This window comes from Paramisgurnus dabryanus, chromosome 6, assembly GCF_030506205.2.
Source record: "Paramisgurnus dabryanus chromosome 6, PD_genome_1.1, whole genome shotgun sequence".
NCBI classification, from domain to species: Eukaryota; Metazoa; Chordata; class Actinopteri; order Cypriniformes; family Cobitidae; genus Paramisgurnus; species Paramisgurnus dabryanus.
Window position 1 is genome coordinate 1,671,899 of NC_133342.1, and position 283,302 is coordinate 1,955,200.

Below are 283,302 nucleotides of genomic sequence, written 5' to 3' on the forward strand. Positions count from 1 at the left end.
TTATTGACTGTAACCCAGAGAAACTTTTTTCTTCAATCCTGATGTGAAAACTAAACACATACACAGTGTGATATTATTTGTGTTGTTTCTCTGACTGATGACTCTCTATATTCATTCTACTATTTCTCAATCACTCAATACAATCATTACTTATATACCCAATGAGATTTAAACTCCAATGTCTTGTCTATTTAACATTAACTTCTGTTATAACAATATTAACTGTAAGATCTCTGTATGATCTATTTTGTTGTATTACACAGTTTCACTGATTTACTAATAACCACAAACCCAGGATAGAGAGGTTTAGTGAATGTGGTCTGGACTTTGTGGATGAGGGTCATTGTGCTAGTGATGCTGTAGAAAGAAAGAGTTCCTGCACTGTGATCCACAAACACTCCTATTCTAGATGATTTCGACAATATAGGGAGTTTGTTACTAACTTTATTGTGCCAAAATGTATATTCGACATCAGAGCACCACAAACACCAGGACTGATCATTAAATCCAAACAAACACTCATGACTCTCTCCCTTCCTGCTGATGCTCTTATATGACACTGATATTCGCACATTTCCACTCCACTTAACCTCCCAGTAACAGCGTCCACTTACACTCTCACTACACAACACCTGAAGGTATTTATCAAATCTGTCTGGATGATTAGGATACGGCTGGACTGTGTCAGTAACTGTAATCACTCTGTTCCCCTCAGACAGACAGAGCCGTTTATGTGCTGTGTTTGGATCTGCAGTGATCTGATGACAATCTGATGGAGACAAATCACAAATCTATGTGTAAATCAGAGAATCTGAATTTTGATTAAAGCCTTGGGTTATATAAACTTTATCATTTATAGAATAAATCTTACAGCATCTGATTATCTTGTACTTTTACAGACATGTATAAATATGTTTGAGAGTGTGTTAGTAATATGTTACTTGTGAATGTGTCTCTGTCCCTTAGTTGCAGAGGCGCACCTTGTCAACAGGCAAGGCAGGCAACTGCTTGGAGCCCCGAGCCACTAGTGCCCCCGAGTTTGTTTCTCGGATGGCCAGCTACACCCGGTAGATGAACATAGATACTCAACATGACTGCATATCAAAATTCCGATTGGATGGAATGTTGATTGACATTGGCTTAGCCCAGTCAAAATCCAACCCAGGTGAATAACTTGCCAGTTTCGAAAATGAACGTAGCGAATGGGTGACGTTGTATCATTCAGTCGTGCTGTCGCAGTTGATCCGTACGGATCACGACCCACGGTTTGGCTTGCGATTGCCAGATTAATACGCAAATTTAAATAGGAAAAGTTTATCATTTGCACGTGTTTCAAAGGCTTGCAAATGCTAACACTCAAGTGATTTAAAACAATTTAACCGCAAAAAGGCACTAAAGTGAGCAGCCTCGTACCCACATGCGGTTTAATGTGTCCGGTCCAGCTCCAGTCAGGCACGTGCCCAAGTGTAAATCTCAAGTTTAAATTTTAGCAGTTAACTAGTGCAATCCTTTAGAAAGACAATCGCGGCAAAAACGGATCTATATGCAATGTAGTTACCAATTTACGCTTGTAAAAGCAACAAAGCAGTCGCAATGACGCGAACACGCACATATTTATGTCCACGCGCGTCTTTGCGTTCATTCGCGCACAACCGCATTCAAAAGACGCCACGCGAGTGAGTTAGCTTATGAAAACATGACGAGACTAAAGGAAGTTTCTAAATAACAATGCAAATCCTATTTTGACTCGATCATTATTGGTTTCTGTAGATGGACATCAGAAATGTTTTGTGCACAGCAGGGAAAGGAAAGCAGAAAGGAGAGATGATAAGTTTAAGGGAGGTAAGACAAACTACATCCTCGCCCTGTCAGGTCTCAAACATTATCAAACAAATTTCTGGAAAACCTCTTGTCAAGTCTATAGAATTGCATTGTTGCTGAGAAAATCAACAGATGTATGTGTTATACTGTTCTGTATTTTCAGATATGAAATTAATATTTAGTTTACTAATATTTAACTCTAGGACACTAACTTACATAACAGTTAGCAGTAACTTTACTGAGATTATTTAGTATAGCAGTCATAAAATGACTGGTTTCTTAAAACATTCTTGTAAAAATAAGTTATTAATCATTGCTATCATTATATAATGTAGAAAATATTTCTCTGCTGTCATTATTTCCAAACATGTTATGCCATTTATGCATCCAAACATGTTAATAATGTTAGGTATGATGAAGATTATACTTAAATATTTGTAAATACATATTTATCTTTCGCAGTAACTGTTGCACTGTAGAATAGTGGGTTAAGCAAAGGACATTGTATAGAAGTTTTGCACACTTCTTACACACAGGGATTTTTCTGCTTGGGGCCCCCATAGACCCTAGAATCGCCTCTGCTTAGTTGCACAGCAAAATATGTTTCGATAAATACATTGACATTGCATTTTGTAAAAAATATTATTAATGAATTCAAGTCCGGCGATTCAAATACATTCAAGTGTACAAAACGTTAAGAAATATAGAAAATAAATGAATTAATAACAGAAAAACTGATTTTAATGGTTTACATGTAAGATTGGAATCTTAATTAATTAACTGCTTTGGTCTAATAGTGATATATAGCACATGTATTCTCTGTTTATTTGTAATTATTGATTTCCCTTTCAGTCAATCACTACAACGTCACGCCGTGACCGACCAATTGGGAACGCGCTTCGCGAGACCGATCTACTTCAAGAAGCTACTAAAGCAACAATGAACTTGGCATGCCGGTATTTGCATTTGCTGATGCCGCGCGAGTATTTAACGATAGGCAGGTGCAATATCAAAGCAGCTTTTTTCGCTTCGAAAGCCGGCAGTGATCTGCAACTGAGAAGCTCTCTTTCTGCTCTGGAAACCTCTGTGTGTCTGAAGTTGGTTAGACAGACAGCACAACAGCAAAGAATCACAGTTAAATTTCCACCTCTTTACTCCTTTTTGAGTTGAGTGTGTGTGTTGCCTCTCCCCTGCGTGCTTCATCAGCTCAGCACATCTAAAGAGTAATTTTCCTTAAAAGAGCAGCACGAGTTTGAACTCACATCTCTATAAAGACAGCCGTTCTCTCGTGTCACGGTCGTCATGTGTGTCTTTTTAAAGATGGCATTCCGTCCATGCACTACTACTGGACGCTGAGGTAGCGTTTCGCGAGGAATCATGTTCCATATTCGAAAACATGTCTCTTGTGGATTTGCGAGGTCATATGGTGTACCTTCGGGAGCGCCCCCACCCCCCCTCCTTCCATTGCCTACCGGCGCTAAGAAAGCAGCCGTGAAGCTCGGGAAGGATGACCTAGTGTTCGTTTCGAGCTGGTTTCCTCTTGGGTTCTCTTCTCAAATCAGTGAGAACACCGAAGGTCGACTCATGTGTCGGCTTGCAGCTCCGTTTTGGGGCTATACTAGAGGAACTATTTTGGTTCCTCTCTTCAACGCTGCTGCATGACCTAAGCTTGGAGCTCCATGGAGTTTATCGTCTAAATTCTCTTTTTCTACTATCTTGTTCCTATTTATATAATATAACTTATTAGTTTATCTCTAGAATACTGTCTTGACACTATTTAATAGTATTACTAAGCAAAACGATTTATTACCAGTAAACACCTATAGCCTGCTAACATATAGCCTGCTTGCTTACCGTCTGTTTACCGTCTGTTTACTGTAAATCTGCCTTTCTTGTCGATTGAATGGCAGATTTATCCGATGCATGTTTTTCAGACCTGTCCTCACCAGAGGGGGAAGCTGTGGAGGAACTGCTGCCCAGCCTTCTATATCTATTGTGTGGCACACACCCTCGCCCCAGGCACTGGCAAGCGACCGGGGCATGCAGCAAGTCCCCCATCCGATGCAGCTTCACGAATCATGTTCGGGTGAATGGAGACGCCATCGCCCAGCATGATAGCAGTAAGACTCCTCTTATTATTGTAACCTGCATTTCATGCCACATGTATAGTTTAGCCCTCCCCGTCAGCAAAGAGGGTTTTACATGCATTAAGTGTAAGGAAATAGTAAGGCTGATGGAGAAGGTTGCAGAACTAGAAGCGCGCATCCGAACGCTAGTTGAGGATAGTAAGACCGCAAATGCTTATGTTACAAACACTGTTTCGGGTGCCCCTAGTGTTACGGGTACTATACATGGCTCGGTTCCAACATCAGAGTCAAGGCGGCATACTAACTGGGTGACTGTCAGGCGGCATAGTTGTATCCGACACCCACCCCACGCTCCTGTGGTTCTATTTAACAGATTCTCCCCCCTCAGCAGCATACCAGCTGAGACCGATGTTAAAATTGTCCCGGTTATTGGCTTTTCTCAAGAGCCTGGAAATAGAGGCACCAGCCACCATAGTCGAATGTATACCGGGAGCCAGATTGTCTGACATTAGATCCAAACTTAAAGTGCTGACTAATGCTAAGCATAAGTTTTCTAAGATTGTTATTCACGCCGGCACGAATGACACCAGACTCCGCCAGTCAGAGTTAACCAAAATAATTTTAAAGAGGTGTGTGAAATTGCAAAAACAATGTCAGACAATGCCATATGCTCTGGTCCGCTCCCTGCCTACTGGGGGGATGAAACTTACAGTAGATTAGTGTCACTTCATGGCTGGATGTCAAAGTGATGTCCTCAGCATATCATAGGGTTTATAGACAATTGGAAGCATTTCTGGGGGAGAACTGACCTGCCAAAGAGAGATGGCCTCCATCTGTCCCGGGAAGGAAGTGCTATACTCTCTAGAAATCTGACCAATATTCTTACTTGTGATGTTGTCTGACTATCCAGGGCCCAGGTCAGGAAACAGACCGACAAGCTTAACCGTCTGTCTGTCAGCTGCCTTGACATGTCAAAAAAAACATTTATCCCAGCACATAGAGTTTACTTTACAAAAGTATCGCTATCACTTTGTTGTAAATGAGGAAGAATCATCCCTGGTTAAATTTGGCATACCGCAGGGATCAGTATTAGGCCCTATCCTATTCTCTTTATATATGTTACCTTTAGGAGACATTATCAGGAAACATAACGTAAGTTTTCACTGCTATGCAGATGATACCCAGTTTTACATCTTACATCCTCGCAAAATCCACCAGTTTTCTAAGCTAACAGACTGTATTAGCGATATTAGTGACTGGATGGCACATAAGTTCCTTATGCTAAACTCCAATAAGACTGAGATACTTATTATTGAACCGAATCGTTCCAAACAAAATATGTCAGGTTACAAATTGCCCATAGATGGCTGCACCATGGTGCCATCTTCCACAGTTAAGAACCTAGGTGTGATGTTCGACAGCAATTTATCTTTCAATAGTCATATCTTCAATGTCTGCCGCACCGCTTTCTTCCAGCTTAGAAATATCTCAAAAATACACCATATGCTGTCTGCATCAGATGCAGAGAAGCTCATCCACACTTTTATGACATCTAGAATAGACTATTGTAACTCGCTACTCAGAGGATGTCATGCAAATCAGGTAAACAAGCTACAGCTGGTTCAAAACGCTGCAGCAAGAATGCTTACTCGAACTAAGATGTATGAACACATAAGCCCACTTCTGGCATCTTTACACTGGCTACCAGTTAAATATTGCATACGTTTTAAAATATTACTAATCACCTATAAAGCCATATTCTAGAGAATTACTATCAGAATACAATTCATCATGTACACTACGGTCGCAAAATTCTAGTCTCTTAATTATCCCTAGAATATCAAGTGTCTAAAGGTGGTAGATCCTTTTCCAACTTAGCCCCTAAGCTCTGGAATGATTTGCTATCTGATGTCCGAGAATCAGACACAGTCGATCACTTTAAGTCTAAACTTTTTTCTTTAACAATGCATTCACATAATTTGTATAGATAATACACTTATCTTGCAATAGTTAGCTTGTACGGAACAAAGCATTCACATAAATCGTCTGGGTAATTTACTAATTCCGCAATAGTTAGCCTGTCTGGAACCGAGCAGATATTAAACCACAACACTGTGTGACACTTGCATAACATGCAAATGACCCCTACCATAATAGGATTTCGTTTCTCTCTCCCTGTCTCGTCCTCGATCCCAAGGACAATGACACTAACAGATCCAGTTCCGGCTGCCGTTGATCAACACCCTGATCTACTGGCTGTCTTTCAAACATGATGCCTGCCAAACGACCACCGGCTGAACCCGTCTAATCTTCTTATGCGTTTACATATCTATATATATATATCAGACATGGGGACTTGTGACTTGGTGACTTGGACTCGAGTCGACTCGAGTCACTATTTTTGTGACTTGTGACTTGACTTGACAAAAAAAAAATACTTGAGACTTGACTCGGACTTGGAAGTTAAAGACTCGAGACTTGACTTGACTTGACTTGAGACATGATGACTTGAATGACTTGAGTGTTAATCACATCATGTTTTCAGTTTGAATATAAAATATATAAATTATTTTAAAAAATAAAGTTGAACCAGCTGGAGCGCAGGCTGAGAATGGCATTGTCATGACTGAATCACGACAGTCATGCCCTCTCGTACGCACACGCACACCACGCCCACTTAGATCAGATATCAACATTCAGCCAGAGGGGTACCGAAGGTCATGCTTTCGGCAAAAGACTTGATTCTACAATGTTAGGGGCGGTTCACATGTCGCGTCTTTTGCGCGCTCAAGTTCGTTATTTCAAATGTAGGCGCGCGAACGGAAGAGACGCACACGCGGTGCGACGCGCTCGTTTTTTCTGGGTGCATGTTTGAGAGAGAGAGAGAGAGAGAGAGAGAGAGAGAGAGAGAGAGAGGAGAAATGTAACAAAGTTTAATGTCGTACGTAAACTGTGTTTGAGAGAGAGGAAGGTTTTTAGAGAGGAGTCTGTAGGATGTTAAGCTGTTATTTGTTTTATGGACTCAATGTTGAAAGTTTCAAACATTTCAAACACGGTTGGCAGAAGCGAAAAATAAATAATTTATGAAGTAACAATTTTGTTTGATTCCATGATGTATTTTACTGAACATGAGTATTTACACTGCAAATCCAAATTATTGTAATTTACTAATAGTTACTTACTGTATATCTTGTCACTTTATTAAGATCAGATTCTGCAGGTAAAATTACAATAATAAGGTGACTTGACTTGGACTTGACTTGACCTACTACAGGACTTGACTTGACTTGACATAGCCTGTGACTCGACTTGACTTGACTTGCCCAAGAAAAAAATACTTGGGACTTACTTGAGACTTGAAGGTTCAGACTTGAGACTTACTTGAGACTTGCACATGTGTGACTTGGTCCCATCTCTGAGATATATATATATATATATATATATATATATATATATATATATATATATATATATATATATATATATATATATATATATATTATTAATATAAAGCTGCTTTGAAACAATTACTAATTGTGAAAAGCGCTATATAAATAAAATTGAATTGCTCCATTACACAACGCTGTAAGTGACAAAACATTATAAAAAAGGTTTGGTACTCCTCCACCTCCTCGACAATTGATGTTGCGGAGCATTGGCTGTCAGCCTCTCACTAGTTGCATTCTCTGAAAAGGTATTGCACCTGCCTGGCTTTAAATACTCGCGGGGCAGCCCCAGCAGATGCAAATACCTGCATGCCAAGTTCATTGCCACTTTAATGGCTTCTCGAAGTAAATTGGTTCTACAAAGCCAATTCGTCGGTCATGCTGTGACGTTTAAGTTCCCTTCTTTCAGGGAACGAGGGATACATCTGTATCCGAGAGGTTTTTTTATGGGGGGTTGATTTAAATTAGGCAAATCATCATTATCACTGCATATATATTTATTAGCATTATGAAATATGTGTATTATATAAATGTGTTTTTTGTTAAGACTCACATTGTAAGAACTGCATCCTGGTCTTGGGTTCAGGGGAAACTGTATTAAAAGTTATAAAATCATTCTTTGTATTTCTACAAAATATTTCATTGTTATCCGAAGATATGTGCTTTACCTCTGTTAGATATTTTTTCTATCTCTTTGCTGAAATCCTCCAGTTTCTCTCTCAGATGAGAAACAGATTTTCCTACATCATCAATAGAGAGGAGAGAACTGACAGTGATGTTGAGTGAGTCTGTAGATCCAGGAGGAACAGAGAGAGACTGGAAACTCTACACAAACACAAAGACAAACAACAAACATTTCATAGAAACTACAATCTCTTTAAAACATGCTCTTCACGTCCTAAAGACCACTGTCCTGTTTTTGTTTACCTGGAGGAAATAGATATGATCATCTGATTGTAAAAGCTCAGCATCTCTTCTCCTCAGATCATCAATCTCTTGCTCCAGTCGCTTCAAGAGTCCTTCAGCTCGACTCACTGCAGCCTTTTCCTGATCTCTGATCAGCTGTGTCACCTCAGATCGTCTTCTCTCAATAGATTGGATCAGTTGAGTAAAGATCCTCTCAGTGTCATCCACTGCTGTCTGTGCAGAGCGCTGTTAGGACACACAGAGAGAGGAGCATTAGAATCAGCAGCATTCACTCAGCTCTTACTGGTACATCACACAGTCTGTTACCCACAGTGGACTTCAGTGAAAGTCATCCAGCACTGAACTCCTCACTGACTGATTGGATGAGAGTCCTAACTGAGTCTGAAACAGATCTGAAACAGCAGACAGCAGTTGTTCTTCTAATCAAAACTCACCTTATGAGTCTCCACAGCATCTCTCAGCTCCTGAAGCTTCTTCTGGCTCTCCTCAATTCTCTCCTGGTATTGTTTCTGCAGCTGTTTCTGTTAGATGATAAACCAGATCAACAGTACATGTATCTGTTGTGTGATTTATTAAAAATAACTTGTTGAGAAAAATTTATCAGAACTGATCATATTAACAAACGTTTAGCTCTCACCTGTTTCTCAGTCCTCTCTGCTGCAGCTGATACAGTCTCGTGGTTTTTGTGCTCATCCACCATACACAGATAACAAATACAGAGCTGATCAGTACGACAGTAAATCTCAAGGGCTTTATCATGTTGAGGGCAGATCATCTCCTGAAGTCGTCCAGTGGCGTCTATCAGGTTGTGCTTCTTGCCTTTGAATAAATTCTCATGTTGTTCAAGATGATTTTGACAGTAAGAGTTCAGACACACCAGACAGGACTTGACAGCTTTGTGTTTTCTCTCAGTACAGACGTCACACTCCACATCTCCAGGTTCAGCATAACAGTGATCAGGACGAGCAGCTTGTAGTTTAGTCTTCTTTAGTTTCTCCACCACTTCAGCCAGCATGGTGTTTTTACCTAAAACCGGCCTTGTAGTGAAGGTCTGTCTGCACTGAGGGCAGCTATAGTCTCTTTTCTGATCATCCTGATCCCAGTAGTCCGTAATACAGCTCATACAGTAACTGTGTCCACAAGGAATAGCCACAGGATCCTTTAATAGATCCAGACAGATTGAACAGCTGAACTGATCCTGAGCCAAAGAAACACTTGCTTCTGCCATTTTAGAAAACAAAAACCTGACAGTGAAGTTTCAGTTTTCCTGAACTCAAGAACTTCCTGGTTGTGTTTATGAAACTTATGCAAATGTGAGTTCTAGGGTGGATCCCAATTTGAAGGCTAATGACATCATCACACCGCAACGAGGGCTGTCCTCCTTCAAAAAAGTCTCCTTCAAAAAACTCCATGCAGGGCTGCATTCCACTCTAAATTTTTATGCCCTTCCCTTGCAAACTTACCACTCTACACAAAAGCAGGGGCGTTGTAAAGACAAGAATAAAGATAAGAATAAATGACTCATTTCCCATGTTAATTCAATTTATTGAGTAAAACAACACAAATACGATGTTTTTGCTGCATTGAACAACATTATTCATAGTGCATTTACTATTCATTTATTTCCTACGCCCCATGAGTAACTTTTGGTATGACATCAACAATGCTTTATCTGTATTGTCTTTAGTCATTCATTTACAGAAAGATGTGGAGTCAAAGTCTGACAGAGCCTATAAAGGACATGCCATCCACACCTTTAAAGAAGAATGGGATTACAATTTTAAAAAGTTGCTGCTTATAACCTAAAGTATATTTATCTACGTTTGCTCGTGAGCTATTTAAAGATGTGGAAAAGGATTCTGTGTTTTTCAAAGAGAAAATCAATGGCTGAATGTGCTGCACTGCGTGCTGTGCCATCAGGTGGACATTACATCTGACAAACATTACACCAAAGCTCATGTGCAACAGCTGCAAAATCTTTACCTTTTACATCCACCAACATTTTGGTGATATGAAGATAAGGCTGTGATATTTCTGCAGACTTTGAACAAGCCTATAAGGTGACAAATGTAGTCCACAGGAATACAATTAAAATATTTGTAATAATTATAATGATTAACTTTGTAAATAAGTTTTACGGCCTAATTTTTTATAAAGACCATACAGGCATTTTACACTATCTTAACCCTGGGTAATCTTCATATCTAAACACTGCTTTTAAGCCCACGTGGAAAAAAGGAATCTTGGGTTATCTTTCCAGAGGTTATGAGATAACACTGGGTAGTTAAAATAAAATGTTTCACACTGTACATTACTAATCTTTGGGTTAAAGGCAGGGTGCATGATTTTTGAAAAACACTTTGGAAAAGGGAGTCGGGACAAATACCAAATCACACTTGTAGCCAACCAACATTAAGGTGCGTGTCTACTAACCGTTGCGTATGTGTGGGGCGGGTCTATCAAAAGCTGTTCCATATTCTATTGTGATTGGGGTTGTGTTTGTTTAGGTGATTTCAATTGTCAACATTGGCTTTCAGAGATCATGCACCCCACTTTTAAAGGGGCAGTGAATAAAAAAAATCAATTTTAAATTGATATGGTGTTATATAAGAGGTCATCATATGTAAATAAAACATCCTGCAAGCTTCAGAACTGAAAACGTCCTCTTAACTGAAATATAAATGTTTTTAGCACCAAGCCAAGAAAACAATCGATTCAGGAATGTGCTGAAATGTGACGTCAGATTAGAATTTAAACACCTCCATATAACGACCACTTTTGTAGCCCCACCCACAGCTTTGCGTGATAGTGTGGGCCAGGGGCAAAGCAAACCATGCAGTGTCTCAACAGTCAGTAAACATGCCTTTAAAGATTGCAAAATGTAACCAAAATGAGTTTTAAATAAATTTTTCCTGAGAGACTTTTATTTTAACTCGGTGATCTGTTATGAGTACCCATGGAAACGGAGTGTTCGATTGTGGAAGAACTGTCTATGGGAAGAACAAAGTCAATTAACTCGGAGGATCAGAACCTAACATCAGGAATGCGTGGTTAAAGTTTGTTTTTGAAGAAGTTCCAGCTCGCATGGGATGTGTTTGTTTACAGCGGATTCATTTGTAAAGAAGGCACAAGTCGATGCTGGATTTGTAGAGAGACTTTGATTTAAAGCACCACTAATATTGGATCTGACAAAAATGACACAGCAGTATACACAGTAAGTAAAACATTTTACTATATTTAAGTTACTGCATTTCACTATTGCTTTGTTAGAGATCGCTTCCTATGTCCTGTTGTAACACCCGTGTCTAAACACATATGTTTGACTGTTTTAATTAACTAAAAAACATTAAACTATTAATAAAGGTGCAACACTTAACAATATGACTGTAATTTAACAATAGAAATATACAAAGTTATTGATAAGGAAGGATTTACCAGCCGCAATTTATATTCTGATGCCCGCTTACTGTGTTGTATACGGTAATTTAGGCAAGATGCTTTGAAAGTTCCAACACTCAACAAAGCTTTTTTATCATATAACGGTGGTATGTAACGTTACGTGTATGTAAGAGCAACTTCACAAGTACAATATTGATAAGGACTTATCAGCCGCGGTTTAGTTTCGTATGCACGCTTATTGTGTTGTATACGGTAATTTAATCACGTTGAGTTTAAAGATTCGTTTCTACTTTACTATACGTATTGTCATTTATGTGTATCATCTTTAGCACTCAGAATCTTTTGTGGCTCAAACATATTTGTGTTCGGTTGCTATTTTTACACATTAATGTTTTTAAAACATTTCCCCATGTAATGACGGGTAATGAAGCTGTCCAATCATAGCAGTGGGTGTTTACGTCCAGGTCTTCAATACGGCCCGCCCCTTCAAACGAACTATTTCTCCAGACAGCATCAGAACCATGTTACAAAATAGTAGTGATCGACCGATACATCGGCCGACCGATACATCGGGCCGATTTTAGCAGGTTTTAGGTGTATCGGCATCGGCCGATTCGCGGCTTGCGTTCGCCAATAGTTTTCCCCCGGCATTAATTACAGACAGGCGTGCATTGCCCCTCCCCCCACTCGCAGAGCGTAGCGCTCCAAGCCTGCTCTGGTAAGTTTTAAACTAAGCATCTTTTAACTGTTTGACTGAAATATTGCCATATACTTTGAAAGTATAAACACGTTGCTCTATATGTGCGTGCAACCATAGCTATCAACCAAAAAGCTGATCATAGCTGGACAGGGTGGGTTTTTAATTCTCATCTCCATAAATATATGTAGTAGTAAAAGGCTAAAAATCAATATCCATTGCTGATAGTTTCTCGTCATTGTGGAGAGCGCAGTTCATGGTTGCATACGTTTCTGGTTGTTAACGCGGAGTTTCGCGGAGTTTCGTCAGCGAAAAAAATTTATAAATTCGACCCGAAGCACTTAGTTCCGAGCAGTTCCCACATGACTTATGTGACCGGAGAACTGTTATTTTGTAAGTTTTGTCAACATTTCCGTTCACTGGGAGCGCAAAGATACATGCACTCTCTCATCCATGTCTCTCTCACTGCACCTCTCCCACGTGCACGCGCTCTCATGTATTTGTTCAGTTTTATGCGTTTCAAGGGAGCTGAGGCAAACTAACTATCCCTCGCATTTATTATAGAGCCATAGGGTGTGTGAGGTAAAGAAGTGGGGCAATGCGCATGTTATTCAGAATTCTTTTTAAGTTGTTTTTTGATCAGCATTGCTGTTTACATTTTCCTTGTCTTCTTATGAAAGACATTTGCTCTACAAGAGATTAAGTTAAGTGCACTAAAACTTAGACCTAAGCATTAAATATGTTGTAAATAGTTGGTTACTTTCATGGATAAAGTAAAGTGTTCCCCTTGTTATGCTGCTTGGTTGCTGCTACTGTGTGCAATGGTGTAATTATTTTATTTATGTATTTTAAGCAGCACTGAATTTTCTTACTTGTTCTACCTCACCTGTTTTTACTATTTGTTAGTTCATAAATAAATGTTCCTTTTTTAAATTAAGAGTTGTAACATTTGGTTTTATCATTGTGTCATTTTTATGATGTAAACTAAATGAGCAAAAGCAGTATCGGCTCCAAATATCGGCTAAAGAAAATCGGCAGCCTGTATCGGTCATCGGCTAAGGCTGATGGAAAAAAATCGGTATCGGCATCTGCACAAAAAAATCCATATCGGTCGATCCCTACAAAATAGCCTCTTACTTATTGCTTTTGAATGTTAAAAAACACGTGAACATCATAAGTAGACCTTAGACAACAGTATAAAACAATAAAATCAACAGGTTCATTGCCCCTTTAACATTTGTATATTTGTAGTGTCAAACATAGATATGTATAAAGGCTAGATGTTAGGGCTGTAACGATTAATTGTGTGTCCCATAAAAAATGCCTGTCTGAAATCGATTCTGAATCGCAAGGCTGCGATTCTTTGTTTTATGCACAGCTTGTACCACAGCATTTGGTCTATAGGAAGTCCTTATTAATCTAAAATCATTATGAGTCAGAGTCGTTTATAACATGCATTTAAAAGAGCAACACTCGTTAAACAAAATCATTCAGAATATTCTTTATTATCATGAAAATACCTGAAACAATTTGAAGAACAGCGATATAAATATTCCTGTAGATATTTCCTGGAATAGTGACACGCATTTGCATGATTAATCGTTAGACCCCTACTAGATATCTCGCTCGTGCTGCTGGCCAATTGAGTGGAACGTCTGCATTTGGCGGCCATCTTACCACAGGGCGCTCGCTCACTCGTAGCATTGTGTTTAAAGGACCCTTTTCTTTTTAAATGACCATAACTTGCTCAATTTTCTACCGATTTTCAAACGGTTTGGTTTGTTATAAACATCAGATATGTATCTATGACACTGCATACTTAATGAATAATTTTCATGAATCATGTTAAAGCACCCAGAATTATAGTCATGTTAATAACGTTTGTAAGAAACCAAACCGTTTGAAAATCGGTAGAAAATTGAGCAAGTTATGATCATTTAAAAGTCCCTGCACCAGTAAACACAATTCTATGAGTAAGCGAGCTGTATGAGTTAAGATGGCCACCAGGCGATGACGTTATAGAGACTCCGCCGTAACACATCTAGCCTTTATACTGTACATATCTATGGTGTCAAGAGTCAAGACTGGATAAATAAAGGGGTGTCAAACTGACTGAATACACTGTGCAACTGAAAACTGTCTGTTGTTTTACATCTATGAGAAAAATGTCCAAAAATAATTTCTCCTTGAGATGTTTTACTCCAGCCATTTTTTGTTGCCATTTGACTTTATTTCTGTACACACAAATGCTGAAACAGGCGTCTAGTTTCTAGCATAGAAACACAGCATATAGGCATGGTAAATACTACAGAATACTATAGTATACTATAGTAAGTATACTATAGTAGGTGTTCCAGTAGCTCAGTTTGTGGAGCATTGCTTTAGCAGTGCAAAAGTTCACCTAAAATGCACTTGGATTGTGGCTTTGGATAAAAGTGTCTGCCAAGTGTATAATGTAAATGGAGTATAGTTACTATTATATACTACAGCAAATTCAATAATTTTTACAGTTTACTATAGTAAATTCTACTTTATATCATACTACAGTATTTTTAATGTGGCTGTTGTTAAAACCGGGGTTTAGAACAAAAATAATGTGGGGTCAAGTGTAGTTTGAAAACCCCTACTACTACCATAACAAAAATATTTGTATTATCCTTTATTATCTATACTGTTGGATCACACAGTTTTACTGATCCAAAGTAAACTCTAAACCCAGGATAGAGAGGTTTAGTGAATGTGGTGTTGACTCTGTGGATGAGGGTCATTGTGTCAGAGACGCTGTAGAAGGACAGAGATCCTGCACTGTGATCCACATAAACTCCTATTCTAGAAGATCTGGACACTACAGGGAGTTTAGTCTTAATGTTATTGTGATAGAATGAAGAACTAGATTCAGTACAATTCAAACTCCAGGACTGATCATTACTCCCAAATAAACACTTGTTACCTTCCCTGCTGATGCTCTTATATGACACTGATATAAACACCTGACCACTCCACTCAACCTCCCAGTAACAGCGTCCACTCACACTCTCACTACACAACACCTGAGGATAAACATCAAATTTGTCTGGATGATCAGGATACAACTGGTCTTTGTCAGTGTCAGTAATCACTCTGTTCCTATCAGATATGCAGAGACGTTTATTTACTGTGTTTGGATCTGCAGTGATCTGACGATAATCTGTGGAGACAAAGAATATAATCTTTAAATTAGGGAATCTAAATTTCATTAATTAAAGTAAAACTTCAAGGCTCAATTTAAGGTTTTTATGGAAACTAATTTTGTATCAAAAGGTAATACAGAGTTTTTTATGTGAAATAAAATTTTCTTTGGTTTATGTGTATGTTTATTTGCTAATTACTTACATTGTAGGAACTTCTCCCTGGTATTTGGTTCAGGGGTGGAAATGATGTCAATCCACTTTACTGTGGAAACCAATATACATCCTTAATTAACATGTAAAGATAAACTATGGCAGAAAATAATGACATATTTTATATAATTAGATTTAGCTAATTTAAATATTGCATAATGCATGCCTAATTAATTTTTTTAATTGGTGCCCTATTACCTCTGTCCAATATTTTTTCTATCTCTTCTCTGCAGAAATCCTCCAGTTTCTCTCTCAGATAAGACAAAGATTTTCCTACATCATCATAAGAGAGGAGAGAACTGACAGTGATGCCGAGTGAGTCTGTAGATCCAGGAGGAACAGAGAGAGACTGAAAACTCTACACAAACACAAAGACAAACAACACAAACAAACTCAACAAACAAAAAATTGTTTAAAGAAAAAACATCATTGTTACGTATGTAACCCTCGTTCCCTGAAGGAAGGGAACGGAGACGTCACGTCATTACCGACGAATTGGGAACTCGCTTAGAGAGGCCAATCTGCTTCGTTTACTACTAAAACGCCAATGAACTTGGCATTGAGATATTTGCATAATGCTGGCGCCGCCCTGCCAGGTGCGTATACAAGCAGCAGGTGCAAATATGGAAATGAGCTTCATTTCGCTGAGAAAGCCGGAAAGTGAGACCGGCCGATAAACCGCATCTGTTAAACACGCCGATAAATCGATCAAGTCTATTTCCACGCCAAGAAAAAGATCCCCTGCACGGGGCAAAGTTACTCTTTTCCCAGTTGACCTGAAGACTTAAACAAGCGAGATGCCGAAGCATTTAATCTCTGTGTTCGCGCAGCGTCTGCCGAGAACGAGCTATTATAAGCCGACGTAAATATAAGCAGAATGCAAACACTGCTCTCTCTCAGGGTTTTAATGCCGTGTCTAGCACTTTCATGGAAACACGGGGAGAGAGAGACAGCTCGAATAGAGGTACTTAGTATTGATATGCCCTCCCCACGAACGCAGAGCGAAGAAACGGCCTGTGGCGAGGGGAGATGGACACATGAAGTACATGTCTACAGGTCTAAGGCTGCAAACCGATCTGAACATTGAAATACGTGCTTCGGTGTTATCATCCTGAAGGATCTCATTTGGAGAGCCGGTGCGTAAATCAAATCGGTTGTAATCCGCCACATTTTTTGGGTAATAATAATTCTTTACATTTATATAGCGCTTTTCTCAGTACTCAAAGTGCTTTACATATGAACGGGGGAATCTCCTCAAACACCACCAATGTGCAGCATCCAGTACTATGAGATAAAGGCTGGAAAAACCCTATCATCATCTCGATAGGAGGGACCGGCTCGATACCTCCTTCGCCAGCAGGACATCGACTTTTGCACACAGTACATGTGCATCGGACGCTTTCAATGTAGTGAAACGAATGCCCGAGAATTTGGGGGTGTGCCGGTAAATTTTATTTCGTAACCGAGGCGGATCGTGCGTAAAACCCAACGAGACGGGCTGGTGAGCTGAAGCCAAGCACCCAGGGACCGTACGAGGGGAATTAACGGAAGTACCAGTGGTGGGGCAGCGCAGACTCCGAAAAACACCCGCTTGCGAAAGAGGAGGAGGAGGGTGAGCTGGTGTGTGCCCGCTCAAGGCTCTCTCGATCCTCAGGAGACCTGGAAAGGGAAGAGGAATGCACTCTTAGTTTGGTTATGTGGGTACCGGCTGGACAGCCGGTGGAACAAAATGAAAACAAATATTTTCCACCCGGCCCTCTTCCGGGGGAGGGAGCGGTGCCTGCACCATCTCCCAAAGAGTGATTTTCTCCAACTCCGGGTCGCCCGACTCGGGGCCACTTGAACCTCCGTTTGCCACGGGTAGCGGGCGGGGCGAGCTGCTGACGACCGGTTCCCTTGTGCTGCCGAGATGGGGTCCAAGGAGGGGGAACGGAGGTGGCCGCCACAGGCGAGAGGCAGACTGAGGAGCCGGCGTTGGTGGACCAGGGCAGCTCTCCTCCGCCGGGGTACGACCTAAGAGATCGCCTCACTCTGCGTCGTGGAAACTCCCGGACTCACCGAAGAGGCCGGTCTGTGAGACAGGAGCATTCAGGAAGTTATTCTTGTCTGCGTCCGTCGCGTCAGCCAGACACAGCCATAGGTGGCGTTCTGGACCACTGTGGTGGACATCGCACGACCGAGGGTGGTGGCCTCCTTCGCGCTGATCTCAAGACGTGCACAGCCCCATGGCGTGCAAGGGATGGCATGCAACGGATGCAGTCTCTCCACAGGCTCGGACTCCAAGCCCGCGAAGGAAGGGTCGACCGGCCCTTCCAGGAGGCAGCGGGGGCCGGACACAGTTGCATCACGACCCCCTGCTCACCGAAAGGAAGCTGACATAACCCTTAGTGGCTCCATCAGCGAGGGAGGTGAGGGGTGAAGGCTGAACGGCCGTAGACGGCCGAGAATTCCAACGAGTCAGCTATTTGTGCCCACGGGAAAGGCACAGGAGGTGAGGACCGAGAGGCCCGAGCAGCTTTGAAGTACCAATCATGCAGGCGGGACGGTTCGGGCGGAGGGGGTTAACCCCTCCAACTCTACCGCTTTGCCGCTCAAGCAGGCACGGCCGCTATCTCCGGGACGACTCCGCCTCGGAGGGAAAAGGGGGCTCTCTCAGATGCTGCAGAAGTGACGGGACCAGAAGGAGATCCAATGGATTCGGCAGAAATCGTAGAACACGATTCTGCAGTCTCCATCGGGATCTCAACCGGAGAACAAGGAGGCTGGGAGGTGGAGGAGGCATCCCCCGACCTGCTCAGCTTAGTGATGGGAAGAGCGTCCTGCGAGCGCTTCGCAGCCGCACCATGGCGGCATTCAGCACTGCAAGGGCGTCGTTCCCGTAGAAACGACAGTCGCAATCCAAGAGGGTTATGCACTCACAGAGAGAACAAAAACCCTCGAATGCTGCCTCGGGTGCTCGATGCCCAAGCACGAAAACAGCGCTCTTGACCGTGTCTGGAACCCCTGTACTTCTGCATCCAAGATCGCACGGAGGCAAAGCTATCCTGAAAAGGAGGCTGATCTGCGAAAATACGAGAGAGTGGCTGTCTTTAAAAAGACACAGAGCTCTCACGTATCACTCTTTCAGGAAAATCACTCTATAGGTGCTCAGCTGGTGATGCGCACAGGAAGAGGCAACGCACACACTGAAGCCAAAATAATAAAGAAGAGCAGTGGAACTGCGGCGTCCGCTGTAGTAGTACTGCTTGTCAAACCAACTTCAGCAACCGTTCCCAGAAGAGCAGAGAGTAGCTTCTCAGTAGCAGATATGCCAGCTTTCGAAGCGAAAAAAGCTAATTTCCATATTTGCACCTGCTGGTTATATACGCACCTGGCGGGGCAGCGCCAGCATTATGCAAATATCTCAATGCAAGTTCATTGGCGTTTTAGTAGTAAACTAAGCAGATTGGTCTCTCTAAGCGAGTTCCCAATTCGTCGGTCACGACGTGACGTCGTAGTGACCGACTGAAAGGGAACAATCTTTGTAAAACATGCTCTTATTATCTTATCTTTCAGATCTCTGTTACCTGGAGGAAATTGATGTGATCATCTGTGTGTGAAATCTGCTCCAGGTCAGCGTCTCTCCTCCTCAGATCATCAATCTCCTGCTCCAGTCGCTTCAAGACTCCTTCAGCTTCACTCACTGCAGTCTTTTCCTGATCTCTGATCAGCTGTGTCACCTCAGATCGTCTTCTCTCAATGGATCGGATCAGTTGAGTAAAGATCCTCTCAGTGTCGTCCACTGCTGTCTGTGCAGAGCGCTGTTAGGACACACAGAGAGAGGAGCATTAGAATCAGCAGCATTCACTCAGCTCTTACTGGTACATCACACAGTCTGCTACCCACAGTGGACTTCAGTGAAAGTCATCCAGCACTGAACTCCTCACTGACTGATTGGATGAGAGTCCTAACTGAGTCTGAAACAGATCTGAAACAGCAGACAGCAGTTGTTCTTCTGATCAAAACTCACCTTATGAGTCTCCACAGCATCTCTCAGCTCCTGAAGCTTCTTCTGACTCTCCTGGATTCTCTGATGGGATTTTCTCTGTGTCTCCTTTAGTTGTTTCTGTTAGATGTGGAAATATAATACACCAGATGAACTGTTCATTTAGCTGTAGTATGAGCATGAGGAAACATTTATTATAATGCAGAACTGATCACATAAACAAAACCAGTCAGTGTTCTCAGCTCTCACCTGTTTCTCAGTCCTCTCTCCTGCAGCTGATACAGTCTTATGGTTATTGTGTTCATCCACCATACACAGAAAACATATACACTGCTGATCAGTACGACAGTAAATCTCAAGCAGTTTCTCATGTTGTGGGCAGATCATCTGCTGAAGTCGTCCAGTGGCATCTATCAGGTCGTGCTTCTTCCCTTTGAATAAATTCTCATGTTGTTCAAGATGATTTTGACAGTAAGAGTTCAGACACACCAGACAGGACTTGACAGCTTTATGTTTTCTCTCAGTACAGACATCACACTTCACATCTCCAGGTTCAGCATAACAGTGATCAGGACGAGCAGTTTGTAGTTTAGTCTTCTTCAGTTTCTTCACCACTTCAGCCAGCATGATGTTTTTACCTAAAACAGGTCTTGTAGTGAAGGTCTGTCTGCACTGAGGGCAGCTGTAGTCTCTCTTCTGATCCCAGTAGTCGGTAATACAGCTCATACAGTAACTGTGTCCACAGTTAATGGTCACAGGATCCTTCAGTAGATCCAGACAGATTGAACAGATAAACTGATCCTGAAACAAAGAAACACTCGCTTCTGCCATTTTAGAAAAGATTAAACATAACAACCCTGACAGTGATTTAGTTTCAGTTTCACTGAACTTGAGAACTTCCTGGGTGTGTTTATGAAACGTGTGCAAACCAGTCATATAATAAAGAAGTCCACTAGATGTCAATCTCATACAGAAAGTCACAGAGACAGTGGCTGAGTCTGAAACTGCCTGCATAATGAGCGCTAAAAGAGTAGGCCAACATAAATTATTTTATTTTATTTACTTAAAGCAACAGGAAACATGAATAAAGATGAATAAATGAATGAATAAATCATCACAATGAAGGAAATCATATAGAAGTCCATACCATATGAAACAAAACTTTATTCAAATGCATTTCTCTAACAAACTATCACATATTTTCTAACACAGCTCAACACAGCTGTGGCAATTCTGGAAGTCAATGGACACTATCTGCTGTGTGTTTACCATCATTTCTCAAAATATCTTCTTTTGTGTTTATTACAGGTTTAGAACAACAAGATTTTAAGGTGTACTATCCCTTTAAAGCAGGAGCCTTTACTGCACCATGATGTTAATTCAACAATCTCAGGGTTACAACGATTGTTTAAAGTTGACAAAAACCAAACCAATGCGATCAGACATTGACAGTACCATGAAGCCGATCATCAACTTTCTCTGAAAGTTTGCTGTTTGATGATGATTGTGTTAATGCACAAGTGAAACAAATATGTATAATAGCAAATTAATGTAATATAAACTGTAAATCTCTAAAAACGTTTTCTTTGTAAAGTTCTCTTCTAACAATTCCCATATGGAGATTAAACTACAGGAACTATTCAGGTAAATTAACAGTGGCAAAAGTGTAGGCACCTATGGTCAAAATGTATGCAGTTAAGCTAGTGGAAGATGAAATGATCTCCAAAAGACATAAAGTTAAACATGAAACACGTGAGCAATATTTTAAGCAATATTAGCAAATATTAGAATTTTAGGTGATAGAAATCTCAAATTTATAAATACCCAGGCTCCTCTTATCACCTGGCGCACTGAAAATGATGACGCCAGCAAAGAAAAGGAAGGCTTTAAGAAGATTGTAATGGGTTTCCAGGTATCGAATTCCTCAGTTTGGATTGTAATTAAGAAATGGCAGTTAACAGGAACAGTGGAGGTCAAGATCAGGTCTGGAAAAATATTCGAGAGAACTGCTCATAGGATTGCTAGCAAAGCTTTGACTTGCAAAAAACCTCCAAAAGATTGGTCAGACTCTGGACTTGTGGTGCACTGTTCAACTGTTTAGCAACACCTGCACAAAAATGGCCTTCATGGAAGATTCCTCAGAATAAAACGTCTTTCTGCGTCCTCACCACAAAGATCAGCGTCCGACTGCACGATACATTTTGGATAAAGGTCCTGTGGACCGATGTGGTGAAAATAGCACTTTTTGAACGCGGTGAGCAAAGGTACACTCTAAAAAATATTTAACCCCGGGCTGGGTAACTATAGGACAGAACACATTTCTGGGTTAAACTGACCCAAATAATGGGTGGTTTTAACCCAACTGCTTTTAACCCATTATTTGGGTCATTTTAACCCAGAAATGTGTTCTGTCCTATAGTTACCCAGCCCGGGGTTAAAAACAACCAAATATTTTTTAGAGTGTATGATTGGAGAACAAAGGGCATAGAAATCCTAAAAAAAACCCACCTGTCCAGCTGTTAATCATGAGGGTGGATAGATCATGCTTTGGGGTTTTATTGCAGCTAATGGCACACAGAACATGTCACGGGTAGAGGAAAAAATGGATTCAATTAAAGTAAATCAAACATAACCTCATCTGTAAAAAAGCTGAAGTTGAAAAGTGGATGGCTTCTAGAAATGGATAATGATCCTAAACACAACTCAAAATCCACAATGGACTACCTCAAGAGGCACAAGCTGAAGGTTTTGCCATGTCCCTCACAGTCTTCTGACCTAAACATCATTTAAAATCTGTGGAAAGACTTCAAAAGAGCAGTGCGTGCAAGACGCCAAGGAATCTCACAGAACTGGAAGACTTTTTTAAATATGAAGGGAACATGTCATCTATAACTGTATGCCTTTTGAAGATCATTTCATTGTCCACTTGCTTAACTGTTTACATTAACATAAATTTTGACCAGGGGTGCCCAAACTTTCTCATGCATGCCACTGTAGTTCACTTTGGGGCAGTTTCCCGGACAGGGCTTATCATAGTTTTAAACTAAAATGGATGTTTTACCTGCCCTAATTTAGAAAAAAACGGACACATCTTAACATATATCAGTGCCATTGTTTTGTCTCAAGATGCACACCAGTATTGTTTTATAAGGTTTGTAAAAACTACTTAATAAGACCCTTGGGGTCAATCCTACCCCCAAGCCACTTTTCTTTAGTTTAAAAACATGATTCCCTTCATCACAGTTGAATAAGATTTTGTGACTTTTCCAGATTATCTGTCAAGATTCATATAAAAAACTGGGCTTAATTCAGTTGTTCTAAAGAGGCGTAAAAAAATGTCACTTAATTAATCCCTTTGGGGGTAAAAATGACCCCAATTGAAATGAATGGGAAATGTAAAAAAATCATTTTTTTTTTTTTTTTATTTGTCAAAAAAAATCAATGCATCCAGAATATATCTGAAAATTTCAACACAGAAAGGTAGGCCTGGTACTAGAGCACAAATATTTTTGTTACATAAAAATACATGCTTAATCACACACACACACACACACAAACACACAAAGTTATGACTGCCACAGAGAGCATTTTTTTATAGAATTTGGCAAAAAACAGCCACAAATGCAAAACAAAGATGTAAAATACTCACACAGGTGTGCGCACACGCACACACACACACATGCTCGCACATACACACACACATGCACAAACACACACAGACTCGCACACAGACTCGCACACAAAGACACAGTAAAACTTACACACAAATAAAGACACAGACACACATTGCACACACACACAGAAAGACAAAGTCACACACACACACACACACACACACACACACACACACATTCTGGTTTCCATGTTTTGTGGGGACATTCCATAGACGTAATGCATTTTATACCATACAAACTGTATATTCTATTCCCCTTACCTGCCCCATTCCCTAACCCCAACCATCACAAAAACCCTTCTGCTACTTCACATTTTCAAGAAACATCATTCTGTTTGATTTATAAGCTTGTTTCCTCATGGGGACATCAAAATGTCCCCACAAGGTCACAAAAACACTGGTATTCCTATCTTTGTGGGGACAATTGGTCCCCACAACGTGATAATTACCAAGTACACACACACTTCAGTAAAATTTCTGTGACATTTTAAAAACAGACCTTTCAAAATGCATCAAAAACTACAAACAATTATACTATTTGAAATAATATCTCCCAAAACACAGCATTAATTTACAGATTGGTAGTAAATGAAAAAAATTATATATTATTTGTATCATTAAAAATGTATATATTTTTGTAATCACTCTTTTAATCTCTGGGGTCATTTTTACCCCTGCGGAACTATAATGAATACAGGAAAGTCGGGTCTTATAAGGGTTAAATGTCATAATATAACTAAGGCCTTGTCCTGTATTAACTTGAACCCTGTCCTGGAAACCGCCCCTTTAAGTTTGTAAACTTACTTTTGGGTTTGTACTTTTTGCAAATGGTTAACATGTACTAATACACACTTACACACCAAAGAAAATTTAAAAACGTGATTTGGACAATATGTCATCTTGGTAACACTTTATTTTACGACCCGCAAAGTACCGCGTGATCTTTAACATTACCTTCTGTTATAATCTCTTTATGATCTATTTTGTTATATTACACAGTTTAACTGATTTACTAATAACCACAAACCCAGGATAGAGAGGTTGAGTGAATGTGGTCTGGACTCTGTGGATGAGGGTCATTTTGCTAGTGATGCTGTAGAAGGACAGAGATCCTGCACTGTGATCCACATACACTCCTATTCTAGATGATTTCGATACAGAGAGTTTTTTACTAACGCTATTGTGCCAGAATGTGTATCCCTCGTCAGAGCAGAACAAACTCCAGGACTGATCATTAAATCCAAACAAACACTCATTACTCTCTCCCTTCCTGCTGATGCTCTTATATGACACTGATATTTGGACATTTCCACTCCACTTAACCTCCCAATAACAGCGTCCACTCATACTTTCACTACACAACACCTGAAGATAAACATCAAATCTGTCTGGATGATCAGGATACGGCTGGTCTTTGTCAGTGACAGTAATCCCTCTGTTCCCATCAGACAGACAGAGCCGTTTATGTGCTGTGTTTGGATCTGCAGTGATCTGATGAGAATCTGATGGAGACAAATCACAAATCGATATGTAAATCAGAGAATCTGAATTTTCCTTGGGTTATATGTATAGTAAGGTAACACAGATCATTTATAGAAAAAAATCTGACAACATCTATTTATTTATACTGTTACAGACTGTGTGTGTAAATGTATTTGTTTGTGAGTGTGTTAGTAATTTTATTTGTTAATGTGTCTCTGTCCCTTAGTTGCACAACATGTTTCAAACAAATATTTTTCGATAAATTGATTAAACATTGTATTTTGTCTAAAAAATTATAAATGTATTCAGAAGCAAGTCGGACGATTCAAATACATTAACGTCACTTTTCCACGTGACCATGCCGGAGCTCGCCCCGTCGAGTGGCAAACGTTCAACAAAATGGCTGGTTTTCATAGCGGCTGCTAAAACTAACTATTATCAGCTTAAATTGAATTTAGTTGGACTTGATAGCAGAGGTGGAAAATACTAAGTTCCCTTTCAGTCCGACGAATTGGGAACCGCTTCGCGGGTGACCTATCTACTTCGAGAACTATCAGAAACGCCAATGAACTTGGCATGCAGATATTTGCATAATGCCGGCGCCACCCCGCCAGGTGCGTATATAAGGCGCAGGTGCATAATACCAAATCAGCTTTTATTGCTTCGAAGCCGGCAGACATCTGCTCACGAGAAGCTATTTTGAACTGATCTTCGTAGATCCTGTCTTTGGGGAAGAAAAAGATCTCAGCTTGCCAAAGTTGGTTGGGCGAAGACACCTCAGCGGAGGCTCGCAGTGTTTTTCTCCACCCTCTCTCTCTCTCTCTCTGTCTCTTAATTTAGGACTTGAGTTCGAGTGAGTGCGTTGCCTCTCCCTGTGTGTTTCACCAGCTTGCACAAAGAGTGATTTCCCTAAAAGAGCAGCACGTTTGAGCTTTGTGTCTTTTTAAAGACAGCCACTCATTCGTGTCACGGTCGGGTGCGTCTTTTTAAAGATGGCATTCCGCCCGTGCTCCGTTTCTGGATGCGGTGTGTTCATCGCTCCCCGGGATGGCCACGAGCGTTGTCTTTCCTGTCTGGGGCTCCAGCACGCAGAGGCAGCGCTCCGTGATAGTTCATGCTCCATCTGCGAGGGCATGACTATGGCGGATTTGCGGAGACGGGTGTCGTTTCTCCGGGAACGGCCCCCGCCTTCCAAGCCTGGTACTGCTAGGAGCGCAGTTACTAGGCTTGCGAAGGATGATCTCCGTATAACGGTGCTGGGTCGGTCTCTGGTTCGTCCAGTAGCTCCCAGCGCCCTGATCCGTTGCCAGCGGAGGTCCCGATGGAGACGAGCGGCCCGTGTTCTACGGTGTCCTCGCACTCTGTCGAGCCTCCACCCGATGCGATGTCCACCGTAACGTCGGAGGGGGGGTTGTCAGCCTCGGACGTCGATCCGGATCCGCTCCCGCCTTCGGGCCAGGTTGCGGCTTCTGCGTTCGACCCCGAGATGGCAGCCATGCTCGCTCGGGCGGCGGAGGCGGTCGGCTTGGAGTGGACTAAACCTCCCCCACCCGAACCGTCCCGCCTCGATGATTGGTTCTTCGGGGGTGCCAGGGATTCTCAGTCCTCGCCCCCGGTGCCTTTCTTCCCAGAGGTGCATGAAGAGCTGACGCGGTCGTGGAAAACCCCGTTTTCCGCCCGGAACCGGCCGTTTCAGCCTTCACCCCTCACCTCTCTCGAGGGTGGAGATGCCAAGGGGGTACACTGGTATCCCGTCAGTGGAGCGGCCGGTCACGATGCAGTTGTGTCCGGCCGGTGTCGCTTCCTCCTGGCGGGACCAGCCTACTCTCCCCTCACGGGCCTGTAAGCAGTCTTCGGCGCTTGTGGGGAGGCAGCCTCTGCCCTGCATGCCATGGCATTGCTGCAGGTTCACCAGGCTAAGGCTCTGAGGGACCTGCACGCGGGAGGTCAAGACTCGGCGGAGTTCTCCGAAACTGCGTGCGGCTACTGATCTGGCGCTTCGTGCGACCAAGGTCACCGCACGCGCCATCGGGCGTTCCCGGACCGGCCTGTTCGGCGAGACGGTCGAGGAGTTTGCCCAGCAATTCTCAGCGGCCAAGAAGCAGACTGAGGCCATCGCTCAGATCATGCCACGTCGGAAGCGTCCTGCGCCTGCCCCGTCCACGTCGGCGCCTCAGCCTGCTCCTCGCCGAGGGCGTCCTGCGGCGGCCGCCTCCGTTCCTCCCCGGGGCTCTTCTAAGAAGCGAGGAACCGGTCGTCAGCAGCCCGCCCCACCCGCTCAGCCCGCTTCAAAGGGTGGAAAAAGAAGATCGAAGCGGCCCTGAGACGGGCGACCTAGAGATGGAGGGGATCGCTCTTTGGGAGATGGTAAAGGCACCACACCCCCACCGGAGGAGGGCCGGTTGGGGAATCTTTTGTTTCATTTTTCTGTTCCGCCGACTTTTCAGTCGGCACCCACAAATTCACAGAAAGAGCGAATTCCACTTCCATCTCTAGCTCTTCAGATGAGCACCGGAGACACGAGCGGGCTCATAACCCCCCATTGTTCTCTGACTCATCAGAGGAGAATGAGAGCGACGCACGGGCTTATAACCCCACCGCGCTCTCCAACTTCTCAGGGGACAGGAGACAATCACAAGCTCATAACCCATCATCTTCCTCCCCCTTCGCCAGAGGGTGCATCGAGTGGTGTGAGGTGTCTTCAGCAGAGCCTCCCTTACTCACCCACCCAGCAGCGGACTCAGGTGAGTGTTATCATACACAACACTGCTGTCGGTGCGGCCAATACGCACACACCGGCGATCACCTCCGTTGCGCCCGCCGCGGGTACACCTATCGTGCCTTTAGTCCCTCTCGCACGGTGTCTGGGGGCGTGGGCACAGCTTCCCAGCCCGTCGCGTTGGCTTTTACGCACGTTTCGTCTCGGCTATGCGATCCACTTTGCCTGGCGTCCCCCCAAATTCTCCGGCGTTCGTTTCACTGCGGTGAGAGCTGCCGATGCTCACGTCCTCCGTGCGGAGATCGCTGTCCTATTGGCGAAGGACGCGATCGAGCCGGTCCCTCCAGCCGAGATGAGGTCGGGGTTTTACATCCCTTACTTTATTGTACCCAAGAAAAGCGGCGGCTTGCGACCGATCCTGGACCTGCGTTCGCTGAACCGTGCACTTCACAGAATGCCGTTCAAGATGCTGACGCCCAAACGCATATTTCCATGCATTCGTCCAAACGATTGGTTCGCATCTATCGACCTGAAGGACGCGTACTTCCACGTATCGATTCTCCCCCGGCACAGGCCGTTTCTCCGCTTTGCGTTCGAGGGGCGAGCATGCCAGTACAAAGTCCTCCCATTCGGGCTCTCTCTGTCACCCCGTGTATTCACCAAAGTAGTGGAGGGGGCTTTAAAACCCCTGAGAGAGAAAGGTGTGCGCATTCTCGCATATATAGACGATTGGCTCATAATAGCTCAAACACGTCAGACGCTGTGCGATCACAGAGATTTAACTCTAGAACACCTCGCTCGTCTGGGTCTTCGGGTCAACTGGGAGAAGAGCAAGCTTTGCCCCGTGCAGAGAATCTCTTTTCTCGGGATGGAACTGGACTCGGTCGATTTGACAGCTCGTTTAACAGAAGCGCGTGTACAGTCAATTCTGACTTGCCTGAATACATTCAATAGCAAGAGCGCGGTCCCGCTGAAACAATTTCAGAAGCTCCTGGGGCATATGGCAGCAGCTGCAGCTGTAACACCACTCAGACTGCTGCATATGCGACCGCTTCAGCATTGGCTTCACGACCGAGTCCCGAGGAGAGCATGGCTGCGCGGCATTCACCGTGTTATCATTACACCTGCGTGTCGTCGCACTTTCACTCCGTGGTCAGACCGTGCGTTTCTCCGAGCCGGTGTGCCTCTGAGACAGGTCTCCAGGCATGCAATAGTATGCACAGATGCTTCGGACACGGGGTGGGGGGCCACGTTCGATGGGCTTGCGGCTTCGGGGGTCTGGACGGCACCCCAGCTGCATTGGCACATAAATTGCCGAGAAATGTGGGCTGTATATCTTGCGCTCGTCCGTTTCAGCAACGAGTTACGGGGCAAAGATGTATTATTTCGCACAGACAACACTGCGACCTTGGCGTACATCAATCGTCAAGGCGCTTTACGCTCGCGTCACCTGTCGCATCTCGCCCGTCACCTCCTCACTTGGAGTCAGAAGAATTTGAGGTCTCTTCGTGCCATTTACATTCCGGGCACGCTCAACGTAGAGGCGGATGCGCTCTCTCGGGCTGCGCATCCCGGCGAATGGCGGCTCCACCCCATTGCGGTTCAGCAGATTTGGAGACGTTTTGGCAAAGCGCAGATCTGTTTGCTTCCCCAGAGACGATCCATTGTCGCCTGTTCTATTCACTAGCCGACGACTCGCTCGGCGTGGATGCATTGCCACACAGCTGGCCGCGAAACATGGTCAAATACGCGTTCCCTCCGGTGAGCCTCATTGCGCAAACCCTATGCAAAATCCGGGAGGACGAGGAGAGCGTGCTGTTGGTGGCACCGTATTGGACAACCAGGAGTTGGTTTCCAGAACTCTGTCTCCTCGCGACAGCCCCTCCTTGGAAGATTCCCCTGAGGAAGGACCTTCTTTCTCAACAAGAGGGCACATTATGGCACCCGCGCCCCGACCTGTGGAACCTCCATGTGTGGTCTCTGGACGGGGCACGGAGGATGTGAGTGATTTACCGCAAGAGGTATCTAACACTATTGCTGCTGCGCGAGCGCTGTCTACGCGCTTAAATGGAACCTGTTTGTCGACTGGTGTTCTTCCCAAAGTGAAAACCCCCGAGAATGCCCGATTAGTGTTGTGCTTTTGTATCTCCAGCGTCGTTTGAAGAATAGGCTGTCACCGTCCACTATTAAAGTCGATATCGCTGCGATATCAGCTCACCATTCACCCGTAAACGGTAGGACAGTGGGTCAGCACGACCTGGTCATTAGATTTCTTAGAGGCGCTCGAAGACTGAATCCTTCGCGTCCTCCCTCTATTCCTCCTTGGGACCTGTCCTTGGTGCTGAAATCACTCCAGGAAGCCCCATTTGAGCCTCTGCATAGTGTAAGTGTTAAATTTCTTACTATGAAAACATTAACTCTCCTTGCTTTGGCTTCTGTTAAGAGGATAGGGGATATTCATGCATTTTCGGTCGACGATTCGTGCCTTCAGTTCGGGCCGGCTGCATCTAGCGTAACACTGAGACCCCGGCCCGGCTTTGTGCTCAAAGTTCCCACCACTCCTTTCAGAGATCAGGTGGTGAACCTGCAAGCGCTGCCTTTGGAGGAGGCAGACCCAGCCATGGCTTTGTAATGCCCTGTTCGTGCACTACGTGTGTATATAGACAGGACACAAAGTTTTAGGACCTCAGACCAGCTTTTTGTTTGTTACGGTGGTCAGCAGAAAGGAAAAGCTGTCACCAAGCAGAGGATGTCCCATTGGATTGTGGATACTATAGCCCTTGCATATCAAAAGCAGAATGTGCCTTGTCCATTTAATTTACGTGCTCACTCTACACGCAGTGTGGCATCATCTTGGGCACTGGCTCGCGGTTCCTCGCTAACAGATATTTGTAGAGCTGCAGGCTGGGCGACACCTAATACGTTCACAAGATTCTATAGTTTTCGTGTCGAGCCGGTTTCCACTCGGGTTCTTTCTACTAACTAGTTAAGAATGCCGAGGGGCGGCTCGTGTGTCGGCTTGGAGCCTCTATTTTGGTGCTGTACATTTGCACCACTATGGAAGGCCATTGGGGAAAAAACGTCACAAAAACTGTTTTTGCCTCTCCTCCACCGCCCTGATAGCTGATGTTGCGGAGCATCCGCTGTCAACCTATCACTGTTGTATTCTCTGTAAACCTGTGTAGGCTAGGCGTCCACATTTGTCCCCTACGTGGGGTTCATTTGTGTGTATACTCCGTGGGGTTCTAATCCTCCACGTTTTTCCTTAGCAGAGCCTGCTCTGCATCTCTCTGCATACTATGTTTTGTTCAGAGACTTTTTATGAGCAACCTATTGGTTGTTTCATATATTTATGTCATCCATTCAACCTTCTTAGGGGGTGGCTTCCGCAGTGTTCTAGCTCCGCTCAGTTTAGACGCTTCCCCAGTTCGCTGCTTCACTATCGTGGGTTAAGGAACAGGTAGTGACCGGCCTTCTGCATTTCGCCTTAGGTTCTGCCCCTTATGTGGAGGGCGGAGGGCTTTTGCAGGCACTGGAAGGGTTCAGCTGCAGTGGCGTTTTGGTAGGGATTCCCAATTCGTCGGTCAAGACGTGACGTCGTAGTGACCGACTGAAAGGGAACGTCTCGGTTACGTATGTAACCCTCGTTCCCTAAAGGAAGGGAACGGAGACGTCACGTCCCGTCGCCACAGTTTGCTGTTCCATTGCTGTTTTTAGGCCGGGCACTGTTGCTCGGCTTCTCAGCAATAATATAGCTGATTTGGTATTATGCACCTGCGCCTTATATACGCACCTGGCGGGGCGGCGCCGGCATTATGCAAATACCTGCATGCCAAGTTCATTGGCATTTCTGATAGTTCTCGAAGTAGATCACCCGCGAAGCGGTTCCCAATTCGTCGGTCACGACGTGACGTCTCCGTTCCCTTCCTTCAGGGAACGAGGGTTACATACGTAACTGAGACGTTACATTAGTTACATTTTCCAAGCATCTGTGCTTTATTAGGATGTTTGCATTGGGAAAAATTTGACATCACTACATTCTAAAGATTAGAATCAAACTGTGTATTCTTTTATATTGCATATTAAAATGTATTTAATTCCTAATTACATTAAAATTGTGTACTTTTACTTGAGTAAAAGTACATTAATGTACTTAAATATTAAATTTAAAATAAAAACTTGTATTTATGAAATGTAATAAAATAAAAAATATGATAATATGCTTTGGAATGTATGTTTTCCAAACAAAAACACGAAAAAAATTCAAATACTTGAAAACATTTTTTAAAGTAGAAAGTAAAACCTCTAGCAACCCTAGCAACTTGTCGGTCGTTGGTAAACATTAGCATGAACAATCTATTTACTTCTCCTTTGGCAGTCTGTAAAATGATAGCTCGGAATTCTTGTTAATCTGTTAGTAAAGTCTATCGCACAACAGCTTTTCCCATTTACATTAGGCAAATCATTTCCATGTTTATCATATTATGTTTATATATTTATTAGCATTATGAAATATGTGTAAGTTTGTGTGTTTTTGTTAAGACTCACATTGTAGGAACTGCATCCTGTTCTTGGGTTCAGGAGTAACTGTATTAAAAGTTATAAAATTATATAGTAACATTTTTTGTATTTCTACAAAATATTTAATTGTTATCAGATGATGTGTTCTTTACCTTTGTCAGATATTTTTTCTATCTCTTTGCAGAGATCCCCCAGTTTCTCTCTAAGATGAGACACAGATTTCACTAAATCAGCAAAAGAACTGACAGTGACGCTGTGTAAATCTGTAGATCCAGAAGGAACTGCGAGAGACTGGAAACTCTACATAGACACAAGACCAAACAACAGCAAAATTTAATAGTAACTATAATCTCTGTAAAACATGCTCTTCACTTCCTAAAGATCACGTGTCATGTTTTTTTATACCTGGAGGAAATGGATGTGATCATCTGTGGTTGAAAGCTGCTTCAGTTCAGCGTCTCTCCTCCTCAGATCATCAATCTCCTGCTCCAGTCGCTTCAAGAGTCCTTCAGCTCGACTCACTGCAGCCTTTTTCTGATCACCCATACGCTGTGTCACCTCAGATCGTCTTCTCTCAATGGTTTGGATCAGTTGAGTAAAGATCCTCTCAGTGTCGTCCACTGCTGTCTGTGCAGAGCGCTGTTAGGACACACAGAGAGAGGAGCATTAGAATCAGCAGCATTCACTCAGCTCTTACTGGTACATCACACAGTCTGTTACTCCTCACTGACTGATTGGATGAGAGTCCTAACTGAGTCTGAAATAGATCTGAAACAGCAGACAGCAGTTGTTCTTCTGATCAAAACTCACCTTATGAGTCTCCACAGCATCTCTCAGCTCCTGAAGCTTCTTCTGGCTCTCCTGGATTCTCTCCTGGTATTGTTTCTGCAGCTGTTTCTGTTGAATGATAAACCAGATCAACAGTACATGTAGCTGTAGTGTGATTTATTAAAAATAACTTGTTGAGAAACATTTCTTATAGAGCAGAACTGATCACATTAACAAACCACTTTCAGCTCTCACCTGTTTCTCAGTCCTCTCTGTTGCAGCTGATACAGTCTCATGGTTATTGTGTTCATCTACCATACATAGATAACATATACAGAGCTGATCAGTACGACAGTAAATCTCAAGTATTTTATCATGTTGAGGGCAGATCATCTGCTGAAGTCGTCCAGTGGCATCTATCAGGTTGTGCTTCTTCCCTTTGAATAAATTCTCATGTTGTTCAAGATGATTTTGACAGTAAGAGTTCAGACACACCAGACAGGACTTGATAGCTTTGTGTTTTCTCTCAGTACAGACGTCACACTCCACATCTCCAGGTTCAGCATAACAGTGATCAGGACGAGCAGCTTGTAGTTTAGTCTTCTTCAGTTTCTCCACCACTTCATCCAGCATGGTGTTTTTACCTAAAACAGGTCTTGTAGTGAAGGTCTGTCTGCACTGAGGGCAGCTGTAGTCTCTGTTCTGATCACCCTGATCCCAGCTGTCCGTAATACAGCTCATACAGTAACTGTGTCCACAGGGAATGGTAACAGGATCCTTCAGTAGATCCAGACAGATTGAACAGCTGAACTGATCCTGAGCCAAAGAAACATTCGCTTCTGCCATTTTAGAAAAGATAAAGAAAAACCTGACAGTAAAGTTTCAGTTTTCCTCAACTCAAGAACTTCCTGGTTGTATTTATGAAACGTGTGCAAACATGAGTCCCAGGGTGCATTACGATTCTAAGGTCAATGACATCACCACCCCGTGACGAGGGCTGTCCCAATTCGGAGGCTCCTTCAAAAGTGTCCAGGGCTGCGTTCCACTCCAAATGCATCATACCTTTGCAGACAAAAGCAGGGGCGTTGTAAAGACAAGAATAAAGATAAGCATAAATGATTCAGTTCCCATGTTAATTCAATATATTAAGTAAAGGAACATTACGCATTAATACTGTACTGCATGCTGTAGTGTATTTACTATTGACATTATTCCTACACCCCATGATGCTTTGTGCATCATGGGGAGTGACTTTTGGTATGACATCAACAATGCTTTATCTGCGTTGTCTTTAGTCAATCATTTTCAGCAAAATGTGGATTCAAAGTCTGACAGAGCCTATAAAGGACATCAGCATGCCATCCACTCCTTTATAAGAGGAATGGAATGACAATTGTAACTTGATGCTGAAGTTTGAAGACAAACTGAAAGTCTGAAAGTTTGAAATCGTTTGAAATAGTTTTATAGGATAAACGTCTACTTCTTAAGATGTTTAGTTTAGTATTCTTGCTGGCTGTTAACATGTTTTAGTATGGAATTGCTAGCATGATTAACCATGAAGCTAACCCTGCTGAAAAATCCAGCATCAAACCAGCATGGACCGGCATGGGAATTATGCTGGTCTATGCTGGTTTAGCTGGTGGTCACCAGCATACCAGCACCAAAACACAACACATGCTGTGTCTTGCTGGTATGCTATGAAGCTAACATGATTTAACATGAAGCTAAAATGATTTAGAATTAAGTTAACATGAAGCTAACATGATTTTGCATGAAGTTAGCATAATGCTAGCATAATTTGACATTATGCTAACATGATTTAACATGAAGCTAATGTAGTGAAGTGGCGTAAAGCTCAAGTGCTCATTGGTTGGTTTCATTTAAACGTATGAACCAATCAGGGCATGTTTCCCAAGGTGTAGGAGTTAGTGATTACTCATTGGTTGGTTTCATGTAAATCTGTGAACCAATCAGAGCAAGGCATAAAAGGCCTAGTGGTGTAGTGCTTGGGAAGCGTCATTCATTTATCACCCTCTCCATTAAGCGCTCTTTTCAAATGAGCGGCTTACCTGATAGCTTTTGACGGCGGTGCGTTGGTTTGTGGCAGGTAGGTTTGTTTACTGCGACGTCTCAAAACCTTTGATTTTACCAGAGACTGATTGTTTGTATACGTTGTGCCTGAGTTTGTGTACACAATTTGCCGTGTGGGAATTTTGTGGTGTTTTCACGAGTGTATTCTTAAGTGTGTGGTGACTCTCCGACCCCTGCAGGCGATCTCCCCTTGTAGATGTGATTTTTGCTTTTTGTGTAAATTTCAACAATCCAAAATATATTTTTCTACCTGTTGTCTATGAAAAAGAAATTATAATTTTGAAAAATCTCACCCCATCCTTGACCATTGGATCTGTGTGTCTTAATCAAGATTTCCCGGGTGGTGTAGTCAGACAGCGTCAGAATCATATTGTAGCCAGCCTCTTGAAACTCCTTTATCTCCATACCTCCATTTTTACAAAATTTTCATAACCGTCATAACCGCTGGGCATTATCTTTTCTATAATTACGTAGACATATTATTTAGTATATCAGGTTGGACGCAGCCAACTTGAACCTCTGATTAGTGATTATAGTGTAAGAATTGTATTAAGTTGATATAGACCAGTGTTTCTCAAACTTTTTCAGCCCAAGGACCACTTTATCTTCCAATTTGTTTTTGAGGACCACCTAACAGTATCCCACTCTAACACGCCCCCAAAAAACAACAAAATAGGAAGGACAACCTAAATTTAAGTTTAATATGCAACTGTTTCAAGTCAAAAACTAATTTTTTAGCACAAATGCAATGCTATGTTCAGAAATTATTATATGAATTTTATTTCATTTGAAAAAGTAAATGTGAAATGAGTTGTGGCATAATATGAACAACAAACTGCACATGTGAAAAAAGCACTGTTGCCTCACAGCAAGAAGGTTCCCGGTTCGAGCCCCAGCTAGGACAGATGGCCTTTCTGTGTGGAGTTTCTGCATGTTCTCCCTGTGTCAGCGTTGGTTTACTCCGGGTACTCCGGTTTCCTCCCACAGGCCAAAAACATGCAAGTTAGGCTATTTGGAGATAACAAATTTTCCCTCCCCCAACTTGTGAATAAACCAACTTGTCTGAATAAACTTGAGTATGGATTAACTGGTTCTCACCATGAATATAGCCGTAGATGCTGGAATGGTGTTAAGAAATAAAGGAAGAAGAAGAAGAAAACTGAGGTGGTGGGTATATGAAGTCAGTAGTTGTAACTATGGTAAATTTTCCCCTTTATGTCCAAAATCACTGACATTACAGGGATTTTACACATGAAACAAAAACTAGTACATTACAAAACTAATAGATCTGTAGATTTTAGCTGCTTTCAGTTGACGCTTGATCTTTTCTTTTGACTCCTCTTTGGTTTAGCCACCGATCCATTTTTACATTATTAAATAGAATGGCAAGAACTGATATCACAGTTTAACAAGTGCATTAAAAATCTACTTAAATAAGTGATAATTTTGTATAAACACTTGCCTGGTTTAGGTCATCTTTTGGCGGACCACTTGGGGGTTTGGTCCGCGGACCACACTTTAAGAATTACTGATATAGACGATTATGAGGGGGCTATGATCGTATCAGAGGCAAAACCTCTGATATGATCAAGTATGTGTTCGGAACCCGCACAACGGCCGGTGTGGCTGATACGACATTGATAATCGAATGAATGAGTTCAATATAAAAGAGTGATCAAACGCTTATTTAACTCAATCCAAATTCTGCCATTCTATCTATTTGATTCATAATTACAAACAACACGATTTTATCTATTTGAGACAGCTAAAACTACCTAAATTACATAACGCCAGAAAGTAATCAGTTAGCGCCAGAAAAGACAGAATGCGTGAGGACCCTTCTGCCATGCCGGTTGGTTTCTGCCATTGGGCCAAAGGATGGATATTATATATGTATATGTATATGTATTATATATGTGTGTGTGTACCTGGTAATTATCACGTTGTGGGGACCAATTGTCCCCACAAAGATAGGAATACCAGTGTTTTGTGACCTTGTGGGGACATTTTGATGTCCCCATGAGGAAACAAGCTTATAAATCAAACAAGATGATGTTTATTGAAAATCTAAGGTACAAGAAAGGTTTTTGTGATGGTTGGGGTTAGGGAATGGGGCAGGTAAGGGGAATAGAATTTACAGTTTGTACAGTATAAAATGCATTACGTCTATGGAATGTCCCCACAAAACATGGAAACCAGAATGTGTGTGTGTGTGTGTGTGTGTGTGTGTGTATCCCTTACAGAAGTTAGCATGATTTAACATGAAGCTAGCATGATTTAAGACCCATGTCTCTATGATGTTCAGATGCTCTTACACAGCCTGCCCGCCTCTTCAAATGTGCCCAGATAGCAAGCACATGTGGGCCACTTCAGGCGAAGATGAGGCACTGCTGGCCTTCTTATGGCCCGCATAAAAGGGATGTGAACCTAAAGTGGCTCACATGTAAAATAGCAAAAATGGGCCAAATATATCAAATCACATGTGGGCCGACTTTGGCAAAAATGCTGCACAACAGAAACGGCCTAACCTTGGAATAAACCAAATGTGGCCCTCACATTTTGCAGCAAATGTGGCCCAGTTCTTTACAAATAGGTCTGGGCCAGTTTTGGCAAAGATATGGCAAAGTAAGCACCGGCTCATGTGGGTGTGTGTCTAAAGTGGCCCACATATGATGTAGCAAATGTGGCCCGGTTCTTTTAAAACTTATCCGGGCCGGTTTTGGCAAACATGTAGCACAGTAAGCACTGGCTCATGTGGGTGTGAGTCTGAAGTGGCCCACATATGATGTTGCAAATGTGGCCCAGCTGTATAAAGAAGCATCAGGGCCAGTTTTGGCAAAGATATTGCACATTAAGCACTGGCTCATGTGGGTGTGAGTCTGAAGTGATTCATATACCCAGCTAACAGAAAAAAGTTCTAAGAACGTTCCCTGAAAGTTCCCAAAAATGTTTTAAATATCAACTGTTTTTATATTGACTTGTTTGCTTGTTATGTAAATGATAGAGAAACATTGCATTTTATTATTTTATAAAACATTATTTCTGAAAACAGTAAAAATATTGCTGTAGAAAGCAAAATTCACTTATTAGGTTTAGATGTTGATGCTTTGTTTAATTTTAAGTCACCATTATTGTGATTAGTGTTTGTTTTAGTTGGACCCTTGACTTATTTATAAGAAGTTCCGTGGTTGCCTTACTTTGTATGTATAAAACACATTTGTTATGGTAGTGTAAAATTATTTACAATAAAGTTGCAATTCTGTGGTGGTTGGTATATAATGGTAACAATCATAATCTAATTAATTGGTTTACTTTTAAGAGTTTTTATCGGTCAATAATATGTATGAAGTCCAGCACTTTCACAGCAGTTTGATATTAAGGAGTTATAGAAACTTTGGCAAAAATTAACCGCTGTATATTTGGGACGTACAAACATCAAGAATCAGACGTCTCAACCATGAGCAAGCCAGTGTGATGCCACAATCAGAGTATGAATCTCAACCATGGTGACAAAGAAAATTATAAAAAGTTAATTATTTATCCATGTTGCAATGCATGCTGGGAGTCCCGGATGAGATTTGTAATTTGTTAATACCCAGCATGCATTGCAGCATGAAGTTTTTCATTTAATAGTCACCATGGTTGAGATTCATACTCTGATTGTGGCATCACACTGGCTTGCTCATGGTTGAGATGTGTTAAACAGGAGTGGACCACACAAGTGCCATGAATCATGCCAGGTGTGGGCCGAATCTGGGCAAGAATTTATATCAACTACTACCCGGATTTGGGTCAGATCTGCATTATTTGCTTTGTGCTTTGCTGACATGTGGCATTTCTATGGCTTGCTTGTGGCAAAGTTCTGGAAAAAAGAAGTGGACCGCTCAAGTGCCATCATTCCATGCCAAAGGTGGGCCAGATGAAAGGGTCAGATGTGAGCCAGAACTGGGCCACAGCAATTTTGCTATCTGGGTGGTGACCCACAAGTTTCTACAAATTCGCTCACAGCTATGAACCATAAAATTTGTCACAATGTTAAGTCAATGGAAAATTAAGGCGTTTGATCTCCCCGTTTAGGAATTCTATGTGTCCCATCAGTTACAAGTCATAGCATGCTAAGTCAGACCACTTTGAAGACTTTTGGAAAGTTTTGTGGATGAATCTTGAAAGCTTTATGTGGAGTTACAGTCAAAAATTTTGGGGATCAGAAGTTGTTTAATAATAAGCTTACATACAACAACAGTAGAATCTCGACTTTGTCAAGCCAACATAAAATGTTGCTGCCACTTGTTTGTGATGGTAAGGCAATTTGAAAAAAATCTTCACAGTAATTTGTTTGGTTGTGTGCTAGATGTGGGTAATTATTTTGTGTTTTTTTAAAGAGAAAGTCAATGGATGAACGTGCTGCACCATCAGGTGAACATTGCAGCTGTTGCTTTGGTGTAATGTTTGTCAGATGTAAAGTCTTTACCTTTTACACACACCATAATTTTGCCTGTGATATTTAAACAATGTATATAGGGTGACAAATGTAGTTCATTTAATACAATTGAAATATTTGTAATAATTATAACATGAGAGTAAACACATTAAAGAAACTGTACAGTCTCATTTTTTATAAAGCCCATACAGAAAGGCATTTAACACTACGCATAAACCCGGGTAATCTTCATATCTAAATACTTCTTTTAAGCCCACGTGGAGATAAGTTAAAATCTGGGGCCTCATTTATAAAGCGTGCGTACGCACAGATTTGATCGTAAAGTGTGCGTAGGCAAAAATCCACGGCAAAGTCCATATTTATAAAAACTGTCTTTGACGTGGAAAAGTGCTTAGCGCCACGTCAGAGTCTGAGCAGACGTACGCTCTTTTGCTTGTCTGATTGCTGCAGGTTTTTGGAAATATAAGCCATTCTTGCTGTTTGAAATTGGGTTTAAACATTGACAAGCGCTCTTGTATATGTCTGACATTAATTACGCATCATTTAAAGGCGGAGATCTAATACTGCTCGGCTGCGCGCACAAGTTCAAGTTCATTTGCGATTTATGGATTTGAAAGAGGTACGCGCGTTTTCTGCGCGTACGTTCGGTTTATGAATCATACGTACGCATTTTTGTTAAATGATCGTAAGATTAAATGTAGGATGGTTTTTACGCAGCATTTTATAAATGAGGCCCCTGATGTTTCACAATGTACATTACTAATCCTTGGGTTACCACATGTATATTTGCAGTGTCAACAGTCACAACTGGATAAACAAAGCGATCTATTTCGACCTCACTCAGACCGTCACCACGGTCTTATCCTGAATGACGCCATTCTTCCGCCTATCCTCGAGACCTAATATCAACAATGTCAGGTGACTGACCCTAGGTTGGCTATATAACATCCGGATGAACCAACCACTTCCTCTTGCCTTTCTCGCCTCATCTGAGACCGAAGCGGTAGAGCGCATTTTTTGAACCTATTTACAGGAGAAGACTAAACGTTTCAATCCGTCACGTTTTTTCGTGCAGGTGCTTTATGTCCCTGAGGATTGCGAGGGATTTCTTCTCATTTATCTATCTCGGCGCGTTGTTGGAACGCTAGTCGGTGAGTATTTCTCTTTAAGTTTTATAGTTTGTTTTTCAGGTGCTCTGTCGTCAGCTGTTCGCAGCAGACAGTAGTTTTTCCATCACAGTTTACTGCGTGTACGCACGTAGAATGATGGATATATAATTTTCCTAAGACCTTATGATTTTCAAGCAGTTTTGTTCGCAAACTCAATTTGAATTGATTACGAGCGGTGATTCGTCACAATCAATATTATAATGGTATACGGTTAATTATATTATTTAACTAACACCAAGTAGTTTATTTTTCAAAATTACAGTTTATAAATAGATAAATAAAATAAAGTTTATTTCTGCCAACCTAAGAGCTCTGTTCGCAGACTTAAAGGGTGATTTAATGAAGGGTGATTCGTCACAATCTATTTGTTAATTTCATGTTATTTGTGTTTGTTAACTAAATACCAGACAGTTTATTTTGAGATTTTGTTTATCTTCAATCAGTAAAAATACTGTGATTTGTTACAGCTAATTGTTGCTGTTTCTTTCATATCTTAGACTGTTATCATATTAAGTGAACTCTGACTTCTCATCATGAGTCACTCAAAATGTAGATTTTGTCCATCGGTTATGCACCCACTGGATGGGCACCGGGAATGCCCCTCCTGTTTGGGTATGCAGCATTTATTAGATGACATTGAAAGCCCATGTGCAGGTGCAAAGGAGCTTTCTTTACAAGAAAGAATACAGAGAGCAAGACATTCAACTGGTGGCAGTAAAGTGATTCCCAGTGGGTCTTCTCTAAAGCGTAAGAGGCCTGATATGTCCACTGTATCCTCATACTCTGACACGCCTCAGGATAAAAGGGAGAGTGCTGCGGCAACTCAAGAGCCCAAAGATGACACACAATTACATATTTTGGCAGCATTACGTGACTTAGCTAGTAAGCTTGAAACGTGTAGTTCTCCAGTTAGCACACAACCATCTGTACTAACTGTTGCACCCTCTCTCAGAGATGATTTAACATCATGTCAGGAAGAGAGGGAGGATTCTATGGATGCTGTATCACTCCACGCTAATAATTCTCTGTATGGTAGTGAGGGGGATGCTGAAGAAAATGAGGAAGAGGAGTCTAAGTCAGACATTTCAATAGGGAATCCCCGTTGTCCTGGTAAAGAATGTCAAAAGACTGATCGATTAATGAGCCAAGCGTATAATGCAGCTACCTGGGCCGCTCGATCAGGAAATGCTTTGGCAATAGTGTTGGCTGCCTTAAGGAAAGTTGTCAATACAGAAGAGCGTGATGTCATGAACCTAATTGACACATCACTTATCACACATTCGCAGCTTACCAGGGATATTGGAGCATCTATGTCTTCAGCAATTTTAGCCAGAAGACCGATTTGGTTGGCTCAAACAGATTTGCCTGAGACTATTAGGAGAGAACTGACTAGTATGCCAGTGGTTCCAGGACGGGTATTTCACACTGATTCCCAGTCCTTACTGGATACTGCTGACCAGGCAAGACGCAGAAGAGAATCGGTTTATTCAAACATTTGGTGGACCTACTAGATATGGCCATAGAGCTGCTCATTCCTTTCAGCCCTCACGCTTTCCTCATTCAGAGCCTTGGGGGCATGACAGAAGGCGGGCTAGGGGTTACCAGTCCCATGACAGGGGAACTAGACCGTTTTACCAAACTCCCCAAATGGACCAGTCCCACACTCCAGGTAGGGGAGGACCTCTTAAAAGGCGACCTACCAAGGGTTTCAAACCCAGAGGAGGCCATGCATAGCAGTCTCGGAGTCGCCGGAGGATGCTCCCAACTATGTTGGGAGAAAGTAACATCAGATCCTTGGGTTCTAGATACCATCAGGAAAGGATACAGGATACAATTCCGGCGACGTCCTCCTACCTTTTCAGGGGTTCACATGACTATAGTCAGAGACCCAGCCCAGGCAAAAATCTTGACCAACGAGATCATGGTCTTACTACAGAAAAAAGCAATTGTACAGATAAACACAGACAAACAGCTAACTGGGTTCTATTCGAAATATTTCCTAGTACCCAAGAAAGATGGCGGGCTTCGACCCATTCTGGACTTACGACAACTGAACAAATACATAAAGGTATTACCCTTCAAGATGCTGACTACAGTGCAAATTCTGGAATCCATAGAACTGGGAGAATGGTTCACTTCCATAGATCTGAAGGATGCATACTTCCAGATACCCATCTGTCAGGATCATCACCCGTTTCTTCACTTTGCTTTTCAAGACCGGGTTTATCAGTTCAGGGTCCTCCCATTTGGCCTGTCTCTGTCTCCAAGGGTCTTCACCAGGGTGGTCTCAACAGCTCTTCGTCCTCTTCAGTGTGCAGGTTTGAAAATTTTGTCATACCTAGACGACTGGCTAATTTGTGCTCCTTCCCGCAGTCATGAAGGACACAGAAATAGTTCTTCAACATGTCCAATCTCTTGGCTTCAAAGTGAACTGGGAAAAGAGCAATCTAATTCCCAGACAACAGACAGTGTTTGTGGGAATTTCGCTGGATTCCAGACTGATGACTGCATCGTTATCACCCCAGAGGGTGGAACAATTGCTACGTCTAGCCCAGTCATTTCGCCTGAACAAGAAAATAAAGTTAATTCAATTTCAGCGATTGTTGGGTATGATTGCAGCAGCAGCAGTTGTGATTCCACTCGGCCTCCTCAAAGCACGTCCTCTACAGCGGTGGCTGAACAATTTTCAATTACACCCCAAATTGCACAGACATGTAAGAATAAAGGTCACACAAAAGTGTATCCAAATGTTACGTCCTTGGAACAGCAATGTGTTGCTATCACAAGGGGTTCCCTTAGGCAACATTCCAGCGAGGCGGTCTGTGATAACAACAGATGCCTCTCTAGCAGGATGGGGACCAGTGTGGGAAGGCAGGTCCATCAGGGGTCTCTGGGAATCTCCTTGGACCTTGGAGCACATCAATGTGTTGGAACTCAGGGCAGTGCATCTCTCCCTGAGAGCTTTTCTCCCGTTATTACAGAACAAACATGTCTTGATAAGAACAGACAACATGTCTGCTGTGTACCACATCAATCACCAAGGCGGCACAAGATCAGCACGATGCCTCCAGGTGGCAAAGAAACTACTTTCCTGGGCATTTCCGAAACTCCAGTCACTCAGGGCAGTATATATTCCGGGAGTAGCAAACAAAGCTGCAGACTTGTTCTCCCGAACCGGAGCTCTCCCGGGGGAATGGCGTCTCCATCCCGAAGTGGTGAGGCTCATATGGGGTCAGTTCGGTGTGCCGAAGATCGACCTGTTCGCAACGGCCGAGACAACCCATTGCAATCTATGGTACTCCTTGAACAACCAGGGGGATCCCTTGGGGATCTCAAGAATGGCCCGAAGGGTTGTTGTACGCTTTTCCTCCCCTACCTCTGATTTCGCTGGTGCTCAGGAGGATAGCATTGGGCCATCACAAAGTCTTACTTGTAGCCCCGAGGTGGCCGAAGAAGCATTGGTTTCCGGCCCTTGTACATCTGATCCAAGGTCACCCTTGGCAGTTACCGAAGAGAGCCGATCTCCTCTCCCAAGCGGAAGGCCAGATTTGGCACCCCAGACCAGAGATGTTACAACTATGGGTATGGCCCTTACTAAGTCCCTCTCTAAAGACTTAGATGAAGCTGTGTTAAGGACAATAAATAGTTCTAAAGCACCCTCAACATGGAGTAATTACTTTAGCAAGTGGCGAATATTTTCAGCATGGTGTCAAGACCATCAACTAAATTCAGCCGATTGTGACACCAGTATGGTTTTACGGTTTCTTCAAACATTACTGAGCTCCGGGAAATCGGTCAATACCATAAAGGTCTACATTGCAGCTATTTCCCACTTCCACACATTAATAGATGGTGTAAGTGTTGGTAAACACCCCTTGGTATCTCGATTCCTTAAGGGTGCACATCGTTTAAACCCCGGGAGATTTATGAGATCTCCTACTTGGGACCTTACCATTGTTTTACATTCTCTGACCAAAGCACCTTTTGAGCCTTTGGAAGAAACTGATCTTAAGTTGTTGACATGGAAGACTGTTTTCCTCCTGGCGATATGTTCAGCCAAGAGAGTTGGTGAATTGCATTCCTTATCAGTCAGTGAAGACTGCTTGAGATGGAAGGCAGAAAGAACAGGGGTTTTTCTTTGGCCAAATCCATCATTCCTACCCAAGGTTCTTAAGCCTAGTACAGTAAATCAGGTAATTGAGCTTGATGCTTTCCAACCTGACCCTCTTTGTTCAGGTACAGGGTAAGATAATTATACCTTATGTCCTGTTAGAGCGTTGCACATATACATTGAGCGCACTCAACCATTGCGGCACGCACACACACAACTATTTGTATGCTTTGACAAGAATTATACAGGTAAACCTGTGTCTAAGCAACGTTTGTCTCATTGGATTGTTGATACAATTTCACAAGCGTATTTCAGCCAAGGTCTGCCCATTCCTGGTGAGCTGGTTGCTCATTCTACCAGGAGCATGGCTACTTCCTGGGCAGCACTCAAAGGAGTGGCACTCTCAGACATTTGTGCTGCAGCCTCTTGGAGTACTCCATGTACGTTCACAAAGTTTTATAGGATTAATGTGGCAAATCCTAACTCTTTTGGGTCTACTGTTTTATCTGTAGCTAAACTACCAGGGTAGGGAAAAGATACTAATCCCTCGTGACCCTGATGTTATAAGTCATCCAGGATAAGACCGTGGTGACGGTCTGAGTGAGGTCAAAATAGATCGTAAGTTATGTCCATAACTATGGATCTATGAGACAGAACGATGACCGTCACCATCTCTTGTCACTCGGGACGAGCTGGGGCATTCCAGGCAAGAGGAAGTGGTTGGTTCATCCGGATGTTATATAGCCAACCTAGGGTCAGTCACCTGACATTGTTGATATTAGGTCTCGAGGATAGGTGGAAGAATGGCGTCATTCAGGATAAGACCGTGGTGACGGTCATCGTTCGGTCTCATAGATCCATAGTTATGGACATAACTTACGTTATCAAACTGACTGAATACACTGTGTGACAGATAACTATCTTGCGCTTTCACATCCATGAGTAAAAGGTTAAAGCATAATTACTCCTTGAGATGTTTTTACTTCAGCCATTTTTCGTAACCAATTAAAGGGGCCATGGCATGAAAATCTGACTTTACCCTAACCCTAACCCTTCTAGTGTGGCAAACACTGTAGCAGTATTGCTACATCATTAAATTCTACCTGATAACATAAATCCAAGAATTCCTCCATATAGTTTTAATAGGGCGGTTGCCTTGGCGTAGCTGTAGAAGAGTTACTCCTGGGTTCATTATTGGTCAAGCTTTCTGTAATAATTCTCCATTGAGAGGTGAGCGATTTGAGAACCCAAATGCAGTTTATTAATTCATATAGATGAACTTGGCTTGGCATGGCATGGCTACTACAAAAACATGGTTAATTTTTGTAAGGGCATAGTTAAAACTAGAGAATACTATACTTTACTACAGAAATTATACTAGGTGTTCATATAGCTCAGTTAGTGGAGCATTGCATTAGCAGTGCAAAATGTTTGTTGGTTTGATTTCAGGGAACACACACACTGACATAATTATTAAAAATGCATGCCTGAAATGCACTCTTAAGTAGATTTGGATAAAAGCATCTGCCAAATGTATAAATTAATATTGTATTATATACTGCATTTTTTTCTCTTTTAAGTTAAAATGAAAGGCAATGTTTGTGAACATTCATTTAATGATTCCTCATTGCATTTTAAAGCCACAATGTACAGAAAATCACACAAAAACATTTTAGATTACTAAACCTAAAAATAACAAATGTGATCCTACCTGGGAAGTCCAGCTACAGTTCAGCGATTTTATTTTAAATTTTAGTGCATCAAAGTAGTCATGACCAAAAAAAGACAAATTACATTTCATTTATGATTGTTAAATGAAAGCTTTACGTACAATTCCTTAAATGTTATTTTATAACAAGAAAAATACTCGAATTAATGATTTTATATATAATGATTATACGCTTTATTGCTTTGCACAGAAATACCTGTTTGCTTACTTTGACTTTGATCATTTCTGTATTTACTTTAGGTACAGAAACACATGATGATTCCTATATCATTTGTTTCAGGAATCTCTTTTCTATCATTTAAAAGTGAACACCAACCATAATATTAAATTTCAAGAGAGACAATCATGTCAGGCATAAATATAGGTTCTTAATTCGGTGCAGATATTTTTTGTGTCATCAACAAAATTTCAGGAGAATCTTAACTGTTTTTTGTATCTTAACTTTTGACAAGATAACCACCCTGTTTTTAATTTATTTTAAATGTTGAAAAAATCAGTTAATGATGTTTAGTTTGATGAACTCCTAAATATGATCTAAAATATGACAAGCAGTGCACCTAGCATGTTCAGCTAAATTGCATGTGCCAGTACGCAACAGTGCAACACCGATACAACGAAAACAATCAAAAATTTACAGACTTAAATTAGATCAGAATTTTCCTTTATAATACATAAAAAACATTATCTATACTGTTACTTCACACAGTTTCACTGATCCAGAATAAACTCTAAACCCAGGATAGAGAGGTTGAGTGAATGTGGTGTTGACTCTGTGGATGAGGGTCATTGTGTCAGAGACGCTGTAGAAGGACAGAGATCCTGAACTGTGATCCACATAAACTCCTATTCTAGAAGATCTGAGCACTACTGGGAGTTTAGTCTCATGATAATTGTGATAGAATGAACATCTGGAGCCCCAGCAGTACAAACTCCAGGACTGATCATTACGTCCAAACAAACTCTTATAACCTTTCCTGTTGATGCTCTTATATGACACTGATATTCGCACATTTCCACTCCCCTCAACCTCCCAGTAACAGCGTCCACTCACACTCTCACTACATAACCTGAGCAAAATAATCAAATCTGTCTGGATGATCAGGATACGGCTGCTCTGTGTCAGTGTCAGTAATCACTGTGTTCCCCTCAGACAGACCGAGACGTTTATGTGCTGTGTTTGGCTCTGCAGAAATCGGAAGATAACCTATGGAGACAAAAGAATATTTGAATGTATTTCAATAATTAAATTAAAACTTTAAAAAAGGCCTAATTTAATATTTGTATGGACCGTAATTGTGTAAAGATTGTATCAGAAATTAAAATAATTTACAGAAAGAATCTGACTACACCTAACTTACTGTTACAGACAGTTTGTGGTTATGAATGTGTATTAATTGTTAAAATCGCTCTGTTTGCACAGAAGTTATACATTTTGTTTACAAGTTTTATTTTTCAAACTGATTTTGTTTTGTATAAGAGTCTTCAAGTCAAGCAATTTTATTTCATAATTAAATGTTTTAATGAAAATAACTAATTTTAATAGCATGCAAAATCAGAGTTTTTAATTAAATGTCTGTTCTCATGTTCCTTTGTGGAAAAGCATATTTCTTAATTTTTTCTGTAAATTTAAGTAATGACTGAACATCATTATAGTTGGAGTTTAACGTGCACACTTTGGCACGTTAAAATGACAGCTGGGACACCCTACGGACTCGTAGACTAAGCGAGCATGCGCATTTTAGGGCCACGAGACTGAAAGTCCACATGAAGTGCCCCATTTGGGACAGGGCCATAGACTATTTTTTTCCCAGTCCTTTGTCAGCTCAAATGTTGTTTCATGCGTTTTATGCTAAAGTTTGCCTGTTTAGTTGCTTTGTCAAGTTCCATGTTCATTGTCATCCAAGGTTAGTCTCCGAACTTTATTCTTTAAAGGAAGCAAATTATAATTTTATGTTGTTTTAAGACTAGGGGAGTTTAAAATGCACATTATCACTGTTCCTCACTTGTGAAATTTGTTTCAACATTTAGCTTAAAAGTATATCTTTTAATACTTGTGTATTATTTGCTTATACTCACATTGTAAGAACTGTTCCCTGGTATTAAGTTCAGGGGAGGGAATGATGTCAATATACTTTACTATGGGAAGAAACATAAATATTTATTTAATTAAATTGTATTTATTTAGCATATACAAATACTGCATAATATGTGCCTGATTTTTCAGAAAAATAGGTGCATTACCTCTGTCTGATATTTTTTCAATTTCTTGCCCACAGAAATCTTCCAGTTTCTCTCTCAGATGAGACACAGATTTTACTACATCATCAAAAGAGAGGAGAGAACTGACAGTGATGTTGAGTGAGTCTGAAGATCCAGGAGGAACAGAGAGAGACTGAAAATTCTGCAAAAACACCAAGACAAACAACACATTTAATAAAATATAACCACAGTAAAACATGCTCTTCACTAACTAAACACCACTGTACTGTTTTTCTGATCTCTGTTACCTGGAGGAAATTGATGTGATCATCTGTATGTGAAAGCTGCTCCAGCTCAGCGTCTCTCCTCCTCAGATCATCAATCTCCTGCTCCAGTCGCTTCAAGAGTCCTTCAGCTTCACTCACTGCAGTCTTTTCCTGATCTCTGATCAGCTGTGTCACCTCAGATCGTCTTCTCTCAATGGATCGGATCAGTTGAGTAAAGATCCTCTCAGTGTCGTCCACTGCTGTCTGTGCAGAGCGCTGTTAGGACACACAGAGAGAGGAGCATTAGAATCAGCAGCATTCACTCAGCTCTTACTGGTACATCACACAGTCTGTTACACACAGTGAACTTCAGTGAAAGTCATCCAGCACTGAACTCCTCACTGACTGATTGGATGAGAGTCCTAACTGAGTCTGAAACAGATCTGAAACAGCAGACAGCAGTTGTTCTTCTGATCAAAACTCACCTTATGAGTCTCCACAGCATCTCTCAGCTCCTGAAGCTTCTTCTGACTCTCCTGGATTCTCTGCTGGGATTTTCTCTGTGTTTCCTTTAGTTGTTTCTGTTAAATGTGGAAATAAGAATAAACCAGATACTGTGCATGTAGCTAATGTGATCACCAAAGAACATTTATTATAGAGCAGAACTGATCACATAAACAAAACCACTCAATGTTCTCAGCTCTCACCTGTTTCTCAGTCCTCTCTGTTGCAGCTGATACAGTCTTATGTTCATTGTGTTCATCCACCATACACAGATAACATATACAGAGTTGATCAGTACGACAGTAAATCTCAAGTACTTTATCATGTTGAGGGCAGATCATCTCCTGAAGTCGTCCAGTGGCGTCTATCAGGTTGTGCTTCTTGCCTTTGAAGAATTTCTCATGTTGTTCAAGATGATTTTGACAGTAAGAGTTCAGACACACCAGACAGGACTTGACAGCTTTGTGTTTTCTCTCAGTACATACGTCACACTCCACATCTCCAGCTTCAGCATAACAGTGATCAGGACGAGCAGTTTGTAGTTTAGTCTTCTTTAGTTTCTCCACCACTTCAGCCAGCATGGTGTTTTTACCTAAAACGGGTCTTGTAGTGAAGGTTTGTCTGCATTGAGGGCAGCTGTAGTTTCTCTTCTGATCATCCTGATCCCAGCAGTCTGTAATACAGCTCATACAGTAACTGTGTCCACAAGGAATAGCCACAGGATCCTTCAGTAGATCCAGACAGATTGGACAGATGAACTGATCCTGAGCCAAAGAGACACTCGCTTCTGCCATTTTAGAAAAGAAGAAACATGCAAAAACCTGACCGTTATTTAGTTTCAGTTTCCCTGAACTCGAGAACTTCCTGGGTGTGTTTATGAAATGTGTGCAAACATGAGTCCCAGTCATATAATAGAGTCCACTAGATGTCAGTCTCATACAGAAACTCACAGAGACATTCACAGTGAACACATGTTTGGACATCAGCTTTACATTTTAGAATAATTACTTGATATTAAGCTGATAATAGGAATTATCCTGAGTTTTTTTTTAATCCCAAAGGGGACAAAAACTGATAGTTTAAACAACACTTTTGATAAATCATCTTCTAAATGTGTTCATGTAATTTTGTCTGTAAAACTGGAAGCCCACAGAGAAAAGAATGAATGAATCTTATGAAGAGTGTTATAGCTGTGTTACTACTGAATCAGAATGTGAGTCTTTAAATATATCTTAACCATAGCTGGATGTTTGAGCGATATGATCTTCAAATTAATGTCTTTTGTCTTCCAGGTACAAAGAAGGCCATATGGATCTGAACTAACCTGAGAGTGAGTAAATTATTTAAGATTTATTAATTTTGAACATTTATGCACCTGTTGTGCAAACAGGTGCCAGTGATAAAATAAATATATCCACAATGTGACAACATCATACGGAGACTAAAACTGCAGTGAGACACTAGAAGCTCAATGTCATCTCAATCTGTATTGCGTACACCTTTACATTTGTGTTTATCAAGATAATACATTCACCTACATCTAAGGAAAAAAAAGAGTCCAAGAATAATGACTCAGTTAATTCAATTTATTGAGTAAAACAACCTTATTCATTAATACTTTACTGCTATAGTGTGTTTAATATTGACATTATTTCTACACCCCATGATGCTTTGTGTGAATTAGGGGAGTAATTTTTGTTTTGACATCAACAATGCTTTATTTGCATTGTCTTTAGTCATTTATTTACAACAAGATGTGGATTCAAAGTCTGACAGATCCTATAAGGACATCCGCATGCCATCCACTCCTTTATAGAGAAATGGGATGAGAAGTAAAAAAGTTGCTGCTTATAACTTACAGTTTATTTATCTACTGTGTTTATTGAGTTGTTTGTGATGGTAAGGCAATGAGCAATTTGAAAAGCTCAGAGGCTTATCCATGCCTTGGAAATTACAAGTATGAAGCATAACTCATGTACAAGAAAAAAATCTATAAACTAATGTAGTATTACTATTATATACTGCAATATACTTCGAACTTCTAAATTCTAATGAATAGCATGCTACAGAATTTTTTCATGTGGGGCAGGGTAACAACGGGGTTTAACACAGACAAAGATAACCCGGTGTCAAAAGCACATTGTAAAAACCATAGACAGTAAAAGAAATGGACACAGCAACCCCATTGGATTCAACGGAGACAAGTGAAGTCAATTAGAAGCACGCACTTCCTGGGGGTCGAGCGTACTGCGCAGACTCAAACTGAGCTTTATGACGTAGATGTCACGTGAGCAACCTGTCTGACAATTGTAAGTCTTCTAATAGCCGTGCCACGAGAAATCTGAATCACCCACCAAATCTTGCAGAGACGGCGAGCGTGAACAGGAGCAAATTTTGATAAGTATTCTGATTAATAATCTCCCTTTGAATTTATGTCTCCACGTCCACCCGACTGCCTCATAGACAGTAAAAGATTGCCTACGAGCTTCTCCTCCTGTCCATACGGTAATTTCTCTACTGTGCGACAGAGAGTCGCTGGTTATGACGCAATTGTTAGCCTATTTTTACAAAAACTGCTTCTAATGGGCCATGACGTAAGATACATGGTAATGGAGCCTTTTATACATTTTCGTGTTTCTTTAGAAATAATTAATGGAAAGATTAAGTCTTTAAACGCCTCAGATGTAAAGTTATTCGCTGTCAAAACGACGGCAAAATGAATGGGAGTCAATGGAATGCTAACAGCAGGTGGGGGTCCGCTAAGCAATGGTGGCACCCGGGGAAGCTTCAATAAAATTTTAAACCCTGCACCCCTGGTAAAAAAACCCAAAGTGTACTAAAACTAAAATATTTGTAGAATCCTGTATTATAGCCAACTGTTGGATCATACAGTTTCACTGATCCAGAAATGTTAAACCCAGGATAGAGAGGTTGTGTGAATGTGGTCTGGACTTTGTGGATGAGGGTCATTGTGCGAGAGACGCTGTAGAAGGACAGAGATCCTGCACTGTGATCCACATACACTCCTATTCTAGAAGATCTGGACACTACTGGGAGTTTAGTTTCAATGTAATCGTGAAAGAATGAATAAGTGGAGTCACAGCAGCACAAACTCCAGGACTGATCATTCCATCCAAATCTACAATCATCACCCCCTCCCTTCCTGCTGATGCTCTTATATGACACTGATATTTCCACCTCACCACGCCACTCAACCTCCCAGTAACAGCGTCCCCAAACACTCTCACTACACAACACCTGATGATAATCCTCAAATCTGTCTGGATGATCAGGATACGTCTGGACTCTGTTAGTGTCAGTAATCACTTTGTTGTCATCAGATAGTTTGAGATACTCATTTGCTGTGTTTGGATCTGCAGTGATCTGACGATAATCTATGGAGACAAAGAATATAATCTGTAAACAAGGAATCTGAATGTCAATAATTATTATTCTGACATCTCATATGAGACATTAACATTCATCCCAAAATTACAAAAATATGAATGTAAGTTTCTTCTCTGACACGTTACAGCTGTAATACGTAACTTTTTGTTAAACGCTTAATCAGTGTTCAAAAAGGATAACGTTTTTGGTTTTTGCGGTTTAACTGGCATAATTTTCTTTGATGCTTCAACTTCTTTTCACAACTTTATGACATATGAAGAGTTTCGTTGCAAAACGAGATAAATCAATTTTTTTACATTTTTGTCAAAACATGTTTATTATTATGTTATCATGTTATTAATTTGTTTTATGGTGCTACTTAGCTGTATTTTTTAAGTTATGAAGGTTTAAATCAAAACAAACCAACTGCAGTTGAATTGATATTACAGTTTTTTATATCTCAGCTAATAATAAACAGAAAATTGTATAATTGACACACAACTGATTTATGTTGGGTAAATTGGGCAAACCACAGCTGATTCCAGTCTGGCTTAGACTCAGTGGCAGGGGTTATTCCTATTACATTGACACTTATACAGTAAAAGGAGGACATTAAGGATAGCAGGAGCAGTGAGAGGTTCAGGAGCAGTGAGAGATGCAGTGAAAGGTGCAAGACAGTGAGAGGTGCAGAGCAGTGAGAGGTGCAGTGAGAGGTCCAGGAGCAGTAAGAGGAGGGCCAGGGAGAAGAGCAGGCCCAAGGAGAGGACAATGTAGAGGTGTAAGAATGTGTGGTGATGGTGGTAGTGGAATTCCAAGGGCTGCAAGAACAGTAGTCAGTGATGAAATTCAGAGAGGCTGGTGAAAGAGTGCCTCCATTATACGCATCTGTCAACAAACCAACAGGTAAGTATTGCATTTTACATGGATTTTTTTTATTCTCACTTGACATGTCATTGTCAATAAGGTCATACAGTAATATGTAGAATTTTTTGTCCCCAAAAATGCAACGTCTTACATCCTCTGGGGAAAGAGGAAAGCTCCTCAAAAATGATCAAGATCAATACTGTAAAACTTTTTCTGCTCTATCATATTGTGTTTCTACTTTTCCTCCTGTAGTCAGACACACAGTTCCCAACCAATACATTTAGCGTAAAAACGGTGGATTGTATGCAAATACCTGTAAAACTGAAACATTAAAGTCTATGCAGTTTTTGTAATCTCAACAATAGCCAGTATTTTGAAACCTGGTGTACTTTAATTGATTGCATGTACCTTGTGAAGTGAAAAGAAGTGTTATTCTTTGAAAGAATAATTTCTTTTTGAGTCAGATTTCCAGTGTTTTGGTAAAGTTATTATGTGCAGAGAAAGATGTGTTCTGTTTTGAAATAAAGAGTTAGTAAATATTTAACAAAATTTGTTTTTGAGAAGAAAATTATGCATTTGGCCAATTGTGTCTTGTAGGTGAAAGTCTGTGTTAAGTGTTTAGAAAAAGTATCTGAAGTATGGGTAAGCGCTTGTTAGCGATTGAAAAAAACTGTAATTGGAATGCACAACCAAAAAACGAGATTTCTGAACAGTTAAAAAAACGGATTTATCTCGTTTTGCAACGAAACTCTTCATTTTGTGAATACATATTTAAACATTCTGAGATACATAAAAACTGTATTTTGTGTTTGAGATGGAAAGTTCGTTTCACTCTTTATTTATGCTCCATGGACCAGACCTTGGTTTATATGTAGAAATTTTCAGTTTTATAATGGATTTACTTTTATTTTTTTTTTACAAACAAAATGAAAAAAGTTATTTCTTATTTTCCCATTCATTCAAAACATATTTTTTTCTTTTCCCCATTCATTTTCAATGTGGGGTCATTTTTACCCCAAACACCTTTTTGAACAACCAAATCAAGCCTAGTTTTTTTGTGCATGTTTAGATAGATTAATTAGGAAAAGTCACAGAGTTTCATGTCTCTGAGATGAAGGTAACACTTTTAGATAATGAAGGAAAAGGCCAGAGAATCAAATTATAATTTTATGTTGGATTAAGATTGTGGGGTTTAAATTGCCAAAGGAATTTTTGATCACTTCTAATATTTTTTCAGCATTTATCTTAAAATTATCTTCAGTACTTGTGTATTATTTGCTGATACTCACATTGTAAGAACTGTTCCCTGGTATTCGGTTCAGGGGTGGAAATAATGTCAATATGCTTTACTATGGAAACATACATATTCATTGTAAATAACATGTAAAAACTTTAAATAATGACATATTTTATATATTTTGATTTAGCAAACACAAATACTTCATAATGTGTGCCTAATGTTTTAGAAAAATAGGTGCCTTGCCTCTATCAGATATGCTTTCTATTTCTTCTCTGCAAAAATCCTCCAGTTTCTCTTTCAGATGAGATAAAGATTTTCCTACATCATCATAAGAGAGGAGAGAACTGACAGTGATGCTGAGTGAGTCTGAAGATCCAGGAGGAACAGAGAGAGACTGAAAACTCTACACAAACACAAAGACAAACAACACAAACATTGAATAGAAAATATAACCACAGTAAAATATGCTCTATAGTTACTAAACACCACTGTATTGTTTTTTACCTGGAGGAAATTTATGTGATAATCGGTGAGTAAAAGCTGCTCCAGCTCAGCGTCTCTCCTCCTCAGATCATCAATCTCCTGCTCCAGTTGCTTCATGAGTCCTTCAGCTTCACTCACTGCAGCCTTTTCCTGATCTCTGATCAGCTGTGTCACCTCAGATCGTCTTCTCTCAATGGATGTGATCAGTTGAGTAAAGATCCTCTCAGTGTCGTCCACTGCTGTCTGTGCAGAGCGCTGTTAGGACACACAGAGAGAGGAGCATTAGAATCAGCAGCATTCACTCAGCTCTTACTGGTACATCACACAGTCTGTTACCCACAGTGAACTTCAGTGAAAGTCATCCAGCACTGAACTCCTCACTGAATGATTGGATGAGAGTCCTAACTGAGTCTGAAACAGATCTGAAACAGCAGACAGCAGTTGTTCTTCTGATCAAAACTCACCTTATGAGTCTTCACAGCATCTCTCAGCTCCTGAAGCTTCTTCTGACTCTTCTGGATTCTCTGATGGTATTTTCTCTGTGTCTCCTTCAGTTGTTTCTGTTGGACATGGAAATAATGATAAACAAGATAAACTGTTCATTTAGCTGTAGTGTAATTATGAAGAAACATTTATTATAATGCAGAACTGATCACATAAACAAAACAATCCGATGTTCTCAGCTCTCACCTGTTTCTCAGTCCTCTCTGCTGCAGCTGATACAGTCTTATGGTTTTTGTGTTCATCCACCGTACACAGATAACATATACAGAGCTGATCAGTACGACAGTAAATCTCAAGGGCTTTATCATGTTTACGGCAGATCATCTCCTGAAGTCGTCCAGTGGCATCTATCAGATTGTGCTTCTTCCCTTTGAAGAATTTCTCATGTTGTTCAAGATGATTTTGACAGTAAGAGTTCAGACACACCAGACAGGACTTGACAGCTTTGTGTTTTCTCTCAGTACAGACGTCACACTCCACATCTCCAGGTTCAGCATAACAATGATCAGGACGAGCAGCTTGTAGTTTAGTCATCTTCAGTTTCTTCACCACTTCAGCCAGCATGATGTTTTTACCTAAAACAGGTCTTGTAGTGAAGGTCTGTCTGCATTGAGGGCAGCTGTAGAATCTCTTTTGATCCCAGTAGTCTGTAATACAGCTCATACAGTAACTGTGTCCACAGTTAATGGCCACTGGATCCTTCAGTAGATCCAGACAGATTGAACAGCTGAACTGATCCTGTGAAACACTTGCTTCTGCCATTTTAGAAAAGAAGACACGTACACACACCTGACAGTGATTTAGTTTCAGTTTCCCTGAACTCGAGAACTTCCTGGTTGTGTTTATGAAAGGTGTGCAAACAGGAGTCCCAGTCATATAATAAAGAGTCCACTAGATGTCAGTTTCACACAGACAGTCACAGAGACATTATTTATAAAGAAAGTGAACACTGGTTTGCATATTAGCTTTACATTTTATAATAATGAATTACCCCCAGTCCTTTTCTAAGGCATGTTTATAAAAGGTGCTTAAACTTTGGCTTTAGCTAAGCCTTGTCTGAGAAACTGAGGTTTTCAGTGCCAAAGTTAAAGGGTTTGTGTCAAAGGGGACAAAAACTGGATGTTTAAACTACACTTAAAATAGCTCTGGATAAAATAATCTTCATGTAAATGTCTGTAAGACTGAAAGCCCTCAGATAAGAGATTAAAAAATTACTATGAAAAGTGTAGCTGTGTTACTTCTGTATCAGAATATATGTGAGGGTTTTAATATATAATCTTAACCACAGCTGGATGTCTGAGCTGTATGATCAAATTATTTTCTTTTTTCTTCCAGGGATGAAAAAGGCCATATGGATCTGAAATAACCTGAGAGTGAGTAAATGATGTAAGAATGTAAACCTCATTGAAGCATGTATGTGCTTGTTATTGATTAAATATTATATAGATTTTCTCTCACTGAGATTTAGGAGACGTGTTGCAAATATAAACCAAGCAGAAAAGTCATAAAAACACTGTTGTGCAAACAGGTGGCAGTGAGAAAATAAATATATCCACAATGTGACAGCATCATAGAGACACAAACTAAGTTTCAGCTGCTGTAATATTGCAGTGAGACACTAGAAGCTCAATGTCATCTCAATCTGTATTGCGTACTGATCTACAGTTGTGTTTATCAAGCTGTTACATTCACCTACATCTGAGGATAAATCAAGAATCAAACAATAAAGACAAGAATAAATGAGAGACTTTATTGAGTAAAACTACAGAATGATACACGGAGTCACAAGTTAGAGAGAGAGAATGAGTGATATATATATATATATATATATATATATATATAACATGGAATAATGTAGTGCACTTAATAAGTTGTGTTCGCTTATATACTGAAGAGAAATTAGCATTTTTTTCTCAGGCTCTTATGTGTAGGTTCATTCACTTTAATGCCAATGAAAAGTTTATTAGTCAGTAACTGAAATGCATTATTTTCACAAATGTCACTTTAGTCATTTTTGGTATTTAACCAATTTGACTGTCTTTCACTGCCAAACCCTCTTCTGTACATGCAAAAATCTTCCTTTATAAAAAGCCTTCAGTCACTCTTCAATTTCCTTTCTGAATAAAAGGTAAAAGTCTTAAAAATGAAGTCAATATCCTAATATCCCTTACGAAAAAGATGTACTTCAAGTTCATTTTATTAAGTATACTTAAGTAATGTTGGAGTATAGTTTTAAGTATACTTTATGTAAGGGTACTAACATCTATGTTCTAGTAGTATACTTGTAAGTGTACTACTTGAATACCACTTGTGACTAAGGCTGCGTCCAAATAACCACACTTGCGGTCTTGGCCAGTTGAAAGTGCGTGCACGCGACAGGAAGTAAGTGTGCAAGACTGTCCCATGTCTTAAAACTGGCAAAGTGCAGTGCCCTTAATGCACACTAAACCCACACTTTCTCGAATACCGCTTCGAAGGGGTATTAAAAGGCTAAGCGTATCCCGTCATGCATCACGTTCAGGATGTAAATCATGAGACTTTTGCCTAAATCTTGCGAGATGTTGCGGAAACTTTTAATTGTAAGTAAATAAATGGATTTTACATATTTTGGTAGTAAAACGGAAAGTGTTCCAAATTTAATTGGTGCAAACATTGTTATGTATTTTGTAAAACATCTGTAACTGCTTTTATAACATTAAAACAACATTAATGGTGTCATTTATTCAGAGAATACTACATAAACAATAAACTTTAATAAATCTACATGCACAAAATTAGCGTCTGAAAGTTTCAGATAAGTGTAGATAATATTCTTTAAATTTATTTATTCATTTGTTTATGTGTTCATTTTATTTAAAGAAAACCCTAAAAATATATTTAAAGTAGCCTAAATAAAAAAATGAATACATTTTGGTGCAAATTGTCTGTCCCATGTGGTGAATAATTTTTACATGCACGCTTGGGATCTTCACGCCCACTAGAACACTTGGGCAAAATATAGGAAATACGTCATGTAAATATTCAAGCGGTCAAGTGCAAAGACCGCAAGTGTGGTTATTTGGACGCAGCACAAATTGGCCCACTTTTTAGTATATAAAAGTAAACTTCTAAGTGTACTATAAGTGTAAGAGTAGTCAACTTTAAGTGCACAAGTACGTTCTTTATTTGTACTGCAAGTGAACTTATAGTTATACTAGTAGTTTTATACTTCAAGTGTATATGCAAATGTTTTGTTAGTGTACTCTAAGTAAACTATAGGTTATTTGTGTGCTGCAGGTATAGAAGTATACTCATAGCACACTTGAATAAATTTATTTTTCGTAAGGGATATTCAGTAAACCTCCTTTAACCGGGCAAAAAACTCTTGCACCTTGACCGTCATGCATTCATTTCCTTTGTCTGTGAACATAGAGGACTTTGTGAAAAAATAGTTGTGGCATTTAATGGATTCTGCCAACAAAGCAGTATTTCCGAATAGCCTGGGATTAAGCAGATTTGAAGTGAAAGTATTTGATGAACGTATAATACGTGCCGAGAGCATTCGGTTATCATTATCTGATTTTTGGCAGAAATGGCGTTTAGCAGCGTTTATATCTGAGCTCTTTAAAGGCTACTTTTTCACAGTCAATGTAGACGATGGGCCAAAGTTATCTCAGAAGAACTTTTATGCACGTGAAAACTAAATACATACACAGTGCAATACTATTTGTATTGTTATTGTCATTTATGCTTCTCTTAAATTATTATTATATTAACTGAGACGATTTATTTATTTGATATAAGACATGTGTTTTACTTGTTTGACAGAAGTTTAGTATTAATAATAATAAAACAATTGAGGCAGGTGTCCCAGACAGAGTATAGATTAAGCAAGGACTAGATATACTTAGATATATTAGAACATTTATGTAGTTTTAACAAACATACCATTACTTGTGTGCATCTTGAGGTTATAAAAATTGTATTTGGGGATGGGCGATAATTTGCATGCGATATCATGCGCATCTCGTCAGTAAAGCCGGTTATTTGATTAGTAATATCACCTGCTATGACAAGCTGGGACATATCGCATACATATCGCAGGCGATATGTGCGCGATAATAAATGCGAAATTGCCCCAACTGTCAGTGAACTACGACTTTGTGTAGTAAATGCCGCTCCATCTAAAGAAATCTCTCTTAAGAAATCGGTTTCACTGAAGAGATGCCCAATTACAATCACATGCAAATTATCGCCTATCCCTAATTGTACTGCTATATTTTAAGGTGTTTTCAGTTCAGACATCTATTTAGTCAGATCACACAGTTTCACTCTTCCAGAAACATAAAACCCAGGATAGAGAGGTTGAGTGAATGTGGTGTTGACTTTGTGGATGAGGGTCATTGTGTCAGAGACGCTGTAGAAGGACAGAGATCCTGCACTGTGATCCACATACACTCCTATTCTAGAAGATCTGGACCCTACTGGGAGTTTAGTCTCAATGTTATTGTGCCAGAATGAACAACTGGAGTCAGAGCAGCACAAACACCAGGACTGATCATTAAATCCAAACCTACAATCATCACGGCCTCCCTTCCTGTTGATGCTCTTATATGACACTGATATATACACCTGACCGCTCCACTCAACCTCCCAGTAACAGCGTCCCCACACACCCTCTTTACACAACACCTGATAACAACCATTGAATCTGTCTGGATGATTAGGATACCGCTGGCCTGTGTAAGTGTGAGTAATCACTCTGTTCCCTTCAGACAGACGGAGACAATTATACAATGTGTTTTCTTCTCCAGTGATCGGACAATAATCTGATGGAGAAATCATATAATATTATCTGTATGCATATTAAAATAAAAAGTCTCTTTTTTAAGGTTTATATGGACAGACATTTTGCGGAGAATATTTCATAGATTACAGTTCATCCTTTAGTTAGAGGAAGAACCTGTTCTAATTGTTATAAACATCATAATCTTGTGTGTGTAACATGTTTGTGAATTATCATCAAAATGATTTTATTTTGTAAAAGATCATAAAACGATTGAGTCATATAAGTGAAAATTAATGTAAGGTGTTGTCAGCTAAATTGGGTCCTCAGGTAAATGCCTAGGGGATTTTATGGTTAAAGGAAAACACCAACGTTTTTTCAGTATTTTACTTATGTTTAGGTTCATTCTATTTAATGGCAATGATAAGGGTATTAGTCAGTAATTGAAATGCCTTATTTTCACAAAGGTCACTTTGGTCATTTTTTTGGTATTCAACCAATTTGACAGCCAAACCCTCTTACCTCAACTTAGACAAAATAATACAAACCTATCTTTTTTCAATGTTTGCAATTAATCTTTGCAGAGTGTGTCGTGAATGTGTTAGCATTTACCCTAGCACCATTCATTCCTTAGGATCCAAACAGGGATGAATTTAGAAGCCACCAAACACTTTCATGTTTTCCCAATGTTTTCCCTATTTAAAGACTGTTACATGAGTAGTTACAAAAGTATGGTGGCACAAAAAAAAAGTTTTTTTAAAGCGGATAAAAATGAGAACTATATTGTATGGCGGAAGAGCACTTAGTTTGAAACAATTTGACCTTGGCGGAGTAACATCATCACTCCTGACTACACCCCCTCGCTCAAACTTCTGTCAATATTACTGCATGCCGAGGTCGAAGTGCTGCAAACGAAGTGCTCTTCTGGCAAACAATATAGTTCTTATTTTTTTCTGCTTAAAAAATCGCCACGTTTTATTTTGTGCCACCATATTTTTGCGCCACAGTCTCTAAATAGAGAAAACATGGAAGTGTTTGGTGGCTTCTAAATTCATCCCTGTTTGGATCCTAAGGCATGAATGGGGCTAGGCTAAATGCTAACACGTTAATGACGCGCTGTACAAAGATTATGTGCATGCATTGAAAAAAAGATGGGTATGTCAGGTCTCCAGACTAACTTTTTTTACTAGGAGCACAGTGGCCCCGAACTGAAAATTTTAGGGGCGCAACCAGAAAATTTAGGGGCGCAACCAGAAAATTTAGGGGCACATACCGTAAATCAACATGCTAACCAAATATTCACATTTCTACTACGTAATACACTGTATTACTAATAAATACTTTGATGATACAGTAGATGCAGAAAGTACAATGTGCTGTTTTAAATTCAGTGTCACATCACAAAAAAAGGTCAAATTTACCGGTCGCACATGTGCGTCTAAAATTCAGTGGCACACTCTCAATGGCAGTCTGGAGCCCTGTATGTATTAATTTGTCCAAGTTGGGGTAAGAACATAGTAAAGTATTGAAAACCGGCGGTGTTTTCCTTACAGGTAGGCGTAGCAGAATGTACAGGTCATAATAAGCATTTCATTTCAATTGGTATTTTTAATTCTATAAATTGTTTAATTTAAAAAATACCAGTTTACAAGAAAAATGCAATAGCTAAGCGTGGTAGATAAAATGGGCCACTTTACAAGTTAACTTTAAATGCACTTTTGTTACAGCTCATGTTGATAACAATATTTAACAAAAAAAACCTTACTAACAAAAAAGAAAAAAAATATATATACTGTATGCCACATTAACTATTTGTAGCCTTGTCTTGAGCTATGCTATAGCTTGTGTGCTTATTTATCATTTGGTGCCTTATTTTGACATTATTAATACAGAAGTGCTTTCAGTGTTGTTCATGTTTTATATTTTCATCAGCATATTAAGATGATATATTACGTAAGTAGCATTAAGTGTTTGTTATTTGTAAAGACTTACATTGTAGGAACTGCTCCTTGGTCTTGGGTTCAGGGGTGGGAATGATTTCAATAACCTTTACTGTGGAAACCAAAAATATATATCTTTATTGTAATTAACATTTATAGATAAACTATATTATATACTACACTGAGATGGTGATATTCTTTGTATTTCTGCAAATATAATATTGTAATTGTATGATGTTTGCCTTATTTGTGATTTTTTTTGCCTTACCTCTATTGGATATCAGTTCTCTCTCTTCTCTGCACAAATCCTCCAGTTTATCCCTCAGATGAGAAACAGATTTCACTACATCATCATAAGAGAGGAGAGAACTGACAGTGATGTTGAGTGAATCTATAGATCCAAGAGAAGCAGAGAGAGACTGAAAATTCTGCAAAAACACAAAGACAACACAAACAATTAATACTAAATATAACCACCGTAAAATATGCTCTTCTCTTTATAAACACCACTGTTGTGTTTATCAGATCTCTGTTACCTGGATGAAATTGATGTGATCATCTGTGTGAGAAATTTGCTCCAGCTCAGCGTCCCTTCTCGTTAGATCATCAATCTCCTGCTCCAGTCGCTTCATGAGTCCTTCAGCTTCACTCACTGCAGTCTTTTCCTGATCTCTGATCAGATGTGTCACCTCAGATCGTCTTTTCTCAATGGATCGAATCAGTTGAGTAAAGATCCTCTCAGTGTTGTCCACTGCTGTCTGTGCAGAGCGCTGTTAGGACACACAGAGAGAGGAGCATTAGAATCAGCAGCATTCACTCAGCTCTTACTGGTACATCACACAGTCTGTTACCCACAGTGAACTTCAGTGAAAGTCATCCAGCACTGAACTCCTCACTGACTGATTGGATGAGAGTCCTAACTGAGTCTGAAACAGATCTGAAACAGCAGACAGCAGTTGTTCTTCTGATCAAAACTCACCTTATGAGTCTCCACAGCATCTCTCAGCTCCTGAAGCTTCTTCTCGCTCTCCAGGATTATCTCCTGGTATTTTCTCTGTGTCTCCTTCAGTTGTTTCTGTGGAAGCAGTGATAAACAGTGAATAAGATATAAATTGAAATTTTGGCTTCATCTTACAATTCATGGAATACTTCAAAAATGAAACACAGCACTCAGTGCTTTCAGCTCTTACCTGTTTCTCGGTCCTCTCATCTTTAGCTGATATAGTTTTGTGAAATTTATGGTTGCCCACCATACACCATAGACATATACATTGCCGATCAGTTTTACAGTAAAACTCTAACAGCTTTTCATGTTGTGGGCAGATCATCTGCTGAAGTCGTCCAGTGGCATCTATCAGGTTGTGCTTCCCTTTGAATAATTTCTCATGTTGTTCAAGATGATTTTGACAGTAAGAGTTCAGACACACCAGACAGGACTTGACAGCTTTGTGTTTTCTCTCAGTACAGACGTCACACTTCACATCTCCAGGTTCAGCATAACATTGATCAGGACGAGCAGTTTGTAGTTTAGTCTTCTTTAGTTTCTCCACCACTTCAGCCAGCATGGTGTTTTTACCTAAAACAGGTCTTGTAGTGAAGGTCTGTCTGCACTGAGGGCAGCCATAGTCTCTCTTCTTATCATCCTGATCCCAGCAGTCTGTAATACAGCTCATACAGTAACTGTGCCCACAGTTAATAGTCACAGGATCCTTCAGTAGATCCAGACAGATTGAACAGATGAACTGATCCTGAGCCAAATAAACATTCGCTTCTGCCATTTTAATGTATGTGGACAAAAATACAAAGACAAAACGTATAACGGTCCAGTTTAGTTTCAGTTTTATATTCCGCGTCTTTTGCGCGCGCAAATACGTTATTTTGAATATAGACAGGGAGTTGAAAATACTTTTCAGAATGCTCGTAATTGGAGGAAAGCGGCGCGGTCTTCTTCTTCTTGTAGTGTTTTATGGCGGTAAAGCGGTTCGGAAATGTGATCCGCCCCTAAACTCAGCAACATCCTGGCTTGAAAAGTGTGCAAATAAGAAAGTCAGTCATGTTAGTCCACTAGATGTCAGACCCGAACTATTTTTTTTTTAACAATAATTGTAATACTGCATTTACAGGTGGATGGGACGTGATGTGAGAATTTTTGGGGTAAGAATAAATGTATTCTTACAGTTTGGTAAATCGCTATGGCAAGTCATGTGTAGTATTAAACCATGTAGGTGTCTAGGTGAATAATATCAGTGTTGATGTTATCACATTTAATCATGCTGGATAAAAGCAACATTAAATTGTACACCGTTTACTTTCCTCAGAAAAAAGTTCTGGAGAGTTTTCGTAATGGACACTGTGGCAAATTTAATTTAAATGAAACTGATGGTGTAACGTTAAAGTCCACCTATTTCATTTCTAAAAAACCACGTTATATTGTGTATTATAAAATCCCTGATAGCACACATACATCTCGAAGACGTCTATTTGATGTCTGCGTTTACATCTGCAAGACGTATTATTTAGATTGTTTGCTAATCTGCAATACGTCCCTGAGACGTTTCCTAAAAGATGTCATATAGACATATTGAAGACGTCTAAAAAACGTTTTTGATTTAAAATGTATGTAAAGCAGCTCTTTCTAAGACCTTTATAAGATGTTTTTACACCAGATGAATTCCAGATCTCCAGATCTTTACCAGACATCTTGCAGACGTACCTGTACTATCTATCTGCGTGGTTTATGGTAAAAAAAAAACACATTATTTTCCACATACCGTACATTTTTGTAGCTCCAGATTTCACTCTCTTTCTGAACAGATTTTAAAAGTTCTATGTCCCTGATTGGCCAGCTAATCTGTACATTGTGATTGGACTGAATACCTCTGATGTCAGCCGTAAATGTGACGCTCTTTACCATGTTTGAAAGATTCGCTCACAATTAGGGATGTTAACAATTTAAGCGATCATTAATTAATTGCAGATAAGAATTAAGTTGATAAAACTTAACAATTTGTCGAATAAGCAAGATCATGCACGTGTGTGCGGGCGCCTGGGCAAAACACATACAGAAACAAAATTAAGCGAGCGCTGAGAAACTAGCCAAGATCACAACCATGGTATACTAGATGTCGCCTTGGCTATGGCAGTTCATTGAACCGAATGTGTCAAATAGAGCCGCCATCTTGAAACAGGGGAGCCCCGCATCAGCGTCATTGTAGGCAATGGTAACGGAAATAAAATCACCATAAATCGTCATGAATGCGATTTTCTAGTTCTTCCTTTGGTTCGTTTCAACAGTCAGACATTGATTGATTCCAAAAAAAATTAAGTTTTGATATTATGAAAATCTACTTTTTCTAACTGTAATGCATAGTGCTAGTAGGCCGTACAGCCATACTAAGCACAAAAGTGCGGCATCGTCCATGAATTCGGAGTACAGGCGGAGATAGCAGCTTTACATAGCTACTTCCTATGACAAGACCTCTGTTCTAAGATTGCGGCGGTTTTGACGCATGCTTAGAACCCCAAGGGCGACATCTAGTGTATATATATATATATATATATATATATATATATATATATATATATATATATGGATCACAACGATGCTCAAAGCCAAACACACACCTGGGCTGACTGCCAACGCAACAAAATGGCATCCACAGTGGATCTGAGATGGTACGATACAGAAAATGCAAATATCGTTAGGATACTGAAAGCACAGACCCTCTTCAGGGAAGGCTGCAAGCTTAGCATGGCAACGCTGCTATACACCGGGAAGGAGATCAGAAGCCGTTTTTTAATGAACAGATTAAAATGGAATCTTAGAGGTGACATAGAATGATTGAACGGGGTATTTATCCTTGTTCTGTGATGTGACATGTAGACAAAAAAACTTTTGTTTGGGTCTGTAATGCCTTAGAAGCTTCCTAAAAACCTCTCTCAGATAGCTCTATTAGGGTGGGTGATTTTAAACAAGTGGTTTTGTACCTATTTGGCTCCCCCTACTGGCTTAACTTGCAATCTCATTACTGATTGGCTGACTTTGCTGCCACTCAAAAAAATTAGCCAATTATTTTAAAGTGGAGGGTCAGTGAGATGCCTGTGATGTCATAAGCATCAGTTTTTCAGATTTCTAAAAGAGGAATATCTATGAGACTGAGATGCTTAGCATGTTTAGCACTTTTTGTATGTTAGTGAATGCGGGTAGACTACCATTATTCAACAAAGACAAGGCAAAAATGGTTTTTCATTTCATTCTGTCCCCTTTAAATTCTGGCAAGAAACTGTAAAATGTAAACTGTAACTGACTGTCGTTACACTCTGAACATCTGCAACTGATCATTATTGACTGGCTGAGGCGCTACACGCTAGCCAAGTTGACTGTTGTGTGTTTTCTAATGGAAGGTTGCCATCTCCATAATATAAGCATCTTTGCTGAAATATACGCCGCAGGTCTAAGGTGACGATGGGAAAAGTGCCCTTTGTGTGCTTCTTGGATATAATTACAACAAACGGTGTATCAACAACTCTGAAAGTGAGGTGAACAACTAGAAAAATAACACTTAAAGATAATGAAACTTTTATTTTGACATGTCTTTATGTTAACTGATCATCGAATATGGGAAATTGCATAAATTGACATCCCTACTCACAATGCAATGCTACTTACAGGCTGAGTCCGAATTGGGAGGAATTACGATAATGTCTTGTCTACATCACCAATCCCAGGAAATAAACAGTTTGTTGTAGTCCAAGAAAAGACATTGGAGACGATAACTTGCGTCATCCTTTACATTGGTGTGTGTAGCTTTGCATATCGTTACCATGTACTAATATACACTAAATGTGAATCGGACCATAGGTACCCTTTAACTCACCCTGTGTCCAAACTTCATACCTTCCCAAATGTAGTGTGAAAATTGAAGCAGATGTTTCTGTCACTTAAAGGTCATCTGTTACTAAAAACTGTACACTTTATATAGCCTACTGTCTCCTCTGGACTAATGACTTACACGTGTAATTGCAAATGTGATGATTTTAATATTGTTTACATGTTGTTTGTGTTAGGGGAGTGCAGGGATAGTTGCAACATGGCTTATTTCTCCAATCAGGAATGAGCTAGACTACTGTATGCTTAGTTAGCCCCTCCTCTTTTCGGGATGAAAGCAGCCAAGACCATTTTCAAATCATTTATGAGCCCCATTCATATTCCATAGTATTCTTTTCCTACTATGCCCACACTTTAGCCCCTTAGTACAAATTAAACATTGTTTAAATGCCACAGACTACCTAAGTATTTTTGGTGACCGTGTCCATCCCTTTATGACTACAGTGTATTCATCTTCTGATGGCTACTTACAGCAGGATAATGCACTGTCAAAAAGCTAATTTCATCTCAAACAAGTTTCTTGAACAGGACAATAAGTTCACTTTTCTTTAATTATCTCCACAGTCACCGGATCTCAATCTAATAGAGCATCTTTAGGATTTGGTGGAATGGAAGATTCCTTTATGGATGTGCAGATGACAAATCTGCGGCAGCTGCGTGATGCTATGTCCCAAACCTCAGAGGAATGTTTCCAACACTTTGTCGAATCTATGCCATGAAGTATTAAGGCAGTTCTGAAGGCAAAAGGGGTCCAACCTGGTACTAGCAAGTGTGCTTAATAAAGTGGCCCGTGAGTGATCTACACTGTAAACATTTTGGGATTTTTCAACCCATGGTTGGTTTAAATATGGACATTTTCTTGGTTAATTTAACCTTGCAGTTGGGTTAAAGCAACCCAGCGTTTTAGTGCACATTAGGGAGACTTTAGTTTCGTGTTTGTGTGTAAATTTAGTATTAGCCGGCAAAAGAGAGATAGAGAGTAATGAAAGTATAGTATACAAAGATATTGCTTATAACTACTGCTTTATTTTTTTAAAGTGTTATCAAACGTTCAAAACAATTCAGAGACTTAACAAAAACTTATGATAACGTATAACACACACACACATCAGCCTAATAGTTGAAATAATAGGAACTCAGTTTGGAGTTAAGCATGTTAACTCCAAGGTTTTCACTAATAGTCTAATCTCCAGGTTTTAAAGTTTTCTGGAAAAAGCTTTCTCGTGGAGAAGGGGGACACCCTGAAAGAATCAAACACAAACACACTCATCAATAGGTTTAAGCAAATATACATGCAAAATTGCACATGCATATTTCAGATCTCAGGTGTTTGGTACCTGTTCTACATAAGAAAAGAAGAAACATACAAAAACCTGAGAGTGATTTAGTTTCAGTTTCCCTGAAGTCAAGACCCTCCTGGTTGTGTCACGTGTTACAGGAATCCCGTTATATAATAAACAAGTCCACTAGATGTCAGTCTCATACAGAAACTGCACAGAGACGGTCTCCAGAGAGCAAGTGATCATGTTTGCACATCTGCTTTACTCGATTTAAAGGGGACATATCATGAAAATCGTACTTTATCCATGTTAACTATTCTCTGCAAGCATGTGAAAAATTAGGTCATTATAATTTAGCCCCCCTTGTGATGTCAGAAGGGGATCTTATAATAATACCGCAGCTTAATTTGCACTATCCAACCACGGCACTGCCATTTAGTGCAAGAGAGAGAGAGAGAAAAATTGACAGCACAACAGAGTTTCAATTTCAACAAACCACCATCATATGGCGATCAGTGTTTGCATTTCATCAGCTCATTTGCATTTTATAGGACATACCCAAAACGGAACATCTTTGCTCGCACCTACAAAGTGGAAATTTTAACATGTTGTAATAAATTATCTGTGGTGTATTTTGAGCTAAAACTTCACATATGTACTCTGGGGACACGAAAGATTTATTTTACATCTTAAAAAAGTCTTGTGAAAATGTCCCCATTAAGAACCATCAGATTTTCTTTTTAATCGAGTTTTGAAACAGTTATGACGTAATGAAGATTTGTTTGCTAAATCACGTGACTTTGCCAGTTTGAAACAGCTCTAAACCACTGATTCGAATCCAAAGATTTGTAAATATTTCGAGGCTTCGAGAGAGAGTGTCTCAAGATCGCCCCATCACTTTCAAAGGACACACAAATTAATGTGGAATAAATATTTTTTAATCTTTTTTAAAGTGAATTTTGAGTTTAAAAACAACTATGAACCCAGAATATTTAGCTACATAAACAAAATTAGTATGTGTTCTCAAATATGAGTTTCAAGTATGAGTTTCTCAAATTTTGGTAAGTTGTATTCACTGTTTTGAAGCGCTCTGAAAGCACACAATAATGGCGTCTGTAGGTCAAACGTGTAAATGCAAACTTCCTACAAACAGTCCTCGTATTAAAACTCACTTTTCTCATTTCACCGTAAGAACAGATGTACAGACAGGGTGCAGTGTTGTACAGGACATCATATTAAACAGTTTGTAAGCATGTAAAGCTGCAGTGATCCAACAGAGGGCACTCAGAAACACTGTGGAATTTTCCATGTTTGCGTTTCTGTGTGTGGCCGTTTCTCAATCTGAAGGCTGCAGACTCCTGAGGTCGCATTTGTAGGCTGTTACGTCATAAAGACTGTCTTATTTGAGAATATTAACAATAATAAAGTTGACTATTATTCTAAGTTAATCGTAAATTGTTACAAAAAGCTTATGACTTGCGAATGTAATGCTCAGTTAACTTAAATAAACCAGGCTTGATGACGTTTGCAGCCCGCATATGCGACCTTCGGAGGCTGCAAGCCTTCCAATTGAGTAACGGCCTGTGTGTGCGCGTGTGCCAAACGATACCGCACATTCAAGAGCCTGAACCGCTTGTCACACAAGATTCAGGTATTCCTCAGCAATGTCTGTATTATACTGATTGTTTTATACAGTACCACCCAGAAAAAGCTTATAATGAGATTTATAGTAGTTAAGAAAGCGTGCAAGTGTCCGTAAAAACACGTCAGCATCCTTCATTAAAGGGACATCATGAAAATCTGACTTTTCTATGTTTTCCAGATGCTAAAATTGCGTATCCAAGTGTTTTTGTCAACCTAGAAAATGTGAAACAGAACAACCCAATAACCCAGCAAACAAAGAACGTTAGTTTTTGCTTATATTTTGGCGGTTGTTTGGAAACCAAATAATAACGTTCTGGAAATGTTCTTTTTTTGGGGTTTTTTGCAACCATAAAATAACGTTTCCATAACGTTGCAGGGTGGTTATTTTTAAATAAACTAAAAATAACTTATACATAACTTAGTATTCTCTAATGGTTATTTTTGAAACGTTTATAAAATAACGTTCCCTTATACCACAGGTCTGTCAAATGCTTTATTCTGATTGAGAAATGTTCCATGGGTGTGGATTATTTTTCTGTAAACTACACACCTAAAATTTTAAATTTCTTAAAAATAGCCACCAGAGCAATGTTTGTGGTAACCGTGATATAAGAGGAATAATTGACTCCGGTCCTTAGAATTACTTGAAAATAATGCACTGTGTAAACATCATGAAATTGGGTGTGCATTATTTTCTAATAATTTAACGGCTCGTCGTCAATTATTCCTTACATAATGTTGCAGGGTGGTTATTTTTTTTAAATACATAAAACAACTTATACAGAACTTTCTCTAATGGTTATTTTTGGAACCATAAAATAATGTTCCCATAACATTGCAGGGTGGTTTTTTTTAAGTACCGTAAAAATAACGTTATTCTATCGTTAGGGCAACGTTAAAGTAACCTAAAAATAACGTTCGATTTCTGTAAAAAAAAACTTTCCTGGCTAACCAAAAACAATCCTTGGAAAATAAGTTACGGGAACCAAAAATTGTTAGCTGGTAACTTTGTTTTTGCTGGTAACTCTGCAAGCATGTGAAATTAAAGGTTGATGAAATTTGGCTCCCATTGTGATGTCAAAAGGGGATCATCTTATAGTAATACCGCCCCTTAATCTGCATTATCCAACCATGGCACTGTATTTAGTACAGAGAGAGAGAGAGAAAATAATTGAAAATAATTGACAGCATAATTTAGTTTCAATTTCAACAAACCAACATCATGACATCAGTGTTTGCATTTCATCAGCTCATTTGCATTTAAAGGGACACATGCGTATAAAGTGGCAATTTTAACATAAATTATCTATATGGTACTTTGAGCTAAAACTTCACATATGTACTCTGGTGACAGCAAAGATTTATTTGATATCTTAAAAAAGTCTTGTGAAATGTCCCCATTAAAATTCTATGATTTAATTTGGTCTACTACCCTAGTAAGAACACAGAAACAAACAGTTCTTACACTATAAACATTCACAAAGATAATTTACATTTATAAAAATATTTTATTAAAAATAGATGTTAGCGCTCTGTACAGTGTTAAAAGAAGTGCAGGGGATAGCATCTGTTTTTATATTTACATAAAAAGAGCTGCAATAGATTAAAACACACATGCTATTTGAACGTTAAACAATATTCATTTTCTGTTTTCTTCCCAGAGTACATTAAATATAACAAACAATCTTGATTGACTGAAAGAAACAGATAAAAGAGTAATGATTACTTATAAATTAAAACAGGAACTCAGTTTGGATTGAATGCCAGTTGTTTGATTCAGTAAATCTACAATCTCTATTTATTACAATCTCTCTTTTATTTGAATGTATGATAAACAATAAAATAGTAATCCATTACTGAGATTTTTGGCTTTGACCAATTTACTGAATACTTCTAATATTTCATGTAAGCACAGATAAATTACCTCCAAAATAAGCATGAATGTATGCTTTGTATTTTGAATTTGAATGTAAATGTGTGTGTATTTGTGTCATACAATGATAAAAATGCTGTTGCATGCAGTCATTGTCAAAATTGTGTTATCTCTGGCACTGCGTAGAGTAACAGCAATGCTAATTTACTCTTTCAACTGGTCAGAGCTGTAGATTAGCATTCTTTTACTTTTACACATAGCAATAAACTTTTATGACAAACTTGCTAAACACAACCATTGAACTCATAAACTTATATGCAAATGCTATAAGGAAAAAAATCAGTTTAATAAGCAGTTAAAAAATAAAAAAAGGAAAACATCAATTCATTTTTCCACACACATCAATGAGGAGTTCCAGTATCTTTGAAACAGACAACAGCAAAAATATACAACTTAGCCCATTCTTATAAGTGTACGCGTGTGTAAGCTGGTAGTGAGAGGATGGGCTGCAGTAGGCCGCGTGCACCTCGGCATTCTCAAAGCAACGTTTGCAACTTCTTACGGAAACATTTGGCCAAACAAACAAACTATTCATATCCAGGCGATGCAAAACAAGAAGAGACAAGTAGTCTGTAAATAACACACGCATGTGTTTGGAGTCCGCAGTGTTTGTTATTCAGGCTTGTGGCAGTAGATGTCTTTAAGAGCCTTAAGCTCTTCAATGAGAGTCTTGTTCTGGTTTTCCAGCACGGCGACACGATTCTCCAAACACTTCACATATTCTTTCTTTTTTCTGCGACATTCACGGGCCGCCTCCCTGCCACAAATCAAACACACTTATCAGTAAATTTAGGTACACATAATACACAGATATTTCCGATCTCAGGTGTTTGGTACCTGTTCTTCATAAGCCGGACTTCTCTCTTGCGTGTGGCTTCTTCTGTATTCGGCTGTGGGCTGTGTATGGCCCCCGGTGACGCTGCCATAACAACACCTGGTGGGAACCCTGACGACGGGGATCGGATCTGATATGCCGGCATGTCTCCTGTGGCAGCTACACACACAAATACACAAAGATGTAATATATGTAATACAATCAATACATTAAAGCTCATCATAATATGCAACATAAAATGTTGATAGTTTGATCTGAAGTCATGTGTCTAAAATGTTCCTCATTGAGGAAAAGATTTGACTACGGCGGCATGATGGCAGCTTCAGGAAATACATTCGGACAGCCTTTATAGTAGGGCTGTGACGATTAAAAAATAACTGTCTGAATCGATCCTGAATCGCAAGACTTCGATTCTGTGTTTCAAGTCCTTATCAATCTAAAATCATTACGAGTCTGAGTCGTTTATAACCTGCATTTAAAAAGCAACACTCATCAAACACGGTCATTCAAAATATTTTTTATTATCATGAAAATACCTGAAACAATTTGAAGAACAGCGATGTAAAAATGCTTATAGACATTTCCTGGAATAGCGTTTGTAATAGTACTTCTTCTGTGGCACAAATGGAGTTTCTGCACAAGAGCGCCCTTTGGCTGTTTAACGTAATTCATTAAAATTCATTCATTCAGAAAACGCGCATTTGCGCGATTAATCGTCCCAGCCTTACTTTATAGGCAGCAAAATGGAATTCAGTTTGAAATATAAACAGAGAGAGCGCCTTTGTGATAACTAATTGCATATTTGCACGTTTTTTTGGCTGCGATTTTATTTTTTCGAACTCGACCAGGCTCGACCAATCACATTTCCTGTGCACGCCCATGCACTAAGACTATTAAGGTATCTCAGAACAAACACTGGAATTGGATGTGACTTGATGCCTTCCTGCCTTGGAATTCTGCCTTCGAAGGCAGCATTTTAGAGCTTTCGGACCAGCCGTCCAGTACTCGCGCACTCTTCTGATGACAAAAATTGCGTCACGCTATGCAGAAAAGTGGACCATACTTTGGCCTTAAGTCCAGCCCCAGACTAAAATGCATATTTAAGGGGCGATTCACATTTAGCGTCTTTTGCGCGCTCAAGTTCGTTATTTCAAATGTAGGCGCGCGGTGTATGTGCACTCATAATGGAAGGGACGCCCTCGCGACCTGCACGCGGTGCGACGTGCTTTTTTTTCCAGGCGTGTCCACACCGCATTGAGTTAAAAACCCTTCCACTTTTTAGAATGCCGCAAGCGCATCGCAGGTCATGTGACAAGAACCAACCGACGGTCGCGTTTTCCGCTCTGTTTTAGATGCGAAATGTGAACCGCCCCTAAGGTGTCTTAACAGAAAGCAACTTGCACTGGCATATCTTAAAATATATCAGTGTCCTTGTTTTGTCTCTCGATACACCACAGATGTTTTTTTATTATAGTCACATTTTTTATGGTCCTAATTTTCATAAGGCCTAATCTTAACCTTGTCTGTGAAACTGGGTGCCTTTAACCCTCCCTCTCTCTCTATCTCTCTCCCCCTCACTCCCTCTCTCGCTAAGATAAGGACATAACAATAATTCATGGACCTGTGAGTTTCATTTATGTTTTAGGCAATCGTTTTCAAAAACAAAGATTTTTTTTGCAGTTGCATTTAGTTGTCTTGAGTTGTCAATATCACCTTTGGTCTGTCTCTTAGGTGTTATCAATACACACACACAACAATAGTGAACGAATACTCTGACACACTAAGAGGGTCGGTTTCCCAGACGGGGTTTAGATTAAGTCAGGACTAGGCCTTAGTTTTATTAGGGCATTTACGTAGTTTTTACAAACATGTCTTGAAAAAAAAAATGACTGTGCATCTTGAGACAAAACAATGGCACTGATATATATATATATATATATATATAAAGATATGTCAGTTAGGGCTGGCACAATGATTAAATAACCTTCTCATCGCGATTGTTTGACCTCATCGCAATGATTTTAGATCACCGCAATGATTGCACATCTCTCTAAAAAACACAAGGGGGAGCTGCTGCGCCTGTATAAATGAGACCGTATCAGATTACTTTTAAATATGTGTAATAATATTTACTGGCAGGTAAACGTGGCAAAAGATGTAATTAAAATAATCACAACAATGTGTGAAAATTATTTCATAAACAAACAAAAAATGTAAGAGAATTAAATGTCAAAGCAATAAAACAGTCAATTAATCGTCACAATTTATTTTACAATAAACTGCCAGCCAAATTTCATAATCGTGACAGCACTTTTATCAGTGCAAGATGTTTTAAAATTAAGACAGCTTAAACATGCATTTTAGTCTTGGACTAGACTTAAACCACCCCTAAGTTTCCCAGACAGGGCTTATCCTAGTCCCAGACTAAAATGCATGTTTGATCTGTCTTAATTTAAAAACATCTTGCACTATATCTTTACATATATCAGTGCCATTGTTTTGTTTCAAGTTTTTTTAAGGTATGTTTGTAAAAACTACTTAAATGTCCTAATAAAACTCAGGGTAGTTATCCATTAAGCTAAACCCTGTCCAGGTAACAGCCCCAAAATGTAATTTAGCTGACCAATGAGAGACACGCAACACTGGAGCTAACCAATCAGATGTGACTTCTGTTGTGACCAGGCTTAAAAGTGCAAGTCTAATTTGACTTATTATTAGTTTATGTAATGAATCAAAGACAAAAACAAATACTGTAGCAGTTACTTGAAATACCTAAACACAGGCAGTTGGATTGTAATAGTTTAAAGATATAGGTTACAATTAGTAAAAATGGGTAAAATATTATAATGTTTCTAAATAGTAGCATGTCCTTTAGCAAAGCGGTTATGTTTTGACTTGACTCATCTCTGTGTGTGTGTGTGTGTGTGTGTTATCAGACAATGTGACAAAATGCTGACATCACTGTGTGCGTCGTTGCTCCAACCACCCCCACCCGATTCTCTCTCTCTTTCACCCTCCGGTTCTCTCTCGGCCAGCTTCCAGGAAACAGACTGACGTCAACGGTAAACTCCGCCCCCTCATGCACTTTACTTTTGTCCTCTCTCTCTCTCTCTCTCTCTCTCACTGATTCATGCGTGTGAATAGTCATGCAGATCTTGCAGCCTGCTTTCGTAACCAGAAGTGTTTGAATGAGCATGTGTTTGTTTGTGTATGTGCGTGGAGGGAAACGTTTAAGCCACATGAAAAGACAAGCAAATAAAAGCAAATCATCCTTTCACCTAGAAAGTACAGCGCGGCAAGAGAGGGCGAGTTTAAAATCAACATCTCTCTTATGATGATCAGAGTTGCAAAATCATTTTATCTGATCATATTTACTTTATTCTGTCCTATATTTTTCTTATTATAAACTGTATGTAGTTTTAATCATCACACCTTGCTCTGTGACATTCTACATTTGAAACTTTTTTTGCGAAATTCCTTTATCAGTACACATGCATCTTTTATAACTTTATTCAAATATTTGCGTGACCTTTTAAAATAAACAAGTGAAGCCAGAAAGATCAATAAGACCAAAGAAGTACACAAATAATAAACTCCTAATATTAAAAGACAACATACTTGACATGCTTCAGTAAACATTCAAACACATACTGTATATTCAAACATGCCCAGAAACATATACAAGAGTATTATCCAACTTTCTTTAAATAATAAAACACAGATCTCTCACCTGACTCCGTCTCTTCCCCCGTCACTGCCATCTCTATACTGTAGTAATCCAGTTGGGATTGTCTTTTAAACACCACCTACTTAATTTCTTCTTAAATCTCTCTTTTTCCCAGTTAATCAGCTCTGTACAGAGTTTCTCTCTCTTTCATAAACTCTTTCTGACTCTCTCAGTTTGTGTTGTGACACTTTGTCTATGCCTTTAACCCTCCCTCTCTCTATTCACTCCCTCCCTCGCTCGCTCTTGCTCGCTCACTCAGCCAGATTACTATTAAGGGCATTGACATCACTATGACATCACTGCAGTCTCAGAGGGAAATAACACACTGTATCTGGAGAATGCCCTCCCCGTACCCGTCTATGTGTGTTTGTGTGTGCTTTAAGAGTACACCATCTTGAAATTAAACAATTGTGATAAAACTCATGTCCTGGGGGAGACTAAAACAGATTTCTAACAGAGAGTGTAAGTGTATGTAATTAAAATAGTTTAATTTATTGCAGAAGAAAGAAGAGGGGGAGAAAGGGGAGGGGGGTTGTTGAGTGTGATGTATTTTTAGATCATAATGACGCAAAAGTGCTTCAGCACAAACAAAAGGAGACTGTGCCCATTTCACCTCATAACACTACACAGGCATCTGGCATGGTTATCTACAACACACACGACAGCCTCTTTGTCACATTGTTTACATAGAGTAAAGATACTTTTGAAGATATATCTGTCAATCAACAGGTCTCAAAAAAATCCTTGTTACACTTAAATTTTAAAGTTTAATCAACTTGAAATTACAATTAATTTATACTTTCTTGACTAGTGAGGAGCTGCTATCACTTACTAAAATAAAGTTGAAATAACACCACCGTTTTTCAATATTTTACTATGTTCTTACATCAACTAAATCTGTTTTTAATGCGTGCACTTTTAGGGTGTTTTCACACATACACTGTTAAGGTCAGCCCAAATGACGTGTCGGTCCGAGTACGGTTCGTTTGGGTCAGTGTGAACACAACAGCCGCACTCTGGTGCTCAGTAAACGGCGCTCTGAGACCACTCTAAACAGGTGGTCTCGGAGCGGCTGTTGCCGAACTCTAATGCGACCCATCTCATGCGACCTCGGGCCGAACCAAATACAGGAAGTTCTCCACATGTTTGATCCACCGGGCTTCCGTCGTGACGTGAGCCGGGTGTTATATTGTGGGTTAACAACAAACAAGGCAATCTTGGTCCATTGCAGAGATTCACTGTCTGCTGGACGTTTAAGCTGATGATTTTATAAATACACAGCTGTCCTCCACACACACAAATAGTGCTGGCTCCGTGAGAAGGGCTTTTAATAGAACAGTTGAGCAATTTCGCGTTAAAGCATCTAGCAGTAACTTCGCAAAGACGTGCATCGATTACCTCCATATCTTGCCAGCCTCGCTCTTCTTGTCAGGCTGGTTGTCGTGGAAACATGAGGGCTGGGAAGAGCTGTCAGAGACCAATGACAGCGCTGACCGTTGTCACATGGTGTACAGTGTGGTGTTTCGAGTACGGTAAAAACAACATATGTGAACACGGACTGAAAAATGATACAATGTATTTCACCACGGTGCGCATATGTGAAAACACCCTTAGGGCCCTATCTTGCACCCAGCGCAATTGACTTTGTCAGTGAGTGACGCATGTATCATTCGTATTTTGCACCGGCGCACAGCGGGTTTTTCCCTCCACAGACGCACGTCGGCAAACTAGCGAATGAACTTGAGCTCCCTGGGCGGTTCAGCGCAAAAAAGGAGGCGTGTTCCGGCGCAAACCATCCCTGATGCTATTTTGCAGTTTCAAAAAACAATTGCGCCACTGACCAGAAAAAACTAGTCTAAAGTCAGTGACGCACTGCGCGTTGTTCATTATGCTATTTTAAGGGCGCATGATTGACCATAATGTTTAGCGTGCACAACGCGCATACACTTTGCTTATCTAATTTACATCGATGCAACAGTTATTTTTGCAAATCATAAATTGTTACAATAAAAAATATTAACACATGAGATAAGGGAAATCATTGTGGTGAGCATTGTGGTGATAGTTTTTATTTATTTTGTGTGGCTGCGTTAAAAAATTTTCATGCAAATAACGATTAAAATATTTTCATAAGTTTGTTGTGTGGCTGTATTACGTTTATTTTATGTAAATAATAATTAAAAAAATTTCATAAGAAACCTTTATGTATGTGAACTTGATTTGTAAGAGTACTTTGGGGTTAGACTGCTTGCGTTTCTTGGCTTTCAGCGGTGAGGGTGGACCCAGCAATGTCCTCTGCTGGCGTCAGGTCCTGTGTAGAGGCAGATCCACCTCCCGTTACACGGCGTGCCCGATTTATGCTGGCAAGCTTGGGATTTCCCCGTCTCCTGACATCATTGTAGCGCTTGCGGCGCAACGTCCTGGGGATGCCAGCTGATGAGACAATTGTGGCTATTTCCTCCCACGCCTGTTTAACCGACGCTGATTTGGGCGGGTTTCTCCCATCCCCATACAAAACAACATCTCTGTCTTTGACTGCTTACAAGAACGTTGGTCTCCTCGGCTGTGAACCGCTCCTGGCGTGCGCCTGGTAAATCCGTCATAATTATAGCAACCCGCCATGGAACTTGCGCACTTGCGTTTAAAGAAATTGTTGGATGACTTTCTGATTGGTTTATTTGACGTTACGCCCAAACCACACCTATGAATAATGAACCTACTTCAGACCAACCCCTTATTGATTTGCGCCGGGAAAATAGCAAAAGCGCCCAAGATCCGTCCACAAAGTCACTTGCGCTTTGTGCTTCGCACTTGCGTTTCAGATCGTTAAAATAGTGCCCTTAATCTTGTACAACACCTTGTGAATGTGTTAGCATTTAGCCTAGCCCCATACATTCCTATTGCTCCAAACAGGGATGAATTTAGAAGCACTTTCATGTTTTCCCCATTTAAAGACTGTTACATGAGAAGTTACACAAGTAATTATGGTGGCACAAAATAAAAATTTAGTTTGGAGCCATAGGAATGAATGGGGCTAGGCTTAATGCTAACACATTCAAGAAGCGCTGTACGTAAGATAAGTATGTAATTCATCTAAATTGAGGTAAGAACATAATAAAATATTTTTAAAGAATGGTGTTTTCCTTTAAGCTAATTCAACTTATTTTTTTATAATTTATAGCAACTGCTTACAAGTCAAGAAAGTTGAAATGAATTGTAAATTCAAGTTGATTAAAATTTTTAGCGCAACAAGGAATTTTTTACAGTGTATTATTACTGTTATTACAATATATTACTGTATATTTAATGATCTACTTTGCTCAGTGCTGTGGTAGTTACAGTCCTTGCAAAATGTTACAAACTTGGTATTAAAACACAAAGCACAAAAAAAACCTAAATGTTGTATTTGTTATTTAGCGATTATCGCAATAAATCATATATACAAACTAAAAGTTAGTATTTGCATAATATATGTACTGTGTGTAATTATTATGTATATTTAAATACACACACACATACATGTATACATTTAGGAAATGTTTTATTGTATACAATTTTTAAAAATGTATATATAATAAAAACACATACAAATATAAATAAATAAATATTTATAGGTAATTGTTACCTAAATACAAATACGACTTTGTGTGTGTGTGTGTGTGTGTGTGTTTATTATATTATGCAAACACAAACTTTTATTTTGTATGCGATTAATCGTTTGACAGCCCTACTGAGCACAATAGCTTTATATTAAATGTGTACTTGAACACAACCAAGTGAGCCTGTTTCATCTTTGCAAGTCCAGATTCCAGATTTTTAACTTTATAGTTTCACAATGTCACAGCACAACAGATTTAACCAGTTTTTGCTATAAACAAAATTGGCTGCAAAGCACATACGAAGAAAAACAAGTCAAACAAGTTTCCCACAATGAAGCCTGTGTCCTTTCATGATTGTGGCCAGGTGTTACCAAATATAGCTTTTACAGTACAGGCATATAGCCCGTATTTGTGTTTTAACTCTAAAAACTTCTCTTAACAGGATCTGTTTCAGAATAGTGAAAACTTGTATCTTGGTATAAGCACTTCTTGTATTATTATTTATCTGTGTAGAGTTTTTCCCCAGCAGATAGGAAAGACATAGGTACAGCGCCTTACCCTGAACAAGCACCTGTCCAGCAGACAGCAGTAGCTGCTGGCCGGAGTCACCCATTTGGGCACCGTATTGTAGGATGGTCGCCCCAGGTTGGGGTGTAGCAGGACTGGGAAGAGTCAGAGCCTGAACACCCTGCAGGGCTTCTCCTCCAGGCCCGGTCAACTGTATCGCTCCACCCTGAGTGATTGTGACTATATAGATGCAAAAAGACCATTATTAATCTGTTAAATTGATTGAAATATGCGAAATATGTTTCCTAAGAAAATAATTATTTTCATATTTTGGTAAAAACCTCATATGATTTAATGTCAAAGAAAAATATAAGATAAGATTAATGAGTAATGAATTCAGGCGTACTGTATTGTCCTGAGCTGGTCTGGTAGATTGAAGATGGTGCTGTCACTGTAGCAACACTTGAGGTGGGTGGGGTTTCCTCCTCTACTTTCTCCTCTTCATCAATTTTTGGCACAGCAGGTGCATCTGAAGACAACTCATTAAGAATTTTCCTGAACATACACAGAAGAAATGAACTAACAAGCAAATGTCAAAATGACTTTATTTGATCATGAAAGACAATAAAAGACATCAGAGCCTGTCACAAAATGTTTGTTAGGATAAGAACTACTAGTTCAAACACAACTTTGTGTGTTTTGTAGATGTGTGGTTTGTAGTATTCAAGAGATAAATTATGTTGGGTTAATAAGGTCACAGGTTTCTGACCAAAATTAGGCTCACCTGTAAGATGGCCGTCTGGAAAGAATTGCTCGCCTGTTTTGAGGATCAGACGGTGCTGTACCCGAATCAGTCACAGCTACCTAAAAGTAAAAATTGCAATTTTACACAAAGCTATTTTCAAGACTTGGAATATAGTGCATGAGTAATATAAACTACTGTACTGTACATTAAAACAATAATTTAGGAGGGGGGGCAGGTCCTATATACTTTGATGTTTCTAAAATTATCATTTTTGTTTACATTTTTTTATATTTGTTTAATTTTTATATTTACAAAAATTATGTTGCATAAAAGCCAGATCATGCAGGTTTGACGCTGTACACACAAAAAAGCAACTTTATATTTTACATAGGTTTTTGTAGATTTTAATGGATAACAATGTGGTAAGTGACTTTGAGTCTAATATCTTCTAAGAAGATCAGATGCATTGACTTTCACATAACTCAAATCTTATTACAGCTACATCCACTCTGCTTGTTACCATGCCAATCTGCTTCTTAATCAACCCAGTAATCCCAAGATAAGTAAATGTGATTGGTTGTAGCTATAACTATCTCCTGTATGATTGGTCAATCTTTCCAGGTGAAAAAATAGCCCAGAGAGCAGACGAAATTGGGCCATATCCGCACCGGATCCCGACCAGAGCTGCGACTTGGGTGCGGATATAGCCCGGAGTCGTCTGCTGTCTGGTAGATAAATAAATGACTTAATTCTGTGCAAAACGCTGACAGATCAGTACTTTACCATCAAGTTGTGTTTAATTTTAATAATGTTTATATAAAAATGTGTTAATGTGTGTACCTGTGCAGTTTGCATTTGAGGCGACTGTATAACTGAGGGCTGTGTGGTTTGAATGACTCCCTGCACCTGGAGTGTCTGTCCACCAGGTAATGACATCACTGCCACACCCTCATCCCCCTGACACAGAGAAATACAGAGAGCAAGCCATGTGTGGTGTTGTTTAATCATTTAGGTTACATTTTATATGATATATTTTGCAGTCTCACACCACTTACCAAGTACCATAGTTTTTGGTTCACTTAAATATCAAATAAATATCATGAGGTCATCAGACAGTACCATGAAAGTACCATCTAACACCACTACAGACTGTACTACGTATGGCATCTGTGTAAGGCTTGTACCTGTGTAAGTGAATCAGAGTCCGACTGAATCTCACTTGTTATTTTCTCTGTTGCACTCGCTTCCTGTTGCTCTACGGTTGCAGTTTCCATGGTGATCGGCCTAGCAACAGCGCAGAGAGGAAATGCACGGTCAGCACTTTATATTTATTCATCACAAGCGTACTGCATGTGATGCACACCATCATTTTAGCATCCTTTAATGTTATAACTCTATAGTAGTTTTGGGATTATTCATGTTGAAACGTACAGTGTATTAAGGTTTATATGGCGTTAAAATGAAAACACATGACAGAGCGTAGCAGTTTAGGTTCACTTGACTAAAATGTTTCTCATGGTCTTAAAATTCTTTTGATCCAAAAGCACATCTTCAATGTTTAAAATTAGAATTATAGGCAAAAGGTTTAATTATTATTTTCGACATATTGTAAAACTTTTATTTGGATTTGGACCACATAATAAATAAAACACAGCTGAAAAGCCCAGCATTGATGATAACTATATTATTACTGTAATATTGTGTAAAAAGCATGCCCAGGTGAGACCTCCATAAGCAGGGTGATAAAATGACAAGGGCAATTTCAAGGCAAATGGTGGCTACTTTTAAAAATGCTAAAATGCAACATAGGTCTGAGTACAACATAATAGTTTTGTATTGTTCAATAGTTTTATAGCGTTATTAATGTATAGACAAAAATATTGATAAGGAATGTTTAAGTGAGACTATATATATAAATATATGTATTACAATATTACAATAAATAGTATTAGGCTACATAATTAATATGCGCATCAATATTTTAATATTGCATATTATTACAGTACATATAATACTTAGCCTACTTATAATTAAGAAAAAAATCTAGTGATTGAAAACTTAAATAAATATATTTTTTTAAATGCACGCATTCATAAACGAGGAACGACTGCTTTGATGAACGGCCGCGCACTTCCTCGTTGTCTCTCAACGCGCTTGACAGCGCAGAAACTATACAAGGCATGAAACCTAATTCAATTTCTAAGGAAATGATGTTTACTGTATTGTCTTATCACTTTCAATTTCCCACTTATTTATTCAAACGTGTATTAAAAGTCTGCTGTACTGACAGAAGAAATGCGCGCACACTTTCGCTTACGTAAGAGCTCAGTGGCACGCAGACAGACATGAATTATAGAAAACATAAATACATGATATCAACTTGCGAACAACTTCCTTATGCAAACAGTTTGCTTTTTAATGTTATTTTTTGTAAAGTCGGGGATCAAAGGTGCGTCATTTTCAACAATCTTAATAAAGTTTCATCTCGCCGGCCCTGTATAAAACGCAACAAGTTCCCGCCTTATTTATATTTTACCTTATCTTTAAAACATTAAAAGTCTGATAAATGGCGCGCGTTTCGTTACTCGCTTGTTTATTTTGTTGTCAACAGTAAGTTAGTTGACCGAACCAGGAACCACTTCCGAGACACATTGCTTCATTTAGCGCAATATTTCACTTCACATATTATATTTCTCAACTTATTTCACAGCAGCTATATCTTTGTCTTCCTGCGCTCTTCACCAAATCCTCTCTGGCAGCAGAACGACATGCCAGTAATAACTTACCCGAGTTTTACGTAGAGTCTCGTCACTCGTTACGGGTGGAGTGGAAGCCCGACTCGCTGCACACGTAGAGCCCACTAGACCTGTTCGAGTCGTGACTCACTCGGATCTTTAACCCGGATCTTTAAATTAACTCATGAGTCGCGAGTCTCTAGTGTCATTAACCCGGATCAGTTGAGTCCTACTACAATTCAATGTAAAACCATAAACAGCGCCACCACACACACAAACCTCTTTCAACATTATTGATGAGACTTCGCTCGCACTACAAATCCACTCGTAACCGGCTGATCTGCGCGAGAACTGACCCGAGATTCTCACTCAGAGCCGGAAACATTGCAAACTCGAGAGACCTGCGGATCTGCGCGAGCCGCGAATTGACCCGAGATTCTCACTCAGAGCCGGAAACATTGCAAACTCGAGAGACCCATGGAGCCGCGAACTGACCCGAGATTCTCACCCAGAGCCGGAAACCATGCGGACTCGAGAGACATGCGAATCTGCTCTGACTCGAGAGTCTCTCAACTCGTAACCGGCTGATCCGTAACCGACTGATCCGTAACCAGCTGATCCGCCGGCTGATCCGTAACCGGCTGATCTGCGCGAACTGTCTCTCCGGCTCTGAGGGCTACAATAGCAGGACAGTTTTATTCTATATTTTCTCTATATTATTATGCTATTGTTATTAGGCTTCTTTTTTAAATGGTTGACCATACACACCAAACCTAAAACCTATAAGCATGTTATTTCAGAAGTGAAAGGCTTTTGTTATGGATTTGCTTTTGAGGATACTTCAGTCGCTCTATAGATCCACTAACCGGCTCCGGCTGATCCACGCGAATCAGCCGGTTAGTGGATCTGTAGAGCGAGTCTCATGTCCATGGTCTGCGAGTCTGCAATGTTTCCAGCTCTGAGAATCTCGAGTCGCGTGGATCAGCTGGTTACAAGTGGGTCTGTACTGAGTTTCCTTGGCAATTTAGCAATACTGACTCAAATGACTCAAGTGAATCACACAACCCGGATCACTTTAGTGAGTGACTCACAATAACCCGGATCCTTAAAAGGAATCGAGTTTGCCAGGCCTAGAGCCCACGTCAGCTCTGATGATGCGTCTGGGAAATGTGTACTGTGCAGTCAGAGGCAACACACAAACACACACGCACACACGATACGATAACACACACACTTGAACACACTGACCGAGCTACACTAGGCGGAGCTTCGTCGGAGGAGAAGCTGTCACTTAACAAAAAACTCTAAACAGTAGGCCTATTGTTTAAATGAAAGAAAATGAATTATTAAAAAATAGACAAAAAATAACCACAAAAAATAATTAAAAAGTATTCAAACAGTTAAACAAAAACTCCTTCCTCTACAACTGGTCAGACCTTCCACAAAGATCTAAAGTAATCGATTTATTATATAAATAATTTAAACACTGATTCGTAAATTGCTCAAATAGACTGATGCAGACTTAAAATAATAATTTACCCATAAAAGTAGTTATATAATATCTACCCTGTAAATATGTTAGAAATAAAATATAAAAAAGTAGCGCCATCTTGTGATAGAAGAATGATATCGCTTCTTTGTCCCAACACAGAATACATATGGAGAATTTCTCAAACTTATACTTTTTATTTATTTGTATTTTATATGGTTTCTTTCTTTTATAAAAGCATGTGAAATGTACTACAAAATTGCTATTTACTAATTCTTTGTACAGCACCTTGGGCAGCATTGTGTGTTTTATAACTAAACTAAACTAAACTAAACTAAACTAAACTAAACTAAACTAAACTAAACTAAACTAAACTAAACTAAACTTCAGTGAATATTTGTCATGGTGGATTTATTTTAAAAGGCAATTTTTCTATACAGTAGGCAAATACCATTACTGACTTTGTTAAGCTTTTGAAATTTCGACCATGCATTAATAAAAATAAAGTTGACTGAACATCTGCTGGGTGGTTTCCCGGACACGTATTAGCTTAAGCCAGGACTAGGCCTTTTTTAAATAGGAAATATAACTAGTTTTAACAAAAATGCCTTACTAAAAACATTACTTATGTGCATTTTGAGGCAAAACAAAGGGCACTGATGTATTTTAAGATATGTCAGTCCATATTGTTTTCAGTTTTGACAGCTTTTACATTTTATGTAGTCTAGGACTAGTCTAATCCCTGTCTGGGAAACCGCCCCATAGTCACATATGGGGAAGCTTGTCACAGAGAAATAATAAAACACAAAACATTTCCTAAGATAACAGAAATGTACATTACAAAAATACTACACCATTCATGAAAACAAGTATTGTAATTAATAAACACAAAAAATTACATTTGAACAGATACTAAAACAGAAATGTGACAACCTTAACATGACATTTATGAAACTCTTGTTCTGAGAACACATTAAAGATTTCATTCATGATCTCCGATCTATAAATAGTTGATTTTGTAGTCCACAAGTTAAGGATATTGGAATTTTTAAGTGATTGAAACCAACATTTTTTTTATTTGAACAAAAACCTTTATGTTAAAAATTGTAACCGTCACTTAGAGATCTCTCAGTGACTCGCATGGTTATTGGTTCATTATTGCAGATAAATAACTTTACAATTGTGCAATAAAACAGTTTTGTTTGCATTTTTTAAAGAATATTTTCTATAAGATTCAACCTTCCCACAGGGATGTATGTGTCAGATTTCCTGGTCGCGAGATCACACTTGCAACTCCCTATAAAGGACACATACACAAAGATATTACTAAGAAGCAGTCACAAAAAGGAGTCCACAACAGATGAATCTGTTCATCTTTAAATTTAAAGTGTAATCACACCTCTGTCTGAAACAGTCCTCCTATATTTTCCTGTAGACAATAAAAAGAAGAAAAGGATACTGCCCACTGTACAGTAAATATTAGTGCTGAAACATCAAACATGATTGTGGGAAGATAAAAAGGTTTTACGGACAACCGCTTTTAACCAGAGACAAAACTTCTTGGTTTGAAACAGAATGGCAGGCAGAACTGTGTTGCTTTTATGGAGACTGACCTGTTCCCAACTCCCTGACCGTGGTATGAAGACCAGCACAGTTCTCTACTACAGAGATTTTCAGTTTAATGGAAGTATAGAGCATCTGGTCATTGTGCTTCACACAGATCAAAGCGTGTGTTTGTAATCCTACAGCTGTTCCACTGAAGCTTCACCCAACTGGGCTTGTAAAACTAATCTGTATCAGGCCTTGGGCGTGTGTGTGAGGTTTCACTGCCTAATACCACCTGCCCAGTGTTTCTATTTTAGTACGGCTTTGCCATACAAGCATAAAGTTAGATGTGGCATACACAATAAATACATATTCTGCATATGTACAACTTCAGAATACTTACATGCTAAATCGTTCACAAAATATGGAGACACGCACAACCTCAGTATCTCATTACACATATGTCTTATCTTAATGATTATGTAAATTAGAACATTAATTTTACTATTTTATATGGAACAAAGTTTAAAGTTTCTATAGATTAATCTCAAATTTAGTTTAATATCAATAATATCAAGTTTACGATCAATATCTGTGGATATGTGAAGGTCACTAGGTCCCATGTCATAGGCTGTCACAAATATATGGATGTTTATTTTACTATATTTTAATGGTCACTTCATATACATTCACAGATTTGTATAATAGGCTAACATGCCATTTTTTATCCTTTACCCTAAATCTAACCCTCCCTGAAACATGACTCTCACATAAACATGATTTGGCCTATTTGCATGCCTTTTAATCAAGAGAGCACCATTTAAATGTCCTCACAAGTTGGTTGTTATGATATTTTACTATGTAAGTAAAACATTTGCCCCTTTACAGATATAGGCAGCTAAACTTTACGCACTGCGGCCACTCATGCACACACAGACAGTCATAGCGCGTGCACATCTCTTCACCGCCAGAGGGCGTCGGAATCCCGTTTGCGTGGCCTCTGGACGCACTCGGGACTGCGCGGTTCCCGTACACAATCCCAAACACTAAACAGGTGGTCATACACCGCCGCGCAACGACCGACGCGATGAAACGGAACGGGTACCGTTTTTAACTTCTGAGCCGCAACGGTACAAAACCAAAGATTATTAATGATCCGGACATCGAGGCCCGGGAACTCTTGATCCCGAGTTTCCCCTAGGATTCGGGAAGGAGAGTGGAAACTATGAAAGTGACGGTGTGTTTCGGCAGAACTCGGGTCGTGGTTCCGTGCGGAGACGGCAACCTTAAAGTGCACGCGCTCATCCAGCAGGCCGCGATGCGGTACAGGAGAGCGATCGCTAAGGTGAGAAGGCGTTAATGTATCATCTTGATTATGCGTTTGAAACATTGTTGCGTCTGGACGCAGCCGGTGAGGACTGCAACATGGCGGTGTGCAGACGGAGTGAGCGGGGGAAGGGTTTGGGACCGTCCAGACACTTTTAACTCTACTAAACACAGTATAAACCAGCGCTATTCTTCAATAAATAACGCTTTGTGTGTGTTTTGCGCATTAAATACCCCAGCAATTGCTTCCGTGTTATGATGGGTACAGTAGACCGCTGGAAACCAGTAAGAAATGGGCAAAGTAGTAGGGGAGGGAGAGAAGTTTGCTCCACGTTATCACCCCGCTCTGGGACAAGTTAGAAATGGCATTGCTTATTATGTACACGTTATAATGTAAACACACTTGTGATTTGCTGGATCTGACGCATCTGTTTGCGACTTGCATTGACTTAATTGCTTAAACTTTTTACGCCAAACATAAAGAGTCCAGCGCTTTGTTTCAATGAGCTGATGTTGCTAGGCTAACCTAGATAACTGATAGCCTACATCTTCAGGCTTGACACCTTGAATCTGGTAATTCGAGTTACACCCATCTACACTTCCAGAGAGCAACACGACAAAACCAAAACGCCCCGGTCAATAAAGCTATCCGGACGCGCGCGGTTTTCTGGACACTGGGTTATGTTTATTTATCATACTGTAAACGTTTTAGTTGTGTCGCGTTGCGAGCTGTGTAGACTGGGTGGTGGTAATGTAAAACAAAAGCACATCAACAAAAAGTCTTTGTTTCTGCAACGACAGATTTCAGAAAAGCGCAAAGCTAAGTGTGCATCAGTGAGAAACTGGCACTTACTGTAATAGCGTTCAATATTTAGCATTCACAGTTCAATGATTCCTGGCCCAGAGATTACAGGAGAGCAAGAGTCAGATAAACAAAAGCCCGTTTGTTCACATTAATAAATAATCTTTTCCTTTAGTATAGTCTATGGGCAGAGTTGTTTATATGGTGTCATCGCTGACCACATGTGAGTGTGGTAAATGAAAGTCATTGCCACTTTGTTTGCTCCTGAACAGTCAGCTGTCATATGTGACTGTGAGGAAAATAGTAATATTATGATGTAGAGCTTTATTGTGTCGTTTTGTTTAGATGTAAGTTGTTATGATGTTGTGGATTGTATTGTTTTTCCTAGCTAAAATTATAATAGAAGTTGTTGAAGATAAGTGGTTGATGACGTGAGCTGGAGTGATATTGTGATGACGTACCTGATATTAGGAAAATATAACTATTATATGACCCTATCTGTGATTTAATATTAACTGGGTAAGGTCACGTGGCAATAAAATGAAATCACTTTGATACTCCTATATCATAATTGGATTGGAATTTGGAGTGCTGTTATTTGATAGTTGATACACATGAACGAGAATATTTTGGGTTAAAGTTTATATGAATGTATTATTTATGATTTTTAATAATATTTAATTATCTTTTACCTTCACTAGCCATTTTTAATACCTTCAGTTTGACAAACCCAGATTTGGTTGTGATTAGGGCTGGGTATCGATTCAGATGTTCCAGATCGATTCGATTTCGATTCACAAGCTATCAAATCGATTCGATTCCGATTCTCGATTAAATTTTCGATTCCGGTTCTCAGGTAGGTTTTTATACTCGATTCTCGATTCAACTCAATGAATATAGATTTAATACACATACTATATTAATAAAAAAGAACAGTGAACAGCAGTTTACAAGTGGGTAATTAATAAAAAGGAATTAAAAGCCACGACACGTCTTGCTTGCGAAATCTTAAATGCTTCCATTCCTTCGTTCAATGTTTGCGGAAATAAATATGAAAAAAAAATTTATTCTGCTCTTTGAGAATCGATTTTTAATCGACCACGTTTTAAAAAACGATTAATCGAAAAATCTATTTTTTTACCCAGCCCTATGATATACCATGATAATGTGTCATTAGGGCTGTTACGATAACCGCATTACCGTATCACTGCAGTAATGAGATGCCTGGCACGGTGCTGAGGTCATCACCACACTTTTTTATCCTTTAATTTTTTGGCTGGTAAGAGTTAGCGGAGTGCATATTGTGTGTGATATGAACTATACACAATAATCATTGTTTATCACAATTTACTGTCTCCCGTCCTATGTTCAAGGGCTTCTGGACAAAAAACAGCTTTCTGCAAAAGGGGGAGCGACAGTCCATTAAACATATGGGGGATTTCAGTAGAGCTGCAACTATCGACTATTTTTTCAACCGATTAATCTATCGATTATTTTTTCGATTAATCGAATAGTCTAATGATTTTTTATACATATAATTCCCCAACAAATAATAAATGTAACATCTGCCATTAACGCCAACATTTTATTTAAGCATTTTCTTAATTAAACAAACACACAAACCAAAATTTTCAACATGAAAAATAAAGTGGCAGTGTCCCTTTAAAAGAGGCATTATTCACCTTAAACAATAAAATAGGCATATATTAATATGTTAAACATTAGTTTATGATTAGTACATGCATTAACTCAGCATTAGTTCAGACTGAAGTAAAAATAAGTTCATTGTGATTCATGAACCCTTATATAAGATGTAATGGTTATATTATTACTGTTAATATTATTACTATTAGTAGTACTGCATTCTCATTTAACTTTAACATTTAACTTTTCTTAAGTTCCGGGTAAAAAACAAGTTCAGTTAGTATGATCTTCTAATATTTTATAAACAGCGTTTACGCCGCTGTTACTTTAAATAAACGCATGTCAGGAATACCTTACAAGACGAGCTTCTGTAATATCTGCGCACATATTCGCAAAAAAGACGTTCATTGGGAACTCCGCACTGCCAGCTGGCTTTCAGTGCACGCGGGCACATGCCTATCAGTTCTCAATGTGACAGTAACTTATTATTTCATAACTTCTTAATATAAAAACATGTCCTGCTCTTTATTTACTGTTTCAACATACTGCCCAGAAGCGATGCAATGTCACGTCTGTCAGGCGTCTCGCAGCTCGTATTAAACGAAGATGTAAACGCAGCTGTATTAAGCACAATATGCATTGATTCTATTGTTGTATAAAAACTTACTGTAATAGTTCAAATTCTTACGCTGACGTCTCGTCATTTTGAGGTCGGAGAGCTCCAGGTTTTCTTCTTTTAAGATGATCATACACAGGTGTTGCGCTGCGGTGGTATGCCATTTCAGTTTTACACAGTATGTGTTTTATTTGGTCTCTGCTTAAAGTATTCCCACACTTTTGATCGCGTTCTGTCTGTTTGGTATAACACTTTTATCACCCGGTTGGAGCTGAAGCCGCCTTCATTTCAAAATGTAAACAGTGCGACGCATCGACGCATTTCCGGCAAATCGACGTAATTACGTAATCGACGTAATCGACTACGTCGACGCGTCGTTCCAGGCCTAGATTTCAGTACTAAGTTTCAATACTTGGTGTCTACAGAAAATGATCAATTAAATACACACAGTGTCACGACCACAACCTTCTTAAACATGAAGTCATTAAATTCGAGTGCATTGTTGATGCCCAGGCACTCCCGATATTTCTTGCATGCCAGGGAATGGTACAAACTCGGTCACTGTTTTTAAACCCCTGCATGCATAAACAACATCTCTAGTCCAGGGAAATGTCAGAGCCATAACCGCCATGATTTGTTGCTTCTTTACGGTGGTTAGATAAAAAATCCCATGCCGTCACAGCCCTATGTATATAGACATTCTGTTGTAGTTTTGCTAAATGCAGAATGTTGAGGGGTCTTGGGATATTGTAAATATTTACCTAAATCTATAAGCACCAAAAAATGGCAACAAAGTCACACATCTTATTATAGGTGTAATATAAATATCTATAAGCATCTTCAGATGCAATGCAACATTATGACAATCTTATGATGTGTATTTGTTTTATTATGCAGGTAGAGTTAATGGAGTCTTGTAAACAATAAAGCACTTTAAAGTCTTGCTTCGGTAGAGTAAAACCGTGGTAGTGTTTGTGAATGTGTGACTTGCAGTATTCTTAGTTGTATTACATTGTCACTTCTTTTTGCTTTTCTCTTTACACCAAATCCCTCTGCTCCACTTTAACTTTATCAGAATTTCTCTCCTCTCTTTTTTCTAGCTTATTATCTTTCAGCTGCTGAGACTGAGGGTGTACTCATATATACTTAACCGGACCAAACCGTATCTGAGTATGATTGTTTCCCTCTCCATTCCCCCCGCTCGTCTGCACTTGACACTTTATGATTCATACCCGAGTATGTCTGCGTTAGGGATGCTAAACAATTAATCGCGATTAATCGTTAGCAGAATAAAAGTTTTTGTTTACATCACATATGTGTGTAAACTGTGTATAATAAATATGTATATATATATAAATATGAACACATTCATGTATAATTTTAACTCTTTCACCGCCAGCATTTTTAAAAAAAGTTGCCAGCCAGCGCCAGCGTTTTTCATGATTTTCACCAAAGTTTAATGCCTTCCAGAAAATGTTCTTCTTTAAATATATAAACATACAATATACCAAATGAAAGAACAGACCCTCTGCTTTCAAACAAAAAAAACCGTTTCATCATACCTTTAGTGGTTCTTTTGCAATCAGCTTTTGAATATGGGTAGGTTTTTGCAAAAACACCATATTTTGAGCAAAAAGCAGAAATAATTCAATTTTTATGACGGGCTTTTCATAGAGATCATATTCAGAGCGATCTTTAAAACAGACACGGACATGCAGCAGCTTGCCATAGGGCAATACTTCCGGTTTTAAAAAGTTGCGGAAGGGCCACCTGGTGGATAATAGCGGTATTGCGGAAAGACGGAAAATCTCGTCATTGGCGGGGAAGCGTTTTCTCTTAATTGACGAGATATCTCGTCAATGGCGGGGAAAGAGTTAAGAAAAAAAATGTATATATTAGGTATTTATATATAATATAAATTATACATAAATATACAAATGTATATACACATGTAAACATTTCTAAAACATACATGCATGTGTGTACATTTATTTATACAAAGTTATTATACACAGTTCACACACATATATGATGTAAACAAAAACTTTTATTCTGCTATCGATTAATCACGATTAATTGTTAAGCATCCCTAGTTTGCTTCATTAAACAATGCAGTTGTTTGGAAGAAAACTGGAAGATATGCGTGATGGAGTTTATCATCATTTTGAATTTATTACATTAAAGCAACACGAGAGTGATTGGAGCGCAGACCGCTCCTAATACGCTTTTAAATCTTTCTCGTGGTTATTTAATGTCATAAACTGATGTCAAACACAGCTGTGTTATCTGGGGTGTTTTGGGATGCGGTGAAACACGGCTGTATGTATTTGTGCTGCGCATATCAGAGTGTTTTGCAGTGACAGCTGAAGATTCGCATTCTGGCACGCATACCCTGCCAAAGCGAATCAAAGCGAACTGTGCCCGAGACCACCTCTGCAAAATTTTCCATGGTACGCTTGGTACAGTACGGAACAATCACACTTACCAAATAAACTGTACTTTGGGGTCAAACGGGTACGGTACACATAATGTGAGTACACCTTGAGGTTCCAACTTCTTTACCACACATGCACAGAGGCAGACAGAAGTGTACTTTGTGAAGCTGTAGTTGTCCGTTTTATTGATCGGTCATGCATTATTATCCACCAGTATATCTGAACACCAACACGTAACAGTATGAGTGTGCACTGTGCAGCAGTGTAGGAATCAGTGTTTTAAGCAATGTATGGGTACATCTGATGCTCTCTCCAGATGCCAGCCCTTGTGCAAAGTCATAACTGTTTTGATGGAAATCTAGAGATTTAATTGGTTAAAGGGGAGACATCATGAAAATCTGACTTTGTCCATGTTTAAGTGTTATAATTGGGTCCCCAGTGCTTCTATCAACCTAGAAAATGTGAAAGAGGCTGTTTACACTTGGCATTAACATGCGTTTTCATCGATCGGATCACAAGTGGACGACGTTAATGCCAGGTGTAAACGGTGTTCAAAACGTTTTGAGCTCGTCCACTTTCGACCACTTTCAACCACATCCAGAGGTAGTCGAAACCACTTTCGATCGGATCCTTTGGAGTTGCGGAACACATATGTGGTTGAATGTGTTCGAACAGCCCTACGCGACCGCCTTCTCTTCGCCCATTTATCTAATCTGAGGTTTTAAACACAAGTTTTACGTCTTTTTTGGACTTGCGGCGTGAACATACGGTGAACAGCGCTATTTTTAGCCTTTCATTGATAAAACTAAAGTGGCTGATCTTCGTAGTTTCGTTTTGAAAGCGTGTGATAGTTGCAAGATCCTATTTCATCAATTGCGCTGAAAATTCAGAGAAAAATCTTACATACACACGTACAAAACTCTGTGCAGCATGTTTACTTGCTAAACAAGCAGTGGACTCTGACTTAATATTAGTTTGCGTCCATATAAACTCATAACTACTCCCGCTCATGTTTGAATGACAGCAGAGAGACTCGCCCACCATCTCACAGGCCGTCCCCTCAGGACAGAAGCAGTCGAAAGTGGACAAAAGAGACAGATTTAAATACCAGGTGTAAACGTTATGTGTCTCTCTCGTCCACTCGTGATCCGATCGATGAAAACACATCTTAATACCAAGTGTAAACAGACCAAAAAGATCAACCCAGTATGAAAAAATAGGTCATTGAAATCTGGCTCCACTTATGATGTCAGAAGGGGATAATACTGCCCCCTTAATCTGCAATTTATAAACACAGCACTGCCACTAAGTGCAGAGATCAACTAATTTGCATTTTAAAGGACACACACAAAAACGGCACATTTTTGCTCCCACCACCTACAAAAATGCAATTTTAACATGCTATAATAAATTATCTATATGGTATTTGGAGCTAGACATTTACATACACGGGTGATTCTCACGAAAACTTGGTTTTAAAAATGTCAAGCATGAAAATGTAAAAATTGCTTAAATTTACTTTTTTTCCCACCAGACATTGAAAACAAAGTCTGGAGTAAATGGGAACATTAATTTAAACACTTTTACTTATCATTTAACACTTTTTGTAACATAATTTAAAAAATTAGTCCTAAAAAATCTCATTACCGCAACAGTCAGAAAACATCAACACTGACATATTTTCAAAATGACATGACTAACCTGAAAGAACATAATTTGGAGATTCTGCACATGCATTTAAAATCAAAGTATTATGCTTCTATTAATTAAATTTAACATTTAATAAGCCTCTGTTGCGGTAATGATAATCAAAATGTCGTGTAAGCATTCTGACAAGACAATATTTCAAATTAACTGTATAAAATGATCTTACCTGGTAGCCATCTTGAAGTAACTGGACCATGTGCTTTGTCACTCAAAATCAAACTTTATTAAAATTCTGTATGTGTGCTTAAACTGTTCTCAAAAAGTGTTGCGGAGGATGAGAACATCAGGCATGGGCACATCATTTTCCTAATTTTTCTTCATTATTATTATACATGAATATTCAGTAAATATTTTTCTGTCATCTAAAGTAGTCTAGAAAAACATCCATTTATTTTTTTTCTAAATATTTTTGTGTTAATTTGATTAAATCACAACATAACGCATGTTCAAACACAGCCGGACACATTGCGGTAATGAGAATTTCAGCAGAAAATGAGATAAAATTGACAAATTATAAATTCTTATGTTGAAATCACACATTGTGCAAGGTTGAACACAGTATTGTGTTAATTCTGATGCTTTTTAATATTACTATATTAAACAATTTATAGCTAAAATCATTAGTGCCGTGGTGTTTCAATGGTTTCGTGAGAATCACCCACACACTCTGGGGACAAAAAATGTTTTTTTTTACATCTTAAAGTCGTATGAAATGTCCCCTTTAAAGTGTTTCCATCGTAGTTTATGCACTTCTTCTTATCAAAGAAATTAATCTGACTCAATCGAGCGCATGTTTTTTTAATGCTCATTTTGGTGTTTCCATCAGTTGTTTTTTTAATGCGATATCCCAAAATTTACATTAAAATAGGTGAGTGAAACAAGCTAATGACAATGTATGAGTTTGATGCGACTACCGACTACAGTTGTGTGGTCTTAACTATAAAAATAAAAATCTCAGTGTACCATTACAACAGGTAACCTCTTGAGGCCCAGCTCTCATTATACATAAATATCACCGACTTCCAGGTAAATCCCAGTCTTAGTAACTCGCCTCTATGCTGCAGGCCACCAGAGATGTTGTTTTACTCTTAAGCTTGGCTTTGTCTTTAGTTACTGCTTTATAAAGAAAACACTGTTGCTCCAGCATAACCTGAAAGCCTGACTTTTGTCGTTTGGACCGCTCGTGTTTTTGCTGAACCCTAGATGTCATTACAGGGAATGAAACTTTGTTGATGCGTACTGAAGGTTATTTTGGAAAACAGTGTTAGTGAGTTCCCTGCAGAGAAACAACCTCATGCTGAACTCTTACTGGAAGAACTCTCAGATAACCTTTGAGGAACAACATTAGATCACCTCAGATAACCTGAACTGATAAATGTTAGGATAAACAGTGTTGAAGTTTATCACACAATTATAAATGTTTGAACGTTTATTGTGCCTATTTTTGGTCTCATGGTCTTGGCTGACTTTAATTTGTATATTATAGATGGTGTAGATCAAGATATATTGAGCCCACTCCACCTTTCTGCACATTGATCTCAGAAAATGGCCAAAAAATTGCCAGAGTGCCTTCTGTGTGTGAACGCAAGCATGTCCCGTAATTGATTTTGGAATTGTTTTTGCAAGAGAACCTAGTAACATTGCCCTTACATTTTCGGATCAAGTTAGTGATGTTACATTTGTGAATGAATCGTTCTTTTTAAACAAATCTTTTAGGTGAACAAATCGTTCTTGTTCACATAATCAATTGACTCATATTTTCCCCCCATAGCAGCGAGCCGCTATTAGCAGCACATGCCAGATAAGTGAACCGGTAAGCTATGTCAACTGTTTAAACCTGGAGCCAATAGCCTTGGAGTTTAAAGGCGACTCGCTGTTTTGAGTCTGAACAAATCATTTTGATGATCGAACTGTAAACGAACGATTCTCTTGAAAGAGTCAAAATTTCCATCACTAGATTGCATCCTATGTGAACAAAAGGCAGGAACAATGCCGTAGGGGTGTGTCCTAGTGAGGACGGGTATGTCGTCGCAACAACTTAGTAATCGTTTAGCTCAACATCAACAGATCACCATTTACAATGAAAATTATCACTGTCAGCCCTGAAAGCAACACGAGAATGTTAATAATAGATCAGCACTTCTTGCGCTAGTTTATGATCGAATCAGGCAAAAAAAATTACACATGCATTCTTTCCCAATAGAGAAATAATTGCATAATAAACAAAACGCTGCGGAAAAAAATTGCATGATTACAGATATAGGTAACATTTTTTTACGGGATCTCTATTGGATGTGTGTGAACTACCCTTACGAAAATTAACCATGGTTTTACTACAGTTAAAACCAAAAAACCATGGTTACTGTAGTAAAACCATAGTAACTACAAAAAAAAACCATGGTTTTGACAATCATGGTTTTCAAAAACCATAGTTAAACCATAGTTAGTGTAGTAAAACAATGGTTTTGCTGATAGCAATCAATACACCAAAAAACCATGGTTACTACGCTTTTACCACAATATAACCATGGTTAATTTTCGTAAGGGTAGGGCTGGGTATCGATTCAGATTTTCCAGATCGATTCAATTTCGATTCACAAGCTACCAAATCGATTCGATTTCGATTCTCGATTCAATTTTCGATTCTGGTTCTCGGACCAGTTTTTATACTCTATTCAACTCAATGAATATAGATTTAATACAAATACTAAATTAATAAAAAGAACAGTGACCAGCAGGTTACAAGTGGGTAATTAATAAAATTGACGAAGCACCTGAAACCGCCATTTTAAGCACTGTATGAATGAATGACAGGCTTGCCTCTTGCTCCTTGGTAACATTGCGCTAGGCAAAAAAGAGGGTGACATCTAGTGAAGAAGACTAGTAATTCGATTAACGTTAATCTTTCGTTCAATGTTTGCAGAAATAAATATGAAGGGAAAAAATCGATTCTGCTCTTTGAGAATCGATTCTGAATCGACCACATTTTAAAAACGATTAATCGAAAAATCTATTTTTTTGCCCAGCCCTAGTGTGAACGCACGAAATATTTCAGAAAATCAATGAAATAAACCAAATTCAAATGATCCCCGGACAAATTTGGGACACAGTTTTCCTGTATTTTCTATAATCTGTGTGTGAAAAGGGCTAAAAGGACAAAACACACTGGCTGTATGCACAGTAATGCATGTAAGATAACATTGTGGAACCAACTGCTGTGTAATGTTCTCACTACTATGCACACACAAACACACACACGCACACACACACACACACACACACGCACAGACAGGTAAATATGAGCTCAATGATACATTCTGTCTGGGCCTTGAATACCCATGTGATTAAATTGGTTAGCTGTCAAACATTCGATGAGTCTCTGTAAACATCAGAACGACCTTGCTGGTCAGGATACACACAAAGGTGCATGCTTGTACATAAGTTGTGGGAAAATGTTATACGTGTATTGTAGTGTTTTGGACATCAGTATATATGTATTGAAATTATAACGGGTGTATAAAGTATAAAATATGTGACACTGTACACACTGCTAACTTTCGGAGTGACAACCACATTTTAAATCCAGGAGTGATTCCCATAAATGATCGTTCCATATCTGTATGGAATAAGACTGATTCCAGAAACTGTGATAATTGAGCAACATTTTGCCATCTAATTTGGTTCTCATTCACAGCTTTGACCAAAATAATATTACAGTGTTATGTTTTGCAATATACCATCGTCTTGATGTTATATGTTGTACGCATTTGTGAGGCTACTTCTTTCAGTGCTTTCTTGCAGTGTTGCCAGGTCCTGGTCTTTTTTGTACTTGCATACCGTTGTTGTGCTTAAAGGGGAGGTTTAATGCTATTTCATGCATTCTGACTTATTAACACAGTTTAAGAGTTGTAGTCTTCATGCTAAACATAAGCAAAGTGTCAAAAAAGCAGTTGAGCTTGTAACAGAGTATTTCTGAGCCAAACTCACGCCTCCTTTTTCCTACAAGTTTCGGAAAGTTTTTTTCAAACGGGGGTATCCGTTACGACTGATTGACCCCATATTCCTTTTATGGGTCTTTTCCCCCAGAAAAGCACGCTGGCCCTGCACGTCAAGTGAGAGCGCGAACGCGCATTAGCATTGCTCCGTCGAGTAGAAGTCACCGGTATCACTGTACAGCACGCGACAATTTTGTTATAGCAAGATAGTTCGACAAAAGAAGTGTGTTTTTGGATGTAAGGAGAAGAAAACCTTATTTAGCTTTTCCTGTCATAAGACAACAGTGGATGCAGTTCGTTTTTCCCGGACACCAATGTAATTGCGAATGAGTTTGTTTGTTCCCTGACTGTATTTCGGAGAGGACTGCTTTACAGACAAGGCTCAGTTTGACGTCGGATTTTCCACTTTTTTACAACTATTGGAGCGGTCACAAACGCAGGCGTAATTCAAAATCTCACGTGTTTTATTTGCAATCGCGCATACGTGCATGTAATGTAAACAACACCAACAACAGCACTTTGTACTGCATTTACAACATTTACACCTTTTTAAAACGGGCAAATGCAGCTAAAAACTTTTTTATTAAAATAGCGGATAAACAAGCAAGGATTAATTACCTGATAGTAGGGCTGGGCGATAATTCGATAACGATAATTTTACCGATATAAACTTTTTCGATAAAACGATAAGGACAGTTCGATAAGTGATCGATAATGTTTAAGCACTGTGCGTAATGTTGCGCGAGCACTTCCGGATGCGGCACGCGCTCTTGGTTTACAATCACAGTGACAGTCAGACTTGAAGGAGTGGAAGATGAGGCAAGTTATTCATTTATTAGTAGAGACCTATGATTTTCGCGATGCGGATAACGCGGACGGAATCACGGAATCCAAATGCGCGGAAACATTTTCTTGTGTGTAATGTTGGACGCGCAAACAGGGTTCGTCAAACACAGCAGACACAGGTGCGTGCAGTATACTGTACTTTCATTCAGCGTCCGCCTTGCGCACGCACACGTCTGCACAGCTTTAAAAGTATATTTACAGGACATTCACAAATTCAGGAAACTGAGGAAAAGCAGCAGATCCACCACTGCAGTGAATATAGTGTTTGGGTATGTGCGCTCCCACAGCAACGTGACACTCTTGACATCCATTTATCAGCGTGTATAGCTCGTATATGTATAACACACGCGTGATCACTGAACTAAGTTTTCTTTCTTGTTTAAGTGAACATAAACAGCTGTTACTCAGTATATTGAAACTTAAAGCAGTCTGTCTTGGGTCTTAAAGTGACAGTAGTCTGCTGCTTTTGTGTCAGAAATGTGTTGATTTCATAACAAATAGATTTACATTTAATACAGATGCATTAAAACAAGATTTTAGTTTTTGTATTTGTCATGTTCTGAATAAAAAGTAGTTTAAAACCATTATTAACTGTCTGGTTTTTACAATTTTCATTCAGGAGCAAAAATCTGCCTTTAAATTTGACAGGAGTAAAGATTTGTTTATTTATCATGATAATTATCGATATCGACTGATATGGAAAACATTTTCTCGATAGTTTTTTGGGTCATATCGCCCAGCCCTACCTGATAGAGACGTCCTGGTGTAATCGTTGCTGCTATTGTTCCTGTTTGTCCATTACTGACTAAGTATCCGATTCTGGATCATATTTATAATGTAAGGCTGGTTATTTAAAAAAAAAGTTTGATTTCCATCTATGTCGGCTGTAAATCCAAAAGAAGTATCCGAAGCTGCACATACTCGTAACTCTTCGGCTCCGCCTACCGCACGCCTTCAAGTGTTCGACCTTTTACGCCAAAATCGGAAAGGCTGTTTTTTCTTTTATAAATCTGACAAAACGAAAGACTCCTTGGACATATGAATGATGAAATACTAGTCTATATATAAGCAAGATTAACATTAGATTGGCAAAAACGTCTTGTGTTATGTCAGCTTTAACCGTTTATGGCTTCTGGCTCATGAAGCTATCAAGTTTTTGTTGTCATTAAAGTGAAAAGTTGCCGGTCCCAATATTTAAATCTTTGAGGTAAAGCATTTGGATTTCGGTTTATTATTGGATTTTTCTTGTTGGGTGTATTTTTTCATGCAAAATCTGTAGGGATGCACCGATGTATCCACAGATGCTTGCTATGCTTCTCAATGAATTACGGTGAAATGCCTCTACATCTAAAAGGCAGAGGGCGCTCTCGTGCAGAAACTCAATATGTGCTGTAAACGAAAAGCCATACACACACACAGCTGTGACACACAGCTCCAGGAAATGGCTTAAGGATATATTTATATTGCTGTTGTTCTTCAAACCTTTTCAGGTATTTTCATGATTAAAAAGAATATGTATAATGATTATGTTTTACGAGTGTTGTTTTTTCAAATACATGTTATAAACAACTCAAACTAACAGCGATTTCAGATCGATAAGGACTTACTGATCATAAGACGTAGTACATGAAATAGCTGTGAATAATATCGGCTGTGCGATTCATAATAGTTATCGGCCACGTAGTATTAGTGTATATTGGCATTTATCGTTGCACCCCATAGACTAAAAAACAAATGACTTCAGTTTGTGTTTTAATAGACTGGGTCACATATTACCAGTGTGCACTTACACACTTTCACACAATCTTTCTATGTTACAATTCTCACAGACGCTCTGTCTGCTTTTCATTCCAGTAACTTTTCAGAATTGTTACTAGTTTGCTAACAGAAGCTTGGATGCATCTTTTAAACAAGCAACAGCAGATACTGAATCCATGACCAAAGAGAAGTTCCACACGCATAAGGGTTTAGTGACACTCCTTGGTTTTCCTTACTGATTTACATTTTTTCCGTTGTCTGTTGAACAGGCAATACATGGTACTTTTTTAAAGTACTTTGGAGTGTATGACTGGTATAGTTTATACCAACTGTAATACACCTTTAATTATTTGCAGATATAAAAAGATTTAATGCATTTGTGAAAATACAAAGTGTCTTTTCAGGTTTTGCTATTTCATAATCAAAATAAAACAAATCTGTCCATAAATGTAATCACACACCGTGTGTTGTCCTTTGTGGGCTGGTCCTGTTGCTGTGTGTGTCTGTAGTGTTTATCTGGGTGCCAAGCTGTTCTGAATAGCATGAGATCCAGAGAGGAGTATTTCAGGCCTCTTCCTGAGGCCACTGCTTTTAAAAGCACAGTTTTACATTTGTGTGAATCTCCTGGTCTGTGGGAGAGAGAGAGCGATTCTGTCTTTATATGGTCATGATATTTAAAACATTAGCTTGTAGAGTAAGGCAACATCGTGTCTTATAATTGTGTATATATATCTATATGCATGCACTATTATTGAAACACTCCTATATAGCTCAGTGGTTCAGCATTGCGTAAACAAGCAGGGCAAAAGGTTGTGGGTTCGAACCCAGGGAACACACATGCTGATATATTTAATAGCATTTGCACAGTATGTTTAGCTACAGAAATGTGACATTTGTGGGTGAAACTGATTTTTTACTAAGGAATAATAATGTAGGACGGGGATTGAGTTTTATCCATCAGGATGTGATTGAATTCTAGAAATTAGGCATATGATCTTATTATTTATTCATTTTGAGCTCTTGATTAATTCTGGTGAAGGGATGAGCCATTTTCAGAGGCGATGGAAGTTATTAGGTTTGATAAGAGATTTGAAAACTAGAGATGTAGTACTCAAATAAAGTGGCTGGAATACAGCAAACAGACCTATAAGCAAACTTATTTTTTGCTTAAAAACTAAAATGCATTTATTACTTGACAAACAAATATTTCCATTTACAGGAATAGTTTACAAAAGGTGAATCTGCGATATCGGTGACATCATGCACATGTGTTATGCAAGAGAATAACCAAAACGACAATGATGGCTAAGGCAACCTACAGGACCGTGTTTGTGCTGCTAAAGATACAGAGTTATCAAATTTTGCCACTTTATAGTCCACGGTCACATGTAGTAAAAATCCTAACTCATCGTCCATGTAAAAAAACTGCTAGATGCTTTTGCCATTATGATGATTTAATATTATTTATTTGTCTGTAGAAGAATGGGTACACTCAAAAAAATATTTAGGCCTAATTCATAAGATTTATGTATTTTGATTACATGTAACATTTCCATCCATTTGGATTACATACTTCTAATCTAAAAAAAACAAATAAACTTTATATGATAGATATTTTTTAGATATATGTAAATGAAACCAGTAAAATTTATGTAATAGTTTTACTTAGTCCAATGTGTTTTAAATGCATTAAAAAAATGGATTATGTATTCTTTATTAATAAACCCAATTCACTTAAAATGCATTACATTTAAGTAGCTTACTAATAAACCATTTATACATTTATATATTCCTCCTCCATTCACCCTAAATCACAATATGCTATAACAAAAAAACACAAAAAAGAAGAAGAGCCAGACCACTTGGTTTTGCATTCAATCAATTTATTTAATACTTCAAGGCATTACTCATAAGGCAGCAAAAAAGAGCAGCTAACAACTAGCATGACAGCCATGGCTTATACACCTCGTATTGTGTGCAAAAATAAATAAATAAGTGTGTTTCAGACATTTCAGCCACAATCAACCTCATTCCACAAATAAGTGCAAACATTTTGAGCAAACAGGCTGCAGAAATACAAAAAACCCTGTAAAACTCGAGGTAGACATAAATCAGTGACAACAACATTACTTTAACATTTTCAGAAATCTGTGACATGATGTAATAATAATAATTTAGAATGATTGGGTGGTAAGAAAAAAAATGGCACATGGCTTAGTGTTTTGAGTGGCTGTGTGCCATTAACAATTTTCATGCATCTCTAATTACATGTTTGATATACATCAATTACATTTTTCAAAAACTTTTCAACTTTTAAAATTGTTAAAGCAATATTCCAATTTTATAAAACAAAAATCCCGATAATTTTCTAACCCCATATGTTTATGTTTTTCTTTGTTCAGTCAAGAAGAAATAAATTTTGAGTTAAAGATTCCAGGATTTTTCTCAATTTAAGACTTTATTCAACCTCAAGTTTACGGTTTCAATGCAGATTTAAAAGGGCTCTAAATTATCCCAAATAAGGCATAAGGGTCTTATCTAGCTAAACGATTGTCATTTTCAAAAATAAAAATAAAAGAGGACTTTTAAATCACAACGTTTTGCACTAGCTGTGTGACACACTAGCATGACATAACTGAAACTACCGTTCCAGTGTTTACAAGCGAGGAGAAAGCGGAGCGTTCAGATGTTGTTGTATGCGAAATGATACTAATTAATGTCTTTGAGTCAGTTTATTATTAAAAATGGTCAACAAATGTGCGTTTCACATTTGTGATGTGTAAACATTTATTACGTAGTACACAATGTCGCACTGTGTGTCACATGGATAATGCAAGACAAGTTGTTGTGTTTTAAAAGTTTTCTTGCCAAAAATGATAATCTTTTGGATAGATTAAACCCTTATGCCTCGGTTGGGATCGTTTAGAGCCCTTTAAAGCTGCTTTGAAACTTAACTGTTGTGGTCCAATAAGGTCTATTAAATTAAGAAAAATCCTGGAATGTTTTTCTCAAAAAACATAATTTCTTCTCGACTGAACAAAAAAAGACAAGCATCTTGGATGACAGACAGTAAATTATCAGTATTTTTGTTTAATGAAAGTGCAATATTCCTTTAATGTTAAAAAGTTCACTTGTAAATGTACAAAAATGTACCCACTTTGAGGGGGATGCATCAGCGTGTCTGTCAGGTATTCAATGAAGCATCTTTCAGTGATTGCTTGGTTGTATCAAGTCCAGTTCCATTAGGATTTTTTGAAAGGTCAAAGGTGCACCTGAGGTTCTACTGGTAGTTCAGTTTAAGTGCATAAATGAGTCCAAAAAGTAATTTCACACCCATGTGTGACACCAAGTAGGTTTTGCAAAACTTCCACTGTCTGTGCAATCCCCAACTCACCAATTTCACAATTCTGGAGAAGAACAACAAAAAAATCAGTCCCAATAGCAGTCAAAGTGAAATTTTCAAAAATGTGCAGGCAAATTGTTTTACAAACTCTGATATTTAAAATATGTAGACTGATTCAAATGTGTAAAATAATAAAACATTAGTCACAAAACCATCAAAAGACCTGAAAACAGATAATCACCTTGTTTAAACATCTAGTTATCCATAAGATATTTATATACACACACATACATATAAATAGATAGATATAAAAATAGAGTAGGTTGACATACACTTACCACATATTCTTTAATGTGTCTCTCCATGCCTTCTTTGAGGTAGATACAGATGTCTTCAACTAGAACAAGACAAACAAACACAATATTTAATGATTTTCTTTAACAATATTTTATGTAGATAATAGTTTATAGAGACAGATAAAGATTTTGTGAGGTGAAGAGTATGTATTTTTCTGTTTCAGAAATATTGTGTCCCAGCATGTGTGTACACTACCGGTGAAATGTTTGTAATAAAGTCTCTTATGCTTATCATGACTGCATTTATTGGAAAAAATCCCACTGGTTTCCAATATTGACAATAAATCATCATATTAAAATGATTTCTAAATGATCATGTGACACTGCAATGATGAAAATCCAGCTTTGCATCAGAAATCAATATCTTTGTAGCATAACTTACATACCCTGTCTAGCAGGTTGTCCCACCATATAGACGATGAAATGATGCTGTATCTGTAAAATAAAGTTTTAGTTAGACACACACAATGCACTCAACAACATAGTATAATTGTAACATTCTTTTGTTAATAAAGTCACAGAGATTATATGATTATTTTATTCTGATAAGTCTCCAGTAGCCTATGACTTTATTTATTTCTTAGGTTTCAAACATTAAACCACAAAAAATAACCAATAAAAGCAACAGACACTGCCGGGTAAGTTAACTTACATTCCAACAGACCATCTGTGTAGTGAGGTGTATTTTACTCTGAAACATGCAACGCGTCACACATGCAATTAAACAACAGAAAATTATATTTTAGATAATCACATCAAACTTGTTAACTTTACTCACCTACAATTTGGCGATCGTAAACTAGTGAGATGACGATCCAGTCCAATGCAAAATGGCGAAGTCCATGTGCTGTAGCGTCTGTTTTTGATTTTGGCGCCACCTCCTGACTGGAGTGTGAATAGACGTCATTTCCGCTTCTGCTAAAGTCAGTTTCCTGACACTTGTATGTAAATCAATCTCATAGAATTTATCCGGTTTGTTTCACGGCTAGATTTATTTAATTCATATTCATACATTTTAACTGATTAAATCTAATAGTTTTTAAATTGAACAGATTTATATATATTCTAATAAATCGGATTACATATATTTTAAAAAACGAGTATTTAAATAAAATCTAAATGATCCAAATACTTAAAAGTAAATATTGCCAGGAATCGTTTTTTTGAGTGTATGTGCAGAGACATGTAGTGTTTCTTTAAAATGTTTTCGATTCAATTCAGTTCCAATATGATTATTATGTCAACAATCTGATTCGATTTGAAATATGATGCATTGCATCCTCAGTTTTTATTATTACTGCATAGATAAGTGTATCTCCCTCACACTTTTACTATTGCAGCACTACGTCTTGTCAAAGGCCTGCATTCAAACTCTCCAGGTGCGTGTTTCATTGGTCCCTTTCACACATACAGGCTGCGTCCGAAACCGCATACTGTATAGTAGGTACTGAATAAGATGAAGTACCTACTTACTTGCCGTTAAAACAGTAGGTACTGTATAGTATGAATCCGGGTAGTATGAATGAGATTCGGACGTACTACATCCGCCATGTTGCTACATCACGTGACATACGTCGTCATCACGTCATGTCATTACAGCGCGAAAACAGCCGCATGCCTCTTCTTCTTCGTTGGATAACTCCTCGTCCGGGGCATCATGGGATAGTGAAGCGTCCATCGTATGCACACTGCAAAATCTAACCGGAAGTAGTAGGTCATCCGGGTACTTTTCGCATACTGTTTTTCGAATACTATGTATTCGGACATACTACTCGCCTCGCCTACTGCTTTTCGCGTACTATATAGTATGTAGTAGGCGGTTTCGGACGCAGCAACAGTCTCTACTGGTAATTTACTGGTAAATTGCAGTTAACGGATCATGTGTGAACAAAACCTTTCCGGTAAATCAGTGCTCCCAAGTTACCAGTAAGACAGGTTGTAAGATTACCAGTAATTTACCGGTAAGCGCTGTGTGAACGAAAAATATAGGATTACCGGCATTTAGAACGACGTCAGACCGCGCTGACAGCTTCGGGCCAATCATAATGTTTTAAAACAGATGACGCGTTGACCCCCAGACTGTTTACGGACGTTTCCACACACACACTGCCTGAAAGTCGAGCACACCTGAAGTTTACGTCCACATTTCTTCACCAAAGTTGTTTAAAACAACTTACCACCTACTTGCCGAATTGCCAACGTCCTTAGCACGTCCTATGTGAAGCTTAATGTGCAAAAAGTACTGTTGTTTAAAACGCCATCGGTTTGACGTCGCCTCATGCAATGTTATTTGGTCATGAGCAACTTCGCGACTGCCAGAGTTTACCACAGACGTGAAAACAACAAAATACGGACCGTGGATATGAACGATGTGGATTGTTTACAAATACAACACTGAGCTCGCCGCGCGCCACAGGTACTTCCGCTTTCTCAACGAATTTACCGGTATTTTGATACTGATGTGTGAATGATGTCTTACTGGAAAAAGACGGAATGTCACTGCGTGTGTGAACAGCACATTTTTGTATTTACTGGTAAATTCATTCTGGTAAATTCATGGTAATTTACCAGTATTATTGTGTGAAAGAGGCTATTGACAAGGCGCGTTTCACTTTGAAATGCAATATTCCATATTTAATTTGAGCACATTACATCTTAAAGAGATTTCAACAGCGGTCCAAGTTCGAAAATATTTGTAGTTTTACAGATCCTTGTAAATTCAAATCTTTTTGACAATGTTGTCGCGTGTACGTGAAATGTAAAAAAAAAAAAAAACATTTGGGTTGCCAAAATAAATCTAAGTAATTGTAGCCTAAATCAGTGATTCTCAACCAGTGGGCCGCGGCCCACCAGTGGTCCCTCTAGCGCAGAGGTGTAAAGTACTTGAGTAATTTTACTTGATTACTGTACTTGAATATTATTTATGGGGATTTTTACTTTACTTGAGTACAATTAAAATTCAATACTTTTACTTAACTACATTTTTTTTAAGTAGTCTATTGTTATGATTTCAGTCCAAAGTCTGTTGACTTCCAACAGCGAACTGCAGAAGTGACATAAAGTCACCCCAACACAACAGCAATGTACAAGCTGAGAGCATGAAGGACACGTGAAAGTTGTCAGGGTTATTTCATCAAATTTTCACTTACGAATTGTTCCTAAAATAAATGTTAAAACATTGTGTTGTTAAACATGAATTTCAACTTGTTTTCTTTGCAGTAAGCCTATTCAAAATCTTTTTCCCATTTCAATTTTTAGCAAATAAATGGAAATAAAAACATAATTTTTATTAGGAATTTGGCAGAAATGTTTTTTGGTAGTTGATAGTAGGGCTTAGGGATGCTCCGATCAGGATTTTTGCAGCCGATACCGATCACCGATTTGTAATCTTTGTGATCGGCCGATACCGATTCCGATACCGATTTTTTTTTTAAAAAGCTGATATGCAAGCTCTTTGATGACTAACTGTTACAATCTTTCTAAATAAAATAATACCCCGGATGTTGCCTTTGTTATATTACTTGCAGTAATTAGGTATATTATTGTTTTAATAGAGACTCAAATAAATAAGCACAACAAATATTTATTCTGCAAAGAGAAATTTAATATGGCTTTAAAAAGGCTTATGTCTCCTAAAAGTACTGAAAATAAAACACTTCACAGACTTTACTGTATTAATTAAATATACACGCATTCGTATGCAGTATAAAAATTCTTTAGTCAAGAGCAGAGAGTGATTTTATTGAGAGATTAATTAGGTTACTGCAGCTTTAAGACGTGAGAGAGAGATCGCTCTGTTCACGTGCACTGATGACAGGCTTCTGTGTGTGTGGGCGGCGGCTGAACGCAGACAAGCAGCTGTGAGGAAAATAAACGTTTAAACGCTCAAAACTTTAAGACGCATGCAAATAAAAAACTTTTGGCATGAGGATGCAATTGTCCGTGATAGATATGTGTTGTATACGCTGTTTGATGGGGATGTGAAGACGCCTCGCGCTGTTTACCGGAGCGCGTCCTCATACGCATATCTAAGGCAAAGAGAGACATACAAATCTGCACGCTGCACATGAGCAACAGGTTGTAAAGCATCATAAGCATTTTTACAACCTGTTGCTCATGTGCAGCGTGCAGATTTGTATGTCTCTCTTTGCCTTTACAGAGATATGCGTATGAGGACGCGCTTCGGTAAACAGCGCGAGGCGTCTTCACATCCCCATCAAACAGCGTATACAACACATCTCTATCACGGACAATTGCATCCTCATGCCAAAAGTTTCTTATTTGCATGCGTCTTAACGTTTTGAGCGTTTAAACTTTTATTTTCCTCACAGCTGCTTGACTGCGTTCAGCCACCGCCCACGTAAAAAATTTCTTTAATTGCAACAGCATTCAGGATCCTTTTGATGACAAAAGTAAACAGAAAGATCGGTTTATGAGATCGGCAGATTTAGCGAGCACCGATCGAGTCATTTAATGCCATTATCGGCCGATACCGATCGGCGGCCGATCGATCGGAGCATCCCTAGTAGGGCTGCCTAATAATTATTCAAGTTTTTGTTTACATAATTATTATATACAGTACATCAACAAATATTATGTATATATAAATACAAACATGTGTATTTTTAAGGAAAAAACATATTGATATAATAAATATTAAAAATATACACATGAAAATATTTCGTAAATATATACATGCATGCCTGTGCATTTATATATACACATAATTATTATACACATTACACACACATTTATTATGTAAACAAAAACTTTTATTCTGCAAACGATTAGTCGCGACTTATCGTTAGGCAGCTCTAGTTGATAGAATGACACAAAAAAATTATAATTTTTACTCAAAACACATACCTATAAATAGTACATTTAGATAAACTGAAAACTGTCTTCAAATGGTCTTTTAAAGTTTTCTGCCGGTGTTTATATTACCTTTAAATATGTATTTGGTTTTTCCATTGGAAGCAATGCCATTCCTCGTTCATCTACAGGGGTACCACCAGGTGTACCCCAGTCATTGGTGGGCCGTTACTTGAAAAAGGTTGAGAACCCCAGGCCTAAATAATACCTAGGCTCTTACTAGCTAGCATAGGGGCCATGATTTTAAAGCTCCAAAAGAAAGGAAGACCAGGATATTATTTAATAAAGCTCGATTGTGTTCAACTGAAGGAAGGAAGGAAGTCATTTACACCTGGGATGTCCATGAGGAGAGTTATTGTGAAGGATTTTCATTGGTAGGGTAACTATAATATTCCTATACCTAATAACATCTAGATTCATCATTAAATTAAGATTTATCCATGTATCTCTACATGGTATGCATGCAATTTTTTTTTATAGTGTTAAAATAATACATTTTGTAATAACTGATGAACTGTACTAGCAGTGTAGGAACGTGTTTTGATCTTGTTTAAGCCTCTGCTGAACCAGTAGCAGTTATCATGAGGTTAACAGTGATTTATCTCTGTCCTGCTGCTGGTGCAGCGGATGATGATGATGATGATGTTTCTATATTTAACCCTCAGACGAGGCTTTAATGGATGTGATTTAATTGAGTCTGTTTTGAGTGTGCGGAGGAAGAACAGCTTCACGGAGTGAGTTCTTGGGTTCTGCATCGTCTCTAAAATCAGACAGTATTGTGTGGCACATAAACTTGCAGGTGGGTTATTGGGGTTTGGTCAGGTTATGAAAGGGTTTCCATCGAAACATGTAGCAAATCTTTTAAAATATCGCAAATAAAGCAAAACAAACATATGTGAATTAGGTGAGTTTCCATCAAGTTGTTTAAACGAATGGCGGTGGTATTGGTAACCTAGTAAGCAACAGTAAATAAAACAAGGCACGCTTAGAAAATGGGGACAGGACTGCATTTAGTTACGATTTGGCAAGTTATTCGTTTAGTAGCAGTGCAGCTTGTATTTGCCAAACTGAAGGCTGTGCACAGAAAAAGAAATGCAGACTTTTGATTAGGGCTGGGTATTGGCAAGGGCCTCATGATACGATACATATTACGTACGATACATTGGTCATGATGCGATGTGTTGCGGAACGATACAATTCGGTACAGTACGATGCATGTTGCGATACAATGCAATACTTTTTCTTTCTTTTTTTAATCAAAAATGTAAAAAAGTAGAGCTGACTTAAAAAAAATTTTTTAAAGCCAAAGTGCTTCCACACGTCGGCTTTGAAAGCTGCAGGTGTTTTTAAATTTTCGGACATTTTCTAACTTCTGAAACATTGGCCGAATGGCCGTATATGACAGACAACTGGAGAGCAGCAGCGGCGGAAGAGGTTGTTTGATGCACACAGAGGAATTTGATGGGTTTTTCAAAATACAGATAGTAGAGATTGAAATATTGATACACTATCGTGGAAAAAGTTATCACGATAGTTAAAGGGATACTTCACCGATTTAGCATTCAGCTTTGTATCTGTAGAAACCCGGCAGTATAACTGAATGACCATGTTTCCCTCCCTCATTTCCCCCTGAGAGGAGAGATATCTGCATTTTGGTTCTGCAAAAAAGTCCTCCGATGATGTAATATGACGATTTTTGCATCATCGGAGGACTTTTTTGCAGAACCAAAATGCAGATATCTCTCCTCTCAGGGGGAAATGATGGAGGGAAACATGGTCATTCAGTAATACTGCCAGATTTCTACAGATACAAAGCTGAATGCTAAATCGGTGAAGTATCCCTTTAACTGTGTCGATATTTCTGCACAGCCCTATTTTTGATGCAGGCACTAGCAGCAAGGGCATTACGATGATGTCTAGCCACAAATATGGGAAAAACAACATCAGCTGATACAGCTAGACAATAAGTCACGTGGGAATTTATTCAGCAAATGGGTCAATGACGTGACATTAATTATTGTCTGTATGGTTCAATTAAATGTGAAAGGGTTAACATTTCAAAAAAATTTGCAGATTAATTGCATTCTCTTTTTTGAGGACCAAGTCTAAAATTTCTGGTTTAATTTCATTAAGAAAGAATATTTGGGGGATAATTGAAAAAATGTCAATGTGGTATAACCGGTCTGTGTGAATTTGTGTAACTAGTACTTTTTAAATGAAAAATAAATATATTAATAAAAATGTGGAATAAAATATAATCATCTAGTTTAGTGTAATAAGATTTTTTTCTACATACATTTTTACATAATTTGTCAAAGATTATTTAGAAAACAGAGCTGTTTTCAGCATTATGTCAGGACAAATATTACAAAAACACATTTAAAATTTACATTTAGAAGTAACTAATACAATACAATTTTAAAATGTTTTTTTGATGATAATGCTTACATGCCATCAAGGTGGATAAAATATTAAATTTTCCCATTCTTTGGCAAAATTGGCGGTTACACCATTTGACATTTTCATGTCCATTCAGTCTTAATATTCATAAAATTGGTGCAAATGTAATTTTTTTATTGCATAAAATTATCATAAACTGTGCTTTGAAATAAACCTGATGCATGCTTTTAAAACAAGTTATTTAAAAAGATTTTTGATTTTCTCATTTTGCCAAATCGTTTTTGTCACTGACCCAAATGTTTCCATATCCCATTATTTGCAAAAACATTTTTTTCAAAAACCACCTCAAGCAAGTGTAAAAAACTTTTTTTTTATTCGAAATTTGGCATTTCCATCACTTAATTCTTATGCAATACTTCAAAATGCGCAAATGGGTACCCAGCTAGTAAAACAAAGTGCAGATATGGATAGATATATTTACAAAGTATTAATTGGTTGGGTAATATATGGACAAACTAGGGATGCACTGATATGGAAATTTTGGCCGGTACGATACCCGATAACTCTTTATATTTGGGGGGCGATAACATATACATATATTCTTTATATATATATATATATATATATATATATATATATATATATATATATATATATATATATATATATATATATATATATATATATATATATATATATATATATATATATATATAGGCCAATAAATATTCATATTAATTTCACAATGAAAAACTCCCAGACCGCGGACATCTTGTCTTTGCGCTAGACTAGCATACTCTTCTTGAGCCCGCAACACGTGTCATCTTTGTGCTATGTCACAGAAAGCACCAATCAAAACTCCACATGGCCAGCAATGAACAAGTGAAGAGGTTCAACAAACCGAAATAATCCATCATTTATCGCTTTCATTTATCGGCCTAATTTTGCTATCAGACCGATAACCGATAATATTAAAAATAAGCAGTTATCGGCCGATAACGATATGTCGCCCGATATATCGTGCATCCCTAAGACAAACCCAATTGTTGGTCTAACTAGATCCATATTTCCCTTCTCTCTTTTGGACTCTTCTCTCGTTCTACCAGTTTTTATGTAGGGTATGTTTCATATGTTTACTATTTGTTTAGTTAAATATTTCAGATGCCTCTTCAGAGTATATGCTTATAATAGCTGCACGTCTTTCAGTAAGGGCTGCGAAATGACTCCTATTTCCTGCGTTTTGCTGAATGAAAGGCGATTTGTAAGAAAAGAGGCTTCATAAAGGCTCTTTCTCATGGAAACACTTTGCTCTCTGTTGGTAGATGACGATGGTCCCTTATTAGACTGCATGTTTGGGTAAGTGGACGTGTGCTTTCTCCAGAGATTTTTAGAAGCTTTATTAGCATAATAAACATGGACTTGCATTACCAAACATTAATTAACGTTACATAGCACATGCACACACGTACACAGTATGCATAAATGTTAATATATGTATATATAAGCTTGTTACTTTGCGCTTCTTAGCCTTTCTCAGCTGTTCAATAAGACATGGCCTCTCATGTATCAAATAGCACTCAGTTGTCTTTTGATGGAATACAATCCTCTCTGCTTACAAATGCACATGCGCGCGCGGGCACGCACACACACACACACACACACACACAAACAGAGAGGTCTTTCTGAGAGTGAACTTCTCATGTTACGGCATGTGTCCTCAGCTATTTGCTTGTGAAGTGAGTGGCAGAAAAAAATAAACACAAGAAGACAGAAAAACACTGCGCTGGTCTTGTCTGTCTGTCTGCAGGGTAGATTGTGATGGTTAGGGATGTGGAAGCATCACTTCTCTCTGCAGAAGAGACTCGGAGAAGAAAAAGGCCGGGCTGAACAGGTAGAGTCAGCTCTGATTGGTTCATTGGAAATTAGTACATTAAGACATTGACTTATGATTGGCTGGCATAATAGGAGTGTTTGTTTGCTTGTTCATTATAGGTCAGGGGTGCACAAACGTTGTCCTGGAGGGTCGGTGTCCTGCAGAGTTTAACTACAACTTGTCTCAGCACACCTGCCACATTAATTGAATTGGCAGCAGCTTAACTCTGCAGGACGCCGACCCTCCAGGATCGAGTTTTCGTACCCTTATTGTAAATTGTTTTGATGCACGTCTTTGCTTTGCTATTTTTGTCATAATTTTTGTTGGTGCCCAGAACCTTTAAACTTACGTACTAAAGTTGCTTTGGATAAAAGCATCTGCCACATTCATAAATTGAATTATTGAGGAGATTGTATTTCTTTAAAGGCTGATTTATACTTCTGCGCCATAGTTGTCTTTATACTTCTGTGTCGTTGTTCACATCGATATGTGCAATAATAACCCATGCAGATCACTAGTAAGCAGATTTCAGGGGTATTTTTTTCAATTCAATTCAATTCTGGTATGTTACCAGTAGTGGTGGATACACAGTAGAGGTCTTCTCGGGTCCAAAGCAATGCACCTGACCCAAAATTAGGGCTGTAACGATTAATCGAGCAAATGTGTGTTTTCTCAATGAATGAATTTTAATGAATTACTGTGAAATCCCGGCACGTCCGAACACCACTCACCACTTTCTTGCAAAAACACCCTTTGTGCCACAGAAGGAGTAGCATTACAAACACTATTCCAGGAAATGTCTACAGGAATATTTATATCGCTGTTCTTCAAATTGTTTCAGGTATTTTCATGATAATAAAGAATATTTTGAATGATTTTTATTTAACAAGTGTTGCTTTTTAAAATGCTCGTTATAAAAGACTCTGACTCATAATGATTTTAGATTGATAAGGACTTCCTACTGACCAAAACGCCATAGTACACGCCCAAGCTGTGCATGAAACAAAGAATCCCAGCCTTGATTTCAGACAGGCATTTCTAATGGGACACGCGATTAATCGTTACAGCCCTACCCGAAATGACCCGAATTACTTTTTACTATATTAATATGGATTGATGCATCGATTAAATTTGTAACAATACAATGGGTGATTCTCACGAAAACTTGGTTTTAAAAATGTCAAGCATGAAAATGTAAAAATTGCTTAAATTTACTTTTTTCCCACCAGACATTGAAAAACAAAGTCTGGAGTAAATGAAAACATTAATTTAAACACTTTTACTTATCATTTAACACTTTTGTAACATAATTTAAAAAATTAGTCCTAAAAAATCTCATTACCGCAACAGTCAGAAAACATCAACACTGACATATTTTCAAAATGACATGACAAACCTGAAAGAACATAATTTGGAGATTCTGCACATGCATTTAAAATCAAAGTATTATGCTTCTATTAATTAAATTAACATTTAATAAGCATCTGTTGCGGTAATGATAATCAAAATGTCGTGTAAGCATTCTGACAAGACAATATTTCAAATTAACTCTAATAAAATGATCTTACCTGGTAGCCATCTTGAAGTAACTGGTCCATGTGCTTGGTCACTCAAAATCAAACTTTATTCAAATTCTGTATGGGTGCTTAAACTGTTCTCAAAAAGAGTTGCGGAGGATGAGAACATCAGGCATGGACACATCATTTTCCTAATTTTTCTTCATTATTATTATACATGAATATTCAGTAAATATTTTTTCTGTCATCTAAAGTAGTCTAGCAAAACTATATTTTGTGTTAATTTGATTAAATTAGCATATAACGCATGTTCAAACACAGCCGGACACATTGCGGTAATGAGAATTTCAGCAGAAAATGAGATAAAATTGACAAATTATAAATTCTTATGTTGAAATCACACATTGTGCAAGGTAGAACACAGTATTGTGTTAATTCTGATGCTTTTTAATATTACTATATTACACATTTTATAGCTAAAATCATTAGTGCCGTGGTGTTTCAATGGTTTTGTGAGAATCACCCACAATGCATTGATGCCACACACAAAATATCGATATGAGGTACCTTTATTTTGACACACTCTGCGTCCTCATTCGTTGACGTCCATCTACCCATCTCCGACAAAGCATGCATTTTTCATTTATTTGTCAAATTTAACTTGGACGTCTTTGCTGTCTATTATAAAGAATTCAACGTAGACAGCCTCCCGCCTGTCATACCACCAATATAGTTGCAAAGAAGAAAACTGATAAAAACGAGCACTGAGGCGACTATAAAAGCGTGAGTCTGTTTTTGTGTACATATAAATGTTGAAGTGTGCTAGTGTCAGCAAGTGAATGCAATGCAGCAACAATGTGGTTGTAGCAGGAAAAACACAGCAAAGATGTTGTGACTGCTATTGGACTCAAATCGTGGGTTTGGAAATTGTTTGTATAATCCATTTTCCAAATACAAAATTATTGGCAGAAAACCTTTGCCATCACATAAACCTTTGATTTTATGTGAAATTTTCTTTCTTTATTTAAAAAAAAGTGTATTCACTTATTCTTAATTTTAGGGATGCACGATATATCGCCCGACATATCGTTATCGGCCGATAACTGCTTATTTTTAATATTTTCGGTTATTTCGGTTTGTTGAACCACTTCACTTGTTCATTGCCTGCCATGTGGAGTTGCGATTGGTGCTTTCTGTGACATAGCATGAAGATGACACGTGTTGCGGGCTCAAGAAGAGTATGCTAGTCTAGCGCAAAGACAAAATGTCCGCGGTCTGGGAGTTTTTTATTGTGAAATTAATATGAATATTTATCGGCCTATATATATATATATATATATATATATATATATATATATATATATATATATATATATATATATATATATATATATATATATATCGGTTATCGGCCCCCAAATATAAAGAGTTATCGGTTATCGGTATCGCCCAAAATTTCCATATCGGTGCATCCCTACTTAATTTGTTGTTGTAAATGTCCTAATTGGGACAGAGATTTAAAGAGTTTAATTTAACGTTCATGTTATATATTTTGGTTGCATTTACAGTTATTAAAAATGTAACTGCTTGTAGTATTAAAGTATCAATAAAGTAACCGAATCAAATCGTAATTGCCTTAAAAACATTGTTTTATGATCCGGCAAATACCGCATCACTGGCGGAGATAACAGATATCGTATCGCAATGAACTGTCCGATTTACACCCCTACTTTTTACCTGATGTGCATAAATCGGATCTAAGTGGACCCTATGAAGAACTCTACATAGTATTGAGGCTGAAGAAAGAGCAGCCAGCTTGTTGTGTAGACAGTAGACATCAATTTTTGTTGCTGCTCGAAATATGTTTTAATCTTCAACTTGGTCTGTCTTTATTTTTACTGTTTCAAAATGCAACACCAATTTTTTTGACCCGAGGGATGGGTTCTGGCAGACCAATCACAGCCCTTGCGATCTGCATAGAATTGATGCGTTGTTACATTTCTAGAGAGGTGCATGTCAGGCCACGAAGAGATATACGCATAGGTCCTAATCAGAAGTATGAATTGAAGGAGGAATACAAGCCATATATGTGGAGTGGACCAGAATATATTAAAGATATAAGACTTATATTTAGATATTCTAATTACCTAGAATACAAGAAAAACTAAGTGCAGACTTTTCCCCGAGCAGGCTTCACTTTAAAAAGCTTGTTTTGTAAGCCTCTGTGAAATTTGGGCCTGTCTGTGATTTTAAGCTACAGTTACAGCTGTCTGCCTGAATGCACTGTTTACCTGTGTGTGTGTGTGTGTGTGTGTGTGTGTGTGTGTGTGTGTAATGACCTGTGTGTGATGTCTGGGTGATGTTCTACATTCAGGTGCATTATCCTGATTGGTTAAACCCTCTTTATCTGTGTGCATTTCTTCATTTTGTTAAGTGTCCTCTGTCTGTATGTCTACTGTTAGTCTTTCTCAAGTCAAACTCGTAAGGTAGGGTATCTAATTTTGAAAGATGCTAATGGTAGCCGACTAGCAATGAAATCTCAAACCCACCCTCCATTCAAATCGCCATCCAAAGTCACGCCTCTTTCAAAACACATAAACAGGTTATCAATTCAGCAGAAAAGTTTGCCTTCTCTCCCTCAGTTTATAGACGGGAGGTGAGCGCACGTGAACGCGCCTAAGACGTATGATGTCTGTGTGAACAGGCTGTGCGGTGGCATTCAAATTACGCAAAAAAAAGGACAAAAAGGCAACGTCCGTTCGGACCGGGATCTATGATTGGTTGAAAGTTTTTTGGTCCTACGCCTTTCACAGATGACATAAATTTCTACAAATACATTTAAACAACTTAACATAGTGATTGCTATCAGGATGTGAGGAGACTTTTAACTAGCATAACTAAAAATGTTTCTGGATCAAATCAGATACCCTGCCTTTGAGAAAAGAGTTTTTGATATAATTTGTTAACTCGCTCTTTGTCTCTCTCTCTCTCTCTCTCTCTCTCTCTCTCTCTCGCGCTCTCTCTCTCTCTCTCTCTCTCTCTCTCTCTCTCTCTCTCTCTCTCTCTCAGGGTGAAGAGTACTGGGTGCAGGTCTACAGACTTGAACACGGTGATGGAGGAATTCTGGATTTGGATGATGTTTTGTCCGACGTTGCGGACGACAAAGACAGAGTGAGACACGCACTCACGCACACACACAAACAAACACACACATACACACACATACACAGTGTCACTGAACAACATATTCATAAATACACCCTCACACATTGCTTACATTCTGTTCTAAATCGGGCTTGTGAGGGTTTAATAGTATATATCTTAGTTATAGGTATTAGATGACTCTTGTCTCCCAATAACCATGACCTCATTTCAGGATGGACACACACACATATAGCTCTAAATTCCAGTGTTTTATTTTGTGACATCACTAAATCTTCTGGGAATCTGTGTCCGGCAGATTTCCAAACCACCTTCATTCATATATTCTGTACATTTCCCGCTCTTTAAATTTTTGCTAGATATTTTGTTTAATTTGATCATTTACTTCAGCTACCAATGAACTCCAAGTCTATTTAAACATGCAGATTTCCCCTATAAACAGCACAAAATTGAAATTTGGTAGACATTGATCATTTGAAGTATTTCAAAGAATTAACAAATGTCAACAAAAAACTAAACGAGAATGAGAGCTGCTGCCTGTCTTTGGATATTATGACTGCAGGGCAACGCTGACCCCTTCTGGCCAGACACCAGCAGTACAATGTCTGTGCACATTTTAAAACACTGCTGACCCAGAACAGATGATATCGGCTTACCGAGACCACAAACACTTAGCAAGAATGGAGTGCTTTTGATGTGGTGGGTGTGCCTGGGCGTGTGAGAGTTATTTTAGTTCTCTGTGTGATGTAAAAAGGCCACAGCTTTCACACAGACTTCTCATCTGTGTCTGAAGAAGTGCGAGCGACCATACAGCCACAGTTACGGCCAGCTGATGTAGTTTTACAATTGAAAGCCGATAACTTCTATAAGCCTGTGTATCACCACATCCCTGTATTATACGATGATAAAATGAATGACTCAGACCACAGCTGTGGCAACAGGAACTGCCGTCCGCAAACAGGAAGTAGTACAATAAATGTGGGTTCGTGTGAATCATGCACCAGTATTCCCACAATAACAAAGAAAACAATACACAGAAACACGCAGAATTCAACGGCAAGCTGTCCAACATGAATGCACATTTACATTTGTATACACATTGAACATTTCTGTTATCTCAGCTTGCTTGTGTATGTATAGGGAAGCACCGAAATTAGAATTTTCTTCATCCTTTAAACTTCCTGTGTGCATTTCTGCTTCAGGACAGTGGAGGGCGCCAAAGCCTCAGATATGACAGCTTAGACTTCCCAGCATTTTTCACCTCCTTCCTGCTCTCTCTGTTTGTGTTACTTCCCCTCTTTCTTTGATAGCGTCCTCTGTCGTCTCTTAAGCAGGAAGGTGTAAAGCATCTAAACATGCTTCTTCCGGTCAAAGCTGTACGTGTGGACGGCTTGTTTGTGTGGATGTTTTTCCCGAAGTCTTGGGGAAGTTTGGAGTGTTGGAGACTTAACAGGACATGTCTGTGAATCAGTGCTTGCAGTGATATATTTGACCTGGAGTGTGTACGTGTGCTTCTTGGATTTGTACTGGTGTTCTGTTGCATTGTGCTACCTTGTCTCATTTACACAGCACTTTGGTCCCAGAAAATCCCCCTAAAATTGGCAGGCCTCTGTGTGAACGCAAACACGTCTCCTAAATGTTCTGGGATGGCTCTTGGAAAAAGGACCTAGTAATATTCCCATAATATTCCCATAACATTTCCGGACTGCCCTCTGTTTGAACAAGACGCAAAAACAATGCCACAAGGTGCGTGCCGTATTGAGGACTCCGGTGTCATCACAACAAAGAGGTTATGGTTCAGCTCTTTAAAATTAGGGATTAACATGCAGATTAACATTCATGACGTAAAATGTCAGCAAACTGGACTGAAGCAGAGATCATGGAGCTCATCACTATCCATGCTGAAGCTGAGATCATTCAGCAGCATAAAAGAATAGCGCGTCACAAGCTCATATATGAGCATAAAATAAACAAAAATGCATGCACATCATCGCAACAAATGTTGTTCAGCTCTTTAAAACGGAGGCTTTAAATGCACATTAACATTCACGATCAGAAATGTCTTCAAACTGGAATGAAACAGAAATCAGGGAGCTCGTCAAATATCCACTTTGAAGCTGAGATCATTCACCAGCATAAAAGAATGGCGCGTCACGCTCTCCTGTATATTCGATTAAATTTTATTTATATAATGCTTTTTACAGTTGTTTATTTGTTTCAAAGCAGCTTTACATTAATAGATGCAGGAAAAAACACAGAAAAACTTAAAACATAAACAGCAGAATACAGCGGTTAAGATTGACCATATTAGCGAGCGTAGTAAAAATGTAACCTATGTAAGAGGGTGCTAAGTTAAGCCAATGTCAGCAGACTACCCAGGGGTTGAAAAAAAACCTCCTAGGAGAAAGACCCTGTGGGCAAAAAATCCTAGGAGGGGAAAAACCCTTGGGAGTGAGACAGATATAGCTGATTATATAGAGGATATATAAGATAATGGTTACGATTTATAACAATTATATTGTCTTATCATAAACAAAAATGCACGCAAATGGTTTCTGGAGGGAGAAATAACAGATAAAAGCAAACTTCAGACACTGCGGAGAAAGAAAACTACTAATTGCAGGACTTTAAACGCATCACGTGAACGCACACACAGAGCTTGTTTACACCTGGCATTAACATGCGTTTTCGTTGATCAAATCACAAGTGGATGACGTTAATGCCAGGTGTAAACGGTGTTCAAAACGTTTTGAACGTGTCCACTTTCGACCACTTTCAACCACATCCAGAGGTAGTCGAAACCACTTTCGATCGGATCGCTTTGGAGTTGCGGAACGCAAATGTGGTTGAATGCCACACGCGACCGCCTTCTCTCCGCCCATTTATCTAATCTGAGGTATTAAACACAAGTTTTTACGTCTTTTTTGACGTCTGGCTTGAACATACGGTGAACAGCGCTATTTTTAGCCTTTCATTGATAAAACTACTGCGGGTGTTCTCCGTAGTTTCGTTTTGAAAGCGTGAAAGTTGCGCGATCCTATTTCATCAATTGCGCTGAAAATTCAGAGAAAGCTCTTACATACACACGTACAAAAAACTGTGCAGCATGTTTACTTGCTAAACAAGCAGCGGACTCTGACATAATATTAGTTTGCGTCCATATAAACTCATCATTACTCCCGCTCGCATTTGAATGACAGCAGAGAGACTCGCCCACCGTCTCACGGACCGTCCCCTCACAGTATTCAGGACAGAAGCGGTCGAAAGCGGACAAAAGAGACGGATTTAAATACCAGGTGTAAACGTAATGTGTGTCTCTCGTCCACTTGTGATCCGATCGATGAAAACACATCTTAATACAAAGTGTAAACAGCCCCACAGATTCCGGAAAATCGTTGGCAGTGTGAATGAACCAAAAATCAAACACATCCCGGATGCATTTTCTGTTTTTTTTTTCGTAATGTCTCTGTGAAAAGGTCTAAAATCATATGCTCATATTAATAAGCAATAGGAGACATGAGAGTTTAAATGGATATGCTTTGAGAGGCTGATAGTGTTTCTGGCGGGGTGGTTGGATAGGGAAGTTGTTAGGCAAAACCTCCTTAAAAAGCCCAGGCAATCAAAATCTGGGTTTTGTGGCTTTTAGTTCTTGTCTATTAGCTTTCAGGCTATTTATTTGCTAATGTACTCCTAAAATTGTTTTTTTCTTCTTGTGAAATGGATCCTGAACTGTTTATGAGTCATTTTCCCCACTGGGGTATATACAAATTTGTAACAAGAACATTCCAGGATTATGGTGCCTTCTTAGGGTGTTTTCACATATACACTGTTTAGGTCGACCCAAATGACGTGTCGCTCCGAGTACGGTGCGTTTGGGTCAGTGTGAACACAACAGCCGCACTCGGGTGCGCACTAAACGACCGCTCCGAGACCGCTCTAAACAGGTGGTCTCGGAGCGGCTGTTGCCGAACTCTGGGGCGACCCACCTGTGGTGTGAACACTGCTGGACCTCGGGCCGAACCAAATACAGGAAGTTCTCCACATGTTTGAGCCACTGGCTGGGCTTTCGTTGTCACGTGAGCCGGGTGTTATATTGTGGGTTAACAACAAACAAGCCAATCCTGGTCCGTTGCATAGAGATTCGCTGTCTCCTTTACGTTTGAGCTGATGATTTTATAAATGCATAGCTGTCCTCCACACACAAATAGTGACATTACGGGCTTTTAGCAAACGGCTCCGTGAGAAAGGCTTTAATAGAACAGCTACGCAATTTCGCGTTAAAGCAAAGAAACTTCGCAAAGACGTGCATCGTTTATCTCCACATCTTGATAGCTGCGCTCTCCCTGTCAAGCTGGTTGTCGTGGAAACGTGGGGGTGGTCATGAGACGGTAAGAGCTGTCAGAGACCAATGACAGCGCTGACCGTTGTCACATGGTGCACGGTGCGGCATTTCGAATAAAGTAAAAAATATATATATGTGAACACGGACCGCACTAACTGAAAAATGATACAATGTATTTTGGTGCGCTCCGAGGCCGCACCACGGTGCGCACCAACATATGTGAAAACAACCTTATAATCATAAGCCCTTTTCACACAGAAATTCCGTAAAATACACGTAAAATGCATCCTGGATTTTTCCGGAATGGTTAGAGTTTTTGTTTGTTCACACTGCCAAGATTACACGGCATCTGATGGTCCCGGAAAGACACGCGACCTATTGAAAGTCCCGCCCTCTCTTCTACGCAGCGTCTGAAGTTTGCATATTATATATGATTTCTCTCTCCAGAAACAACTCGCGTGCATTTTTGTTTATAATAAGACTACAAAGGAGCACGTGAACGCACAGTTCTATGCTGGTGAATGATCTCAGCTTCAGAGTGGATATTTGACATGCGGGTATTTTCGTTTATTATAGCTCAAATGAGCACGTGACGCGATATTCTTTTATGCTGCTGAATGATCTCCGTTTCAACGCAGTAAATGACAAGCTAACTTACCTGATATCTGCTTCAGTCCAGTTTGCTGACATTTCTCGTAGTGAATGTTGTAAATCCCTCATTTTAAAGAGTTGAACCAACTTCATGTTGCCATGACACGCGCGTCCTCACTACGGCACGTGCGTCATTGTTTATGCGTCTCATATATCATTTCCTGATAACTGCTTCAATCTAGTTTGCAACATTTCTCGTGGTGAATGTTTATATGCATGTTATCTCTCGTTGTAAGGAGCTGAACCATAACTTGTGTTGTGATGATGACGCGCGCGTCCTCACTTCGACACGCCCTTTAGGGCATTCTTGCGGCTTCTTGTTCACACAGAGGGTTACCCGCGTATCTTACTAGGTCCTCTTTCCGGCAACGATCCCAGAAGATTAACGGAACAAGTTTTTGTTCACACAGACGCTTGTCTGGCAATTTTACGGGTATTTTCTGGGACCAGAGGTCTGTGTGAATGGGGTTATAGTTTGTATAAAACAACAGTGAAACTGGAATATAATAATTCATTTTAAAATAATGATTACGTTCAGTAATTTCTTCTCTCTTAGTTTTTCCTGCTCTCCGCTTTTCTTTTCCACTCATTGTCCTTTCTTCTGATGTTCTCAGCTCCCCTTTGCTTTCCTCTGCCTTGCTATGTTTTGCTCTTTTTCCTCTCCTCTGCGATCTTCCCTTTGATCTTCTGTCCTAAGTCTCATTCACACAGCATTTTGGTCCCAGGGAGCCTTCTGTGTGAACACAAACTTGTCCCGTAAATGTTGAAGGATCGTTCTCGTTAATGGGACCTAGTAACAATGCCGTAACATTTATGGAAAGCATTCTGGGTGAACACATAACAGAAACAATGCTGGTAAGGGGCATGCCATCGCAACGTGAAGTTATTGTTCAGCTGTTTGACACCGGGGGAATCAAATGAAGATTAACATTCACAATGAGAAATGTCTGCAAACTGGACTAAAACGTAAGTCCAGGCGCTCCTTACTGTGAACATTCAGCAGCATAATAGAACAACACGTCACATGCTCCTTATTATCTTATAAACAAAGATGCAAACGTGTGGTTTTGCGAGAGAGAAATCACGGATTATAAGCAAACTTCAGACACTGCAGAATAAAACCTACCAAGTGCAGGACTTTACATACGTTAAGTGTCTTTACAGGATCTTCACGACATCTGTGTGAATGCATGCGAAGATTCCGGAAAATCAGTGGCAGTGTGAATGAACCAAAAATCAAATGATCCCTGAAAAATCCTAAATCCTGTTCTATTCCCCTCTTCTTTCTTTTCTTCTCCTCTTCTCTGCTCTGTTCTCATTTGCTCTTTTGTCCTCTCCCCTCCTCTGTTTTGGTCTGTTCTCCTCTTTTTTTGATCTCCTCTCTTCTGCTATCCTTTTTTCTTGTTCTCCTATCTTCTGCTCTCCTCTTTTTTTATCTCCTCTTTTCTACTCTCCTCTGATATTCTCTCCTCTGTTCTCTTGTGATCTCTCTTGATCTCTTTGTTCTTCTGTCCTCTTCTCTTCTCTGCTCCTCTTTGATCTCCTCTTCTCTCCTCTGCTCTTTTTTGATATCCTCATCTCTCCTCTACTCTTCTTTGATCTCCTCTGCTCTCCTATACTGTTCTCTTTTCTCTTCTGCTCTTCTTTGATACTGTATACTCTACTGCCCATTGCTCTCCTCTTCTCTCCTCTGCCCTCCTCTTGACTTCTCTCCTCTGCTTTCCTCTTCTCTCCTCTGCTTCCCTTTGATCTCCTCTTTTCTCCTCTGCTCTTCTTTGATATACTCTACTGCCCATTGCTCTCCCCTTCCCTCCTCTGCCCTCCTCTTGTCTTCTCTCCTCTGCTTCCCTTGATCTCCTATTTTCTCCTCTGCTCTTCTTTGATCTCATCTCCTATACTGTTCTTTCCTCTCCACTGCTCTTGTTTGAGGTCCTCTGCTGTCCTCTGATCTCCTCTGCTCTTTCTTGCTCTTCTCTCCTCTGCTCTTCTTTGATCTCCTCTGCTCTCTTATACTGTTCTGTCCTCTGCTTTTCTCTACTCCCTTTTGCTCTCATTTGCCATTTGCTTTGCTCTCGTCTGCTCTTTTTTCCTCTCCTCTGCTCTTCTCTACTCCCCTATGATCTTCTCTGTCCTTTGATCTGCTACATTCTGCTCTCCTCTCATCCTCTCTCTTCTACATCTTTTTCTTCTGCTTTCATCTCTTCTCGTTTCGCCTTGCCTTCCCTGTTCTCATTTGCTCTTCTGTCCTCTCATCCCCTTTGCTCTTCTCTCCTATGAACTCCTCTGTTCTATTCTCATCTTTCTTAATCTCCTCTCTTCTACTCTCTTCTGATATTCTCTCCTCTGTTCTCTTGTGCTCTCTCTTGATCTCTTTGTTCTTCTGTCCTCTTCTCTCCTCTGCTCTTCTGTGATCACTTCTGCTCTCATCTTCTTTTCTTTGATCTCCTCTTCTCTCCTCTGCTCTTATTTGATCTCCTCTGCTGCCCTTTGCTCTCCTCTTCTCTCCTCTGCTCTCTTCTTCTCTTCTCTCCTCTTCTTTGTTCTCCTTTCTTCTGCTCTCATCTTTCTTGTTCTCCTCTCTTGTACTCCCCTCTGATATTCTCTCCTTTGTTCTCTTTTGATCTCTCTTGATCTCTTTGTTCTTCTGTCCTCTTCTCTTCTCTGCTCCTGTTTGATCTCCTCTGCTCTCCTATACTGTTCTCTCTTCTCCTCTGCTCGTCTTTGATCTCCTCTGCTGCCCTTTGCTCTTCTCTTCTCTCCTCTTCTTCTCTTTGATTTCCTCTGCTCTCGTCTTTGATCTCCTCTTCTCTCCTCTGCCCATTCTTTGATCTCCTCTTCTTTCCTCTTTGATCTCCTCTTCTCTCCTCTGCTCATCTTTGATCTCCTCTGCTGCCCTTTGCTCTCCTCTTCTATCCTCTGCCCTCCTCTTCTCTTCTCTCCTCTGCTTATCTATGATCTCCTCTGCTCTCCTCTTTAATCTCCTCTTCTCTCCTATGCTCTGTTCCTTCCTCTCCTTTGCTCTTTTTTAATCTCCTCTGCTCTTCTCTACTCCCCTATGATCTTCTCTGTCTTTTGCTCTGCTACATCCTTTGTTCCTCTCTTCTCTCGTCTCGTCTCGCCTTCTCTGTTCTCATTAGCTCTTCTGTCCTCTCCTTCCCTTTGCTCTCCTCTCCTATGAACTCCTCTGTTCTATTTGCTTTTTTCTTGTGTTCCTCTCTTCTGCACCTTTATGATCTTTTCTCCTCTTCTCTCCTCTTCTGTTTTCTTTTGATCTATCTGGGTCTCTTGGTTCTTCTGTCCTCTCCTTTGCTCTCCTCTTCTTTCCTCTGTTCTCTTTTCTCTACTCTCCTCTGCTCTGCTGTCCTCTCCTTTCTTCTTCTATGCTCCCCTTTTTTTCCTTGTTGTTCAGTCCCATCTGGTGAGTCATGTATTAAAGTAGGCGATAGGGTAGACCGCCCTTGTGTGTGTGTGAGAGAGAGAAAATTAGATGGGTTCAACAGATTGTGTAGTTCAAAGATCTTAACCTTTAAAATGAGGGAATGAATCTCCTCAAAGGAAGTATACAAGCGTTCTCCTGGGAACTTCCTGTCAGTGCACTCTGCACACACACAGACCGCCGTTGAACTCATTGTTTTTGTTGGATGCGTTTGTAAGATGTGATTTGTATAGTTGGGTCAGTGAGTTCATGTTTTAAAAGTCATTATGAAACACATAAAGTGATTTCTCAACACTGCTGCTGCTCATCCAGCTGTGGAGGCCGTGTGTGTGTGCATCTCAGTAATACATGAGGTGTCATATTTGTTTATGTATCCAGTAAAGAAGTCTGCAGCAGTTGTTATTTGTAATGAATAAAGTTCATTGTGTGTTTGAAATATCTCAAGCAGCCAGGAATACACACATGGCATAGGACATTTTCTTTATCTATGTGATCAATTTTCCCTTCATCTCCATTGTTTCCCCCATTTTCTCCTTAGACCGCATTGCTCTCACCATTTCTTTGTTTCTATAGAGGAAAAAAATATTATGCGCTGCGGCTGTTCTCCCTTGTGTGTAACGAGGTATATGAGTGTGTGCATTAAAGACATGGATCACCTGGAAATTTACATTTTCATTATTTTCTCTGCCGCTGAAATACAAATGAGATTCGAGAGGCAGCATATTAGTGAATTACAACTTACTTTATTTTTTGTTATGTGGCAAATCATTACTTTACAAGAAGAGTGTATCTGCTCGTAACTTAATAAATGTGTTTGTCAAGTTTTCTAATTAGGTATACACCACCAAACCCCAGAACAGAGCGAGTGTGTCCCAATGGAGGTGAGAGAGAGAGCGAGAGAGGGAGATTTAGTATTTAAGCTCTAATTGTGCTAAGAGCATGTATGTCTCTTGGGTAGGTGTGACACAGGTAAATAAGATGGGGCGTTTGTGTGACTAAAGTGTATTTTTGTCTTGTGAAGAATCAAATGCGAACCCCTTTGGCTGCACTCTGCCCTTCTTAAAGTTGGCAACATCATTGATCATGTGGTGCCAAAAATACTGTACACAGAGTTTTAGATGTTTTTTAACTAAACATTCACACACACAGCTGGGAAAATGCCCGTTCCCACGAATGTGTTTTCATAAGTGTAACGTTTGACATAATGCAGAACCTACTTTACAAAAAGCATACACAAAACAGACATTAACACTTATCCACTTACAGACATAGCAATTTAAAGACACAGCTATTTATGCAGAAGGGACACACACATACACTACAGGCTTTGTTTCCCTCAGTAGATGACCACCCCTGTGAATTCTGGGTAAAGTGCCCTTCATCTCTTCTCCTGATTGGTCCAGACCACTGTCATTCAGTCATATGTGCGTGTCATATGAACTGAGTGTGTCCAGCCAGAGGCTTCATGCCAAGTGGATTTTGCATTCAACCTTAAAATCAATTAAGCATCTTTTTATCTGTTACTTTGCTTCATGGGCAAAATATGATCAGAGCATGCTTTATTCTGGACAAAGTTAATTATAAATTATACAAACTTGCTGGCGCCATCATTGGGCACGGTTGCGGATTAACTGTGTACAAAGATGATAGTTTAAAGTACACTTCTTGATGTTTATATCTAAGGGGATGCATAATCATCATGTGCGTTCCAATAATAATTTAAATATATTGGTAACACTTCAAGTAAGGTTGTGTTTGTTAACAATAAGTTAATGCATTAGCTAAAATGAACTTACAATTTTTTAGTACTTCTACAGCAATTTTTTTATCTTAATTCTTGTTAATTTCTTCATTTAAGCTACTTATATATTTATAAAATATATTAAGTTGTATACGGAACTGTTAATAGACCATGTACTAATATAATAACTAGTTTACATTAAAGGGATAGTTCACCCAAAAATGAAAATAATGTCATTAATGACTCGCCCTCATGTCGTTTCAAACTCGTAAGACCTCCCGTCATCTTCGGAACACAGTTTAAGATGTTTTATATTTAGTCTGAGAGCTTGTTGACCCTTCATTGAAAATCTATGTACGGTATACTGTCCATGTCCAGAAAGGTAATAAAAACATCATCAAAGTAGTCCATGTGACATCAGTGGGTCAGTTAGAATTTGTTGAAGCATCAAAAAAAAATTTTGGTCCAAAAATAACAAAAATTACAAATTTATTCAGCATCGTCTTCTCTTCCGTGTCTGTTGAAGCGCATGAGCAAAACTAAAGTCACATGACTGCAGTGACGTGGCTGACGTGTTATCTGGTGCGCCCCAGCTGTTTTTTTTTATGCGCCCGGGCTTCGTTTACAGTCTGAGGGAGACTCACGCTGTAAGTTTAAAAAATAAACATGTCTGAGGATAACACGTCATCCGTGTCATTGAGAAGACAATGCTGAATAAAGTCGTAATCTTTGTTATTTTTGGACATGGAGTACTTTTATGATGTTTTTATTATCTTTCTGGACATGGACAGTATACTGTACATAGATTTTCAATGGAGGGTCAGAACGCTCTTAGACTAAATATAAAACATCTTAAACTGTGTTCCGAAGATGAACGGAGGTCTTACGAGTTTGTAACTTGAGCTTGTTTAGATCTGCTTACGTTGCATCAAAGGTTTCTTTTTACTTCACTGTTTATGCAGTGTTGATCATTACAGCAATCACAGATGTGACTGCTGAGCACATGATTTTTTTATTAATGTGTAAAATAGCATTAAAGTAATTCATAAACGCTTCTCTTTTTGTATGTGTAGTCTATAAAGATTTTGATGTTTAATTGACGTTATAATTATGATTACAGTATGAAGGGTAGCTGTGCAAACTGTGCCTCCTTAAAAATATTTGGTGCATGACGCCCCTGTGTCCAACCATTTATACCCACCCACTAAACCATTGCCTAAAGCATGATTATTAATGTTGACTCACACACACATAATTGAGACCAGATGTTCACTTTGTGGTACGAGATGTTTCCGTCTGTCCTAAATTCGACATTATCTTAAGGGTTGCCATCAGAGGAGTTAAAACTCTGAAAGAGGATGCCACACACACACAAAACGAAGCTCTTTTTCAGACTTAAAAAAAAACTCCATTTGTGGTCATGAATAAACAAGTTCACGAGCACTCCGTTGTTAAAATGAGATAATTACTGTTTGTTTAACATTGTTTTAATTTCTTTAACTAAAAACATCCATAATGTCAGAGTATGTGGCTAGAAATTTCAGACACTGTCAGAATTTTTAAAATTTATAAAAGTACATTTAATCAACCCTCATCCGATTTTGTCCTAAATTGCAAAGTCGTTGCTTTAAGGGTCCACTGTCTAGATTTTAGCAGCATCTAGTGGTAAGATTGTGAATGGCAACCAACGGCTCAGTCCACAGCTCACCCCTCCCTTTCGAAACGCATAGAGAGGCTACAGAAGCCGGCGAAGGACAAACACATCATCGTCTCAGACAACATAGTAACAAAACACGCTCTATAGAGCAGTTTGTCTGTTAAGGGCTACTTTAGATAAATGGCGACTATTTTCTTGTAAGGGAACCCATGTTGTATGTAGATAAAAGTGGCTCATTCTAAGGTAATAAAAACAATACAGTTTATTGTGTAAGGTCTTTATACAACACTGATAATATAGTTATGTATATTATGTTGCAATTCTGCCAAAATATCATACTTAAAGTTACACAATGCACCTTCAAGTTATGGTGTGCATTGGGGCTAAGGAATTTTTATCAGTATGTGGTCCCCTTGGAATCGACCTCTCAACCATTGTTAATGCAATGCTCAACCAATTGAATTACAGGACTAAGACTCATTTTTATTCACTTCTTTATGCTTTTCTTTCATAACTATGTAGTTGGTGGCGGTGTATGACGAACAGGAGCCGCACGTTGGAGGTGACGGCACCAGCGCGAGTTCGACAGGCACACAGTCACCGGAGATTTTCTCTGGAGAGCCATCCACCTCCACCCCACTGTCTGCCTTTCAGCCGTACCTGCCCCAGAGCGAGATAGAGGTCACCACCTCCACGCTTCGAACCAGTAAGAGAGAGAGAGAGTGTGTGTGTGTGTGTGTGTGTGATTATACATTAAAATTAATTTAAGTACTATAGGCACAGTGACTCATGTATTGTAAGTCAAGTTTTTGTAAGTCAAGGATTCTCACAAAAACTAGACTTGGAAGCTGTCCAGCATCAGAATTTTTAAAAAGCTTTTGAAGCCAATTTTTTTTGCACATATAAGATTGAGGTCTGAACTTACTATAACCATTATTTTTAGAGGTTTTAAAAAATATTTCCTATAGAATTATTTTAATTTTTTAGATTATCATTATCAACAATTATCATTACCGCAACATGATATTACATTAAATATATGCATTTACAAACTCATGTTTCGGTAATGAGAACTAAAAAGTTATCTAGGTACTGACAAACAAAATTTAAACTTTTATCTTGAGGGAAAAAAATAAGAACTGCTTACCTGGTAGCCATCTTGAGTGTCACGGTCAATTATGTCCCATTTTTTTAAATGTTAGTTCATTGAGGGCTTAAACAATAGCTACGTTTACATGGACACATTTTGACTTCATCGGATTAAAATCGTTCCGATTATTAAATCCTATCATAGCGTTTACATGAACAATTAATAATGTGATCAGATTGATGTGCGTGTTTATATGACACAAGATTTAAATCAGATTTGATCATTTGACATGCGCACATTGCACAAATATAGTTTCACGCTGTTTCAAGATTTGCTTTGTGCCTCACTGATTATGAAGCAGCAGCAAAAACACCCATTCACGTGTGCCCAAAAAGCGTATTTTATTCACGCAGTGCTGCAGAGACCGTTCGCGAGAGAGAGTCCAAACACACGCGTTTGTGGATCAGAGAATAAATCATGGACTGACCGGACAACGCTGTCTTGTATCACTTTATGGTTGAATTGGAAGGATAATAGGAACAAGATTAACAAGACAATCACTTCTTGTGACTTCCTTCAACAAAATAAACTCGAGTTATTTGCGTCACATGTCATTACACCAATTCTACGTCATTGCACGTGTGCATATGCTCCACACTCCCGTCCTGTAGGTGGCGGAAATGCACCTTTCAGTGGGTTTGCCAACCGCCATTAAAAAAAGAAAAAAGATAGCACATGCGCAGACCATCCCAGTTTCGGTTATCCATCCGATCAAGTGTATACATGTCCTTTTGAGCAGATTACAAAAGGTATAAACCACCCCTAACAAGCGGATTAGATTTTTAATCAGATTGGCACTTTTTAGTCCGATTGAGGTGTTTACATGGGACATTTTTATTCAGATTGATCATTTAAACGGATTACAAATGTCCATGTAAACGCAGCTAGTGAATGAAAATTGTTGCGGAGGATGAGAAAATTGGTCTTGGACACATTTATATTCCTTATTATTACCTCTACATTTACCAATGATCACCAACTACCACATGTTTCTTTACTGTAAATGTTTATAGTATAACATGCACTGAAGCTTTTTTGATTTTTTAAATTATAAATATTTCCATATCAATGAACTCAAATCCAGTCATGGACACATTGCGGTAATGAAAATGTTCCCCTTAAATGTGGAAAAAACTACAAAATTGGTTTGTGTGATGTCATTTGAAATCATGTGCAAAATAGTACATGAAGAGTTGTTTGTAACTGTCTGCTTCTTATTTTGATAGCATTTACTTTTTTTATCAATATGTTTCATGACGCCTCATAAGTCTAATTTTGCAAGAATCACCGATGTGTATTAACACATCATTTAAATTTTTTTCTTTTCTCACTTGTCTCTGTAAATCCATTTTATGTTCAATTAATAGACCAATTTAGAGTAGACGTCACAGTTACGTCACCTCAAGCTGCGCGCGCAATGCGGTTGCAGAAAAACAGTGGAAATGAATTAGACACGAGTGAAAAGAGCAAGATAACTCACTAGAACATGTCCTGTTGTGCTGTTAAGTGTCAGAATAAGAATGCCAAAAAAGATGGCTTTCATTTTTACAGAATACCATCGTCGAAGACATCATTTGAAGATAAACGTAGGTGTTTATGATTACAATAAGCCCTTAAACGGACAGAATGGAGCAAGGAAATCATCTGGAAATCTTTTAATAATTAGAATAGAAAATAAGTAGAGAAGATGTCCGGTGTTCTGTCGAAGTCTGTTCCCTCCATGTGTTTCTTATAGCGTTTTTAACACGTTACAATTATAATTTATTCAGATTAAATGTTTTTTATATTGAAAAAGCAATAATATCACAATTTGTTTTAATATTTCATAATTTTTTCGTTTTCTATTATTATTTTTTTTTTCCTTATATCTTAGCTTATGTCTTCTTCCTGTGTGTTCTAAAATTATTATGTTTACATACTTAATAAATATATAAATATAGCACACACACACACACATGATGTAAAGTGTTATTAATATATAAACAGTCCTTTTAAATGTATGTTTAAACATAATACTTTTATAATAGTTTTAGAACAAACACGTAAGATAAATATAAGGAAGAAATAGAAAACAGGAAAATTATGAAATATTTAATAAACGTTATTATATATAATACATGATAGTATTGCTTTTATATGTACTTTAGCGATTCAGACTGTAAAAATAATTGATTTAGCAAAAAAGAACAATACATATACATTACACACATGCATATCAGTAGCCAAGCCATTTAAACTTTTTATCTATCTAAAAAATAAACGTAACGTGATTAAAACGCTATAAGAAACATTGCACTAAAGGGAAACATAGGGGAATCAGACTTCGACAGAACACCGGACACATAAAAATCACGGTTTAATGCTAAAACACTTCACAACCCTACTGTGGAGCAGTCACTTTCTGCAACCAGTTTGGCTCCGCCCACAAAAAACGTAATCTCTGTTTGCAAACACGAAATTGGTCTATGTCTTTTTTGTTTTAAAGCCACAATATGTAGATTTGTCACCACTAGAGGTTGCTATTTCACAATAACAAATGCGAAGCTTAGTGACAATTTGCAGGAGAGTGGAATGATGGGAGATGTTGTTTTCACCATCCAGAGAAATATAAAATTTGCTAATTGTGTTTATGGATGAGGTAATGAATGAATGGTATTTTACCTGTAGTTTATGCCACTTTAATGAATTAGCTACAAGGCTCAAGAGCTGCGTGTTAGATGCTATATAATCGCCACTTCCGTGTTTGTCCGTGTCTTTCGTGTTGCCATAGTTTCTACAACCAGAAACTGAGGATAGAGCAGATATTAAAGGGGACATATCATGAAAATTTTAGTTTTTCCATGATTAAGTGCTATAATCGGGTCCCCAGTGCTTCTATCAACCTTGAAAACATGAAAAAGATCAACCGAGTAACTTAGTTTAGGTAAATCATTCCCTGCCAACATGTGAAAAAATTAGGTCATTGAAATTTGGCTCCCCTTGTGATGTCAGAAGGGATCATCTTATAATAATCCCGCCCCTTAATCTGCACTATCCAGTCACGGCACTGTCATTTAGTGCAGAGACAGTAAACAATTGAGTTTGTTCAACAAACCACCCTCATGGTGATTAGTTTTCGCATTTCATCAGCTCATTTGCATTTAAAGGTACACACCCAGAAACGGCACCTTTTTGCTCACACCTACAAAGTGACAATTTTAACACGCTATAATAAATGATCTGTGGGGTATTTTGAGCTAAAACTTAAAATATCGATACGGTTAACTATCGTGATAATTTTCCATGATAATGTATCGATATTTCGATCTCTATTGACAATATATATATATTTTTTAAACCCATTAAATCCATCTGTGTGCATCAAACGACCTCCTACACCGCTGCTGTTGTTGTCACTGTCCAGTTGTCTGTCATATACGGCCATTGGCCAATGTCTCAGAAGTTACTGGTAGTGAGAAAATGGCAGAAAATGTAAAAACACCTGCAGCTTTCAAATTCGACATGTGGAAGCACTTTGGCTTTAAAAAAAGTACAAAAAAAAATCACCTCTATTTTTTTATTTTTTACATGAAAAAAAGAAAAATGCAACGTATTGTATCGTACCGTGCTACATTGTATTACATTGTACCCATGTACTGTGATATTTATCGTACCGTGAGGCCCTTGCCAATACCCAGCCCTAGGGGACACCAAAGATTTATTTTACATCTTAAAAAAGTCTCATAATATGTCCCCTTTAAATCACCAAAAGGGCAACAATTACAAGGGATGAGCCATTATTTAACACAGGATATTCTCTGGATTGACAAACTTTTGGGATAATGTAAGTACACAACTGCGGTTTTTGGAGATTTTATTACAAAAATCGTACATATTGTGGCTTTAATGGGACTATGGTGTTTTATCGCCTTAACTTAAAATAAGCAGACTATGGCAGAAAGAAAATGTGCCTGTCTTCCTCTTGCATTACTATGACCGCATATACCAAATATTATGTTGTTAGATAATGTCTAATATAGCTTATGTGGTCATTGAAAAAATTAAATGATGCAGTTATTTATTACGTAGGACAATGTAAAGACAGTGCTTTCTTTTTGCATCTTTTGCTTTCTATCTACAATAGGCTGAAATTTGCCATGTTATATTAATGCATGGACATTTGAGTCCTATTTTGAATAACTGGAATGATACAAGCAGTGGTTAGTGATATGTTCCTCTCTGTCTGCCTGGTTTATGCTTTAGTTTATACTAAAACACTGTGATGCAGGGATTATACAGAATGCAAAACTTTGCTAAAGTGTTTTTTATTCTTTTCTTTCTCTCCGTCTCAGACATGCCTTTGCATGTACGGCGCAGCAGTGATCCAGCATTGTTAAACCTGACATCAGTGTCGTTCTCCGAAGCGAACTCACAACCTGAGGAACCTTTCAAGAAGAACCCCACACGCTGGTCCACAACCGCCGGCTTCATGAAACCCCGCTTTACCACTGGCACCAACAGCCTGGAGAGAAAGGTATAAACCTGCCTTAATAATCCTCTCCAAACGCTCATCATCACCACCTGTGATGTTTATTATGGGTCACACATCCTGCAATGACCTAAGCTTAATTTTCACATAAATGCATCATCATGAGGTCACATAACCTTTAATGATCTGTATGAAAATTGACATTGTCATTTTTGAAGGGTTCTTAACTCCACGTCTTACAAACAGCCAGCAGTCCATTAACAAGCTATGTGACGGCAGGGGATGTTGTGGGTTTGTCTGTCACATTTATGCGAGTGCGAGTTGATTTAGTGTGTGCGTGCGCATCATTTCTGTGTGTATGTTCTCCTTCTAGCAGAGTAAAGCTTAATGGCAGTGTCACTCATATTGAGTTATGGATCTCTCTCACTCGCGCTTTCTCTCTCTTTCTCTTGCTGTCGCTCTCAGTAAAGAAAAAATATCATTTATTTAATATTGTTTGTTTGGCGATGTTATTGGCACAAAAATGAAACGATTTATCTTTGAAGTATGTCAATTTAATCTCTTTTTAAAATTCAGTTTACTGATTCCTTTTTTTGCTGTCTTCAGGGGAAAAGTGTGGACACGTACCGTAGTCTTCCTCGTGATGCAGGGCAATGGAACAGTCAGAGGGAGTTTCAACGTGAAACGGCCCGTTCTTCGCTCAGCGCCAATCATCCAATGGTGGACCGCTGGCTGGAACGACAAGAGCAGGTTGGGACAGTGAAAAAACACCCTTAATTTTTCACAGACCACAAAAAACCCACTATCACCATATGCAAATATGCTTCAATATCTCTATGGTGAGCATGACATTTTAATGGCACTGCCAGTAAGCAAGAAGCCCCCAAATATTAAAAATAGTATTAATGGACTATTATCATTCAAAATAAAAGATGGAAAGACTATTGGAGATGCAGATGTCAAAATTAAGGACTGAGAGGTCAGCATTTTCCTCTATAATTTTTCTTTTAAAATGACATGTTTTTTTTCTGGACATGAGAAAACATGATGGATAGTGGAGCAGTTACTGTTGCTGTGCAGTGAAGCAGAAAGCTGGTTTTCGTCACTGGTAAAGGTGTGGGAATTGGAAAACCCATAGAGGAGGTGGAGAGGAGCGAGTACAGAATGCTTTGTACCGGAAAGTCTTTTTAGGATCCAATCACGTAGACGTTTTATATTTAAATTATGCGGCTTTATAAAAGTTATAAACAGAATAACTTGAGAGAGAAAAGAGATTCTTTCTTTCTTTATTCTTTACGCCATTTCAGCATCTATGGCTATATTCATGACGAGAACTGGTTAAAGGGACGCTCCACTTTTTTTGAAAATATAATCATTTTCCAGCTCCCCTAGAGTTAAATATTTCGTTTTTACCATTTTGGAATCCATTCAGCTGATCTCCGGGTCTGTCTCTACCACTTTTAGCATAGCTTAGCAAAATCCATTAAATCTGATAAGACCATTAGCATCGCGCTAAAAAAATTACCAAAGAGTTTCAATATTTTTCCTTTTAAAAAGGACTCTTCTGTAGTTACATCGTGTACTAAAGGGCGATTTATAGTCGTGCGTAGGTCCTACCTGTGCCTGACGCACACCTCACAAAATTTCTAACAGCGCGTCGGCTCTACGCGGACCGTAAGCGCTGTGATTGGTCCACCAGAACCCCTCCCATCAGGTAAAAAAAAACTGCGTCATAGGTATTTCCGTTTGAGACGATGAAAACAAAGACGAGCCAAGTTGAGGAGTGATTTAACTCAAACTGAAACATAAGTCGCTGTTTATTTACTTCCATCATTGCTGGTCTTCTCAAATTATACACAACAAGTTGCTATTTCTTCTTCGTTTGTGGGTTAACTTGCTTAGCTTCTTCTTCTGTGACGACTTCTGCTGCTACTGTGGTTACACGCGTGATTACTATCAACCAGCGGTTTCGCGTGTGTTTGCACGTCGACGCGGACGGCGACGCACAAGTATAAATGAAAACCGACGCGGAACCTACGCCGTCGCTGCTACGCCGTAGGACCTACGCACGACTATAAATCGCCCTTAAGACAGACGGAAAATTAAAAGTTGTGATTATCTTGGCAGATATGGTTAGGAACTATACTTTCATATGATAATCAATGACTTGGCTGCTGTAACATGGCTTTAGCAGGCGTAGTGATATTACGCAGTGCCCAGAAATAGTCCATATAGTTCGTAGCATATCTGCCTAGAAAATCACAACTTTACATTTTCCATCTGTCTTAGTACACGACGTAACTACAGAAGAGTCAAGTTTTAAATAGGAAAAATATTGAAACTCTTTGGTTATTTTTTAGCGCGATGCTAATGGTCTAATTGGATTCAATGGATTATGCCAAGCTATGCTAAAAGTGCTAGCTTCAGACCCGGAGATCAGCTGAATGAATTCCAAAACAGTAAAAATCAAATGTTTAACTCTAGGGGAGCTGGAAAATGAGCATATTTTCAGAAAAAGTGTAGTGTCCTTTTAATTCATACACAAGTTTTATTCAGACACAGGTTTGGGGAGGGACAATTCGGCATCTACAATTTGCCTAACTTGCATGTTTTTGGCCTGTGGAAGGAAACCGGATTACCCGGAGTAAACCCACGCTGACACAGGAAGAAAATGCAGAAAGAAAAGAGATTAATGTCATAACCATGTGTCCTCTGTGCACACATTTGATATTAACTTTTTATACCTTTTAAAGGTCCGGTGTGTAGGTTTTAGCGGCATCTAATGGTGATATTGCAAATTGCAACCAACTGCTCAGTTAACAGCTCACCCCTCCCTTTCGAAACGCATAGAGAAGCTACGGTGAAGCAGTTTGTCCATTTAGGGCTACTGTAGAAACTTGTCGAGGACTTCCATGTAAGGGAACCAGCCGTGTATGTAGATAAAAACGGTTCATTCTAAGGTAATAAAAACAATACAGTTCATTATGTAAGGTCTTTATACACCACCGATATTGCATTTCTATCAAGAAATCCTTCTAAAAGTTACACAATGCACATTTAAGGTGTTTCTGTGTTATATTGTGCATGTGATGTTGACATTAATGGAAGCATTGTGAACACAAAGTACTTGATGAAGGAGAGAGAAGGGGGGAGGTTTGCAGGTGGGGGTGGTTGGTGTGTGTGTATCAGGTGTGTGTGTCTGTGATTAATCAAAAGGTAAAGCAGCGATTATAAATCACTCCCAGCTTTAGACTGCTAATGAGATAAGACTATATATAGCTCTCTCTCTCTCTCTCTCTCTCTCTCTCTCTCTCTCTCTCTCTCTCTCTCTCTCTCTCTCTCTCTCTCTCTCTCTCTCTCTCTCTTTATGTTTCGCGTTCTCTCTCTCTCTCTCTCTCTCTCTCTCTCTCTTTCTTTTTTTTCTCTATATCTGGCTCTGTTTCTTTTTCCAGTAATGTTTGCTGTAGGTCAGTAATAATTTTTTTCTCTTTTCTATACACGCAGTCAGTTTGACAGTCCAGTAAGTGCACAGCGGATGAATAGATGGATGAATAAACAGATAGATGAAGAGCCTTTAGGAGATATATTACATAAATGTGTGACCCTGGACCACAAAACCAGTCATAAGGATCAAGATTTTAAAATTGAGATTTATGCAACATCTGAAAGCTGAATAAACAAGCTTTCCATTGATGTATGGTTTGTTAGGATAGGATTTGGTCGAGATACAACTACTTGAAAATCTGCACCTAAACATGGAAAACGTCAGATTTTCATGATATGTCCCCTTTAATATCTAAATGATTTTTGGCATAAAAAATGTACTTTTGACGCACACAAAGTATTGTTGGCTAATCCGTGCGACTAGTTTTGTGCTCCAGGTTTACACATAAATACTACTATTTTAACAATAATAATTATACATTTTGTTTATAAAGCGCCTTTCCCAAGCTCAAGGTTGCTGTACACAAGCAAAGCATGAGGGGATCAACAAACAAACCCAGTCTCATGAAGATGGGTAAAAAACTACCAATTCATAAAACGACACAAAACGATGCGCCGTGTTAACTCTTTTGCCGCCATTGATGAGATATCTCGTCAATCAAGAGAAAACGCTTCCCTGCCAATGACGAGTATTTCCGGCTTTCTGCAATACCGCTATTATCCACCAAGTGGCGCCCTTCCGCAGCTTTTTGAACCTGGAAGTATTGCCCTATGGCAAGCGGCTGCATGTCCGTGTCTGTTTTAAAGATCGCTCTGAATGTGATCTCTATGAAAAGTCCGTCACAAAAATGGAATTATCTCTGCTTTTTGCTCAAAATGTGGTGTTTTTGCAGAAACCTACCCATATTCAAAAGCTGATTACAAAAGAACTACTGAAGGTAGGATGAAAAGTTTTTTTTTGTTTGAAAGCAGAGGGTCCGTTCTTTAATTTGGTATGTATTGTATGTAATGTATATATTTAAAGAAGAACATTTTCTGGAAGGCATTAAACTTTTGTGAAAATCATGAAAAAACGCTGGTGCTGGCTGGCAACTTTTTTTAAAAAACGCTGGCGGCGAAAGAGTTAAGTGAACGAAAGGACTGGCATATCATATGTATGCAAATTGGAATTTGGAGTATGTATTGTACAAGTTTTCACACTTCGTGCTATTTAAACGCATCTCCATGAGACTGGGCTCCGCAAACATAAGGGGGATAAACAAACAAGCACATGAGACCTGTTGTACTTAATATTAGCCTAAATGTGATTCTGCCATCAGTAATCAAGAACTGGTATTTAATAATGACTAGTGTTTAATGATTTAATAATTAAGCCAGTAATTTTGTGACAGATCAGTAAAAAAAAACGGTTGGGAAAATCTAATAAGAACAAATAAAGAAATTACAAACATTTATAAAAAAGTTGCACATTAAATAATTGTCTAAAATTAGCATTAGGTATAGAAATCTAATCAAATGAATAATAACACTGTCTTTATTGTATAAATTAAATATAATATATGCGCTTCAGGTATTTTGATGGTGTAGATCTGCTTTTCCCTCTAGGCAAAACAATGTTGCTCCGCTTTTTATTTCTGGCATTTCATTGGTTGTTAAACAAACATTTTTGTCATATCAGACAGTATTATATAAGTTCATGAGACGTGATGGCTTTGTCATCAGTAGAAGATGTATTGTGTATCAGAGCTATTTCTTCTCTTCCTTTCATTGTGTTTTTGAGACCTTTGGTCACAGAGAGGTAAATAGTGAATGACCAACTGGCCTAAATAGAGAAGAGAATAAGAGACTTGTGTTCCTGTAGCTCAAATGGTTAACCATTACGTTAGCAGCACAAAGGTCATGGGTTCGATTTCAAGGGAACAAATTCATTTTAAATTTTCCAGATGCCACTAATATTATAGGCATACGTGAATCTTTTTAGACCCGAACCCGCTTTGGTCTCAGATGGGACCTCTGGTTTTCAGATCTAAGTGAACCCGTGAAGACCTCTATTCTGCATGTGTGTGGGCACATTAGGATCGTCATGTTGTTGCAGCATTAACAGTTTTTTTAGACACTAGCAAGTGTGCATGGGCTCTTGTGTACCCCTCATCTGATCAGCTCAGGTGTGTGGAGACAGAAGATGAATTCCTTCAAACTTTATCCAATCACAAGAGTTTGAGGTCTTTCAACAGAACACTTCACACAGGTGTGATGGAGCTCACTCTAAAAAATTCTGGGTTGTTTTAACCCAGGGCTGGGTCACTATTGGGCAGAACACACTGCCGGGTTAAAATGACCCAACTGCTGGGTTGTTTTAACTCAATTACTGGGTTATTGTCAATCATCCATGTTGAAACAACCCAGCAGTTGGGTTAAAATAACCCAGCAGTTGGGTCATTTTAACCCGGCAGTGTGTTCTGTCCAATAGTGACCCAGCCCTGGGTTAAAAACAACCCAGCATTTTAGGGGATGTGCACTTACAGCCTCCATGGGTCTTGTTGTTTTGCATAGATGGCGGTTCTTTTATTTGTGATTAATTTTAGATGGTTTTATATCTGTGTGAAATATGTATAGGTGCAAGGGTTTTGTTGTGAGTGAAATGCATTGTGGGTAAAGCTGTTTTTGTGTTGCAGGAAGAGGAAGAGAATGGGAGGATAGAGCCGGTGGGACGAGCGGATACGTGTTTAGATCACATAGGAGTGAGATCACTAGAGTAAGTAGCAATCACGTACACACACACACACACAAACTCACAAACGCACACTGACTGTCAGCAGCAGCGATGTTATCTTATTTTATGTGAATTTCTTCTTCATGCTGTCAGTTTGATCTGCAGGTAATGAAATAGTTTTCATCTCTTTTGAGTTTGGCGTTGAAGGTGTTTTTTGGAACACTGAGATCGAGATGAAAAGTTTGCAGTTAATTTCCCATAAATCTGTTTTCTGTCTTTCACGGGTCCGGTGAAGGTTTTTGTTTTCTCCTGTTCTTGGTAACATTTTCTCCTGTTCTTAAAGGGATAGTTCACTGTAAAATGAAAATGATCTCATGTTGTTCTAAATCTGTATGAATTTCTTTTTTCTGATGAACACAAAAGAAGATATTTTGAGAAATGATGGTAAACACACAGCAATGAGTGACCATTGACTTCCATAGTAGGAATACAAATATTTTGGAAGTATTGTGATAAATAAGAAAGAAAATATTTTAATAAATGATGGTAAGCACACAGTTGACGGTACCCATTAAATTCATCATATTTTTTATTCCTACTATGGAAGTCTATGGTCACTTACTGCTGTGTGTTTACTATCATGTCTCAAAATATCTTCTTTTGTGTGCATCAGAAAAAGAAATTCATACAGGTTTAAAACAACATGAGGATGAGTAAATGATGGCACAATTTTCATTTTAAAGTGAACTATCTCTTTAATAATGGCACTAATGCAGTAGTGAGAGAAGGTTTATAAATCTTTTAAAAAAAAAGGAATTGTTTGAATTCATAAATTAATGAATATAAATGAATGCAGTGTCACAGCTAAGAAACATAAGCTTTCTCTCACCCTTGTATTAAAGGCAGCATTTACCTACAAATATGAACATTCATAAATGCCAGACAGAAACATCTGATCATTTATTTCCATGCAGTTATAATAAAGGTGACTATTTTGTTGAATAAATAACGACAAAATGATTTGTAGCTGCCATTGATCATTTGCAATGGAACAAAACATGATCTTTATGTCTCCTGATTGACTTAAAGTGTGCAGTGCAGATTTGCATGTTTGGACTCCGCCTCTGCACATTCTGACTCCGCCCCTACATTTATTAGGACCACTGGACCACAGAACAGTCATTTTTTTCCCATAAAGGCCAAATAAATAAGCTTTCTATTGATGTATGGTTTTTGATGTAGGATAGGACAATATTTGCACTGTAAAAAATGACTTTCTTACTTAGTATTTTTATCTTGTTTTTAGTAAAAAAATATTTAAAAATTTGATGTAATTTCTTGATAAGTCAAATGACCTAGAAAAAAGTCTAGGTTTTAGACAAAAATATAAACTTTTAAGTAAATAAAATTTTCTCAAAATAACTTTACCTTTTCATAAACACTTAAAGGAACAGTATGTAAGAAATTTATATCAATTAATCATTAAATGGCCCTAAAATGTCACTAGACATTAAGAAATAATTTTCATTTCAAATACTTATATCACTCAAAACAGCGGTCTGGCCAGGATATTGTCATTTAAAAAGTGGAGTTGCAGCCCTCAACTGATGTTTATGTTGTCGTTTGGTATATTGGCCACCAGTTGTGTGATTGCAGTACCAGTTTTAGCCACACGTTTTGTGATTGCAATACCAGTTTTGGCCACAATCCTACATACTGTTCCTTTAAGAAAAAAAAGGATTCCATTGGCATATTTTTTTTTTGCTTGTTTTAAACACAGAATCGCTTCCATTTTATATTTTTGTCTAAAAACTAGACTTATTTTCCTAGATCATTTTCTTTATCAAAAAAATACACTGCAGAAAATGTTTTTCAAGAAAAAAAAATCTATTTTTGTCTTGTTTTCAGTAAAAAATATCCAAAAATTCTTAAAATTTAGATGTATTTTCTTGATGAGCAAAATGACCTAGAAAATAATTACTAGGTTTTAGACAAAAATATAAAATTTAAGCGAATATGTGCTTAAAATAAGCAAAAAAAAAAAAAATCTTGAAATAAGTTTACCTTTTCATTAACACTTATTTAAAAAAAATTATTTCATTGGCATATTTATTTATTTATTTATATTTATATAGACTTCTTTTCCTAGGTTATTTTGCTCATCAAGAAAATACACTGCAAAAAATGCAAGAAAATATTTTCAAGAAAATATTCTCAGTATTTTTGTCTTGTTTTCAGTAAAAAAAACATCTAAAAATTCTTAAATGAAGATGCTTTTTCATGATGAGGAAAACGACCCAAGAAAATAAGTGTAGTTTTTAGACCAAAAATATAAAATTTAAGTGATTTTGTGCATAAAACAAGCAAAAAAATCTGCCAATGGGGTAAGCAAAAAAATCTTGAACATTTTTCTTAAACACTAATTCAAGAAAAAAATGTGCTTATCCCATTGGCCAAGTCACTTAAATTTTATATTTTTGGTCTAAAAACTAGACTTATTTTCTTGGGTCGTTTTGCTCATCAAGATAAAGCGTTTTAATTTAAGAATTTTTAGATATTTTTACTGAAAACAAGACAAAAATACTTAGAATTGTTTTCTTGAAAATAATTTTTTGCAGTGTACATTTTAATTTAAGAACTTTTAGATATTTTTACTGAAACAAGAACAAAATACTAAGAAAGAAAGTAATTTTTTGAAGTATGGCCGAGATACAACTATTTGAAAATCTGAATTCTTAGGCTGCAAAGAAAAAAACGCAATATAGAGAAAATCACATTTAAAGTTGTCCAAATAAAAATATAATTTTGATATATTTACTGTAGGAAATGTACAAAATATCTTAATGGATGATAATCTTTATTTAATGTCTTAATGATTTTTGGCATTAAAAAAAATCTATAATTTTGACCCATACAATGTATTTTTGGCTACCTGTGCCACTTATGACTGGTCTAGGGTCATATATTTACTGTACACTGATTTGCACTCTTTTGTCCTGTATTCCCTTCAGTGATATCGTGAAACTGGTAGAAGTGTCCAATGATGGAGGTCCACTCGGCATCCACGTTGTGCCCTTCAGCGGGCGTGACCGCAGGTACACTGTGTGTTTGTGTGCCTGAATGTGAGCTTGTTACAGATGTCTCATCGTTGTTTCAAATGATTTTTGCACCATAGCTGTAACCTATTGGTTAGTGTACGTATACTGTTTATATCATCAAACACAGTTTGTAGGTTTTCCGACTAAACATTTGAGGTGAGTAAATATTTGCCGACTTTAAAGAGAGATTGAAACCTCTGCCGGGAGTCATTCCTGATGAGATGGTGTGTATCCAAAGAGCATCTACATGCGAGCATGCACAAAGCAAACTAATCTGGCTAAAAGCATCATTATATCTTTGCGATCTGCATGTCTCTTTAGTCTGTGAGCTCTAGCAATGCGATGCAGAGGTTTTAAGATGAAGGACATTTATCATCATGATGAATTAGCCTTCATTCAGAAGTGCTTTACTTTCAAGTTCATTTGACTCTGCGTTACTTTCAAGTTCATTTGATTCAGGCTCACATTAATGTTTCGCTCTAAGTGTTTGATGCTTACGAGTGCATAACTCTTAAACCTCAGATTTACATGCATGTGTCGTGTGTGTTCCAGGACGTTAGGTCTATTGGTGAAGCGTTTGGAGCGTGGGGGAAAAGCAGACGCTCAGGCTTTGTTCCAGGAAAACGACTGCATCGTTCGGATCAACAACGGAGACCTGCGGAATGTCCGCTTTGAGCAGTACGTCCTCATCTCTGACCTCGGCGCATCGTGGTTGAGCATTGTATTATATTTTTGCTACACCTAAACGTTTATGTGTGTTTTTCTATCTTCTCAGAGCTCAGAACATGTTTCGTCAGGCCATGCGTTCTCCTGTCATCCTCTTTCACGTGGTGCCGTCCGCCATGAGATCCCAGTACGAACAGATATCCTATAATGAACATAACCCAAGGGCGAACTTTGATCTTTCTGGTCGCCTCAGCCCGGATTCCTTCACCAACGAACCAGTCGACAATGCTGGAATGGACCTCGCCGCTCACCGATTGGCACAACACAGGCCACACCCATCAGATAACCTGACAGATACCAGCTCTCCCATGCATCATCATATTGGCTCAGCAGGGAAACCACCATCAGGTCTCACTCCCTCTCCTCAGAGAGGCTTAAGCCCCACCCCTGCATCAGGCTTTACTAAAAAAGTTGGGAGGAAACTTGGGATCCAACTTAGAAAAGGTATAAGTCGCAGTTCCTGTTACTATACTCTTAAATTTCCACATTTGTCAAACAATTGTCGTTTTAAAGGATTAGTCCATTTTCTTAAAAAAGAAATCCAGATAATTTACTCACCACCATGTCATTCAAAATGTTGATGTCTTTCTTTGTTCAGTCGAGAAGAAATTATGTTTTTTGAGGAAAACATTCCAGGGTTTACATCATCACGTCAAAAGGTCACGGATGACGTATGCGAAACTACGCCCCAGTGTGTACAAGTGTTTAGAAAGAGGACCGTTCCGACGTTGTTGTATGTCAAATGATACTAATTAATGTCTTTGCGTCAGTTTATTTTTTAAAATGGTCTGAAATGTCCATTCCATATATGTAACACGTGACCTTTTCGACGTCATTACGCAATTACGTGAGGTCGCGCTGGCGTGTCAGTGGACCGGAGATAGATGAGAAGTTGTGGTTTAAAAGTGCATATTTTTTATGTTTCTTGTCAAAAATGACAATCATTTCGCTAGATAAGACCCTTATGCCTTGTTTTAGATCGTTTAGAGTCCTTTGAAACTGCAATTCAAACTGCATTAAAACTGTTAAGTGTTGGGGTCCATTAAAGTCCATTAAAATGAGAAAAATCCTGGAATGTTTTCCTCAAAAAACATAATTTCTTCTCGACAGAACAAAGAAAGACATCAACATTTTGGATGACATGATGGTGAGTAAATTATCTGGATTTTGATTTTTTTTTTTAAGAAAATTGACTAATCCTTTAAGAACTAGTGGTCGATCAATAAAAGCTTTAAGGCCGATACCAATATTAACTTTTTCCCGTCAGCATTTTTTGTTTAAAGTTGCCAGCCAACGGCAGGATTTTTTTTTTTTTACAATTTTCACAAAAGTTTTCTTCTTCAAATATATGAACATACAGTATATATATATATATCAATATATATCAATATATCATAAAAGAACAGACCCTCTGCTTTCAAACAACAACAACAAAAAAACATCATCCTATCTTCATTTTTTCTCTTTTTATGACCTCTCAAATATGGGTAGGTTTCTTCAAAAATACCAGATTTTGGGCAAAAAGCTGAGATAATTGCATTTTTGTAAAGGACTTTGTTAGAGATCAGATTCAGAACAATGATCAAAACATTTTTTGGATCAGTGGATGCTTCAGTGTTTTATAAGTTGAGTAACTTGTCAATGGTGGGAAAAGAGTTAAGAAAGCAATAGGAGTGATATAACAATAGGAGTGATATAACACAAATGTTTACAGCAGGAGTCTCCAACCTTTTTGTGAGTAAGGGCTACCACAATGGAAGAAACAATCTGGAAGGCTACTTTTTTATATAGTATACTCAAAACTTTTTTTATTTTATATGTTGTATCATTGTTTAAAATGTTAACATGCATAAAGTAAGCCAAGCTTATATAAAAATATGTCAAAAATAATTATTAAAATTAAGGTTATTAATAGAATGTGCATTGCCGGGCACCTCACAGACTCCGTGCCCGCGGGTACCATGTTGGAGACCATTGGTTTACAGTAAAAAGACACATAGGAAATTAGTGAAACTAAATCATTATTTAGTGATATTAGTTGGCGACATGTAACTTAGAATCAACACAGTTAAATATTGAATCATGGATATTGTATAAAATAATGATGGAATTCAAATTTATTATTATTATTATTATTATTATTACGTACTCAACAATGTTCGTATCTCACCCGCCTCACACAACTCCACTTCTAATTTCAGGGGACGCAGGGACTTTTAAGTCAGGAGGGAAATAGGATCTTTAAAAAATAAAAATTGGCTGTCCAACATCTATGACCACCATGGTTACCTTAAACTATGTTTTTTTTATTATTATTATAGCAGTCTACCTCTTTTATAATATTCACAAGCATTCTTCAGCATCCTGGCAGAATTAAAGGGTTAGTTTACCAAAAAAATTAAAAATTCTGAAAACCCGTATGACTGTTGAACGCAAAATAATATATTTTGATAAATGATAAAAAGCACTGTTAAGGGTACCCATTGACTTCCACAGTATTTTTATCCTATTATTAAAGTGCATACCATAATTGATCAAAACATTTTCGTTCCTGTTCAGCTGAAGAAATAAACTCATTTTGGTTTAGTACAACATGAGGGTCATTAAATGATGACAGAATTTTTATTTTTTGGTGAACTATCCCTTTAAGCACACAGTTGACGGTACCCATTGACTTCCATAGTATTTGTGTCTCCTTCTAAGGAAGTCAATGCGTACTGGCAACTCTTTGGTTATTTTCATTTATCAATATCTTATTTTCTGTTCAACAGAATAAAGAAACTCATAGAAGGGTTAGAACACAATGAGGGCGAGTAAATGATGACAGAATTTAAATTTTTTGGTTGAACTATCCCTTAAATGATTTATAATTAAGTCTAAGCTAATAAATTAAGAGGTCTATTTGTAAGAACATTACTACTATATTGATACTGGGAGAAACATGCTTTGTTATTTGGCAGCGGCTCTTTCCTGTGTATGTGCGTCTTTTCTGCAAAGGTGTGAGATGATTGACAACAGTTGGCACAAGAATTGGCACCTGTGTGTGGACAGGTGGCACAGCGGGTGCACGGGGTGGTGGTAGGGTTACAAAGCAGCGGTGCAGGGAGTGTTGCTAGGCAGCCCTGAGTGGCGGTGTGATGCGTTTCCTTATGGCTGTCTGATTTTGTAAGGGTTTTTTTTGGAAGAGATTCACACACAGTGGGAAAACTCACCATGTTCTTTGTGTGAACTCTACCTGTGCTCTCTCACACCTCCGTGGCCTCTCTCTCGCGGTGTCCAATTTTTCTTTATTTTTGTGCCACAGAAGGCTAAAGTCCAGGCTGGTAGGGCAATAGGTCATAATTTCTGTCATCTTTTCACCCCCCCTGCAGACCAGATGGCTTGTTTTCATTCCTGTAGTTTTTATTAACAGGTCAGGTGTTTCTCTGAGCTGTGGATTTCTGATGTTGGTTTGTGAAGAAAGACTTATTTTATCTCTTTGGGTAGCTGTGGTGCTCCAGGAGTGAACAATTTGTCGACACAGGACATAAATATTGGACACGACACTATATAATATATTCACTCCCAATTTACAATTATTTACATAATGACTTATGAGGAAACATCATAAGCAATTGGCCATATATATTATAATATGACACATAAACAGTTTTTCTGTCTCATTTATGATTTGGTTCTTGCAAGTTTCTTCTTTTCACAGGTCAAGACGTATGCTTTGTGTGCTTTTGTTTTTCTATGCCTTATAGCAGTGTGTCTTCTCTCCTCATACAGGACCTGAAGGTCTTGGGTTCAGCATCACATCAAGAGACGTCCCACTGGGAGGCTCCGCCCCTATTTATGTGAAGAACATCCTACCGAGAGGAGCGGCCATACAGGACGGACGACTTAAAGCTGGGGACAGACTGCTAGAGGTAAAAAACAAACAAATTAAAATTTATTTTGGGCTATAATCTGATTTAGCCAAATATTAAATACATTTGGTCTTAATTTGAACGACTTGGTAATTGGTGCAGGTCAATGGAGTGGATCTCAATGGGCGTGGTCAGGAGGAGGTGGTTTCACTGTTGAGGGCCACACCCATGGGCGGTACTGTGAGTCTCCTGGTGCATAGACAAGAAGAAACCTTTCTACCCAGAGAGATGGTGAGTGACAGTCAGGCAAGTGTGAAGTAATGAAACTGTCCATCATTAGTAACATCGCACAACATTTCTGTCGTTCAGCTCAGTCGAAGTGTTTGGATGAAGGTTATTTCAAATGTTAAATCTTTTCACACTTCGTTTTCATTCACATTTTAAGCCAATCATTAAGTTAACCTCAGCATCTGCAGATGGGATGTCTTCTCCCACACATGCTATACATGGGTGAGATGATTCAACCCTGTGCAAATTATTTATTTTTGTTTGTTGCTCATTTAATTTATTGGTATAGTTTTTACATTTTATTTCAGGATATTAACACATGAATGTTATAAAAAATCACATAAGTAATTATTTTAGGTTAATTGGGCCACTTCACATTAAAAGTAAAAGCTATGTCCCTGAATTCAATTCAAGGCACCATATAAAGTGTGGTTTGAGGTAAAGTGATTTAAGCTGTGTTTGTAAGCGTTGTGGGATCCAGCAGTATTACCGCATTATTACCTCTTCTTCCTCAATCTCTTTAGAACACAGAACCAGCAATGCAGAACACAAGAGAATGGGTGAGAACCATACACACACCTCTTCCCTTAGCACCAGAGATATTACATGATTGAGAATGGTCAAATGAGAAGTCTAGTACAATAGTACCGAATGTGTTAATATAATGTCACACTAGGCCCACAAGATAACACTTGAGGGTTCAAAGAAATGTTCAATACAGAATTAAAGGAATATTCAATTTTCTTAAAAGAAAAATCCAGATAATTTACTCACCACCATGTCATCCAAAATGTTGATGTCTTTCTTTGTTCAGTCGAGAAGAAATTATGTTTTTTGAGGAAAACATTGCAGGATTTTTCTCATTTTAATGAACTTTAATAGAGCCCAACATTTAATACTTAACTCAACACTTAACAGTTTTTTTCAACGGAGTTTCAAAGGACTATAAACGATCCCAAACGAGGCATAAGGGTCTTATCTAGCGAAACAATTGTCATTTTTGACCAAAAAAATAAAAAATATGCACTTTTAAACTACAACTTCTCGTCTATCTCCCGTCCTGTGATGTGCCAGCGCGACCTCATGCAATACGTCATGACGTCAAGAGGTCACAGAGGACGAACGCGAAACTCCGCCCCAGTGTTTACAAGTCCTCCTGAAAGAGGACCGTTCCTACGTTGTTACTAATTAATGTCTTTGTGTCAGTTTATTGTTTAAAATGGTCCGCAAATGTGCGTTTCATATATGTAACACGTGACCTCTCTACGTCACTACCCATTTACGTTAGGTCACGCAGGAAAGGACATAGACAAGAAGTTGTGGTTTAAAAGTGCATACTTTTTATTTTTCTTGTCAAAAATGGCAATCGTTTTGCTAGATAAGACCCTTAAGCATTGTTTGGGATCGTTTATAGTCCTTTGAAACTCCGTTGAAAAAAAACTTTTAAGTGTTGAGTTAAGTATTAAATGTTGGGCTCTATTAAAGTCCATTAAAATGAGAAAAATCCTGCAATGTTTTCCTCAATAAACATAATTTCTTCTCGACTGAACAACGAAAGACATCAACATTTTAGATGACATGGTGGTGAGTAAATTATCTGGATTTTTCTTTTAAGAAAATGGAATATTCCTTTAAATTGAATTTAAGTTTAGTCAACAGCATCTGTGAGTTGAGGTGGATTACCACAGAAAATGATATTGTACTCCTACCATAGGAGCAAGGTTTTAAACGGTACATTCATGTGATAAATACTGGACTAAACCAACCATTGAGTTATAAATAAATCTATGCTGGGTTGTTGTTGCCAAAAATCCTTCAGAGAAGTCTCACCACTCGGTGGCCACGTTTGCAACTAGGCATGGGCCGGTTGCCAGTCTCAAGGTATACAGAAGTTTTAAAGAGTCAAGGTTTCAAAACCACAAAAATACCACTAAACTGGTATGAGGTGTGTTTACACAAAATTAATAAAATCATTAGGTCATGTCTTTGATTTGATGTTTAGATGAATGTATATATTCCTGGCATATATGTTGTCTGTTGCTTAAAGAGATAGTTCAGCCAAAAATGATATTAAACCCATGATTTACTCACCCCCAAGCTGTCGGAGTTGCATATGTCCATCGTTTTTCAGACAAACACATTTTTGGATATTTTAGAAAATGTTTTAGATCTTTCAGTTGATTAAATGTAATGTTATGGGGTCCACGACCTTCAAGTCCAAAAAAGTGCGTCCATCCTTCACAAAATAAATCCAAACGGCTCCAGGATGATAAACAAAGGTCTTCTGAGGGTAATCCGCGCGGTGTTGTTGTAGAAATATCCATATTTAAAACTTTATTAACGTAAATAAATAACTACCTTCTGGTAGCGCTGCCATCTTAGACTCCTCTGTATTCAGGAGAGAGTATTAGCGTAGTGTACGCACTTTTCTTAGTGACGTATGACAAATTCGGAAGGCGGGGCACAGAGCAGCAGCAGAGTAGCCTCCGTAGGCTGCGTAAGCTCTCGTCCTGAATGCGGACGAGACTAAGATGGCGGCGCTACTGGTAGGTAGTTATTTACGTTAATAAAGTTTTAAATTTTTTAACCTTTTTAAACAGGGTTAAAAAAGGAGTGGGTGGATTTTTTTTTTCATTTTAGGGTTGATGTGTTCATACACTACCAAAACACATTTATGTCCAAACACCTTGTAAAAGTGGATTTTGCTTAATATGTGCCTTTAATATCTTGGTAGTTACCCAACCATGGGTTAAAAACAACCCAACATATCCCCACACTTTAGAGTGTAAAATACTCACTGTTAGCTACAAGACTTAGACAAGTGTCATGTTTACTTGGTGTAGCAACATCCAATCTTTCAACGCTGTTGTCATGATGACATGAAGCTGGTAAACATGGTAACTTTCACAATGCCGCTCATGAATGGCGTGATGTGAGGTGATGTAACCGCTTGTATATATAGACCCGAACATCTAGTCTGTCAATGTCGTGTTGAATCAGCAGAAGAAAACTATCTGGGTTCTTGCTGTCCACATGTGTTTATAATGTCAGATCATGAAAACCATCAGATGTCAGTGATGAAACACTGGGCACAAGTAGTCCCACTTTATTGCTTTGTTGACAACATGAACTTAAATTTTTACACCTTTTGATACTTCAATTGTTATCAATTGTTCATTTTACGACTTACAAATGAGTGAGAATTTAACATTTTGCAAGAAGTTCAGGTTCAAGTGAGCTTTATTGCAGGGCTGTCCAAAGATTAATCGCATACAAATTAAAAGTTTGTTTTTGCATAATATATGTATGTGCACTGTGTGTAAGTATTTTGTATATATAAATACACACACATGCATATATATGTATTTAAGAAACTTTTAAATGTGTGTGTGTGTGTGTGTGTGTGTGTGTGTGTGTGTGTGTGTGTTTATTTATTTAGATTTTAATATATTTTATATTATATATAGATAAATATAAAAAATATATACATACATAAAATTTTTCTTAAATGTGTACATGTATTGGTGTATTTATATATAGAAAATAATTACATACAATAAACACACAACTATATTATGCAAATACAAACTTTTATTTTGTATGCAATTAATTGCGATTAATCTTTTGACAGCCCTACTTTATTGTGAACAAATACTAAATGTTTTTCCTTACAGGCTCATGTTGCTACACATATACAAACTTGCTCATATCTAACTAGCTGAAAGAAATCATCTAAATATACACATATCTTACGTAAGTACTTTGCTCATGCACAGTGCACATGGAGTGGTACAGGCGAACAGTGCAATAAGGAAACATACGTAGATGTAAATATTGCAAAATCATAATAATGGGCATGAGGATGCAATAGGCAGGCTGTGGTGTATGTAAATGTAAACATGAGTTTGTGTAACTGTGCATGAAGACCATACGCGGTAGAGGCGGCAAAAACGCGCTATTCGCGCGTAGTTGGAAGCTTGGACATTTGCGTTTACTCGCTTCATTCGCGTGTGAAATTCTAGTAATTCGAGACATTAATGTGGAAAATCAGCTTCATGGGAGGGGCTTCTGCGACTCCGCTGGCTTCCTGTAATCAAGTCACTACTAGAGCAAGCTCCTGATTGGTTAACGCGGCGCGATTTTCCGGCAAATTTTTCAACTTTTCATGTGCGAATGGAGCGTTGCCACGGGAAACGCACAATTCCGCGCAATTCGCACATACCGCGCTGCAGAAAGCCTATTCGCGTCTTTGCTTTGACTTAACATTTAAATCAATCGCGCTTGCCGCCTCTTCTGCGACTGGTGTGAACACCACATAACAGCTTAAAATTTAAAGTGTCTAGTGCACATAAAGAGTACATTATAGACGGTTTCATCGGACGCACGTGCGGTGACGCGATACGCGGTCCGAACTTTACTTCCGGTTTCAGTTTTTTTAATGGTCTGACTAGTTGCTAAACTGAACTCTTCAACAACACCTCGTCGAAAATAGCAAAAATGTTTTTGTTTCGTATGTAATCTACATGTTGTTTATTTTGCTTGTTATATAAATAAACTACATTTAAAGTACTTTGTTGTTATTTATTCTTAGCGAAGTTTACCGGAAGTTACGTGTTGACCACGAAAGCCGCTTGTTTATGTTGTTACTGCTGAAACCGTCTATACACAGTATTGCACATAATACGTATGGTAAACAATAAGAACAGTATAAAAAGCAATGCTTACAAGCAAGACTTGTGTTGATGCTAAAAGTGAACAGCTCACAGGATTTTGTTTTTTACAAATACTGTTGATCGAGCTCAACCTCGTATTGAACCCGAAACATTACAGTAATAGTTTTCAAACCCACGCCTGTCTTTCTGTTGGTCTCTCACTGCTGTTTGTGCATTAACCTCTTAAGACTGATAAGATCTACTTTGCCGGCGGCGGAGAGCATGAGACTAAATGAAAACCATCCATTCCCTGCCAAACGCAAGCGTGTGTCCATGCAAGTGTGTGTTTCAGAGGTTGTTACAATAAAGTGAAGGTGATTAAAGCTCAATAAAGATGGAGAGCTTTATGGCGCAGTCACTCAATGAATGCTTGTTAGTACTGACATCTCTTTCTCTCCCTCATTTTCTCCCACACAAACACTTACACACTGACAGCTGTTAACATGAGGGAGTCATCGCAGAGGTCGTGAGAGCATTCGACCTAATGGGTTTATTATCCGAGGGTCCGAATCAGAGAGAAAGCTCCCATTTCTCTCGAATGCCCTCGCTGCTTCATTTACGTGTACTGAACTTCCTTCAAAAGCAGGTGAAAGTGAGAGCTGTGCATTATGGAGAGACGTGGAAAAAAGTTGACGTTCAAAACATTATATCCGTTACCCAACCTTGCATTTTTTTTACTGCTTTTGTGCATAAGGAATTGTTGTAATTGACAGTGCTTAATCTGTGTTTGCCTTGTAATTTGTGTCGAGAGCATGGGAAATTTAACAAACTGGAAGTCTTTAAATGTTCTGTAGTGTGCCCTTGACCCGAGGCGTATTTATGCGACTTTATGGTTTTAACATTAATTGTCTTTACAATAAAATATTTATGGGTTTTCCTAATGAACCTGTCTCTCCAGGCGGTCCCCGTTCCCCCATCATTTATCTTGGCTTTTAAATTCATTTACAGCACGAGCAAGTTTTTCTTTAATTAGACTATGAATTAAATGAGGAATACAGTAATGTATCTCTCTATCTGTCTCTCTACAGAAGGTAGAAGAAGAGGAATTGGTCTTAACTCCAGACGGTACGCGTGAGTTCCTGACGTTGGAAGTGCCTCTGAGTGATTCTGGCTCTGCGGGGTTAGGCGTCAGTGTTAAGGGTAACAGGTCAAAGGAGTCCCATGCTGACTTGGGCATCTTTGTCAAGTCTATTATCAATGGAGGAGCAGCATGCAAGGTAAGACGTGTACAATGTATTTGTATGTTTAATTGTGAATGTATGTGTGTGTATGAATCGTTTCGTCTGATTCTCTGGCGTAGGACGGTCGACTGCGTGTCAACGATCAGCTCATTGCAGTTAATGGTGAGTCTTTATTAGGCAAGACCAACCAAGATGCCATGGAAACGCTGCGCAAGTCCATGTCAACGGAGGGCAACAAGCGAGGGATGATTCAGCTGATCGTGGCCAGAAGAATCAACAAACACCTCGAGGTATACGAAGAAGATAGAGATGAGCATTGTTATGAACCCATATCGCACCAAATATTAATCCGTGTCAAATTTGATCATGGGTGATTAATGCTAAATATAGCTATAAACCTCATCCAAAACATTTTATGATGCAGTCACTTAAATCGCATTTAACCCTCTGGGGTCCGGCATTTTGGGACACTGTCAGAGGTTCTGGTCTTTTTTTCAGTTGCTTTAAAACATATTAATAGCAAGTGTCTCATAACACTGCGTTCAGCACAAACTGGGCTAAAATATTATATGAGCTAAATGTATGTACATGTTTGTATTTTTGAGAGAAAAATGTTTATGCGTGGTTTTTAAAAAAAGCTAAATTTTGAAGTCACTGATAGAAGTCCACAAAACCCATACTAAACATGTTTTAAGAAGACTTTTCTAAACAGAATCTAGTAGTCTAGAGTTTTTCTTTAAAATGATGTGAAAATCATCCTGCCTACTCATTCACATAAAACAATATATTGATTTAGAAATTTCAGTTTATTTGGAAACAAACTCTATTCAAAAATTTAACTTGTATAAGAAACTGATAAACAACAGAGCTGTAAACTTCATGTGGCTCATGTTACCATATAACTTTATGTCCAAAAAGTGTTTTTCCACTTCATAGTTTTGTACTGATGCATGGGATCAGGGATGCAGACCTGTAAGAGAGTTATGAACAGCTGTTAGCATAAATTGTCCACAGAAATACCCTTACATATACATAACTGATGGGTAAATGATAGCACTACATTCAGATAAACTATCATGTACATAAACTAAATTCAGAACATCTCAGATTAAACATCTGCAGTGATTAGTAATATAAAAAGCTGTTTTCAGATGCCCATCCCCTTATTGTCTAGCTTCTGTTTATAACGCGTTTCTGTCAGCGAGTATGAACTTTAAAAACACATTGCATATGGCGTCCATGTGCGCGAGCTGCAGTGCAGCATTACTCAAAGTTGGCATGAACGATACGAAAGTAAATAACTGTGTCTAACACTGTACAACATGTAACAGATATCCGCCATTACGTGATCACGCGTACTCGTTTGTAAATATTTAAACATGGAATCATATTACAGCACACACTTAAAAGATACAACAGTGCAGGCTTACTGAAAGTTGCCATGAAGGATATAAGTAAATAACTGTGTTTAACACTGTACAGCATGTAAACGTAAAATCCGCCATTACGTGAAATCGCGCATCCTCGTTTGTAAACAATGCGAAAGTTTTTCAATTCGAAGTGTGCAGTCTGCTGAGGTTGCTTATGTAGGCTGAACTGCACAAGCCATATTACATGAAAGCAAATATAAATTAAGACAAATGACTTACAGTTTCTTCAGGAATATATCCTCCTCCATTGCGTCTTCCATTGTTCTTCTTCTTAGGTAATGTTAAAGACAAACGCTTCTCTTCCTCAATGTCCAGACATAAATGAAGATATTCCTCATGTGTGTGTATTAAGTTTATAATCCAAACATGCGGTAAAGTCTTTAAATCTGATCAAACTTTACTTCGTCTGTTTGTAATTGTGTTGAGCTGCTCCTCATTACCATGTCACTAGCGTGTACTGTGAAATCAGCCAGGAAAAACGGTACTCTCTTTACTTCAATGCAGATTATATAAACAGGCATTATTTGTTTTTGATTATAATTAGCTTGTTTAAAAGTAGACATTTCAGGCTTTCTTTGGATATGTGTATCATGTTTGTGTGACGAGTATTCGCAGAGTTTCAATTGATTTTTGTAACGTGTTTTGAGAGACAGCTGGCGGAAACAGAAATGTCTGAATGCACACCCGGTTTATTTTAAGTATTTGACAAAAATACAAATATCTGTTGTTATTGTGAATGTACACATATTAAAGAAGACCCTTTACAGTTTCAAATGATGTCAAACACGTAAGTGTTTGATTATTAATGATGGAGTATTTTAAGTTTATTCTGCTATGATAAGGAGAAAACATGTCAAAATCTTTCAAATGCTCAAATTTTTCTGTGCATTGACGTAATTTCAGACGCGATATTGATTGGCTCCCCCGCCCTTTTTAAATAGCCAATTGATAATTTTAATGGGAGTGCCCTGCTGGAGGGCAAGAGAGTGCTACCTGCCGTTGTCTCCATTGAGTGAGTATTTTTAGCCTAAATAAAAATGTAATAAAATGCACAAACCGACGAGGAGATAACCCTGAGCTTTACTAATGCCATCATAGAAGAAAACACATAAGAGACATTTGTGAATTTTGTGCCATAAACGTTTATGCCTTATCTGTCCCCAGTGAGGGGAAACAATGGCAGCCATCAATATACAATCAAAGGTTACCTCACATAAACACTGGATATATTAATCATTGTATTTTTAGCCATAAATTATACATTTTGTGTTATTTTCTTACCTGTATTGTTGTTGTGTACTGTGCAAACAACTGCAGTGATTAGTTTCACTGACTACTAAAGTTAGCCAAAGAGTTGCAAAAGTGATGTGAGACTGAAAATGCAATGTTTGCAAATCCTTTTGCACCTTTATTAAATCATTTGTTGTACGAAGAGTATTAAACTTGGGCTCATTGTGATCTTTATTGTTTTTCTTTAATATGATTTATAATATTAAAATACAATACAGTTTGATGTAATATTAATATAAATATAATCTTGGTGGCAGTAAAAGGCAAGGAATTTTCCACGAAATACATGTAAACATTGCCAAAGTGGAGGTCTGCCAGGTTTTAGTAACTATAAAATATGAAATCGGGTGGTGTGTATACTAGTGATAGGACAAAATATTTCATTTTTTCAATCGGCCAGTAAATTTCTCTATTACTTAAATTTGATGTTTGTAATAAAAAAGACACTCAGTGTCACTCAATGTAAAGGCAAAGTCTGCCAGACAGTAAAATGACCAATCATTTTTCACTTTTTAACATGACGCTATGTTGTGTCACACCATAGACTGTAAAAAAAGATGGACGACGCCTGTTCGCTCCCTTCCATTGGTGAAAAGTGAAGCCGCCGATATGGCGCTGACATCTTGGGTCTTGAGTCTGCGCAGTAGTGATTTTGGGACCAGTCATGCGCAGTAGTGAGCAGGAAGTGAACCCGCGAAATCAAAACCCCGCTCTCGCAGAATGCGCATATCACACGATATCACAGCTGTCAATCATGACGTGACGCCACTGTTTTTATATCATTAAATAACTAACTAAACACAAACTTATTTTAAAAACAAACATTTGAATTTGCATCAGTGTGATAAAAACTACAATAAATGACAGAAACTAGGTTCGGAAAAAAGATAATTGAAGTGTAATTAATTTTTTTAGTTGGTCTCAAGTCCCATTGAATAACATGGGGAGGCGTGGTTTATGACCTATACTGGGACCAGTCACTGGGGGGCGATCGAGACGTTTTGGCTTCACTTTTCAGGGATTGTGCGGCACGCTTGTGTCACACACAACACCACACTAGTTTAACACTTATGCTAACAGTACCATGAGATGTCAGATCCACATTAATTATGCCTTGTAAATATGTTTTAAGTACTTTAAATCGAAGATATATTTATAAATGTTATGCATAACAGATGTATTTTTACTTTAACCAATTTTCTGATGTCTCATTTACTGTAATAACACTTGTGTTATACCGGCCTTAGCTTTCTTAATATCTGCATCGGCCATATTAAGATCACAAGTGCCCAAAGAGTTTGGGTTCATATTAAAAATTTTCTAAACAGACCGGCTTGTGCTGCCTCTCTATAGAGGGGCCAATGTAAACTGCTGCTTTCTTGCCCTCCAAAGTGGGTCACGTGACTGAAAACTATCAATAGTGTTAAGTTTACCTCACTGCCTGAAATCTGATGAGAAGCTTAGGTGCAAAATGACGCATAAAAGTCATTGATTGGTATTGGCAGAAGTGAGAACCTGTAAGCCTATATCTTCTAAATGCAAATATTGTCAATGTTTTCGAGCACACTATATAGATCTCCTAAAGCTTACATATTCAAATTAGAAGCCGAAGAACTTACATTTCGATTTTATGGGGACGTATGACTTTTAATGTGTCCTATCCTACTGTTTTTATCCAACTTTTTATATGTTTAAGTGCTATAATTGTGTCCCAAATGCTTCTATCAACTTAGAAAATGTGAAAAGAAACAACCTAGTAACTTAGTTTTGGTAAACCATTCACTACAAGCATGTGAAAAAAATAGGTAATTGAAATTTATCTCCCCTTGTGATGTCAGAAGGGGATAATACCGCCCCTTAATCAAACCACGACACTGCCATTTAGTGCAGAGATCATTTTTGCACATTTTTGCTCACACCTACAAAGTGGCAATTTTAACATGATATAATAAATTATCTATATAGTATTTTAAGCTAAAACTTCACATTCATACTCTGGGAACACCAAAGATTTATTTGACATCTTAAAGGAATATTCAATTTTCTTAAAAGAAAAATCCAGATAATTTACTCACCACCATGTCATCCAAAATGTTGATGTCTTTCTTTGTTCAGTCGAGAAGAAATTGTGTTTTTTGAGGAAAACATTGCAGGATTTTTCTCATTTTAATGGACTTTAATAGAGCCCAAGATTTAATACTTAACTCAACACTTAACAGTTTTTTCAACGGTGTTTCAAAGGACTATAAATGATCCCAAACGAGGCATAAGGGTCTTATCTAACAAAACGATTGTCATTTTTGACAATAAAAATAACAAATATACACTTTTAAAGCACAACTTCTCGTTTAAATCCGGTCGTGATGCGCCAACGTGACCCCACGCAATACGTCATGACGTCAAGAGGTCACAGAGGACGAATGCGAAACTCCGCCCCAGTGTTTACAAGTGTTGAGAACGAGGACCGTTCCTACATTGTTGTATGTCAACTGATACTAATTAATGTCTTTGTGTCAGTTTATTGTTTACAATGGTCCGCAAATGTGCGTTTTATATAACACATGACCTCCCTATATCACTACGCATTTACGTTAGGTCGCGCTGGACCGGATTTAGACGAAAAGTTGTGTATTAAAGTATATATTTGTTATTTTTATTGTTAAAAATGACAATCGTTTTGCTAGATAAGACCCGTATACCTCGTTTGGGATCATTTAGAGTCCTTTGAAACTCTGTTGAAAAAAACTGTTAAGTGTTGAGTTAAGTATTAAATGTTGGGCTCTATTTAAGTCCATTAAAATGAGAAAAATCCTGCAATGTTTTCCTCAAAAAACATAATTTCTTCAAGACTGAACAAAGAAAGACATCAACATTTTGGATGACATGGTGGTGAGTAAATTATCTGGATTTTTCTTTTAAGAAAATGGAATATTCCTTTAAAAAAGTTTTGTGAAATGTCCCCTTTCAGCATAAACCCTAACATGTATGTGTCATTGTTTAAAAACAGCATGTAATTCTGTTCATTTCTTTTGTGAGAATGATCATCTATTTTTACTGCAAAACAAGGAAACATACCCAGTAACAACACACATGTGGTCTGTTTTTGTGTCTTTCTCCAGAGACATCGTCTGGTCCATTTAAAGACCAGACATTCAGGTCACTGCATTTCACATGCGACAGTCTGTCCACATGGGCCTTCAAGAAATATTTTCTTTAATTCTGAAGGGAAAGCCACAGTATGATGGGCACACACATTTGTGTGTCACTGTGCTGTTATAAATGAGGGTATTAAAGTTTGAGCACCTATGGTAACCGTCTTACCCAGAGCAAGATCGTGGACAAAAATAACTACATGCAATTTTCCCATCAACCTTTTCCCATAAGTGTTCTGTCAGTATGAGCTGAACAATTTAAAAAGCCCAGCAAATTACATTACTATTATGGTTTATAACTCTAATTCAATTTGGACCATTTTCACCTTTGTGTGTGGAAGAAAATGACATTAAACATGTGATAACATTGCTGAGAAATAAGTATAAACACTGACCACTTTGTCGCCAGAACCCGATTGAAATCAAACATTGATGCTACCAATCTCATTTTTAGATTATAAGACTATAGCCTGGGTTTCACAGACAGGGTGATTCGCGTATAAGTAAACAGATTTACATTTCAGAAATAAGATCTTTAGGAGAAGTTGTGTACTTAAAGCGATAGTTTACCAAAAATGAAAATTCTGTCATCATTTCTCATTCTTATGTTGTTCTAAATCTGTATGAGTTTTTTTTCTGATGAACATAAAAGAAGATATTTTGATAAATGATGGTACCCATTAAATTCAATCGTATTTGTTTTTCCTACCATGGAAGTCAATGGTTACTTATCAACTGTGTGCTTACCATCATTTATCAAAATATATTCTTTTATGTTCATCAGAAAAAAAGAAATTCATACAGGTTTAAAACAACATGAGGATGGGAAAGTGTTGACAGAATTTATTATTTTTGGGTGAACTATCCCTTTAATAAATAATGAGCAAATCGTGATGTTCTTTGTGTTTTTGTTTTTCAGGGTGAGAGCAGATCCAGTCCCAGACGGTTAGATCGGACCTTGAGCCCGTCTCCTAATGACCACGAGCGAAGGATCTCACACTCCCTGTATGGGATTGAGGGGCTTGATGACAACCTGAGACCACAACCAAACACACCCAACCACAAAATGAGTGAGTTACACATTTGCAAAACTAACAACGCATTTAAAGGGATAGTTCACCTTAAAATGAAAATTCTGTAGTGAACAAACGCACTGCAAGTCGTTTAATAAAATCAATATAATCAATTATGAAATTCGTTGTCAAAGAATTTCGACCAGCTTAACAAGGCAGTGTTGCCAGGTCCGCGGGCTCTTGGCAGAAGTCTGAACTGGGCGTTAATATGTTTAACCGGTTTCCACAGGTTGAAGTTTTTCTGCGGTAGAGATGAAAGGTTTTGTTTTCAGTAGTTGTTGATATTTGGGCTGTAAATAGTTGCAATGCCTTTGCAATAATTTTGAATTGGGCCATTGGGCTGGCAACCCTGGCAGGACAATGACAGAAGCAAAGGCGAAAACGAACGCTGGTTAATAAAGGTTTCAATTCATCCTTTAAAGAGCAACTATTGCCCAATTCACGATTTTACACCTTTGGTGTGTAAGTGTGTATTAGTACAGTGGTTCTTAACGTTATTCCTCGAGGCCCTCTGCCCTGCACATTTTGTATGTCTCCCTTATTTAACACACCTGATTCAAATCATCAGCTCATTAGAAGAGATCTCAATGAACTGAACTGAGTCTGCCAGATAAAAGAGACATACAAAACATGCAGGGCAGTGGGCCTCCAGGAATAACGTTAAGAACCACTGGATTAGTACAATATGTTAACAATATGCAAAACGTACCAATCCCAAAATAAACGATGTCGCAATCGATGAGTTTTGTACAAAATCAGTGCTTTCAGGAAGAAAGGGAAATCTGGAGCTACAAAAATGTGTGTGTGGAAAATAATGTTTTTTTTAACCATAAACCACGTAAACACAGTGTATTTAAGAAATACACAAATTAACATTGTTCTTTTATCAATAAAATAGGTGCCCTTTAATTTAAGTGAGATTAATTATTGTTGGGTTTTAATAAAAATAGCATTGAGCCACAAACTAAGCATCCGTTTTAAAGTAAGGGGGAAACCCTGTTTTTTATTACTGTAACAACACACGTAGTGATGCTCTTTCTCTCTAGATCGGCCATTCCCAAACTGTGGTCCGCGGACCACTAGTGGTCCGTGAGGGTACTGCAGGTGGTCCGTGAAAAGGCAAAATAAGAATATGTATATTTTAATATACAAACTCGTTCATATTTTGGGCGAACGTGTACTGCTGCCTAATAAACGTTACTGTGAACTCATTCATTCTGGTGCCTGTGAACGGCACGCTCTCTCAGTTTAACGTCGTTCAATAGGGTGCCAGATTTGTATATTCTTCCAGGCGAAAACCCGACTAAAACACACTGTAAACAGGCCTTAATGTGTAGCGGAAAAAACACCCAATCTGGCAACACCGCCACCACTCGGTGTTCACCAGTCACGCTGCATGCGTCATCACAACAACACAGACGCTCCTGAAATTCCTGCCGTGCAACTCAAATAGTTTAACATTAAATAACATCATATTTGTCCTAAATCGTTAACGATTAACATAGGCTGCTAACACATATTCCGGATCTTGAATTAGACTTTGACTAAGCTCACGCTATTTAACGTGCACGTGTGGTGTGCAATACCTGCGAGTTGTCATACACGCAATGCCTCGCAATGCTTCTCGCCCGGGGTGCGACCCCCACCCAGCTAGCCTTTCAAGGTATGTGTAAGCAAATACAAAAATTAAAAGACAGTCAATGCTAATGTATACACTGGTTGGATAAGGATTTAAAGTTGGACATAAAGATGGAATCTGACGCATTTAGCTTCAGTGTTAAAACTGATCAAATAATTGCTGTCTGTGGTGGTTCTATATGGGCTATAATGGCAATCATTTTAAAAAAATAATATGGGAAAAAATAACTATAAATTAGTTCATTTTTGGAACTGTGACCTAGTTTAACATTTTCAAATATGAACTATGAACTGAACTAGTTCATTTTAAAATTTGTGAACTGTGAACTAAACTAGTTCATGTAGAAAGTGAACTTTCCCAACACTAAGAATATGTATATAAATAATAATGATATAAGGATAAGAAACCTGTTGTACTGATGTGATGACCAGTTATAGTTTTAGTGCTAGTAAGACTATTTAGAGGTGCAGATTAATTCAGGACTTTGTGTGGACACATTTTATTATTATAAAATATTATTAGTAATATAAGGTGGTCCGCGAAAATTCTTGATTACAAATAGTGGTCCACACACACAAAAAGTTTGAAAACCCCTGCTCTAGATACTGACAGATTTCAGGTGATCTCCTGGCTTTCTATGTCATTTTGTGTTCAATACTTATTCCCTGTGTCATTTCACTTTATTTATTATGACTCAACTTGTATACTTAAATGTTCTGATTTCTTTGTATGAATTCAATATTCGCTTGATGGCTACATCTGGTGGAAATTTTGTGTCAATAGCCCACTTAGAAATCCCCTGATAAAATGATAAAAATAAAACTGATAAAACTGATAAAAATGCTGATGTGTCAAATACTTATTTTCCCCGCTGTATATCACTTTCATATTATATGGTTTATTTATTTTGTTAATAAATAATGTTCATTTTCATCAAGGTCTAAAGTTGAAGATCAAAATGAGTTTATTAATCTGTGGCAAAATTTCCCTACCAGCACATCTCTGATGATTACAACTCAATACGTTTTGTTTATTTATATTTTGACATTTAAAGATGTTTTATTATTTAAAAACTGCGCAAACTTTTTTATTAAAGGCTTACAATATCAGTAGTGTAGTAGTGTGGGGCTTTTGCACTTTTAAAAATACACTTCTACACATGAATACCCTAATTTAGTGCCTTATTTAGCTACAAGTGAAAAATCAAATTGAGTAAATGTATAGGTATCCGATTAAACGAAAAAAATAATTGACTGATTAATCGTTAATAATTGTTAGTTGCAGCCCTACCTGCATTACTCGCAGCACAATTAATTGAACAAATAGTGGTTATAATACTAATAAAGAGGAAGTAACAACAGTTAGATATACTATAATATTTACAGCAATTTGTCTCAGTTGGAGGGACCACAAACAAGTGTAACCATTAAACCGATTTTTCAAAATCCAAAACAAAGTGTTTCTCTTCACTCCATCTACTCTCAGATCCACTAAAAGTACCGTTTCGTAAAAAAATCCCGATTTGCATGATTTTTAAAAGCTGGATGAGGTTAATTCTCAGCAGATGTTCTTTGTGATCACATTTGAGCACAGCTTCAAATTACAGGAGCAGAATTGGCATCCCTTAGTCTGTGGAATATAGGGAACATGTGGTCTAACAAAAAACATATGAGAGTTACTCAGGACAAACAGATGCAGAGCTGTGTAGGTTACTGAGAGCTCTCTGTGTGAGAGGCAACGCACAGCCAGCGCTGTTATTCTGTCTGTTAAGAACTGAATTCACTTGGGGGAAATGACAGTAGCAAAAGCCAGCAGGGTGCCAGACGCACACACATACACATGCACAAATCTTTTTCTATTTACTAAATACATGCACAGTCATGTCTATGTATACAAGCTATTTACACGCACTTCTATGACACTCCTGCAGAGAGGACACAATGTCAGTCACAATGCCACTTTGTCCTTCTTTTCAACAGCCTGCTTTAAAATCTCCTTAAGAGATGTTTGAGTGAAGATGCAGTGAATTGCAGTCCCAGCATAGGGTGATGTTTTTTAAGTACAGATGGGGTTGTTCATTAGGGCGTGGGTCTGTTGTTCAGGTGAAGGTCTATAAAGGCAATGCAACAAATGCTCTTGGCTTTAAACAGGTTAATGAGTCTGGCCGTTGTTTCAGGAATTTTGAGTCATTCGTTCTCGAGTCAGGCTACAGGTTGCCTTTTATGTTTGTTATTGCGCCTGCTTTTTTCTCTTATGTTCAATACAGACTACAAGCTTACATTACAGCTCAACTATAATTTCTCTTGTCATGGTGGTTTATAATCAGTAGCTGTGGAGAAAACAACTTCATAGTAATTAAATAGGGCTGTGACGATTAATCGCGTGTCCCTTTAAAAATATCTGTCTGAAATCGATTCTGAATCGCAAGGCTGCGATTTTGTGTTTAATGCGCAACTTGTGCGTGTACAACAGTGTTTTGGTCCGTAAGAAGTCCTCATTAATCTAAAATCATAGATTAATGTTAAGCAAAATTTAAAATCATAAAAAAATATTCTTTATTACCGTGAAAATACCTGAAACAATTTAAAGAACAGCGATATTAATATTCTTATAGACATTTCCTTGAATAGTGTTTGTATTGGTGCTTCTTCTGTGGCACAAATGAAGTTCTGCATGAGAGCGCCCTCTGTCTTTTTGATGTGCCAGGATTTTGCCAATTACCAAAAAATTGAGACGATCAAGAATAGTTTACAGAAGTAAATGTCGTGAAATTTGTTACAGTTTCTTGGATTTCTCTACTGTTGAAATAAAAAAATAGATTTTTTATTCATTTAATCTAAAAAGTAGCATTTTTTCTCTTTCTTAACTCTTTCACCGCCAGCGTTCAGTTGCCAGCCATCGCCAGCATTTTTCATGATTTTTTTCAAAAAAAAATTCAATGACTTCCAGAAAATGTTCCTTAAATATATAAACATACAATATATCAAATGAACAAATAGACCCTCTGCTTTAAAAAAAAAGTGTTTCATCCTACCTTCGTTACTTCTCTTATAATCCCCTCACAATATGAATAGGTTTCTTAAAAAAAAAGCTGAGATAATTCAATTTTTGTGAAGGACTTTTGATAGAGATCAGATGCAGAGCGATCTTTAAAACATAAACAGAGTTCTTACTCTTTCACGTGAGGCGTTACTTCCGGGTTGCTTAAGTTGCTTAATAATGGTATTGCGGAAAGCCGGAAATACTCGTCATTGGCAGGGAAGCGTTTTCGCATAATTGATGAGTTATCATCAATGATCCAAAAGTACAGTATATGGGAAAAATGAATGGAACCAGAGTCTCGCTAACATCCGGGTTGGCCTACAAAAATAGGCTACATCATCTCTGTGGCACTCTATTCAGAAATGGAACTCGCAGCAGACTGACAGTTGGTGGGGGCGGGGTTAACAGATCCCGCCCCATAGATATGTACACTAGATGTCGCCTTGGCTACGGCAGTTCATTGGACGAATGCGTCAAATAGAGCCGCCATCTTGAAACAGGGGAACCCCGCATCAGCGTCATTGTAGGCAATGGTGTAACGGAAATAAAATCACCATAAATCGTCATGAATTTTCTTTTGGTTCGTTTCAACAGTCAGACATGTATTTAGCATTGAGTCCAGGAAAAATAAAAGTTTTGATATTATGAAAATCTACTTTTTCTAACTATAATGCATAGTGCTAGTAGGTCTAACATCAATACACAACACAAAAGTACAGGTGAAGATAGCAGCTTTACCTAGCTACTTCCTATGACAAGACCCCTGTTCTAAGATGGTGGCGGTTTTGACGCATGCTTATATCCCAAGGCGACATCTAGTTTATATATCTATGCTCCCGCCCAAGCTGCCTAGCTGATGTCTTCAGAGAATGATGGCCAAGAGAGGACGGAAGTACAAGTTTATGAGGGCACATGCACTTAACATCACTTATAGGACGTACACGCCAAATGCAAATTCAATGATTTGCCAAGTAGATTACATACGAAGTCAATGCAAAGACACGAATAGACGCGAACTCCCACGGGACTTTGCGAATGACACATGCGCTATTCCCTCAAATGCGTCTTTGGAAAAATATTCAACTCAAGCGAAAAACTCGCATGACGCAAAGTTAAATATAGTAAGTAATCCAGAGCAAGAAACGCGATGCTTCGTGTTTGGTGTGTACGCAGAATTAAACAGTTGCAATATTCCATAAAAAAGTTTTGATTTGATGTGGACTTGAATATATACATGTCATCTCTTTCTATCAACATTAGAGGGAAAGAAGCTAAAATTTGTACACCACTTTTAAAAAAATAAAGCCGTGCAAATTGCATCAATTTGCGCCTGCATGAGAAACTACAATTAATGAGAGAGAGAGAGAGAGAGAGAGAGAGAGAGAGAGAGAGAGAGTTGAGCATTTCCAGCTTACAGATGTGCCATTTTCAAGCAAATTTTTTTTTTATAAATTATCAGAAAATGTATTATTACTACTATACTACTATATTATCTGTTTACATTTTTCAGACACCAGAAAAATATCAGTTTTTATACATATTTTCTGTTTTAGATGACGGAAATATACAGGTTATGGGAAAAAAAGGTTTGGGAAACAACATTTTTATAGGAATTATGAGAATAAAAATGCACAAATCAGGAAGCATTAATACCCAACAAATGGAGAAGGGACAGCTCTGTAAAATAAATTCATTTAATTTTCATGTGCTCATTTCTGTTATAGATGACACATTTCTCTGTTATGGACGTGACATATCGGAAAGCTGCCCTTACCTATGGAAAATAATAAAAATGTTAACTTAAAAACTCAAATAGTGATATCTGAGATTTTAGTATGGTTAAAACATTTGGATAAAAACTTAATTCTTTGTATGTCATGGTTGACATTTCTCACAAATATTTTTTTTATGAAACATTAAAAATCCAACCTAACTACGTCAACTGATTTGTGTAAGGATTATAAGTAGTGGTACTGTATGATTTTGAATAGTGTGTCTTTGAGATGTCCTCATTGTAAGAGTTTCTAATGTGTGTGTGTCTGTCAGATAAAGCAAAATGGACTCCTCCATGTCCTTAATTTGTGCAAACCGTACACTACAAATGATTCACGGCTGTTCTTGACACACTTTGACTTTGACCTGCTTTGCTTGAGATTTAGTTTTGCATTCATTATAAATAACACTGTTGCGATCTCTTTATTTTCACCATCTGTGAAACAGGAAACCCATCATCATTTGTCGTTGTAATTCCCAAAACATGCACAAAAACCTGTCCTCCTTATTTGTTTCTTAGATCATTATCAGCTCTCCCCCACCGTCAACATGCCTCAGGATGACATGGTCATAATAGAAGATGACACGCCGCATGTTCTCCCTGCACGGCTGTCTGACCAATCATCTTCCAGTTCTCATGATGACATGGGTTTCGCAGTGGAAACGCCTCCGCCGCCACTCTGGGTCCAAGGACTTCCGGACAGGTATAGTAAATAAAAAAGTTTGGTATATAATTTATTACGATGCATGAGTTCACTTATTGTAGTATTGTCTGTGTATCTATTTTGAGCCTAAAACCTCCAAGTCTTCTGACGATCTTCCTGAAATAATTGAGTCCATGGCCTTTCCATTGTTTGTCAAGAAGTCTCAGTTATTAGAAGCAGGCCAAGGATGAATGCTGATGCTTCTCTCTCTCTCTCTCTCTCTCTCTCTCTCTCTCTCTCTCTCTCTCTCTCTCTCTCTCTCTTGTCTCTCTCTCTCTCGCAATCTCTTCTTTAGCTCTGCCAGTGCTAATGATGAGGGGGCGTTTCAGAGGGAAGGCTTTGGCAGGCAAAGCATGTCTGAGAAACGCACCAAGCAGTTTGGAGACCCAAGCCAACTCGACATCATCAAGACCCGCAAGTCTAAGAGCATGGACTTAGGTACTCTTAAGATCAACCTCGAACAGAGCGAAGGGGCCTAGAAAATCAATTTAAAGCGTAGTGCTTTTGACATAGATACACTAAAGTTTAATACAAAAATTCAGTCTAGCCTAAAGGTCAATCCTACTTGATACTCGGTACTTGAGACTTGAAACACTACCCTGAAATCTAATGCATTGATCAAGTCCTCTGTTTATAATTCTCATAATCAACGTCCTATTTTATGTATCAACTTATAACACTCACTGTGCACTAAGAGCACAAAATCTGCACTACATATTTCTCATGCATGTGCTTTCTAATTCAAACACTGTTTTCACTGATCCAGTTCTGATGGATGCCTCAAGACCTGGGTATAGTCAGATTTTTTACGCATGCGCGAGAGTACACGCACAGTCGAACAAACCGCCTTGCAAAGCAAACCGTATTTTCCGGACCATAAGACGCTCCGGAGTATAAGTCGCATCAATCAAAAATGCGTCATGAAGACAAAAAAACATATATAAGTCGCAGTGGACTATATGTCGCATTTTTTTAGAAGATTATTTCACAGAATCTAATTTAATCTGGAAAGGCAAGTTATTCAACTAAACAATAGCATACAGAACAGCAGGCTGAATAGGAGTCCGTACGTTAACGTAATACAAACAGTTATTTACACGATACACAATATATTATCCAGAACATACCTAGAGGGCTGAACAGGCTAAATGAACAGAACAAGCCAAAACGCATCAAGTTCGCAGGCTCGTCTGAAATTCCACATAATATAGATATAAATACAGGAGCAGCATATTGCGAACTCTCGCGGCTATAGATGGTAATGTTGTCTCTTGGTTCATATAGTCTGCCAAAATTAATTCATACTGACTTATGCTGCGTTTACACCAACCGCGTTTTGAGGTGTAAAAATCGCGTCTACCGTGCCTAGTTTGCCGCTTGAACAGTTTGAATGCAAGCATTTGAAGCGTGTCAGATGTAAAATCCGCTTCTTGTGGGAGCGGCAAGTGCTATGCGGTTGTCTGTTTGCAAGATGGCTGATGTTGATTGTGCATTTATTGAGAGAGTTACCAGTTTGTATTTGGTCACCTTACTATAGGTTGAAAATAAACGACGCGGGTCGATAAACATCACGTGACTCAAAAGCGAAATGTGTATTTACAACTTACCAGGTTGCCCAATGTCCTCACTGACACTCTTCCAAGCGAGGTCCTTTTTTATTTCTGTCTCTATAGAAATAAGAACTGCTCACGAACAATATCAAGCGTTCCTTCATGTTGAATGAGTGACTCCGGGCGGGGCTGCCGCCACAGCAGCAAGCAGGCTCCTGATTGGTTAACGCGGCGCGAAAATCCGCCAAAGTTCAAAATTTTTTTAACTCGGGCATCAGCCGCAAATTCGCGGCAAACGCAAAATGCACAAAAATCACCATTCGCACGAACGAGGCAAAATTGCGTCTACCATGCAGCGATAAACACCTCATTTGCACCGCGAGACCTCCAGACTCGTCAACGTGTCATCACTTTGACTTACCATTGAAATCACTCGCGCTTGATGCCTCTGCCGTGGCTGGTGTAAACGCAGCATTACAATTCACGCCTGACTATAAGTAGCATGACCAGCCAAACTATGAAAAAGTGTGACTTACAGTCCGGAAAATAATTTGACTTATACACGTGCGCTGACGTTCAACTCATGCGTATAGGAACAAATTGCAATACCTCTCGTGGTCTATAAACCGTTTCAGCAGTAACAACATAAACAAGCGGCTGTCGTGGTCCGCACGTAACTTCCGGTAAGCTCCGCTAAGAATAAATAACAACAAAGTTCTTTAAACGAAGTTTATTTATAAAACGAGCAAAAAAACAACACATAGATTACCTAGGAAACCAAACATTTGTTATTTTCGAAGAGGCATTTGTTCAAGAGATCAGTTTAGCAACTATTCAGACCATTAAAAAAACGAAACCGGAAGTAAAGTTCGGATCCAGACGTGTATCACGTGCGTCCGATGAAACCGTCTATATACTCCTGTTCGCGCATGTGCGTCCTATGTGTACAATGTGCGCAAGGTTTCAAAAATCTATCTTCTGAAGATGAAAATTGAGTCACGCAAGCGTTCACGTAAAAAATTGACTATACTTAGGCTTTCACACTTTCATCTTTTCCACCAAGGTGATGCAGCTGAAGTCGGTGCTTGGTCAGGTGATTGGTGGACTGTCTATCCAATGTTTTTACACCGACTTTAGAGCCAAACATCGACATAGTTGTCTATATTGCTACGAAGTTTGGCCGCCACCAAACATAGCATCGTGCAGATTTTATTACATTTTTTATTGTGAATTTAGTTTTTTAGTTTTTTCAAAATACTGCGTATCTTGGCATACTACTACTTTTTTAAATATATTTCTAATCACCCCGAATCACCTTGGATGAAAATATTGCATCAACCACAGTTAAAGGGGCAGTTTATCCAAAAATGAAAATTCTGTCATTTCCTTATCCTCATGTTGTTGTAAACCTATATGAATTTCTTTTTTCTGATGAACACAAAAGATATTTTGAGAAATGATGGTAAACACACACAGCATATAGTGTTCATTGACTTCCATAGTAGGAAAAAGAAATACTATAGAATTCAACTGGTACCGTCAACTGTGCTTGACCATCAATTATCAAAAATTTCTTCTTCATCATTTATCAAAATATCTTATTTTGTGTTCATTGGAAAAATAAATGAATACCGTTTTAGAACAACATGAGGATGACAAAATGATTTTTGGGTGAACTGTCACTTTAAGACTGGTCCACCCAAGACTCGAGCCAATTTATTCAGGCCAAAACCACTTTGGTGAAAAAGTGTGAAACCATCTCCAGCATCATATTGGTAAAAAAGTTACGACTCTGAATGAAAGTGATCACTATGTTAACCCACACTGTTGATTAATGAGCACTGATTGATTGTCTCTGTCTGATTTGTTGATGGTAATACTTGCCTGGTTGCCTGCTGCATGTTGAATGGTCAAACTAACCGTCCTGTGAATGTATGTGTGTCTATGTGTGTGCCCCTCACACAGTGGCTGATGAGATTAACCTCACACGCTTCACAGACAAGCAGACAGGTAAGCATGGTCACTCCTGCACTTACTCACACACTCACGTCTGTTCACCACAGGATTATTGGATTAGATGTCGGCATTGATTTTTAGGCTTGTTTCATACTGTTTGCGTAAGTGACGCATATTTATTTCACCACCGCATTAATGTGTTGAAGCATTCACACTGCGCGCATAAACAGCACGTGCTGCGGAGCAGGATTGCATCTGCTAGTAAAATAGATTTCATGCAATAATAGATTTAATTGCTCACCCATTGTTTGGCAAATTATAAAATTTGATATGATGCAGGTTAACTATGAAGTGATGGATGCAAATTGCACGTTTTAGTTCAGTAAAGCAGATGAAATCAAAATTATGCCATACATTAGTTTATAGGTACACTTTTTCATCCAGATATGAAAGTTCTCTCATAATTTATTCACCCTCATGCTATCCCAGATTGATATGACTTCCTTACTACGTTTAAACACAAGAATAATTTTATATAAAATTGGTGTTATTTTTATACAGGGCTCAACTTGGCGAAGCCCCAAAAGCATATGCATCCATCATTAAAGCAATCCAAATGACTTCAGTAGGTTAACATACATCTTCTTAAGCTATTCAATACAATAAACAATTAAATAAATAAGATGTATGATGCGATTAAATTTACAATAAAATAAATATTCCAACAAATCTGTTACATGCCATTTTAGTTTTATTAATATTTTGAATTATTTATTTGGACATTTTTAATTTTCATGTTAATTTCAATAACTTTTTTAATAACTATTTATAATATATAATAATATAATATAATATATAATAACTAACTAACTATTTATAAGCTGGTTATACTTTTTTTTTTCAAAATAATAATACTAATTTAACTCTTTCCCGGCCTGCGTTTTTAAAAAAGTAGCATTTTTTATATTTTTCAAAAAAGTTTATATCAAATGAAAGAACAGACCTTCCCTCAAAAAAAGTTCTATCCTACTTTTTAAATTTTTTATCACCTATCAAAAATGGGTAGATTTCTTTAAAAATGCAAATTTTTTATAAAAAGCTGTGATAATTGCATTTTTATGAAGGGCTTTTAACTCTTTCACCGCCAGCGTTTTTTTAAAAAGTTGCCAGCCAGCGCCAGCGTTTTTCATGATTTTCACCAAAGTTTAATGCCTTCCAGAAAATGTTTTTCTTTAAATATATAAACATACAATATACCAAATGAAAGAACAGACCCTCTGCTTTCAAACAAAAAAAAAAACCGTTTCATCCTACCTTCAGTGGTTCTTTTGTAATCAGCTTTTGAATATGGGTAGGTTTCTGCAAAAACACCACACAGATAATTCCATTTTTGTGACGGACTTTTCATAGAGATCCCATTCAGAGCGATCTTTAAAACAGACACGGACATGCAGCCACTTGCCATAGGGCAATACTTCCGGGTTTAAAAAGTTGCCACCTGGTGGATAATAGCGGTATTGTGGAAAGACAGAAAATCTCGTCATTGGCGGGGAAGCGTTTTCTCTTAATTGACGAGATATCTCGTCAATGGTGGTGAAAGAGTTAATAGAGATCAGATTCAGAGCGATCATCAAAACATACACACAGTTCTTACTGTTTGCCCTAAGGGGTTGCTTCTGGGGTTGCCCATAAGTTGGGAAAGAGCGCCACCTGGTTGATAATAGCGGAAATACGGATTGCCGGAAAAACTCGTCATTGGCAGGGAAGCGTTTTCTCTTGAAAGAGTAAATTGAAATGTCTTTTTTAATTTTTAATTATTTTAAATTTTAAATTTCAGTTTTATTTTGTTTCAGTTGATAATTTAGTGCCTCAAATTAAACCTCTTTCAGTTTTTTGCTTAGATAATATTTCTAATTATCGTTTACATCAAGGTCCAGAGAAAATGAATTTTTTAGATTCAAGTTAATGTTAATCTAAACTACAATTCTATTTAATGTTTGCAATCTTTTTAGGTAAAAATATATGTTGTTAGACATGGGCTGCGTCCGAAATCTCTAAAATGCTGCCTTCAGAATCGGAGGCAGCATTCGGAGACATCAAGGCACGTCAGTATCCAATGTTTGGTTTACTTTCTGTCTCCTGAGATACCTTGATTGTCTTTTTTCACAATTCTATGCTTGGGCGTGCGCGGGCAATGTGATTGGCCGAGCCTGGTCGAGTTTGAAAAAATAAAATGGCGGCCAAGAAAACGACTGGAGCACAAATTAACTCTAAATAAATTTATATTTTCACTTTTTACACCTTTTGATTGCATTTCTAGTGAGAAATTAGTATTTTATTTTTCTAATATGAGATTAGTTATCACAAAGGTATATTTTAAACAGAATTCCAGTATGTTGCCTATGAAGTCTGTCCGAGTGCATTTCCCCAAGCTGCCTCAATGCTGCCAAAGTCATTGCCTCATGACCTCAAGTCAGCTGCCTTAGATTTTGGACCACAGTGCATTGCCAAAATTGACTGAGTTTGTTATTTGTAGGGTTAACATATACTGTTTAGAAATGCGTGTGTGTAAACATGTTTTTGTATCCCGGTGGGGACAAAAGCCTGAATGCACACCAACTCATAAGGGACTTGTTACCATGGGGACGTAAATAGAGGTGCCCCAGGTAAACAAGTTTATAAATCGTACAGAATGATATATATTTTTATCTAACAATGCTGCGTGTTTTCTGTGAGGGATAGGTGTAGATGTAGGGGTCAGGGGATAAAATATACAGGTTGTCCTGTATTAAAACTGTTACGTCAATGGAACGTCCCCATGGTGATAATAAAATAGACGTGTGTGTTTTTTATATATATGTGCCTATTTTAAAATATTGCAGTATCATGAACATTTGACTGTCTAGTCTTAAAAATAGCTGGGAGGGTCTGACACGCTTCGGTAAGGCAGTGTTGATGAAGATAAATGCATACAAGCTTCCCTGTGCTTTATTTCCAGTCGTTTATCTTCATCACTTTATACAGATATGGATCTTCTACCACTGCCACGGCCAACTACATACGATAGCAGCTCGCGTACGCTATGTGATTTCTAGATAAACGTTGCAAAGTTCGGTTTCAAAGTTTAATGAGTGGACTCTTCCTCAGGGTCATCCACATATGATGTTGGCCCATCTCTTGGCCTGAAGAAGTCCAGCTCTCTGGAAAGTTTACAGACCGCTGTCGCTGAGGTGACGCTCAACGGTGACCTCCCCTTTCATCGGCCACGCCCGCGTATCATAAGAGGGCGGGGCTGCAACGAGAGCTTCCGTGCTGCTATTGACAAATCGTACGACAGGCCAGCAGCCAATGAGGATGAAGAGGAGGGCATGGACACACGTACGCCGCTTCTGATTGGTTTAGAAATACAAGAAATGGAGCAAATGATGTGCTAAATTGACAAATTTGTAATAATTGATTTGATTTCCGATTTCTATCCGTAGTGGAGGAGGACAATGAAGGAAGCTCTCGGTCAGGACGGGATTCAGCTTCCACGGTAGCTGACCTCACTCCACTCGCAGTCACCGAGCAACAGCTGATCAATGGCAATCAGCCTCAAAACGACAAGAAGAAAGAGAAAGGGGGGAAGGACAAAAAGAAGCCAGAGAAAGAAAAGAGTAAAACAAAGAAAGGAATGCTCAAGGGGCTCGGAGAGATGTTCAGGTAATAAAAAACACATCTGAACAGGGTAGCTTGTCAGATAAAAGAGTCTAAGAATAATGATGATAATAGAGCAGAGCACTTTTATAGACCTTATTCACTTCACAAAATGCAACCAGAGAATCTCTAATCAGATAAGCTTTCTTCCCAATCCTAATGAGCTGCCTGCCTACGCTCTTATAAATAGTCGGCAGCGAAACTGTGCTGCCTTACGGCTGTTTGGCCAAACTCTTACTAAGTAACATCATGAAAATTTTTAATTGCTTAAAAACGACAGATATAATCATACTTAGCGTGCCTTTTTTGGTCCTTCTATAATCCTATTTTGAAAGTTTGTTATTTTTAGGATGTGACCAAGTCAGTATTATGGTAGCGCTGTGATTAGTCTTATCTTTTATGGTCATGATAGGCGGGCGTTGTCGTGTTGATAGCTGTAATGATGTGGAGCCATTGCCTCTTATATGGCTTTAAAGGAATAGTTCACCTTAATAAGAAAATTCTGTCAGGATGTACTTAACCTTATGCAATCCCTACATAAATGCATTTGAAGGACACTGTTATCCAGAGTGACTCATGTGCATTACAAGTTATACATTGTTTTGTCAGTATGTGAGTCCGCTGGGTTTGATCCCATGACTTTTTGTGCTGCTAATGCAGGTGCACAACTGGACTATATGACCTTTGCTTCCAACAAATACATTTTTATTAAAATGCTATCATGTTGTTAGCACCGAGTGTCCAATGGACTGAGAGTGGATATGTTGCGCAGAGCCTATTGGACGACCTTAGTTTGAGTCTTGACTCTTGTTCCCCTTCATTTTAATCTCTCATCCCATTAAGTTTCCTGTTTATTCAGGCTGTACTGTAAAGTAAAGCTTTAAAGGCTAAAAATTACTTGTCATGTTATTTTCTTAATGGAGGTCAACATATCGAAGTTCCTAAAAGCACATCCATCCATCATTGAAGTAATACAAAAGATCATTTAACTTCAGATGACATTTATTAACCCACTGGAGTCATTTTGGATTGCTTTAACAATGGATGGGTATATTTTTGGAGCTTTGCCATTTTGTCTTCCATATAAAAATATGATGACATTTTAATAAAAAAAACAATAATTTTGTTTTTTATGACATAAGTAGTTCATTTGATAAAAGGTAGTCTTACATATAGTAATATTTATATGGGATGGCATGAGGATGAGTACATTTTGAGATAATTTTCATATTCACTGTAAAAATTCCTTGTTGCACTAAAATTATAAGTTTAACTTGAATTAATAATTTATTTTCAATTTGGCTATTTACTTGCTATAAAAATAAAGTTGTAATTTTTTTTTATTTTTTATAATTAATAATAAAGTATTTTTTATAATATAATTTTCATATATCATTTAAATTTATTCCAACTCCTTACACTGTAAAAAGTTGGATCAACTTAAAATACTTTTAATTGTTAACACCCGAAAGTTACTTTAGGTTAAAAATTTTAATTGAAAAAACTATTTTTTTGTGTGTTAATAATTTAGGTATATTTTTTAAGTTGATCCAACTTTTTACAGTGCACTACTCAAGAAAGTTGAAATTCATTTTGGATTGCTTTAACGATGGATGGGTATATTTTTTGGAGCTTCGCCATTTTGTCTTCCATATAAAAAGATGATGACATTTTAATAAAAAAATGTTTTTTTATGACATAAGTAGTTCATTTGATGAAAGGTAGTCTTATATATAGTAATATTTATATGGGATGGCATGAGGATGAGTACATTTTGAGATAATTTTCATATTCACTGTAAAAATTCCTTGTTGCACTTAAGTTCAACTTGAATTAATAATTTGTTTTCAATTTGGCTGTTCAGTTGCTATAAAAATAAAGTTGTAATTTTTATTTCTTTTTTATAATTAATAGTATAGTATTTTTTATAATATCATTTTCATATATCATTTAAATTTATACCAACTCCTTAAAAAGTAAAAAGTTGGTTCAACTTAAAAAATTACTTTAAAGGCTCTCTAAGCGAATCTGCGAGACGTTAGTTATTGTTGACGTTTGAATCTGTTTTCAAACAGACGGAGCGTAGCTAACTCCTCCCCCTCCCTTCCGTGCTTTCATGAACGCGCCCAACCCCCACCCCCAAATCCTTCTTGTCGTTTATTGGCTGGAATACTTTGTTTTGTTTTGTGAGCTAGGTTTGGCCATTTGTTGATATTGCCGTTTGTGAAGCCTGGGCTGTCTGCAGAGATCGCGTTTTTTTACAGTTTGATCAGCGGACAGGCAGCAAGCAGATAGTGAGGAGATGTTTCCGGTATGTAACAAAAAATGTTTTATGGTCTAAAACGCTTCAATTCGCTTAGAGCACCTTTAATTGTTAACACCCGAAAGTTACTATAGGTAAAAAATTTCAATTGAAGAAACTAATTTTTTTTGGTGTTACCAATTTAGGTATATTTTTTAAGTTGATCCAACTTTTTACAGTGCACTACTCAAGAAAGTTGAAATTCATTTTGCATTTCTTTAACGATGGATGGGTATATTTTTTGGAGCTTCGCCATTTTGTCTTCCATATAAAAAGATGATGACATTTTAATAAAAATAGTAATAATTTTGGTTTTTATGACATACGTAGTTCATTTGTTAAAAGGTAGTCTTATATATAGTAATATTTATATGGGATGGCATGAGGATGAGTACATTTTGAGATAATTTTCATATTCACTGTAAAAATTCCTTTTTGCACTTAAGTTTAACTTGAATTAATAATTTATTTTCAATTTGGCTATTTAGTTGCTATAAAAATAAAGTTTTTATATTTATAATTTTTATTTATTTTTATAATTAATAATATAGTATTTTTTATAATATAATTTTCATATATCATTTAAATTTATTCCAACTCCTTACACTGTAACAAGTTGGATCAACTTAAAAAAAATACTTTAATTGTTAACACCCGAAAGTTACTTTAGGTTAAAAATTTTAATTGAAAAAACTCTTTTTTTTGGTGTTACCAATTTAGGTATATTTTTAAGTTGATCCAACTTTTTACAGTGCACTACTCAAGAAAGTTGAAATTCATTTTGGATTGCTTTAACGATGGATGGGTATATTTTTTGGAGCTTCGCCATTTTGTCTTCCATATAAAAAGATGATGACATTTAATAAAAAATAATAATTTTGGTTTTTATGACATAAGTAGTTCATTTGATAAAAGGTAGTCTTGTATATAGTTATATATGGGATGGCATGAGGATGAGTACAATTTAGGTATATTTTTTCAACTTTTTACAGTGCACTACTCAAGAAAGTTGAAATGCCTCATTTAAGTCAAGTCGTTTAAACGTTAAAAATTAAGTGTAACAAGGATTTTTTACTGTTTTGGGTTAACTCTTTTTTTTTTAATAGTGAAATATGGAATAACATTAAAAATTAATATTATGTGCTCTGTAATGTTTCTGTGTTTTGGATGGAATACAGTAACCCGAAAGACGCAAGGGGTTTCATTTCAGCACAAAAGTTTCTGTAAAGTGTGAGAGGAATATGAGAAGTATTGAAATGAAAAACAGCAAGATAGCTCATTGTGAATTTTTGAATCTGTCAGCAATAGAAAAATATTTTGAATACGTGGAATATTTTAGATGGCCTCCGGAGCAAGGCGATATTTTAATGTCTGTCAACTGCCTCGATGAGCCAAAGATACCTGCTACATATTAATGAGCTCTTCTGAATATGAGGCCCACAAACGCATAGAAACACCTTTTAGGATTCATACGCACGCACACACTCAAACTGCTGGATATTAATGAATTTATACGCTTGATAAAGCAAAGATTTGCTGAGACATTTCTTCTCAATTGCAAAACGGTGATTAGTTTGCTAAATGAATTTGAATAGATGGATTAAGAGCTTAAGGTCAGTTTCAGTTGGGGCGTACAGTTTAAAGAGCGATTTAATTTGTGTTTAGTCTAAAATCAGAGCTTTGAATTCAACCAGGATGTGGGGAGGTCACACCCCATCAGCTTTAAAACAACCCTTGAACACCATTTACACCTGGTGTTACGATTTGGTTTGGGTCATTTGATCACTTTAAACAGTTCAATTGTGTTTTGTCATCGAGTCACATTCAGAAATGTATGCTATTGTATTGTGTTGTTTTGTTTTTGTTTTTATAAAAAATGCCAGAATGCGCTAACGCAGCTCTATTCAAATGCAAATACATGTGTTAAACCGCTGTTCCTTGTTGGTTAAATTGCGCTTGTTTAATGTCATTCCAGTTAACTACTTACTTGTTATTATGACCTATGTCATGTGATGTATCAACATGGAGGATGTAGTACATCCGAATTCATTCATACTATCCATATTCATACTAATATAGTACCTAATGTTTTAACTTCATCTAATTCAGTACCTACTGTCACAGTATGCGATTCGGACGCAGCCTAGGTCTGGTTTAAGAAAATGGTATTGGATTGGTTCATGGGTTCAAGTTAGGGATGCACCGGGGGGGAAAAATGGCCGATTTTGATGTACTGTATTTTTCGGACTATAAACCGCGTTTTTTTTTTCATAACTTGGCTGGTGCTGTGTCTTATAGTCAGGTCTAATCTAACGACTAATTGGACGATTAATCTAATGATTAGTTTCTGTTGCTTGATTAATAAAAACCATAATGTATCTCAACTAAATGCCTAAAACATTCTTAATTATATACTTTAAAGGATGTATCAGTGATTTCAGGCCAGGGGGTGGCCAAAGCTATTTCAGGCGGTCCATAGTCCATGAAAGAAAACGATGTGTAACTATGTATCAAGAAAGCATGAATGAATGCATTATAAGATGTAAACATAAGGGTGAATTTTAAACATTTCTGCTGTATTTCTGTTAAAGGGATTCACCCAAAAATGAATATTCTGTCATCATTTAAACCACTAAAGCCGCTTGTTTTTGTTGTTAATGCTGACACCGTCTATAGCGGCCATTCCCAAACTGTGGTCCGCGGACCACTAGTGGTCCGTGAGGGTACTGCAGGTGGTCCGTGAAAAGGCAAAATAAGAATATGTATATTTTAATATACAAACTCGTTCATATTTTGGGCGAACGTGTACTGCTGCCTAATAAACGTTACTGTGAACTCATTCATTCTGGTGCCTGTGAACGGCACGCTCTCTCAGTTTAACGTCGTTCAATAGGGTGCCAGATTTGTATATTCTTCCAGGTGAAAACCCGACTAAAACACACTGTAAACAGGCCTTAATGTGTACGGGAAAAAACAACCAATCTGGCAACACCGCCACCACTCTGTGTTCACGAGTCACGCTGCATGCGTCATCACAACAACACAGACGCTGCTGAAATTCCTGCCGCGCAACTCAAATAGTTTAACATTAAATAACATCATATTTGTCCTAAATCGTTAACGATTAACATAGGGTGCTAACGCATATTCCGGATCTTGAAATAGACTTTGACTAAGCTCACGCTATTTAACGTGCACGTGTGCAGTACCTGCGAGTTGTCATACACGCAATGCCTCGCAGCGCTTCTCGCCCGGGGTGCGACCCCCACCCAGCTAGCCTTTCAAAGTATGTGTAAGCAAATACAAAAATTAAAAGACAGTCAATGCTTAATGTAAACCCTGGTTGGATAAGGATTTAAAGTTGGACATGAAGATGAAATCTGACGCATTTAGCTTCAGCGTTAAAACTGATCAAATAATTGCTGTCTGTGGTGGTTCTATATGGGCTATAATGGCAATCATTTAAAAAAAATAATATGGGAAAAAATAACTATAAATTAGTTCATTTTTGGAACTGTGACCTAGTTTAACATTTTCAAATATGAACTATGAACTGAAGTAGTTCATTTAATAATTTGTGAACTGTGAACTAAACTAGTTCATGTAGAAAGTGAACTTTCCCAACACTATAATTATGATATAAGGTTAAGAAACCTGTTGTACTGATGTGATGACCAGTTATAGTTTTAGTGCTAGTAAGACTATTTAGATGTGCAGATTAATTCAGGACTTTGTGTAGACATATTTTATAATAAGTATGAGGTGGTCCGCGAAAATACTTGATTACAAATAGTGGTCCACACACACAAAAAGTTTGAAAACCCCTGGTCTATAGTATTGTATAGAAGTGTTTATTATCGCTATCCTCTCCCACAAAAAATCATATCTGTGCATCCCTAGTTCAAGTACTTGCCAATTCCGATGCTTTTTTTTGTGTGTGGTATCGGCCACATTTCCGATACTGGTATCGGAATCAGAACAACCCTTGATCGATGTGCAGAAGTGCAGATCATGTCTGATCCTAATAACTATTAAACTTTTTCTAACATGTTTGTGTGTGTTTAAGGTTCGGAAAGTACCGCAAAGATGGTGTGGATGGTGGAAAGTGGAAGGCTGAGGAAACTCATGCATCCGAGGAGGAGACACGCCAGATGAGACAAGAACAAGAGAGGTATAAACACACACACGCAGTCAGAGCTAATCTCTCTCATCATCAGTCTCTAATCAGAGGCATTTCCTAACACCCTACCTGCCCTCGTACAGAACCGTGCCCACTTCCTCAAACCTTTTTCCTCACTGATTGTTTGAGCCTTGATGTTTGTGTTTTTTGTCTGTCATTGTGTGCATTATTGTAATGTTATGATAATTGCATATTTTGATTTATATAGTGTTTGTCCTGCTTTGGCTGTTCACCACGTGTGTTTGCCTGCAGGTGTGCGTTCATGTTGTTTTATTAAAAATGTCACGTGAACCCCCTCCATTTTCCCTTCTGTCCTGCGAGATCCTGCTGAGAAAGCTCATTCGCTCTCAATATCTTAATCTCTCTCTATGGCACATTCACATCAAATCTTTTCTTGAATTATTGTAACAGTGTTTGAAAAGCACTATTAGGTCCTGTTATATAGACACCACAACATAAACAATAATGTTACATTAATAATTTGGGCCCTTAATACATTCTACAATAAACTATATAAAGATTTGTTCATTCTGAGGTGTTTCATTCATCCTGTGCCGTCCGCTTTTCGTTGTATTTTTAATTTTTATGTAGGATTCAGGCGAAAACGCGAGAGATCCGTCAGCGTCAGGCCAGAGAGCGGGACTATGCTGAGATCCAGGATTTCAGCAGCTCCACGATGACATCACTCCCCACCGAGGATCCCCCGTACGCCGGCATCGGCTCGCTAGAACATGGCGGGTACTACCGGATTCACACGCCCCCAGACTCACCCTTTGCACTCAAACAGAGCACCCAAAATGGGCACTCCTCGGCGGCAGACAGGTATTAGGCGATATTCAACCATGTTGTCTTGAATGAATAAGGTGTTTGTGTATTTAATAGCTCCTTTTTAAGGTGCCATCAGGGAGCATGCATGCAGTTCAGCTTTTTTAAACAGATCAGGGAGTCTGGACTGAAATGAGCAAGGTTGTTTTGCATCTGAGTGAATAATTTATTAAGATGGGAGGCACATTTTTTATACCCTCAGGTAGACCCAGATCCTCCCTGGATTGCATAAGAGCGTCATAGTTGTCTTGGTGAATTTAATAATTCATCAGTCTATTTATACATTGGTTTCACTTTTTAGTTGAAGCATAGGTTATCGCAGAGTTGAAAGATGCTCTTAATTGATGGCATGGCTCATGTCTCTCTTTCGATATTACCTTACTTAGAAACGCATTCATGATCTGTAATATATGCTTTTAATGCATTTTTCCAGATTTGCTTCTTCAAAATACATACTATCAGTTCCTCTAACCCAAACACTTCCTCTTTTTCGTGATCGCGGAGCGCAGCACAAAATCAACTTGCATTTTTTGCGATCTTGCATAATTTGCCATTTCATTACAAAACTGACAAAAATATATAAACGTCTTACATAAAATAAATGAAATTATCTAATAATCTGTCATTTTGCTAACACACATGAGCAGTCCCTCTCTCTCTCTCTCTCTCTCTCTTTCTCTCTCTCTTTCTGGCACGCAGCACACTGTTACTGTAGCAACCCTTGAGCCCACAATGAACATTCAATCCAAATCTTTTGAGTACAAATTTATGCTTAACCACATGATCCTTACTTTAATTGTACATTTTTTAAGTTGTAATGCATTATTTTCGTAATATAAAGAATGTTCTTTAGAACATCAAAGAATGCTTTCTGTCCACTATCATCTCAGCGGGAACAAACATGTGCAAATGTTGACCGTCAGCATGTGAGGACGAGCTGTGTTCTCATTTGAGACTTTGTCACATATATACGTAATTATGTCAAAATGTATTTATGTATTAAAAGGACATTCCACTTTTTTGAAAATATGATCTCTGGGTCTGGCACTAGCACTTTTAGCATAGCTTAGCACAATCCATTGAATCAGATTAGACCATTAGCATCACGCTAAAAAATAACCAAAGAGTTTTAATATTTTTCCTATTTAAAACTTGACTCTTCTGTAGTTACATCGTGTACTAAGACCAACAGAAAATTAAAAGTTTTCTAGGCAGATATGGTTAGGACTATACTCTCATTAAATTAAAATTAAAATAACCAAGGGGACTATTTTCGGGAAGTGCGTAATATCACTACGCCTGCTGCAGCCATGTTACGGCAGCAAAGTCATTAATTATTACGCCAGAATGAGAGTATAGTACATAGCCACATCTGCCTAGAAAATCACAACTTTTAATTTCCATCGATCTTAGTACACGATGTAACTACAGAAGAGTCAAGTTTTAAATAGGAAAAATATCGAAACTCTTTGGTTATTTTTTTGCGCGATGCTAATGGACTAATCAGATTCAATGGCTTATGCTAAGCTAAGCTAAAAGTGGTACCGCCAGACCCAGAGATCGGCCCTTTAATGTAAACACGGTGAGGTCTAAAGTGAACAAACAGTTTTTAGAAAAAGCTGTTTTAGACATGGGGTTATTGGATCCGTCCTTTACTGTAGGTCTTAAAATGACAGCAACCTTTCTATCTTGATGTTGTATTATTATTATACCCATTTTCATTTGTTTCCTTGTTCCTATTTTATTACTAACAGTTTACTTGATTATTTAATTACTTGCGATTTTTTTCTTGTAATATTTTATGGTATTCCAATTTGAAAATAAATGCACATTTCTTAGCATAATTCTGGAAATTACCACAACAAATCAGTCATTTAAAAAAAACATGAAATCCTGATGGGACTTTATTATGTAAGTTATGTGTATTGAAACGTTTTATCCAGTAAAGTAAAAACTAAACAGTATAGTTTAAAAAAGTTGGTTAGTTCAAGTTGTTGTTGCTGTTGTTCATACACTGTAAAAATAATATCAAATCAACATATATTTTTGTTACTTTTACTTAACAAATTAAAACATGTCAACTTATCACAAGGCAAAACTTAAAATAGTAGTAACTTGTACATTTAGTAAATAATGTCAAGAATATTTATCAATATTTATTAACACATTTATTTTAATGATTAGGATAATGTTTTTATAAATATTTCTCTAAACATTTAATTATCCTACAATTAATCGCCTGACAAATATCCATGGAGTTTTATTATGGGTAAGATGATGTCAAGATTTTATTTTGAGATGTAGACTCTATTTGGACTTCTGCCCACTGTCTGAGGCATTCAAATCTGTGGAAAGTGTTGAAAGCATTCTCAACAAATTTCATAAAACCCAAATTGTGAGAATGTTTTGTTTGGGTTGTGTGAGGCTTGCATGTTTTCTTGAGACTAAAACAAACACAGGCAGAGAATGAGACAGGAAGGGCACTTCCTGTAAGAACCCTCAGGGAACAGGAAGTGGGTGTCATTCCGCAGAGAATGGAACTGTGGGAATAATCCTCACAGAAATGGGATAGGGAAGTGGATCCTAACGGGGGCACATTGTGTGGGTGGGGGGCTGTGTAGCCTATATGGGTTTTAGTGTAGAGGCCTATGTAAAGCTTAAAACGTGCACTAGTTAAGTACAGGCTATTTATAGTAGCATGTATATAAGTTTCCTGTTTTCGGCGTATCGGCTTTAGTTTAGGATCACTTCCTTAGCTGTCACACCAAATTAGTTAAACTCATATATTTTAAAGTATGTGGTTGACATGACGGCCCAAAAAAGACCTTTTAGACACCTGACATGTTTAGGTGTGATTGGATTACTGATTGAAGCTGTTATGTTGCCCTGTGTCATGGTGATGTCATGACATCAACAGGAAGTCATACAGCAGTGACGGCAGGCTAACATAAACTGCCTATCAATTTTGTCTAAGGAGCAAATCCTGCTGCTTGAACAATGTTTCTTTACGGAAATGTTTTTCATCCTTATTTATCCTCACTAGAGAGCTTGAGAGATTGAATGTCTACCAAGCGTGAAATTTCAGGTGGGATTGTGCAGTGAAGTATGGAGAGCAGGAAGATAGCACTTATTGTTTATCAGATTCGGTTGTTTTGCACATTATAAATAAGTGTTTTTGAAGGTGCCGTAGAATAGAAAACTGTATTTACCTCGGCATAGATTAATAATAAGAGTTGGTACATGGTAAGACATATTGTAAGCCTCAAACGCATTTGTTTCCTCCTTCTTATGTAAATCCTTGTTCATGCAAAAGACCGTTGGAAAACAAGCCAATCTCAACACCAACTGATACGTTACAGTCGGGATTACACATTTAATTAAGTACAATGTTGTAACAATGCTAAAAACAAAGTTGTGACTGCTGAGTTAGCGTTATATGCTAGTTAATGCTATATGCTAACATTTAGGCTGAAGTTCTACAATTGACGTTAAAGTTACGTTTTGCAGATCCATATTGAAAAAAAACACAACTCCGAAACATCCATTAACATATATCTCCAAAAAAAATTATTATTCCTCAAATTCCGTATGTTTGTCTGATACAGACTCAAACATGAGGTCTGTTTACATACACACAGAGCTACTTAAAGAGCTGCTCTGAGAAACAGCCAATCAGAGCAAAGCTCAACATTATTATTCCTGACCATTTCAAATAAGGTAATAATTTTTTTGCACTTTATAAACCCACATACATTCTATCTAGATATCAGAGAACAATTTAACATACATTTTTCAATACATTCTTTGGCACCTTTAAATTTTAATATGTAGAATGTATTTATCAACATTTTTGTATTAGCGAGGACCTGCACAAGTGAGTTCATAGTGGTTTTCCTGCTTTTGTAGGACATGTGGCTTTCATAAGTGTAGCAAAATACATATAACCACAGGAATCATATTTTGACTACGTACAAGCAACATAAAACAGAGTCCTGCCGTTAGCTTCCTTTACCCTGTGTGTATTAAAAAACATTGCGCAAAATCTTAGTTTCGTTCCAGAGTTTTCGCACTCGAGAGACATTGGTTTCTGTACACTCGAACCAAAACAGTTGTGAAAGAGGTTACGGTAAAGCCAACAAAAACATTTGTACATTTTCATTGTAACAACATCAGTGTTTTAGCAGGACACACACACACAGCTCATCTGACCTGGAATCGGAACGTTCTAGGCTGTCAGCTTAGTTGCAGTGTGGTTTAAGTCCCTTAGCTTTGTGCTTTTAAGTAAATGAGAAATATATTTGTATAGTCAGCAGATACATATTAAAGCCTGATGAAGGGCTCATACACAAACAGAACCATTAAACGTCCATCTAGGGCGTAATGGTAGTATTATGATGAGGAGGGGTGAAAAGTCTTGGGTATAAGGCTACTCTTTTCCACTGACAGGATACTTTTGCCAGAACGTGTGCATAATCTGGAACCGTTCCGAGCAATTCCAACCAGTTGAGACCGTTCCAGCGTGGAAAAATCAACTCTGCTTCATTTTTTAAAACATGCTGGTCTTGATGAATTAATCTAGGAGGTGACAGAATAATGTTTGAATAAAGTTTGCAGAGCTGTAACAACTCATTCTACATTTTACTCAGGCATGTGTTCATTTATTAGACATCCGATTCGCATTGGCCACACGTTATTTTTCAGGCTAAAATAATATAATTTTTATGTAAAAGAAATGTAAGTCATATCCGCACCTGCAAATTTCTATGGAAAACAGCAGAATTCCACGGATTGTAGTGCACGTTATTAAAGGATTAGTCCATTTTCTTAAAAAAAATCCAGATAATTTACTCACCACCATGTCATCCAAAATGTTGATGTCTTTCTTTGTTCAGTCGAGAAATAATTATGTTTTTTGAGGAAAACAGGATTCCAGGATTTTTCTCATTTTAATGGACTTTAACTCTTCCTGCCATTGACGAGATATCTCGTCAATTAAGAGAAAACGCTTCCCCGCCAATGACGAGATTTTCCATCTTTCCGCAATACCGCCATTATCCACCGCAACTTTTTAAAACCGGAAGTATTGCCCTATGGCAAGCTGCTGCATGTCCGTGTCTGTTTTAAAGATCGCTCTGAAAGGGATCTCTATGAAAAGTCCGTCACAAAAATTGAATTATCTCTGCTTTTTGCTCAAAATATGGTGTTTTTGCAAAAACCTATCCATATTCAAAAGCTGATTGCAAAAAAACCACTAAAGGTAGGATGAAACGGTTTTTTTTGTTTGAAAGCAGAGGGTCTGTTCTTTCATATGTTTATATATTTAAAGAAGAACATTTTCTGGAAGGCATTAAACTTTGGTGAAAATCTTGAAAAACGCTGGCGCTGGCTGGCAACTTTTTTTAAAAACCCTGGCGGTGAAAGAGTTAATGGACACCAACACTTAACACTTAACCCAACACTTAAGAGATTTTTTTCAACGGAGTTTCAAAGGACTCTAAATGATCCCAAACGAGGCATAGGGGTCTTATCTAGTGAAACGATTGTCATATTTGGCAACAAAAAAAAAAAAGCACTTTTAAACCAAAACTTCTCGTCTATCTCCAGTCCTGTGATGTGCCAGCGCGACCTTACGCAATACGTTTTCACGTCAAAAGGTCACGGATAATGTATGCGAAACTACGACCCAGTGTTTACAAGTGTGGAGAAAGAGGACCGTTCCGACGTTGTTGTTTGTCGAATGATACTAATTAATGTCTTTGTGTCAGTTTTTTGTTTTAAATGGTCCGCAAAGGTGCGTTTCATATATGTAACACGTGACCTTTCTACGTCAATACGCAATTACGTGAGGTCGCGCTGGCTCGTCACATAGCTGGAGATAGACGAGAAGTTGTGGTTTAAAAGTGCATATTTTTTATTTTTCTTGTTAAAAATGACAATCGTTCCCTAGATAAGACCCATGTGCCTAGTTTGAGACCATTTAGAGTCCTTTGAAACTCGTAAAAAAAAAAATTAAGTGTTAGTGTCCATTAAAGTCCATTAAAATTAGAAAATCCTTGAATGGTTTCCTCAAAAAACATAATTTCTTTTCGACTGGACAAAGAAAGACATCAACATTTTGGATGAAATGGTGGTGAGTAAATTATCTGGATTTTTTTTTACAAAATGGACTAATCCTTTAACAAGCAAAAATACCCTAAGTATGCGCAGGGTGTGCAAGTAGCAGCATGTGGTGTTTGTTTTTAATGAGAGAGCATGAAACATTTGATATTTGAAATTAAATAAAACTTACTGTGGACTATGTGATGCGACATGATCATTTCAAATCTGTATGCCAAATGCTCTTATTTTTAATTAAAAATATAAAAATGTTGTTGTAAAAATTATTTAAATGTCTTGATCAGTGTTGTGTGTAACGCGTTACAAAGTAACGCGTTACAGTAACGTAACTACTTTTTTGAGAAAAAAGTAGTGTAACGCGTTACTACTGAAAATTTGGTAACGTAACGTAGTTCATTTTCCAATTCAGCGCAACGTTACTTTTGGTTAGATTTGACAGCGACACTGCCATCTGCGCGTTTGCGCAATAGTCACAAGGTCCACACACATGACAGAGGCTCGTATCAGTCTGCAAAGAAATCATGGCAAGCAAGAAGCAGCTGATGCTAACTTTTGAGGGATGGAGGCATCTTAATTTTAATCAATGTTTTATCAACCAATTGCCTGATTTTAATAAATAAGAAATAAATTAAAGAAAACGATTCAGCTTCATATTTATGTTTAAATAAAATAATTTTTTTTAAACATAAATATAAAACTAAATCGTTTTCTTTTATTTATTTCTTATTTATTAAATTCAAGCAATTGGTTGATAAAACATTGATTGAAATTAAGATACAATTAATACAAAACGAAATTCACTTTAGAGAAAGGTTTCTACGAAAACAAACTTAATAAAGTGGTCAAAATCATGTCTACCCACTCCGTTTGAAGTGAATTTCATTTTGTATTAATTGTATCTTAGCATAGTATCTCGGAAGATCGTGCTTGTTAAATAGCTCTGTGGCTATACTGCACTGAAGCGGCAGTTTAAAATATAAACCCAGAATTCAGCGAACGTCAAGAACAAGAAAACTGAAACAACAATCAGACAGAGACGCGGAATTTACATAATGTTACACAGACCATGTTTAAATTTCAATGTTTCTGCACAGAAATACCAACTTGTTCACTTTGTTTGGTATTAATAAGCTGCGCATTGGAGTGCTGGCCGCGGTGCTGAAGACGCGCTCGGACGGAGTACTGGTGGCAGCACAGATATTTACGTGCAACCTATTGGAAACATTCGTTATTATATAATTATTATTCGTTATTTTACTTTATTACTTCCACTTAAGAAGAGTTCTGCACTTTTTATTTCAATATTTCTCTTTATATAAATACTATTTTGTACTTAAATCTATAATTTCATTATTTTACTAACCCAACTAACTCATCTGGGCTTTCCAATAGGTTGCACGTAAGGGGAAAAGTATAGCTTTCTTCCCCTTGAGAAGAGTTCTGCACTTTTAAACTTAAAAAAATATATCTCTTTACAAAAGCTGTAATTTCGTTATTTTACTAACCCAACTAATGACTCCTCCACTTTCCAATAGATTGCACGTAGATATCTGTGTATATGTGCCATCACGCGTCTTCAGCACCGCGGGGAGCAGCCAGCACTCCAATGTGCAGCTTATTAATACCAGACAAAGTTGGTATTTCTGTCCAGAAACATTGAAATTTATACATGGTCCGTGTAACGTAATTTAAATCCCACGTCTTGGCCTTAATGTTTTTTTCTTGTTCTTGACGTTCGCTGAATTCTGGGTTTATATTTTAAACTGCCGCTCCAGTGCAGTATAGCCACAAAGCTATTTAACAATGAGCACAATCTCCCGAGACACTACAACATGCTACTAATAATTCATTAATAAGAGCTGTTTTCTTGTACACAATTAAATATTTTAAGTTAAATGTACAGTGTTAAAACATGTAAAAAAAGACAAGATTTTAACAATGTCAAGATCAAATGCCTGAGTAACAGGGTATTGTGTGTATGTGTTCGTGTGTTTGTGTGTGTTTCCAAAATATTTTCAAAATACAGGCAACATAAAAGTAACGTAAAAGTAACGTGTAACGTAAAAAGTTACTTTCCAAAGGCGGTAACTAAGTAAAGTAATGGATTACTTTTTAAAAAAGTAACGAGTAACGAGCAAACACTACTTTTTTAAAGTAACTTCCCCAACACTGGTCTTGATACATATTAAATTTATCATGAGCATGTATTCACACAAGCTTTTTTGCTATACTATATCTTTATAAACAATAAATGTAATTCTATATACAAAATATTTTATGGTCTTGACTTGCACATTAATTTGTTCATGTTGGTTCAGTTTAATTCAGAGTACTCATTTGGTTTGGGGTATTCAGAGACTAATTAGATTTTTTTATTGTAAGCCTTAAAAAATGTAGTTATTTATATTTATTTTGTAATATTTTCTGCTTAAATCGTCTTGGATCTTTTTCAAACATTTTAAAACCACTTTGCAGATTTTCCCACAAGTTTTCTAAAGAAAAAGGAAAAAATTCTGTCTGACCCTGCCTAAAGAGCACCTTTTTCTTTGCTTAAAACAATGTTATTGTGTGTATTTAGTATAGTACAATGTGTTTGCGTGGTTTATGGTTAAAAAACACATTTTCCACATACCGTACATTTTTGTAGCTCCACATTTCACTCTATTCCTGAAACGCACAGATTTGAAAAGCGTTGTTTCCCTGATTGGCCAGCTAATCTTTATGTTGTGATTGGTCTGAATACCTCTGACGTCAGCCGGAAATGTGATGCTTCTTACCATGTTTGAAAGATTTGCTGACAATGCAATGCTAACAGGAGTTAACTTATAGGCTGTGAGTCCAATGCGGGAGGAATTACGATAATGTCGGTCTTGTCTACATCACCAATCCCAGGAAGTAAACTGTTGCCTACAATCCGTGTGTTTGTTGTAGTCCAAGAAAAGAAATGAACGTTGGAGACGATAACTTCGCGTCATCGTTTAATTTGGGATTTGTACCTTTTGCATATCGTTAACATGCACTAATACACACTTACACACCAAAGGAAATGTAAAAACGTGAATTGGACAATAGGTGCTCTTTAAGAGCATTGAATCAATTTAGCTCATGTTGGCACTGAATTAAGAGCGATTTACAGATGAAAACCCTTTGGAAAATGTATAATATCTGCTGTCTGTGCACAATAACAACGTGGCTTTGGAAGAAAATGTGTGTGTGATCTTCCATTTGGTAATCTGTGTGTTTTTGTGATCCGTTTGCATTGCTGAGAGGATTTTATTGTAAATGGAAGGATCATATTAAGACATGTATTTTTCTCTATGTGCGCTTGTCTAATACAGACCATTTAAATGAATTAAACTCAATCTCTCATATATTTTCAATCCTGCTACTGTTGCCCAAGCTGCAGAATTTTACTAGGATTTTATACTCTTCGGTTTTATTAAATTGACTATTGGATTGGTTAGACCCTGTATTTCAGCACAAACAGTCTGTTTTATCAGTAACCAGCCATAACCCAGTTGAATCAGGCCTGTCTGCGGTATAGCACTGTGCCGTATGTAAATGAAGCCACAGTAACTGTGTTCAGCGTGAGCGCTCCTCAAGATTAGGCCTGCAAGACGGTGAGATGCGCCACATGAATTGCATTGAATGCAGATTTTTTGGCTGTGTGTGCGCCATTCATGATTTGCATAATTCCTTTAGTGAATCGCTATCGTTTGGCTCAGTTCAGTCTCCCTTCTTGGTGTCATGGGTAAAAATATCCAAGCACTTCCTGTTCACATCAGAGCTGTTTACCATGAGGCCGCTGGCCGGGTATCTGATCCGAGTGTATAATAAACATTCTTGCACAGAAGTGAGCGAGCTGCTGAATGAGTTTAGTCCGAACTTTGTATGTGTGTATGTATGTGTGCTCGTGCTGAGTTGACTATGCGCTCCGTAGGGAATTTGAAAAAAGGAGCGATGCAGAGGCCAATTAAATCCACCAAACACACACAGAGGGTAAACATCTGACTAATCCCAAAACACTCACGCTGAGAACACACACACACATAAAGAAGTTTAAGCTCATTATCAGCATTCCCTGGCACGCTGTGTGGAAAAAATGTAGGGATTAGGAAAATCCAAAGTGTCAGAAACGAACTCGCGGCTTACAGAGGGATAAAGGGAGTCTGACACTAATGCTTATTAAAGAAATAAATGAGTAAAAAGAGTGAAATGAGTAATAAATGAGTTTAGATGTGCCGCTGTAAGGGATGGAAACCTGTAGACTGGCAAGTTGAATGATGGATTTACTTCAGTTACAAAGGACTACTAGTCAGTTATCGACTACTAGTCAGTAAACTGCTTGTTGGTCTTTAGCAAGCATTGTATGTACAGTAACTCATACTGTAAAAAGTGAAAGTTGGATTAATATAAGAAATTATTTTAATTGGTAACATCTAAACATGTATTTTTTAACAAAATTTTTCTTACTGACAATTCTAAGTTTAAAAAGCTTAATTTTTTAAGATGTTACCAAAAAATTTCACCTTACATTTTCTCAATTTAAGTGAAACTTTTAAGTTAACAAAACAATTTTTTTTTAAAGCTCCCGTAACTCAAGCTGTTTTTGCGTATCTGATGTTAATCTGGAGTACCTATAGAGTAGAATTACATCCTTTATATCTCCGAAGAGTCTTTTGTTTTATCAGATATATAAAAGACAGATCAGCTTTACAGATTCTTTCCCATAACGTACAAAAAATTGGGAAGGAGGAGTTACTAGCTGCGGGGGGAGCGAGTCATGAGTCAACACTTTATACAACACTGGATAACTTATGATTCACTACATGTTCGTGTCGTTTATATAATATGCACTTACGTGCCTATTTCCAACATAAGAAGTCTTATTAACCACTAGGGATGCAACGATTATAGATTTTGATAGTATGGTTATAGTCTATACCAGGTTTGATCCGCGAGGAGGAGGTGTTTAACTCTTTCACCGCCAGCGTTTTTAAAAAAAGTTGCCCGCCAGCGTTTTTCATGATTTTCACCAAAGTTTAATGCCTTCCAGAAAATGTTCTTCTTTAAATAAATAAACATACAATACACCAAATGAAAGAACAGACCCTCTGCTTTCAAACAAAAAAAAACCGTTTCATCCTACCTTTAGTGGTTCTTTTGCAATCAGCTTTTGAATATGGGTAGGTTTTTGCAAAAACACCATATTTTGAGCAAAAAGCAAAAATAATTCAATTTTTTGTGACTGACTTTTCATAGAGATCTTATCCAGAGCGATCTTTAAAACAGACACGGACATGCAACAGCTTGCCATAGGGCAATACTTCCGGTTTTAAAAAGTTGCGGAAGGGCGCCACCTGGTGGATAATAGCGGTATTGCGGAAAGACGGAATATCTCGTCATTGGCGGGGAAGCGTTTTCTCTTAATTGACGAGATATCTCGTCAATGGCGGGGAAAGAGTTAATGCTGCACAAACCGTTTGGAGTGTGGCTCTTTCACGCACCCGTGCAGGCACACACACACACACACACACACACACCAGATGCACGAACAACCAAGAGACGTGTCACGCGCACATATTCTTTTGAACGCGGAGCTAACGAGCACGCCGCACGCGCCTCTTGGTGGTTCGTGGATCTGGTTTGTGTGTGTGTGCGTGAAACAAAAACACATGGTGTAGCGGAGGCTTTACGGTTATTTTAAAGCACGGTTAATAGTGAAACCAGTTAATCGCTGCATCCCTACTTACCACATGCAACTCATGACCCGGTTGCAAAACACACGTGCAAAACTCCGCTTCTACCCCAGATAAACAAACTATATCCATTGTTTCCATAATGCTGGCTTTCTTCTCCTTACATCCAAAAACACACTTCTTCTTTCATGCCGTTCTTGAGTCTTGATATAAAAACAAAGCTGTCGCGTGAAGTGATGCCTGTAACTTAGCGTCCTCGGTTCTCGCTCTTCCGCTGATTGACGTGTAGGCGTGGTTTTCCGGGGGAAGTGCCCGTAAAACTAAGTGATACGTATAGCCTACCCCTGAAACATCAGCTGAACCCATATTTGAAAAAACTTTTCAAAACTTGTACGAACCCTGGCGAAGTGCATTCGGCGCAGAAATACTCGGTAACACGTCGAACAGCTTTTTTAAGACTTTGCATTTGTTTAGCATGAGGAAACCAACTCTTAAACCGTGTTAATAAGTCAGAATGCATGAAATACCTTTGACCCCCCCCCCCCCCCTTAAGTGTTACCAATTGAAGTAATTTGTTAAAGGTGCAGTGTGTAACTTTTAGAAGTATCTATTGAGAAAAATGCAATCTAATATACATAACTATATTATCATGGATGTAAGACCTTGCAATGAACTGTTATGTGCTTATTACCTTAAAATGAGCCGTTTTTATCTACATACACCGCGGGTCCCCTACATGAAAGTCGCCATTTTGTGATGCCATGTTTTTACAGTAGCCCCAAATGGACAAAATTCTCTACAGAGCGCGTTTTGTCACTAGTTCAGTATTTTGACCTAGACAACATGTTTGTCCTGTGGCGGCTACCGTAGTTTCTCTATGCATTTTGATGAACGGTGGACTGAGCCATTTGTTGCAATTCACAATCTCACTGCTAGATGCCACTAAAATCTAAATTTAAGTTCATCCAACTTTTACTTTTTACAGTGCACATTTCAAACACATTTCAAACAGAATTAATGTTTTTCTGTGAACTATACTTTTAAATGCTACAAAAATGGAGTGAAACTATTTTAGTCGTTTTGCGCATCTCTACACTAGTTGCGTTTCCATTACCCTTCAAATTGAAAATTTCGCAACATATCCCATATATCGCAAAATAGTTTTAGTTATTAATAGGCCTATTTCACAAAACGGCAATGGAAACATTTCCAAGTCACCTGATTTAAGTAAGTCATATAATCATTATTTGAAGATGACGCTGTATGTAATAAAACCTAACAGAAACACCTCAATACACATGTCTGCTCCCAAGTATAACAGACTTTGTATAACTAATGTTTGGATAACGCTTCTATATCTCTTACATCTGACTTACAATAATGTACTTTTACTTCCAAGAAACACTTATATGTTGCCACTCCTAAGTATAAAAGGTTTTCCTTGGCATTAATGTTTGGCTAATATTCTTACGTCTCCTTTGTTTAAAAACAATGCCTAGTGCGGTGAATGTAATATTAGTAAACCAACATCAGTCGACGTGATGTTTGGAATGACTTATCGCAATTGTTTTTTGTCGACATTTAGAAAATAACGCTAAAGTTTTGCGCCAAGCTGCAATGGAAACTAATGCCAATGTCGTAGAAATGTAGGTACATAACTGTCACTGCCACAGTACTAAATGATCTAACTTTAGGAACCTTTGAGGTACTAATATGTATTTTGAAGTACCAATACATGCCTTTGAGGTACTAATATATGCACACTTTATTTACAAAGGTGTACATTTTGAAAGGGTCCTGCCCCAGTGACATTGGAGCGTTTAATTGGACAGAGGTTTTTCTCCAAAAATAGCTGTTGTGAATGGGCGATGAGTTAGTCTATCTGCTTATATTAAGCTCTTGTAAAAAAAGAGCAAAGAAAATAGGATTTTTCCATGGTTTGCGCTATACTAACATTCATATGGGAGTTTTTGATATTTTAGACCCTGAGACTGAACACATGGTTTGTTTTGAAAAGATCTGCTGAGGGTCTGTGTGTTTGCAGTAGCTGGAGGTCTGTGGTCACAGCCGCTGAGAGTTTGTGTTTGGTTGCGGTCTGATGTTTAAAAACCGAACAGTCAGCCGACAGCGCTGAAGCCCCACAGCGCTAATGGTTTAGCATCTCTCACGCGGAGCAAGTTAGATCTTCTAATAATGAATGGATCAGAAGACATTCAGCACAATGCAGAACAACATTACCCTTTTCAGGTTGATTTATTTACTAGGCAATTACAGTGATTTTTCTTAGTTATTCTCTCTCGCTTTCTCTCTCATTTTTACCGGTCAGTGAACGTTTACTAAAGGAATAGTTCATCCAGAAATTAACATTTACTCATTCTTGTGTAGTTGAGATTGTATGACCATCTTTCTTTTTGTGAAACACAAAAGCCCTTTTCCATAATGAAAGTAAAAGGGCATGGAGCTATACAGGCACACCGTAAAGCACCATTAAAGTGTCATAGAAAAGAGGCATGACTCATACACTATATTGTATGTCTTTTGATCCTGTAAGACGAAAGAACAAAAAGAAATGTATTCACTCAATTTATTCAATTTATAAGTTTCATTTCTGCTAAGCTGAATAAATGTCAGATGGTCAGCAAAAATGTTAAAGGTTAATGCCATTTGACACCAAATCACATTTGATAATTGTTTGTTTTGTGACCACACTGACATTAAGTTTAACAACTAATTCCTTTATATGCAAAAGTCTTAAGGTTTCGCCCAAATTCTAGTTTTTATTAGGGCTGTTATTTTATTGCATTAATTCATTCGATTTCTATAATCTGCCGGTTGCAGTCCTTGAAGGGTGGGCTGAACCCAAGCTCTGAAGCTTTAGAGAGAATGAACCCTAGGCCGGGGTTCGAGCCCCAAGTTCAACCCCCCTGCAACAGAACTGCGCAGAAAAAGAATGAGAGGGAGCAGTGAAGGAGGAGCGATGTTGGAAGAAATGCAGCTGTGCGCGGAGGCATGAAGACTGCCTTATATATGCTCTTAATGATGATTAATGGGCCTGAATCTTAAAGGGATAGTTCACCCAAAAATGAAAATAATGTCATTAATGACTCACCCTCATGTCGTTCCAAACTCGTAAGATCTCCGTTCATCTTCACACAGTTTAAGATGTTTTATATTTAGTCCGAGAGCTTGTTGGCCCTTCATTGAAAATCTATGCACGGTATACTGTCCATGTCCAGAAAGGTAATAAAACATCATCAAAGCAGTCAGTTAGAATGTGTTAAAGCATCGAAAATACATTTTGTTCCAAAAATAACAAAAATTACGACTTTATTCAGCATTGTCTTCTCTTCCGCGTCTGTTATGAAGCGCATGAGCGAGACTAAAGTCACATGACTGCAGTGATGCGGATGACGTACGACATGGCTGACGTGTTATCTGGTGCGCCCCAGCTGTTTTTTTTGGTGCGCCCGGGCTTCGTTCACAGTCTGAGGGGAGATGCACGCTGTAAGTTAAAAAAAAACTTTGCAAACATGTCTGAGGATAACACGTCATCCGCGTCACTGCAGTCACATGACTTTAGTCTCGCGCATGCGCTTCACAACAGATGCGGAAGAGAAGACAATGCTGAATAAAGTTGTAATTTTTTTAGTTTTGGACCAAAATGTATTTTTGATGCTTTTACACATCTTAACTGGCCCACTGATGTCACATGGATTACTTTGATGATGTTTTTATTACCTTTTTGGGCATGGACAGTATACCGTACATAGATTTTCGATAAAGGATCAACAAGCTCTCTGACTAAATATATATAAACATTTTTGGGTGAACTATTCCTTTAAGGCCTAAGTGTGATCCATTTCTGTGTGTATGCGAGGGTCTGCGTTCAGTGCATGTGACTAAATTTTTGTCATCAGAAGAGTGCGAGCGTACTGTACGCGCACTAACAGATTTTTGAAACCCCACATACATTGTAAGTGTAGGTCGCACATGTAGCTCAGGAGATGCGTTGCATGTTGTCTCGATGCAAATGCTTCGAACGTCTACGTACATGTACGAGTCAAATAAACTATGCTTTGCAAAGCTGTGCGTTTGACAGTGCGCGTACGCGCGCATACACTCGCGTATATGTTAAAAAACAAGACATAAATATTGGCATGTACATGAAAAAAAATTACCCTTAAATTAAATTGAATAAAATAAACAGTGCTTTATATGATTTTTAGATTGGTCTGAAATTTTTAGGTAAGGAAATTGAATTAAGTAATCTAATGTAAAATAATACTGCATAGTCTTTACTGTAAAAATTAAATATAGATTTATTAAAGTTACAACAGTTAAAGGGGACATATCATGAAAATCTGACTTTTTCCATGTTTAAGTGCTATAATTGGTTCCCCAGTGCTTCTATCAACCTAGAAATTGTGAAAAAGAACAACTCAATAACTTAGTTTTGGTAAACCATTCTCTGCAAGCATGTCAAAAAATTGGTCATTGAAATTTGGCTCCCCTGTGATGTCAGAAGGGGACAATACCGCCCCTTAATCTGCACTATCCAACCACTGCACTGCCATTTAGTGCAGAGTCAGCTCATTTGCATTTTAAAGGACACACCCAAAACGGCACATTTTTACTCACACCTACAAAGTGGCAATTTTAACATGCTGTAATAAATTATCTATAGGGTATTTTGAGCTAAAACTTCACATACGTACTCTGGAGACACCAAAGATTTATTTGACATTTTAAAAAAGTCAAATGTCCCCTTTAATAATTCCCCTTTTACTTGAATAAGATTTAAGTTCAGTGGTTCTCCCATGGGAAACTCTGTGCTTATGTGTATTTGTGTATATACACAAGTCAGATATCTTCCATCATAACCTGTGTTTATGTGAAAGTGCCATGGAAAAGTACTTTTTTCTCATTCACTCAAACAGACACTTTATACTGTAACTACACTAAATCCAGTATTTTCTGTAAACAAGTTAATCTGTCTTCTCTTTTAATTATTAATTATGGGGGCCACACATGCAGACGAGAAAAGCTGTAAAATAATAAGGCACAGACATTAGTAGACAATAACCATCTGCTCAAAGCTGAATATTCCACCGAGACATTTCGCTGTGTGTTTAGTGCGTTTTGATGTATGGTTTAATATCTTTTGTATGCTTAGTGCCCACTGAAGCTCCGGAGAAGTGACATCAAACAAAGGTTGAAAGTTCAAAACCAAGTCAGGGTGACCCAAAAACCAAAAGTTACTGAGATCCTAGTTCTGCACAATCACCATTGTGCCCTTAATTGCTTTTGGGAATTAGTGTATTGTACAAGCTCTTATTAGAAAGCATTTGCTAAATGATGTGGCTACGAGAGATGCTTTGCAATGTTGAACAGGAAATTAGAAATTCTGTGCCATTTTCAATGCAAATGCGAGTTTTGAAATTAAAGGGACACTCCACTTTTTTGAAAATCGGATCATTTTCATGCTCCCCTAGAGTTAAACACATGATTTTTGCCGTTTTGGAATCCATTCAGCCGATCTCAATGACGGTACCACTTTTAGCATAGCTTAGCATAATTCATTGAATCCGATTAGACCATTAGCATCACGCTCAAAAATGATCAAAGAGTTCACCTAATTTTTTTTAGGTGAACTATTCCTCGAATTAGATGGGGATAAGATGGGACAGGAGCATGTTGCAGGTCAGGTTAAAACCTGCAGCACCCACGTAAGCCCCACAGCTTAATCCGTCAAAGTCTTTCCCATTGCACCATGGCTCCAGCAGGGTTTGAGCTTTTTTGTCTTTATAGTACAGTACAAAGCTGCAATCTGTTGATTGATGTTTACCCATCTGTACCTTATTCTCCTGTGTTTCAGCGGCGTGTAAAACGGAGGTAGTATCTCATTTGCCGTGTGTGTGTGTGCGTGTATTGAAGTAAGTTTCGAGTTGAGCTGAATCGAGTAGATGCCCTCTCTCTGACCCTTTAACAAGATGACCTACTTTTCTGACAGAACATTGTTCTTCTGTTGAGAACTCAACCCTCCACCCATTATTTTTCTCACTGTATTTTTCATTGAGAATAGAGTTATTTGTTAGTAGATCTGATCTTGGTAGAGGCGCTAACTCCAAATAAGGCAGGGGGGCTTGCGTGAGTATCTGGGAGACAACAAGGGATAGCGATATAATTAGTTGAAGGGATAATTCACCCCACCCAAAAATGAAAAATTGTTAATTGGCTGCTTGCCATCATAGTGCTTCCATTATGCTTTTCTTTATTTTTTGTCTCAGTAGTACAATTTAGTTTTATTTCTATAGTGCTTTTCACAATTTTTATTTTTGCATTTTTAAAGAAAATACATTCTATCACAAAACAGTAACACTCAACACTCACAAAACAAAAACAGAGACACAAGTAAAATACATTTTCAATAATGTCAAAGGATGTTAATTTTACCTTTCAAATTGTACAATAAATTAAATGTCTAAAATATTGTAATTGACCCGATATATTGATAAAGATATATAGAGATAGATGGATGGAGAGAGAGAGAGAGATGACTAGGATGTTAAGTAAAGATCATGTTTCATGAAGATATTTTGTAAATTTCTTACCGTAAATATATAAAAAAATATTTTTTATTATTATTATTATTAATATGTGTTGCTAAGGACTTAATTTGCGATTCTCTCAATATTTAGATTTTTTTTCACTCTCAGATTCCAGACTTTCAAATAGTAGGCCAAAATTGTCATATCCTAACAAAAACCATACATCAATGGAAAACTTGTTTATTCAACTTTTCAGATAAAAAAAACTCAATTTAAAAAATGTACCTTATGAGTTTGCATTAAAATGTAATCAAATATGATGATAAAGCATTTTTGGCATGTTGTCTGTACGAACCCACAGTCATTTTCCCTCCTTAAAGGAAAACACCGCTGTTTTTCATTATTTTACCATGTTCTTACCTCAACTTAGACTAATGAATACATCCCTATCTTTTTTCTATGCGTGCACTTCATCTTTGTACAGAGTGTCGTGAATGTGTTAGCATTTAGCATAGCCCCATTCATTCCTTAGGATCCAAACAGGGATGAATTTAAAATTTCCATGTTTCCCTATTTAAAGACTGTTACATGAGTAGTTACATGAGTAAAGGGCCGTTCACATTGTAACATTAACTATAACGCTAAATATATTAGCATTCACACCATAACGATAACTTTATTCTAATTCACTCGCGCAAAGCACTTACACTATTAATGGCATTAACTAATATTGGATATTTCTTGTAATAAAAACTTCTGCAATTGTTGCAAAAGAGTCACTGAATATGTAAATATCTGGTGCATTTACAAAGCAGTTAAACCAGCAGATGTATTCAACGCACTGTGTTTCGCGTAACTGTAAACAGTGAATCTAATAGTTTATGTAATGTAATATCTTACCTTTTGGCATGGTCAGTGTGGGAGGAAAACATTACGTATTGAATTTCACAGCAACTACATCAGCGCTGGATAACTAAAGTAATTTTACGTTATAGACCTCAGCAATGAGCTCCACTGCTATTTTTTGAAGTTTAAATAGATTTGATTGGCTCTGAATGGTTTATCGTTCATCAGTTGGGGGGGGGGGAAATCGCTCAAAGTAATCCCAACTATATCGTTCAATCTTTATCGTTATAGTTGTGGTGTGAACTTCGCTTTTGTCTTTAATATAAAATGATTTTCAAAGCTATATTATTTATAGTTATCATTATCGTTATAATGTGAACAGCCTTTAGTATGGTGGCACAAAATGAAACGTGGCGATTTTTTAAGGGGATAAAAATGAGAACTATATTGTATGGCGGAATAGCACTTAGTTTGCAGCACTTCAACCTCTGGCACAGTAAAATCATCACTCCTCCTCTCCCTGAGTTTGAGTAACATAGTAAAACATAGTAAAATATTAAAAAATGGTGGTGTTTTCCTTTATCTGGAATAGATATACCAGCTAAGAGTGAGGCGATGGGGTGTAGGAGGGATGATTCAAAAAATGAGCACGAAGTCATGGGATGAGCTATTCATGCTGATTGGTTGAAACTTAATAAAATAAACTTTACATTAAAAATACGAAACTATGGCTGCATATGTGGAAGTGTGACTAAGATGTATAATTTCCAGACTTGGAATGTAGCGTGCGAGCCATATAGACATGTAAACGTTTTTGCACTGAGTTCATTTTTCACACTGCAGTTCGCCCATTTACTGAAGGACATTTTTCAGCTGGCAACACTTTTCATGAAGCCCATGTTGGGTTGGAGACAGTTTTTACTGGTGTGAGACGATTTCATATTTCAGAGCGAGGCAGCGACTCCAGCGTAACATTAAATCTGTCCCCCTTCTCACACAGCTACATGTTCAGATTTAATTGGTCGTGTTGTAGATGCTCACGGTTTGTCGTGCTGTGAGCTCTCTGTGCGCCTGTGCCTTCATGAGACAGTAGCTTAGAAATATTATCTCACTGTCTGTGTTGTTAATGGCTGTTGCAGAGAAGTGTCATTCAGATGAATGAGTCATTAGTATTTTACGTTCAAACGTCGTAACTTATAATCATGACACAGTATAAATATGAGTTGTGAGTTGAAAAATTTATCACATGGCTTGGTGGAAGACCTCCGTAGCCTGTGTCTCTTAACAAGGTTGTTTATGTAGGTTTAGTAAAAGGCACTGGACCGAAACGTGTCGTGTTATCTGTGTGTACGTGTACTTTGTGTACTTTCCCATACACAAACACATACAGTCGAGTGGATAGTTGCAGTGTAATGTTTCACACAGTACTGAGCAGAAGTGAGATGTGTGTGTGAGGTGTTGCTAACAGGCTGTGTGTCGGTGTTACAGGAAATACAGAGAGCCAATTAGAGTATTCTCACCAACAGGTTTCTTTCACACACATACCAACTCCTGCAAAGACATTAGCTCTGCTCCAGAGCCTAGAGAGATGTCTCCTTAACCGCTGTATCACGTGGCAGATCACAACTGTGAGGGGCGTTTGCATGGTGGGGTTCAGAGACCATTAGGAAGGAATCTACCCACATAAAAATACTATAGTAAACTGTAGGTGTATTATAGTAATATGGTATAATATAATTACTAGAGTATAGCATACTATTTACTGGGGTATTTACTATTTACGAAGGTTTAAAAACATGGATACACGACTATTTTTTAAAGGATTAATCTAGCAATTATTTTTCCGATACATCGATTCATTTAACGATTCATTTTTCCAGTCCAGTTTTATTTCAATTCGATTATCTGCCCATTAATTAAATAATGGCAATTTATACATGTTGATTTACATAACTGAATGAAAACAAACATGAATTTCTTAACATTGCAATATATGTTTATTGCTCTTAAAATTCCAAAATAAAAAAGACTAAACAAGTGCAAAGTAATGCATTCTTAGTCAGAGGTAGCATTCAATAAAATCGTTTTGCAACGTTTGCAGCGCATACTGTGCAGTTTAATAACAGTAAAAAAGTCTGACGAATCGACGTGCATATTTTGGGCAGAAATATTTTTTGCGTCGACGACATCGATTGTGTCGACTTCGATTATATTTGTTCGTGAACGATTAAAATATCTCCACGATCCACTTTTTTGGAAATATCGTTCTATCGTCCCTACATCAAGTACGCGACAAGTGCAAGTACGCGACAAACTGAGGCATGCTACATGAAGGCGAGTTAAGGGCCGGGTATACATTTTTTCCGCGTCTGCGTTTGGCTCGCGCGCACGCATCCACTGAGCTTTCAAAGTATAATCACCGCGGCTATGCGCAGATGGCTGTGTTCAACACATATGCAATACAAATGATTTCTTATTCAAATTATTACTCTAACTGGACTGATTTGGGACATTTAAAGTACATAAAATTTTTTAGGATTAAGTGAAGAAAAGTAGCCGATCCACCATTGCAAATAATGTTTAGAACAAACATCAAGAAAACAAAAAACTTGAATCAAACATTATGGTGACAAAAATGCTCCAAAGCTTCTGTTCTTGGAAGAAGTAAAAATAAAATAAGAGAAAACGATAGTATGTCTGCAAATGCTGTCTATCTCCTTTGTGTAATTTTCGTAGTGGAGTGTCCTGTCTCAATATTTTCTTGCGCATGCGCTGTTGTACGCATGTTGTACTGTCCGTGCATATTTTCTTACCTTGTAGGATTGCATTTTTAAATGGCAAAATAGTTTAAAAAAACCAACACGAAAAAGAACCATGATTAAAATTATAAAATCACGATATTTCCTAAAACAATCATGATATGTATTTTCCCCAAATCGCCCACCCCTAGACTGAAGTATAGTTCAGTTTTGACGTGTACGCGAGGGTCAACGTACAGTGCGTGTGACGCAAAATGCGTCATCAGAATAGTATTCGTGTATGTGCGCGCACTGCCGCATTTTTGTAACCATGCGTACATATGCCGCATAAGCACGTATGGGAGTACATAGTATGTAGTTCAGGAGAGTATTGCAATTTGTCGCACATGCGTTAAGCATCTTTGTATGCGCACATGTAAAAACACAACTATGCTTTGCAAGGCTGTGCGCTATACTCGATGTTGTGTGTCGATTTTTAGCGGCATCTAGCTGTAAGACAACCAATGGCTCAGTCCACAGCTCTGCCCTCCATTTTGAAACGCATAGAGAAGCTACGCGTTAGCCACCACAGCACAAACACGTCATCGTCTGAGACAAAGTAGTGACGAAACGCTCTGTGGAGCAGTTTGTCCATTTAGGGCTACTGTAGAAACATGGCGGCTCAAAATGCAGACGTCCATGTATGGGTGACTGCGGTGTTATGTACATAAATATGGCTCTTTCTAAGGTAATAAAAACAATACAGTTCACCACTGATACTATAGTTGTGCGAATTATATTGAATGTCTGTTAAAAGATCCTTCTAAAAGTTACACAATGCACTTTTAAGCTATTGTTTATAATTATCACCTTTTTTCTCCTCTATGTATCAACATCATCAATGTTGCTTTTTTTAGTAGTGGGACTCGAAAACATTAAATTGGCTTTTGGTTGGCATTTTTAATTGGTCATCTTTACATTCGTAAGTCGTATATTTTCGTATTTAAAGCCAATCTGCTATGTCGAGACGTATCGATCCGCACAGCAGATCTCCTGATCAGTCTTAGGAATCACTCTGGTGCTATCGATCTGATACACCTAAGCACACACACTTCTCGCATTGGATTCTGTTAGCGGCAGTAATGGGAAATCAATGCGTACTGACTCCCTTAAATGCACAGGATAAATACTGTTAGTAAAAGGTATACACACACACATACACACTTCTCTACCGTAAACTGCCAGTCCATTAGTCCTATTGCTGCGTGTCACGCTAATGAAAGCCCTTTACCCATAATGCACGGCACTGTAACCATGGAAACCACACACCGTCATTACATTACTTTGTAATCACAGCAATCACATACACCACCGTGTAATGCTCTTTTTTTATTTAATTTAGATTTAATTTCTTAATTTAAGTCCTGATAACTTTGCCCCAGTCAGGGTGACAGGAGGTCAGCTATATTTCTATGCTTTAACTTTCTCTTCTTTCTCTGCCACACGCGCACTGTTCAGGAAGAAGCGTTGAAAGACATATTTGTGGAAAGTTGCCTCCACAAAAGCTCCAAAAGCTCATATTGTCCCCCAGGGGACATAAATATGAGCAATATAGAGTATCATTGTTTACTTACCGGCTCAAGTCAAAACATCCCATTTTAAAGTCTTTCTCATTTTGAGCACAACACAGCATCCCTCAACAACACCCTACCATCGACCCTTTCTTTAGGTCTCCATGTAATCAGAATAAAAAAAATTTTTTTAATGGGAATATGTTAGCCATGAGTACCGTATTTTCCGGAATATAAGTTGCATGTTTTTCATAGTTTGAATGGTCCTCCAACTTATAGTCAGGTTTTTTGTCTTCATGACGCATTTTTGATTGATGTCACTTATAGTACAGAAAATGTGGTATATCTATAATCTAGTCTGCTCATAGACACATCCTTCAAAAAAAGTATAGTACTTTTTCTTACGTGTAGGCTTACAGTTGAACGCACAGCCTTGCAAAGCATTGTTTATTTGACTTGTACGTGTATGCATATGTTTGACGCATGCACATTGTGACAAAATGCAATGCATCTTCTGAGCTATATTCTTCTGTACGCGCATACGCAACCTACACGTATAAGGTTTTAAATAAATCTGGTGGTGCGCATACAGTGCGTGCACACTCTTCTGATGTCGAAATTGCATGAAGCACACTGTACGCAGACCCTTGCGTACGCATAAAAATTGGACCATATTTCGGCCTTTATGCTACGTACACACCAAACGCGTAGCATCGCGTTGCTCGCCCTAGATTACTCGCGGGGTTTAACTTTGTGTCATGCGAATTCATATTTTCAATTTGCGCGAAGGCGCGTTTGAGGCGATTAGTGCATGTTTTCGAGGCAATCACGCCGCCCAATTTGCGTCATTCGCCCGCCCAATTTGCGTCATTCGCGCCGCCCAATTTGCGTCATTCGCATCCCCCGCATCTAATTGCGTCTTTGTTTGAGGCGAATAGCGCATGTTTTCAAGGCAATCGCGCAGCCCAATTTGCGTCATTTGCGCTGCCCAATTTGCGTCATTCGCATCGCCTGCGTCTGATCGCGTCTTTGCATTGACTTTGTATGTAATCTACTGGTTTGGTGTGTATGCCCCATTAGAGTCTCTCACATCCTTCTGAAAGGGTCAATGATTTTTATGACATCATTCTGCACTTCAGATTCTCATCAGATTTCAGGCTGTGAGGTAAACAGAATGCTATATTCAGGAGCTACTGAATATGTCCCGCCCTAACATCCTGTTTGTGTAGAAATTGTCAATGCATTGAACAATACTGCAAATATTGCACTTGGTGTGGTTAGTTGTAGTGGTTTAGTTTTGTCGCTTGGTTTTGTATGTTCATGCCTGTTCTGTGGTTCAAAAACACACACACCAAACACAACCTGAGGCCATTTTCTCATGAAATCCTAATTGGTGTTCAAGTGAAGAATGACTGCTGTGTTTTAGAAATATTCATGGATGAAACACGCACACATACATCCCCCCACACTTACTTATCTTCAAAGGTGAAGTCTAACTGCCACTTTGCTACTTTGTTTCTCATGGGAGCTGAACTGAACTGACTCCGACAGTGCTGAAATCAATCATAACTGTTTATCCACACACACACACACACACACACGCACGCACACACACCATAAAGATCTGTGTTAGTTTGTGTGCATGTGCAAAGACTATGAGACAGATCCCACACAGACCTAAACTGCACCTCTGGACCTCGGCCATCTGTGTGTGCATGTCTGTGAAGGTCAACCTTTAATGTGGCTCAAACTCAAAGCTCAGTGGGCCACTGGATTCATATCTCACACTCTGCCTGAAAAGGTTGTGCACCCGTATGTTTTAAATTAGCAGCTCTGACATAAGCACAACACTGTCACTTAAACAGATTCTGCCTTTAACCTTCCAGTCTCTTTAAAAATGTTATCCTACTGTGCCAACCAACACGGTTACCCCTTAGGCGAGGCAACTTGACTCTCTAAAAGTCAAATGGAGAATTAAACGCTTTATTAAGAAGATCTGTAGGGTGATTCAGTATTCTGTACAGCGTGGAGCCTTAATGAAGGCTCTGACAGCGCTAAAATTATCAAGGCCTAATGTTTTAATAATGGGTAGCTGAAGCAGTTAGTAGTGAAATACAACTTCCTTTCCCATTAGAGATGAAATGAAAGAAAATATGGTCTTGCAATAAAGTGCTGTGATGGTATTATGGTACAGTCATGCTAACATATGATAATTGTATGTATGGTACGGACATGGTATTGATAGATTATTCCAAAGTACTCTAATGAATACTATGGTATTGCCACATAATGTGCCTAAAATACTGTTAATCAGTCCCTCCAGAAAAACATGATTATGCGATCGCACGATTTAAAGCATTATCAGCCTTCATAAGTCTGCATATTTATGCAGGGGACCCATTTATTTTAAATATGCTGCACTTTCGCTGCATAAATTGCAAATTTCTGTGCGCAAAATATGCAGGCCTTGCATGATTTCATAATCCCCACATTTTCGTAGCAAAAATCACATATATCTTGGCAGAAAGTTGAAAAATTTTGCATTTACTTCACACATGCGCAGCCATGTCCCCTGTTGCCATGGGAACGTTATGAAGTGACGTGATTACGTTACAACATCATTGAAAAGCTGTGAAAGCTGTTTTTTTGCAAGTTCCCGCAGTTTTTTGCAAGTTCCCGCAGTTTTTTGCAAGTTCCCGCAGTTTTTTGCAAAGTTCCCGCAGTTTTTTTGCAAAGTTACCTCAGTTTTTTGCAAGTTCCCGCAGTTTTTGCAAGTTCCCGCAGTTTTTGCAAGTTCCCGCAGTTTTTGCAAGTTCCCGCAGTTTTTGCAAGTTCCCGCAGTTTTTGCAAGTTCCCGCAGTTTTTGCAAGTTCCCGCAGTTTTTGCAAGTTCCCGCAATTTCATTGCATAAAACTGCATAAATATCCATCATATTCCATTGCATTTTTTAAGAAAGCAAGATTTTTGCCGGCAACAATCACAAAAAAAATTATTTTTCTGGAAGGACTGGTTAATACCATGCATGGTACATTAATGTTTGTGTAGGCTAATGTCAGTAGTAGGTAAATGAATATTAATGTAATGCTGCAATCCGTAACATTTTTGGTTAGAAATAAATAGAAATTATTATTTAAAACTGTCTCCTTAAGGCCAAAGTATGGTCCATACCCGGCCACATTTTTGAAACCCTGCGTACGTGTAAGTTGTGCATACATGTACAGAACAATGTAATATGTTGCAAACAATGGAGATGTGTTGCATTTTGTCACAATGCGCGTGTGTCGAACGTCTGCCTACACGTATGAGTGAAATAAACCGTGCACGTACGTTTGCGCGTAACACGTAAAAAAACATGTAACAAAACAGAATACACTCCAGGCTTTACAGCATTTTGCAACGGTAACCTGATAATAATTATATAATCTTTGAGCTGTCAGGTTCAATTTATGTCATTTGAGTTTATCCCTTATAAAGAAAAGTAAGACAATTAACCTGCAATTTCACGTTTTAAACAGAGGTGGCAATAGAGAGGAATTTAAAGAAAATTTGAATTCGCAATAAAATTGAAATGAAAAACTGAAATTTATTTGAAATATTGTGTGTTGTTTAACAAAATCTGTGAGGTTCATTATTTTTTTTAAATGCATGTGCCCTCATAAACTTTATTCTCTCTTTATTTCCGGTCATATGGTATGGCAGGTGGGTGGGGTCCGCGAAAAAAAAAATCAAAACTATTAGCGAATAGCAACATGACCAAATTTCAAATAGTCCAATCAATTCTCAATGGACGAATTCAAGTCCAGCATTGCCTTATATTCATTTCAGAAGCCATTTCACTCGGATACACTACTTCCATTTCATGGTGACTTTAAATGAGTATTCTAAATGACAGTATACATGTTTCCTTTTTAAAACCTGAATACTATAAGCGTCTAAAGTGTTTGCGTATGCTGAGCATTGTAAAACAGTTTGGCACTGTTTTGGAGCCTGTTTTTGTTACCCCATGCAGTGGGGCTGGTAGCCGGCAGGATCTTATACCTGTTCTCAATTTCTGGCTGAACAAACACATGCATCCAGCCTTCACTGAGATAGATCTGTTTGTGTTTAAGTGTGCACAAGTGGTTATATTCCCGTACGGAGATTTTCAAACACATTGTTTCACTTTCAATGAACTGAGACCCTTCTGTCAGGCTGTCATTCATAGAGGCTTTTGCCGAGGGAATCTTTAGAAAAGTCTTCTTTGCTCTTAGTTTTTCTCAGATTAGAGGGTGGATTGACAACATCTTACACCCACTTCACCAGTTTTTCTTATCTATTTTTAAAGCTTTAAAAGCTTTAGTTCTTTCATAGATTTAAAGTGTAACCTGTCAAAAATATAATTGGACAGATGTTTAGCACCATCTCATCAGGACAGAGGTTTGATCAATCACCGTTTTTTATGTGCAAAAAAAAAGATTGGTATTAGAAATGTATTGTTGTGTGTTTTAAATGACACTGCATGTTTTTTTTCTTTTGTAAGTCACCTTAAATAATGTACAGTAGAGGATATGGAAAACTAATTCTTTTGTAATCAGGTGCAGAATTGACTAAACAAGCCTTGCGGTTAAAATATCACTGATGCAGTTAGTAAAAAGCCTATTATTGGCTGCTACCAATATTGGTTTGATATACAGTATATTGTGCATCTTTATTGAATGATTTGTTTATAGCTATCCGGTATCTCTTCTTAAGATTTGTGTTGAGTCCACAAGAACATCGGCAGCCGTCTTTCCATTTGTGAAATTATAGCAAGCACTGTACTGCCCAAAATAAGGTGGTCTATCCATTTCAGCAGGAAAGTGTGGTTGCCATAGTGATAGTGGTTCTTGTATGCTCTAATGGCGACTGGAAGTCTTTAAAGTACATTAAAACTGATGTTATCACAATTCCTCACATCCACAGTGCTCTCAAAACAAATTATGACCCATGATGGCCCATATGTCTCCAAATCTCTTTTCAAAAGCCAGAAGCTGTGTGCATATTGATATTAGATGCGGCATTAGAACAATCTTTCCTTTCATGAAGAGATCAGACAGATTTTTATCTGCTTGTATTTTTGTCATCAGTGGTTTTAAAAGCTTTTGCTGCATGACTGTACACTGTGATTTTGCTTCCTGTAGATGTGCCATTTCGGTAATGGCTCCTGCAGATCATAACAGTCATTATGATCATTCTTTTTCTCTTCGAATCCCTATTTCTGTTTCTTTCTCTATGATGAAGCAGTGAGAGGATGAATGGCAGATGGGCCTGTGAGAGGGTGAACGTCAGATGGGGCTGTGAGTGGTTGAATGTCTGATTGGGCTGTGAGAGGCTGAACGTCAGATGAAGCTGTGAGAGGGTGAAAGTAAGATGAGGCTGTGAGAGGGTAAATGTCAGATGAGATTGTGAGTTGCTGAACATCAGATGAGGCTGTGAGAAGCTGAACATCACATGAGGCTGTGAGAGGATGAACATTACATGAGGCTGTGAGAGGATGAACATCACATGGGGCTGGAAGAAGGAGAATATCAGATAAGGTTGTGGATGGTGAACATTAGGTAAGGCTGTGAGAGGCTGAACATCAGAAGAGGCTGTGAGAGGGTGAACGTTAGATAAGGCTGGAAGAGGGAGAGTGTCAGATGAGGCTGCAAGGAGGAGAAGGTCAGATGAGTTTGTGGATGGTGAACATCAGATGAGGCTGTGAGAGGGTGAACATCAGATAAGGCTGGAAGAGGGAGAGCGTCAGATGAGGCTGCAAGGAGGAGAAGGTCAGATGAGTTTGTGGATGGTGAACATTAGATGAGGCTGTGAGAGGCTGAACATCAGATGAGGCTCTCAGAGAATAAACATTGGATAAGGCTTTGGGAGAGGGAGAGCGTCAGATGAGGCTCTCAGAGGATGAGCATCCGATGGGGCTGTGAGAATGACTGTCAGATGGGTCTTCAAGATGGTGAACGTCAAATGAGGCTGTGAGAGAGTGAACGTCAGATGAGGCTGTGAGGATGGATATTAGATGGGGCTGTGCGAGGGTGAATCTCAGATGAGTCTACAAGAAAGATAATGTCAGATAAGGCTGGAAGAAGTTGAACATCAGATGAGGCTGTGAGAGGCTGAACATCAGATGGGGCTGTGAGAGGCTGAACGTCAGATGAGGCTGCAAGAAGGATAATGTCAGATAAGGCTTTTCAGAGGTTGAACGTCAGATGGGGGTGTGAGAGGGTGAACATCAGATGAGCCTATAGGAGGCTGAACATCAGATGAGGCTGTCAGAGGGTGAACATCAGATGAGGCTGTGAGTGGCTGAACATCAGATGAGGCTGTGAGAGGCTGAACATCAGATGAGGCTATGGGAGGCTGAACATCAGATGATGCTGGGAGAGGGTGAACATCAAATGAGGCTGGGAGTGGGTGAACATCAGATGAGGCTGTGAGAGGCTAAACATCAGATGAGGCTGGAGGAGGGTGAACATCGGATGAGGTTGTGAGAGGGTGAACGTCAGATGAGGCTGTGAGAGGCTGAACATCAGATGAGGCTGGGAGAGGGTGAACAACAGATGAGGCTGGAGGAGGGTGAACATCGGATGAGGTTGTGAGAGGGTGAACGTCAGATGAGGCTGTGAGAGGCTGAACATCAGATGAGGCTATGGGAGGCTGAACATCAGATGAGGCTGGGAGAGGGTGAACATCAAATGAAGTGTGGAGAGGGTGAACATCAGATGAGGCTGTGTGCGGCTGAACATCAGATGAGGCTGAACATCAGATGAGGCTGAACATCAGATGAGGCTGGGGGAGGGTGAACATCGGATGAGATTGTGAGAGGGTGAACGTTGGATGAGGCTGTAAGAGGCTGAACATCAGATGAGGCTGTGAGTTGCTGAACATCAGATGAGCCTGTGAGAGGCTGAACATCACATGAGGCTGTGAGAGGCTGAACATCACATGAGGCTGTGAGAGGATGAACATCACATGAGGCTGTGAGAGGATGAACATTACATGAGGCTGTGAGAGGATGAACATCACATGAGGCTGTGAGAGGATGAACATCACATGAGGCTGTGAGAGGATGAACATTACATGTGGCTGTGAGAGGATGAACATCACATGAGGCTGTGAGAGGCTGAACAACACATGAGGCTGTGAGAGGCTGAACATCACATGAGGCTGTGAGAGGATGAACATCACATGAGGCTGTGAGAGGATGAACATCACATGAGGCTGTGAGAGGATGAACATTACATGTGGCTGTGAGAGGATGAACATCACATGAGGCTGTGAGATGGTGAACGTCACATGATGCTGGAAGAAGGAGAATATCAGATGAGTTTGTGGATGGTGAACATCAGATGAGGCTGTGAGAGGGTGAACATCAGATAAGGCTGGAAGAGGGAGAGCGTCAGATGAGGCTGCAAGGAGGAGAAGGTCAGATGAGTTTGTGGATGGTGAACATTAGATGAGGCTGTGAGAGGCTGAACATCAGATGAGGCTCTCAGAGAATAAGCATCGGATAAGGCTTTGGGAGAGGGAGAGCGTCAGATGAGGCCCTCAGAGGATGAGCATCCGATGGGGCTGTGAGAATGACTGTCAGATGGGTCTTCAAGATGGTGAACGTCAAATGAGGCTGTGAGAGAGTGAACGTCAGATTAGGCTGTGAGAGGCTGAACATCAGATGAGGCTATGGGAGGCTGAACATCAGATGAGGCTGGGAGAGGGTGAACATCAAATGAAGTGTGGAGAGGGTGAACATCAGATGAGGCTATGTTCGGCTGAACATCAGATGAGGCTGAACATCAGATGAGGCTGGGGGAGGGTGAACATCGGATGAGATTGTGAGAGGGTGAACGTCGGATGAGGCTGTGAGAGGCTGAACATCAGATGGGGCTGGGAGAGGGTGAGCGTCAGATGGGCCTGTGAGAGGGTGCACCTCAAATGAGGCTGTGAGTGGGTAAACATCATATGAGGATGAACGTCAGATGAGGCTGTGAGGGAGTGAACATCAAATGAGGCTATGAGAGGCTTTACGTCAGATAATGCTGGGGGAGGGTGACCATCGGATGAGGCTGTTAGAGGGTGAGCATCAGATGGGGCTGTGAGAGGGTGAACGTCAGATGAGGCTGTGAGAGGGTAAACGTCGGATGAGGCTGTGAGAGGCTGAACATCAGATGGGGCTGGGAGAGGGTGAGCGTCAGATAAGCCTGTGAGAGGGTGAACCTCAAATGAGGCTATAAGAGGCTAATCATCAAATGAGGCTATGAGAGGATGAATGTCAGATGATGCTGGGGGAGGGTGAACATCGGATGAGGCTGTGAAAGGGTAAATGTCAGATGAGGCTGTGAGATGGTGAACGTGAGATGAGGCTTGGAGAGGGTGAACGTAAAATGAGGCTGTGAGAGGCTGAACATCAGATGAGGCTGGGAGAGGGGGGGCGTCAGATGAGGCTCTCAGAGGATGAAAGTCAGATGGGCCTGTGAGAGGGTGAACCTCAGATGAGGCTGTGAGATGGTAAATGTCAGATGAGGCTTCAAGGAGAACGTTAGATAAGTCTGTGAGAGGCTGAACATCAGATGAGGCTGTGAGAGGCTGAACATCAGATGAGGCTATGAGAGGCTGAACATCAGATGAGGCTGTGAGAGGGTGAACATGAAATAAGGCTGTGAGTGAGTGAACATCAGATGAGGCTGTGAGAGGGTGAACATGAGATCAGGATGCAAGAGGCTGAACATCAGATGAGGTCTGAGAGTGTTTTAGAGCGGGTGACCCCTTTATCATAGTAATGATACATTTACAGAGAAGAGCACTGCCTTACTTTTCTGCTTTCCTGACCATAATGCTGGCCATTACAGCAAGCTAGAAAACCACAATTTACTTCAAGTGCCCACTTATTCTGAGTCTGATGTGTGTTTACCCGTGAACACTTCATGTGCTTTAAACAGATGTGGCTTCGTACCTCCTTGCTAGTAACTTCCTTTTCTGTTCATTTAAAGTAATAAAAGAGATAAGTTATTACTAAATCATCATGTTTACCTATGGTCTGTGTGCATTGATTATTATGACCTGATTCTGGTCCTTTAAGCTCACATCTGTTAGACGAAATGCCAGTGGAAGTGAAAGGCTGTGATTATTTCAGAAGGACCTCGGGTCATACAAAGCTTTTTGCTTTAACATGACAGCTAAATAAGCTCTCCTGTTGACAGCATTGTGTGTTCAGCGTGCTGGCGTGTCTGTGTGTGTAATTCCAGTGCGCTGTGAATCTTATGCCACTGTTATAAATCACTCCAGCTGTTGGTAGTGTATGAGTAATGTTATGAAGGGGTCAGAGGGCCATCCTGTCCCACTCTTACCCTGGGTGTATGTGCATGTGTGCGTGTACCCTGTTAAAAATATATACAGTATATGTGAGGACAGAGCTAATGTGTGTAACTCAATGTAGCTGACGATGGAAATGTGATTTTGCACAGGTAGGGGTACTGCGACGTCAGCACGTACACGCACACTCAGACTGCTATTCTTTGTTCATCTGGGCATTGTAATGCATTTAGGTTTTTCTTTAGCCACTCCGGAAACATCCTAGTGCTTTTTCATTGATTCTCTCATTGGATTAAATGGCTCCATGGTGTTGACGTATTTGTTGTGTTTTCGATGAGTTTGTATTGATTGGTGCAAGTTATAGATCAGAGCTGTGTTTCTAAAGCAAAGAGAAATTTTGAAACAAGTGTTTCACCATGTGTATTTTTTAGCATACATACCCTGTCTGTCTGTCTGTTGTATCTGTCTGTCTGTTTATCGATCATGTCTGTCTTGTCCATCGTGTCTATCCACCATATCCATCTTATTCATCGTGTCCACCTTATCTATCTTGTCTATCCACTGTATCCTTCATATCTATCATGTCTTGTCCAACGTATCTATCCATTTTGTCTATCATATCCCTTGTGTCTATCATATCTATTGTGTCTATCAGATCCATTGTGTCTATCATATTTATTGTGTCTGTCATATCCATTGTGTCTATCCATTGTGTCTATCATATCTATCGTGTCTATCCATCATATCTATCATATCTTATCCATTGTGTCTATCATGTCCATTGTGTCCATCGTGTCTGTCTGTCTGTCTGTCTGTCTGCCTGCCTGCCTGCCTGCCTGTCTGTCTGTCTGTCTGTCTGTCTATCTATCTATCTATCTATCTATCGTGTCTATCTAACGTGTCTATCTAACGTGTCTATCTATCGTGTCTATCTATCGTTTGTCTATCTATCGTGTGTCTATCTATCGTGTGTCTATCTATCGTGTGTCTATCTATCGTGTGTCTATCTATCGTGTGTCTATCTATCGTGTGTCTATCTATCGTGTGTCTATCTATCGTGTGTCTATCTATCGTGTGTCTATCTATCTATCTATCTATCTATCTATCTATCTATCTATCTATCTATCTATCTATCTATCTATCTATCTATCTATCTATCTATCTATCGTGTCTATCTATCGTGTCTATCTATCGTGTCTATCTATCGTGTCTATCTGTCTATCTATCTGTCTATCGTGTCTGTCTATCGTGTCTGTCTATCGTGTCTGTCTATCGTGTCTGTCTATCGTGTCTGTCTATCGTGTCTGTCTATCGTATCTATCTATCTATCGTATCTATCGTATCTATCGTATCTATCTATCGTATCTATCGTATCTATCTATCGTATCTATCATATCTATCGTATCTATCTATCGTATCTATCATATCTATCCATCGTGTTCATCATATCTATTGTGAATTGTCCATTGTGTTTATCCATTGTGTCCATCCATTGTATCTATTGTATCCATTGTATCTACTGTATTTACAATATCCATCATGTCTATCCATCCATCGTGTCTATCCATTTAATCCATCATATCCATTGTTTCTATCCATCGTGTCTATCATATCTATTTTTGTCTATCATATCTATTATGTCTGTCCATCGTGTCTATCATATCCATTGTGTCTGTCCAACGTGTCTGTCATATCTATTGTGTCTATCATATCTATTGTGTCTATCCATCGTGTCTGAAGATCTATTGTGTCTATCCATCGTGTCTGAATATCTATTGTGTCTATCCACCGTGTCTGTAATTTCTATTGTGTCTATCCACCGTGTCTGTAATTTCTATTGTGTCTATCCACCGGCACCGTGTCTGTCATATCTATTGTGTCTATCCATCGTGTTCATCATATCTATCGTGTCTATCGATTGTTTCCATCAAATCTATTATGTCTTTTCCATGGTGTCTATCATATCCATTGTGCCCATTTATTGTATCTGTCTATCATATCTTTCATGTTAATCCATTGTGTTCATCATATCTATCGTGTCTATCGATTGTGTCCATCAAATCTATTATGTCTTGTCCATCGTGTCTATCATATCCATTGTGTCCATTTATTCTATCTATCTGTCTATCTGTCTACCCGTCTATCTGTCTACCCGTCTATCTGTCTACCCGTCTATCTGTCTACCCGTCTATCTATCTATCTATCTATCTATCTATCTATCTATCTATCTATCTATCTATCTATCTATCTATCTATCTATCTATCATCTATCTATCTATCTGTCTGTCTACCTGTCTACCTGTCTACCGCATCCATCCATTCAGCCATTAGGGCTGTGCGATTTGAGGAAAAATGCTCAATAATATCTACTGTCTACTCTATCCATCCATATGCATTCTCTAATTTATCTTAGAATATCTTAGAATTAACAGTCCTCTGAAAGACAAAGTTAATATTGCATCTGTGCATTTTAAACTGGACATCTGCTCATGTGTAAAAATCCCAGTTGCCGTTGTGTCTATCATAAACACGCTCAACATATGATCATGGAATTTTAATGAGAGGAAATCTGTCCGGTTCTTCTCTCTCACACATCTATACGTGAATATAAACTACTACTTGACCGTGTCTGATGAATCTGATTTGTGCAGCACAAAAGTCTTAAGAGACTGTGTGCAGACAGGTATCAGAGCCATCTGTGCACCGTGTGTGACATCATGACCTTTACACTCATAAAGGTAGCGGGCCATTATACCACTCACCCGATATATATAGGATCAAAGAGATTATGATGTAATGTTGTGTCCCATTGTGTTGATATCTCATCTTTTCACCTCTTTCACCTCCTGTAACAGGCTAACACCAAGCAACCATGACCGAATCCAGCGCTTACGGCAGGAGTTTCAACACGTCAGACAGGAAGAGACGGAGCCAGATGACCGCCATCATTCCTACAACCTAGAGCAGCCCTGGGTGAGTGTGTGAGCTGTCTTTATGAACACACAACAGTGTGGACGCACTGCCCTATTGGTTCTCTGGTCCCAGGAAGGAGAAGATGGTTTGAGGACTCTCCATTCCTGGGGCGGTTAAAGACATGACCACCAGGGCCTGGGCTTAATCTAACCTCTAACCTGAGACCACTGCATGCAGGAGCATGTGACCTTTGACACTGACATTATCTGCTAACAATGCTAACATCACCATGTGTTCATCCATCTGGACTGTTTACTCATCCATTCATCTGTCCAGCCGATCTTCATCAATATCACTACAGCCATTACTGTAAATCATGTGTTCATGCAAAGACTGACATTGATTGACAAATCAAGACTGACAAATGTGTGCGTGTGTGCACGTGAGAGAGGAAAGGTGAGAGTGTGTAAGAAAATCAAAGTATAAAAATATTTTCTGTCTTCTTAGACTGAAATTGTTTAGTATTTAAGCTATTGAAACAAAATCCAGATCATAAAAATCTGAATTAAATGGGAACAATTTTTATGTTTCGATCTGGATTCAAGTAAATTTCGCATCTTAAGTCTTTAAAATGAGATTGCACTTAAAGATTATCTGTTGAAATTGATAATCTCAGAATCGTTTTATTATGTTACTGTTAGTGTGTAATGTTTTTAACATTCATTTGTATTCATCTTTCTTAGGAAAGCATTTAAACCAACTTTATTACACGGTATTATGTGCATTTCCTTCATGTAAATTTACCTATTTTCTCATCCACTCATTCTCTCACAGAGTCCTTTAATGTGTTGTATTATTGTTTTGCCTTCAACACTATTATGTGTTTCATGGAAGTCTTTAACTTTTCACCCTAATTTTTCTCGGTTTACTTTTAAAAGCCCCAGTTCTCTCTCTTTTTATTCTCACTGTGTCTCCTAAAAACCATTATGGTTAACAAAAGGCAACAGAATAAAGACCACACAATCTTGTAATGAGTGAGCTGTGTTTCTGTAGCCAATGTGTCCAGTCAAATGAGTTCACCTAGGAGCTCATGAGATTGTTGGTTAGGAATTAGGGGAGGCAGAATATTTGAAGGGTACTTGGGTAAGGTATAGGCTAAGCAGGCAGATTGGCTAAGGGTATATAAAACCCTGCATCCGGCATACGTTGACAGAACATACTGAATTAGACTAAGTACCTACTCCGTTAAAACAGTATGTTTAATATACAGCTGTATCCTATCTACCCAGAGCCACTGTTTTTCTTTCTTGTCCTATCCCAGACCTAACGGTAAACCCAACATTTCACGAGATTTAGGTCGTAGCCGTGTCCGATCTAGCCAGAAACGCTGTTTTTCATCCTAATACTAGCCCCAAACCTAACCATAAACCCAATATTTCACTGGATTTAGGCCGTAGCTGTATCCTAACAAGCCAGAAGCACTGTTTTTTTTACCCTAACCCTACCCCCAAACCTAAACCCAACATTTCACAGGATTTAGGCCGTAGCCGTATCCTATCCAACAAGAACCTCCTTTAACATCCTAATCCTACCCCCAAACCTAACCCTTAACCCAACATTTCACGGGATTTAGGCCGTAGCTGTATACTATCTAGATCTAACAGCTGTTTTTTCATCCTAATCCTAGACCCAAACCTAACCATAAACCCAACATTTCACAGGATTTAGGCCGTAGCCGTATCCTATCCAACAAGAACCTCCTTTAACATCCTAATCCTACCCCCAAACCTAACCCTTAACCCAACATTTCACGGGATTTAGGCCGTAGCTGTATACTATCTAGATCTAACAGCTGTTTTTTCATCCTAATCCTAGACCCAAACCTAACCATAAACCCAACATTTCACAGGATTTAGGCCGTAGCCGTATCCTATCCAACCAGAACCTCATTTTTAAATCCTAATCTTACCCCCAAACCTTACCCTTAACCCAACATTTCACTGGATTTAGGCCGTAGCTGTATCCTATCAAGCCAGAAGCACTGTTTTTTATCCTAACCCTACCCCCAAACCTAACCCCTAAACCCAACATTTCACAGGATTTAGGCCGTAGCCGTATCCTATCCAACAAGAACCTCCTTTTTACATCCTAATCTTACCCCCAAACCTTACCCTTAACCCAACATTTCACTGGATTTAGGCCGTAGCTGTATCCTATCAAGCCAGAAGCACTGTTTTTTATCCTAACCCTACCCCCAAACCTAACCCCTAAACCCAACATTTCACAGGATTTAGGCCGTAGCCGTATCCTATCCAACAAGAACCTCCTTTTTACATCCTAATCTTACCCCCAAACCTTACCCTTAACCCAACATTTCACAGGATTTAGGCCGTAGCTGTATCCTATCAAGCCAGAAGCACTGTTTTTTATCCTAACCCTACCCCCAAACCTAACCCCTAAACCCAACATTTCACAGGATTTAGGCCGTAGCCGTATCCTATCCAACAAGAACCTCCTTTTTACATCCTAATCTTACCCCCAAACCTTACCCTTAACCCAACATTTCACAGGATTTAGGCCGTAGCTGTATCCTATCAAGCCAGAAGCACTGTTTTTTATCCTAACCCTACCCCCAAACCTAACCCCTAAACCCAACATTTCACAGGATTTAGGCCGTAGCTGTATCCTATCCAACAAGAACCTCCTTTAACATCCTAATCCTACCCCCAAACCTAACCCTTAACCCAACATTTCACAGGATTTAGGCCGTAGCTGTATCCTATCAAGCCAGAAGCACTGTTTTTTATCCTAACCCTACCCCCAAACCTAACCCCTAAACCCAACATTTCACAGGATTTAGGCCGTAGCTGTATCCTATCCAACAAGAACCTCCTTTAACATCCTAATCCTACCCCCAAACCTAACCCTTAACCCAACATTTCACGGGATTTAGGCCGTAGCTGTATACTATCTAGATCTAACAGCTGTTTTTTCATCCTAATCCTAGACCCAAACCTAACCATAAACCCAACATTTCACAGTATTTAGTCCGTAGCCGTATCCTATCCAACAAGAACCTCCTTTAACATCCTAATCCTACCCCCAAACCTAACCCTTAACCCAACATTTCACAGGATTTAGGCCGTAGCTGTATACTATCTAGATCTAACAGCTGTTTTTTCATCCTAATCCTAGACCCAAACCTAACCATAAACCCAACATTTCACACGATTTAGGCCATAGCCGTATCCTATCCAACAAGAACCTCCTTTAACATCCTAATCCTACCCCCAAACCTAACCCTTAACCCAACATTTCACGGGATTTAGGCCGTAGCTGTATACTATCTAGATCTAACAGCTGTTTTTTCATCCTAATCCTAGACCCAAACCTAACCATAAACCCAACATTTCACAGGATTTAGGCCGTAGCCGTATCCTATCCAACAAGAACCTCATTTTTAAATCCTAATCTTACCCCCAAACCTTACCCTTAACCCAACATTTCACTGGATTTAGGCCGTAGCTGTATCCTATCAAGCCAGAAGCACTGTTTTTTATCCTAACCCTACCCCCAAACCTAACCCCTAAACCCAACATTTCACTGGATTTAGGCTGTAGCCGTATCCTATTCAATAAGAACCTCCTTTTTACATCCTAATCTTACCCCCAAACCTTACCCTTAACCCAACATTTCACTGGATTTAGGCCGTAGCTGTATCCTATCAAGCCATAAGCACTGTTTTTTATCCTAACCCTACCCCCAAACCTAACCCCTAAACCCAACATTTCACAGGATTTAGGCCGTAGCCGTATCCTATCCAACAAGAACCTCCTTTTTACATCCTAATCTTACCCCCAAACCTTACCCTTAACCCAACATTTCACAGGATTTAGGCCGTAGCTGTATCCTATCAAGCCAGAAGCACTGTTTTTTATCCTAACCCTACCCCCAAACCTAACCCCTAAACCCAACATTTCACAGGATTTAGGCCGTAGCCGTATCCTATCCAACAAGAACCTCCTTTTTACATCCTAATCTTACCCCCAAACCTTACCCTTAACCCAACATTTCACAGGATTTAGGCCGTAGCTGTATCCTATCAAGCCAGAAGCACTGTTTTTTATCCTAACCCTACCCCCAAACCTAACCCCTAAACCCAACATTTCACAGGATTTAGGCCGTAGCTGTATCCTATCCAACAAGAACCTCCTTTAACATCCTAATCCTACCCCCAAACCTAACCCTTAACCCAACATTTCACGGGATTTAGGCCGTAGCTGTATACTATCTAGATCTAACAGCTGTTTTTTCATCCTAATCCTAGACCCAAACCTAACCATAAACCCAACATTTCACAGGATTTAGTCCGTAGCCGTATCCTATCCAACAAGAACCTCCTTTAACATCCTAATCCTACCCCCAAACCTAACCCTTAACCCAACATTTCACAGGATTTAGGCCGTAGCTGTATACTATCTAGATCTAACAGCTGTTTTTTCATCCTAATCCTAGACCCAAACCTAACCATAAACCCAACATTTCACACGATTTAGGCCATAGCCGTATCCTATCCAACAAGAACCTCCTTTAACATCCTAATCCTACCCCCAAACCTAACCCTTAACCCAACATTTCACGGGATTTAGGCCGTAGCTGTATACTATCTAGATCTAACAGCTGTTTTTTCATCCTAATCCTAGACCCAAACCTAACCATAAACCCAACATTTCACAGGATTTAGGCCGTAGCCGTATCCTATCCAACAAGAACCTCATTTTTAAATCCTAATCTTACCCCCAAACCTTACCCTTAACCCAACATTTCACTGGATTTAGGCCGTAGCTGTATCCTATCAAGCCAGAAGCACTGTTTTTTATCCTAACCCTACCCCCAAACCTAACCCCTAAACCCAACATTTCACTGGATTTAGGCTGTAGCCGTATCCTATTCAATAAGAACCTCCTTTTTACATCCTAATCTTACCCCCAAACCTTACCCTTAACCCAACATTTCACAGGATTTAGGCCGTAGCTGTATCCTATCAAGCCAGAAGCACTGTTTTTTATCCTAACTCTACCCCCAAACCTAACCCCTAAACCCAACATTTCACAGGATTTAGGCCGTAGCCGTATCCTATCCAACAAGAACCTCCTTTAACATCCTAATCCTACCCCCAAACCTAACCCTTAACCCAACATTTCACGGGATTTAGGCCGTAGCTGTATACTATCTAGATCTAACAGCTGTTTTTTCATCCTAATCCTAGACCCAAACCTAACCATAAACCCAACATTTCACAGGATTTAGGCCATAGCCGTATCCTATCCAACAAGAACCTCATTTTTAAATCCTAATCTTACCCCCAAACCTTACCCTTAACCCAACATTTCACAGGATTTAGGCCGTAGCTGTATCCTATCAAGCCAGAAGCACTGTTTTTTTATCCTAACCCTACCCCAAAACGTAACCCCTAAACCAAACATTTCACAGGATTTAGGCTGTAGCTGTATACTATCTAGATCTAACGGCTGTTTTTTCATCCTAATCCTAGACCCAAACCTAACCATACACAACATTTCACAGGATTTAGGCCGTAGCCGTATCCTATCCAACAAGAACCTCCTTTTTAAATCCTAATTTTACCCCCAAACCTTACCCTTAACCCAACATTTCACTGGATTTAGGCCGTAGCTGTATCCTATCAAGCCAGAAGCACGGTTTTTTTATCCTAACCCTACCCCCAAACCTAACCCCTAAACCCAACATTTCACAGGATTTAGGCCGTAGCCGTATCCTATCCAACAAGAACCTCCTTTTTACATCCTAATCTTACCCCCAAACCTTACCCTTAACCCAACATTTCACTGGATTTAGGCCGTAGCTGTATCCTATCAAGCCAGAAGCACGTTTTTTTTATCCTAACCCTACCCCCAAACCTTACCCTTAACCCAAAATTTCACAGGATTTAGGCCGTAACTGTATACTATCTAGATATAACAGCGTTTTTTTCATCCTAATCCTAGACCCAAACCTACTGTAACCATAAACCCAAAATTTCACTGGATTTTTGGCTGTAGCTGTATCCTATCTAGCCAGAACCGCTGTTTTTCATCCTAATCCTAGCCCCAAACCTAACCCTAAACCAAACATTTCAAAGGATTGAGGCTGTAGCTGTATCCGATTTAGCCAGAACGGCTGTTTTTCATCCTTATCCTACCCCCAAACTTAACCCTAAATCCAAAATTTCAAGGGATTTAGCCAGTTGCTGTATCCTATCTAGCCAGAACATCTGTTTTTTATCTTAATCCTTCCCTCAAACCTAACCCTAAACCCAACATTTCACCGGATTTAGGCCGTAGCCGTATCCTATCTAACCAGATTCACTGTTTTTCATTCTTATCCTACCCACAAACTTAACCCCTAAACCCAAAATTTTATGGGATTTAGCCAGTTGCTGTATCCTATCTAGCCAGAACGGCAGTTTTTAATCTTAATTCTACCCCCAAACCTTACCTTTAACACAACATCTTGCAAGTTTTGGCCTTAGCTGTATCCCCTCTAGCCAGGACCGTGACATACGTAAGGAATAATTGACGACAAGCTTTTAAATTATTTGAAACTATGTGTCCCTCATTTATTTACGTTACCGTTTTCTGACATTTTTGAATATGACAATACCTCTCCTTCTACCTTGGGTGACTCCTCATCCAGGGGCTAACAGGATAGTAAAGTGTCTATCAAATGCACACTTCAAAATCTTGCCGGGTACCGGGTACTTCTCACCTACCGTTTTTCAAAGACTGTGAATTTGGACATATTATTTGTCTTACCTACCACTGTTCACCTACTGTATAGTATGAAAGTAGGCGGTTTTGAATGCAGTATAAGTTACCTGTAAAGTTTAAATTTCTCTGATTGATTTCTCGAGCGATGATAGGTATAAACCGATCAACAGCTTTTTTGTGTTGTTTTTACTGAAACTCTTCAACCGCTGCAGATTAATCAGAAATACGTAGCATCATCAGCCTTACGAAATCCGTCGCCGTTACCCAGTTCACATCAGACCTTTAATGCCATAATCTGTTTAGCAAACAAATGGAACGTTCCTGTGACACTGATGTTGTTTTAGGCAGCGAAGTGTGCGCGCGTGTTAATGAACTGGGCTAAATGACCCAGCTCCTCGCATCCTTCAGCCTTCAACCTCTGTCTCCACGGCAACGTGGCTGCGGCAAGCTGTGTCAATCAATCCCAGCATGCTGTTCACCTTCATTAGACTTAATGGAATTCTCTGTGTGGATCGGCTCTTGATTGAGCATGCCTGGGACGGCATTCATCTGTTTGACAGACCGTGACGAGAGCAGGGAACTCAATGTAAATGTTGCCATAAAAGAAATGGATTCTTATGGGTCATGAGCAATTTACTGCCGCTACACTGTTCTGAGAACAGAACAAAGCTGCCAGTGTGTGCGAGAGAAAGACTCTGAGTCTTTTATTGTTTATAATTACGCTCTTATGTTCCTGTGCCAAGCAGAGTGTGTGAATTTGTGTTTCTTTAATGAATTACATTGTGCTTAATTATGTTATCACCCCCTTCACCATAAAATGAACTAATATTCATTTAATGATCATCTGGCATTCATCTACATGTACCTAACAATCATCTAACATCTTCTGTGTGTCGTCAATCCAGCCTCATGTTTGTGTCCACGATGCGAGTCAAACACTGGATCTGATCTTTGAGCAATAATATCTGCACTGCAGGAGATGGATAGGAAACATTGCATGTGACAGCATAACAACAATTAAATAGATTGTAATGATTATCATAATACTCCTTATAATATTCCTCAGTTTTCCACGTTGCCGGAACCCCCTGGAGAACTTCAGTTCCTGTAGGGCAATTGATAGAGCATTGCTTTGGCAGTTGCAGAGTCCCCAGGGAACGCATAATAAAAATGTATAGCTTGAATGCACTGCAAGTCGCTTTGGATAAAAGCATCTACTAAAAAAATAAATGTAAATTTAAACCTCTAGGCACTTATTTGAAAACATCTCAAATGTCAAGGAGTTTCTTAGGAAAACCTAAGGGATTTTTCCATAAAATGCTCTTTGCTTTGAGGTTCTCTGAAGGGTTCCATTACTGTGTCAAGCTGAGGAACCTTAAATAGCGCTTATTAGTTATGCGCAGGTCAGGGTTATTTTCAACCAGCGGGTCCCACATTTATGAAATGTTTGGCCCGCCCCGCCCCTCACCCCATTTTCTTTTTTACCACCCACACCCACGACAATTAAATAAACATACATTGTAATGTAAGTGAAAACAGGTTTTAGTTCAGCCTAAAAGTGCTTGGAAACTTAAAGCTCTACTGTGTACTTTATTGAGTTAATTCTTAACAAAAACCCATGTTTTCTTTCAAAAGTATGTGCTCATTCATGTGTAATTACTTCCCACCCACTAATCAAAGTATTCTCGTAAGTGTAGAATCTGCTATATAAAATGCATACCGTCGAAGCGCTCTCTGGCTGAATCCATGTTGTGCCTCCATCTTTGAAATACATTCGCTGACGAGGGACATTCCTGAAATTCAAGCTCCGCCTTTCGCGCTTTCGCGCTTTCACTCTACACTCACGCTGCCCGATAGCTGAAGCCTCCAGAGGTTGCATGTGTAGGCGGTATACGTCATCAAGACAGTCTTATTTCAGAATATTAACAATTATAAAGCTGACAATTATTCTTAGTTAATTGTAAATTGATGTAATATGCGTATGACTTGCGAATGTAATGCTCAGTTAATTTAAATAAACCAGGCTTGATGACGTATCGTATCCAGCCTGTGACCTGCGTAGCTGAATCCTTCGGATTTTACAACAACCGCACACCGTGATGAACCTGCGATCTAATGCTTTGATTTGAAAGCCTGTTGAAGACATATTCTCGAGGACATTAAAACAAATCGCCAAGGATGCGAAACGGGGATTTTAAACGACAACGTGACAGGAAAAACATCAAGACCAAAGTCACTATTGGAGTTAGTTTTCCAAGATGGGCTCAAGGGACACTGAAGTTGCACTTTCTATATTCTCCACAGGTAATTCAGCATATTCGTTTACATCTATACAGTCCATGTTGTAAACTTGAAGTTGTATAGTTCCTTGGCTAACTTTAGCATGATTATGCATAACGCTTGTTAGTGTAAACATGCATGTGGTTTAATGTGTTCAACAGACACACGCCGTCTCTCCGCCCATTTATGTAATCTGAGGTACTGAGATAAATGTTTTCATCTTTTCTGACCTCTAGCACAAACACACGGTGACAGCGCTATTTTTAGCCTTTCATTGATAAAAGCGTCTGATCTGCGCGTCTTTTGTTTCATTTTACAAGCGTGTGAATGTTGCGCGATCTTTTTTCACCAAAATGAGAGAAAGCTCTTACATATACACGGACATGTAACATGTTTACTTAAAACATAAGCATTGTACTCTGACATAATGTCTGACATAATACTCTGATAAAGTGAAAGTTGCGCGATCTTTTTTCACCAATCTGAGAGAAAGCTCTTACATATACACGGACATGTAACGTTTACTTAAAACATAAGCATTGTACTTTGACATAATATTAGTTCGCGTCCATTTAAACCCGTCATGGTTGCTTTTTGTATGTGATTTTAAGCGGACATATCATGACAATCAGACTTTTTTCATGTTAAACATAAATCTGTGTGCTTTGATGGATCACAGGCAAAGGACATTGCAAATTGTTCATTTTTTCTCATTGCTTTTGCTTTGTAGCTACTGGAAGCCATGTTAACCTTGGCATGACACGGCCGGGCCACCGTACGAGTTAAAACGCGTTCCGAATGGGGAGGGCTAGAAAGTAATATTCAGTTGCTTGTCATATAGACTTTCACCGCTAGATGGGAGTAGATCTTACACAGTGGAGCTTTAATCGTTTGTTTTGCTGTTGTGCCTGGCGGTTAGGGAACTGCTTGTCCTTGGTTTAAGGATATCACGCAAGTTACGTTGCTACATAGGGCTACGTATTGTAACCTTAGCAAAGAACCTAATAAAATATGAAAATATATATTCCCAAATATTTTTTATTTTGTTTTTAATTGCCAACCCTGCAAATAAAGGGATACTTTCTTTACCATACTAGTGGGTTACCTGTGGGGTTATGAGACGACCTGCGCATCACTACTGCCTGTAAATTTGTAAAAAAAATTATGTGTTTAGGACTACACAAGTTAACTTGCATTGTGCGTAGTAATGTACGTGAGAAATCACTATGGTTTTATTGTGTCGTCTACACTGTAAAAAGTGAAAACTGCTCCACTAAAAAAACTAGTCCTTCCAGAAAAATTCAGTTTTTATGTGATCGTTTGTGGGCAAAAATCCTTGAACTTGTGGCACGATTTCTTTAAAAAATGTGATGGCATATGCGGGATTTTTATGGAATTTATGCAATGAAATGGCGCGAACTTGCAAAATTTGCGGCAACTTGCTAAATTTGCAGTAACTTTTCAAAGAGGTTCACGTCACTTAATTACGTCACTTCACAACGTTCCCATGGCAACGGGGGACATGGCTGCGCTTGTGTAAAGTAAATGCTAAGTTTTCTGCTAAGATAAATGTGACTTTTTGCTGCAAAAATGTGGGGATTATGAAATCATGCAAGCCCCGCATACTTTGCACACGCAATTTATGCGGCAAATGTGCGGCGTCTTTGGAAAAATGCAACCCCGCATAAACATGCGGACTTTGGCTGATTTTGCAATAAAATCATGCGATCGTATAATCACATTTTTCTGGAGGGACTGTGAAATACTTGCTTAATAAAAAAATATTAAATAGGACATAGTTCCGTTTCAAATAGGTACACCTTTGTACCCAAAGAGTGCATATTAGTTCTTCAAAGATACATATTTGTACCTAAATGGTATTGGGACCTTTTTAAATGTTACTGACCCAGTGATAGCTTGACAATGAAGGCAATATTATTTTTAAACAGATTAAAACACTTAGAAATGTATTGCTGAAGCACGCCAAAAAGACTGTAAACTACAGTATGTAGTACTGAATTGCAGAGTTAGGTCATTACAGTTTTTCACCATTTCTGTGAAAAATGCTGCCTATTTTGAAACTTGCCGTTTTCATTCAAATCATCATATGACTGTACAGGGACTTCAATTTTTAACTTAAAGTGAGAAAATGTTGGTTGAAATTTTTTTTTAAGTGTTACCAATTTAAGGTTTATATATTTAAATATATATATATATATATATATATATATATATATATATATATATATATATATATATATATATATATATATATATATTTTAATGATGTGGTCATTTAAATTATAATAATGTAAAAACAATTTATGAGGCAATGATAATATTGTGTAACTCATTACATAAATGTTTTATGGGTTATTAGTGGTTAATGGTTTCATTAGCAGCGATTATAGGAGCAGTTATAATGTTACATTCCACCTCAAGCACAGATCCACATATAAACACACACATACTCATCGCTGATCCCTGGTAAGTGCTCTGAATGAATGTGTTTGTGTGTCTGCATCAGAGTGATTTCATAACCCACGCATGTGCATGTTTGTGCATTTCATTTTCTACTAAACTTGCAATTCGTACACCTTTTCGTTACTTCCACGTGTTAAAAACGTGCATCTCCGTTTCAGTCCAACTGCAGTCCGCACTCCACATCTGGCCGTCATTCGGTGTCTGTGGAGGTACAGTTACGGAGACAGGAAGCTCGAGATGCCTTTACTCATGCTCAGAGGCAGTACAGCTCTCTACCACGGTATGTAATTGTGTGGAATACTTTACGGTCATAACATCATAATAATGTTTATGTACCTCAACTGGTTAAGCATTGCCTCTACATTGGTTTTTATACAACAAACACACAGCATCTCACCATGTCCTTTTCTCTCATGTCTAGTCAACCCCGTAAGATGCCCACCCCGGCTACACAGAGTGATTGTGAGAGGCCGTGTCCACCTGTAGATGGTTTCCAGGCAGCTAAAGACAGTGGACGTTACTCCAGCTACCAGGGCCCTCGATCTTTCCCACGCACTTTCCCTCGTCCCAGCTACAGGAATGGTGTCTCTGCTCCCCCTGCACCCACCGGGACCTCAGTGGGTGGCGGCTACAATGCCCGTGTCTTACTGGAGGCCCAGGAGCTCCTCCGACAGGAACAAAGACGCAGGGAACAGGAAATTAAAGGAAGAGTTGCGTCAATGAGGATCGACTACGAATCCCAGGATTCCAAAGGACCCCTCCGACAAGATGTCCCACCCTCCCCTTCACAGGTTGTTAGACTCGGCCGCATCCACACTCCTGAGAAAGCACGGCCATTTTTGTCATGAGGGAAATAATAAGAGACCTTTCTGCTTTGTTTATCATGATGGACAGGACTACGGTGTGCAAGCGCGAACTTTTATCAGCGTGTCATTTTGTACCCAGACTCCGCCTCCCTGAGTGCCTTTTTAGTATGATGTTACGGCGGTCCCGCCCTATCAGACAGCTCACGGGTGAATCCGGTAGCGGGACGGCTCTCGATTTGCTCTGTGTGCTTGACAATCAACCGTTCCACTTTTTTGTCGAACCGCATATTTAAGTAGATCAAAATACGCAGTTTTCTCTGCTTTGCACAGGTTTAAATGAAGTTTTGTCTGTTACGATGAAGTAAGGATTTTTGCTACGATGTGTCGGATGAATTTTAAACATCAGCTGTATTCGTATTTGATGAAGTTACATGTGCTGTGCGAAGAAATGAACACATTTAGGTACAGTGACAGACAGAAAAGCAGAAGAGGAAACTTTAAAAATAGAGAAAAGTGAAAAACAAAATGGGGTCACAGATAGCTGGTCATTAACTGATGCTCCTCATTAAATTTTCAGTGCACTTTCATACACCGAATCCTCAACCCACTGCTGCCTGCCAGGTGTGTGCGTGCGTGCGTGCATGTGTGCGTGTGTGTCTGATCTCCCAGATGACCCACACTGAATTTTTCATCACCCACACCAGCTGCCCCTGCATTGACAGGCCACTGTGCGAAACTTCAGTCACAGAGATTGACTTCCATATCTCTCCTAAACACACACGGCTATGTTCGGAGTAGCATCATTTTACAGTGATTTTACCATTTGTGCGGAATGCTGTACAGTATGTATACTATGTAAAAACCTTGGGTATGCAAGCTTTGTACTGTATGTAAACGGATGACCTACTGCGACTGACAAGGTGTGCCGTATTAAACATAAAGCATATATGAAATACTGTTTCTCATGATGTATTGCGCCCTATGTACTGCAACTCCTATTCCAGTATGACAAATGAACCAAACGTAATATCAGTTGTGATTTTTAACATTCGTCTCTTGATTTAATTTTGGATTGGGCTACTAGAATTAGCTACCTCGTAAAATACGTACCAATTGCCATTAGAAAGCGTTGCATATTCATACACTAGGAAGTTGAATTTAGTGTATACTGCATTGTGTACTATACTTCATTCCAAATATATCCCATTTTGAACTTGAAATTTAATTTTTTTTACGAGTTTGCTTATTCGTATACATTTGTACAAAGTGAATCATACAAAAACATACAATAATCTTAAAAAAATCAGAATGAAACCCCGCTCCTAACCCCAACGTCACAGACTAAAGCAAAACATACAAAAATGTTTGAATCTTGGACATATGAATTAATAAAAATTAGCCACTTTGTAAAGTATGTACCAATTGCCATGAGATAGCGTTACATATCCATACACCAACACTAGGAAGTAGGATTTTGTTTTAGTGTATACTGCAGTGTGTACTATACTCCATTCCAAACATATCCCAGCCTGATCCCACAAGAATTTGTACATATTTTTCGAGATCTCTAATTCATATTAATAAATAAAGTGAATTGTACAAAAACATACAATTATCATAAAAGAGCAACAACGAAACCATACACCTAATTCCAACGTCACAGGGGCAAAACCAAATTGTGCAGAAAAATGTACGAATGAGCTTGTACGAATTAATACGACTCGTAAAATATGTAGCATGGCATATCCATACACTAACACTAGGAAGTAGTATTTAATTTTAGTGTATACTGCAGTTTGTACTATACTCTATTCCAAACACATCCCAGCCTGATCTCACAAAAATGTGTACGTATTTTATGAGTTTGCTAATTCCTATGAATTCGTACGAAGTGAATCGTTCAAAATCATATGATTATAGTAAAAAATTGGTAACGAAACCCCGCCCCTAACCCCAACATCACGTGGCAAAAGCAAATAGTACAAAAATGTACGAATGTTGGTCGTACGTATTAATACAAATTAGCCACCTCATAAAATACCTACGAATTGCCATGAGATAGCGTTGCATATCCATACACCAACACTAGGAAGAAGATTTAAAATTTTTGTGTATTCAGCAGTTTGTACAATACTCCATTCCAAACATATCCCAGCCTGATCTCACAAAAATGTGTACGTATTTTATGAGTTGGCTAATTCCTGTGAATTCGTAGGAAGTGAATCGTTCAAAATCATATGATTATAGTAAAAAATCGGTAACGAAACCCTGCCCCTAACCCCAACGTCAAGTGGCAGAAGCAAATCATACAAAAATTTAAGAAAGTTGGTCGTACTAATTAATACAAATTAGCCACCTCATAAAATACGTACGAATTGCCATGACATAGTGTTGCATATCCATACACCAACACTAGGAAGAAGATTTTAAATTTTTGTGTATACAGCAGTCTGTACAATACTCCATTCCAAACATATCCCAGCCTGATCTCACAAGAATTTGTATGTATTTGAGTTGGCTATTTTGTATGAATTCGTACAAAGTGAATCGTACAAAATAATACGATTATCGTAAAAAAGCAACAAGGAAACCGTACCACTAAACCAAACGTCAAAAGGGCAAAAGCAAATCGTTAAAAAATTTATGTATGTGGTTGTACGAATTAATACAAATTAGCCACCTCGTAAAATACGTACAAATTGCCATGAGATAGCATTGCTTATACATACACCCACACTAGGAAGAAGTATTTAAATTTTTGTGTATACAGCAGTTTGTACAATACTCCATTCCAAACATATCCCAGCCTGATCTCAAGAATTTGTACGTATTTTACGAGTTGGCTAATTCAAATGAATTCGTACGAAGTGAATTGTACAAAATCATACGATTGTCATAAAAATTAAGTAACGAAACCTCGTTCCTAACCCCAACGTCACAGGGGCAAAAGCAAATAATACAAAAATGTAAGAATGTTGGTACGAAATAATACAAATTAACCAATTCATAAAATACGTACAAATGCCGTGAGATAGCCTTGCATATCCATAAACCAATACTAGGAAGTAGTATTTAATTTTATTGTATACTGCAGTTTGTACTATAGAGACAGAGCGCCGATATGCAAATTTGAAAACCATGCCCACCGGGGGGGGAAACAATCCAACCGTCTCCATTGACTTTGTATTGCGAGAGGCTGCCTCCTTGTCATTTCTGGCTTATAACAAAAAACAGAATAATGCCTAAAAGCTGCTGTGTGACAATATGTACAGCTAACAAGCCAAAGAACCCAGAAATAAGTTTTTATAAGCTGTCGAGCCGTAAAACCCAGCTTTTAAGGAGAATAAAGTGGATCGCCGACTACGTTTCCCCTTAGTGGACGCAGTTCTACTAATAGAAGTACTATGAAAAGTTGCCTGTTTCCACTTTTGTTTCTTTAAACGCTCGTTTTATGAGGTCGACAGCTTAAAAAAAACTTATTTCTGGGTTTTTTGGCTTTTTAGCTGTACACCTTGTCACACAGCAGCTTTTATGTATTATTCTGTTTTTAATTTTAATCTGTAAATAAGTTTTTATAAGCTGTCGACCCCAAAAACGAGCGTTAAAAGACACAAAAATGGAAACAGGCAACTTTTCATAGTACTCTTATTAGTAGAACTGCGTCCACTAGGGACTTTTTCTCCTTTAAAGCTGGGTTTTACGGCTCGATAGCTTATGAAAACTTATTTCTGGGATCTTTGGCTTGTTAGCTGTACATACTGTCACACAGCATTTTTTATGCATTATTCTGTTTTTTGTTATAAGCCAGAAATGACAAGGAAGCAGCCTCTCGCAATACAAAGTCAATGGAGACGGTTGGATTGTTTTCCCCCTGGTGGGCGTGGTTTTCAGGTTATGAAGCGCGCCGCTCTGTCTCTATACTCCATTCCAAACATATCCCAGCCTAAACAAGAATTTGTACGTATTTTATGAGTTGGCTAATTTGTATGAATTCATACAAAGTGAATCGTACAATAACATACGATTATCATAAAAAAATCAGTAACGAAACCCTACTCCAAAAAACGTATGAATTAGCGGGATAGCGTTGCATATCCATACACCCACACTAGGAAGTAGTATTTAGTGTATACTGCATACTCCATTCCAAACATATCCCATCTTGATCTTACAAGAATTTGTACGTTTTTTTACAAGTTTACCCATTCGTATGAATTTGTACGAAGTGAATCGTACAAAAACATACAATTATCATAACAAATCTATAATGAAATATGTAAGAATGTTGGTCGTATGAATTAATACAAATTAGCCACCTCGTAAAATACATACAAATTGCCAGGAGATAGCGTTGCATATCCATACACCAATACACACCACACGCTTCAGATTGACAGCTAGTTAAGATGGATTTGTAAATACATCGATTGAAAATTTGCAGTTTGAATCTACATCTATACTTTTTTATTGAAGAAAATATGTAAAAAAAAACAACCAATATATATACAAAACAACATTTCAACATGACAAATCTACATCTTCACATCTTCCTGTCTCTAACTGCTAGAGATGTCATGACAGCTCCTCCTCTTTACATATCAAACACTCCTCTTTGGATATCAGCCCCGCCCCTAACAGATGCTGAGGAGGTGACTCTGCAACACAGGATTAGTGATGCGCTCTGAGAGATCACACCCGAACTTTAAGTTCTGCAGAAAGAAACTCTGAGAGTTCTGGGCTCTGAATCAGAAACTCCTGTCGAGCCGAGATGCTCTCAGACTTTAACAGGCTAGGTCAACGCTCTCTGTGTAAATGTGTGCTAGGGTCACATGAGCAAGCCGATGCTCGCTTGACACATAACAGTATGACACATGGTGCGAAACACACTATGCTGCCCAGGCACAGATGGTTGCTTGTGTTTGTGTGTGTGTGTGTAGAGAGGGGGTGGGTATCGAGATTATAACATGAAATGAGCCTCAGTATGACTCCAAACAATCAGGACGCTTTGATTCCTTGTTGTTTTTTTGTTCCATCATATCGGATTGAGAATTTGATACTGATCTTTGTAATAGGACATACTGTCAGACGGTTTTATCTTTACCTCTTCAAATAAATCGAAACCTCTTTTGCAGCTTTCTAAACATCACATTTTACAAACCTTAATAGCAGTTTTAATAATGAAGTGTCACATGTAGCCATTCAATATTTATGTGTGTATCAAGACAACAATCTCCAATGTGTGTTTTTTTAAAGTTCAAAGATCATGGACAGTCAGATATACAGTGTTTCTTTATTTCTGGTGTTAGTTTTTGTTTACAGAGCTCTGTACAGTGTTTTCTGTTTCAATGTTTTTCTGCCTGTGTGCATCATTCGTCTGTTATTTTGTTGTTTATATGCTGTTCAGAAAATTGTGATGTTTTTGAAACAAAAAATCCTGTAAAATAAAGGAAGGGGATGCTCTTCTGTTTGTGGATACACACTGCGGTTGTGTGTGGTTGTTTGCGGTTGTGTGTGTGTTTGTGCGAGAGTCCATTAATCATCTACTTTCCTCTCGAGTCTGACATTTCAGACACTTTTTAAAGTTTACTTTATGTTGATGTCTGCCATCCGGCTTTTAAAACGTTTGCATCTTTTGCTACTTTAACTTTTGTTACTGTCCTATTAGCAGAACTTGCAGTCCACAAAGTTACTCATGCTGGTGGATTCGATGACTTTCAAGGTATGTACTGAATTTTAGGAAGTTACTTGATAATAAATTTGGTAAAAGTTAACATTTTTTGTAGGAATGCAAAATATACATCTGTATGTCGGCTTTGTCCACAAACCAAAACTGTAACCAGTCCACTACTAACCAGGAAGCAGTTGAGGAGCTCAGATACAAAAGGCGCTAAATGACACTTCTATAATGAGATTGTGATATTAATCGAATGCTGCACAAAATCTATTAGGAGTCTGGAGAAAAAAAACACACAGAATTACAGACGCACTTAGAGGGTTTTGCATCTGAGCTCTTTAAAGAGAGCACCTATTGTCCGATTCACGATTTAACATTTCCTTTGGTGTGTTGGTAAATGTTAACGATATGCAAAAGAAACTACAACTATTGGACTACTAACATCGGAATTGTAGGCAACAGTTTACTTCCTGGGCAGGGCGGGATTATCCATAGACTGGATTGGGCGAGTGCCCTGGGGCACCAGGCAATGGGGGGCACCAAGGGCTCCAGACCACGGCCTTGTTTTTTTTTTGTTTTTTTTTACAAGTACAAGCACCCGTGACAAAACTACGGAATGCACGATCAGGTTTTAAACGCTCATTTGCATGACGCATATATCGTTTTGTGTTACCATTCGCTCAGTTGATTGTACCGATAGGTCCACGCAGCCCGGGTAAAGTCAACACATCTCATTCAGAACCACAAGAAGACGCGCTGGCGTGGATTTAAAATTTAACATTGCAGAGATGAGAGACAAAGAGAGCGGGAGAACTTTTAGCCTACATTAACACCAACAACATTATAGATGAGAATAAAGGTTTCAGACATCAGTGCCAAGTTAGGGAAAACCGGATAAAAGATAAGAAACGTCTAAGTATGTAGATTGCCCTGCCACCCATCTCATTACAGTATGCTATCTGATTATAACTTATTGTATATGTATGTATTTTATGCCTAGAATTAGTTAAGGGGGTTGTATGATTCTTTGGTTCATAACTTCCTATTCTAAAAGTTTCATCAATTGTGCATAATGACATGTGCAGCAACTGTATAGAGTTAAGTCTATTTAGTAGTTTTCAGTAATGTAGTTATTTTGGAAAAATATGAATAATTGCATTGCAGGCTAATCAGAGGCGATTCTAGGGTCTATGGGGGCCCCAAGCAGAAAATTCCCTGTGTGCAAGAAGTGTGCAAAACTTCTATACAATGTCCTTTGCTTAACCCACTATTATACAGTGCAACAGTTACTGCGAAAGATACATATAATACTCATCATACCTACACTGTAAAAAAAATTCTGTAGAAATTGCAGCTGGGTTGCCGGTAATGTACCGTAGATTTAAATGTATGTTTTTTACTGGCATCATTTTGTTCAAAGTTAAATGAACATTAAACATTTACAAGTCTTTGTCTTTACAGATTAAAACTAAAAAAACTGCATCAAGCTAAACATTCTGGGAAACAAAATCTGAAGCAAAAAACAGAAAAAGGTTGATGATGATTTCTGGTTCCCAGAATGCTTTGCATGAGGCTGTTGTTGTATAGTTTTATTCTGTAAACATAAAGACTTGTTTATATTAAAAATTTATTTAACTTTTAACAAACTCTTGCCAGTAAATAACATAAATTTAAATCTACGGTAAATTACCGGCAACCCAGCTGCAATAACATTGTAATTTCTACGGAATTTTTTTACAGTGTAACATTATTAACATGTTTGGATGCATAAATGGCATAACATGTTTGGAAATAATGACAGCAGAGAAATATTTTCAACATTATACAATGATAGCAATGATTAATAACTTATTTTTACAAGAATATTTTTACAAGCGTTAATTGGGTAACTACATTGCATATAGATCCGTTTTTGCCGCGATTGTCTTTGTAAAGGATTGCACTAGTTAACTGCTAAAATTTAAACTTGAGATTTACACCGGGGCACAAAAGATTTACACTGGGGCACATGCCTGACTGGAGCTGGACCGGACACATTAAACCACATGTGGGTACAGAGGGCTGCTCACTTTAGCGCCTTTTTGCGGTTAAATTGTTTTAAATCACTTGAGTGTTGGCATTTGCAAGCCTTTGAAACACGTGGAAATGATAAACTTTTCCTTTTTTAAATTTGGTATTAATCTGGCAATCACATGCGAGCCAAACCATGGGTCGTGATCCGTACGGATCAACCGCGACAGCACGACTGAACGATACAACGTCACCCATTCGCTACGTTCATTTTCGAAACTGCCAAGTTATCCACCTGGGTTGGATTTTGACTGGGCTAAGCCAATGTCAATCAACATTCCATCCAATCGGAATTTTGATATGCAGTCATGTTGAGTATCTATGTTCATCTACCGGGTGTAGCTGGCCATCCGAGAAACAAACCCGGGGGCCCTCTAGTGGCTCGGGGCTCCAAGCAGTTGCCTGCCTTGCCTGTTGACAAGGTGCGCCTCTGAGGCTAATTTAAGGTATATTTATACAGTCTTGTTCAAAATAATAGCAGTACAATGTGACTAACCAGAATAATCAAGGTTTTTAGTATATTTTTTATTGCTACGTGGCAAACAAGTTACCAGTAGGTTCAGTAGATTCTCAGAAAACAAACAAGACCCAGCATTCATGATATGCACGCTCTTAAGGCTGGGCAATTAGTTGAAAGGGGTGTGTTAAAAAAAATAGCAGTGTCTACCTTTGACTGTACAAACTCAAAACTATTTTGTATCAACATTTTTTTTCTGGGATTTAGCAATCCTGTGAATCACTAAACTAATATTTAGTTGTATGACCACAGTTTTTTAAAACTGCTTGACATCTGTGTGGCATGGAGTCAACCAACTTGTGGCACCTCTTAGCTGTTATTTTTACTCCATGATTCTTTAACAACATTCCACAACTCATTCACATTTCTTGGTTTTGCTTCAGAAACAGCATTTTTGATATCACCCCACAAGTTCTCAATTGGATTAAGGTCTGGAGATTGGGCTGGCCACTCCATAACATTAATTTTGTTGGTTTGGAACCAAGACTTTGCCCGTTTACTAGTGTGTTTTGGGTCATTGTCTTGTTGAAACAACCATTTCAAGGGCATGTCCTCTTCAGCATAGGGCAACATGACCCTCTTCAAGTATTTTAACATATGCAAACTGATCCATGATCCCTGGTATGCGATAAATAGGCCCAACACCATAGTAGGAGAAACATGCCCATATCATGATGCTTGCACCTCCATGCTTCACTGTGTACTGTGGCTTGAATTCAGAGTTTGGGGGTCGTCTCACAAACTGCCTGTGGCCCTTGGACCCAAAAAGAACAATTTTACTCTTATCAGTCCACAAAATGTTCCTCCATTTCTCTTTAGGCCAGTTGATGTGTTCTTTGGCAAATTGTAACCTCTTCTACACATGCCTTTTTTTTAACAGAGGGACTTTGCGGGGGATTCTTGAAAATAGATTAGCTTCACACAGACGTCTTCTAACTGTCACAGTACTTACAGGTAACTCCAGACTGTCTTTGATCATCCTAGAGGTGATCATTGGCTGAGCCTTTGCCATTCTGGTTATTCTTCTATCCATTTTGATGGTTGTCTTCCGTTTTCTTCCACGTCTCTCTGGTTTTGCTCTCCATTTTAAGGCATTGGAGATCATTTTAGCTGAACAGCCTATCATTTTTTGCACCTCTTTATAGGTTTTCCCCTCTCCAATCAACTTTTTAATCAAAGTACGCTGTTCTTCTGAACAATGTCTTTAACGACCCATTTTCCTCAGCTTTCAAATGCATGTTCAACAAGTGTTGGCTTCATCCTTAAATAGGGGCCACCTGATTCACACCTGTTTCTTCACAAAATTGATGACCTCAGTGATTGAATGCCACACTGCTATTTTTTTGAAAACACCCCTTTCAACTAATTCAACTAATTGCCCAATTGCACAGCCTTAAGAGCGTGCATATCATGAATGCTGGGTCTCATTTGTTTTCTGAGAATCTACTGAACCTACTGGTAACTTGTTTGCCACGTAGCAATAAAAAAATATACTAAAAACCTTGATTATTCTGGTTAGTCACATTGTACTGCTATTATTTTGAACAAGACTGTATATATGTGTGTATAATTTTTTTTGAGGGGGGGCACTTGAAATTTGGTCACCCTGGGGCACTTCACTATGTTAATCTGGGCCTGTTCCTGGGATTGATGATGTAGACAAGACCAACATTATCATAATTCCTCCCACTTCATAGCCTGTAAGTTAACTCTTGTTAGCATTGCATTGTGACTGAATCTTTCAAACATGGTAAGGAGTGTCACATTTCCGTCTGATGTCAGAATTATTTAGGCCAATCACAACGTACAGATTAGCTGGCCAATCAGGGACACAGAGCTTTTCAAATCCGTGCATTTCAGGAAAAGCGTCAAATCTGGAGTTACAAAAATATACGGTATGTGGAAAATAATGTTTTTTTTTACTATAAACCATGGGAACACATTTTACTATACTAAATACACAAAATAATGTTAAGCAATGAAATAGGTGCTCTTTAATTTAGTTAAGTGTTAATATAGAAGAACAATTTATCCACAACTTTCTTGGCACTTATGGTGCTTGTACTTAAAAAAGTCACTTAGATCTCTATTCATTGTCATTTTTGGTTTTTATTTCTGTAGAAATTACAGTATTGCTGGCAGCTGTTTGCCAGTAACTTACTGTAAATTTATATTAGTTTTTTACTGGCAAGCTTATTTAAAGTTAAATGAACATTAAACATTAAGTTTTTATCTTTACAGAATAAAACTAAAATAACAGCCTCATGCAAAGCAAAACTCTGAAGGAAATGAAAAAGGTTAATGAGGATTTCTGGTTCCCAGAATGCATGATGCTGTTAATTTATAGTTTAATTCTGTAAAGACCAAGACTTGTTCATGTTAATTTTTTATTAAACTTTGAACAAACTGTTGCCAGTAAATAACATACATTTAAATCTACAGTAAGTTACTGGCAAACAGCTGCATAACTACAGCTTATTCTGTGTTGTCATTGTATTAGTAGTTGGACTTCCTACTCATTTGACATTATTTTGTGCTTACTGTGTCTCTTAAGAATGCAAAGTTAGAGATTAAAGTGAGTTGAAAGTCTGTCCATCAAAATTGATGGCACTTTCATACAGATAATTGACTAAGTGCACTGTATTTCCCCAAATATTAAAGTAATAGATTGTTATATTTGTACAATATGTGAAATGATAGATGCATCATTTTTTATTTGTGGTATGATAAATAGATGTTTAATCTAATGCTTTTTGAATTTAAGGGAAGCAGCAGAATAAACTGGAAAGAGAAAGGAATAGTTGGAGTTGAGCAGATGGAGCGGTTCCTCTCTCCAGATGTCTGAAGGTGCCACTCTCACCTGGGTTCTAAGACGTACAGAAGCAACAGATGTACTAATTATACACGGGCAGACACACACACACTGCTCATGTTTTTTATTTTTTATTTTTTATTTCTTATGTTATCTTTAACACACACAAGGACAGTTGAATAGTCTCTGAAGCACCAGAAAGCTACATTCAAAGGGTTTATTCTTCCCAATTCTTTCAGCGAGTTTGAGAGAAACACCACTTATTTTACAGGCTGTATGAAAGCTTATCTTTGAGACAAAGCAGCAACAAAGAAACACAGGGAAAACCCCAGAAAGTATGATTTAAGTTTTCAGTTTAATATCAAACAATGCATTTGAGTTCTCATAAAAATAAAGACAGATTTAATGTAAAATGTTGTAAAGATGCTGGAAATGCATATACTCAAGTAGAATAATGCTTGGTTAATTTTATACACTATTAGAAAAAAAGGTGTCTAGCTGTTAGACATTTGGACCTAAAAAGTTCATATTAGTACCTCAAAAGTGCATAAACGGTACATATTAGGGCACCTTTTTAGTGGTACTATATCAGTGACAGCTTTTTGGGTCATTTTTGTTCCTGACAGTGTACTTTTTGCAGCATATGGGTTATTGGTTTAGATGAAATGCTTTACTTTGCAAATCAGGATATATTTGTTTATTTGTTTGTGGTTTATGTCATATCTTAGAAAAAACACCAACTTATAAAATCTTTTTACTGTTGTTATCATTTGTAACATAATTTCGTAAAGAGGAGTCTGTTTCAGAGGTAACCATATTTGCCATATTTTTACACTGTCAAAAATAAAATTTACAGCAAGACTAAACAACACTACGTTGTATTTTTAAGAGTACATTATTATACCTTGATAATCTATTTTCCCATTCAGAAAATAAATAAATGTATCTGGTCGAAAATGTTTTAAATATATGAAAATACATTTTGTAAAAAGTAAAGCTTAATTAAATATTTTTTTTTTGTTTAGTTTTAACCTTCATATATTAACATACATTTCAAAATTTATTTTAGGTGCAACAAATACATTTCTAATTTTACAACCCATATGTCAAAAAATATTTTTCCCTGGCCAAAATATAAAAGTACAAGTGTAAAATGTAAAGTATGTATAAAATATACAATTATAAGTATATTTTTTCAGTTGAATTTAATAAAATTTTTCTTCCAATATAAATGCTTTAAAATTGATTTTCTATTTATTTGTCAAATATATTTTTTTTAAATATACAATTGGCCAAAAATATATTGGTGAAAAATAATTTTTTGTAAACATATGTCAAATCTTATCTCAAGATTTATATTTATATTTGATAATATATTTATTTGCCATATGGGGTGTACCTTTAAAGGTACCCCTAAAATTGTAATTGTTTCTTCCAATTTGTTCCTTAAGTTACAAAATAGGGTCCTATATGGTCCTAGGATATTGTACCCCAAAATGTACAACATTTTAAAGGGGCCATGGCATGAAAATCTGACTTTTTCCATGTTTAAGTGCTATGATTGGGTTCCCAGTTCTTCTATCAACCTAGAAAATGTGAACAAGATAGTAAATTATTCTCTACAAGCACATGAAAAAATAGGTCGTTAAAATTTGGCTCTCCTTATGATGTCATAAGGAGCTCTTATTACAATAATACTGCCCCTTAATCTGCACTATCCAACCACAGCACTGCCATTTAGTGCCGAGAAAGAGAGAGAGAGAAAAAATAATTCACAGCACAATAAGGTTTCAATTGCAACAAACCACCATTATTGTGATCATTATTTGCACTTCATCCGCTCATTTGCATTTTAAAGGACACACCCAAAATGGCACATTTTTGCACACACAAAGTGGCAATTTTAACATGCTATAATAAAATATTTATATTGTATTTTGAGCTAAAACTTCACATATGTGCTCTGGGGACACCTAAGATTTATTTTACATCTTAAAGTCTTTTGCCATGGCCCCTTAAATGTTTTGTATACCCATAGGTACAAAAATGAACTTTTGAGGGTACCATCCAGCGACTGAAAAGGTAAAGTTGTGTTCCTTTTTTGTACCTTTATTCTCACTGTGTAGTTATTCTTCTCCATTGCTTTGGATAAAAGTTAATCCTTATCTTATATTTCCATAAATATTATTTGCACAAATTCTAATCCAGCCATTTTGTTCAATCATTAAGTTTGATCATTCATTTGCACCTTGCTGTGTAGTCTTTGTCATTCTGCAATGGAAGTCTTTTGTGAACAGATGATCGTGAGACTCTCGCCCCAGTTGTCTAGATGTTGTTGGTGATGTCACTTTTAATTATTTTAGTGCTCTTTGTTCAAGGCTCTGGTTATTCATCTGTCATCAGCTTCTGTTGTTTTTCTCAAACAACTTGGTCACTGCTGACTGCCTATATGCTTAAAAATAAAGGTGCAAAAAAGTTTTTGATGCAAATGCCATAGAAGAACCATTTCTGCTTCCCCAATGAACCTTTTCTTTCAATCTGCAAAACCTTTTTCCTTTACAAAAAAAAACCCTTTGAGCAACATACTGTAAAAGGTTGCATTTTTTAGGTGTAGGACACCAGTTTATTATTTTTAGGATATTCAAAACTGCGGATTGAGTTTCTCTTTTCCTTTAGATTTAAAATTCAAAGCAATCACAGCTACAGTATTATAATATTCAAAATTATGTAGAGTGTCAGCGAGAAAGATATCCCTACATTTTCAAATCACCATTCATTCACATGTATTAACATTTTCGTCTTTTTGCCATACCTAATTTTCCAAGAGTACATCTTGTTAGAAAGTTTCTCGACTGCGTATTTTGCCTTTTTATTCATTGCGTTGGGGCAGCACAGCCTCGGCCAGTCTGTTATCTCTGCCATTCATTCATCACAGCGCCCGCCTCACACAGTCAGTGAATTAATAATTTTGCCATTGTAGGAAGCAGAAAGATTGCAGAGGTTAATGAACACGAGTAACAAACAGCCCACCACGGCACCACCATCTCTCTTTTTCAATTTTTGTACTGAAAATAGTCTTTATGTCAGAGAGGTATTGTCAGATATCTGTGGCTATTCACTGCACTTGAAGAGATTGATTCTCAGCACAGCTGTAACGGAGCCGAGAGCTTTTGTCCTCAGCCAGCGGTTGTCAATGAAAAGTGCTCTTATTAGATTTTCAATTTTGCTTACAGAATGATTTCTAAGGTGGAGGAAGGGTTTACATACAATTCTATATTAAAAATCCACATTTCTATCATATCCAGTTACGTAATCTATTATTATACTGCTCTCTGGAATGGTCAGTCGCTTCTTTCATATTTTTGTCCCAGGCAACCGATTTTCCATAATCCAGATTCTCGTCTTTTATGGCATATACCAAACTTTTCCATCTTTTAGCAGTCTTTTACTATAGTTTATATTCAGTTCAATATAGCTTTTTATTTTTGCAGACATTGCAAGATCTTATGAGATATAGATAAGCAAGGCTACTAAAATTCGGATGTTTTATGAATAGCATAGCTTACTACAATTTTAAAGTAGCTTACACTGCAATAAATTATATCATATCAACATATAGTTTTGTGTTATTTATCTTAACAAATTAAGTTAAACAATTTCAACTTGTTTTTCTCTTTTAAGTTAACTTATCACAAGTTTTGAATTGACTTGTATAATTAAGTTGTTTAAACTTTATGATGCATTTATTTTTTACAGTGTATTCTGTAAAAAATATAGTTTTTACATTACAAAACTGGCAGCTGTGGTTGCCAGAAAATTTCTGTAAAAAAAGTAAGTAAATTTTATTTATATAGCACATTTAAACATAGCAGAGCTATCCAAATTGCTGTTCAGGGTAAAAACAAGAGTAATAAAACTAGAAACAAGCAAAATAGTTAAGACAGAAATAGGATCATTAAAAGATTAAAATGCCAGGGAATAAAGATAAGTGTAAAAATAGTAATTGTAGGTGCAAGGCGGATGTCCAGAGGCAATTTGTTCCATAGACGTGGGGCGGCGACAGCAAAGGCTCTATCTCCCTTAGATTTTAGACCGGAACGAGGGATAGATAAAAGAGCCCTGTCTGCAGATCTTAAGGATCTAATGCAAGCCAGGGGTGTAAGAAGGTCTGTAATATATAAGGGAGCTTGATCATTAAGAGCTTTAAAAACAAACAAGAGAATTTTAAATTGAATTCTAAAATGAATCCGGAGCCAATTGGAGCGAGGCTAAAATTGGGGTAACATGATCATATTTCTTTGTCCCGGTCAGCAGCCTTTCAGCTGCATTTTGGACCATCTGTAGTCGACCAAGCAATGATTAAGGAAGACCAAAATACAATGCATTACAGTAGTCCAAGCGTGAAGTGATAAAAGCATGAATAACTTTCTCCAAATTGTGAAATTACAAGTTTGTTTTAGTTTGGAAATTAACCGTGACTGATAAAAACTATTTTTTACCACGGAATTAATTTGTTTAGATAAACATTGTTCAGAGTCAAAAATGACACCAAGATTTCTAAACTGGCAGGAAACTGTGGGGAAAAAGTTAACTAACTCTGTAATAAGATTATTTCTTGATAATTGTGGGCCAAAGACAATAAGTTTAGTTTTTTCCTCATTAAGTCGGAGAAAATTAATAGATAACCAATTCTTTATGTGCCGGATGCAATCCATCAGAGTCTGAATGGACTCACCGGCTTTCAATGGCAAATACAGTTGCGTATCATCAGCATAAAAATGAAATAAAATATTTTGCTTCCTGATGATATCTCCAAGTGGATGCATATATAAGTTAAAAAGAAGCGGGCCTAAGATGGAGCCCTGAGGTACTCCACTAAGAATAGGAGAAGAAGATGAAGAGAATTTGCCAATTTCCACAGAAAAAATACATGTCCTTAAGATACGAGCTAAACCAGTTTAATACTGTATCCTTGATATCAAATGTGTGTTCTAAACGCCTAATCAGAATATTATGGTCCACCGTATCATAATATAAAAAACACATTAACAACTATAAAATAAGATGACAAATATTTTAGGTATTAGGGTAAAGTTTTATTTTACACTTTTTCACAATATATTTCAGCAAAGTATTGTATGAATTACAATTACATGCACACAAATACAAAACACCATGATGGTAGTGCACCTGTGACATGAAAATTATGATCTAAACATTAAACAACATTTTAATGTACATGTCTTTAGGAGTAACAACATAAACCAATGGCTTTTGTGGAACAAACATAACTTTCGGTAAACTCCGCAAAGAATAAAAAACAACAAAGTTCTTTAAGAGTAGTTTATTTCTGATAACAGGCAAAATAAACAACATGTAGATTACCTTAGTTTAAATCATATGTAGCGTATCGAAAACTACACTAAGCTAACGTTACTGTGTAAAATGAGACTATATGATGAATACAATCTTAACTACAGATGGGCTGCCAGACCTTACTTCACATAGCGGTGATCCATGATCGCAGTCTCTCCTCGTCTTCAGGAAACCAAAACATTTGTTATTAGCGATGAGGTATTTGTTCAAGAGTTCAGTTTAGCAACTAGTCAGACCATTAAACAAACAGAAGATGGAAGTTAAGTTTCGCCCAAAAGCGTAAGCGTGACAATGTACGTGCATCCAATGAAACTGCCTATAAGCAGAAATATAATTATTTAAATAAAATATCATCAAATGTAAAGAGACTGGGAAAAATGTTTGTTAACTGTTTGTCATAATTTAATAGCTTACAGCTTAGCTCAAACTGATTTTGCCAAGTGGTTGATGTCCTCAGGGCAACATATTGTGTTGACCCAAGGACAACATTTTTCCAAATAAAACCTAAACCCACCCCAAACCCCAACCATAACCAAACCCTAAAATCAGGGGGACATGATACAGGTATGTAAGTGAAAAACAATGGTCTGGAAACAGCTAATCCTGGTTGTGAGCTTAAACTTAAAACAAACTGTAAACTTATTTCTGAAATCTGATTGTTGATTAAAATGTTGTCTCAGGGTCAACATAATGTTGCCCTGAGAACATCAACCACTTGCCAAAATCAGGAGAGCCTTATAGCTTATAAACAGTACTTAGTATCACTTTTAAAGTTCTTAGAAATCAGCACTTACAAAATGTTATTTTTCACATAACAACAAACCCAATTCATCTCTTTCTCCCCGCTGGCGGAAATTTGTCCTCATTTTGAATCTCTAGGCAAGTTTACAGTCATATGATGCTAGAATTGCTATGACACAGTATAAACATGCTGTTTTATTCTGATCAGAGATCAGTTTTACTGGAGTAATGGAAAGGGGTGGGATGAAGTTAAGGATTTGAGGATAAAGAATATTCTACCCTAGGGTAAATGTATGATCGGTAAATCGGTGCGATGGATTTTTCTTTTTTATGTGTTAAAAGCATTGGGTGCTGATAATGGGCCTATTTGTGCTGAGTGACGGCCATGTTGTACACCATGGACCGGTCACCGGTCACGCATGAAGTGTGTCACCACTTACACATGACAGCTTTGTGTGTCACTCACAGTCTGGTTGAGAAACTTGCCGGCTGCCTAGATCGTGACACAAAAGTTTGTAGGACAGAAAAAACAAATCTGTATTGTGTGTGTGCGTGCATGCGTGCGCTGTTTTACTGTAGGTCACTGAATACATATGTCTGCTCAAAACAGACTTTTGTCAAAATATAATTTTTTAATAAAAAATGTACTGCATTTGTCTAGACGAACCCATATTTGTTGTTGTACCACATACACTCTAAATAAATCCTGGGTGGTTGGGTAGAATATGAACAAACACTACATTTGGATTTACATAGTTGTTTTAACCCAAAATGGTGGGTTGTTTTGACCCTTGGGTTAAATATAAACATTTTAATTTAAACCTACTGTTGAGTTTTTCCATATTTTGCCCAGCCATGGATTAAAACAACACAGCATTTTAAAGTGTACACTTACCTGTAAATTTATATACAGTATATACACTACAGGTCAACATTTTTTAAACACTCCATTCCCTTTTCCACATTACAGAATAATAATAAACTCATCCAAACTAAACTGAAAAAAAAAACTTTTTAGATTAACCCTCATAATTTCTACATAATAATATCAATATTTATTGAGAACTAGATTTTCCTAAGTAAAATGATGATAAATGCACAATTAATTCATGTACAAAATGAACGGTGTGGGAATAATAAGTCGTATCATATATTTTCGTATCATAGCTTTTTCACAGAATAAGAACTGATAAGAACTTTAACTACTAAAATATTTGTTAATAAAATTTCATAAAGGTAAAACTTTTATATTATTGATGTTACTTTGTTGTAAATGATAATTTTGTGAGGTCACTGTTCAGGTGATCGTTTACTTACATGAACCCTTTTCAGAACATTTTATTGTATTTCTCTCCACAGGGCTGACAATGCATGCCAAAAATGGCATTTATAAAACTAAAAGTAACTTGGAAACTATGTAAGTCCTTAGAACTATGTTAAAGAAAATAACAAACAGTAAATAAAATTTACCATACAACAGTAAATAAGACTGATTAAATATTTTTAGGACAGCAACACTGTAAAAAAATTCTGTAGAAATTACAGTGTTATTGCAGCTGGGTTGCCGGTAACTTACCGTAGATTAAAATTTTATGTTATTTATTGGCAACATTTTGTTCAACGTTAAATGAACATTAAACATTTACAAGCCTTTGTCTTTACAGAGTAAAACTAAAAAAACAGCATCAAGCAAAACATTCTGGGAAACAAAATCTGAAGCAAAAAACAGAAAAAGGTTGATGATGATTTCTGGTTCCCAGAATGCTTTGCATGAGGCTGTTATTGCATAGTTTTATTCTGTTAAGATAAAGACTTGTTAATATTTAAAATTTATTTAACTTTGAACAAACTATTGCCAGTAAATAACATAAATTTAAATCTACAGGTATTACCGGCAACCCAGCTGCAATAACATTGAAATTTCTACGGAATTGTTTTACAGAGAATGCTTCAATATTCATAACAAGTAATAGACTTTACTTAAACGATTAAAATAAATCAAACTTCTAGAATAAAAATAATTAAGTAACATTTAACATATGTTTTTCATGCATTATTAAGTAGATTTTATTTGATTTTAGCAGGTAAGTTGTACATTAAAAAGCAGTAAAATTTTTGTTACGAGAATTTAAAAAAATGTACAAGTTGTTTTTTTAAGTTGTAACACAAATGTAACTGTTGGAATTATGTTGTGACTAAAAGAGTCCAAAATAAATCAAAACTTTATATTTTGTCATCAAAAGTGCAGGCACCCTTTGCCTAGATATTGCTAAACCGTACGTACTCGTGTCATTTGATCAAGAAGCTTCTTCAAGTTTTACCTTATGATGATTTTTAAAGAATATCAATATCCCTTGTGGTTAAATTGCGCTATAGTTTAACGTCATTCCAGTTAAATACTAACTTGTTGTTATGACGACGTATGTCACGTGATGTAACAACATGGTGGCTGTAGTACGTCCGAATTCATTCACACTATCCATATTAAAGGAATAGTCTACTCATTTTCAATATTAAAATATGTTATTACCTTAACTAAGAACTGTTGAATCATCCCTCTATCATCTGTGTGTGTGCACGTAAGCGCTGGAGCGCGCTGCGACGCTACGATAGCATTTAGCTTAGCCCCATTCATTCAATGGTACCATTTAGAGATAAAGTTAGAAGTGACCAAACACATCAACGTTTTTCCTATTTAAGACGAGTAGTTATACGAGCAAGTTTGGTGGTACAAAATAAAACATAGCGCTTTTCTAAGCGGATTTAAAAGAGTAACTATATTTTATGGGGTAATAGCACTTTTGGGAGTACTTCGACTTGGCGCAGTAACACCCTCCCTCTCCCATTATGAGAGTGAGAAGGGGAGCGGACTTTTCAGGCGAGTCGAAGTACTCCCAAAAGTGCTATTACGCCATAAAATATAGTTCCTCTTTTAAATCCGCTTAGAAAAGCGCTACGTTTTATTTTGTACCACCAAACTTGCTCGTATAACTACTCGTCTTAAATAGGAAAAACGTTGATGTGTTTGGTCACTTCTAACTTTATCTCTAAATGGCAGCATTGAATGAATGGGGCTAAGCTAAATGCTATCGTAGCATCGCAGCGCGCTCCAGCGCTTACGTGCACACACACAGATGATAGAGGGATGATTCAACAGTTCTTAGTTAAGGTAATAACATATTTTAATATTGAAAATGAGTAGACTATTCCTTTAACACCATAAAGTACTGTTTTAAAGGTTGATAGGCACTGAGTAGTGTATTTAAAAATAAAATTTCTAATAACAGTAATAAATCTGTTTGGCACAGCTATATTTTTTTCTACAAAAGAAATTTTTAAGCATTTAACTATAGACCTTCAGATTAAAGGTGCCAAAGAATGCATTGAAATAAAATGTTAAATAGTTCTTTGATATTACATAGAAGGTATGTAACTTTATTAAGTGCAAAAATTATACAGAAATGTTTTTACATGTCCATGTATAACCCTAGGATTTGTCCTTTGAATGAAATGGTCTATTTTGCTCTATTTGGAAGGGTCATGAATAATAATGCTAAGCTCTGCTCTGAGGCTCATGCCAGCAGCTCACATAAGTTAACATTTAAACATTTTTGTAATTAATTAAATTTGTAATATAATGTTGGGGAGCACATCTCGACTGTGACATCACAGTCGGTGTTATATTAAGAATGGCCTGTTTTCCAGCAGTCTTTTGAGGCTCACGATATGCCAATACAATGTACAGAGCTCTTATTATTTATCTATGCCTATTGCCTAGGTAAATACAGTTTTTGTTTTTTACAATTTTATGGCACCTTTAATAGTTAAAATTTAAGTCAAGTGTTTTAAAACATTTGACCGGTAGTGTACAACACCAGCAGTTTTATAGAAAGCAGAATATAAGAATATTCCTTTGAATGTAAATATAATGCCATATTGGTTTTAATCACTTGCTCAGTTACACACAATTATAACTGTAATGCAGGTGCAGCCTTCACCATCCATAGAAATAAATAAATTAAACAAAATTTCGAACATCTGCCTCAGTAGAACAACATTCATGAGCTTAAGAGACCATCCAGCCTACATTTGGACACATCAGTCAGACATCATCTGGCACCTTTCCGCTTTTGTGTTAGCACCTGTTATAGCACCTGTTACGATCTCCGGAGATATATCATATCCTTAAACCTTTCTTTTACCGCCTTCTTACTCTTTTCATGGTTTTGTCTTTCTTGAAATCACAAAAGTCCTCGATTTTACAGAGTGTTTTGTGTTATTGTGTATCTTTCTTTATAAAGATTCTTATACCCGTATTTGTGTGCAGTCAAAATGTAGCTGTATGCACGCACAAAACAAAAAAATTATATCATATCAACATATATTTTTATGTTACTTTAACATACTTGTTTTTCTAAGTTATGTCAACTTATCAAAAGTCACCACTTAAAAACTAGGTTAAATTGACTTGAATAATTAGGTTGTTTAAACTTCATGCTGCATTTTTTTACTGCATGTATGCATGCGTGTGTGCCTGTCATAAGAGGATTTATTACCTCTTCAAGTGCAGAAATATGTTGGAGACCTCACTGTGTTTTGCATACGGATCAAAGGTCATCCTCTGTGCTTAAACTCAAAGGTCAGGTTCAAATATGTCAGCTTTAACTGGAATTACATCATGTTAGCAATAGGGCTGCTTGTCTCCGCCCGAGAGGGGATATGAAAGCGGCTTTGATTGTGACCGTGGGCATAAATCACACTCGCACACCACATGGGTTTTGTATTTGTGGGTTTTTTATTGTTAGAACATCCTATCAGTGTACCACAAGAAACAACAGTTCATTTTGTAAGCTTAATAGTTGTGTTTATTTTAAATTCGTTTTTATCTCGCCTCCTAGACCGCCATTGTTCGTAAATAAGACATTTTCCGAGAGGCACTTGCGTTTTCAAAATGTATGCAAATTTGCACCAAAAAATGAATCATTGATTGTATCTCGAGGACTGTTTCATATTTCTGTCAACCAATATCCAGAACTTGTGACAGGTGCAACGCTTAAAACTAGAATGCGTCTTCGAGCTTGCATGTCAACGAGTCCGTTTGGCTGCGGGGTGTTGAAAGCATTTTAAATTACATCTTTCTGAATAACTCCATTATTATTCATGTTGAAAGAGTCCAGCCTAAAGCAAAAAGTCTGAGCCACTCATGTAGCATACAAACATATTGTTGCACACTGAATGCTGATACTGAAACTAGCTTTCATACACTGCATTCACTCTCTCAGCATGTGTTTTTTCTGTTCTTTCACAAGGTATGATTATATTGGATTTCTTTTTGAATGATAAGCAATGAGATGAAACCCGGCATGTTGTCTGGCATTCGAACTTGCAGTAGTGCCAATATAAGTAGTCAGCAACAGGCTATTAAAGTAGTTATGGCTTCATTTTCTACAGTGAGATTGGATTGGACAGAAATTTCTTTGGTTTATTGCTGAGATAAAGATAAAAACCTGCCTCTAGTGTTGTAGTGTGGTCTAGCTAACTCGGGTCCGAGTTAAAAGCGAGATCAGAGATCGAGTGTTGAGTCAGATTCAAGACCGAGTTCTGATAAAGCTGTATGTGGACTTTATCTTGACTCTGACTCGATACTTGATCTCTGGTCTTGACTAGGATTTTAGTTGGACTTGACTACAACGCTGCCTGCTTGTTCTGTGAGTGTTGGTAATTTACAGGTCACGTTTTTGGGCTTAATGTTGTGAGTTCTAAAGACAGTTCTTAAAAAAAAAGGATCCTTGATCTTGCGGCACGTTTTCTTAAAAAATGCGATGGAGTATGCAGAATATTTATGCAATTTTATGCGATGAAATTGCGGGAGCTTGACAAAACTGCTTGCAGATTTGGCAGCTTTTCATTGATGTTCATGTTCCGTAATTACATCACTTCCTAACATCCCCATGACAACAGGGGACATGGCTGCGCATGTGTGAAGTAAATGCCACAATTTTCAACTTTCTGGATTATGAAATCATGCAAGCCCTGCATATTTTGGAGCAGAAATCTGCAATTTATGCGGCGAAAGTGCTGTATTTAAAATATACGGACTTTGGCTGATTATGCATTGATTCATGCGATCGCATAATCACGTTTTTCTGGAGGGACTGTAAAGAAGTAATTCATGAATTAGAGATTGATTGTCACCATTTTTATGCGAATACACTTAAATACATGCTGTTTTATGGCAGTTGTGCTTGTACTATTAATTAAAGTGATGTAAGTCACTTTGGTTAAGTAATGAAATATCTACTACACTCTTAAAGGCGGGGTGCACGATTTTTAAGAAATGCTTTAGAAAAGCGAGTCGGGCCGAGTACCAAAACACACTTGTAGCCAATCAACAGTAAGGGGTGTGTCTACTAACCACATCGTTGCCTGGGTTGCGTATGTGTGGGGCGGGTCCATCAAAAGAAGGTCTAGATTCTGACTTGTTAATTTTACCCAAAAGCTTTTCTAAATGTGTTTGTTAGCAAGTTGTAGCACTAATGCGGCCTAAGATACTATTGTCTCAGAGGGGCTGTTTACACTTGGTATTAAGATGTGTTTTCATCGATCGGATCACAAGTGGACGAGAGAGACACATTGCGTTTACACCTGGTATTTAAATCCGTCTCTTTTGTCCACTTTCGACCGCATCTGTCCTGAATACTGTGAGGGGGTGGTCTGTGAGACGGTGGGCGAGTCTCTCTGCTGTCATTCAAACGCGAGCGGGAGTAATTATGAGTTTATATGGACGCAAACTTATATTATGTCGGAGCCCGCTGCTTGTTTAGCAAGTATACATGCTGCACAGTGTTTTGTACGTTTATTTGTTGGAGCTTTCTCTGAATTTTCAGCGCAATTGATGAAATAGGATCGTGCAACTTTCACGCTTTCAAAACGAAACTACGGAGAACACCCCGCAGTAGTTTTATCAATGAAAGGCTAAAAATAGCGCTGTTCACGGCAGAAGTCAAAAAAGACGTAAAATTAGTGTTTAATACCTCAGATTAGATAAATGGGCGGAGAGAAGGCGGTCGCATGTGGCTGTTCGAACGCATTCAACCACATTGCGTTCCGCATCTCCAAAGCGATCCGATCGAAAGTGGTTTCGACTACCTCTGGATGTGGTTGAAAGTGGTCGAAAGTGGACGCGTTCAAAACGTTTTGAACACCGTTTACACCTGGCATTAACGTCGTCCACTTGTGATCCGATCGACGAAAACGCATGTTAATGCCAAGTGTAAACAGCCTCAGAGTGTATTAACAGGAATCAGATCTATTTTTAACTGAAAGTGCTCACTTAATTTTTTTTGCATTTAAAGGTACACACATAAAAACCCACCCAAATAGGAGCATTTTGGATGCTATAACAAATGATCTTTGGGGTATTTTGAGCTGAAACGTCTCAGACACATTCTAGGCACACCTGAGACTTATATTACATCTTGGAAAAATGGGCATAATATGTGCCCTTTAAAAATAAAGGTCCTACTAAAGGTTATTAACAGCGATGCCATAGAAGAACTATAGTTGGTTCCCCAAAAAAAAGAAACATTCGACCAAAGGGACTTAAAAAAACATTTGTTGCTTACACTTTTATAGTCTAAACCGATAACTGGCGCTGTCCCGTGAGACACCTAAGTTTACTTCAATATTTTTCATATAAATGTTAATCTATCACAACAAACTTGGAAGGGTCTAAGACTGTAGTTTTCATATTTCAAAACCTTTTAGCAATAATAATAATGCAGTAACTGTAATTTATTAATTTGTGACAAGTGTATGCAGCAAACCAACACAAACTTCAGTTTTTTGCTAACTTTATGTATTAAAAATTCTACTATATTGCATTTTTTATTTCTTACAAATAAATGTAAACTGCTATAAAAAAAATTATATTTTAAGTGTCTTCTTTAAAAAAATAACAAAATTACGCTTCTAGACAAAAAATGCCAGACTTATATAAATTATATATAATATAAATATATATTATATAAAACCTTCCCCCCCCCACTCAAAAAGGCCTGCGCCAGTGAAAGGGCTAAAGAACCTTTATGAAACAGAAAAATGCAACCAAAAAATGGTTCTTGGCATCGAGTAGCACCTTTACAGTATATAGGGGGCATACGATCCTAAAAATGAAGCTGCTAAATGGGTTTTTCACATAATAACATATTAGAAGATCCATTTTAGTCAAAGGTTCTTAAAGGAACCATTTCTTTCTACCTTTTTATAGTCTGTAAACATAATTTCACTGCAATGATGGCTAAAACAAGGCAAAATTTGGAATACCAATGAAAGTCTAATAGAGGTCAAACCATAGCCCAAGAATAGACGATGCGTATACTTTTAGAACAAGTAAGCAATGAAAGAAAACACCTTCAACACCTGTTGACTTTGCTTACATGATGGAATATCATACATCTCCAAGTTATTTTGGCAAAAAAGTTAGAATTTCGGGTCGAAGTGAGTTGCTATTGAGTCGTAGCCGTAATTTCAATCTTATTTTTTGCTTGCTGATATATTTGAATGTTAACGGTGGATCCATACAGATAAAATGGTTCTTCTATGTTATCATGAAGCAGCTTTATTTTTAAGAGTGTGGCTGGTCACTAGTACTGGATGGATTTACTGTAGTATAGAGGTGAATAATGGAAATGAGCCCCACTGGTGCAGGGAGGTCCACAACAATTTAAGTAGTATTGATGTAAGGGACCAGTGCAATATTAAATTAAAGGTCTTTGCATGCTGATGTGCTTGTCTGCCTACAAAATGGTGATTAATTAGCTTAGCCAGAATACCTGGATCAAAGATCATATTGATCAGCCAGCACTGCTAGTTTACCAGCTAGAGCAGTTCCAAACCAGCTCTGAATACACTCTAAAAATGGCTGGGTTATTTTTTAACCCAAAATGCTGGGTTGAGTCTGTTGGGTTGTTTTGCTGGGTTAATTTTTAACATTTTAAACACTTTTTGGGTAGTTTCAGTTTTCTGGTTGTTGGGTTAAAACTGCTGGGTTATTATACTGGGTTGTTTGAAGAGGCTCACGTGCTTCGCGCCTTTGATGTTTGAATGTGCTCAGCAACGGTCGTCGTGAAAGGACAGAGTCACTGGAAGCAGTTGTTTCAAGGTAAGTTTATATGTTTTTGTAAACATTTCATGAATATAAACAAGATTATAACATTTTGCGAGACAGCAACGTGTTAATTTATACAGACTGACGACGGGTGTAATTTAGAGGAATGACGACTGTTACCTCAGATCGCCATTTACACAAATTGACTCGGATAATCGTTCTAAGATGTTTAATATGGCATATTAATAAAATCGATGTTACAAAATCCCCATCATACGGTTGATTACGTTAACTCCTGACAATTTCTGTAAGCCTTTAACAAAGCGAGTCAAAACCGGTACCGAGCCGACCTCCGCAACGTTTCGGCTTTTTGTGTCACACACGCGCATAGTTTTCCCAGCTTAGCAATAGCGACACTATTAAATTAAAGTTGATGACAAACGAGTTGCTTTCTTGTCATTCGATATGGAAAGACAGACCGTGAGGCGCGAGCACTTGGGTTAACTTAACCGGCGGCGGAGAATTGCGGAGCCGGCGTCTACTCTGTCACTGAGAGGCAGGGACAAGCAGCACATTCAATTCACAGTCGGTACGGCGGGTAACGCGTCGATAAATGAAAACGAAACAGCGTTTCCAAGAACCGGTGTCTTATATGTATATTGCTTGGTCCTCTCTTTTAAAATGAAACAATAATTTAAGTGTTTGGACATGAACTTGAATACATAAACGCATTTGTCACCAAGACACTGCGTGTCACTGCGTGTACAGTTTAACAAACATTTATATGTGTTATATGAATGAAGATGTGTTATATGAATGAAGATGTGTTATTGAGTCGTATTTAGTTAACAACAGTTAAAGGAGTGTAACACCAAAGTCTTATGCAAACCGACGACAGGCCATTGCATTTTTGGGGAAAAAAATCTCACACGTGGTGGTAATGCGGCCAGGGATGCAAAAGAAAGTCTTATAATTTTTATAAAATGTATAATTCACTTGGCCCACATGGTTTTCTGAACACTTAAATCTGATCATTTAGTTCAGACCACTAAAAGTTTTTTCCTCTTTTGTAGATTGCAACAAATGTGGTGGAAGTTCTTCTCTGGACAGAATCCTCGAAATCCTTTCCTTTATTTCCTGGCCATGGGAAACATGCAACAGATCTCTCAATCTTTTTTGTCTATCAGTCTCTCTGATGGAGCCAATACGGAAGTGACTTAAACTGCAATTCGGCCAAGATGGCGACGGCACGCACCGCCTACTTTAGGCTTCAAAAATGCTCTTCACAACCAATGGGTGACATCACGGACACTACTTTCATATTTTTTTACAGTCTATGGTTTAAAGGCATTTTACGTGCTTGAAAATAAATACCCCAGGCAATGTGCATCTACTGTAGTCTGTCATTTTCCAAATGGATGAATCCTCTGCTGTTCGGTTCCTTTGTACATCTTTGTTCGTGAGGAGTAACTTTAATAAATGAAGTATTTTTAGTCAAATACATTCCATACTCTGAAACTTGGAACGTCTGTTCTGTAAAAAACTTTACACATCTGTAAATGATTTTACTTTTAATTTAACAATTACATTGTTTATTTTCTTACACTGCTGCAGTTTTATTTATGTACATTTCAGTATTTCATTTATATATTGTATATACTTATATACAAATTCTGTCTTAAATTTAAACAAGTTGATTTAACCTGTTACATTGTTAATTCAATGTGCATCATTTCTGATATTTAATAAATATATTTATACTTGATGTCAGTAAGCAGCAGTCCTTTAAATGATTCTGCATCTGCCAACTGTAAAAATTTAAGAGTTTGTAGTTATTTTGAAGTCAAATAAACATTTATTTGGTGTTCACAATGGTCTTGATTTACAATAAAGCACATGATAAAAATAACCCAGCAAGAATAACCCAAACCCAGAATATTAATCTCATAAGTGGTTAAAATGACTACACGTTGGGTTTTTTCAACAACCCAACCTGCTGGGTTAAAATGTGTTACCCAACGTGTTGGGTTACTTTAACCCAGCATGTGTTCTGTCCAATATTTACCCAGCGCTGGGTTGCCAATTGGGTTGTTTTTAACCCAACCATTTTTAGAGTGTAGCTTTAGCAAACTAATATGGGAAACTGATCTCTTTAGCCGGAAAATGGATGGTCTTGCTGCAATTGTGTTTTGTTTTAAGAACAATTCTTGTGACTCGGACATAATCAACTGTACATCATGTTGTCTGTAAACGTGTGACCCACAGTAAAACGACAAAAACTAATGTTAATACAGACAAACACAGGAGGATATTGCAACACCCGAGCTCTGGATTTCTGCAGTTTAGATGCTGGATCTCATCATTATTTAAACACTCAACCGAGAGACTCTCAAATATGTTTATTACTACCTCGAGCCGGTGAACCATCTGTAAAGTGCTTTGTGTGCGAGTAGTGTTGTTTGTCAGACGTTAGATGAAGCTCTCCACATGTTTAATTTCCCACTGCTGTGAGCTCAGAGGTCACTGTATGATAGAAAGAGCGAGTGAGAGTTTGTACTTCTACAAACACACCACCGGTTCACAAGTGGATAATTTACCAGACGAATCATGTCCAACGCTTTATGGCTGTTTGGATTTGTTCAGTAGTTTACCGATTATTTAGAAGTTGTGCTTTTGAAAGCATTATGCTTACAGGTTTGCATTTTTAATTTTCATTGTTTAAGTTTGAGGCTCTTAAATATTTAGACCTGCAGCATTTTTGGTTTCATTTCCAAACACTTAAAATTTGCTGGGTTGATTTCAACCCATGGTTGGGTCAAAAAGAGACATTTTCTAGGTTAATGTAACCCAATGGTTGGGTTTCCAACAATTTTCCAACTATGGATTGAAATCAACCCAGCATTTTTAGGATGCACAAGCAAAAATAGCTCTCTTCTAAAAAAAAGTAATTAATTGCCTGGCTGTCTATGTGGCTCCCTGCGAAAGCAGCATCATAACCAACAGACATCCTCATAATTTACCAGTTTTGAATGCCTTTGAGCTCTTTGCTATGCATTCTGGGATTGGCTTTTTTTGTAGGTTACATGATTTGATTTAAAATTTTGGCCCAAATGAGGTATAAGGCTTTTCTGTTGAGATCCGACACAATGCACAATACCATACAGTTTAATGCCATGTTTGTAAGCAACTCACTAGATATTAGTATAACATAAATATGTTTGCTGTTTTTTATAAAAAATATAGGCTAATTATGTGAACCAGTTATTTTTTGTGGTTTACTACATAAAATCTTTCTACATAATGTAAAGAATATTTGTGACAATGTAACCTTGATAGCCTTTCTATAAAGCAATTGTCTTATTTTCCCTGTGATGTACACTCACCAAAAGGATTATTAGGAACACCTGTTCAATTTCTCATTAATGCAATTATCTAATCATCCAATCACATGGCAGTTGCTTCAATGCATTTAGGGGTGTTGTCCTGGTCAAGACAATCTCCTGAACTCCAAACTGAATGTCAGAATGGGAAAGAAAGGTGATTTAAGCAATTTTGAGCGTGCCATGGTTGTTGGTGCCAGACAGGCCGTTCTGAGTATTTCACAATCTGCTCAGTCACTGGTGTGAAAAGGGGAAAACATCCAGTATGCGGCAGTCCTGTGGGCGAAACGGTCAGAGCAGAATGGGCCAACTGATTCAAGCTGATAGAAGAGCAACTTTGACTGAAATACCCATTACCCGTTACAACTGAGGTATGCAGCAAAGCATTTGTGAAGCCACAACACGCACAACCTTGAGGCAGATGAGCTACAACAGCAGAAGACCCCACCGGGTACCACTCATCTCCACTACAAATAGGAAAAAGAGGCTACAATTTTCACAAGCTCACCAAAATTGGACAGTTGAAGACTGGAAAAATGTTGCCTGGTCTGATGAGTCTCAATTTCAGAGACATTCAGATGGTAGAGTGAGAATTTGGCATAAACAGAATGAGAACATTGATCCATCATGCCTTGTTACCACTGTGCAGGCTGGTGGTGGTGGTGTAATGGTGTGGGGGATGTTTCTTTGGCACACTTTAGGCCCCTTAGTGCCAATTGGGTGTTGTTTAAATGCCATGGCCTACCTGAGCATTGTTTCTGACCATGTCCATAGTTTTTTTCCTTTTCACACCATTCTTTGAAAATCCCAGTAACTGAGCAGATTGTGAAATACTTATACCGGCCTGTCTGTCACAAACAACCATGCCATGCTCAAAATTGCTTAAATCACCTTTCTTTCCCATTCTGACATTCAGTTTGGAGTTCAGGAGATTGTCTTGACCAGGACAACACCCCTAAAGGCATTGAAGCAACTGCCATGTGATTAGTTGATTAGATAATTCCATGTGCGTACGTGTGATTCATAAAACGGACGTGTGCACAAGAACACACATGTATAGATGTGAAATGTATAAATCCCAAATGATTTTGAAATTTCAAATCTACACATTTAAGCGATGCCTAATTAATCATTGACACATTGAAAAGCACTTTTCAATGTTTAAATCCTTTTCGAGCAGCAAGAATGGCTTATAATTCCAAAAGCCTTCAGCAATCAGACAAGCGAAAGTTCGTATGTCTGCTCAGACACTGACGTGGCGCTTAGCACTTTTTAACGTCCAAGACGTTTTTCTAAATATGGACTTTGCTGTGGATTTTTGTGTACGCACACTTTACGTTCAAATCTGTGCGTACGCACGCTTACAAATGAGGCCCCAGAAGAAAAGAGAGATTCAGAGAGTTTCAAGGAGGGGAGGAGATTTGCGTTTTTGATTAAACATTATGAGGGCACATGAATTTTTAAAAAAATAATGAAGCTCACAGATAAGTCATTTGAAAAAAAAATCCACAATATTCCAAAGCAAATGACAGTTTTTCATTTCAATTTCATTGCGACTTTAATATTGACTCAGTAAGGACATGTCAAAGATTTAAATCAATTATTAAAATCAAACTTGGATGCTGCTCATCTTATTATTTGATTTTTTTATTAAAATATTACCTATTATTAAATATTATAATTTAAATACAGAGATCAGATGGAAAGTAAATTAAGAAACATCTCTGTTGATGTTTTATGCTGTTTTTCATTTATCTTTCATTTGTTTCATAGACCTCCTTTTCTCATTTTGACAGCTGCAGACACACATTCACATTGATCATTCACCTTCAGTCATTTCATTCCGACTTTTCCGTGTGACCAAGCTCTAGTCTGGCAGACGGATGTTTCTATGGCAACTGCAGGAAACACACGGATTCTGGCTGAAATTACATTTGCAATAATGATCTAAGTGAAGAATATTTGTTCTTATTTTTGTCTTTTATACCCATAAAAATTTGCTGCTCATTTTTAGGCAAGATAAGACAAACAAACCAACCCAAAACTCCAGGTTCTGTTCAACAAACCCAAACAATTCATAACATGATGCTTAACCTCTAAACACTGGAGTCAGGTGGGAAATTAAACCATTTAGGTTTGTTTTTGTGGTGGTGGAGCAGGCTGACAGATCAAATGTTTCAATAAACCATCTGTTGCATTGTTTAGAGGATAAATACTAGCTCCCACATTGTGTCTTGACAATGTGGAAAAACAAAGGAATATTAGATAAAGAGACACACACACAGTCCCTTGTGTTTCTTTAGCTTGAGGCTGTATTTAAATTGAGTCAGAAGAACCAATGCAGGAAGTCAAAGCCACATCACATCACCCAGAGAGTCAGTCAATCGTACCGTCTTTCTCTCTCTCTCTCCATTTCTGCATCTGTCTCTTTTTCCTTTCAGTGTCATATCCTCGTAGACCTGTGACAGAACTGTCTCTGTGTGTCTTGAATAGGAATTACTATTAATCCTACATTTTCGTTTGACCTCCACAGGCACCTTTTTCTTTGCAGTCGGTGATGAATGTCAGACTGTACTGTAAAATAAAAAATGTAATGGGTGGTCACAGACCTCAAGCTTGTGCTCTTACAATTTGATTTAAAAAAAAAACTCAGTTCACATCTTGACATTTCTCTTTATCATTTGACATGTTATATATTTCCCTTCAAGCTTTTGAAAGCATGTGTGAATGTTAAACCCACATTTCTGACTTCTGAATCAATTCAGTGCATGACAGGCTATTTTTTTCTGTGTCAGTGTTTGTACATAAACATTACTGTGAGTGATTATTATCCCTCCAGCCATGACAAATGACCAGCTAGAATCTTCATATACTGTATGTGCTGTTATATGGCAGAGAATAAATGATATTTGAGCAGCAGAAAATGATGCTTAATATAGACAAGATGCATGAGCCAAATAAAAACCTTTCACGCATGCACACACAGAAACTAATCTAAATGGCATCTTGAGATCGGCATTAGGCAAGTTAGCTGTCAGAAATATTTGATGCATTTAACCAATCATTAAGTCAGTGAGTTAAGATCCAGAACAGGATCAGTCCAGTTGAAATTTTCTTTGATTCATAACTCAACAGCACATTCAAAAGTTCACCCTAAACGTTAAAATGATGTCATCATTTACACATCCTTGGGATGCTACAAAATTGTAAAAATGTATTTGTTTTGCTGAACACAATTGACTTCCATAGTAGGAAAGGAAAATACTATGGAAATCCATGATTTGGTTACAAACATTGCTCAAAATATCTTTCTTTGTGTTCAGCAGAACAAAGAAATTTATACAGGTTTGTAAAAACTTGAGGGTGAGTAAATGATGGCAAAATTTGTTGGTGAACTATCCCTTTAAGTTAACGTCTCACTTGGAACAAATAACTACTTCAATTTAAGCCTATTTGTTCCACAAAAAAGTATTTGGAACGGCATGGGGGTGAATAAATGATGACAGAATTTATTATTGGGGTAAACATTTGCTTTCAATAACCATTTTTTCTTCAGTCCTCATCTAAAAAACAAAAATTGCAGATAAAATCTGATTAGTCTCAATTACTTCTCTTAGGGTGATTTTACACTTGGTCCTTTTCAAGGGTCTGAGTGCAGTTTGCTGGGTTTCTGGCCCATATGTGAACACGGCAAACCGTCTCAGACCCCAATAAAGTAAACCGAAACGAGACATTCTTAGGACGGTTTCACATTTGATGCGATTGCCTGGTCCGAACCCGAGTTCAATTGCTTCCCCCTCCCCATGCCCCCCATGGACTGTGTTCACATATTATTTTGGCATCCGTACCGCGGTACGCTTGCATCATCAAGCTGCAGCCGGCGCGTTCTCATGTTGCTTGGCAACCGCTGTAAACGAGAAGACGACAAGCGTGATTGACGAACTCCAAGCAGAGAGATGATTTCTGAATGCCTCCGCAAAAATTGACGTCGGCGGACAGACCGTTGTCATCGAAACGACTTAAGTATGTTTGGGGCAGACAGACGCAAGTGCGTTTCTGTATTATTTCTTTGAAAACAAAACCAAAGGTTTAAAAAAATAAAAACAAAAGTCAAGCAAGCATTCTATGCATTTTGTTGTCAAGGTAAGTGCACACACACAAACACACACGTCTGTTTTGGTGGGACATTCCATATAATACGTAATTAACAGTGGTTCACTTCCGCGATTTGGTGCGTTTGCGCTCACATTAGCAGCGAACCGATCTGGAGTTCACATGAACCGGACCCCAGACCACCCTTTTTAAGCGGACTAGAGTACGTTTCGCGGGTGCGCACCCGAGTTCGGAAGACAGTGTTCACATCATCCAAATGTACCGAACTCTGATGTCAATCGAACTCGGGTGCGCACCAAAAGTGCTAATGTGAAAACGCCCTTAGAAGATGGTCTGAGCAGTGGCGGCTCGTGACTGCTAATCCAAGGGGCGCAAATTCAAAATATGTCTTTGTTGCGTCATGTGAACCATGTGCATCACGTGTTTTGTCAAAATAAGTGCCTGCTGCACACGCGTCAAAACTGTTTATGATAAAAGAGACGCTCACGTTCACAAAATACACACAAGACACTCCCTTAATAGAAAACTCTGACTACGCATGAGATTATGCGAGTATCTGGCAAACGCGAGTCACTTATTTTGACAAAACACATGATGCACATAGGATCACTCGACGCGCAGAACACATATTTTGAAAAAAGAAACCACACACAACGGCCACATACATGTTGTGACGAACTTCACATCGAGTGCCCTTGAAAAAAGAAGTGACCGGCCGCCACTGGGTCTGAGTACTGTTCACTTTTGGGTATCTGTACGGTTCACAAAAAAATGTGCGATATAGCATCAACGTGATTTGAAATCATTGAAGCGCGTGCTACCATAATTTCACTGTGGTATTTGTAGTAAAACTGTGCACAGCAATGAATGTGCCAAAAACATGGTTATTAAACTTTTAATATAGTTAAACTATAGTAAATGTTTCTAGGGTTGGTCTCAAAAACAAGTGTGAACATAAAAAGATCTGAGACCCTATTACTGCTTAAGTGGACCAAAATGTATCCAAGTCCTCTTTCAGGGACAGAGACAGTGTGAATGTGAGAACTTTTTGACTTGGTTCACCTCTTGGTCCACTTTAAGGGGTCTGAATTTGGTTCTTTTATAGAGAACTCAAGTGTGAAAACACCCATCAATGAGATTAAATGAAGAACAAATGGAAATGTTTGCTTAACCTCCTAAGACCCGAGCTTTGGTTTGTCTTTATTTTAGATTTCTTCCAGCTATTTTGGGGTTAGGAAGAACCAATAATAATTCACATGAGACCCTCTCACAAATGTCTCCATTATAGTTTCAGAAGATATCTCAACAATGTCACAAACTGAGCTCAGATTCCCCAAGTATGCAATCTAAAGTCAATATTATTGAATACGAACTTAACAATTCTCAACAAAATTGATTCAAATTATTTTACCTATACAGTCTACATTAATTTATTGTATTTTAACATTTCATTTATTTTGTCTCATTTGTTTCTAATTTTACCAATGTAAGGAGAAACATCTAAAACTAAGTTGATACTTAAAGAGAACGTTTACCCAAAAATGAAAATTGTGCCATCATTTACTTGCCCTCATGTTGTTCCTGACCTGTATGAATTTCTTTATTCTGATGAGCACAAAAAATATATTTTGGTAAATGATGGTTATTACACAGTTGATAGTACGCAATGACTTCCATAGTATTTGTTTTTCCTACTTTGGAAGTCAGTGGGTACACACAACTGTGTTGCTACCATGATTTATCATATCTTATTTTGTGCTCAACAGTACTTTCATTTGGGGTAAACTATCTCTTTAATGAAACACAACTTAAAACTTCATCAGATCTCTTGAGCTATGAAAGAGCAAACTCTAAGCAATAAAATTTTCCTCTGGGTCTGACTGGCTGAAAATATTTCTAATAGCTTTTTACGTGACACTCTTTAACAAGGTAGTGATGGGGAACAGTCTGCATGCCTCATTAAGAGGTCTTGACTTCCACTTAGAGACAATTCCATCAGGGCTGTGATGTCACATGAAAGAGAGAAAGAACGATAGAATTCTGCATTTCTTTTAAGTCCTTCTAACGTCCTTCTCGTGTTCCTTCATTTGTCTTATAGATTTGTCAACGTCAGACTAAAGGGAAGCCCCCCACAGCAGGACTGTCCATGCTCACAAGGGCTTTACCTTCGACCCCCGGCTATATTTATCCCATTGTGCTGGACTAATTACTGCTCTGACATCACCTCTTCGAGACAGACAGCTGATGAACAAAGCATCTGGGAAGTATTTTTAGGTTTGTCTTAAGAAACAAGAGCGGGAGAGCGTCAGGGACACAGAAGGAGAGAGAGAGACACATACAGGATGCGCCCTTGCAGCTGGATACAATGTTATCTCAGTAGCATGACAGGAAGTAGGGTTCAATCACTTCCTGTAGAGTAGGAGCTTTGTAAAGACACTGGTTTGAGTCTGATTAGCTTCTTTCCACCTGAAGCTTCTCAGCATGGGGGTGTCTGGGGCAAGTTGTCACGTAAAGATGTTGTAAATGGTTTCATTGCGTAAAAACTTTCAGGCAACATGGTAAAATAGTACATTTGTGTAAATTCTGAACTTTGTTAAAGCCTTATCACATGATCAAAAGTGATGCTATGGTTGTATGCCACAAATACAGCTATGTTACTGTAATAAGTTTAAGGAATAACAAAAACAGGGAAACTGTCCAGTGTTTTATTAGCCCCCCTTACTCTTTAAAATCCTGAGTTGTTTTAACTCATGGTTGGGTAAAATATGGACAAACACAACCGTTGAGTTTAAATTAGACTAGAAAATGTCAAAATTTGACCCAAGCATGGGCTGAAACAACTCTGCATTGGTTAATACAAACAAATCCTAGTTGCATACCAAAAAATGCTAGGTTGTTATTTTCAACCAGAGTCAAAATTAGGGCAAACAATAGGTTGGGTTTGTTCCTTTTTGACCCAGCACTGGGTTAAAAATAACCCAGCATTTTTTTAGTAAACAACTAGGATTTGTTCATGTTTGATCCAACCATAGATTGAAACAACCCAGCATTGGTTTATACCAACCCAAAGGCTGATTTGTTGATGTATGACTGCACCATGAGCTGAAACATCCCAGCATTGGTTAATACGAACCCAACGGCTGGATTTGTCCATGTACCCAACCATAGTTTGAAACAACCCAGCATTAGTTAATATAAACCCAACAGCTGATTTGTCGATGTATGACTCAACCATGGGCATAAACAACCCAACATTGGTAAATACAAACCCAACGGTTGGATTTGTCAATGTACCCAACCATGGGCTAAAACAACCCAGTATTGGTTTATACAAACCCAACGGTTGTATTTTTCCATGTTTGACCCAGCCATAGATTGAAACAACCAAACATTGGTTAAAATGAACCCGACGGTTGATTTTTCCATTTATGACCCAACCATGGGCTTCAACAACTAAGCATTGGTTAATACAAACCCAACAGTTGCATTTGTCCATGTTTAACCCAACATGGGCTGAAACAACCCAGCATTGGTTTATACCAACCCAACAGCTGATTTGTTGATGTATGACTGCACCATGGGCTGAAACATCCCAGCATTGGTTAATACAAACCCAACAGCTGGATTTGTCCATGTACCCAACCATAGATTGAAACAACCCAGCATTAGTTATAAACCCAACAGCTGATTTGTTGATGTATGACTCAACCATGGGCTTAAACAACCCAACATTGGTAAATACAAACCCAACGGTTGGATTTGTCCATGTACCCAACCATGGCCTAAAACAACCCAGTATTGGTTTATACAAACCCAACGGTTGTATTTCCCCATGTTTGACCCAGCCATAGATTGAAACAACCAAGCATTGGTTAATATGAACCCGACGGTTGATTTTTCCATTTATGACCCATCCATGAGCTGAAACAACCCAGCAGTGCTTAATACAAACCCAACAGTTGTATTTTTCCATGTTTGACCCAACCATAGATTGAAACAAGCCAGCATTAGTTAATATAAACCCAACAGCTGATTTGTTGATGTATAACTCAACCATGGGCTTAAACAACCCAGCATTGCTTAATACAAACGCAACGGTTGGATTTATCCATGTACCCAACCATGGGCTAAAACAACCCAGTATTGGTTTATAGAAACCCAACGGTTTTATTTCCACATGTTTGACCCAGCCATAGATTGAAACAACCAAGCATTGGTTAATATGAACCCGACGGTTGATTTTTCCATTTATGACCCAACCATGGGCTTAAACAACTGAGCATTGCTTAATACAAACCGAACAGTTGCATTTGTCCATGTTTGACCCAACCATAGATTAAAACACCCCGGCATTGGTTAATACAAACCCACACTTTAAAAAATGCTGGGTTATTTTCAACCCAGAGTTGACTCAGAATATAGGGCAAACAACTGTTGGGTTAAATTAACCTAGGAAATGTTTATATTTGACTCAACAATGAGTTGAAACAGCCCTGCCCAGGTTAAGATGCTGGGTTTGTCCCTTTTTGACCCAACGCTGTATTAAAAATATCCCACCATTTTATAGAGTGCAACTTGGATTTGTCTATGTTTGACCCAACCATGGGTGGAAACTCAACATTTTTTGTGTGTTGAAACAATGCTTCATCAATTTAAACTCAAAACCTGGAATTAAGAGTTGTATAATTTTGTAACAGCTCAAGGAACAAAACAGAATCTGTGTGGTAGTTACCAATTTCGAAAGTTATTTAGAAACCAAATTGTTATAAATAGTCAGAACTGGAGTTACACAAAAAGGTTGTCTCTAAATGTCACATGTGGGGCAGGTTGTCATTTTTGTTTATTATATTGCAATTTGGTTTCTTACAAAACCTCCCACGACGTAACTGCAACACCGCTGTGTCTTCCACCCTGCCACTAAATCAAAATCTCTGCAAATCACTACCAGACCACGCAGTAATGTTAAAATACTGATTCCAGAACAGTAATTATTCCTAGTGTAATAGCTGTTTTACAATTCAAGATTTACTGATCCTAAATACTGTAGGGAACATTTCTGCTTTTCTGGACTGTGGTGCATGTGTTACTTAACAGACAGAATTAGCACAAAGTGTGAGAAGTCCTCGATTCGAGACTCGGATCAGTCCAATATAGAACGCACCACCTACATGTTTACCACACATACTTCCAGACTCTGCAGGAAATTATTCCCTCTCATACAAAGATTAATCTTCCTCTTTCTATGTTCTTGACAGTTCTTCTCCCTCGAACTAAAGTGAATTAATAGCTCATTTGGAGTGTATTGTGTCTCTTGTCGCTGAGGGCTTGGGGCTGAATGAAGAAAAGCAGCTGGTCTTAGTTACCTGAGAGGAATATAAGCTCTTGTACAACACTTACTGATCCTGTACCCCTTTACTGAAATTATGATATTGTCACTTGTGCTTCTAGCAATAGCAAATGGGAAATTAAAGCTGTTATATAAAAGCTACTGGCAATTTTGGATAGATAGAAGCCCTTGCATATGTTATCTTCCCACCTTCTGTTTTAATAGTTAAATGTGTTTACCTCATTTCACTTTTCATCAGATTTTTTACCTTCTCAACATTGCATGTAGTAAATAAGTAGCGTTGCTTAACCTTCAGACATTGCTGTTTGTGCATCTTAAACGCTAAGACTTTTGTTACATTTGAGCAGGTGTTTCTACAATATTACAAAAAAAACAGCCAAATCATGTCTTATCCTGATTTGTGAGATGCAGTCCTTAAAATAAAGGTGCTAAGGTTCAACGCAGCGATGTCACAGAATAATTTTTGATTCTCAAAGACCTGGAAGCATCACTTGGGCAGTACCCTTTAAAGAAATCATAATTTGTTACCATTTACAGCAGGTACAGATATGTGTACCTTTGAGATACTAATATGTACTTTTTGGTACCTATGCACTCTTTGGTACCATTATGTACATCTGAGGTACTAATATGCATTCTTTGGTACCAATATTTATGTCCGAGGTACCTATATGCATTCTTTGGTACCAGTATCACTCTTTGGTACTAATATGTAACTTTGCGGTACTAATATGCACTCTTTGGTACCAGTATGTACCTTTGAGGTACTAATTTACACACTCTTTGGTACCAATATTTACATCCGAGGTACTCATATGCATTCTTTGGTACCAATATTTATATCCGAGGTACCTATATGCTTTTTCCGGTAACAATATCACTCTTTGGTACCAATATGTACCTTTGAGCTACTAATATGCACTCTTAGGTACCAATATTTACATCTGAGGTACCTATATGCATTCTTTGGTACCAATATGTACCTTTGTGGTACTATATGCACTCTTTGGTACCAATATGTACCTTTGAGTTACTAATATGCACTCTTTGGTACCAGTATGTACATCTGAGGTACTAGTATGCACTCTTTGGTACCAGTATGTACCTATGAGGTACTAGTATGCACTCTTTGGTACCAGTATGTACCTTTGAGGTACCAATATGCACTCTTTGGTACCAATATATACGCTTTGAGGTACTAATTTACGCACTCTTTGGTACCAATATCTGAGGTACCTATATGCATTCTTTGGTACCAATATCACTCTTTGGTACCAATATGTACCTTTGCGGTACTAATATGCACTCTTTGGTACCAGTATGTACCTTTGAGGTACTAATTTACACACTCTTTGGTACCAATATGTAAATCTGAGGTATTCATATGCATTCTTTGGTACCAATATTCACATCTGAGGTACTAATATGAACTCTTTGGTACCAATATGTACCTTTGAGGTACTTATGTGTACTCTTTGGTACCAATATGTACTTTTGAGGTACTAGTATGCACTCTTTGTTACCAGTATGTACCTTTGAGGTACTAGTATGCACTCTTTGGTACCAATATGTACCTTTGCGGTACTAATATGCACTCTTTGGTACCAGTATGTACCTTTGAGGTACTAATTTACACGCTCTTTGGTACCAATATGTAAATCTGAAGTATTCATATGCATTCTTTGGTACCAATATTCACATCTGAGGTACTAATATGCACTCTTTGGTACCAGTATGTACCCTTGAGGTACTTATGTGTACTCTTTGGTACCAATATGTACATCTGAGGTACTAATATGCACTCTTGGGTACCAGTATGTACCTTTGAGGTACTAGTATGCACTCTTTGGTACCAGTATGTACCTTTGAGGTACCAATATGCACTCTTTGGTTCCAATATATACCTTTTGAGGTACTAATATATTAATTCTTTGGTAACTGTATGTACCTTTGAGGTTTTAATATGAATCCTGGAGGTGCAAAGGTGTACTTTTTTAAAGGTTGCCGCCCCAGTGACGGCTAAAGACCTTTATATTTTGACAATTTTGTCTGACAGAGTACAACATTGTGTGCATGTGTTTACTGTAGGAACCACGCACAGCAAAACAGATTGACCATTATCATATTCAAGCCATAAAGCCTCCCATCGAGGTCTCGATTAACTATTTAGCCTAGCACTCTAACAGTTGTTTAAAACTTCACACGTTCATTTAAGGTCGGCTCCATAAAAGACTTCTTTCATGTGTGAGTGTGTTTAATGATGGCTTCTGTCTCTTTTGTAATTAGATTAAAACAACATGTTATCTTAATGAGAGGACAGAATGAAGAAGCTTAATAATATCAGACTTGTGTGCCCTGCTCCGCTGATCCTATCGTTAATTAAACTGCTTTTTAATGAGCTGAATGGATTAACAATTAATGCTATAACCAGTTTTTGCTGCATGGCTGGAAACCAAATAATATTATACATTAATGAAGGTGTTACAACATGTGAATACTAATCATTTTGCAGCTTTTATTTTAATTTTATAATGCAGATTGCAATAAAACAGTGAAGGGTGATTGTGTTTCTCAGAAGTAATGATAAAGTAATGAGGTCAAATGGTAATAGTATTAAACTGACCATGGCAATATCTCCAAAGCTTGATAAAGGATTGGTATAATTGTCTACACCAGTGGTTCCCAGCCATTTTCCTTTGGGGCCCCCCTTAGTTCATATAGGACAATCTGAGTCCCCCAACCCTTTACATTTATCTTTCCGTTACTTTGATAAGCACCTTGAGATGGAGCGAGCAAAATTAAAATAATCATTTTGTTTTACACAAGAGAATATTTTAATTACCTTTTCTTGGCATTGTAAGCAAATCATGTTTAAAAAACGTCTAATATGTTTTAATAAAATTATTTGTGGAACATTTTATATATCTTTATTTCAGCTCAAAGCATATCGGATCCCGCACTCATCCTTGTGAACTCTGGCGCCCCTAAGGGACCCCAGGTAAGGAACCACTGGTCTACACTGCGCATGGTGAAAAGCTGCAGTATACGTGCAATGAAAGCACAAACTCAGCAAATCAGGTTTAAAGGTAAATACAAATATTGCACAAAAATACACTCCGTTTTCCAAACGTTTCCTGGAATATTTGCAAAGATAATATACTCCACCTGCAGTCCTTCTCACTGTCTCTCTCTCTCTCTTTCTCACACACATAATTTTAAAGGTAGTACCCAAGGGACGTTGTTACCTGCACTGCACATCCATCTCTTGCACAATTAGCATAAAGCACGGCACACACACATTCTCTCTCTCTCTCTTTCTGTCTCTCTCGCTCTCAAACACACAGAATTTTGACCTCTGTACATTATAAAGCAGGTACGTGTATGTGTGAAACTGACTGAAAGTCTTAGTAATTGCTGAAGTAACCTGCAAATTTCACAACCGACCAGCACAGATATCATTTATTCTCTTTTTTCTTTCCTTTCTCTTTGTTCCTTTCTCTCTCTCTTTGTGAGTTCTCAGCTTTACTGTGCTTTAGTGGCATGACAAATAAAGGTTACTGACACCTGAAGGTTTCTGGAGCTCAATTGGTAAAGCATCACGCTAGCTATTCAAAGGGTCAGGGGTTCAGATCCCATGAAACGCAAATATATTAATATAATGTATAGCTTGAATACACTGTAAGCTGCTTTGAAATAAGGTCTGCCAATTGCAAAAAAAAAAATGGATTAAATGAAAGGTGAATGGGGATAGATCTTTCTGACACACACTTACTTGTTTGAAAGTAAGATTTTAGTTGTAAAGTTAAAGGCTTAGTTTAGTTTCACCTTATACTCATTGCTCATTCAACAAATCTGTGATTTACACCTTTAATGTAATGCAAACACATGCTTCACACTATTAAAAGTGCTACTCTCACTAAAACTGATCACATGGGTGGAAAATATCCTGTTTGTGATTTTTTTATCTATCTTTACCATTCATGCATGTATTCAAGCTTTGTATACGTTTATTAATAAGTTCCATTCTTTGTATAATTTTTTAATAAGTCCCAGCTTGAGTATGAAAGGGCTTTCCCAAGTCCTGTGCCCTCCAAAGTTTTTTATTCATTTATTTCTTTAACCTGTCGCCTTTGGTTTGCACACTGGGAACTTTGTTAAATACCATTCTTAGTAAAGCTGCTTTAGAACTAATATATAAAATAAATATATAAAAACGTTTTTTTAATCCACCGATACAGATTATTGGTCAATATATTGGTGCATTTCAAATTTAAATACTGTGTATATACATATATATATATATATATACATATATATATATATATATATATATATATATATATATATATATATATATATATGTATATATATATATATATATATATATATATATATATATATGTATATATATATATATATATATATATATATATATGTATATATATATATATATATATATGTATATATATATATATATATGTGTGTATATATATACTGTAAAAAAATTCCATAGAAATTACAGTGTTATTGCAGCTGGGTTGCCGGTAACTTACCGTAGATTTAAATTTATGTTATTTACTGGCAACATTTTGTTCAAAGTTAAATGAACATTATATACAAGTCTTTGTTTTTACAGAGTAAAACTAAAAAGACAGCATCAAGCAAAACATTCTGTGAAACAAAATCTGAAGCAAAAAACAGAAAAATGTTGATGATGATTTCTGGTTCCCAGAATGCTTTGCATGAGGCTGATATTATAGTTTTATTCTGTAAAGATAAAGACTTGTAAATATTTAAAATGTATTTAACTTTGAACAAACTCTTGCCAGTAAAAAACACCGGCAACCCAGCTGCAATTTCAATGGAATTTTTTTTACAGTAAATATATATATATATATATTAGAAATGCACCAATGTATCGACCAATAATCCATATCAGTCGATTAAAAACACATGTAATGTTTGTTGTAACCATGGTATATGCAGAATTATTGACATATTGATCAATACCACCTTGGGTGTGCATTATTTTTAAATAATTCAATGGCACGTCATCAATTCTTCCTTACATATACAGTAAAGTATATGAAGAGTTTGGTTCCAAAACACTGTAAATGCCATTTTAAAAAAATAGTTACAACCAAAATCAGTATTGTATCAGGTCAGTATTAAAAGGTAAATTCTTAATTTTACGCAAAATCCGATATCCGCCATGTTTTTCTGTCATTTTTCTTCCTTTTTTCTCTAAAGGCGATAAACGCCAGTCCTTGTTCTCTGCAGAATGCAATAAATTCACTTAACCAATCACAGGGCCCCATCCACAAATTGTAAAAAACAATGGCGGCGCATTGAATACTCACAGAATCCTAGTTTTCCTCATCTACTTTGTACTTCATGATCAACAAACAAACAAAAACTAAATAATATTTTTTGATGGCATTGATAAACCTGTGGTGTTTTCTGTGGCGAGGAAGAAACGTAGGCCATTCGGGCGACGGAAGAACGACAGCTGTTCTCACACGACAGCTTCTGTCATGCTAACACATTGACCCCAGGGGATCTTATGAAAAACTTTCCATTATTTTACTTGAAGTAAACAAAAATCGAGCAGTACCAAAACATTTTAAAATCAAACTCAAAAAAGTTCAGTGATGACGTCCCGAAGGATGACAGCAGCAATGACATTGTTCTTAATATGACAAAGTAAGTGTTTTCATTAATGCCATTAATGTTTTTTTAATCAGTGTATACAGTGCCGCTGCAAGCCATTTTTGTACCCGAAGCATAATTCCTTTATGGAAGAAAATCTTTTTACTAAACATATAACTCAATACCAATAACACAATAGCAGCATCACAGTAGCCTATAAAACTCAAGAACAGTAAAAAGAGAAAGTAAAATCTTCACTGCTTTGCTGACTTTGTAAACATTATGTAAAATAGCCAACACACACTACACATTTGAAAGTGCAAACTTTTCTTCAGTAAATAGAAAAATAAAATAATATATAAATATAAAATGTCATTATGAATGATATAAAGCAAACATTACTGTTGAATTATGTGCATTATTGCACCTCATTTTATTATGCTATATATTAGATTAGATATTTTTTTTAGATGTTTTAGCTGTTCTACATAGCCTACTGTGTTTACAAAGTAAGTAAATTTGTGACTTTAAGTCCTCTAAATCTTTGTTTTATTTAAGATGATTGGCTATTCTTGTTTGTAATTATTGATGATTATTAATTTAATCAAAGTGACATTTAATTTGGGAAAAACATGTCTTGATTATTTTGATAATATATATAACAGGAATTTTTAGCCTACAATGTGCACTGACTGCTAACATTAACTCTTACTGAGAAAGTATTAACCACCGTCACGTCAAAGTAAACCATAAACTACTGCACAATATCTAAAGAAAGATAGTAAATAAAGTAACAGCTAGCTGGTGTCAGTTATTTGTAAAATGCATGTATAGTTTAACAGTAAAATCTCAATTTAGCTTGCACCGAAGTTATAAATTATAACAACATAGTTTGTTAACATAAACGTCAGCAAGTTCGAGGGGCATTATTGCACATTACGATTATCAGCACCACATGCACATTTTCCGTGATTAAACATGGACTTACCTGCAAGTGATGCACGGGCATCATCTCGCAGTTTCTTGTTCTTTCTTTTCTCAAATCCTGACTCTTGGTGTCTTTTCGGAGCATTTCCATAAAAGTGCCTACTGTCTGTCAATCTTCGTCAGGCGCCCACGTGATCAACCAGCACAGACCATCCAAGGCGAGGGGGCATACTTTTTAGACTAGAGCAATTAAATAAAAAATTTTTTTCATTAGGCTATTATTTTTGGTGCCCCCTCAGCACTTGGTGCCCTACGCACAGTGTGTGATGCACGTTATGGGAGCGGCGGCCCTGAGTTTACAAGTAGTAAACTTAATGAATATAACATGGCAAAGATGAATGCACATGTATATATTGATTCAACAGATTTATAGCATTTAAAAAAAAACTTGTCAGGGATTTATTGCATTTTGCAAAAAAATCTGTTTTTATTATAAATCTTTAAAAATCTAATTATGGATTTGAATTTTTAATGTTAAACCTAAAGATGCTATGTAAAAGTTTGTAACAGAAAATAGTAGTTTTCATCTTGTCACTTTCTTGGTATAGAAAACACGTTTTTACCTAATTAGTCAAAATGGATTTATTACGTTTTGGAACCAAACTCTTCATATACACTTTATATTAACAACTTTTAATGTAATATGCATGTAAAATAATTATTAAATCAAAAGCATGTTTGTCTTGTTTGAACTTTAAACTTCACTCTAAATTGTGCTGGGTGTTTTTAATAACGCAATGCTGGTAAATATTGGACAGCACACATGTTGGGATTAATAAATAAACCTATGCTTGGTTGTTTCAATGCAAAAACCCAACATGTGTTCTGTCCAATATTTACCTAGCATTAGATTATAAATAACCCAGCAGAATTCATGGTGTTGAACGTGTCTTGGCTTAAAGCCACTTGGAAACATTTTTTCCTTGTGGAAGGCTTGCCTTTCTTACAAATAAACAAAAAATGTATATGTGTCCATATATTTTCTCCTGTGGCAAGTAGCTGTGTAATAACTTGTATTATGTACAGCCAGAAGATTGTTATTGCATATAAATCCAAATAATGTCACAAATAAATAAGTCTTGATCACCCTGTCGGGATTTAATCTGCGATAAAACCATGCTGGCTGTACATTATCCCTTATGTAAACTGGTAGCAGTGAGTCTTTCTTTAAAAACTGGATTGTTGTATGGCGGTTTTTATTAAGCTTACACAATACATATATGGATAAGATCAGATCTCTCTTACACTCACTGATGCAAGTGTTACAGTTAAGTGTTAAAAGACTATATATTAACACTCAATCCTCTAAAGTCCACAGGTACCATAAAAGATGAAGAGTTATCTGATCTTAAAAGATTTAATGAACACCATGAATACATCAAGATGAAATAATGATAATATGCAATGACTTATAGTGTAAAGGTTTATTTTTAGAGCGGTTGCGGTGCTGGGTTTAGTCCTCGGTTCTGCGGGGGTGGGTTGAGCTGAGTGGGGGGTTTTGGGGGGGATATGTCAGGATGTTGCATCAAGGCAGCGTCCTCTGAGAAAAGACAGTATTCCCACAGGTCGACCCCCCCCCCCCTCTCTCTCTCTCTCTATCTCCAGAGAATGTGACCATGCTAATGAGTCCTTTGTTCGCTAGAACCATGAAATACTGAGAAAATCACCTATGTTTCTCTCTCTTATGCACAGACGCACACATGTTGAAATGGACTTTGCTATGCCCCAATGCAAACAATTAAGCTGATAAAAAAATCAACATCCTACCTGTTTGTGTCAGATCAAGCTATTTTAGAGATGTGCAATTATTGAAATTATCTGTTTTTATGGATATTGGAATATGAAATGTTTAAAATCATATTAACTCTTTGTAAAATAAATCTGCAAGTGATGTCAAGTTTAAATTGCATCAGAAGTGCTGCAATATCCAGCATATCCAGGGACATCTCCATTTGCACAGTTGTGCAATACATTCATATGTGACACCATGTGTGTTATTCATGGTTTTACAGTATGATGATGACACATGCAACACAGCTCAATATGATAAACTGTTCATGTGGAGATTTGGGTTACCTTGCAAAGAACCCCAAAGCCTGTCCAGCCAGAGATTTAGCTATAATTATGACATCACATTTATGCATGTGGCATATGCTTTTATCCAGCTGACTTTTAATGTATGAGTATTTTAAATGAGTTTTCCCAATGTTTTCTTATTGTAGCGCTCATAATTAGGATAAAATTTACAAATAATAATCACCAAAAAACTTAATCCACAATGTTTGTAAGTGATAGCTTACATTTTTCAGGGGAGATGTGGCAATGGGACAGTTTCAGCCTACTGCTTGATAATGCATCTAAAAAAAATAACATTAACCTGCATCAGTATATTTAACTACATATAACAGACTTTGGCATGGGCTTATTAGTCCTGGACAACCACTGTAACTGCTAGTAATTATTCCAGAGTAACTTGTGCAACTTTATAGCAACATAATGGCTTTTGTTAAGATGCCTAACATCTTAAGATACAATCTTAAACCCTAAGGTTTCCGCTGTAACATTGACTTTTGATTTTTGTTTGAATTGAGCACTAAGAGAAAGATAGAATAGGTGACTGTGTGTATATATTTGCTAAGACTGTACAAATGTGCGAAGGTTAGCCTTTATGCATCCATAAAGTCACCTGTGTGTGTGTGTTCAGAATCATTAAGCCTTTAATGAAAGCTTTCTCAAGCATTCTCCTGTGTATGCAGTAAACAAAAATTCCCAGCATGCTTTGCTTATTGCATGCTGTTCCAGCATTGTTTGTGACTGTGTATGTGTGTGCGAGAAAGCATATATGCGTGAATGTGCTTATCACTGTTTTTCAGACTATTTGTGAACACCAGCATCACATTATACAAACACGCAGTGTCTGTTTATATCCAGAAATGCATTGACATCTGTCAGACAGCAGTGGATGGTTTCTTTCTCTCTCTCTCGTGCTCGTCATCCTTGTGCTTTTCTCTTTGCTTTATTGCATGAAATCTTTTTATTCGCAGTGCATCCAGATATAAATCCAGATTTCCAGATATGTCGCAGTGCACACAGGCGCGTACGTACGTGCTGTGACATTTATTTGACATTTGAGGGGATTTCTGTGTGGACTGATGATATTACCACGGTG

General features: G+C 38.2%; 8 protein-coding genes, 1 long non-coding RNA gene and 1 pseudogene across 13 annotated transcripts in view; 1 reads left to right on the top strand and 9 right to left on the bottom strand.

The window, feature by feature from the left end:
- The window catches only part of LOC135748150 (E3 ubiquitin/ISG15 ligase TRIM25-like), a 13,650-nt gene extending 2,760 nt beyond the window's left edge, over nt 1-10,890 (bottom strand). Inside the window, exons 1-6 of one of the 2 annotated variants that reach the window (XM_065266240.2) lie at nt 8,919-10,883; nt 8,716-8,802; nt 8,282-8,506; nt 8,023-8,179; nt 7,908-7,946; nt 1-769 (exon numbers count right to left, since the gene is read on the bottom strand). The exon at nt 1-769 is cut by the window's left edge and continues 579 nt beyond it. In XM_065266240.2, the coding sequence (XP_065122312.1) occupies nt 243-769; nt 7,908-7,946; nt 8,023-8,179; nt 8,282-8,506; nt 8,716-8,802; nt 8,919-9,509 (1,626 nt within the window). In that variant the 5' untranslated portion in view covers nt 9,510-10,883 and the 3' untranslated portion in view covers nt 1-242. Of the gene's footprint in view, nt 770-7,907; nt 7,947-8,022; nt 8,180-8,281; nt 8,507-8,715; nt 8,803-8,918 lie in introns of both variants that reach the window. The other variant, XM_065266250.2, reaches the window with a different exon arrangement.
- A 2,649-nt stretch (nt 10,891-13,539) lies between these two features.
- Nucleotides 13,540-20,769, bottom strand: LOC135748125 (tripartite motif-containing protein 16-like). Its single transcript, XM_065266205.2, has 6 exons — nt 19,992-20,769; nt 19,767-19,862; nt 19,324-19,557; nt 15,956-16,115; nt 15,750-15,809; nt 13,540-15,564 (listed from the first exon to the last, which is right to left on the bottom strand). Exons 1-6 carry the CDS (start codon nt 20,754-20,756, stop codon nt 15,044-15,046), a joined length of 1,836 nt encoding a protein of 611 aa, XP_065122277.1. The 5' UTR covers nt 20,757-20,769; the 3' UTR covers nt 13,540-15,043.
- A 2,365-nt stretch (nt 20,770-23,134) lies between these two features.
- LOC135748116 (tripartite motif-containing protein 16-like protein) lies at nt 23,135-34,137 on the bottom strand. Its single transcript, XM_065266198.2, has 6 exons — nt 33,161-34,137; nt 32,948-33,034; nt 32,543-32,776; nt 32,290-32,437; nt 32,165-32,203; nt 23,135-24,917 (listed from the first exon to the last, which is right to left on the bottom strand). Exons 1-6 carry the CDS (start codon nt 33,749-33,751, stop codon nt 24,394-24,396), a joined length of 1,623 nt encoding a protein of 540 aa, XP_065122270.1. The 5' UTR covers nt 33,752-34,137; the 3' UTR covers nt 23,135-24,393.
- An 11,947-nt stretch (nt 34,138-46,084) lies between these two features.
- Nucleotides 46,085-50,326, bottom strand: LOC135748106 (E3 ubiquitin/ISG15 ligase TRIM25-like; annotated as a pseudogene).
- A 649-nt stretch (nt 50,327-50,975) lies between these two features.
- On the bottom strand, nt 50,976-56,713 carry LOC135748085 (E3 ubiquitin-protein ligase TRIM16-like). The gene is made up of 6 exons (XM_065266167.2): nt 56,080-56,713; nt 55,854-55,949; nt 55,411-55,644; nt 55,150-55,309; nt 54,956-55,015; nt 50,976-52,810 (listed from the first exon to the last, which is right to left on the bottom strand). The coding sequence occupies exons 1-6, from the start codon at nt 56,653-56,655 to the stop codon at nt 52,203-52,205; spliced, it is 1,734 nt and encodes a 577-aa protein (XP_065122239.1). The 5' UTR covers nt 56,656-56,713; the 3' UTR covers nt 50,976-52,202.
- Nucleotides 56,714-59,841: 3,128 nt separating this feature from the next.
- Nucleotides 59,842-64,557, bottom strand: LOC135748095 (tripartite motif-containing protein 16-like protein). The gene is made up of 6 exons (XM_065266177.2): nt 63,789-64,557; nt 63,578-63,673; nt 63,135-63,368; nt 62,867-63,026; nt 62,651-62,710; nt 59,842-60,701 (listed from the first exon to the last, which is right to left on the bottom strand). The coding sequence occupies exons 1-6, from the start codon at nt 64,374-64,376 to the stop codon at nt 60,178-60,180; spliced, it is 1,662 nt and encodes a 553-aa protein (XP_065122249.1). The 5' UTR covers nt 64,377-64,557; the 3' UTR covers nt 59,842-60,177.
- A 7,341-nt stretch (nt 64,558-71,898) lies between these two features.
- Nucleotides 71,899-84,621, bottom strand: LOC135748068 (cAMP-responsive element modulator-like). Of its 2 annotated transcripts, XM_065266151.2 has the most exons (8): nt 84,543-84,621; nt 82,941-83,040; nt 82,597-82,713; nt 81,796-81,875; nt 81,418-81,566; nt 81,063-81,251; nt 73,181-73,337; nt 71,899-73,100 (listed from the first exon to the last, which is right to left on the bottom strand). In XM_065266151.2, the coding sequence occupies exons 2-8, from the start codon at nt 83,028-83,030 to the stop codon at nt 72,956-72,958; spliced, it is 927 nt and encodes a 308-aa protein (XP_065122223.1). In that variant the 5' UTR covers nt 83,031-83,040; nt 84,543-84,621; the 3' UTR covers nt 71,899-72,955. The 2 variants fall into 2 exon arrangements, with proteins under 2 accessions (XP_065122223.1, XP_065122229.1); XM_065266157.2 differs by lacking the exons at nt 81,063-81,251; nt 81,418-81,566; nt 81,796-81,875; ... (1 more) ...; nt 82,941-83,040; nt 84,543-84,621 and adding an exon at nt 76,909-77,095.
- Nucleotides 84,622-88,252: 3,631 nt separating this feature from the next.
- Nucleotides 88,253-235,311, top strand: LOC135748028 (partitioning defective 3 homolog). Of its 3 annotated transcripts, XM_065266101.2 has the most exons (25): nt 88,253-88,870; nt 120,085-120,186; nt 132,527-132,710; nt 137,486-137,667; nt 138,229-138,372; nt 143,742-143,821; nt 146,791-146,874; nt 147,430-147,555; nt 147,653-148,047; nt 151,375-151,514; nt 151,617-151,745; nt 152,267-152,302; nt 157,483-157,671; nt 157,755-157,925; nt 164,427-164,577; nt 171,555-171,738; nt 172,034-172,176; nt 175,254-175,298; nt 178,392-178,622; nt 178,727-178,946; nt 185,309-185,413; nt 186,014-186,244; nt 221,943-222,060; nt 233,711-233,832; nt 233,974-235,311. In XM_065266101.2, exons 1-25 carry the CDS (start codon nt 88,751-88,753, stop codon nt 234,398-234,400), a joined length of 4,059 nt encoding a protein of 1,352 aa, XP_065122173.1. In that variant the 5' UTR covers nt 88,253-88,750; the 3' UTR covers nt 234,401-235,311. The 3 variants fall into 3 exon arrangements, with proteins under 3 accessions (XP_065122173.1, XP_065122188.1, XP_065122178.1); XM_065266116.2 differs by lacking the exon at nt 186,014-186,244; XM_065266106.2 differs by lacking the exon at nt 175,254-175,298.
- LOC141282374 (uncharacterized) lies at nt 124,765-128,597 on the bottom strand. The gene is made up of 3 exons (XM_073815130.1): nt 128,515-128,597; nt 127,909-128,190; nt 124,765-127,851 (listed from the first exon to the last, which is right to left on the bottom strand). The coding sequence occupies exons 1-3, from the start codon at nt 128,595-128,597 to the stop codon at nt 127,365-127,367; spliced, it is 852 nt and encodes a 283-aa protein (XP_073671231.1). The 3' UTR covers nt 124,765-127,364.
- Nucleotides 137,529-154,196, bottom strand: LOC135748062 (uncharacterized). The gene is made up of 3 exons (XR_010531963.2): nt 153,834-154,196; nt 138,250-138,354; nt 137,529-137,655 (listed from the first exon to the last, which is right to left on the bottom strand). It is a non-coding gene; the product is annotated as an uncharacterized lncRNA (long non-coding RNA).
- Nucleotides 235,312-283,302: the final 47,991 nt, after the last annotated feature.

What these genes read in the sequence shown, in the direction of transcription:
- LOC135748095 (XM_065266177.2), bottom strand. Translation starts at nt 64,376, where the DNA reads ATGGCAGAAGCGAATGTTTATTTGGCTCAGGATCAGTTCATCTGTTCA. An exon ending in ATGAGAGGACCGAGAAACAG is followed by an intron (nt 63,674 to 63,788) that starts GTAAGAGCTGAA and finishes CTGCTTCCACAG; the next exon opens with AAACAACTGAAGGAGACACA. An exon ending in CAAGGAGCAGTTCCTACAAT is followed by an intron (nt 60,702 to 62,650) that starts GTAAGTCTTTAC and finishes TTTCTCCATCAG; the next exon opens with ATTATTGTCCGATCACTGGA.
- LOC135748116 (XM_065266198.2), bottom strand. Translation starts at nt 33,751, where the DNA reads ATGGCAGAAGCGAATGTTTCTTTGGCTCAGGATCAGTTCAGCTGTTCA. An exon ending in ATGCTGTGGAGACTCATAAG is followed by an intron (nt 32,777 to 32,947) that starts GTGAGTTTTGAT and finishes GTGTCCTAACAG; the next exon opens with CGCTCTGCACAGACAGCAGT. An exon ending in ATCACATCCATTTCCTCCAG is followed by an intron (nt 32,438 to 32,542) that starts GTATAAAAAAAC and finishes GTGTCTATGTAG; the next exon opens with AGTTTCCAGTCTCTCGCAGT.
- LOC135748085 (XM_065266167.2), bottom strand. Translation starts at nt 56,655, where the DNA reads ATGGCAGAAGCAAGTGTTTCACAGGATCAGTTCAGCTGTTCAATCTGT. An exon ending in AGAAAGCATATCTGATAGAG is followed by an intron (nt 55,016 to 55,149) that starts GCAAGGCACCTA and finishes ATGTTTCCATAG; the next exon opens with TAAAGCATATTGACATTATT. An exon ending in CAGGGAACAGTTCTTACAAT is followed by an intron (nt 52,811 to 54,955) that starts GTGAGTATCAGC and finishes TTGTCTCCATAG; the next exon opens with ATTATCGTCAGATCACTGCA.
- LOC135748028 (XM_065266101.2), top strand. Translation starts at nt 88,751, where the DNA reads ATGAAAGTGACGGTGTGTTTCGGCAGAACTCGGGTCGTGGTTCCGTGC. An exon ending in CACCTCCACGCTTCGAACCA is followed by an intron (nt 132,711 to 137,485) that starts GTAAGAGAGAGA and finishes TCTCCGTCTCAG; the next exon opens with ACATGCCTTTGCATGTACGG. An exon ending in ATAGGAGTGAGATCACTAGA is followed by an intron (nt 143,822 to 146,790) that starts GTAAGTAGCAAT and finishes TATTCCCTTCAG; the next exon opens with TGATATCGTGAAACTGGTAG.
- LOC135748068 (XM_065266151.2), bottom strand. Translation starts at nt 83,030, where the DNA reads ATGGAAACTGCAACCGTAGAGCAACAGGAAGCGAGTGCAACAGAGAAA. An exon ending in ACTCTGATTCACTTACACAG is followed by an intron (nt 82,714 to 82,940) that starts GTACAAGCCTTA and finishes TCTCTGTGTCAG; the next exon opens with GGGGATGAGGGTGTGGCAGT. An exon ending in GTCCGGCTTATGAAGAACAG is followed by an intron (nt 73,101 to 73,180) that starts GTACCAAACACC and finishes GATTTGTGGCAG; the next exon opens with GGAGGCGGCCCGTGAATGTC.
- LOC141282374 (XM_073815130.1), bottom strand. Translation starts at nt 128,597, where the DNA reads ATGACTCACCAGATGGGACTGAACAACAAGGAAAAAAAGGGGAGCATA. An exon ending in GGACAGCAGAGCAGAGGAGA is followed by an intron (nt 128,191 to 128,514) that starts GTAGAGAAAAGA and finishes AGATTAAAAAAG; the next exon opens with AGCAAAGGAGAGGAAGGAAC. An exon ending in AGAGAAGAGAAGAGCAAAGG is followed by an intron (nt 127,852 to 127,908) that starts GCAGCAGAGGAG and finishes ATAGGAGAGCAG; the next exon opens with AGGAGATCAAACAGGAGCAG.
- LOC135748125 (XM_065266205.2), bottom strand. Translation starts at nt 20,756, where the DNA reads ATGCAGGCAGTTTCAGACTCAGCCACTGTCTCTGTGACTTTCTGTATG. An exon ending in ATGCTGTGGAGACTCATAAG is followed by an intron (nt 19,558 to 19,766) that starts GTGAGTTTTGAT and finishes GTGTCCTAACAG; the next exon opens with CGCTCTGCACAGACAGCAGT. An exon ending in ATCACATCAATTTCCTCCAG is followed by an intron (nt 16,116 to 19,323) that starts GTAACAGAGATC and finishes GTGTTTGTGTAG; the next exon opens with AGTTTTCAGTCTCTCTCTGT.